Here is a 288,358-nt window from a genome sequence, read left to right on the forward strand (position 1 = left end):
TTGGCATCCCACTCATTCCTTGTTGCTTCTGAAGATGGACCTGAACATAGCACCAATACTCTGTTTTCTCTGGCATTAAAAATGTCTTGCTTCCTCCATCAGTCACCTTCATTCATAAACCTCCCCTTTAAAAATATGCTGTTATCCTGAATGCATTTTCATTCCTTATTAACTGCTGTGAGCTCCAGTCAACACCATTTTTGCAAGTGAGTAAACTTTATATTGTCTTTTACTAGTGCTAATTGCCATCTGACAGTTGCCTAATTCCCCCTACTGCAGGGAGAGTCTGTGCATTGCCCAGCATTACCTGTAGACACAGTACACCTCTAACTGAATCCACTTCTACATTCGTCATGAGTTAAAGCTTTCATTTTCATTATCGTTTTGTTAAAAAATAGCAAATCATATTCTGTGTCCTCTTCCTTATGATCTAATTTTTTTACCTTCTTATTTACACTTGCCTCTCACCTGACTCCTTCCCCTTACAAGCCATAAAAAGCCATTGTGTTCAAAACATAAAAAGTCATTGTGTTCATCCATGTATTTTACCATTTTGTCGCATTCTTCTAACCTTGTTCATCAGCCTAGTATAGCATTTTAGATTGCATTTTCCTGTATTTAATCCATGTCCAGCGTTGTCATCCTTCCAGTACTTTTTTTCTGTTCTTTAATCTATCTTGTCAAAACAGCACTCCAACTCAATGTTTTAGGCTCCATTCTTTTCCTTCCCCTCATCTTTCAATAATTTAATTTTGCAGAATTTCTGAAATTTCCCTTTACTGATATGACAAAATGTGCAGGTCTCCATCACTTTTTGCCAAACACGTATAACCCATACACAATCCAACTATATATGATGTCTACTTCTTCTGGTCCACACCACCAACATTTGTCCTGTAACATCACTACTTCTTTTTTCAGTCAACTTAAAATCTTGCACCATGTACATATTAGTGCCATTTGTATATCATATATCAGATAGATTTATACACTCTTCCCCCCAAAAAAAATATTCCTACCATTCTTTACTTTCTTTCATCTAGTTATTTCTGAGGACCAGCCAATTGCTTTTCTTCCATTAGCAGCCTCTAATTATCTGTATGCTATCTACTTCTGTTTTCCTCCTTATCCCAAACATTCCATGGTATTTACCCTGCCATCTTTCTTCTGTAACCCTTTTCACTTGTTCATATTTCAGCAATATTCTGTCTTATCTAATCCAGACTCTTTCCTGAGGTCTAAAAATTTTTAACACCTTCACTTGACTTCACAGTCACTGTATCTTCCACTACATTAACTCGCTTTACAATGACTGCCACCCCCCAATCTCATAGGATCCACTGTCTGTCCTTTTCACCCCAAGAAGTTATTATACAGCAAGGATTCTGTTTTGCCACAGCTGCCTTAATTTCTTCATTTCTTTTTGCCCTTCCCCCCTTTTATCTTTTTTTCTCCATGTCATCCACTTTGTCACTGTCTCAACATTTTTTCAGCAAATAGGCTGCAAAATAACAATTATAATTTGGTTCTGATTGTTTGCAGTCCTGTCCTCAGTATTAAATGCAGTCCTCCCAGTTTCTACAGTCAACCTTCTCCAGATGATCATGTCATGTTTTTGCACCATTTCCACTATCCCTGTAACACAACAAAAATTAGTCTAATAAATATGGGGCCACTCTCATTTTGCAGTAGGTACTCTAACTGAAAGAGTTTTTCTTCCAGTCGATTTTTTCTTGTTGAGTTCTCACTTTCTCCGTTAAGTGCCGCCATCCCCTTTGATAGTAGCAGCCAGTGTAGGGTAAAGTAAGAGACCAAAATATTTTGCACCTTTGATTGCAGTTTATAAGACTGCCTGTGCCTCCTCCACTATTACACAAGGGCACTGTCACCAGTATTCTGTTATAGTATTCCACAGCTTCCCTTTATCCAAACCACTTCAGATTTTCAAGGACTTCTGGCAATGTGGCCTGCATGTCATCTGAAAGCTTATGTAATCTTGTAATCCTTGTAAATAAAGTATTTTCCTTCCAGTTTTTTCCCTTTTAATCTCATCCTGACCCTGTGACACATTACTTGCAAAGATTACTGTGGTCATAATGAGAAAGTGCCTTTCATTCATTGCATGACTGAGCTCCTATTAACTAACACCATCAGTCTAGAGTTTCTGTGTATTACCCCTACCCCCAAAACAAATATTTGTCTAAAATTTGTTTATTTTATTATCCCACTCATAAGTGCCATTCTACTACATCAAATGATTTTTTCAGTGTGAGATTCCACTCACTACCTCTTTTACCCTGAGTATAGTCAATGTTGTTCACCACAAATTTCAAGTGATCCTCCAAAAATTGTCTTCCCTTCTTCAATTACATTTGGGTTCTAGTGTTGATTTTTATGTCATTGTTCAGAAGAAAGATAAGTTACATTAATTCCTCTTTATCACTAGCCAGTACTACAACCACCAGTGTCTGGATATACTCATTTATCTGTTGGAAGATTGGCCTAATGGTTAAAGTGTTTATCTTACAAACACAAGGTGCAGGGTTTGATTCTCACGTGTGGTAATTGGCTAGGCTTAAAATTGCCCACAAGGATGGCTAGCCTAGTAGTAATCTATGAACCTATAAACATTTCTCATACAGCCTTTAGGACTTCATTATTAACTAACTTGCACTTCTTCATTGGAGAAACTGTTTCCCTGATATTGTCAATTTTTCATCTCATTCTCACATATGGGCAACCAAAACGCTGTTTGATACCTCCCCTTAATCACAATGCATTTCTCCCCATTACCTCAGATCTCGTTTGATCCGTGGTGGTGGTGCTGCGGTAGCGTTGTCACCTCACAGTAAGACACTGTCAGGTTCTACTCTCAGTTAGAGTGTCTTCTGTGTGGAGACATGCGTGAATGGGCGTACCTTTGTTGAAGGTTGTGCGTCAGGGCTGGCAACCTGGTACGTAAAAATCAACTGCCAATCATTAGCGGACCGGAGTTCTGCTATGGCGACCCCTAACTGGGAAAAGCCGAAAGTCACAACAACAACAACCTCAGATCTCGTTTGCCACTTTACGAAGATGTGGTCTGATCTGCCAGCTTTTGGTGTCAGGTCATATATTTATAAATCTTTTCCTTTAATATCTCCATTTTCTTGGGTGTAATTTATCTTTACTATCTCTCCCTCTTAGTTTAGAACTTTTTCTTACAATAAGTGCTTTTTATTTAGGTTACTTTCATTTATCCCTTTCTTTTCCCACCAGTAACCATTTTTATAGGTTACTCCTCTTCCCCCTTTACCTTTTAGGTAACTCTTGGGCTACTATTGTTAGTAGTGTCTCCTTCTATTTAAAGAAAAACTCTCTTTGCTGTTACTTTTTCTCTGAGTGTGTGTGTTTGTGTGAGTGAATTCTCCACCTGTCTTTTCTTTCCATCATGCCGGAGAAGCAGGAGAAACTGTCTGGTTTCAAAAAATGTTTGGAGTGCAGGCATAAAATTCCAGTTAGCGACTTGCACTCTCTCTCTCTGTGTATTGCCTTGGACCCCTTCACTTGCAACAGCATTGTGCCATATGCCATTCCTTTAATCATTGAGGTTTAGTAGAATGTAAGAACAAGCTCATTTTAAGGGGTATATTGCCTTCAGCTTTTGGAGAAGCAGTTTCTGGAGATAGAGAAATCTGGTTCAGCCTGTAAGGCTAAATCCTCAACTCACAGGTCTTTGGATCAGATGGTGCACCTTGGGGCTTCAGCAAAGGCGAGCTCGGCTCTGGCTTCAATCCCGGGTCAGCTGTCTTCTGTACTGAAGTGGACCTCATCCTGAAAACATGTTTTGTTGGAGCCAGAGTCCTCATCCATTCAGGAGCAGTCAGCCTTTGGGGACTTGGAGAGGGCTATAGCTGCCACAGCAACTAAGAAGTCACCTAACCCCTTGGATACACTATCCCAACAGGATACCTTATGTGCCTCTTCTCATCACCAAACTCAAAAGGGACAGCAGGACCACAGGTGCCCGGACACCAATCCGGATACCACAACTCTACTGATACCTCCCCGGACTACCCCACTGAGGAGGTCCCTAGGAAGAGATTATGCAAGAGGAAGCATTTGGACTCCATGGAGGATTCAGCCATGGAAGACCCTGACCTTGATAAGGGTGAAGGATCCTCATGGTCACCCCCTGAAGATGTTTCCTTTGGGAAGATACTGGAGATTCTGAAACATGGGGGTGGCTGGCAGTCCAGCAATCCTTTGCCTGAGGAGTCAGTGTACCTGGCTGCCTTTGGTTCCCACCCATCTCCCTCCTGGGTGACTCCACCTACCAATGAGCTCATAGGTTTGATCTCACGGTGGGCATGGGAGACCCCAGACTCCATCGAGCCCATTCCCCAGAGACCGAATAAAATTATAACTGCCCCCCCCAGATAAGACTTTCTGGGCAAACGGTGTTGCAGTAGATGCCATGGTCATGGTGACAGCGACCAAGAAGGAACTTTTCGAGGAGAGTTCAACTATCCATTCTCCTAATAAAGATTCCAGGATAATGGATAGATGTGGGAAGCATGTCTTCTTATCAGTGACCTTTGCCTTGTGGTACACTGAATTACCTTTCACAGGGATCTGATCAAGGAGCTCTCAGATACCTTTAAAGGAGCTTTAGATGAGGTAGCTAAGGAGAAAGTAGCTTCCCAGTTAGCCACCCTACATTCAGTAGCTAACCGAGCATGCAGCCAAAGGAATGAGCAGAGAGGTGGGTTCTGGCATCTCTATGAGGAGGCATGCCTGGATGCGCCTTTGTGATTTTGTGGAACCTTTTAAGTCTTCATTTGTCAACACTCCGTTTGATGGCATGTCTCATTTTGGTCCCAAAGTCAAAGATACTCTATCCAAGTATGAGAAGGAAGGTAAGACCTTATCTGCTGTGGGTATACATTTTTTGACTCCTCAGAGAGCTTACCCCAAACTTTAGAGAGGCAGCAGAAAAATGTGGTTCAAGAAGTCTCAAAGGTCTACCAAGACACACATGGACAGATGTTCATCGTGTTTCACTGTTGCAGTCATTACTCTTGGGTTATCCTGCTGGCAGGCTACCCACAGTCGGCCTGAATTCCAAAGTCCTGGTCCGGTGTCGGTTGCTGTCACCTCTTCCCTGACGTCAGTGTGCCAGGGGTATAAAAGATGCAGCCAACTCCATTTTCTTCAGTCTTTCTTGCCGCGCGGTACCCAAAGCCAAAGCAGTTCGCAAGTGCCGGTCGGCCGACTCGTGAGATTTTCAAATCCGAATTTCAGAACCAAAGTCTTCATTAAAGCTAAGTACCACGTTGGGGAAACTTTTTTTCTTGCTCCAGACCGATGTTAGAAAAAGTTAACAATTGTATTTTTTGTGGGAAGCAAATACCTCATAAGGATTTTCACTCTTACTGTATTCCTTGCCTAGGCCCTGACCATAACGTTGCTAGCTGTCGGTTTTGTGCTAGATTTAACCAACGCACTATTAAGCGTCGGTTCGATTTTGCATTTCATTATGGCCGAAGATTTAATTATATAATGCCGTTGGAACAGCCGACGACCGGAGTTTACAAAAAACGCAAGGACAAGGAAAAGGATAGGCATCCGAGGTCCAAAACCAACGACGAGGCCTCCGTTAGGCCAGTCGCCAGTTCGCCAGTTCTCAGTGAGGCGCTTTCGCAGCCCCTGGCACCCACTACCTCAGAGCCACAGGCCGCTTCCAACTCCCATGTGGAGCCGACTGGGTCTCTGGATACTCAAGGTATTGGACACTTGGAAATCATTCCCTCAGATGGGTCCAGAGCCGCTGAGCAGGCATCGGCTTCTGAGGGTGTCTTCAGACCTACACAGTTATATGTCAAACCATCTTCAGCTTCAAAGACAATGACTAAAGCAGCTCTAAAGACAAAGAAACAAGTACAGCATTCTCCTACTCAGACTTCCATGCCTAAAAAACAGATGCTTAAAATGGCCGAAGACCTATTTACTTTGATCAGGGATTTCCATCCCCCTCCTGATAAGAGGCCTAGGCAAGAGACAGAATATGATTCTTCTGATCAGGTTTCTATTTCCTCTGTTTCCTCTTCTGAACAGGATTATGCTATTCCTCCCTATGAGGACCCTGATGTGGAAGAATCCATTCCTTCAGCCTGTCCTCCTGAGGATTATTCTTTTGGGGAAACCCTGCATACCATGAGGGAGCATTTCCACTGGGAAAGCCAGGATTATTCTGAATCTAAGAAAAGGCTCAGAGATTTTCTGTTACTTCCTCAGCACAGACCCCTTGCTATTCCACCAGTTCTATACATTGTAGATGATGTATTTTCAGAGTCCGGCCTATCCCCCGACTCTTTACCCCCTGCACCTGCTAAGCCAGACAGATACTACAGGGTCCCGGATTCTCATAAATTCCTATATAAAAACCCCGCTGCTGACCCAGAAATTATATCTCAGGGTCCCAAAGGGGTCAAAGCATCCACTGCAAAAAACCCTGTCCCCTCTGATAGGGATTCTAGGGCACTGGACAGATGGGGGAAAAAAGTTTACACTTCTGCTACCTTGGCTGTAAGGGCTTTAAATTGTCAGTTTCATATGCTTAAATATCAGCAATACTTAATGTCACTGCTTAAACAGAAAATGTTGACAAATTCTGAATGTTCAGAGAACAAGGAAATGCAGGATTTATTGCATGCAACTGAACAAGTGGGAAAGCATACTTTGCAGTGTGGTTATGATTCACTGGAGGCCTCATGCAGGGCCGCTGTTACAGGTTCTGTTATTAGAAGGCATGCTTGGTTAAAGGAACAGAATCTGCCTGATCATGTTAAAGCTAAATTATTAGATGCCCCATTACAGCATGGTATTTTGTTTGGTGCTAAAGCAGAGGAGGTGTTGAAGAAAATGGAGGATAAAGCGAAATTCATGCAGACAATTAAGGATTTCTTACAGGTACAGCCACCCAGATTTAGCAGGAACTGGCCTTCTAAAAATTGGTCCTTTCTAGTGTCAGACAAACCACAAAGAGGCAGATACAGACGTCCCAGAGGCAGATCTCAGCCCCAAGGCTCATACAGGCCTAAACAATGGGGTGCTCCTACCTCCAAAATCAGAGAAGACAAATCACAACCTTACAGGAAACAGTCCCAATGACTTTCCTCTGCCAGATCCAAGCACTTTTCTTTTGGCAGCCCCCTTAGGAGGAAAACTAGCACTTTTTTCATCAAATTGGCAAAAGATTACCCAAGATAAATGGGTCTTGAACATAGTGTCCCAAGGCTACAGGTTCCATTTTCACACCCTACCAAGGGCAAAAGGCATGCCAGACCTGCCACACAACCAATGGGCAGAGGCACAAAAGCAAATTACAGCCCTCATGGACATGAGGGCCATTCAACAAGTACCACAACAAGAACAGGGGCAAGGATTTTACTCCAGACTTTTCTTAGTGCCCAGAAAGGACAAAATCTGGAGACCAATACTGGACAGGTCTATACTAAATACGTTTCTGGAGGTTCCAAAATTCAAGATGTTGACTCTACAGCAGCTACTGCCCATGCTGGGCAAGGAGGCTTGGCTCGTAACTTTGGACCTAAAAGAGGCATACCTGCATGTCCCAATCAGACAATCCTGCAGAAGATACCTCAGATTCATAGCTGGCTCAAAGCACTACCAATTCTCTGCACTGCCCTTTGGCTTATCTACTGTGCCCAGGGTCTTCACAAAATGCCTGGCACCACTAATTGCATTTTGCAGACAAAGAGGAATTCAAATATATCCCTACTTGGATGACTGCCGTATTCAAGCAGAGAACAAAGACATTCTTCTAAAGCATCTGACGTTTGTAGAAAGATTACTAATTTGCCTAGGGTACACAGTAAATGAAAAGAAATCAAAACTAGTACCCTCTCAAGAGATAATAATATTCCTGGGTGCAAGCTTAAATGCAACTGCCCAGATGGCTTATCTCATGCCAGACAAACAAAAGCAACTGATTTCTTACTTCAAAAAGTTGGCAACAAAAACCCAGTTATCTGCAAGGAAAATCCTGCAGGCCTTGGGTTTCATGGCATCCTGCATTCTACTAATTCCATATGCCAGACTGCATATGAGGAAACTACAATGGTATCTAAAAAGTGTTTGGACTCAGTATTGCCACAGCCTGGAGACAGTAATTACCCTCATTCCCTACCTACAACAGGAGTTTCGATGGTGGGCACAGGCCTGTCACCACAACAAGGGTCTGCCATTCACTTTACCCACAGCCAGACAGACACTTACAATGGATGCATCAGATTATGCCTGGGGGCCCATATGGCAGGAAAATGTATTCAGGTTACATGGCCTGCAAGCCAGATGCATCTTCACATCAATCAAAAAGAGATGCTGGCTGTTCAGAATGCCCTGACTGCTTTCAAGGATCTACTTCATCCAGGACAGCTACTGATAAAGCCAGACAATAGTACAGTCATGTGGTACATAAACAAGCAGGGAGGTACACATTCCTACCCCCTCTGCAGACAAGCAATGACCTTATGGGACACAGCATTGACTTATCACGTTCACCTTCATGCACAATTCCTGCCAGGAAAAACAAATACTCTGGCAGATGAACTAAGCAGAAACCTCATGGATCCCCACGAGTGGAAACTGGATCCACAAGTCTTCAGCATGATAACAAGGAAATGGGGATGCCCAGACATAGATCTATTCACCTCCCCTCACAACTATCAATTACAGAAATTTTGCACAAGGATTTATCACAAACAAGCATGGAGAGTGGATGCCCTATCCTTCAGCTGGAAAAATCTAACAGTATATGTCTTTCCTCCACTGCCTCTCCTTCCCAGAGTACTCCTAAAGTCAGACAAGAGAAGCCAAAAATGATACTGATTGCACCAGACTGGCCACACCAGCACTGGTACCCAATCCTAAAGAGCTTGTCTCAAGGTCCAGCATGGATATTGCCTCAAACGTCTCACTTGCTGACCCAACAAAACAATCAGATCCTTCACAGCCAACTCAGGACCTTAAATCTGGCAGCATGGCGGATAATGTAGCCATTCAGAACACTCCTCTTTCAAAAGCTGTTATAGATGTTATCTTGGAGGCCAGGAGGCCCAGTACCAGAAAATCTTATGCAGAAAAATGGAAGAGATTCTGTGCTTGGAACCAGGAACAAGACATTGACACGTATGTACCAAATTTTCCTCAGATTTTACAATACCTAACTGAGATGCTGGACAAAGGCCTTTCCTTTTCATCAATTAAGATTCATGCCTCTGCCATTTCAGCCCATTACAATACGGAACCACCTATCTTTTCTCATCCTTTAATAAGGCAGTACCTCAGAGGGGTCAAAAACATCAGGCCTCTAAGGAGAGCACCAATTTTGGCATGGGACCTCAATTATGTCTTGGAAAAACTCACACTGCCTCCTTTTGAGCCAGCCTCAACAGCAGATATAAAATTCTTATCCTGGAAAACAGCTCTGCTCCTAGCAATAACGTCTGCAAGACGAGTCTCGGAGTTACAAGCACTCATGGCTGTGGAACCTTTTATCATTTTTCATCCAGACAGGGTTTCTCTGATGACAAACCCAACATTTATGCCTAAGGTGGTGTCCAGTGTGGCCCTCAACCAAACCATTCACTTGCCTACCTTTTATCCAAACCCACAGAACAAGGGTGAGAAAAGTCTGCATTCTTTGGACATACACAGGCAGCTACGCTTCTACTTGGACAGAACTAAAGCTTTCAGAAAGACTGAGCAACTTTTAGTGTCATATGCTGCAGGAACACAAGCAAAGGCTATCTCAAAGAAGACTATTTCTAAATGGATAGGCCATTGCATCCATTTCTGCTATTCTCAGCATGGCAAATCAGTGCCTAAGGGCATTAGGCCTCATTCTACCAGAGCAGCAGCCACTTCAGCAGCGTTTCTCAGAGGAGTACCAACTAAAGACATCTTAGAGGCTGCAACTTGGAGTTCAGTGCACACTTTTACAAAGCACTACCACTTACCTCTTTACTCTAAATCCAGAGCAGGCTTTGCCACCGCAGTCCTGTAGGGCCTCATAGTCTCTCCTAATCCTATTTAGCCCAGCCACCTATCCTCAGCTTTGGGATTCAACCCAAGAGTAATGACTGCAACAGTGAAACACGATGAACATAGTACAGTTGTGTACCTACCATAAATGTAGATGTTCGAGTGTATTCACTGTTGCAGTCCATGTTACCCTCCCACCTTCCCCCTTTCCTTTGCTGGGGTTTATCTGTACTTCTCTATTCTGTGCAACCTATGTGGTGTATTTGCTTGTAGATGAAGGAAATGTTTATTTACTGCATGTATGTTTATTGGCATAATATATTTAGCCTACCCTTTTGGGGGCACCTGACATCTGGGGCAAGAAAAACTGAATAAAATGGCGTCGGCTGCATCTTTTATACCCCTGGTGCACTGATGTCAGGGAAGAGGTGACAGCAACCAAAGCCGGACCAGGACTTTGGAATTCAGGCCTACTGTGGGTAGCCTGCCAGCAGGATAACCCAAGAGTAATGACTGCAACAGTGAATACACTCAAACATCTACATTTATGGTAGTTACACAACTGTACTTTTTCCCCCAGAGGCAGAGGAGGAAACAATAATGGAAGATGTCTCAATCAAGGCAGAGGAGGCCCACAAAAACCAAGGTTCCTGGGAATCTTTCTTCAAGAAGCCTTTTCAGCACTCCTGAAAGGTGGCCTGATTGTCCACCTTTTGGAGGCAATCGGGGGTCGACTATCCCTCCACTGGAGAGTCTGGCAGAAGCTAACTGTTGATGTGTGATTGCAGAGGATAATATCCAGGGGTTACCAAATTCCTTTTTCTTTACAACCCCCTTCCAACAAAAAAATCCCAGACATTCCACCCGTTCAAAGGGATTAAGCAGTCACTCAAAGTAAGAATCTGCTAGAAAAAAGTGCCATCCAAGAGGTCCCCCGAGAGATGAGAGACAGTTCGTAACTTACTCAAAGTTCTTTTTGGTTCCAAAGAAAACAGGGGACAGGAGGCCAATCTTGGATCTCAGCAGATTGAACAAGTCAGTTTGTTGGTGCAAGTTCTGAATGCAGACTGTACAGTCTATAGTTCCTTTTCTGGAATAGGATGATTAGATGTGCTCTGTAGATCTTCAGGATGCATACTACCATATAAAAATGGACAGGTGCTTCAGAGGATTTCTACGCTTCTGGCTGGGAGCCAGTCATTACCAGTTCAGAGCACTGCCCTTTGGTCTCACTACAACCCCCAGAGTGTTCACCAAATGCATGGCAGTGGTTGCGTCTCACCTGAGGCGATAAGGATTCCAGATGTTTCCTTACTTAAACAACTGTCTCATTTCTGCCCCTGACCAGGCATCTATTTGTTCATGCAAGAGACTCTGTTCTTCAGCATTGTTCAGAATTAGGCATAGCCATAAACTACCAAAAATCTAATCTGGAACATACTCAAACACTAGAGTTCATAGTAGCACTACTAGACACCACTCAGATGGTTGTGAAACTTCCTCCTTCCAGGGTTTTAACAATCAGAAGGCAAACATCAAGGTTAATCAGGAACTAAAAGGTAGCTGCCCATCATGTTCTACTGGCCTTAAGATCTATGGCCACAGCAATTGTGTTGGTTTCACTAGCCAGGTATCACATGTGAATTTTACAATGGCTTCTGAATGGTCAGTAATTCATCATCATTCTTATATCAGTGATATAAAAACTAAAATAATTTCTAATGTTCTTTAGAAACATACAATGACCCATGTCACTGCCAGATTTCAATTCACAATTATTGTTAAAATCCAAGGACATAAATCCAATAAATCAGGTTGGTATTCTATATTAAATAATAAAGAATCTGGTTGGATTGTCAGGCTTGGGGCTCTGTTTAAGCCTGGCCTCAATTAATTAAGTTAATTCTGGCATGTACCAATCAGCTTTGATTATGGTTTATCTTGGTATTATTTAAATGTATAATAGATTCATGTCAGTTAATGCACTGAAGAAGGCTGTAAGTTTTGTCTAAACCGGTATACTGCTTTGCGCTGTTTTGTCACATTAAATCCTATATTTATCTATCTCCCTGGTGCTGGACAATTTTTTTGGTGTTTTTGAATGTACTTGGTTTGGTCCATGTACCTTGTCTCACTTGTGTGGTGTTGAGTGAGGTAGAAGCATTGTTTTTCGCGCTGGAGACTCCTTGGTGGAGATAGAATGGATTTGTGACCTTACTATTTTTGGATTACATTTTGAATCTTTTATACATTTTCCACATTTGCCTCTTGCTTCAGTCCTGGATATAACTTTTGGATTCATCACATGCTAACGAACTTGATACAGATTGGGGGTTGCTACGTGTATGGTGCTGATTTGTGTGTTGAATCAGGTACTGGCTTTCTAATCTGTACTATAAGCTTAAATCAACATTATTTGTTTTGCTACAAGAACGGAGAAAGCTACGTGGCTTGTTTGTGGTTATGCATTTACATTAAAGGGTATGAATACTCGGGACAATATTAGAATTTGATTCTGATCCTGACAAGTCAACTATCCAGCGATTTGACATCTTAGGAACATTTTATATTTGACGAGTGCTGGCGAGGGGCTTGGTGAAAGCTTTTGTGTGAAGTTTCACTGTTTTCATTTTCGTCATCAACACGGAGGAAGCTATGGTCTAAAGTGGCTTTTTGGCGGATTATATGTCTACACTAAGGTGAATGGGACTCAGAGCCACATTATAACTGGTTTCTGGCAAGTAAACTATTCAATTATCTAGTGATTCAGACTTTATGAATATTTTACCCTTCATGTGTATGGACCAACGAACATTTTTTGTAGCAGGGACTTTCGCTTGATGTTTACAATTAGGGTGGATTCCAGGGGATTGCTGGACTTATAAGTCGTTAATCGACCTTCTGGACATAACAAATGTCGAAAACTGTTGATGTAATCCATGATTTTGTTATATGAACGTTTTCGGCTTGGTACAATATTTCTTTGATGGAAGCTATCTTGCAACAGAGGTTCAGAAAATATAACGGTTTCATCACTTGGTAGTGGGGCCTATTTGGACTTGAAAATATTACAGTGACTGAATAACTGTTCCTTTGAATTATCAGGGATTATAACACTGTTTAAAACTTTATTTGAAGTTTGCACGAATGATGCACTGATTTTTTTGTCTCTATATACAGAATTAATTTCTTATTAGAACAACAATTTGTCAATTGGATTAACATCCTATATATTAGTGTTTTTGCACTTAATATGTTATGATTGAAGGTTGCACCTATTTCTGAACATGACTATAATACGATGCTGATTATACATATCATTTAGTATATACGCATATTGGTGACACTACTTAAGGTTTTTGATGTATACAATCTAACTATATATAGGTCTTGTTTTTTTACAACAAAAATACTAAGCTTTATCCAAAATATATATTTATTGGGGATACAAACTGCAGCCATTACAGTTGTGGTTGGTGATTTTTACTTTGTGATTACTTTTCAACTTCTATTAATGTGGAGCTATATGCCTATATTTTTTGGAGTCAACATAAATTAAGGGGTATGCATACTGGGATCTGATTTTGATATATATGGTTGGTAATTATATGAGCCTATTAGTTTCATACATTATGTCTTGGTTTTCAGTCAACTCTTGCATGAAGAGTCACTTTTGTGCTGAAAGTTCTTGGTCTTCATATGGTGAAGATTATGCATTGCAACTAATCAGAAGTGATTTAGTAGAGACAAATGTCGGCTATTTTTGAATCAAACATTTGTGTTTGAATTATTAAGAACTTTAACAGTCATATTCCCAGTCATTGCATACCATTATTATTGTTTGGGACATTATCATTGCTTCAAGAGTGTAGTGGCTCTATACTGACAGATTTTGAATTTTGATTTAATATTTTCAATGGGCACATAATGAACAGAACTTTTTGTGGTTCCTAGCTGGCTACACTTTGCATTCAGTCCATTAGTGGGCTATCTAGTTATTTTTTTTTTATTCAGTGATTTACAATATTGATATGCTTATGTTTTTGTTGATGAAAAATTGAGGAATACTGTTTATGTCACCCATTTTTTAGTTGCATACCATAGCCAACTCTTGTTAAATCTGAGTTGGAGCAATAATTCTTGGTCTTAAGAATTAACATTTTGGCTATAGGAACACAGTGTCAATTGGTCTATTTCCACATATAGGATTAATCGTGGATCTTACAAAACTGTTGGAAGGTCTTTCAGTGGACCATGATAATCTGACAGTTTTTGGATTACAACCATTAGGTTCAGACAACACAATTTTGAATAAGGACAATCCTGATTGTCTTTGTGGGGTATTATTTCAAAAACTTACAGAGAGTATGAGAACACTCAGATCGAACATTTGGCATTTGAATCTTTTTAAAGCATAAAAATTAAAGGATATTACCCCCAGAGGTTTGTGGGTTCACACTCAACCCTTGGTTTGTCAGATAGATGAGAAATTATCCCAGGATTGGTTCCAGGCCCAACACAAAGCTTCTATGCTGTTTGTAGATACTCTCATCTCATATTATGAAAGAATCATAGATCTAAATATTGTTGAAGTAACTAATAACTGTGAGGAAGTCAGAATATACAAAGGTGAATCCTTCTTTAGTAAACATCTGAATGCTCTGGCCACAGACCTTTCAACATTAGAACAATTATTAAAGAGGAAAACACAAAAATTAATAGAGACATTTTAGACTATGACAGAGGCAAACCATTTGGTTCAAATAAAAGTGCCAGATTCCAAGATTCAGGGAATAAACAAATTAACAAGAAAAAAAGACCCAGATCCATACTTAGGAACAGAAGTCACACCCATGGGGGGACATCAGGGGATGACTCATCCTCAGCCATGGATCTCAAGCCTATCTCCACTGAGGAATCTCCAGTAGCGAAGAGGAAACCTAGTAGTGACCCTTTAGGGGCAAAAAACACAGGGAGGGTAGGAAACACCAGAGAGGTTCACAATATTCAACAACTTTTGAACAAGATCCTGACACATTAAACACTAATAATATTCATAATATTTCTTCCAAACCTTTGTCAGATGTTGAAATAAAACTATTTTACAAAGGATTGAATGTTATTCCTTCTTTTTTTGTGGCTGAACATACTTTAGTGAATGATATTTATGAATTTTGCAGGACTCTTAACCATAAACTATTTTTTTCAGATTCAAATCAATCTCAAAGATCTACAGGATTTAATTTTTGTAAATGCAATTTCATACCTCCCATGGACAAACACATCTCAGTCTTCAAAGAATGTGTGCTTAAAGATCTGCACTTTAACATGAATACATACACTAATTCTAAACAGAATCTTACCAAACAAGAACGGGATGCCTTACATAAACTCAGCAACAATCATGAACTGGTTATTCTACCAGCGGACAAAGGGGGGGCAGTGGTCATAATGGACTGGAATATGTATGAAACAGAAGCAATAACACAACTGTCCAATAGTAAATTTTCCATTCATATGCCCCTTGACCCAACATTTAGGTTCAAACAAGAAATTGATGCCTTTATAAAACTGGCACAGGAGGAAGGGATCATTGATCAGAGGACAGGTTATCAATTGATGGTCCAAGATCCTAGGTCACAGTATCTATACCTACTCCCCAAAATACATAAACATCCTACCAAACTACCAGGGAGACCAATTGTTTTGGGTCGAGGATCCTTGACGGAACCACTATCTTCTTTTCTTATGGAACGCCTGCAAACACTTCTTCCCCTGGTCAGATCCAGAATCAAAGATACCACCCAGTTTCTTAATATCATAAATGGCACACAGTTGGAACCAGGTTGGCTTCTATGCACATTGGACGTCACTGCCCTATACACAAACATCCCACACTGGTTAGAATTGGACGCCATTCAATTCTGGCTCAACAAAGCTGAGTTATATACTCCTGGTTTTAACACTCTTCTTGTTTGTTTAGCTGAACAGGTTCTTACTAAGAATGTTTTTACTTTCATGGGAGATGTTACTGGCAGCTAAGAGGTACGGCTATGGGACCATCCTTTGCTCCCATTTATGCAGACCTCTTTATGGGCTACATCGAAGAACAATTGATATATGATGAGAATTGTAATATATTCTTAGATAACATGGATATTTGGAGACATTATCTAGACAATTGTTGGATGGTGTGGAGGTGGATGCTGGATATGCAGAAGAATTTGTAGAATACTTAAATGAAAACAAATGGGGGATACATTTCACACTTAACTATGATTATAAAGAAATCACATTTCTGGACGTTCATATTTTGCATCAGGTTGACCACACACTTGAAACTGAGGTTCATAGAAAATTCTCCCAATTTAACACCTTGCTACATGCTTCCAATCATCACCCCCACCACATCATCCGGAACATCCCAAAATCTCAATTTCTATGCATTAAGCATATATGTTCATCATATGTAGCCTATAACACCAGTAAAAATGATCTATCTCAATGATTTCTAAGTAGGGGTTATCATGCAGATAATATCAACATGACATGCACTTTTGCCATTGAACAAGATAGGAAGAATTTGTTAACTTATGGTAAGGGATCCAAGGAAAGGGATGGACAACCTCCCCCACCCACTCATTTGGTTACATTTGGATGCAATACAGATGGCTTTAAAAACTTCTTCTTTTGGCTGCTCCCGTTAGGGGTCGCCACAGTGGATCAACTGTTTCCATTTCTTCCTGTCCTCTGCATCTTGCTGTGTCACACCAACCACCTGCATGTCCTCTCTCACCACATACGTAAACCTTATCTTAGGCCTTCCTCTTTTCCTGTTACCTGGCAGCTTCATCCTTAGCATCTTTTTCCCAATGTACTCTGCATCCCTCCTCAGCACATGTCCAAACCAACGTAATCTTGCCTCTCTGGCTTTGTCTCCAAACCTTCTAACCTGGGCTGACCCTCTATTATACTTATTCCTAATCCTGTCCATCCTCATCACACCCAGTGCAAATCTTAATGTCTTCAACTCTGCCACGTCAAGCTCTGACTCCTGCCTTTTTGTCAATGCCACTGTCTCCAACCCATATAACATAGCTGGTCTCACTACCCTCTTGTAGACCTTCCCTTTCACTCTTACTGGTACTCGTCTGTCACAAATCACTCCTGACACTCTTCTCCACCCACTCCATCCTGCCTGTACTCTCTTCTTCACCTCTCTTCCACACTCACCATTACTCTGAACTATTGATCCCAGGTATTTAAGCGCATCCACCTTCACCACCTCTACTCCTTGCATCCTCACCATTCCTCTATCCTCCCTCTCATTCACACACATATATTCTGTCTTAGTCCTGCTGACCTTCATTCCTCTTCTCTCTAGAGCATATCTTCATCTCTTCAGGGTCTCCTTCACCTGTTCCCTACTGTCACTACAGATCACAATGTCATCTGCAAACATCATAGTCCACGGGGACTCCTGTCTGATCTCATCTGTCAACCTGTCCATCACCATTGCAAATAAGAAAGGGCTCAGAGCTGATCCTTGATGTAATCCCACCTCCACCTTAAATGTGTTCCTCACTCCCACCACAGACCTCACCGCTGTCACACTACCTCATACATATCCTGTACCACTCTTACATACTTCTCTGACACTCCCAACTTTCTCATACAATACCACAGCTCCACTCTAGGCACCCTGTCATATGCTTTCTCTAAGTCCACAAAGACTCAATGCAACTCCTTCTGACCTTCTCTGTACTTCTCCATCAACACTCTCAGAACAAACATCGCATCTGTAGTGCTCTTTCCTGGCATGAAACCATACTGCTGATCACTAATCATCACCTCCCTTCTTAACTTAGCTTCCACTATTCTTTCCCACAACTTCATGCTGTGACTGATCAATTTAATCCCTCTGTAGTTACTACAGCTCTGCACATCACCCTTATTCTTAAAAATCGGTACCAAAACACTTTTTCTCCATTCCTCAGGCATCCTCTCACTTTCCAAGATTTCATTAAACAATCTAGTTAAAAATTCCACTGCCATTTCACCTAAACACCTCCATGCTTCCACAGGTATGTCATCTGGACCAAAAGCCTTTCCATTCTTCATCCTCTTCATAGCTATCCTTACTTCCTCCTTGCTAATCCACTGCACTTCATGGTTCACTATCTGCATATCATCCAACCTTCTCTCCCTCTCATTCTCTTCATTCATCACCCCATCAAAGTGCTCTTTCCATCTGCTCAACACACTCTCCTCGCTTGTGAGTACATTTCCCTCATTATCCTTTATCACCCTTACCTGCTGCACATCTTTACTAGCTCGGTCCCTCTGTCTAGCCAATCGGTACAGGTCCTTTTCTCCTTCCTTAGTGTCCAACCTTTCATACAACTCTTCATACACCTTATCCTTAGCCTTCACCACCTCTCTCTTTGCCATGCACCTCATCTCCTTATACTCTTGTCTACTTTCTTCATCTCTCTGACAATCCCACTTCTTTGGGCACAGATGGCTTTAAAAACATTATCCAAAATCATTGGGACATCCTGTTGGCCAATGAGAAATTAGCTGGGATGCTTTCCCCACAATTTCTTTTCTCATAGAAGAGGTCATACCATTAATTCCCATTTAACGCACTATAAAAATCTTACCCCTATTACTAAACAACAAATTACTTTATTTGGGGATAAGTTAGTGGGCAGTAACCCTTGTGGTTGTAGCTCTTTATACATGTATGTAAAACAAAGGAATTCACCAGCAGCAACACCCCACATATTTTTGAAATCAGATGCTTCAGCAGCTGTAGTAGTGACTGGGTCATTTGTCTGGCCACCTGTTTTTGCTCTGCTTTTTATGTAGGGCAAACATGTAGGCCATTAAAACACAGAATCAGTGAACATCTCAGTGATATAAGAACTAAAAGAATTTCTAATGCTCTTTACAAACATACAATGACCCATGTCACTGCCAGATTTCAATTCACAATTATTGATAAAATCTAAGGACATAAATCCAATAAAGCAGGTTGGCATTCTATATTAAATAATAAATAATCTGGTTGGATTGTCAGGCTTAGGGCTTTGTTTAAGCCCATCCTCAATGAATTAAGTTAATTCTGGCATGTACCAATCAAGCTTTGATTATGGTTTATCTTGGTACTATTTAAATGTATAATGGATTCATGTCAGTTAATGCACTGAAGAAGGCTGTATGTTTTGCCAAAACCGGTATGCTGCTTTGTGCTGTTTTGTCACATTAAATCCTATATTTATCTATCTCCCTGGTGCTGGACAATTTTTTTGGTGTTTTTCAATAATTCGTCAAGCAATGTCTCATCAGATTCTCATAATGAACATATGAAAAAAGGATCTCTCATGGTGGATTCATTCAGAACAGGTGACACAATGTCGACCATTTGGTCCCCCTCAACCACAGGCTATGGTGACCATGGATGCCTCCCAGATGGGGTGGGGAGGTCATTATCTGGGGAAGACTGTCCAATGTACCTGGCCCCCAGACGAGGCCAAGCTCTGCATAAACATCCTGGTAATGAGGTTAGTACTTTTAGGATTGCATGCATTTCAGACTGTTCTTCCTCTGGGGATGGTAGCAATACAGTCAGACAACATGTCTCTAGTATGGTACATAAACAAGCAAAGAGGAACCAGATCATACCCTCTATGTTGAGTTGCGCTGAGGGTGTGGCAATGGGCAATTTCATCCAACCACTTTCTGTTAGCAACGCATATTCTGGGAAGGTTCAGCATCATAGCGAACAAGTCGAGCAGAGCCATTCTGATGCCTCATGAGCAGCCCCTAAACCAGAACGTAGCAAAGAACATTTTCCACACATGAGGCCAGCCTTGCTATGATCTCTTTGCCTCTCCCCTAAACAACAAATGCAGCAGCTATTTTGCCCTAATTCCCCCACCAGGGCAGTCTCTGAAGGATAATCTAATACATGATTGGCCTCCCGGAATATTGTACACCTTTCCCCCCATTCCATTGATTCCCAAATTCATTCAGAAAACCAACAGGTTGAAGCGAACAAAAATCCTCATTGCCCTGTATTGGCCTTGAAAAATCTGTTTTCCCTTCCTCTGGCCTCATCTATAGATGGAGCCCCGGATTCTTGAACCCTTTCCAGATCTGCTGTCCCATCCAGCAGGAATGCTTCATCCCAACCTTCACAATCTCAAGATGACCGCTTGATTCCTCCAGCTTGTTTATTGCCAGACAACCTATGCTCTCCTTCCAGTCCATCATATTCTGATATCCTCCCAAAAGTCATCCACTAAGAAACTATATAGGAGCAAATGGAAGAGGTTTGTAATCTGGACACAGCAACACAATATGGATCCCATCACAGCTCCCATTCATTTAATTCTGGAATTTTTAGCTCACCTTTTCAATAACGGAGCTGCACCATCTACTGTTAAGGTACGATTAGCAGCCATTTCAGATTTTCACTTGGGGTAGACAACGTATCTGTAATTTCCCCAAAACTTTGCGAAGCCTTCTTAAAAGAGACCATGTTGGTAAAACCTCCCCACAAGGATACCTCTCCCCCCTCGAGATCTAAATATGGTTCTGCATCTGATTATTCAACCACCCTTTGAACTTGCAGCATCTTGTGATATTAAGTTCCTTTCATGGAAAATAATAACCAAAAGTTCATATCCAACGGTGTAAATCCCCCACTGTTCAGAAACCAAACAGTAAAGAGCAAGCCAAATATAAAGGCAAAGAGGTAACCAAGGCTTCTCAATAATCCATTCATAAAGTGCCTGTATCTGCAACTGGGATGTTTTCCAAGAACCAAGCTTAGATGTAAAAGCAAAAGAATTTATTTAATAAAATTGTTGGTAAGCTTTCACATTTGCTTCCTCAGACCGTTAACATTCAAAATCAGTCTGCTCCTTTATAGTAGTCATGTTCATCTTATAAAACTTTAAAGTGATACAAACCAGATTGTTGAAAGTTTCATTAAGGAAGGTTCAGTGTCATAACATTTCTATATTAGATAGAGTAAATTCATATCTATAAAGAATTTACTAGGTACACATCATTCAATACTTACTAAAACATACTAATATATAATGTTTGTTGCTAGAAAAGCATATCTAAATAATAATTACTACAGCATTTAGAAGCATTAACTGTTGCATGAAGCTCAATAAATAAAATATTTAAATAAAATTTTTCAATATGTACTATAGATGCATTAAACTGTGTTATTCTCATTATACCATTCATGTATAACTATCAAAACATTATAAGTATGCTAATCATACAAAACAATATTCACTAAACAGTAGAAGTCGCTAATCATCAAGGACACAAGTTAAAAAGTCAGCAATTGACAATACGCACATTTATAACAAATATCTTTAAAATACTTTAAAGGCATTTATAGCCTATCATTATATATTTACACTAAAACCTAACTAAACATAGATATACAGGTTGTTAATATTGTAAATAGCACTTATTTGCGTCTGCTTAACACTGGTCGAATGGAAGCTTCGTTCATTAAGGCCACTGCCTTTGCTCTACCCATGCGAATCATCAATGCTTCTACTCTCTCAGTAGTGTTAATATTCCCTTGTCTTAATATTGGCACACCTATCTATAGCCATAAAGTAAAGCTATGTTGGTATCAACTTTAAACATACATGAGCCAATGCATTGCTACTGTGTCCAATCTAATGGCATATAAGTGTTCTCTAATCCATTTTAAATGCCTAAGATTGTTCCTATTTTTATACTGGAACTTAGGAGTGATGCCCACTAATGACCCAATCTCCTGGTTGCTGGTGAAAATAGGAACAATCTTAAGATGCTACTTTGTCATCGTCATGATGGTCGAGAAAAAGTGGCCTTGTTGGGAACCCACCCTTGTAAACAATGCCAATATTGTAAGTACATATGTGAAGCGAATACTTTTGAGCACCCAGATACTGGTCAGATATTCACGTTTAAAGTTGATGCCACATGTAATACAGCCAACTTGGTATACTTAGCTAGGTGCCAAGAATGCCAAGCTTTCTATGTCGGTAAGACTAATAGGGCATTTAAAAGTAGGATTAGAGAACACTTATATGCCATTAGGATTGGACATAGTAGCAATGCATTGGCTAAGCATGTAGGCCAATATGGTAACCAACATAGCTTTACATTTATGGCTATAGATAGTGTCCTGCCAATATTAAGACAAGGGAATATTCGTAACACTACTGAGAGAGTAGAAGTTAATTGGATGATTCGCCTTAGAGCAGACAAAGGCAGTGGCCTTAATGAACGAGCTTCCATTCGACCAGTGTTAAGAACCAAACGCCTTAAATAAGCGCTATTTACAATATTAACAACCTGTATATCTATGTTTAGTTAGGTTTTAGTGTAAATATATAATGATAGGCTTTTATAAATGCCTTTAAAGTATTTTAAAGATATTTGTTATAAATGTACGTAATTTGTCAATTGCTGACTTTTTTAACTTGTGTCTTTGATGATTAGCGACTTCTACTAGTTTAGTGAATATTGTTTTGTATGATTAGCATACTTATAATGTTTTTGATAGTTTTATACATGAATGGTATACGTAGAATAACACAGTTTAATGCATCTATAGTACATATTGGAAAAAAAATATTTAAATATTTTATTTATTGAGCTTCATGCAACAGTTAATGCTTCTAAATGCTGTAGTAATTATTATTATTTAGATATGCCTTTCTAGCAACAAACATTATATATTAGTATGTTTTAGTAATTATTGAATGATGTGTACCTAGTAAATTCTTTATAGATATGAATTTACTCTATCTAATATAGAAATGTTATGACACTGAACCTTCCTTAATGAAACTTTCAACAATCTGGTTTGTATCACTTTAAAGTTTTATAAGATGAAACACATGACTACTATAAAAGGAGCAGACTGATTTTTTGAATGTTAACGGTCTGAGGAAGCAAATGTGAAAGCGCTTACCGACAACAATTTTATTAAATAAATTCTTTTGCTTTTACATCTAAGCTTGGTTCTTGGAAAACATCCCAGTTGCAGATACAGGCACTTTATGAATGGATTATTGAGAAGCCTTGGTTACCTCTCTGCCTTTATATTTGGCTTGCTCCTTTCATGGAAAACTTATCTATGTTATGTGGTCCTATCTCGCCTACATTCATTACTGATGGGTTCGGAGCCGACAATCGGCTCCGACTCGGCCAACTATTTTCAAGCACGAAGTCTCTAATTGGCTGGGCTAACTGGTATCCCAGGATGCAACTCTCCCAATCCCCAGATCCCGTTTGCTGCTTGTTGTGTCAGGACGTGGTCTCGAGCTTGGCTGTGGCTAAGTACTCTTTTTGACTAAAACATTCTTTGCAGTATAGTACTTTTCCTGTGAAACAAAAGCTGTTTTCATAGCTACATTGTGTTATGTCTGTGGTTTGGCCCTGTGGCAGTTTGTGGAAAGTGTGAGTAGTTTTTCTTGTGTTTGGCGGGCTAGGCCCGTTTAAGTTAGAGGGACCAAGCCCTCTCCTTCATTGCCTTGGCAGTGCTTTCCTCGTCTTTTTTAGGAGCGTTTAACTTAGAGTTCCTCAGTGTACCTTCCTATCCTATTGTGTTGTGTGTGATTTCTACTGGCAATGTCTAAAGAACAAAAAGAGCATAAACCCTCTGGTTTTAAGAAATGCTCAAAGTGTGCTTACAAAATGTCCATCACAGATGGGCATGCCATCTGCGTTTATTGCCTTGGCGCTAAACATTTACAGGAGTCCTGCAGTGTCTGCTATTCTTTTAGTTCTAGGGTACTGCAGGAATGAAAAAATAAACTAATCTTGAAGGGCCTGGTCAAGCCCTCTTTTGAAGAGGATTTAGAATCTACTTCCACTACTGGCAAATCCAAATCCTCTAAGTCTAAGAAACGATCTCCGGCTCCGTCTAGTTCCTCGGAGCCGCTGGAGAAGATCTTGAAAGTGGTTACTACTTCCTCGGCTCCATTATCTTCGGAGCCGCAGAAGAAGAGTTCTGTGTTGGATCCAGCTTCCTCAGCTCCATTGGCTTCGGGGCCACAGGAAGTCTTGGTAGTGCTGGAGTCAACCTCGGCTCCGATCATTTTGGCACCGATTCGGAGCCGGTCACCCAGCGTTACTCATGTATCAATAGGCAGGAGATCCTCATCTCCTTCAGTTGCCTCCAAATCCTCTCGATTGTCTGATTTGGACATAGCCCCTGTATTTGGTTTTTCATAAAGACAGAGTGTGTTTGCGTACCAACCCCTCTTTCTTGCCCAAGGTTGTTTCTCGAACAAATATTAACCAGACCATACATTTGCTTTTTTCTTCCCTAATTTTACTAATAAGGGCAAATATGTGCTACAATTGTTGGATGTTCATATACAGTTATGTTTCTATTTATGTAAAGTTAAAGAGTTTCGGAAAGCAAACCAATTGTTTATTGCATTTGCAGGCCATAGGAAAGGCCTATCAGTTTCCAAAGTTACTTTATCAAAATAGCTTTATAGTTGTATTTCCTTTATTTGCACCTCAAAAGTCTTGACATCTGACAAGCTCATTCGGGCCTATTCTACCATTGCAATGGCTACATCTGCAGTCTTTCAGAAGAATGCTGCTTGGATGATATTTGTGCAGCAGCCACTTGGGAAACCGTCATACTTTTATCACTTATTACAAGTTAGATTTGGTCTCCAGGGGAAGGGCCTCCTTTGATGGGATGGTTCTGAGGAATATTCTTCCCTGAGTTCACCCATGGTAAAGGTAGCTGATGACTCGGTCCTGTATGTGAGAATGAGATGAAAAATTGACAATATGGGATTAAGAAGTTATGTACTCACCATAACGTTCCATCTGTATTCCAAATAAAAATGACAAACGTGAGGAAAACTTGCCAAACAAAATTTAGTGAAGCGATTTTCATCTAGGTCACTGCCCAAACTTCTTCAGATACACAGTAAAAACTTTATCTTGTTTAAATAACCCTCTTCAATGTCACATGATCGGCTTCTTTCTGAAACACATGTAAAATAAAGGAAACAAATTACAAAAATATATTGTAAACAACCCCCCTACAATTATCTAAAATATCCTTCAAAATATATAAAAACTGAGAAATATTAAAATATATATAAATCTCTTATTTTCAAAACAATTTTTTACAATAAAATGAATGCTCTAAATTCTTTAACTCAAGCAAGCAAGCTATAAAGCACAAATCATTAAGACCTGGAAAACAATGTGCATTCAGACGCAATTGCCATACCAATTCCAGCTTATCCAATTTTAAACTGTATGGACTGCCTCTTGGGTTAAAAGCCAATTGATCTATTGCTCTAAATTTAAAAGAATGTGTTGGATTATTAATGGTGTGTCTTGCCAAAGCATTCTCTGATTTATTCCTAGAGATATTATACAAATATACTAATTTTAAGAATTTGTTGGAGGCTAAACCTATTACTTTTACATGTAACCCAGGTATGTTCAAATGTGAGGCTTCTCCTCACTGTAAACATATGAGTATAGGTAGAACATTTTCTGTTGACAGTATTAGATGTGATACAACTAGAAAATGTAAGTGCAATTCTAAAATGGTTGTGCACCTTGCTAGCTGTCAGCTCTGCACAGCGTTCTACATTGGAAAAACTGAAGGCAAACTGAGGGAACGGGTGTATGAGCATTTGTATAATATCTCTAGAAATAAATCTGAGAATGCTTTGGCAAGACAACACAAGCTGGATTTGATGGCTCGGATCTGGATCCATATGTGAGGAGAGATAAAAATTTGACAATACAGATGGAATGTTATGGTGAGTACATAACTTCTTATTCTCTGTGTTTCCCCACTTAATGTGACCATTCACTTCAATAATCCCAGCCTTATTTAATACCCTCTCCAACCCTTCTTTCTGAACTTGCTCATTCTTTCTCATTTCCAAAATCTATCCCACTCCTATCCTTTATTTCCACCATTTGTAATCCTAGAATGGTATAGCTCTTCATAGAATATATTCAGTTCTTTTTTGCTTCTTCTTCTTTTTTTTTTGTTGCTTTTTACCACTTGTATCTTTAATGAAAACAGTCTTCACTTTCACTGATCTTTGAATTTCGGTACTTAAACTTTTTTTTTTTATTTTGCATTCACCACAAGTTGTATTTCTTCCATCCTTCTGAATTCCACTTTTTTCAAGCACTTTTATTAAATTATCAGTTAAGACATGGGCAACCATACTTTAATAGAAAAGAAAACAAACCATATTAATATTTTATTTTATTTATTTTATTTTATTTTACATTTGTTGACCGGGCTAGGCTAGCTGGAGAAATTTCCATTTTCAGTAGCGGCCCGGGGAGAAAAGCTCCACAGAGTGAGATACATACAGAAAATCTATCAAACCAAAATAAAATAATGATAACAATAACAATCATAATATTGGAGTTAGTAATAGGGTTTGCAATAACAAAAAATAAAGACTAGTAAACCCTTCAATGTAAAGTACTACTACAGGGGTTAATTCCTATGACACACAATACTATCTACATGACATTATAGAAATTGAGAAAGAGAAGGAAGAAAAGAGAGAACTTAATAGATATAGTCAAAAAGGAAAGTATATAAGGAAAGTAGAGTGAAAGAAAGTAAGGGAAATGATAGAGATTAACTGTGGAGAAAAAGCAAAACAACAGTGGGGGAAGAAGAGTAAGACAAATAGGGAGTAGTGAATGAAGGAGTAAGGGAGATAGTTATATTTAGTTAGTAATAGTAAATTAGCTAGTCAGGTTTACTACATGAACAAAGCCAGTGATTTTGGAAATGCAGTTTAATATTTTGTTTGAAAAGAGGCAATGATGTAATCTTTGTTATGTTAGTAGGTAACAAATTCCATTTTGTCCCAACAGCATTGGTAAAAAGAGAGTCACCAGCATTATTATTTGATTTTATAGAACTTGTCAGAAGTTTACTGGAGGAGCGGAGAGAGTTGAGATTTTTATAGGGGATTATGAGATGTGAGAGTATTGGGGTATTATTAGGTTGGTATAAGATTTTGTGGGTAATGTAGAGTTGATGGATTATCAGATAGTTCTGAAACTCAGGCCAGCCTAAAAGTTTTAAGTTTAGACAATGATGTGTTTTATAGGGGTTGCCGGTAGCAAAGCGGGCAATGTTATTATAGCAGGTTGCCAGTTTGTAAAGGCTTGTTTTTTTGAGATTGGTGAAGATAGGTGAAGCATACAGTAGAGTAGAAATAAGATGGGAGTGAGCGATCCTTGTTCTAGTTGAAGGTGTGAGAAAAGGTCTAATTCGATATAGGGATCCTATCTTTCTGTTAACTAGTTTTATGGAGTTGTTAATGTGTAGGTCAAATGAGAGATTATTGTCTATTGTAATACCTAACAGTTCAGTTGATGTGTCAGGTGAGATGACAGTGGCGCTGTTGGAGGAGATAGAGAAGTGTAAGGGAGAGGTCCTGGATGTGGGGGTAAAAAGAAGAAGTTTGGTTTTCTTTGCATTTAGTAAGAGGAAACGACTAGAGAACCATGTTTCTACGGTATTGAACACTGTTTGGGTGAGAGAGATAAGTTCAGTGGTAGAAGATGCTGAGCAGATGAGCGTAGAGTCGTCAGCGTATTGAATGCAGGTTGCTTGAGGGATTATTGTTTGAAGATCATTAATGAAGAGGGAGAAGAGAAGTGGTCCAAGGATAGAGCCTTGTGGAACACCAATGGAAACAGGCAAGAGAGAAGAGGTGTGGTTATCCCAGAGAACAGCTTGTTTTCTATCTGTGAGGTAAGATTTAAACCATGTGATGGTTGGGGTATCGAATGAGAGGGATTCAAGAGTGTTAAGTAACAAGGGGTGGTTAACCGAATGCTTTGGACAGGTCAATGAAGAGGGCAGATGAGAGTAAGTTGTTGTTGCGGTTCTGATTAATGGTATCTACAAAAGAAAGCAGGGCAGTGGTGGTACTGTGATGTGGTCTAAAGCCATGTTGACAGTTTGCTATTATGTTGTGATGAGAGAGATATTGCACAAGTTGAAGGTGGATACATTTTTCCATGATCTTAGCCAAAGGTGAGAGGAGAGCAATGGGCCTATAGTTAGCATAGTCAGTTGAGTGTCCACCTTTGTGTAGTGGGATAATATGAGAGACCTTCCAAATTTCAGGGATGATTCCTTCTTTGATTGTCCTATTTATGAGAATAGATATAGGATATGCAATAACCTTGGCAGCTTTTTGAAGAAAGAGAGATGGGAGCTTATCGGCTGAGGGGGTACATGGTTTTAGTTTTAGAAGAAGTTTGTGTATGTATGATGTAGAGATTGGTTGTAGTGAAAATTTAAAGGAGGAGTTAGTTTGGTTACGAGGTGGGCAGAAATTGTTGGCATTAAGTTGTTTAGCTAGAGTTTGAATAGTTTCTGTGAAGAAAGAGTTAAAAGCTTCTGCAGTCTGCTGTGGGGTGTCAGGGTCTGCATTTAGTGGGGAAGGTGTTTGGAAGTTCCTGGGGAGAGGAGTTTATTAATTGAGGACCAGAAGAGTTTTGAATTATTAAGATGAGTTTGTTGTAGTTCGATATAGAATTTCTTTTGTCAGTTATCACTGCCTTTTTAGTTAGATTTCTAAGCTGTCGGAAGTTTAGAAGATCAGTGTTATTTCTGTGGGTTCTCCATCTAGCCCAGACTTTATTTCTAGTGAGAATGAGCTTTTTGGTTTCATTGGACAGCCAAGGGGCTATATTAGATTTCATTCTAATAATACGTTCAGGAGCATGTTTGTCAAGAATGGATAAAAACATTTTGTTAAAATGTAATACTGCTATACTATACTATACTATAATATACTAATAATATTTTTCTATGTATATATAATACATCACATATGTTTTCTTTTTTATAACTATCATCAGTCCAACATTACATAAGTTGCTCAGTTCCTGTCCTTCAACCTTACTCCTCCTCCTGAACATTATTATACATGTATTGTTCTCACAATTTCCATTTATTTCTGTGAAATTTGCTCTCCCCTTTTCTCAAAATTTCTTTCCAGTTTTTTATCTCTTTTACAAGATTCAGTACTTCAAATACAGTTGGTTTAGACTTTGTTTTCCATTTTGTCATAATCGATTTTTGTCAACCAACAGAATTAAACTTAACAAGGCCTTATTGTGTCTAATCAATTCATGTGTTCCAGTTTGAAAGAACCATTTCCTTAGTTACACCCATTTGCTCACCAAACATTTCTGACCAAGCACTCTGTAAGAAATTTTTAAAACCTAGAAACTCATTACATTATCAAAAGATATGTTCTCATGTCCCTCTTTTTTTCCCCATCATAGTTCCAACATTTGCTATCTATGTGTCGAAAAATGTCTTGGTCTGCTTGGAATATGAAAATGCCTATGCAGACACTTCCAAGCAAAAATCCTAAGCATTCTGGACTTTGTTGCATGCACATACTAGAGAGCAATAAATATGTTCTCCCATTCTTCCTTTGTAAATTGCTTTTCCAGTCTCTCTCCCCTCAATCTTTACTAACCTCCTCTGATTGAGTCTTATAATTGTTGTGCAATGTTTGATATGCCCTACCAATAATTCCTTTTCTAACAGCAGCTTCTGTTCCAGATTTAAATAAAGCCATACCAGAGCAGGTTATTCACTTAAGATTATGCTATCCATATCTCTTTGCTGTATTGTGATATCAATCCCTGGTAGAGAAGGCAGTCTGTAGCCTGCAGTCCAACTGTCTTTTTGGTCTAATCCAGCTCCGTTACCTTTCCCTCTCTAGTTATTTGCTCCCAATACTTTTGTTCATTTACCAGTTTTATCCAGTAAAGTTTTGTACCCCTAATTGTAGTCATCCTTATTGGCAAAATCTCCTTTCCCCTTTGTCATGTTGGCTTAGTTCTTAGAATATTTTCTGTGACCTTATGAATATAATAGTCTGTATTTTTTTATTTATTTAACATTAGTTTACCATGAAAATCCGACTTGGAACAAAGCCAATTTTCTGTGGAGGCTCGGGGAGAAGTGCTCCAGATGCATGCCTTTGTAATGTGGGAGGAAACCAGAGCACCTGGAGGAACCCCACATGAACGCAGGGAGGACATGCAGACTCCACACAGAAGGCACCCCAGCCGAGAATCGAACCGGAGAACCTCTTCCTGTGAGGCGACAATGCTACCACTGCACCACTGCAATGTCCATCTATTATTCTCCTTAAGGATTTACATCTAAAATCACAGTCTGTCCTTACTTCTTGAATTCCCTCCCAGACTTTATCATTATCCCTTTCCACTTTGAATTATAACCTTCTGCCCATGTTATGTTTGAGCCTTAAATGTGTATCTCTAAAATATCCATTCCAGTCAGGTAATCCTAAACAACATTGTTCTTTTGGAAGGATCAACTTATCCCACTTAACCTTTGCCCCCCCCAGATAAATTCCTTCAACTCTTTATTAATTATTATCCTCAATGTTTCTGGTTGATAAAAATATGCCTGACCTATACATAAAACTAAAGGAACTAAAAATATTTTTACTGCCTATATCTTACTATTCATTTCCATAAACAAGATCTTCTGTTTTCTCAGTTTTTGTATTATCTTTTGTTTAGTCTCTTCTCACATATCCTTAGCTGACATAAATGAACCCTGTTAACACATACACTTAAATACTTCTGTGAGGATGTGAAATAGTGCCAGCTGTGCCAGAGAGAGTAGTGCAGTGCATGTGTAACATATGCCAGCAGAAATAGCTGGAGTTTTATAAAGAATTATATGTCATTTGAATATCAAACTGATTTGTACAGATGCCTGTGTTAAAAATGTATTTGTAAAGCTGCTTGTGTTTAAAATGTATCAACAGTGAGTCCTGCTGGACAGAAAAGAAATATACATGTATGTCAGGCTGTATTGTTGTAGCTGCTGAATTGTATATTTTTTAACAGAGGATACTGGATGGAAAGGTGTTAGGTTCAGCTCAGCTGGCCTTAAGAAATATAGCCTGAAATTAAATGACTTGGTTTAGGCCATAAAGATTCTATCTCACAGGTCTGAATGCAGTCAGAGATGCAACATCTATGAAAAGCCTTTCTGCAGGAAGGGTAGCAGTGTTGGAATTGTTTTACAGCTTCCAGATGCTGTATTAAGCCTTTAGCTAAAGTTATGTGTGTGCATTGTGACAAGTGTGCCAAATCCCATCTCATTATCTAGTGAGGGGGTAGTGTGGGAACCACAGAGTCAGGTGAGCAGATGTGATGTCATCCTGTAGTAAGCACTGAAACTGTATTTAGATACTAGTGAGAGATGCGATAGTGGCACTCAGCACTTTGTTATTAGACCTGACAAGAGGCACTCATCTAACTTCATCCTGCCTTGCTTTAGTAAGTAACTAGGGGAACAGCAATTCTTCAGTCAGTTAGGAAAATACAGTGAGATTAGCTAAAAGTTGTTTTTTCTGCATCTGTTTGAACTTTTCCATCTTTTTTTTATATATTTCCTGTGATAGAAACTCTGGTGTTTATTGTAAATAGATATTCAGTATTTTCATGTATGTTCATTTTTTTATTATTTATTAAATATAGTTAAACCTTTCATTGTGGCTGGTCTTTTAGAAAATATTTTAACCTTTGAGAGTACTTGCATTTATTTGGTGGCACTGTGGCTTCATGCTCCTGAAAGCCTTGGTGCTTGGTTGAACATTACCATTTGTATAAGTATTAATTTTACTAAGAGTAATTGGGTGTCTGGTAAGAGCCTTAAAGTAGATGGCTTTGGGTGTTCTGGTTGATCTACCTTTTAGTCTGGGTGGAGGTGGAGAGTGGGTAAGCTGTGCTAGCCTTTCCTAGGTGTGTGTATGAAAATCAAATCTCAAAGAGAATGTGTGTGTCAGCTACCTTGAGTAGGGACACAGAGAACTTATTTCACAGAGATGGCGGTGGAGGACTTGGTTTGGAACACCTGGCTGAGGACTTAGTTGTTTAATGGTCAGTGTGGAGTCTTATTTGGTGCCTGGAGAGAAAGCCAGCCCCAGGACTGGAGTGTGCATTCCCTGTGCACTCTTAAGGGAAATTGTCCTTGTCGCAGAGGGTTGCATCTGAAATTACTGTGTGTGTGTGTGTCTGTTTTTCTCACAGTGAACATTCCTCACTGGTGTCAGTTGTGAGGATTGAGACTCCTTGATTACTGGCCCAGAGGATATATGTCACATATTGGTAAGTAGTGGTGTGGATATTAATTGAACTTCTGTAGCCTGTAAGCAGTTGTCACTAAGGGTGTGTGTACTCTCAGCATCCACAAGGTAAACATACAGAGTATCATTTTTCATAACAGTTTTTTTTTTTTGTAGTTTAGTTTAATTAGAGAAAGCAGGCCAAGATGTCAGCAGAGAAATATGGCAAGCTGACAGAGAACCAGTTGGCTAAGGTGTGCAAATCCAAAGGACTGGAGCAAACCAACCTAAATAAAGAGGAAATTATTTCAGCCTTAATCACAGCTGCAGCACAGACCAACAACCAGGAAGACAACCAGTCTGGTGATTTGACGTACAGCCTTCAGAAACAGGACAGTTCACTTTTTCCTCAGAGGACTTAAAAATCTGTCTGGAATTAAAGAAACTTGAACTGGAGGCAAAACACATGAAATTAGAATCGGCAGAGAGTTTGTGTCATTTGGAGGCAAAAGAAAATGACAGACTGCAGCATTTGGAGGCTGAAAAAAATGAGAAGCAGCATCAATAAGAGAGGGACATGCTGACTCTTCAACATGAACATGGAGGTAATGGGGAAGGGAATAACTAAACCACAGAGGAAGAAATGTCTGTCAATTTCTTCCACATTATAAAGAAGATGATAATTTTGATAGTTTTATTCATATATTTGAAAGAATATGTAAATAGTATAATGTTGATCAAGGGTTCTGGGTATGGTTCCTGACCCCTTTACTCAATGGTAAAGCTGTAACATCTGTTTCTAAATTGTCTGATACTGATTATTTAAATTATGACAAGGTTAAACAATGTTTATTGAAATGTGTTAAGTTAACACAAGTATCTTACAGAAAAAAGTTTTGTGAGCATAGAAGTAAGGCGGATGAAAGTGTTTGTGATTATATTGCTGAGCTACTGAGCTAAGCACTTATTTTCATTGGTGGATGGGTGGGTATCAGGTCACCACTTTTAAAAGGCTGGAAGACCTTTTGGTGAGGGAACAAGCCCTTAGCACTTTGCTTGAGGACATGAGAATCTGGTTGGCAGACCAGGAATGTAACTTTGCAGATGAGCTGGGGAGAAAAGGGGATCTCTACTTAGGAAGCAGGGCACCACTGCACAAGAAGGGGATACCCAGTGCTGTACATGGATATAAGGGAACCCATGGTGGGCAGCCTAAACCATCCCAACAGAGTCCACCACTAACAGGGGAAGACATTAATTCAGGTATATGGCCAGGATCAAGGTTTAGATGTTTTAAGTGTAACCGGCGGGGCCCTGTAGCATACAAATGTCCACTGAAACAAGGTGGGGAACAAAAGTTGGGGGAGCCAGCAGGTAGGAATAACAGTATGTGGTAAGTTGTCTGGAGACAATAGGGGTACCAAACTATCACTGGAATTTGTATCCTATCTTAGTGGATGGAAAACAGGCCACTGCTAAGAGAGACACAGCCTTTGACATAACCATTGTAAAGCCTGCAGTAGTTAAAGAGGAGCAGTACTTGCTTGGGCAGTCCACATCATTTAGAGCTTTAGGAGGGACCCCATTCCAAATACCTTTGGCCAGGGTTCACCTTGACTGGGAGGGTGGAAAAGGAAGCAGGCAAGTAGGTGTATTTGAGGATATCCCTGCAGACGTCTTGATAGGGAATGATTTTGATAATGCAGTACCTTGTGTGCATCCAGTTACACCCCATCAGTGATAGAGACAGGCATGTGGGTCTGGTAGCTTGGGGAAGGCCCAGATAAACCACACACTAAAAGCCGGGGCTGGTGATGTAGCTATTTTAGGGAGGATCTACCCTGTATAAGTGAACTTGGTGATTCACAGCTCTTATATGTACTGATGTTCCCCTGGACAGGGTGAGTGCAAAGGCAGAGGTGAGTGGTAGTACCCAGGCTGACAGTGAGGCACTGGTGTCAGAACATACCAGACTTCCTGTGGAAGGGGAGCTGGTAAAGGTCACAAAGGTAGAGTTGAGGCATGCTCAGCTCTCGGACCATACATTACGAGGTTTGTGGGAGGTAGCTAAGGAAGCACCTGATTCTCATGGAAAAGGGGAGTCCGTATACTGAAACAAAGGGTCATTGTAGAGAGAGTGGACCTCTGAGAGAGGGCTAGAGGGTAAGGTAATACAGCAGTTGGAAGTGCCCAGAGCCCACCATGTGCACTTCTAGCCATAGCCCATGACATTCCTTTTGCAGGTCATATGGGCATAAAGCGTACCGAAATATGTATTATGCAGAACTTTTATTGGCCTGGGATTGCAAGGGCTGTAACAGGGTGGGATTGCAAGGGATGTAACAGGGTACTGTAGAACCTGTGAGCAATGCCAAAAAGTAGGTGAGGCATGAGACAATGACAAAGCTCCTTTGATGCCTTTGTGTGTGATTGAGGAGCCATTTTAGTGGGTAGGTATAGATATTGTGGGGCCTCTGTGTATGCCAAGTTCCACAGGGAAGAAATAGATCCTAGTTGTAGTAGAGTATGCTACTAGATAACCCGAGGCAGTGGTTCTGTCCTCCATTGAGGCAGAGAAGATGGCAAATGCTTTATTAGATATTTTCAGCATGGAGAAATGCTGACTGACAGAAGTGCCAGTTTCATGTCAGACCTACTGGCTTGTCTGTAAGAGAGCTGTTGGTGAAACACTAAAGACTACCCCCTACCACCCCCCAGACTAATGATCTTGTGGAGAGGTTAAACTCTACACTGAAGACCATGCTAAGGGCATTTGCAAACCATTTTAAGAGAGAGTGAGACAAATATTTGCCCCATCTGCTGTTTGCATATAGACAGGTACCCCAGGAATCCACAGGTTTTTCACCCTTTGAGTTGCTGTATGGGCATAGCATAGGGTGAGTGGCCCTTTGATTTTGATTCATGATGAGTGGGAAGGTGAGTGTGAATCCCACAATGAGTCTGTTGTGGCATATGTCCTAAACCTCAGGACAAGACTTAGGGAGCTCATGGGCCTGGTCCAGGAAAACCTGGCAGGAGACAAACGGCTGAAAAAGGCCTGATATGACAGGGATGCTCAAGCCCAAGAGTATGCTGTGGGACAGCAGGTTATAGTGCTTTATTCCTGTCAGACAAAATAAGCTGCAGGGAGCTTGGAAAGGACCCTTCAAAGTATTAAGAAAGGTCAGTGATGTTACCTACATGGTAAACCTGCTATGGAGGAGGCAGGGACACAAACTGTACCATGTTAACATGATGAAGCCTTACCATGATAGGGATGCCCTTGTGCTGAGTATTTGCAGTGGATGGCAGGAGGGGTCTGAGGGGGATCTGGTGACTGATGTCCTCAGTGAGGCTCAGACTGGCATCTCAGTGGAAGGACTCAGCAATGCAAATACAGATAAGCTGCCAAGACAGGGTATGGGTTAATGTATTCCCAGACAGGCTCACTTCTGTCAAACAATGTTTCTCCAGGGTCACTTGAGAAACTAGCTTGAGTCTTCAAAGGGGAAGAGATGTGATGATGTGAGATAGTGCCAGAGAGAGTAGGGCAGTTCATGTGTAACATAAGGCAGCATAGCTAGCTGAAATTTTGTAAAGAATTATATGTCATTTGAATATCAAACTGATTTGTGCTGATGCTTGTGTTAAAATATATTTGTAAAGCTGCTTGTGTTAAAATTGTATCAACAGTGGGTCCTGCTGGACAGAAAAGAAATATACATGTGCGTCAGGCTGTATTGTTGTAACTGCTGAAATTTATATATTTTAACAGAGGATATTGGAAGGGAAGGGGTTAAGTTCAGTCCAGGTAACCTTAAGAAAAATAACCTGAAATTAAATGACTTGGTTTAGGCCATAAAGATTCTATCTCAAAGGTCTGAATGCAGCCAGAGATGCAATGTCTATGAAAAGCCTTTCTGCAGGAAGGGTAGAAGTGTTGGAATTGTTTTATAGCTTCCAGATGCTGTATTAAGCCTTTAGCTAAAGTTCTATGTGTGTATTGCGACACGTGTGCCAAATCCTGGCTCAGTATCTAATGATGTGGACATCCTACAAAAGGGCCTCACTGAGACAGATTCCTAGTATCAAAGCCATGGCCTCAAGCTCAATGCCAAAAAGTGCATTGTCATCCCTTTTGGTAAAAACTCTGTACCCATGAACTACCACATAGGCGGTAGTCTACTTAACACCGAAAGTGTGATAAGAGACCTTGGGACACAGGTGGACAGTAGTCTCTTCTTTGATAATCACATAGCCACAGTAGTCAGGAAATCCTTCTACGTGGCACACCTCATCACAAAAGGTTTCTCATCCAGGAAAAAAGAGGTCATTGTTCCCCTCTACTCATAACTCATTAGACCCATTATAGAGTACAACACCCCTTTTGGTGTGTACCTCACAAGACATCTACAACAACTGGAAAGGCCACAGAAATACTTCACAAAGAGGATTACCAGCCTCAAACAGATGCCGTACGCAGACCATCTCAAAAAACTCCAGCTTTACTCTGTCGCATATCGCCTACTTGGAGGCGATCTCTGCCTAACATGCAAAGCTATACACATCTATACCTCATACAGAAGGAATTGAGTAGGTAAATCTATTTTTGATCAACAAGGGAGCATCACCTAATGAGACCTTTACTGTCACCACCTTACTTGATATTATCTTAACAAACAACTATTTTACATTTAACAATAATTTATATTTGCAAAAATGTGGTGTTGCGATGGGCTCACCATGCGGAGCCAGTCTCGCAAATACAGTAATGGTTTATTGGGAATCTAACTTTATTTTTAAAGATAAAGAGTTGACTAAATACATCAAGTATTACACCCGATTCCTAGACGATATATTTATTTTATATCATGGGTCTCAAGAACTAGCTAAAATATTCTTACAGTACTTGAACAACACCACTAACTTCTTTAAATTTACTTCGGACTTCCAACAGTTGTCTATAAATTACTTAGATGTAAATTTATCTAAGGATGTAATTAATAAACAATATATTGCCCGAATACATAGAAAGGAAACATTCTGTAATTCCTACCTGCATTATACAAGTTTACATCCTTATACACAAAAGAAATCTATAGTAAAAGGACAATTAATTAGGGCGGCCCGTATGTCTACTTTACATAGTGACTTTTTGACTGAATGTCAATTCTTAGTTACCTTATTTTCAGAGAGAGGATACCCTATTGATTTCATTACAGATATATTTAATGAAGTTAGATTTAAAAGAGAAAATCGTTTTATAGTACCAATTTTAGCAGTGAAAAATATTATTGATGATGATACAATAAGACCTCAAACAACAGAAGAAGAGAGTCATTTTAATAACAATTTGGAGAACAGTACTAATATTATTAATTTTAATATTAATATTGATAACATCACTAATAACAGTAATAAAAATAATAACAAAAAATACCAACTTAGTTATATTACAACATATAATATGGAAAGTGACGTTATCAAAAATATATTATACAAAAAATGGTTATTAATTCAGCAAGACAGAAACATTAATCTAAAGTTTTCTGAATTTCCAATAGTTGTGTTTCGAAAAGGCCAATGTATTAAGAATATTCTTGAGTCTGGTAAAACTAACAGTTTTAGCTACCGTGTAGGTATGACCACTTGCAGTAGTTGTAACATGTGCAAACATATGCTTAGCGGCGAATATGTTACTATAAACAATAACAAATACAAGATTAAATATAAACTTAATTGTAATTCAAAACTAATAGTCTATGTAGCAACGTGTACTTTATGTACTGCGTTCTACATAGGAAAAACAGAACGCCGCCTTAAAGACAGAGTTTACGAACATACATATGCAATTGCCAATGCAAAAATGGAAAACGCATTGGCAAAACACACAACTGCAAACATAGGACATAAGTTTAAATTTACAGCAATTGACCAAGTTGTAACCGATATTAGAGGGGGACCATATAACCTTTTATTGGAAGAATGTGAATTGGCCTGGCAATGGAGAACAAATTCTTTTATAAAACCAGGGCTGAATGAACAATGTAATATCTTATGTTTGTTGAAGTTGAAAAGTTTAGTTAGATAACCATTATTTATAATACATTTATGATATATACTTTGATAAATAACATACTTGTCACTACTTTTATTAGCTACCACTTCAATTAAGTCATGGTGTTTTTTAAAAGGAATTTTTTAATAAGGAATTTTTTTAAACCTATTAGGTCATTTAATGTTATAACATATAATTTATAGGCATACTGTATGCGGTGACATTGGCTACATCAAGTTTTATATGTGTGAGTGTGCACAAGGGTGTATTTAGTTACACATATACACCAGTATGTATGCGAGTGTTGGTAAATACATATGCTTTCTTTTATATATATTTACATACTTTTACTTTTAATTACATAAGGCGTCTTTTTAGATTTGCAGCAGTATATTACATTTGTCTAAACATGAGTTTAATATATAGCTTTTACATTTTCTATCGTTATTATATTGTCAACATGTACTGATATGTGTATTACTTTAACTTAATTAATTGATTCCATTAAGGAAATGACGTTTTATTATAAATGAAGGACTCTATTTTGTATTTGTGTCTGAAGAAGTTGCTCTAATAGAGGGCGACGAAAAGCGCTTTACACTACATTCATTAAAGTATTTTTTCCTTGGTGTTTGCCGTTGGTTTCTGCCTGAGGAGTTCCTGCGTTTAAGAAGTCTGTTGGTTTTACTGAAGTTCGTAACATGCAAAGCTATGTCAAACCCAGAGCTGTTGGACATGCTCCACGTAAAGAAATCCCAATCCCTCTGAGCTACACACTCTAGGGACATAAACCTTGTCACCACAATAAACAGAACATGCTGGAGGGATAGATTCCTATCTCAGAGACTTCCCATACTCTGGAACAAACTACCTATCTATATCAAACAAAGCTCCTCTTTAGCACTCTTCAAGAAAAATCTTGATGATTGGATGGGAGATAGGAAATTCACCCTGGGGATCACTTCTGTGGCTCTGCTTGACAGGGGCACAGGAAAATAATTTTCTTGGGTGGCAAAAGCTAGGGTACCATTTGGCTAGGCTTATATGGGCCCTAGGGCCAATAGCCTAGTACCTACCCATGAACCTATGGGAACCACAGTGTCAGGTGAGCAGATGTGATGTCATCCTGTAGCTAGCACTGAAATTGTATTTAGGTGCTAGTGAGAGATGTGATAGTGGCACTCAGCATTCTTAGCATTTTGTTATTAGACCTGATAAAAGCTCATCTAACTTCATTTTGCCTTGCTTTAGTAAGTAACTAGGAGAACAATAGTTCTTCAGCCATTTAAAAAAATAGTGAGATTAGCTAAAAGTATTTTTTTCTGTATCTGTCTGAGTTTTTCCATCTGTGTTGTTTTTTATATATTTATTATGATTGAAACTCTGGTGTTTATTGTAAATAGATATTCAGTATTTTCATGTTTTTATTATTTATTATTAAATATATCTAAACCTTTCATTGTGTCTAGTCTAAATATTTCAACCTTTGAGAGTACTTGTAATTATATGGTGGCACTGTGGCTTCTTGCCCTTGAAAGTCTTGCTGCTTGGTTGAACATTACCATTTGTATAACTATTAATTTTACAAAGAGTAATTGGGCACTCTGGTAAGAGCATTAGAGTAGCTGGCGTTGGATGTTTTGGTGGAGGTGGATCTTCCTTTTAGTCTGGATGGAGGTGGCGGAGTGGATAAGTAGTGCCAGCTTTTCCCAGGTGTGTCTGAAAATCAAATCTCAGAGAGCGTGTATGTCAGCTACTTTGAACAGGGACACAGAGCACTGATTTCACAGAGAGGGTTGTGGAGGACTTGGCTTGGAACACCTGGCTGAGGACTTAGCAGTCAGTGTGGAGTCTTATTTGGGGCCTGGAGAGAAAGCCCAGCCTCAGGACTGCAGTGTGCATTCCCTGTGTGCTCTTAATGGAAATTGTACTTGGTGCAGAGGGTTGCATCTGAAATTACTGTGTGTGTCTTCTTTTCTCACAGTGAACATGCTCCACCAGTGTCAGTGGTGAGGGTTGAGGCTCCTTAATCACCGGCCCAGAGGAGGGATGTCACAACTTCAGCTTATCATATTCCCATAAATATGTGTTTTGCTGAACCAATTTGTGTGTGCTGTAGCCTTTGTTTTATACTTGTTAATGTTATATCCTAAAAAAAACTTAAAACTGTCTCAAAATGTTCCACAACACTGAGAATGTCCTTTGCTGGATTTATCAGGTACAAAATAAAATCAACCGCAAATAAAGCCAACTTTTATTGATTACCATGCCAGTTATATCCTTGAATTTCTTAGTCCCTTGTTTTCTTTGCCAATTTATCTAAATATAAAGCAAATAATAAAGGAGAAATATGACACCCCTGTGTGGTTCCTGTGTTCAAACACAAATTATCAGAGAAAAACTCTCCTACTTTAATTTTTACTTTCACTCCATTGTATATCCTCCTAATTAACCATTACTCTGCTGATAAAATTCCAGCTTACTCTGTTGAATGATTTATCTGTATCAAACTTACCAACAACAGAGGCATTTCCTTCCATTCTGCTTCCTTCTGAATCATTATTGCTCTGATAATGTGTGCCTCCCCTCCAGAAAACCAGACTGACCCATACCTATCAATTTTGGCAACAAGTTTGCCATTCTTTTTGCTAGTGTAGACTTAGATAATTTATAATCATGTTTTAAAATTGAAATGGGATTATATGAAGCTGAGCCTGCTGGGTCTTTACCATCTTTGGGTAACATCCAAACTTCCACAGGAATATCATCTATTCCTGCAGACTTTCTTGCAGATGGATTATACATCACTGTTTTTATTTCATCTCCTCCTGCTTTAACTGTTAGTTATTGAGCCTCATCTACCTCCAACCTTGGCATAATTATGTCTTCCATAAATATTTCCAATTGTACCTTTCTTGATTTCCACATTTCTGTGCTTTATACAAACGTTCATAAAGTTTCCAAAATATCTCTAACATCTCAAAAGGATCTTTTTCTTCCCTTTAGTTCTACTTTGATCCTGAATTTCAATGCACTGCACTTCATTCATGCTGTACCACTATTTTGGCTATCTACTGTGCAAGTCCTTTTCCAGTCCCCTCATATTCCTTTTCCACATTGCCTTCTGCTTTTTTCTTCAAATTCCATAATAATCTTCCCATAAACTATTTTCATTACATCCTATTTAACATCTGCCTTGACATCCCCATTGATCTTCCATCTGCTTATTTTTTCATACCATTCTGTCTCTATTTACAATTCCATTTCCAACTACTTACATTAAACTATGCCCAAATCAACTTCACAACCACATTCATATAGTCAGAAAAACATAATACCTTGGCACACACCTTCTAGATAGCCTTCCTCAATTAAAACAAATTAACTAAACTGATTGCTTTTTTTCTTTCATCCCAGAAATAAAACATTAATTCTATTTTAATCTGATTAAAGTCCCTCCATACATCCACCAACTTTCTTTGTGCTCCATCTGTCTCCTTCCCCTCTGGGTTGAACACCATTGTAAACCCTCCCCATAGGCACACAATATTTCCACCCCCATCATTGTCCCAAATGCCCTTGATGTTTCAGAGGACAAAAGACACGTTTCTGGATCATTCTTATTTGGTGATTTGGTTCATATACAGAGCATCAAATCTTCACCAGCTCATCTGATTGGGTCTATATCACTTCACTGAAGTGACACTTTATGTGAATGGCATTTCATTAGAAATGCCATTTATTGAATTCCACTTATCTGGGGGACTGTGCCCCCACAATCCCCACTAATTATATATATATATATATATATATATATATATATATATATATATATATATATATATATAAACTCCGAGACCGCACTAAACTGGGGAAAGGCAAATTTCCCGATCCTCACTGTACCATAATCTCAGTATGAACAATTCAACGAACAGCATGTTCAATGTAAGTGCGCTGAAAATGCCATTCGCTGATCTGATTTTTCACTGAACTGATAGGGACCCCATCTTATCTTCCCTCTTTTAAATTCAGCACTGGGTCCAGTCTTTACCAGTGTGAGTGCAGTTATGCACTCTTGATCTCTTTGGAAGAATCTTCTTACTATTGTAAACTCTTCCTTCCTTAACTTCCACAGCCCTTTCATATTTCATTTTCTGTAAAATGAATATATCTGCCTCAATCAAGCACCATTTCCTTCTCTTTTGATCCCTCCATCTCTCTTCTCTAGCTACCTTCTTGTCTATCATATCTTCCCCCCTGAGATGCTGCCTGTACTCAGTCCCCAGCTTTGCACCCCACATTCTGTAAACCTGAAGATGTATTTGCTTTCTGTAGCTCACATTCCCCTTTATCCTTCTTTTTCAAAAAAAAAAAAAAAAAAGAAAATGGGCACCGATCTCCCCTTCCCTCAAAAATGCCATTTTTACCTACACCTATTTTACCCTCGGCTTACCTTTATGTGTGCTCCTATCTACCCCTTTTCTCCACATTTATATGATAAACTGAGATGGCACTTTGCTGTGTTAGACCTCTATATTCTGCTATCAGTGCCCAAATTGTAACAACGATGCACGTCATTGCACTTGTGACCTTTCATAGCCTCTGGCACATCATGTCGCTGTCCCTGTCACTTAGGTCACATGCCCTCTCATAGCACAGCCACTTCCTACTGTTCACTAGCATGACTGTTGCAGATAATGCACCTGCACTTATTTACTATGCAGCCTTTTTTTTCTGGAATGCTGGCAGTGTGCTGGTTTTATTCATTACTGTTCAGTAGCATGATTGTTGCAGATAATGCACCTGCACTTATTTACTATGCAGCCCTTTTTTTCCTGGAATGCTAGCAGTGTGCTGTTTCTATTCTTTACATTTCAGAAGCGTGATTGTTGCAGGTAATACACCTGCACGTATTTACCATGCAGCCTTTTCTTCCTGGAATGGTGGCAGTGTGCTGGTTTTCTTCACAACTGCTCAGTAGCATGACTGTTGCAGGTAATGCACCTGCATGTATTTACTACACAGCCCTTTTCTCCTGGAATGCTGGCAGTGTGCTGATTCTCTTCACAGCTGTTCAGTAGCATGACTGTTGCAGGTAATGCACCTGCATGTATTTACTACGCAGCCTTTTTCTCCTGGAATGCTGGCAGTATGCTGATTCTCTTCACAACTGTTCAGCAGCATGACTGTTGCAGGTAATGCACCTGCATGTATTTACTACGCAGCCTTTTTCTCCTGGAATGCTGGCAGTATGCTGATTCTCTTCACAACTGTTCAGCAGCATGACTGTTGCAGGTAATGCACCTGCATGTATTTACTATGCAGCCTTTTTCTCCTGGAATGCTGGCAGTGTGCTGATTCTCTTCACAACTGGTTCAGTAGCATGACTGTTGCAGGTAATGCACCTGCATGTATTAACTACGCAGCCTTTTTCTCCTGGAATGCTGGCAGTATGCTGATTCTCTTCACAACTGTTCAGTAGCATGACCATTGCTAGTAATGCAAATTATTTACTGTCCAGTCCCTTTTCCTGGAATGCTGGTACTGTGCTGGTTCTAATGCACAGATAGGTAAGCAGCATCAATCTGCATTGAGATAAAATATCAGTTGTATTTAAAGCAGTGCAGCAGCACTGAAAATCTTTCTGAATACTCCAGTAATCATTTGGTGCTATATTTTAATGTAAATGGTTGCATCTCCAAATGTTTCACATGCTTTGAAATGGTTAAATTTCAGACAGTGTTTAAATCTGACTACTGCTGCATTCATGATGTTGTCAAGATAAATGGGTATTTTGCAAATTTTTGAGAAGTCTAGAAATACAGCAGAGGGTGTAGAAGCTATGAGTTCTCAACAAGTATTACCTTATAGTCCTGGTGCGATTCTCTTTTTGTCCACTTGTATATTTTATGACAGTGAAATAATCACTTGTAGTACATAGATCATTTCAGTTTAGGTTTTTCACCTTTTCAGAAGCCCAAAGTGAGGCACTTTTAATGGAAATGTTCAGTTTTACAGATTAAACCACATCCATAATTGATGCAAAGGACTAGACTTCACTTTATTCCCAGAAAAAAAAGTTAAATTTTATAAAATTTGAGTTGCTTCTGTTGTTTCATATCATATTAAGGTGTTTCACATACTCAATAATTACGTTATGCAACTAATAGAGGAAACTTAGGAAATATTTTTTGTACTAAAATCTCAGGACACTTTGTCATTTTTTTGTTTTTTCGCAGAGTACAATTGCTCAAATAGGGACTGTTGTGCATAAAGAGGGATGATGGTAAGCTTACTGCAATTACTCTCTAAAATTGGCGGTGGGTGGGGGTGGGCAAGTCATGTTAAGAACTTTCTGAAGTCAGAAAGACACTTAATAGGGTTTTTGAAGCACTTCACTGTTGTTGAACTCTAGTCTTACATTATTAGAGCAGTAACAATAGTCAGCGGTCACTACAGATGAAGAGTGTGATGTGCAGATTACTTTAAAAGCTGTTGAAACATTTTCTACAGCATTTTTATGAAGGCTGAATGATGTGTTTAACAGCTGTAAAAGATGTTTGTGCCTCCTGTCATCCTTCTGTGCTGGCTCCTGTCTCTGTATCAGCAGTGTGTAATAGCTTTCAAAGCATTATTCCAACAGGTTTTTGTTTAGCTTTTATAGTACATGGGAGCAGGTAAAGCTCCATGCACTACAAGGAATTAGGATCAGGTTTCTGTGATCATAACTCAGTTGTTATGTATTCTTGATGAATTTCTTGATATCCATGTCTTGAGCACATAAATTGGTTATGACTGGAGACCCTGTCAGAATCCTGCATAACTTGAAAGTGCAAAGTTCTCTGAAAAGGGGTACTTGTGCCTTAGGGTTTTAGGTGTTTAAAAATGAAGAAAAAAATGTAGTCTGATAGTTTTGTCAGTTAGCAATAAATCAGTAATAAACTTCCAGAAAACTCAGCATAGGGATGTCAATTTGTATTCCTGACAAAAATGAAAATGTTTTTAAAGTAGTAAAAACACTATAAACACAAAAGGAACTTTATCAAGTTTACTTTGTATTTTAAATAATTATGAGAACATGCTTTTTCATGGAAATGTTTCAGTCTTCCTATGTTTCTTTTTCAGTGGTAACAAACCAGATGAAGCATCAGAACAGGGTTAAAGTATATGGGGAGATCGGCATAATGGTTAAGGTGTCTACCTTAGAAATACACAGTACAGAGTTTGATTCTCACCTTTGAAAGGAAATTGGCTCGTCTAGTCTTACCTATGATCCTATAGTGTTACAAATTTATCTAAAGCATTCTTTGTCTTACTTGGGGTAACTGTGTTTTCACAGTTTCCCTAGATTTGTAATAAAAGATTAGGGCAACATTTAAGTTTTCTTCTGTTTCCCCAACTCTGAAACCATGGAATGCTAATGATAGAATACAACTGTTAAGTTCTTCCGGTATGAATGTTATTGTTTCAAACTCCTGTACACAGAAATATCAAATGACTTTATGACAGTGTGAAACTCATAAATGCCAGGAAAAACAGGAGACTTGCCTTACAGAGAAAGTAAATGTTATGAGAGAGGCTTTTCCCACAACCACTAACAGAACAACTGTTGTCAAAACTATGAATACTGTCTAATTTTTGTAATTTGCTTGTGTGCATAAGGAGAGTATGATAACCACAGATGCAGTATTTAATGATGCTGTGGCTGGTGCCCTGATCCATAAACATAGTGCACATGTGTATGATTGCATTCAGCACACTTTGTTTAGTACACTTTTTTTCCTCGCTGCGGTTCATAAACATGGATCTGATGTTGTCAATTTTCATTCATTCCTCAACTAATGGGTTCGGATCCGATCCTTGGATCCGACTTGGTCATTATACTAGCTTGTGGCCTCTAACAAGCTCTCAAGCTCCTTCCCTACCCATAATGCACAAACCTCTAACATCTCTCAGATCTCATTTGCCGCTTTTGCATCTAGATGTTGTCGCTTTCAGCTGATGAGTTTACAGTGGGAGATAAGCCTTTTTTGATATTTCTTATCTAAAAAATCCTTGTTTACAACTATTTCTTTAATCTTTAATTTTATTTTTAAGTTGTTACTATTGTCCTTTTTTCATACACTATTGAATGTAAGTTTTCCTATCATCGTTGGTAGGCCTAACCTTCCTTTCCTACTCCCTTTTCATTTTGGCGTTTTCCTCTTTTCTAAACATAGTTGGTATTTTTTCCTATCTACAATATCATTGTAGCTCTTCAATACCATTGTTGGTATTTATCTATTACTCCTCTTTCCATTTAAAAAAAAAGTTAAGGTTTAGTACTTCTGTTATTATGATAATTTTTTTTCTTTAAAAATGTCTGAAAAAGGTCCTACAGGATTTAAAAAGTATGATAAGTGTGGGCACAAGTTGCTTTATTCTGATGCCCACAATCATTGTGTCTATTGCTTGGGGCAGGATCATTTACAAGAGGATTGCAGTATCTGTTGTGGGTTCAACCCCTGAGCACTAGCTGACAGGAAGAATAAATTGATTTTAAAAGGCTTGCTGCCAACTTCCTTCTCCAAAGCCATTACTGGGGTTCAGTCCCCCAAACACAAATCCAGAAACCCTACAAAAGGGTCCAAACCTTCTGAAGAAAAAGAAATTGGATCTGAAATTACTTATGGTTTGACCCTCATCGGATACGATCAAGCCTGTTCCCAGATCCTACACCCTCAGATCTGAAACCTTTACCAATGACAACTTATTCTACTAGTATGGATCCAGTTCCATCCAGAGTGCCCTTTTCTTTTATAGAGGGGTGTTCCAAATCGCCATCCCTATTATCTTCTCATTCTTCCAGGAGTCTTACAGAAACAGATGTGGAGAGGATGATGAGGAAATTCTTCATGGAGAAAATTCAGATGGGAGTTCTCATGGTTCCTACCCCTTCATATCAGAAAGTCTGGTCATCTACTACTCCACCCATTACAGCTCCTTATCTAATCCAACCTGTTGTTTTAGAGTCCTTGGATCCAAGTATTCCAGGTCTGATGACATCTCATTTGGAGACATTCATGAGATCTGTAAGCAGAAGGGTGCCTGGACTTCCCAAGACCCTTCTCTGGAGGAATCAGTATTTCTGGAAGCCTTTAGAACTGGACCCATCTACCTCCTGGGTTACTCCATCCATCAATGAGCTCATTGATTTGATTTCTAGGTGGGCATGGAAGGAGCCTGATACAGTTGAGCCAATCCCCAAGAGACCGGACTGGATTCTCGCTCCACCAGTAGGCAGCGAATTTTGGGGTAAAGGGGTGCCAGTAGATGCAATGGTCCTGGCAGCAGCTACAAAAAAGGAACTCGCAGAACAGAGTTTCATTGTTCATCCTCCTAATAGATAGTCTAGGGTGATTGACAAATTTGGGAAGTGTGTTTATACTTCAGTGACTTTTGCACTCACATCACTGAACCATTTGGCACATTTTACAAGACTTCAAAGAGATTTGATCAAAGAGCTATTGAAATCTCTTTCTGGAACTGAAACTGCTGAGGCTCAATCTTCAATAGTCTCTCAGTTGGCTATCCTACAAGCTATATGTAATTCTTTCATGAGGCTTATCTCACATGCTGCAGAAGGCATCTCAAGGGCCGTGGGTTCAGGTATTCCCATCAGAAAGCATGCCTGGATGCACCTTTGTGATTTTGTGGAGTCCTTCAAGTCCTCTTTCATCAATGCTCCCATTGACGGCACTTCTTTGTTTGGCACCATAGTGAAAGAAACACTCTCCAGGTGTGAGAAAGATGGAAAGACCCTCTCTGCAGTGGGCATGCATTTTTCGAACTCTCAAAGGACCTTTTCCAGGAATCAATGGGGAGGTTGAAAAATATGGTTCAGAAAGTCCCAGGGTCCATTCCAGGACACATGTAGAGGTAGTTCCCCCAGAGGCAGAGGGGGGAGCTATAATGGAAAGAGATGCCACTGTGACAGAGGAAGCCCCCCAACTGGGGGCCTAGAGGTCCTTTTGCCAACAGACCCTTTCAGCACTCTTGAATGGAGGCCTGATTGCATACCTCTGGAGGCAGTCATGGGTCACTTATCTCTGCACCAGAGAGCATGGCTAGATATAACAAAAGGCAGTTGGGGGCTGAGAATTATTTCCAAAGGTTATATAAATCCATTTTCCCTACATCCTCCATCGTCAAGAAACTTTCCAGATTTTCCACCCAATCAGAGGAAAGCAGCAGCACTAGAAATCCAAAAGCTGCTAGAAAAAAAGAGTCATCCAAGAGGTCTCACCAGACCAAATAGAATTCAGAACATAATCAGGATGATTTTTAGTGCCAAAGAAAACAGGGGACTGGAGACCAGTTTGGATCTCAATGTATTGAACAAGTCAGTTGGACACACAAAGTTCTGGATGGTTACAGTTCAGTCCATTTTGCCCTTTCTGGGCAAGGGTGACTGGATGTGCTTGATAGAGCTTCAGGATGCATACTATCACATAACAATGAACAGATCATCCAGAAGGTACTTATGCTTCCAGCTAGGAGCCAGTCACTGTCAGTTCAGAGCACTGCCCTTTGGTCTTACCACAGCCCCCTGGGTGTTCACCAAGTGTATGGCAGTGGTAGAAGCTCAACTGAGACTGCAAGGATTCCAGGTGTTTCCATATTTAGATGACTGGTTCATTTCTGCCCTGACCAGGCATCGGCTGATAGAAGCACGAGATCAGGTGCTACAGACTTGTTCATATCTCGGAATAACAATAAATTACAAGAAGTCTCTCTTACAACCAACCCAGACATTAAAATTCATAGGAGCAGTGTTCTCTTCCACTGTCAAGAGTGCAAATGATAATGTCAGGAAAATAATTTGCATTACCAGAATTTCAGCCCGATTGATTCTGCAAGCCCTGGGATCAATGTCAGCAGCAAAAATTGTAATGCCTTTAGCAAGATTCAGCATGAGAATTATACAATGGATGCTAGCAACACAATGGTCAATACTTTCTCAACCCACATCCGTGAAGATAAGAATAACTCAGGTATTCAAACAATACCTTTGCTGGTGGAGTCGCAACAGCTGTTACAAGGTCATCCTTTTATCCTGCCTAAGCTCAAGGCCATAGTGAATGTAGACGCTTCCCAGATTGGGTGGGGGGCATTTCCTGGGGGAAACCAGTCCAAGGCACTTGATCCCCCAAAGAGGCCAATTTACATATCAATGTTCTGGAAATGAGAGCAGTGCTTTTGGTGTTGCATGCATTCCAAGACTCTCTCTGGACAGTTGCAGTCCAGACAACAACATGTCAGTAATTTGGTACATCAAAAAACAAGGGGGAACCAGATCTTATCCCATGTGTCGAGAAGCCATCAGAATGTGGCAATGGACGATATCTTCCAACCACATTCTAATAGCAATGCATATTCTGGGGAAGTCCATCGTGATAGCAGACAAACTGAGCAGGTCTATCTTACTACCTCATGACTGGTCTCTCTACAACAAAATGATGGAAATGATTTTCAGTCAGTGGGGCCAGCCTTGCTATGACCTTTTTGCATCTCCCCTAACCAACAATTGCAGCAGCTTATTTGCCCTGATCCCCCCACAATTGGCCCCCTGGCCTTCTGTATGTTTATCCTCTGACTCCCCTATTTCCAAATTCCTTCAGAAAGCAGCCTGGTTGAAGAGCAAAGTCATCCTCATTGCACCTTACTGGCCTTGACAGATTTGGTTTCCTTTCTTTTGGCCTCATCTACTATATTTACCTGGGATTTGGGATCCAGTTATAGACCTCCTGTCTCACCCGACATGCATGGTTCACCTGGATATCTCAAATCTCAAACTAAAAGCATGGTTTCTCCAATTCCTTTAATAGCCAGAGAACCAATGCTCTCCTCCCCTGTCCATTCCATACTTTTATCTTGCCATAAATCTTCTACTAGGAAACTCTGCAGGATTAAATGGAAAAGGTTTGTTTGTTGGGCAGAACAAAATCAGATAAACCCCTTCTCATTTCCAGTTCAATCTGTTCTAGAATTTTTAGCAAGTTTATTTAATGAAGGTGCTAGTTCATCGACTATTAAAGTCTAACTTGCAGCAATCTCAAACTTTCATGTGGGATTTCAAAATTCTTCAGTCTTCTTGTAAACTGTGGAAGACCTTTTTGAAAGGTACTCTTCTGCTAAGACCCCCTTATAAAGACACTGTGCCACCATGGGATTTAAACTTGGTATAGCAAGCCTTAATTCATTCTCCCTTTGAACTGGCAGCTAAATGTGATCTTAAAAATTTGACCTGGAAAACTATCTTTTTAGTGGCAATTACATCTGCTGGAAGAATTTCAGAACTTCAGGCATTCTCTTGCAAGCCTACATATTTGATTTTTCATAAGGATAGGGTTACATTACATACTAATGCTTCCTTCCTTCCTAAGGTGGTGTCAGAATCCAACATCAACACATCAATTAATTTGCCTGTATTCTTTCCAAAATTTACAAATAAAGGGGACTATATGCTGCATTTACTGGATGTTCATAGACAATTACATTTCTATCTACACAGAACAAAAGACATTAGAAAGACAGCTCAACCATTTGTTTCCTTTGCACATAATAAATTGAGCAAATCAGTTACAAAGGTAACTCTAGCTAGAGGGTTGACAGATTGCATTTCATTTATCTATAACAAATTGAATCTCCCCTTACCAAATCCCTTAAAGGCTCATTCAACCAGATCTATGGCAACTTCTGCTCTATTCTAGTCTGGAGCTTCTATGGATGATATATGTGCATCTGCAACTTGATCAAATCCTCATATTTTTATCACTCATTACAAACTAGATCTGTTCTCAAGGGGAAGAGCAGCCTTTGGCTCAACCATACTCAGGAATATCCTTCCTTAGAGTCCACCCAGGACTTTAGTTAGGAACTCTGTCACATTAGTTGAGAAATGAATGAAAATTGACAACATTAGATAAAAAAGTTATTTTTTCACCATAACATTCCATCCATGTTGTCCATTTTCATTCTTCCTCAACTCCCCACCCACCATTTAACATTTGTTAATGACTGACTTCTGGAGTAATGGGCACTACAGGAACACCCATGTCCTTTTTGTTGAACTCCAGTTATGGCATATCATTATAGTTTTCCTGTCGAGCAGCAAACAGAATCTGAGAGATGTTAGGAGTTGGTGCATTATGGGTAGGGAAGGAGCTTGAGAGTGTGTGTTGGATGCCACGAGCTAGTATAATGGCCAGGTCGGATCTGAGGATTGGATCTGAACCCATTAGTTGAGGAAGAATGAAAATGGACAACGCAGATGGAATGTTATGGTGAGTACATAACTTTTTTTGTGATAATGAACAGTGGTATACGGAAGACTGCTAGCTTCTGTAAATAGTGCACAAATTTGCATAAACATTGATGCTGTGGATGGGAGAAATGCTGTCACACCAGACAGACATTACTTGGTAGGTTATTAAGTAGCTGTTCTTTGCTACACTGTGCTCCACTGTCATGCCTAGTAGACATTCATAAACATTTAGGCATCATTAGGCATCATTCTGAAGACAGAGTTATTATCATATTACTATAATGAGGGGATTTGGTGCTGTGGATGCTCTCACTGGTGGGAGCATGACAGCATCAGTGTGTGGGAAAAGGAAAAGGTGTGGCTATGGTAACAGGGTTGTCTGCACCACAGAAAGCACCCCTACCAGTAGGATGCTACTTACCATGCAAAGAATTTTTTTTTATTTATGTTTGGTACTGATGTCCTACTTAGTTCTGTATGCTGAGTAACATACCAGCAGGGAAGGAGGGTTAACATGATCAGATGCACTACACTAACAGTAGGTACATGATTCTGGACCTGTAGTTTACATAAATGAGACTGGCTCATACGCAGTTGATGCAGAGTCTCTCAGTTGTATACGATCCTGGGTGGTAGTGGGAATTTGCATGCATGGAGTACTATGGTTATGCTGAGTAGAGAGAGAGAGAGAGAGAGAGAGAGAGACTTACCTCATCGTATACCTCACTTTCTGAATCCTTTCTAACTCTAACTTTTCTGCTCTGCTCTGCTGTACTGACCCCATGGGGCACATTTTTTATGAATCCCACCCATTATTTGGTTCACTTGTAATTTTAGGATCAAATTTAAGTTTTTCATTCAGAGTAAATGTAGAAGCCAACTGTTATGATGGAAAAGTAGGAGCACTACTCTTTATTGTGTGCTTCTAAGTTGAATCTCAAAGAACCAGTTCTATTAAATCATTTTTGCAAGCTGTTGATATCTTAGTAACTTGTCAGAGCTTGCTTTGTTACAGGTGATGTTCAAAACATAAATCACTGTTGCAGTAGCCTAAGCTGTGTGGGCTTTACTCTCCGAACTGACCAGCTTCATATGCTCCAACTGCCATGAGCTCATGGGAAGCTCCAAATAAAGACAGAGTGCAAAAAACTTCAGAGCTTTTTTTTTTTTTTTTTTTTGCTGTTAAAGTGAGTGCTTCTTCTGTGGGCTCTATGAATCATCATTTGACTTGTGATACTTAAATAGCTGAGCAGAGTCCCCATTGGAGAAAGCCTTCCTATTTTATTCTATGTTTATGAGGAAAACGTATGTTTTTTTTCTGTCAGGATATCAACTTTTGCTGTGAAACAAAGTGATTGGGACTGTCTGTGCATATTTGATGGGAGTTTTAATATGGGTGCTTATGTAAACTATGAGGAAAAGTTTACTTTTTAGTCTAAAAATTATTTAAAGTGTTAAACTTTGTGTGTCGGTCACAGGATGCTGTGCTTGTGTGAATGGTCTGTGTGGTAGTTACCTCAGAACGACTTGTTCTTTTCCATTCACTTTACTAGCTCACATAGGCTACATTAACCACCTTTCTCACCTCTTTCTAGGTTTATTGATAAATCAACCTTAAGTCTCAGTGATTGCACCTTCCACTGCATGCAAAAAGAAGAAGCTTGTTAAGGAATCTTTTGTAATCAAACCAGCTGCGAATTTACTTCAGCAGCTGATGGGTGACTCTGATGTGGCCACTTATTGTTAGAAAGACCACCCATCTTTTTCCCCCAGTGGCCTTCCATGTCCTCTGTGACTGAAGAGATATCCTTGGGGGGGGGGGGGCAAGGGAGAGACACTTTCTTTGGTATTAGGGGAAAGGGCAGGTGAAGATTTTTCACTTGGCCAGGATAGGCATGTGGAACTGAATGCAATTTGTCTTAGGGGCAGTCTTTTTTAGAGTGAATTTGCTTAGTGAGAAAAAAATTCTAGTCTTTGGTTTTTATTTCCATGGACAAGGCATATTTACTGAATTTTTTGTTAAAAAATATATTTCTGCCTTTTCACAGACTTCTGAAAATACAGGTAAGAAAATTAAGTAAAGTTCTCTCTCATTCTGACAGGATTCTTCAGTCAGAATAGCAGACATTGCAGAAGGAAGGCTGTACCTCATGAACATCTTCTCAGTCTGATCATTATGATTCTGAGGAAAATATGGTGTCAGATTTCTCTGCTGAAGAGATTTTTTTCACTGACATTTTATTTAACACGAAAGGTGTTTTTCAGTGGGAGCAGAATGAGACTCCTGTGGCACAGAAAGCATATTATGACTTGTTACAGTTACAGATGCCTATGGCCATTCCTTTTCCTCATGCATTGCCTACTTTAAAGAATGTTTTATTTCTCACTTCCTCCAGCCTACTTAACTGTCAGACTATTGCTCCCAAGAAGGCTGACAGGTTATACAAGGTACTAAAGACTCGCAAGTACCTTTTTTTTAACTCTACAGCAGATCCAACAGTGATCTCTCTTTCTAAATTTGCTGCTGCTAAAGAGGTTACTGCTAATAATCCCATTGCATCTTACTAAGATGAGAAAACAGTGGATAAGATTGGGAAGAAAAAAATATTCTTCTATTACTTTAACTTTCAGGATTTTAAATTGTCACACTGATATGTTAAAAGTTTTTGCTCATGTTTTTTGAAAATTTGCAGACGTTATTGGTTAGTCTTCCTTTTTTGAGGTAAATGAGATAACAAAGTCATTAAATGCTAATGTGACAGCTATTTCTCGGGTGACCATGCATATTTTTAAATGTACTTATGACGCTGTTGACTATTTTTCCTCAGCTGCTGCATCTGGATCAGTTTAGAGGAGACTTGCTTGACTTTGCTCTTAAATACTTCCATATTATGCTAAACCTGACATTTTAAATTTTCCCTTGAGGTACTTAAGAAGTGTGATGAAAGGGGAAAACTAATGCAAGGCATGACTCAGATGTTTATCCCTCCTTTTTCAAACCAATTAATAGTTCTTCCTTCACCTTACCTCTCTTTTCTAGCAAGCAGTTGAAACAGCAAGGAACCAGTCATCAGGTTTTTAAAAAACAAGGGAAAGAAAGCTTAAAAAAGAAAGGAAATAAGTCTAAAAGTCAAGGACAGCCCTCCCAGTCAGCATGACTGACCACCTTTTCAGGTTCCCCCTCCTATAATCCTAGGAACCTTCTTATGTCGCTGAGACTTCATCTTCCATATTGGAATTATTTCAAACAGTTGTGTTTTAAAGGCAATCCAAAGGGGTATACCTACCAATGGGAAACCCTCGCTCCTTTCCAGGGTATCCCCCCTTGTCCAGGGAACAGATGCTTTTATTTCCTCTCATTATACACAAAACACTGACTCAGAGAGTTGTAGAACCAGCATCTCTCAACCTCCTAGGCAAATTTTATAATTTAAAAAATGTTCTAGTTGCCAGGTTCTGGAACATTCTAGTCTAAACCTTTTTGTCAAGATTCTGAAGTTCAAGATGTTATCACTTTAGTATTTTGTACCTCTGATCTCTCCTCCAGCTTTCATGATAAATCTGGATTTAAAAGATGTCTATAATTACATTCCTACTGCCAAGTATTTCAAGTGTTTCTTAAAATTCTTTGTGTCTGGCTTACAGTTAACAATTATCTGTCTTACCCTTTGAACTATCCATTGTACCACGGATATTCACAAAATGCCTAGCTTCAGTCATAGCTTATTGCAAACATCAATGCATTCTCATTTTTCTATATTTGGATGATTGTATTACCTTAGCAGACCATTTTCAGCTTTCAAAAGTTTCTAGAAACATTTCAGAAACTTCTACTCAATCTGAGTTTTCAAATATTTGTAGAAGTATTCTGTCATCCCTTCACAAAGAATGACCTTCTTGGGATGTTTGCTGGACTCTGCCTTGGGAGAGCTTTTATTCCTTCAGATAAAGTAGAGATGTTTTACCAGTTCTTCCTGAGTTTTTTTTCTCCAACCAAACTCAATCATTTGCAAGAGAATTCCTCAGGAATTTAGGGTACATGGCATCAATGATACTCATGGTCCTCTTTGCAGACTATACAAGAAAAATGCAATGGTACCTCAGATCAGTTTGGACTCAACATCCACACCTTTTAACTTTTCATATTGAAGTTCTGAGGTTTGTAAAGAGGGAGACGGGATGGTGGGTAGACCAACAAGCTTGCAGTCCAGGTCTTCCATTCTCCCTTCCTACCTCTCATCTGTCTGTTACCACAGATGCTTCAAATCTGGCCTGGAGAGCAGATTTAAAAGGGATAAAAGTGCAAGATCTGTGGAATCCAGTATAGAGACAGATGCACATAAATGACAGAGAGATGTTGGCAGGAATCAATGCACTGAAGGCCTTGAATCATCCTTGGGCCAGAAGACCTCTGCAAGTAAACTCAGACAACACCACAGTGATGTGGTACATAACCATTGGGAGGGGGTACCAGATGTTACTGTATTTGCAGACTAGCCTGGAAGGCAGCAATTAAGCTTAATCTGACTCTTCAAGCTTTATCCATTTTTTCAGAGCAAATGTTATTATACACAAGCTCAGCAGGGCCACAGCAAACCCCCATGAATGGAAACTTCATTGTGGGATCTTCCAAGAATTAATCCATCTACAGGGAATATCTGAAGTAGATATGCTTCAAAACAGACAACTAAAGAAAGTCTGCTCCTGAACTCCTTGCAGACAGGCCTAGAGGACAGATGCATTCTCATTATCGTGGATAGGAATGCTCCTGTATGCTTTTCTATCCTTTTCTCTGATAACCAGAACTGTCCAGAACTGTGATCGTCACTTCCTTTTGGTGAAGGCAGCAATGATTCTTGCTTTGTTTCACTTTGGCCAAGGGCAATTGCCCCAAGCTTCTCCACAAATTGGATTTACTCAGATAAGACAGGGAGTTTGTTGCACCCCAGTCTTGAAACTCTTTAACTAACTGCCTAGATGATAGAACTTTGATACCTTTTAAGCAGGTACTAAAGGAGGCAACAAATCCTACTACCAGAAAATCATATTTGCATAAGTAGAAAAGATTTTCTAGTTGGTGCCAGTCAAAGAGCCAGGATCCTCTTCAGGCCAGGCTGCCTCTGGTTCTTGATTATTTGTGTGAGTTATTGTCCAGTGACCTGTTATACTCTTTTGTCAAGGTAAATTTGCTAGCCATTTCTGCCTGTCTACCTTTGGATCCTCCCCTTTCAAGTAATGCTGAAGTTTAACAGTTTCTGGAAAGGAATTTACATACTTAACCACCTAGAAAACAGATGGCACCTCCTTGGGACCTTAATTTTGTGCTTATCAGGCTGATTTGAGATTCTTAACATGGAAAACTATTCTACTCATTGGTCTGACATCTGCTAGGAGAGTAACAGAATTACAGTCTCTAATGGTGAGTCAACCCTAGCGCATTTTTCACTAGGATGGGGTTTCTTTGAGAACATATCCTACCTTTATGCCTAGTGTCATCTCATAGTTTTCTTTAACCCAGACTATTAATCTCTCAGTCTTTTTTCCGGAACCAAAGAACAAGTGAGAAAGGATTCTTCACTCTGTGGATGTACAAAGGCAGTTCAGATCCTACCTAGTCAGAGCTCAACATTTCAGTAAAGCTAATTAGCTTTTGGTCTTCTATGAAAATAAGAGGAAAGGAGTGACATAGTCGACTGTTTCTATGTGGTTGTCTCATGCCATCACTTTTTGTTCTGTTTACCACGATAAGCCACTTCCATGCAGAGATACAGTCCATTCAACTAGGAGATTGACTTCCTCGGTGACTTTTTGGAAAGGATGGACTGTAGAAGTATTCCAGAGGCAGCAATTTGGTCCTGTGGGCGTAGTTTTACAAAGAACTGTAAATTGGATCCTTTTCCAGGTCCAGAACAGGCTTTGCTATGACCATTCTCAAAGGGCTCATACGGTCTTAGTTGTTGGCCTTCTTCCTTTTTCTTTTCTTGACTAAACTATGATAATCTACTCGTATAGTTTAGGTTACTGCAGTGGTGATCTATATTTTGAACTTAGTACAGTTGTGTTAATAAACTTACTATGACAGTTGATTGATCTAATGAATCACCTTTGCAGTAGCTGTTCCTTCCTCCCTCCAACCTCCCTTTTCAGTATGGTGTTCTTTTTCTGGTTGCCATAGTGTGATTGTTATTTCACCCTTTTTTTGTAAATAGTTTATTGCTGGCTTTGTTTCCTAGCCTAAGCTTTCAGTATCTTTGCTCTCTCCCTAGCAAAAAAAAAAAAAATAATAAATGATCTGAAGCTTTTTGCACACTAACTGCCTTTTATATGAAGCTTGGCGTGAACTTCTGGTGGTTGGAGTGCATGGAAGGTTCCCAAAGCTCAGTGAAGCTGACCAGTGCAAGAGGTAAAACCCTTATAGCATAGGCTTTTGCAATGGTGATTTGTTAGCACATCTAATTTTATGGTAAATTTACTTGTACAGCTAGATATTCCATTGTGTTGTTTGGTTGTGCAACTTGAAGAAGAGGGAAAAGACATACTTTTTTATGACTTTTTCCCTCTTCTTTGAGTTTGTTCTTACCTTGGCTATAGTATATATATGTATATAGAGAGGGAGAGAGAGAAAGAGAGAGGGAATGAGTGTGTTGGGGCAAAAATCCCACATCAAGGCTGCAAGTTTATGGAGCAGTTTGTTATCCTTATGACTTTGATGTTGTAGGTGAGATATTTTGCATTTCTACTTAGTGAAATGTGATGTTTCTTAGAAAAACTTGAGGAGTCGTTTTGAATCTGTCCATTAATTTGTTATGCATTCGTTATTAGGGTGAGGACTTATTTTGCCGCTAAAAATATATTTGATGCACAGGTAATCGTTGATTTAATTGGAAAGTTTTATTGCCCATTTTGAATTTGAAATAAAACACTTCTAATTTTCTTTGTCAGGTTTCTTTCACTACTGCCTCTTTTTACTTCATTGTCTTTGCAAAAGTCAGAGCCACCCTTACACTGGTTTGTATTCTGCTGCACTCATGTGGCTGTCATAAGCCTATCTAACAAAGTATGCCTAACAGAAGTGAATGGAATGTCATACTTATGTCCTGGTTTTAATGCTTTAGCTCTCCTTTTAGAATGGATCCTGGCTATCAGTTAACTGATGATTTGTTGATAGGTAATCAGTGTCACAGAGTCATTAAAAATGGTAGTATGGTAGTATACTGGTTAATGTTACTACATGTCATTTCTAGGGTCAGGGAGATTGATCCTTTCCTGCCATTGATGTCTGTAAGGAATTTATCCCCATATGCATGCGGGCTTTATTTGGTTACTCTGGTTTCTTTCCACCTCCCAAAGTCCTGCTGTTAAGGCTGAGTTGCTTCACTGAATAATTATATGCATAGTTATTACTTTTGTATTGTGGTGCTTTGCTTTTTCCCATGATCACTTGTGTAAAGGAGTCTTTTGTTCCATGAAGTTTACTCTTAATAAAATAAAAAAAGAGTAATAATGAAAACAAATCTCCATGTATTGGGTCTGTTACAAGTGCTCACATGCTAGTAGCTCACAATGCACTTGCTTGCTTGCTGCCAGTTGCTCTAAATGGCAGGTGCCCTAACTCCAAGTAGTCTCATCCTAGTTAATTATCTAATTCCAAGTAGTCTGATCCTAGTTAATTACATAACTCCTACTAACTGGATCCTAGTTAATTACCTAAGTCCAAGTAGTCTGATCCTAGTTAATTACATAACTCCTACTAGCCGGATCCTAGTTAATTACCTAAGTCCAAGTAGTCTGATCCTAGTTAATTGCTTAGCTCTCCCACCAACCAGCCAACCCTGTCAAACTGCTTAGTCCAAAGGGAGACCTAACCCTAAGTCTAAAGCTCCCACTTGGTCCCTAACCCTAACCAAAGCACTCCCCTCCCTAATACCAAAGTCACCAGTCACTCCCTAACCCTAAAAGTCTACTCATGCTCCCTCAGTCTGAACTTCCCTCTTGCTCCCTAAACTTGCAGTTCCCTTCCTGCTCCCTAATCCTAAACCTAAAGTCCCTGCTTGCTCCGTAACCACAAAATCCCCTCCAGATCCCTAACCCTAAAACTCCTCACCTCCCCTAAACCTAAATATCCCTTCCAGCTACTGCCCAAAGCCATACACTACACTTCCACCTCCCCCTTCCTTCCCTGAGGCTGCCACACTAACCTATCCTGAACTCTGCTGCCGTGTTTGTGTGAAGTGTGGCAGCTCTGCTTTGTCCCCTTGGTTGATGCGTTTAACCGGGTCTATATTATATCAGCGAACGCTTAAAAAAGCGAATGCTGATTGATCGACCTTATGTAAGTGAAAGCTTACAATCTCGAACTGTCAGATCAGCGATTTTTTTCCTAGGGAAAAAAATTGCTGAACCAAAACACATCCACACAACACAAGCACACCAAACAAACAGAAATCCACACACATACACCTAAAATCTGACACCTAACCCTACACTAAACTATGCACACACCACTAACTATCCACTTACCTTAACCCAAACCCTAACCCTAAGGTCCGGCACTATCGCACACTCACCTCACCCGCTCCCTAACCCTAACTCACCTAAATCCGCCCTAACCCTCATGTCCACACAATTGCACACATACCTAACCTGAGCCCTAACCCTAACTCACCTAAATCACCCTAACACTCACATCCACAGAATCGCACACTTACCTGAATCCGACCCGCAACTTTCCACCACAGCACTGAAAATACCAAAGCAACAGAAACGGACAACCAAATTCTTTCCCTAGGAAAAAATTTGGGTTTCTGCTGCTTTGATATTTTAAACTTTCGCTTACATAAGGTCGATCAATTAGCGTTCGCTTTTTTAAGCTATCGCTGATATAATATAGACCCGTTTAACCTGTACATGTAGCTGAATTTGAGTGTAAGTGGTGAGTCATGTGAGTTACAAGCCATCCAAGTCCCTGGCTTGTGGGAAAATGGTCTTCAAGCACTTACAACTAGGGTGCTTGAAGCAGACCCCCATTAATTTCTATTAGATATGCCCCATGCTAGTATTGTGTTGTATCACAGAATATACTGGTTTAGGAGCGACTCATGTAAAACATGCTAGACAGTGAAATGATCAGAGGCAGCAGAGATTACTGTTTCAGATGCTCAAATGAAATGTTTTAAAGTTTTAGTAGAATAGCCCCTTCCAATGGGTGACAACTCCTGCAAAAAATACTGACAGACTTCCTTCCACATTTGTCATGTCAGAAGCTGTGGCCAACAGACCTCATACAATTCTATATATCCAGTTGTAAGATTTCTGCAGCTTGGAGAAAGTCAAAAAACTTTCCATTGCAGTGGTCTGCATCTAGAGAAAAAAATTCCCATACTTTTGTACAAACTGTGAAGTTCTTGTCCCCTCGTAACAGAGAAAAAATAAAATGTTATGTTATTCCATCTCACCTTCATTTTTGCTGGTTGGGTTTGGAACCAAGCATTGGTTCTGACTCTGCCTATTACTAAAGCTCTAGAGCTTCCACTGACTCAAAGCTATACCCTATCCCATCATGCTTAGGGAAGATTACCCAGATCTTGTTTGCCGCTAAACTAGATCGGCTGCTACTCACTAGGCTCAGGGTAAGTGAAAATATTTTTTTCAATATTATTCTGTTTTTCAATAATAATTTTTGGATAAATGTTGTTGTTATTTACTGTGTTTTAGGTTTCACTTCTGCTAAATTACTAGTTTGTCGCTTGTTGCGTTTGTTTGTGGTTGGCCACTGCTTTCATCAGGCCTACAGCTCCCTATCCTGTTTTCACTAAAATGTTCTCGTATCATTAACAAACCTGTTTAAGTTAGAGGGTTCACCTTTTCTTTCCTTAGTTCGTTTAAATTAGAGGGCTCCCCTTGCTACTTCCTTCCCCTTCCTAAAGAGGTTTTGTCGTTTAAATTAGAGACGTCTCCTCTGGCAAGAGGAGACTGTCATTTTAGTTGGAGACCTCTCCTCTAGCCTTTTTTCTCTTCCCTGCGTGACTGTTTAAAAAAAAAAAAAGAAGTAAAATAGAAAAAAAAAAAAAAATATATATATATATATATATATATATATATATATATATATATATATATATATATTTGCAGTTACTCTTTACTAGTGTGGTGTGTTTAATAGTGTGATAGTTTTCATAGTTTTCATAGTTAACCTTATTATTATTATTATTATTATTAATCTATTTTTCCTGGGCAGTGTTTGTTGTTATTGTTGCTTACCACTATGTCCAAGGAGGATAAAGAAGTGAAGCAGTCAGGCTTCAAAAAGTGTGATTCCTATTCACAAAAAATGTCATTGACTGACGGGCACACGCTGTGTCTACTTTTTGGGTGCAGTACACCTTCAAGACTCATGCTCCATTTGTCATGGTTTTAGTTCCAGGGTCCTGCAGGAACACAAAACAAGCTTATAGTCAGGGGATTGCTTAAAGTTCCCTTTTCTGAGGCACTAGAAGGGATCCAGACCTCCTCCAAATCTTCTCACTCCCCAAAATTGGATAAGTCAATTAAAAGAGCGTCTTCTTCAGCGCTTACTTCTGAGCCGGTAAAGAAGCTAGCAAAAGACACGACTTCAGACCCAAAGGCTTTCAGGCCCAAAAAGACAACTCCTTTGGTTCCATCAGTTTCTTTGGAACCGACCAGGAGCCCTAGATGGAACCGGTTTCCAACCTTGGAGCCAGTCTCCTCCATTCCACAGTCACCTATTTTGCAGTTGGTGGCTGGTAGCGTCAAATCCTTGACCCCGTCCTCTCAATCCTCCAGGAGTGTGTTGGATGACAACATGGAGGGGGTGCTTTTGGAGGTTGCTTCTGGCCAAGATCCTTTTGTGTCCAGCCCAGAAGGAATTGGAATTGACAACTGCCACTGCCCCTTCTTCTATTCCTCCTCCAATCAGAGTGGTTTTGGAGCCGGAGTACTTGGATGTGTTTGTGGTGGAACCGTTGGGTCCGAGACCTACCTCAGGTTTTTCAGTCCTGACTTCCACTCCGACCACTTTGGTGCCATCTTCTGTCGAAGGGTCTGGGAGCTGACGCTCCCCTGTGGGGTCCAGGGATTAGAGTCAGATCGGACCGTTGTCGGATCCAAATCTGCTTCTTGGGGTATCAGCGTAGGAGAGTGCAGTGCCTACATCAACATCAGAGCCTACTTCCTTGGTACGGGAAAGGTCACCTGGCTCCCTCGGGCCCGGGTCGTGGTGCCTTCGAGGTCATGAGGAGTGTGCTTTCATCCCTGATGGCTCCACTCCTGGATCTAAGCACTCTTCCCCCAAATGTGCCGGTGTCTGCCTCTCTATCATCCCTCCCCCCCAGGTGCAGAGAACCAATGCCCCAGGATGCCCCTTCGGGTGAGTCACTCTCTTCTGAACCTACCCGGTGGACCCCTCTGGAGAGGTGCCTCAGAAGAGAACATGTAAAAGGAAACATATAGACTCCTCTGAGGAGTCTGCCACTTCAGATACGGACTTAGATGATTCAGAAGGGTCCCCATGGTCACCCTGTGATGATGTCTCCTTCTCAGACATCCTAGAGATTCTGAAGCAGAGAGGTGGCTGGAAGACCCTTACTCCTTCTGAGGATGAGGCCGTATACCTGGAGGCATTTTGTTCTAGACTCTCCACCTCTTGGGTATCTCTGCCCTTTGACCAGCTCCTCAACGTTGTTTGTCAAAGGGGATGCGGATCTCCAGAATCCATGGAACCTGTTCCGAGGAGGCCCAACATATTTATAACAGCACCATCTGAGAAAGATTTCTTAACCAAAGGTGTCCCAGTAGATGCTGTGGTGGTGGTGACAGCCACCAAAAAGGAGTTAGCTGAGACTTCTTCATCTGTCCATCCACTAAATAAGGAATCTTGGAACGATGGACTGGTATGGGAAGCATACTTTCTCACCAGCGGCCTTTACACTCAGGTCGCTGAACTATTTGACCCATTTTACCAGACTTTAGAGGGATCTCCTGAAGGAGCTAAGTGATACCCTCCAAGGTTCCACAGCTGGAGAGGTTCCAGACAAGGTGACCATCCAGCTTGCTACCTTTAAATTCAGTAATCAACTCCTCCATGAGGCTCATTTCTTATGCAGCTGATGGTGCGAGTAGGGCAGCTGGTGCAGGAATCACTCTGAGGAGGCATTCCTGGATGCACCTTTGTGAGTTTGCTGAGCCCTTCAAGTCTTCCTTCATTAACACCCCTTTTGACGGCTCATCCTTGTTCAGGCCAAAAGTTAAAGAGACTCTGACCAGGTACGATCAAGAAAACAAAACTCTCGTGGAAGTATGTTTTTCCCTCCCTACCAGGCCTTATCCCAAAGGCCAGAAGGGTGGAAAAATGTGGTTCCGTAAATCCCAAATATCTTCACCAGATGCACATGGTGAATTTTCTCCCAGGGGCAGAGGGGGAAATAACAGTGGAAGACGCCTACCTAACGGCATAGGGGGTCTGCAAAATCAGGGTGACAGACATACATTCTCTGGCAAATCCTTCAGCACTCCTGAAAGGAGGCCTGCCTGTCCACCTCTGGAGGCAGTCATGGGCAGGCTATCACTGTACCCAAAAGCCTGGCTAAACATCACTCAAGACAATTGCGTGCAGTCAATAATATCCAGGGGATACAACATACCCTTCTCCACTCCACCCCCACAAACAAGATCAGTCCCAGACATTCCACCCTGTCAAAGGGATCAAACAACCCTAGAGATACAAAGGTTGCTAAGAAAAATAGCCATCCAAGAAGTCCCCACAGACCAAATCTGATCTGGAACTTACTCAAGGCTCATTTTAGTTCCAAAGAAAACAAACAGGGACTGGAGACCCATCTTGGATCTCAGCAGGCTGAACAAGTCCGTAAAAAAATCAAAGTTCCAGATGGTGACACTGCAGTTGATACTCCCTTTTCTGGGACAAGATAATTGGATGTGCTCAATCAATCTTCAGAATGCGTACTACCACATAAAAATGGACAGGCAATCCAGGAAATATCTAATCTTCCAGCTGGGAACCAGTCATTACCAATTTTAAGCTCTGCCCTTTGGTCTCACTACAGCCCCCAGAGTGTTTACTAAATACATGGCAATAGCCATGGCTCACCTAAGGTGTCTAGGATTCCAGGTGTTTCCATACTTAGACGATTGGCTCCTGACCGCCACCACCGAGCATCTACTAACCAAAGCAAGAGACACCATTATTCATCTATGCTCGGAACTGGGCATTACCATAAATTTCAAAAAATGTCTTGTTGCCATCACAGCATATTACATTCATAGGAGCAGACTTAAACACAGAAGACATGGTAGCAAGACTGCCTCACGACAGGGTACAGACACTGCACCAAGTGCCCATCTGTCTCTTGAAAAAGAAAGTACAGGCAAAGTTTGTTCTAAAGGTCTTGGGCACTATGGCTGCTGCTATAACATTACTACCTCTGGCACATGTACATATGAGAGTTCTACAGTGGCTACTCTTCGCTCAATGGTCCATACAGGAGTTACCCATGTCCCACAAGATCTTCATTACAGACTCCTGCAAGAAAGACCTATGCTGGTGGCTTCAATCCATGCAGGTAACTCCAGGCAGGCCATTCACTTTTCCTCAAACAGTAGCCACAGTGACCACGAATGCTTCCCAGATAGGGTGTGTGTGTGTGGGGGGGGGCATAATCTGGGAAAGACCATCCAAGGAACTTGGCAGGAACATGAGTACCACTTGCACATCAGTGTCCTAGAGATGAGAGTGGTGCTTCTGGTGTTACAGGCATTGCAGAACTCCCTTCCACCAGGTACTATTACAATACAGACAGGCAATATGTTGGTAGTGTGATATATCAACAAACAAGGTGGAACCAGATCCTACCCCCTGTGTCAAGAAGCTCAAAGAGTATGGCAATGGGCAGTCTCTTCTCAATGTTTTCTGATTGCAGCACATATTCCTGGGAAATCCAATGTGACAGCGGACAAATTGAGCAGAGCAATTCTAATGTCTCATGAGTGGTCCCTAAAACAGGAAATTGCAAACCAGATTTTTCGCAAGTGGGTCCAGCCTTGCTGCGACCTGTTTGCCATGTCCATGAACACCAAATGCAGCAGCTACCTTGCCTTAATCCCCCTCTGGGGGAGTCACCAATGGATGAACTTGTTCACGATTGGCCCCCGGGACTTCTTTATGCTTTTCCCCTGTTTCCGCTAATTCCCAAACTTCTACAGAAAGCCAAATTGTTGAGTTGCAGGTTAATACTCATCGCTTCATACTGGCCTTGTCAAATCTGTTTTCCTTTCCTATGGCCCCATCTCTGAGAAGAGCCATTGAGTCTGGACCCGATACCAGATCTTCTGAGTCATCAGTCAGGAATGCTCCATCCCTCCATCCAAACCCTCAAACTGACAGCTTGGCTGCTCCATCTCCAGTCTTAGCCAGGCTTATCACCTGCAGTGAGACACATTCTAGTTTCATCTCATAAGACAACAACTAGAAAGCTCTATGCTAGTAAATGGAAAAGGTTTTCTTGTTGGGCTTCCAAGAATCACATAGATCCCTTTACAGCCCTCTTAAGTACAATATTGGATTTCTTAGCAGAATTTTTTAATGAAGGTGCAGCATATGAGTACAATTAGCTGCTTATCTAACTGCTACATAGGAGACATGGGATCAAAAATAATGTCTCACAGATAGTAAAAATGTACCTCTCAGAAAGGCTTTATACAAAGGCCTACAATAAGGGAACCTCTACCTCCTTGGGATCTCAGTCTCATACTGACTACTCTGATTCTCCCACCATACGAACCAGCTTCCTCTTGCCAACTAAAATTTCTAACCTGGAACACAGTCTTTTTGATAGCCATTACTTCAGCTAGGAGGGTTTCAGAATTTCAAGCTCTGTCCATATATCCTCCCTATTTAGTTTTTCACAAAGACAGAGTCTCTCTTAGAATAAATCCTTCATTCCTTCCCAAAGTATGCTCTGAGACCAATTTGAATCAGTCCATTGACCTGCCTGTTTTCTTTCCAAACTATGGCAACAAGGCAGAATATAAGCTACTCCAATTGGATGTCCACAGGCAGTTATGCTTCTACTTGCATAGAACAAAGGAATTTAGAAAATCTGACCAGTTATTCGTCTCTTTCTCAGAAAACAGAAAAGGTGCACCAATATCAAAAGTTACCTTGTCAAAATGGCTTACAGACACTGTTACCTACGCATATAATTCTTATCATAAACAACTGCCAGGAAAGATTAGAGGCCACTCAACAAGAGCTATGTCAACTTTGGTTGCTTTTCAGGCCAGATTACCTATGGACTCAATCTGTGCTGCAGCCACATAGATCAAACCTCATACCTTTATCACTCATTACAAAGTAGACGTGGCCTCCTGGAACAGGGCTTCCTTTGGTTCCATTGTCCTGAAGAGTTTATTCCCCTTGAGCCACCCAAGAAAGAAGGGGCTAGGGACACTGTCCCAACCAGCAAGAATGAAGGCGAGATAGGACAATATAACATTAAGAAGTTATGTACTCATCATAACATTCCATGATTATTGTCCATAATCTTGCCTTCATTCTTGCGTCCCACCCTCCTTTCCCCAACCTTCGCTCCTGGAGGATCGAGAGGAAATTTTATTGTTTGTGAATTGTGTTCTCTGCTTCCCTTCTTGTCTCATGAGACATAGGCTAATAACTATTACCATTGGGATTTTGTATATGGTTTCAAAATATGTTAGTAGTCTGCAAACAAGATCTGGGTAATCTTCCCTAAGCATGATGGGATAGGGTATAGCCTCGAGCCAGTGGAAGCTCTCGAGCTTTAGTAATAGGCTGAGCTGGAACCAATGCTTGATTCCGAACCCAACCAGCAAGAATGAAGGCAAGATTATGGACAACAAACATGGAACGTTATGGTGAGTACATAACTTCTTATTTTATTCCTCCTTCAGTACATGCACACAATACACATGCCTAATTTAATTTAATTTATTTGCTAACCATAAACTGGTGCATTTCTGACCTTTTTCAACCATGACTTTGGCCTCAAGAGCAAGGGTAAATGCACTATAGATGGATATGCAGAGTAAAATAGTCAAGCCATATTTCTTTCTTACTTTTTCTTTCTCTTTCTCTCTTTCTCTTAAACAGGAAAACTGACAATTCTTATGATACCAGTCTGTTACAGGAATATAAGTGACTTTAAAGCAGATTGTTTTTGAGTGGGGGCTTCTAGCTGTAGCCCATCAATCACTTTCATTGCCCTTTACCTGTCTTCTTACTATGATCATAGATAGAAATTGTGGCTTGACCATGGGCTGAAGCCATCATAGAGGTAGAAATCATCCAATTTTAGGATGGAAATGGAGAGAAAATAAGGTGCATTTAGGTATGATGCCATCAAACTTGTGGGAGAGTTTTCTATGCAGCTTATCATTGCTCCTCTCCAAAATAGCACATGCAGTATGATGGTCTGTATGTGTGCATCCATCTGTGTCCATGTACAACTAGTGGAATATCAAAAGTTATTTTTTTTTCCTTTGATGGAGCCTTGCAAGCTGTTACACCACACAGCCACTACCTATAGGTAGGTATTTCTTTTTTTTTTTTGTCACTATTCTGATTCATTCATTACAGGTACCCCACTGCCCCATCCATTGCCAGGTCTATCAGTCACTGCTACTGCATCTGGACAATCTCCATTCTAGGAATGTGACCAGCACAGAACACAAGGATATTTTGCGTGGGTGCCATTGACTGCTTCCACCAGGAATTTTTTTCCTTTATGACCCCTTGGTATCCTGTCCACGCCTGTGTTTGCCTGGAATATCTGAGGGCTACTCCATTCTATGGACCATGCCTCACCACAGGGAAGGCCTAGATGAATATCTCCTGGGATGGGAACACTCTTCCCTCCCTGCCAGTGCCTCAGACATCCAAGTCATTTATCAAACCCCAGTTGCCTCGACCATAATTTGGGGTTTATTTGTCTGCTTCACTGTGCTGGCCTAGAGGTAGCCATTTCTTGACTTAGCCTGCAGTCTTTCTCTGACGGGACAGAGTAGATCACTGGTTGCTTGATTTTAGTTATCTTGGCCAGCACTCTGGCTTTGAGACACTAATCATTTCTGGATCAACAGTGGCACACATGAACACCTTGCCTTGGCATCAACAGGCCATCTAGCATACAGCAAAATGACAAGGCAACTGATGCTAGCAACAACTTACAGCTTCCTAAATGCTGTCCTTATCTGAAATAAACAGTATGTCATAGATGAATTTTAAACTCAATGCTTTAAGAAAAAGGCTTCTGTTTTTACAATGGAATAAAACTTTCTTTCCCAACACAAATGTTTATGAGTCCAATAAATATGGGTTACTATTCAGTACTGTAATAGAGGGGATTTACCAGACAATGAATATAAAAAATGACGGCAAACCTGCTAAAGACAATCGTTCAGCATTTTTAACACATTGCAAGGAAATGCATCCCAGTATGTAAAAGCATGGAACAAATGATCTTTTGTGTACTTATTATAGAAATTCCTTTGGAGTTAAACTATCTCATAGTATTAGTGGAGAAAATGTGTAACAAGGCAACAAGCAGAGCAACACAAGTACAGAGATGTTACAGGTGGTGGCACCATTGAATAGGAGAAACAAGGTTGTTTCTTTTATCTCTTAGGACCTTTCTGAGACTAAATCTGGAGTACAGTGTGCACTTTCAAAGACCTTATAGAATGCACCATTTATGGAAAATACCAAATACAGAACTGAACTCCTTGAAAGGAGAAACCAGTTAATCTGACGTTGTCGATCTTCACGTAATCCTTGACTGAGGGCTCGGTTCTGAGCTTCGGAACCAACCTGGCCATTTACTTCAGTTTGCACCTTCCAGACTCTCAAACTAGGCTCTACCCATAATGCTTTTCTCTAAATTACCCCAGACCTCATTTGCTGCTTCATGCTTCAGAACCGTCCAACTTCTCTTGAGGTTTGGCACTTATTTACAGTAATTTTTTCTCCTGATTTTTCTATCTTGCATATCTATTTTATCTCCCTAAGTGCTTTTAGCCTTTCTACCCACTCCTCTCCTTTTTCTGTGTGTGTGTGTGTGTGAGTGATCTTTTCCCTTTTCCTCTACCTTTGGGTAGATATTTATCTACCCTTACCATTGCTGGTACTATTTATTACTTGTTCAGATATTTATGATACCATAGTTGGTACCTTTCTTTCTTCTTTCTTTCCTCCTATAAAAAAAAAAAATCCTTTTCCCTTTCCAACTTGCGAGTATGTGTGTGTGTGTGTGTGTGTGTGTGTGTGTGTGTGTGTGTGTGTGTGTGTGTGTGTGTGTGTGTGTGTGTGTGTGTAATTTTTTGTCAGTGCTAGGCCTAGTTTTTTCTGGCATAGCTGATAAATCTGGCATGACTGATAAATCTTCAAAGGGCAGCTCTGGCTTTAAGAGGTGCCAGAAGTGCAAAATGAAGATGTCCAATTCAGATGGGCATGTCCAATGTGTGTATTGTTTAGGTGCTGTCCACCTGCAGGAGGACTGTGACATCTGTCATGGTTTCTCCACCAGTACTTTAACTGAGTGGAGAAACAAACTGATTTTGAAAGGGTTGTTGAAAGTGGACTTCGAAGAGGCCATATCTGGTCTGAAAACCGAAACCAGCTCATCATCTTCCTCCTCCTCCTCTTCTAAACCTAAGAAATGCTTTAATTTGTTATCGAGCAGTTCCTCGGAACCGCCTGAAAAGTTATCTAAATGGCCTATGATATCAACAGTTTCCTTGGCACCGATAGGAAAGACCGATTCAACACCAACAATTTCTTCTGACAAGTCACCTAAAGCCTTGATACCAGAAGTTTTTTCAGTACCAAAGCAGACTACATTGATATCAGTACCAAGAACAAAGTATTCTCCATCGGTTGATCGATTTGCAGACCAACCACCCAGCCCATTCATGGAACCAAGACTGTCTAGGTCTCCTTCATCGTCATCCGTTCAATCCACTAAGAGTCTCTTGTAACCGGACATCATGAGGCTTGTGGATCAGCTGTTGATGGTGAGGGGATTACTTCCATCTTTTCTACCCAGCCAACTTGGCACCAGGACCTGTCCCTCTTTGGCACCATCTCATCTTCCTCCTCCAACTTCAGTTGAGTCTTTGGAGCCCCTGGCACAGACCTGCCCAGCTTCGACTGTCTCGGTTATGGTAAGAGTCTCTTCTCTGGTACGGAGAATTGCCTTGAGCTCCTGGGGTTGAGACTTCATTGCCAGTTCTGAGGGACAGGGTTCAACTTCCTTTTCTTCAGAACCTTCCATGCCCCTCAGTGCTTCGATGTTCATTGGCTCGACCTATGCTTCTGCTTCAGAGGGCGCCTCCTCTGTGCAGGGGGTGGGACCATGGTTCTGAAGGAGTCTGTTTTGGTTTGGGGCTCCCATCTCTGTATGGGGGGCTCACCTTCTGGATCATGGAGAAGGCCTTATCCATTGTGGACTCCCAGTCCTTGCCATACCTGTCAGGCCAAACATCTGTATCCCCTCGACCAGAGCTACTGTCAGGGTCATCCGTGTGACAGGAGGCACAAAAGCCACAGGAGAAAAACACCTTGGTGGTTTCCTCATTGGATACTTCCCTGGAACATCCCCCCAAGGAAGTACCTGTGAAGACAATGTGCAAGAGGAAGCACTTAGAGTCCCTGGAGGAGTCTTTCACTGAAGATACCGATTTTGATGAGGGGGAAGGTTCCCCCAAATCACCCCCTGGTGATGTTTCTTTTGGGGACATCCTGGAAATCCTGAAACAGAGGGGTGGCTGGACTTCCTCCAGTTTTCCTCGGAGGAATTGGTATACCTGGAGGCTTTTCATGCCCAGCCCTCTACCTCTTGGATCTCTCCTCCCACTGATAAGCTCATTAACTTCATCAAGCAGCAAGCCTGAAAACTGCCTGACTCCATTGAGCTGATCCCCAAGAGGACTGACCGGATCCTTTCTGCCCCTAAGGACGAGCACCATTGGGCTAAGGGTATCCTTACAGATGCCATGATGATAGCAGCAGCCACAAAGAAGGAACTTGCAGAGGAAATTCCTATTATCTATCCTCATAATAAGGAGTCTAGGACTTTGGATAGGTTTGGGAAGTGCTTTTATACTTCATCGACCTTTGCTCTGAGGTCTTTGAACTACATGGTGCCCTTTACCAGGTTGCAGAGAGATTTGATTAAAGAGCAGTCAGATACTCTGGAGCAGTAGCCAAAGGGATACGAGATAAAGTTACCTTTCAGTTTGCTGCCCTCGAATCAATTTTTCACTCATCCATGAGGCTAATTGCCCATGCAGCTGAAGGGATTACAAGAGCAGCAGCTTCAGATGTTGCCATTAGGATACATGCCTGGATGTGCTTGTGTGACTTTGCATAGCCATTTAAATCTTCATTCATCAACGCTCGTTTTGACAGAACATCCCTTTTTGGATCCAAGGTAAAAAAGAGACCTGCCAGATGTGAGAAAGATGGGAAGACTCTTTCTGCCATTGGCTTACGCTTCTCCACTTCACTCCAATGGCCCTACCCCAGGAATCAGAGAAATGGGAGGCTGTGGTTCAAAAAGTCCCAAGGGCCTTTCCGGGACTCGTGGCAAGGACTTTCCCTGGGGCACAGGGGGATGTAACAATGGAAGAATCCATCCCTGAAGCAGAGGTGACCTGCAGAACTAGGGATCCAGAGATTCTTTCTCTGGTAACTCCTATCAGCACTCCTGAATGGAGGCCTGATTGCCTTCCTCTGGAGGCAGTCAGGGGATGATTATCCCTGCACCAATCTGCCTGGCTACAGATTACATTTGACAAATGGGTGCAGGGGATCATTTCTAGAGGTTACATCATTCCTCTTTCATCAAATCCAAAAACACAAAAATGACTCCTGGACATTTGACCCAGTCACAGGGAATCAGCAGTCATAGAAATTCAAAAACTGCTCAAAAAAAGTCAGCCAAGAAGTCCCACCAGACCAAAGAGGATCCGGGTTTTACTCAAGAATCTTTTTACTGCCCAAAAAGGCAGGGGACTGGAGACCCATTTTGTATCTCAGCCAGTTCAACAAGGCAGTTCAGCAAACTAAATTCTGGATGGTCTTGCTACAATCAGTACTGCCTTTCTTGGAAAAATATGATTGTATGTGCTCTATAGATCTTTAGGATGTGTATTACTATGTAAAAACTAGACAAACGCTCCAGAAGATTCCTGCATTTCCATCTGAGAGCCAGTCATTTTCAGTTTGGAGCACTGCCCTTTGGTCTCACCACAGCCCCCAGGGTGTTTACCAAATGCATGATATTGGTAGCAGCTCATCTCATACTGCAGGGATTTCGAGTTTTTCCTTATCTTGATGACTGACTCCTTACCGCTACCACCAGGAGTCAACTAGAATGGGCAAGAGATTACACCCTGTATCTTTGCACTTCATTAGGCATTACAGTAGATCACAAAAAGTCAAATCTGCAACCTACTCAACAATTGGAATTTATCGGAGCTCTAATAAACACTGTTACGGGAATTGCTTCACTCCCGGTAGACAGGCTCCAAAAGATCAGATCACAAGTAAACCATTTAGTTCAGAACAGAAGTGTTCCAGCCAGACTCATCCTACAGGTGCTGGGCTCGATGGCAGCCTCTTTAACTCTAGTTCCCGTGGCCAGATATCACATGGGGAGTCTAAAATGGCTACTAGCCTCTCAATAGTCATTAATAAATCAGCTGATGTCATACTACATCTTCATCACCAATCACTGCAAACAAGACCTGTCTTGATGGCTCCATTCCAATGAGATTCTTTCAGGCCATCCTTTCATCTTTCCACAGCCCTAAGCTATAGAGACCATGGATGCTTCCCAGATGGGGGGGGGGGGTCATTATCTGGGAAGGACTATCCAAGGCACTTGGTCCCAACAGGAGGTCAATTTGCACATCAATGTTCTAGAGATGAGGGTGGTGCTCTTGGTGTTGCAAGCATTTCAGGATGTCCTTCCTTTGGGAACAGTGGCAATTCAGATGGACAACATGTCAGTAGTTTGGTACGTCAACAAACAAGGGAGAACCAAATCTTATCCACTTTGTTGAGAAGCCCTCAGAATCTGGTAATCGGTGATTTCTTCCAACTGCTTCCTCATTGCAATGCATATTCCGGGGAGCTCCAGTGTGATAGCAGACAAATTGAGCAGAACTATTCTAATGCCTCATGAGTGGTCTCTCATTCCTGTGGTGGTGGAGAAGATATTCTGCCACTGGGGTCAACCTTGCTGTGATCTCTTTGCGTCCCCTCTCAACAACAAGTGCAGCAGTTACTTTGCCCTAATCCCCCCCTGGGGTAGTCACCCATAAATGCTCTTCTTCATGATTGGCCCTCCGGTCTCCTGTATGCCTTTCCCCCAACTCCTCTGATATCCCAGTTTCTAAAGAAAGCCAAGAGGTCAGATAACACAATAATCCTCATTGCTCCATTCTGGTCTCGGTTTGGTTTCCCTTTATATAGCCTCATCTACTTCTGAAACCTTGGATTCTGGACCCAGCTGTAGAGCTATTATCTCATCCAGAAGGTAAGGTTCATCTGAATCTACTACATCTCGCACTCACTGTGTGGCTTCTCCAATTCCCATGATTGCCAGGCATTCTTCCCTTACCTCACCAGTCCGACAAATCATTTTGGCACATCACAAACCTTCTACTAGGAAACTGTAACAGAGTAAATGGGAAAAATTTGCTAGATAGGCACTTAACCTTGACCCTTATACAGCTCCCTTGGGTAAAGTATTGGATTTTCTGGCTGTTCTTTATCAATCTGGCTTTTCAGCCTCTACCATTTGGGTCCATTTAGCTGTGATAGCTAATTTCCATACTGGTTTTGATGGTTCTTCACTTATGTCACATAAACTTTGTAAAGCCTTTTTGAAGGGAACCCTAATGTTAAGGCCTCCATTTAAAGAGTTCACTGCACCATGGGATTTACCATCAGTCCTACAATCACTTACTCTATCCCCTTTTGAACCTTCAGCTACTTGTGACTTAAAATTCCTAACATGGAAAACTTTGTTTTTATTAGCTATTACTTCTGCTAGAAAAGTATCAGAAATTTAAGCCTTGTCCTACAAGCCCCCTATATAATATTTCACAAGGACAGGGTCTCCCTCAGGACTAATCCTTCCTTCTTGCCTAAGGTAGTTTCAGAATCTAATATCAATCAAACCTTGCAACTACCAGTCTTTTTCTCTAACTTCTCCAGTAAGGGAGAGTACTATTTATACTTATTAGACGTTCACAGGCAGTCACGTTTTTACCTTCACAGAACAAAGGATATCAGAAAATCCGACCAACTGTTTGTTGCCTTTTCCTCTCTTTCCTTAAGTAACCCAGTTTCCAAGGTTACCTTAGCTAAATGGCCCAGTGATTGTATCACCTTTATCTATCATTCAAAGGGACTTCACCCATCACGCCCTGTGAAAGCCCATTCAGCTAGAGCTGTAGCAGCTTCTGCAGTTTTTCATGCCAGAGCTTCTTTAGATGACATTTGTGCAGCAGCCATATGGTCATCTCCTCATACGTTTATCACTCATTTCAAACTGGTCCAGGTCTCTAGGGGGCGTGCATCATTCAGCTCGATGGTACTCAGGAATAGTCTTCTGTGAGACATCCTAGTCAAGGATTACGTGAAGATTGACAACATTAGATAAAGAAGTTATGTCTTACCATAATGTTCCATCTGTGTTGTCGATCTTCACTAATCCTTGACATTCACTCACAAGACTGGCTTCATTTTAAGGACACAGATCTGGTCTCTTATTGTTATTTACTATCTGTCTGCCACTATTTTAGGCAAACTCGATCTGAGTTAATTTAGAGAGGAGCATTGTGGGTAGAGCCTAACTCGAGAGTTTGGGAGGCGTGAGCTGAATTAAATGGCTGAGTTGGTTACGAGCCCACAGTCAAGGATTAGTGAAGATCGACAACATAGAAGGAACGTTATGGTAAGACATAACTTCTTTTTATGATATATAGTACCATAAAAGGAGAAATGGCATACAGTATTACACCAAAATAAAGCAATATTGAACTCTAGGTCGTGGACTGGTGATGATAGATGAGGAGAGTGAATCCAGACAAAATATTATTTATTTATTTTTCTATAGAAAAGCTAGGGGTAAAAGTCAATAGTATATTAGATTTTTGTGGAACCAGCAGGAGCTGAAACAAAAACAGGATTAAAATACATGGGCAGTGGTGGTTGGGGGAGATGGTAATGTAACATGCAGACAGTTAATAAGTTGCCACATGTGATCTTGCAAGCTAAGGCTAGGTGTGCTCTTGGCTCTTTCTTTTTTTTTTTTTGAGAGGATTTTACAACCTTCACTAAATCACTTTTGAAGCCAGCTATCTGAATGACAGAAATAAGAGGACAGAGAGCTAAACTTTAACTCCTGAAATTATCTTTAGCTTTGCTTTGGACTGCCTTGTGTTGAGAGAAAGAAGTGATACATGAACTGACTAGTGAATAAGACCAGGCCTATCAATACCAACAAGCTGTCTTTGAGCTTCTAAGATTCTCTGATGTCAAGGACAAATCAACACCTAAGCAATAAATATAGTTGCATTCTAAATGCACTGTGGCCTTTACTGCATATTTCTGTTGTTTCTTTATTATAACCTCTCATGTTTCAATGAAGAAATTTTTGTTGGCAGGCTTGTACTGATGTTTCTCTCCCAGTGACAGTTTTAAAGTGATGTGACCTCATTCTAAAATGGTTCAGCAACAGACCTGTACAATGTAATCCACAGAGCAGCTGCTTCTATGCCCCATAATCAGTTTGTAGTGAGAAAACAGTTACCTTAAACCTAACCCTAACTGGTATAGCCAATCAAAACTAATTGTAAATAGACCATTCTCATCCTGACATTAAATGCTACTTTCCCTTTGAAGCATGTGTAGCCATATGGGGACTGATACTGTCAGTAAACACTTGTTTGTTGGAAGAGTGTTGAAAACAAGTATAACCTGTTTGGAATTATCTAAAGAAGAAACCAAGACTATTAAAATTAAATGGAGAAAGTATTAAAAGAATTGCTCCATACCTTCACTGCAAAGCATTACTTTATAAACTTAGCAAAGTCTCAGAACTGGCCTTATTATTTTATTTTTCTTTAAATAAAGAAATATTTGTCCTGCATTAGATCTGTTTTACAAAGCATCTATCAGCAGAATTCTGTGGTCTTACTTTTTAACGTAATAATGATCTGGTGTAGAAAAATAAACAGCACACCTTCATATTCCCAAAAGTATTTCTGTTCATCATCTCAAAAATGTATGTCATATAATTTTTCATTTAATAAATAATTGTGATTATCTGTCAGTGATGGCATGTTAATATGAAATTTGAACCAGAAAAGAGTGGTATGCTGACAAGAACTGGATTGACTTCCAAGACCCACTTTCCAGATGGGGAACTATTCCACTGCTCACTATAGTATTCCAGAGAATTCTAAATACAGATGAAGAAATGATTTGCATTTCACATCAGTATAAACTCCCACGCTCTTGCATGTATGACGTGCACACTGCTTGACTTACAAGTAAGTATCAATGATTCCATTCCTTTCACATTTACTGGAATATGATGTGTACTGCATTTCCATCTCCCTGAAATCACATTTACTCTGTTAAATGAAAACATGTCATAGAATTATTCAAAAATATGTACAAAATATTGCCATTTTAGACATTTTTGTTTCTAACAGTCTGAAGATACTCCTGACCGGTTTGAGGCATACTAAATAGCAGGAAATTCTAATGTTTAAAACCATTTTTAACTACTTTTCAATAACAGTACTATGAATATGAATATCTTTGTGCTGTTTAACAGTATACAGAAATCTAATGAGGTATCCAAATATATTTACAATAGGCTATTCTATTTATTTTGTTTTCAGTAAGAAAGTGAGGCACAGTCAGCCGAGATGAACTTTCTGTGGTGACCCAGAAGCACTCAGTGGCTAATTTGGTGTTTCCTGCTCAGATATGTGCCATGTTTAAATTCAGTTTGTGGCTATTAAAACCTCTATGGATAATTCAGCTTATTCACACATCACTGCCTTAAACCGGGATAAGCCGAAAGACACAACAACAACAACAACTGCCTTAATTATTAGACTGTACTGTCTGCCAGGTTAGCCCAATATGTAGCTTCTTGTGACAAAGACTGTCAGTCCATTTCATAAAACACAAGTAAAGGTAAAAAGTTATTTAGTAAACAGGGTGCCACATGTTCTAATAAAAAAAAGTTCCTGCAGATATGATGCAATTTGTTACTTGCATTATTAATGTTACTATAGATAAAGGGTTCCACAAAGGAATATAATTGATCACTGCAGTGTAGTTACTGCATTCTTTTCAAAGTTATTTATTTATTTTTTGGCTTCCTGGTCTTATTTGCCATCTATACTGTCTTCTGATTTATTAGCATTGTGAGGTCACTGTTATTTTTTAGCAGCTATCTTCAGTACGCAGGGACATAAGTAGGATTTTTTGGAATAGTATGTGAAGTTTAAAGTGTTCTCAATTACCCTTTCACTACTGATGTATTCCCTTCCATCATTCTAAACATATTTGCCCCTTTTTAATTAAAGCTTTGTAATACTGTATTTTGCCTAAGATGATGTCACCAAGACTTTAAGTGAACTTTTACCTTGGTGGTATCAGTGTAGGGATAGCTTTGGGATATGTTCATAAACTTTAATGGCTGCATCCCCTTGTCATGCCTCTGGAGACATCACAAAGGTTTAAAAAAAGAATTATGTAGGCATATTACAAATCCTTTTTTAAAGAAATTACCTGCATACAATATGAATTATGGGGGTGGGGGCTGCATTGTTACACCTTGACACATATGCCACAAGTACTAAGACTAGACATTTTAAGCAACAACAAAAAAAATATATATAACTAGATGCACATAAAAAGACATTCATCAAAACACATAGCCATAAATCACCATAAATATTCATTAAATCATTAGATTCTTGCTCATTTCTTTGCACAAAATTAGTTAAAAATATACACTGTGGTGTACATGGCATATGACTCTCAACAGCCGTGTTATTGCATATAAGAAACAAGTTGATGCATTTGCTTTAGTGTTTCACTCTATTAGCTATTTTTTAAAAGATCTGGCAGATGAGAAAATCTCAACAGAGACTGGAAATGGACATGCACACCTTATGTTTACATTTTGACATATGTATACATAGACGTCTGGCCTTTCTTTCTTTCTTTCTGGCTTTCTAGACTTTTTTGTTTTCGTACATCTCTTTATGAAACTGGGATAATTGTCTATACCTGTTTTGAATAAGCACTCTGCATACTATGTATAAAACACAAACATACATACTGCCACAAAGATATATGTAAACTTATTAACATGTCAGTGTTGTAAGCATTTGGAGAAACAGACCTTGTCATACTCGTTTCTAGCTTTGTAGCAGGTTATAGTGTGTGTGTGTGTGTATGTGTGTGTGTGTGTGTGTGTGTGTGTGTGTGTGTGTGTGTGTGTGTGTGTGTGTGTGTGTTGAGGGGAGTGGTAGATACGGTTCCCAAATAAACTAAGACAGCATGCATGTATGCATATTCATTAGCACAAATAACTTGCTCATCACACTCCTGCCTCACAGATGGAGGAAAATCTGAGCGCTTTCACTGAGAAGTACCTTCTGCATGAGTAGTGTTTACCAGAACCAGACATGTCTATGCAGTATGTTGTAGCTACAGCCAAAAAGGCAATGCACTGTACTAGAAGAGCATTTGCTTGGTGAAGTGACCACCCAAGAGGGTAATTTTAATTCTTGCTGGGAATAAGATTTGAGCTTTTTTATCAGCTTTTTTCTAGCTTTTGATAAGAGGAACACATTCTTTTCTTTTTGTTATTGTAGTGGAAGTGTAGTCATTATCAAATCTTATATTTTTTTCCATTGACTTGCATTGGATTTCCCGACCAAGCTGTTCTCAGTACTAAGTCTTTGTCCTGTGTTGATAAAAACTTTACTATAATAGATCTCACTGTAGCTGGATTTTTGGAGAGAGATGAATTGGAAAGAGACCTATGAGCCCTCTCAATCCTGAAAGAGAAGGATTCAGGAAGATTCTGCATTTTAGGCAGCCATTCATTTAAGAACAGGATCATATTACTTCATTCCATTTTTTTCTGGAACTCCATATATTCTGATATTGTTCCTTCTTGATCTGGACTCCAGGTCTTCTACTTTCTCTAATAGTTGGTTGTTTTGTTTTAGAAGGAACTCCATCTGAGTATCATTTTCCATTTGTCTCCCATAAATTTCATTTACAGATTCTTCTATGACCGCTAGTTGATCAGAATGTTTAACAATTATTTCTTTTAGGTCGTCTATTTGTTTCTTACTTTCCTTTTTCATGCTCTTCATAATTTTTTCTATGTTATCCATTTTCACAGAGAGGTCCTGTATACTGGAAATTATTGTGTGAAGGTCTTTTTTCATGGAACTGTCCTGAGGAGAGGCTCTTGTGTGACTCATGGCTATATCCAGTTGTACTAAGCTGTAGAAATTCTGACAGGACATTTTTTGAAAAATGTCTCTGAAAATTTGAGTTTCTTCTTAGTAGATAATCCACAATATCAAGAAATATAACTTGTGAGAAAAATCTTCTAAGTTTTTTTAAGTTAAAATACATAAATCCTGTCAGAAATGATCTTTATAGGCACAGCATCAGAAAAATGCTGCATCACCTTGGCATCTTAGCCACGCCCCCAAACTCTGAGTTTCAGTTAGCCTGGGAAAGCCAGAGAAGTGTCAAGAATTATATAATGTGAAGCAGTACTATGTTATCAGTTTAAGGACAGAAAGAAGAGAGCATTTTGGATTTTGTTTAAAGCTGACAACAACTCACCAGTACTCTTCTTTTGTTATATATGTAAGTTTATTTAGAACTGTGATTGCTCTTAGGAAAAGATAGGAAATAGTAAGTTTAGTCTAGCTGTTTTCTGTATTGATGTCAGAACTATTCTACTGTATTATTTTAAGCATTTTCATGTGATCTCTGAACTCTTGACTAGCACTGTGTAGTAAGAAATATTGTATTGTGTTTTTTATAATTTATTATTAAATATTTTTAAACCTTTCAACTGTGGCTGTTTTGTGTAGAGATAATTTAAGCTCTAGAGTACATTGCATGTATATAGTGATACTGGCCAAGCCACTCCAATAGCTTTAGCCCTGGGTCACACTTACTATTTGGATAATAATATTGCACAATAATAATTGGACACCCTTTGGTAAGGGCCTTTTTAGTAGCTGATATTAGTGGTTGGTGGCAGCTGGTACCACCTTATAAACTGGCAGGAAGGGGCTTAGCTAGAGAACCCATGCCAGCCTTCCCCAGGAGTGTCTGTGTGGTCGTATATAACTCTTATCTCAAAGTGTGTGTGTGTGTGTGTGTGTGTGTGTGTGTGTGTGTGTGTGTGTGTGTGTGTGTGCGCGTGTGTGTCAGCTACTTGGGCAGGGACACAAAGCAGTGGTTGGACAGAGAGAGTGCTGGAGGTTTTAGCTTGACCACTAGGCTGAGACCTGTACCCTATAGCGGTGCCAGTGGGAGTCTTATTGCGGATCTGGAGAGAAAGGGAGAAACCAGCCCCATGTGATCTCTGTGTGCTCTTAAGGGAAATTGTACTTTACTATGTGTGTATTTGTTATCCTTCCAAATGTGGACGCCCCTCACTGGTGTTAGTGGTGAGGATTGAGTGTCATTTATTGCTGGGCCAGTGCACAGGCATCACATATTAATTGTTTGGAGTGGTGGGATTTCCACACCACATATTAATTGGTTGGCAATTGGCTTGTAGTGGTGTGGATAGTGAATTCCTGTAGCATGTGTACAGTGAACACTGAAGGTGTTTTTGTACTCTAAATCAGCCACGCAGTGAATATTCAGACTTCAGATCACAATTGTTTTATTTCTTTTGTTAACTTAGTTAGTCAGGGAGAGCAGGCAAGCATGTCAGCAGAGGAGTATGGCAAACTGTCAAGGAGCCAGTTGGCTGAGATGTGCCAGGCTAAGGGACTGGTGCATGGAAACCTGACTAAGACAGACATGACTGCAGCTTTGGTCACAGCTGCATCAGAAAACAGTAATCAGGAGGGCAATCAGACTGGCCGTGGAGATGTGCAACACTCAAATGGACAGCTCAACCTTTCTGCAGAGGACTTAAAAATCCATCTGGAGCTAAAGAGACTTGAGTTGGAGGCCAGGCATTTGGAAACAGAAGCAGCAGAGAGACTGAGATGTCTACAGGCTGAGGAGAATGAGAAACTGCTATGCCTGGAAACTGAGAAGAAGGAAAGGCAGAGGTAGCATGAAAAGGAGATGCTGACTCTTCACCAGAGTAATGGAGGTAATGGGGAAGGGAGTAACTGGACCCCAGAAGCACGAAAGGTCAGTACATTTCTTCCACAGTTTACAGAGGGGGATAATTTTGATAGTTTCATTCATATGTTTGAGAGGGTATGTAAACAGTATGATGCTGACCAAAGTCTCTGGGTATGGTTCCTGACCCCCTTACTGTATGGGAAAGCTGTAACTGTGTTGTCAAAACTTTCAGATTGTGAATATTGTGATTACACTGCTGTTAAGAATTGTCTGTTAGAATTTTTTAAGCTAACACCTGAAACTTATAGGAAAACGTTTTGTGAGCATAGAGGCCGAAAGTGTGTGTGAATATGTTGCTGAACTGAGAACTTATTTTCATAGGTGGGTGAGTGGATGTCAGGTCACCACTTTTGAAGGTCTGGCAGACCTTTTGGTGAGGGTACAAGCCCTTAGCACTTTGCCTGAGGACATGAGGATCTGGTTAACTGATAGACAATGTGCTACTTCAGATGACTTGGGGAAGAAGGGGTCCTATACCTAGCAAGCAGGGCATCCCTGCACAAGAAAGGGACCCCCAGTACTGCTCATGGGTCTAAAAGAACCCATGATGGGCAGCCAAGACTGACCTAACAGAATCTGCCAGTAGCAGGGGAAGCCACTAGTTCAGGTACACGTCCAGGACCTAGGGTCAAATGTTTTGAATGCAACCAGTGGGGCCATGTGGCATACAGATGTCCATGGAGGCAAGGTGGGGAACAAAATGTGAGGGAGCCAGTAAGTGGGAATGACAAAATGCCAATAGTAAGTTGTCTTGAGACAACAGGGGTACTAAACTATATCCTGCAGATGGCTTGAGAGGGAAGGATTTTGATGAGGCAGTACTATGCGGTAATGCAGTTACACGCAGTCAGGCTTTGAGACAAGCATGTGGGTCTGGTAGCCTGGGGAGACCCAGACAGACTGCATACTTGCAGCCAGGACTGGTGAGGTGGTTACTTCAGGGAGGGAGCTACTCTGTAGCAGTGAGACTGAAGGTGAGCCCCAGCTGCTTGTGGGTACTGATGTTCCCTTGGACAGAGTGACTGCAAAGGTAGAGGTGAGTAGTAGTACCCAGGCTGACAGTGAGGCACCGTTGTCAGAGGATGCAACACTTCCTGTGGAAGGGGAGCTGGGAAGGGTTATAAAGAGAGAGTTGAGACAGGCTCAACTCTCAAACCCTACATTACAAGGCCTGAGGCAGGTAGCTAGTGAGGCACCTGATTCTCAAGGGAAGGGGGAATCTGTATACTGGGACAAAGGGTTACTGTATAGAGAGTGGACCCCTGAGGGAGGGCTAGAAGGTGAGAGGATAGTGAGTGGTAGTGCCCAGAGCCTACAATCCGGCGCTTCCAGCCATAGCCCATGATATTCCCTTTGCAGGTCATATGGGCATAAAATATACAAAGAGACATATTATGCAGAATTTCTATTGGCATGGAATTTCCAGAGATGTAACAGGGTACTGCAGGACCTGTAAGCAGTGTCAAAAGGTAGGCAAGGCAGGCGACAAAGTGAGAGCTGCTTTGATGCCTTTGCCTGTGATTGAGTTGCCATTTCAGAGGGTGGCTATAGATATTGTGAGGCCTCTGAGTACACCAAGTTCCACAGGGAAAAAGTATATCCTAGTGGTAGTAGATTATGCTACAAGATACCCTGAGGTAATGGCTTTGACCTACATTGAGGCAGAAAAGGTAGCAAATGCTTATAGGTTCATAGGTAGGTACTAGGCTATTGGTCCAAGGGCCTAAGTAAGCCTAGCCAACAAGGTTCCCTGGCTTACACCACCCAAGAAAGTTATTTTCCTGTGCCCCTGTCAAGCAGAGCCATAGAAGTGATCCCTGGGGAGTATTTCCTATTTCCCATCCACTCATCAAGATTTTTCTTGAAGAGTGCTAATGAGGAACTTTGTTTGACATAGATGGGGTAGCTTGTTTCAGAGTATGGGAAGTTTCTGGGACAGGAATCTATCCCTCCAGCATGTCCTGTTTATTGTGGTAACATGGTTTAGGTCCCTAGAGCATGTATCTCGGAGGGATTGTGTTGTACTCTATAATTGGTCTAATGAGTGTTGAGTAGAGGGGAACAATGACCTCTTTTTTCCTGGATGAGAACTATTTTGTGATGAGGTGTGCCACATTGAAGGATTTCCTGACTACTGTGGCGATGTGATTATCAAAGGAGAGACTACTGTCCACCTGGGTCTCAAAGTCTCTGATCACACATTCGGTGATAAGTAGACTGACACATATGTGGTAGTTCATGGGTACAGAGTTTTTACCAAAGGGGATGACAATGCACTTTTTGGCATTGAACCTGAGGCCATGGCTCTGACACCAGGCATCTGTCTCATCTGTCTCAGTGAGGCCCTTCTGTAGAATGTCCACATCATTTGGGGACTCAACTATGGCTCCTAGTTTGCAGTCATCTGCGAACTTCATTAGCCAAAGGCCTTCTATGTTAGCCTGTACTTCAGAGAAGTAGATACCAAACAGGAGAGGTCCCAGGAGTGAACCATGTGGTACTCCACTTGTCACTGGTTTGAAGTCAGATTTGGAGTCTGCAACTTTTACAGGGTGGGTTCTTTCAGTGAGCCAGTTGGCAACCCATCTTGTGATGTAGGGATTTATACCTAGTTTAGTGAGTTTAGCTATAATTCCAGAATGGAGGATGGTGTTGAAAGCCTTGGCAAGGTCAAGATAGGCTGTGTGAACTGCCTTACACTCATCTACAGCTTTGGTGACTGCCTCAAAGAAGTCAATCAGGTTCAGGAGGCATGATCTGCCTTTCGCAAACCTAAACTGGGTGGGGTCCAGAGTCTGGAGGTTACCAATGTCTTATGAGTTCCATGGCCTTACAGACCAGGCTCATCAGGCTAATAGGGCGATAGTTCTCAAGATCAGTGGTGGCTCCCCCTTTGTAGAGTGGGATAGCTGTTGCTGTGCGCAATTCAGTGGGCACAAAGCCTGATGTGAGGCTATGATTGAATATGGTGCTTAGGTGGGGAGCCAGTTCGTTCTGAAGTTTGTGTAAAATGTAGCCTGGGATGTTGTCCAGTCTCATGGATGCTGTGTTTTTGGCTTTAGAGAGTGCAGCTTTTACCTGCATAGTTGTGATTACAGGGACTCTGCATTCTTCCTGTATAGACATGGGCTCTTTAGTGGGTGAGAGGGGGGTAAAGTTAGCACTGAACCTATCTGCCAGGATGTTGGCAATATCAGTTGGTTTTGTAATTTTAGTGCCGTTGTGCTGTAACTCAGAGCAGATCTGGGTGTTGCCATTGAGATTATTGACATAGGTAAAGAATGCTTTGTGGTTGTCCCTAGAATCAGTTTCAGTTTTGTTTTTGTAGCTAGCTTTGGAGGATCTTATAAGGGATCTCAGCTTCTTACTGAGGCTGACCAGGGAGCTCCTCCACTCATGGGATTTTAGTCTCTTTTGCAACAGTTTCTTCCTTCTGTTGTAGTGTTTGTTTATGGCAGGGGACCACCAGATTGGCTTCCTTTTTTTGGAGGATAGTGTCCTGGTTCTGTTTGGAATAGCACAATCCATGCACTCGTGTAAATGCTTATAGAGTGCATTTGTGTAGGATTCAGCAGTCGTAACTGTACTGCCCAGCTGCATGGGTGTCATGACGTTCACCACTTCTGTCTTAAGAAGCATAAAGTTGGCTTTGGAGAAATGTTTTTACCGTGGTTTCCTTAATGGGAGGTGGGGGCAGGATGTGGATATCTAGACTGATTATTAGCTTATGGTCGGATCTGACCAACAAGGAGTTGACTTCAGGTGTGGAACACCAGTCACTCATGTTGGCAATGATTAGGTGTAGGATATTGTTGCCCCTGGTGGGGGTGTGGATAAGTTGATCCAGGGCACTGGAATTTATGAATTCCAAAAAGCGTTGAGCGAAGGAGTTGGTACATGAGTAGTTTTACTTACTACAAGCTGATACAAGATAAAGTGAAGAAAAGCAATTTTCTGATGTAAAACAAATCACCGTCAGAAAAAACAAGTAGCTTTTATTACAACAAGCAGAGCTTTCGGTCAAACAACCTTCTTCAATGCTAACCCTCGTACTACATTTTCTCATTCATTTAAAAGGAGCAAAGCAGATACAATGTGACCACAGCCATCCAGTCACAAAGTACCTTAATTAAGTACTCATAAACACATAAATTACATAAATACACTTCAAAATCTTATAAAATATTTTAAATTATACTGTTGCATCCTAACATGGACAGGCTTAATACTAATTTTATTGTTTATACCTGGTTCACTATCTGCACAGAGCCTAAGTATCCACTCATATTCTTTATTTTCTAAACAATTGTTTAAGTCCCCACCCCTCATTTATATACATTCTCTATTACTCTAAAGGTAAAGGTGTGGTCTATTCCTTTATCTAAAATGTGCTTACACAATGCATTCTTGTAATTTTCCTTCTAATGTCGGATTTGTGTTCTATTATGCGGTCTTTTAAACTCCGTGTCATTTTCCCTACATAAAATGATCTGCACTTTTTACAGGTGGCCAAATAGAGAACATTAACACTATTGCAAGTTGCTACACAGGAAAAATTAAACTTCTGACCAGAAGTGGGATGTATAAATTCTTCACTATTCAGTTTTTCTATATCTACACAACAGCTACATGCCATACAAGTATAAGTCCCATATTTCTGCCCTATTTTATTTTTAGCTAAACTTTTAAAATCCTCATAACAGAGTTTTCTCTTCAAACTTTTTATATTCTTATATGAAAAAAATAGTTTAGAATCTATTATATTATGTAGTTCAAGCAAAGCTAAAAGAATTACCCACTTTTTTCTATTTTCTGTAGTTCTTTCGTTCTTAAATTATACGTAGTAACGTATCTAATCTTATCCTTTTCTAAAACTCTTTCTACTGTCTGTTTTCCTTGTCTAAAATTGGACTCGCATCCTCACTTCTGGCCATCTTTACCCTTTCAACCACTTCCATGCTATCTTTATAGTTATACTCTTCTATCATGTTATTCAACTGATGTTCAAACATAGTCTCATCAGTATTCATCTTACTTACTCTATATATCTGTGCCTTTATTACTCCTCTAAAGACGTGGGGGGTGCATACTTTGCTGGTGCAGGTATCTATTAGCCTGTACGTCTTCTTATGCACACTAGAGTGAATGACATTTTCCTTCCTATGCAATAACATCTAAAAATACTATACTGTCAATAGAACAATTCATCTTAAAAACAAGAAATGTTGTAGTATTGTTTAGATAGGCCACATATTCTAACAGTTCCTCCATGTTTCCGTTCCATATTAAAAAAAAAATTATCTGCAAATCTTGTGTAAAATTCAATCTTCTTATTTAAAACATTTGCATCAATGCTCATATACTTTTTCTCCTACTGATGAAGCACAAGGTTAGCGTAGGTATTGGCCACGGGAGTACCCATGGCCACACCTGTTTGCTGCAAGAACAATTCCTCCTCAAAATAAAAAAAAAATTTTGTCAACACCATTTGTAGCATTGAACAAATTTTTTCCACATCTATTGCCATCATATCTGTCTCTGCAGTTAAAAATTCACATATGGCTGAAATGCTATACTCATTCGGTATGACGGTAAACAATGAAGTTATATCTAATGTTACAATCATATAGTGCAAATCTTTCACATCTTTATTGTCATGCCATGCTTTCAATTTTAACGGAAAGTCAGTAGTATCCTAATCCTTAATTACTCCAGGACATAATTGTAAAAACTGTGAGAGACTCTTTTGCAAATATACTGACAAAGGTTCTGTGATCCAGCCTCCGCCTGAGACTATAGGTCTCATCGGAGTCTGATCAATGGATTTATTCACCTTTGGTATTCCATAAATTCGGGGTATACGTGGACATGGTACAGATAAAAAAATAAACAGTTCTAAATCAATCTCACCACTTAATTGCATGTCATAAATTATCATATTTATATCAAAAATTATTTTCCTAACATCATTAGACATCACTTAAAAGTGTTTACATTATTCAAAAAAATCATACATTGAGTCCACATATTCTTCCCGTTTCATTAGAACCGCCACTCCCCCCTTATCAGCCTGCTTTATAATTATATTCTCATTCCTTTCAAGTTCCTTCATAGTCTCATATTCATCATATGTTAAATTATACCTTTAGTGTTTTAGTTTCAATTCATATAAACACCTAATTCCTCTTTCACAAATATCATGAAAAGCAGAAACCACAGGATTACTAATAGGCACAAAAACACTTCTTTTCTTACATTGCAAATTCATAGGTTCATCATTATTTTTAAATAGCAGCTTCAAGTTTAGGTTTCTAGCAAAGATTTTTAAGTCAGTCAGTGCACTAACTAAGTCATTGCTAGTGTTAGGTACAAATTTAAGCCCCTTTATCAATAATGAAATATAGGGTTCAGTTAGGACAAAGTCTGTCAAATTTAGAATACCTTCATGTATTTTTGCTGTCATCAGGCTGGTTTCTTTACCTGCCGAACTGGATTGTCCCCCTTACGCTTCTGTCTGTTTGGGAATTGTTTCTCCAACATATAACCTTTCATCAAGCCTTTATCCAAAATGTTAACCTTTTCAGGCAAGTTCAAATGGAATCGCATTTGCGATCCAGCTTAAACTAAACGTGAAGTACTTTGTTCATTTATGGATTTATTGCTCAACAATGAAGCACTTATGCATTCCACGGTCTCTATAGCCACCGTCTGGTTTGAACGTACTTGCGTAGAGGCAGTAGGAGTGGAACTTGCCTCTTCATCAACTGACAAATGAACCATTTGAGTCGCTACCTTCTGGCTTGTGGGCATGGCTACGCTTCCTTCCTGTCTTTAATGAATGACTATTTTGTGGATATTGAAAATACTCTAAAAAATGAAATAATGCAGCTTGAAGATGAGTTGGTGCAATTACCTAGTTTTGCGGATATGGCAGAGACATACCAGAAAATGTTAGCTAGGCTGAAAATGCTTGGTGATCACCTGCAGGCTGGGAAGAAACATAAACTTTTGCGTGATATAAATGACTTTAAACAAGGCCATATCTTTTCATGACCGAGAAATGAAAGGCAAAATAAAGTTATTTTAGAACGGAAAGGCCGGCTAGACCAGCTTGACAGCTTCCAGGAAGGAAGCGTAGCCACGCCCTCAAGCCAGAAGGTAGCGACTCAATTGGTTCATTTGTCAGTTGATGAGGTAAGTTCCACTCCTACTGCCTCTACGCAAGTACGTTCAAACCAGATGGTGGCTATAGAGACCCCGGAACGCATAAGTGCTTCATTGTTGAGCAATAAATCCATAAATTAACAAAGTACTTTATGTTTAGTTCAGTCTGGATTGCAAATGCAATTCCATTTGAACTTGCCTGAAAAGGTTAATGTTTTGGATAAAGACTTGATGAAAGGTCATATGTTGGAGAAACAATCCCCAAAGGAATAGAAGCGGAAGGGGTACAGTCCAGTTCAGCAGGTAAAGAAACCAGCCTGATGACAGCAAAAATACATGAAGGTATTCTAAATTTGACAGACTTTGTACTAACTGAACCCTATATTTCATTACTGAAAAAGGGGCTTAAATTTATACCTAGCACTAGTGACGACTTAGTTAGTGCACTGACTGACTTAAACATCTTTGCTAGAAACCTTAACTTGAAGCTGCTATTTAAAAATAATGATGAGCCCATGAATTTGCGATGTAAGAAAAGAAGTGTTTTTGTACCTATTAGTAATCCTGTGGTTTCTGCTTTTCATGATATTTGTGAAAGAGAAATTAGGTGTTTATGTGAATTGAAACTAAAACAAAAAAAGGTATAATTTAACATATGATGAATATGAGGCTATGAAGGAACTTGAAAGGAATGAGAATATAATTATAAAGCAGGTTGATAAGGAGGGAGCGGTGGATCTAATGAAATGGGAAGAATATGTGGACTCAATGTATGCTTTTTTGAATGATGTAAACACTTTTAAAAAAGTGATGCCTAATGATGTTAGGAAAATAATTTTTTATATAAATATGATAATTTATGACATGCAATTAAGTGGTGAGATTGATTTAGAACTGTTTAATTTTTTATCTGTACCATGTCCACATATACCCCAAATTTATAGGATACCAAAGCTGCATAAATCCATTGATAAGCCTCCGATGAGACCTATAGTCTCAGGCGGAGACTGAATCACAGAACCTTTGTCAGTATATTTGCAAAAGAGTCTCCCACAGTTTTTACAATTATGTCCTGGAGTAATTAAGGATACTACTGACTTTTTTGTTAAAATTGAAAGCATGGCATGATAATAGAGAAGTGAAAGATTTGCACTATATGTTTGTAACATTAGATATAACTTCATTGTTTACCGTCATACCGAATGAGTATGGCATTTCAGCCATATGTGAATTTTTAACTGCAGAGACAGGTATGATGGCAATAGATGTGGAAAAAATTTGTTCAATGCTACAAATAATGTTGACAAAAAATGTTTTTTTTTTTTTTATTTTGAGGAGGAACTGTTCTTGCAGCAAACAGGTGTGTCCATGGGTACTCCCGTGGCCAATACCTATGCTAACCTTGTGCTTCATCAGTGGGAGAAAAAGTATATGAGTATTGATGCAAATGTTTTAAATAAGATTGAATTTTACTCGAGATTTGCAGATGATTGTTTTTTTTTTTAATATGGAATGGAAACATGGATGAACTGTTAGAATATGTGGCCTATCTAAACAATACTATAAAATTTCTTGTTTTTAAGATGAATTGTTCTAATGACAGTATAGTATTTTTAGATGTTATTGCATAGGAAGGAAAATGTCATTCACTCTAGTGTGCATAAGAAAGAAGTACAGGTTAATAGATACCTGCACCAGCAAAGTATGCACCCCCCCCCACGTCTTTAGAGGAGTAATAAAGGCACAGATATATAGAGTAAGTAAGATGAATACTGATGAGACTATGTTTGAACATCAGTTGAATAACATGATAGAAGAGTTTGTCAGTGGTGGATATAACTATAAAGATATCATGGAAGTGGTTGAAAGGGTAAAGATGGCCAGAAGTGAGGATGCGAGTCCAATTTTAGACAAGGAAAACAGACAGTAGAAAGAGTTTTAGAAAACGATAAGATTAGATACGTTACTACGTATAATTTAAGAACGAAAGAACTACAGAAAATAGAAAAAAGTGGGTAATTCTCTTAGCTTTGCCTGAACTACATAATATAATAGATTCTAAACCATTTTTTCATATAAGAATCTAAAAAGTTTGAAGACAAAACTCTTTTATACGGATTTTAAAAGTTTAGCTAAAAATAAAATAGGGCAGAAATACGGGACTTATACTTGTATGGCATGTAGCTGTTGTGTAGGTATAGAAAAACTGAATAGTGAAGAATTTATACATCCCACTTCTGGTCAGAAGTTTAATTTTTCCTGTGTAGCAACTTGCAATAGTGTTAATGTTGTCTATTTGGCCACCTGTATGTAGGGAAAACGACAAGGAGGTTAATAAAACACAAATCTGACATTAGAAGGAAAAATGACAAGAATGCATTGTGTATGCACATTTTAAATAAAGGAGTAGACCACACCTTTACCTTTAGAGTAATAGAGAATGTATATAAAGATGTGAGGGGTGGGGACTTAAGCAATTGTTTAGAAAATAAAGAATATGAATGTATCCTTAGGCTTTGGGCAGATAGTGAACCAGGTATAAAAAATAAAATTAGTATTAAGCCTGTCCTTGTTAGGATGCAACAGTATAATTTATAATATTTTATAAGATTTTGAAGTGTATTTATGTAATTTATGTGTTTATGAGTACTTAATTAAGGTACTTTGTGACTGGATGGCTGTGGTCACATTGTATCTGCTTTGTTCCTTTTAAATGAATGAGAAAATGTAGTATGATGGTTAGCATTGAAGAAGGTTGTTTGACCGAAAGCTCTGCTTGTTGTAATAAAAGCTACTTGTTTTTTTCTGACAGTGATTTGTTTTACATGAGTAGTTTTCCCAGTTAATGGTGGAATAGTTGAAATCGCCCATTATTATTGCTAGAGATTTTCAGCAAGGTAGGTTTCCCAAAATAAATACTGACTGACAGAGGTGCCAATTTCATGTTAGGCCTGCTGGCTTGTCTGTGGAAGTACTGTGAGGTGAAGCACCTGAAGACCACCCCCTACCATCCCCAGACTAATGGTTTTGTTGAGAGGTTAAACTCTACAGTCAAGTTCATGCTACGGGCATAGACCAGTTTAAGAGGGAGTGGGACAAACATTTGCCCCATCTGTTGTTTGCTTACAGAGAGGTTTCCCAGGAATCCACAGGTTTTTCACCCTTTGAGTTGCTGTATGAGCATAGGGTGAGGGCACCTCTAGATTTAATTCATGATGAGTGGGAAGATGAGTGTGAATCTCACAAGGAGTTTGTTGTGGCATATGTCCTAAACCTCAGGACAAGGCTCAGGGAACTCATAGGCTTGGCCCAGGAGAACCTAGCAGAAGCCCAACAACAGAAAAAGGTATGGTATGACAGGAATGCTCAAGGTAGAGAGTATGCTGTAGGGCAACAGGTAATGGTTCTCATTCCTGTCAGACACAACAAGCTGCAAGCAGCTTGGGAGAGACCCTACAAGGTGGTAAGAAAGGTAAGTGATGTTAACTACATGGTGGAACTGCTAGGCAGGAGGCAGGGGCACAAATTGTACTATAACATGATGAAACCTTAACATAATAGGGAGGCCCTTGTGCTGATTATTTGCAGTGGATTCTAGGAGACGTCTGAGGAGATCTGCTGGCAGATCACCTCAGTGAGGCTTGACTGACACCTCAGTGGAAGGGATAGCAATGTCCCAGCAGCTATCTCCTACCCAGGTTCGAGAAATCTGAGCAGTGTTACAGGAGTTTGGGGACATGTTCTTTGCAAAACTAGGGTGCACCCACCTGGTACAGCACCAGGAGGATACAGGACCCCAAATACTATTAGGCAGGCCCCTTATAGGGTACCTGAGAGAGTCAAACAGACTCTGAGGAAGGAGATACAGGAGATGTTGGAAATAGGGGTAATTCAAGAGTCCAGAAGTCCCTGGGCCTCCCTAGTGGTGCTGGTGCCAAAGAAGGATGGCAGCACCAGATTCTCTGTGGACTACAGGAAATTAAATTGTCACACAGAGTCAGATGCTTACCCTATGCCTAGGAAAGATGAGGCCCTAGAGCAGCTGGGTGGGGCTAAGTATCTTGCAACCATTGATCTTACCAAGGGTTACTGGCAGGTTACCTTGACTTCCAGTACTACAGAGAAGTCAGCCTTTATGACTCCTTTGGCTTGTATGAGTTCACAAAGATGCCCTTTGGGATGAAAAATGCCCCAGCAACTTTCCAGAGGCTGGTAGATCATATCCTAGCAGGAGCAGGAGGGTTTGCTCTTGCTTATCTAGATGATATTGCCATCTACAGCCATTCCTGACAAGAGCACCTTCAACATGTCAAGGAGGTGCTACGCAGACTACAGGGGGCAGAGTTGACCATTAAGCCCAGCAAATGTCAAGATGGGTATGGCAGAGGTCTCCTACCTGGGACATAGAGTGGGGAGTGGTAAGATCGGGCCAGAACCTGCCAAAGTGCAAGCCTTTCAGACATGGCCTGTACCTGTTACCAAAAAGCAGGTGAGGGCATTCTTAGGGACAGCAGGGTACTACAGAAAGTTTGTCCCCAGTTATAGTACCATAGCTGCTCCCCTCACAGACCTGACAAGGAGGAACAGGCCAGATAAGGTAGTGTGGACCACAGCATGTGAGCAGGCATTCCAGAATCTTAACTAAGCTTTGGGGGGACCCATTGTGTTAGCCAGTCCAGATTACAGCAAATAATTTGTTGTGCAGGTGGATGCTTTGAACCATGGAGTGGGGACTGTACTTAGCCAGATTTCTTCAGAGGGAGAAGAACACCCAGTGGTTTATCTCAGTCATAGGTTCCAACCCAGGGAGGAATGCTATGCAGCTGTAGAAAAGGAATGTCTAGCCATAGTGTGGGCACTGCAGAAACTTCAGCCTTATCTGTATGGAAGAAAAGTCACTGTAGTTACAGATCACAATCCCCTAATATGGTTACACCAAGCCAGCCAGAAAAATGCCAAGTTGCTAAGATGGAGCCTAAGGTTGCAATCATATGATATGTCAGTGCAGCACAGCAGTGGGATTAGCAATGCCAATGCAAATGGGCTCTCAAGACATGGAATGGGGTAAGGTATACTCAGATAATCCTAACCCTCTCAAGCAACGTTTCTCAAGGGTCACTTGAAAAACTAGCTTGAGTTCTCCGGGGGGGAGGTGGGGAGATATGTGAAGACATGTGAAGGCTGCCAGCCCAGCTAGACAGAATTTTGTAGATAATTCTGTCATTTGTAAATATTGATATAAGCCACAGGCTTGTTCTCTTAAATGGAAGAAAATGGTGTTAAATGTTGAACGTCAAAAATGTAACAACAGTGCACTCTGCTGGAAGAAAGCTGATAAGTCAAGCCTTGTATGACTGATCTGAAACTCGGAGCCATGGTGTCTGAACAAGCAGATTCTTTCTACTGTTTTGAGACCAGAGTTAATTGCTAGATTTTACATATATAATGTCTTTGATTACTGTGGTTTCCTGACCAGGTACAAGATCAACTCTATGTTAAACTCTGAGTTTCTGTTAGGCTGGGAAAACCAGAGAAGGGTAAGAATAATGTAATGTGAAGCAGTACTGTGCTATCAATTTAAGGACAGAAAGAAGAGGGAATTTTGGATTTTGTCTAAAGCTGACAACAACTTACCAGTACTCTGCTTTTGCTCTATGTGTAAGTTTATTTAGAACTGTAATTGCTCTTAGGAAAAGATATGAAATAGTAAGTTTAGTCTATCTGTTTTCTGTATTGATGTCAGAACTATTCTACTGTATTATTTTAAGCATTTTCCTGTGATTTCTGAACTCTCGACTAGCACTGTGTAGTAACAAGTATTGTCTTGTGTTTTTTATTATCTATTATTAAATATTTTTAAACCTTTCAACTGTGGCTGTTTTGTGTAGAGATAATTTAAGCTCTAGAGTACATTGCATGTATATAGTGATACTGCCCAAGCCACTTCAATAGTTTTAGCCCTGGGTCACACTTACTATTTGGATAATACTATTGCAAAGTAATAATTGGGACACCCTTTGTTAAGGGCCTTTTTTAGTAGCTGATAGTGGTTGGTGGCAGCTGGTACTACCTTATAGAATGGCAGGAAGGGACATAGCTGGAGAACCTGTCCCAGCCTTCCCCAGGAGTTTCTGTGTGGTTGTATATAACTCTTATCTCAAAGTGTGTGTGTGTTTGTGTGTGTCAGCTACTTGGGCAGGGACACGAAACACTGGTTGGACAGAGAGGGTGCTGGAGGTTTTAGCTTGACCACTAGGCTGAGATCTGTACCCTATAGCTGTGCCAGTGGGGAATCTTATTAAGGATCTGGAGAGAAAGGGAGAAACCAGCCCCAGAATGACTGTGATCTCTGTGTGCTCTTAAGGGAAATTGTACTTTACTGTGTCTGCATTTGTTATCCTTCCCAATGTGGATGCCCCTCACTGGTGTTAGTGGTGAGGACTGAGGCTCCTTGATTGCTGGGCCAGTGCCCGGGCATCACAGAATTATTTGGGGAACCCTGTCCCAGGCACTTGCCCCCCCATACAGGCCAATTAGTATATCAATGTCTTAGAGATGAGAGCACTACTTTTAGGTTTACAGGCCTTCCAGGATGCTCTCCCTTCAGGGACAATTGCGATTCAAAATTACAACATGTCAGTAGTTTGGTACATGAACAAGCAAGGAGGAACCAGGTCCTATTCCTTGTGTCGAGAAGCTCTCAAAGTGTGGCAGAGGGTGATATCATCCAACCACTTTCTCATAGCAATGAACATTCTGGGGAAGTCCATTGTGATAGCAGACAAATCGAGCAGATGCATGCACCTGCCTCACAAGTGGTCCCTCAATCCAGAAGTGTTGGAGAGAATATTCCGTCAATGGGGCCAGCCTTGATGCAATCTTTTCACCTCTCCCCTAAACAACAAGTGCAGCAACTAATTTGCTCTAATCCCCTCTCAAGTGCAATCACAGAGGGATGCTCTTCTCCACAATTGGCCTTCCAGACTTCTTTATGCCTTTCCTCTGATTTCTGTAATTCCAAAGTTTTTACAGACGACAATCAGGCTGAACAGTAAAGTAATCCTCATTGAATCTTATTGGCCTCAACAGATTTGGTTCCCCTTCCTTTGGCCTCATCTAATTCACCAGCCTTGGAGTCTGGGCTTGTTTCCAGATCTCCTGTCCCATCCTACAGGCATGAACCACCTGGATATCTTGAATCTCAAGCTGACAGCTTGGTTTTTCCAATTCCATTAACAGCCAGACAATCTATGCCCTCTTACCCTGTCTGACACATACTTCTGGCCTTTCACAAACCATTAATGTGTAAACGTTAATGTGTAAATGGAAAAGTTTGTGTTTTGGGCGTATCAAAATAATTTTGACCCTTTTTCAGCACTTATTCATAAAATTCTTGAATTTCTAGCCTCACTATTCAATGAAGGGGCTTTGTCTTCTATTATTAAAGTTCAGTTAGCAGCTATATCCAATTTTCATATTGGATTTAAAGACTCATCACTTGCTTCTCATAAACTTTGTGAAACGTTTTTGAGAGGTACTTGTGAAAAACAGCGATACTGCCAGCACAGCTAGCTGGAATTTTGTAAATAATTATATGTCATTTGTGAATATTAAACTGATTTATGCATTATTTATTTATTTAACATTTGTTTCCATGAAAGTCTGACTTGGATTGAAGCAAATTTTCAGCTGAGGCCCAGGGAGAAATGCTCCAGATGCATGTCTTTGAAATGTGGGAGGAAACCGGAGCACCTGGAGGAAACCCACATGAATGCAGGGAGGACATACAGACTCCACACAGAAGGCACTCCAGCCAAGAATCAAACTGGAGAACCTCTTGCTGTGAGGCAACAATGCTACCACTGCACCAATGTGCCATCCAAGATGCTTGTGTTACAAATGTATTAGAACTGTATGTCATACAAGATGCTGGTGTTACAAATGTATTAGAACTGTTTGGCATGTGTATATCAAACTGATTTGTACAGACATTTGTGTTGAAAAGGTATTTGTAAAGTGCTTGTGTTTGAAATGTATCCACAGTGTGCTCTGCTGTAGATAATAGTAATGCACATGCACTATTGTAACTGTTTAAATGTATATGTTTTAACAGAGGAAACTGGGAGACAGGGGGTTAACTTCGGTGCAGCAAACTTTAAAAAATATATCTGAAATTAAATCACTTTATAGCCTAGGCCATAAAGATGCTGTCTCACATGTTTTAATGCAGCCAGAGACACAATGTCTATACTAGGAAGCTTGTTGTATTGTCTTTGGGGTGAACTAATTACTATTGTAGAAGTGTGGAGGTATGCAGTTGTTTTATGACTTCCAGCACCTGCCAAAGATCTGAGCAAAAGCCCTTCTGTGTGTATTTTTATAGGTAGGTGCTAAGTCCTGCCAGCTATTGCGATGGGGGTTTACTTATTAGATATTATTTTGAGAAGTCTTTAAGTGAGACAGAACATTCTGTATTCTGTTGTGGGCCTGACAACAAAAACATTCGCCGCATCACCTGCCTTGCTTTATTAAGTAAGTTATTAGGGAATAGTGATTCTCTTAGATTCAGTCAGGAATATAGTGAAGCTTAGGTTAGATATTGTTTTTCTTTATTTGTCTGAGCCTGTTCTTCAATGATATTTTAAATATTTCCTGCGATTTGAACTCTGATGTCACCGTGAATATATACTTAGTATTTTCTTGTTCTTTTATTATTTATTATTAAATATATGTAAACATTTCATTGTGCCTGATCTTTGTAGAGATATAGAAGTTTTGAGAGTACTTCCATATTTATTTGGTGACACTGTGTGGACTACTCCTAATAGCATTGCTCGTGGTCAAACTACCATTTGTATTAATATTAATTTCACTCAGTATATTGGGTACCCTTATAAGGGCCTTAAAGTAGCTGGTGAGGGGGGTCTGGTGGCAGTGATTAACTATCTTATAGTCTGGGCATAAGGGGGCATAGCTACTAAACCTGTGCCAGCCTTTCCCTGGTGTGTGTATGTGTGTGTATGTGCAAATCAAATCTCAAAGAGTGTGTGTGTCAGCTACTTGGGAAGGGACACAAAGCACTGGCTGGACAGAGAGAGTGTTGGAGGACTTGTCTTGGAACCCTGGCTAAGGACTCAGCTCTAAAGCTATGCCAGTGGGGAGTCTTACTGGAGATCTGGAGAAAGAGAGAGGAACCAGCCCCCGACTGACTGTAGTCTTTATGTACACTTAAGTGAAACTGCACTTGATGCAGAGAGTTGTATTTGGAAATACTGTGTGTGTACCTTTTATCCTCCCAGTGAACGTCCCCACACTGGTGCCATTCCTGGCCTAGAGGTGGAGGGCCATCACATATTGGGTGGCAGTGGTGGGATATCCATATCACATATTGGTTGGCAGTGGTGGGACATCCACATCACAGTACTCCTCTTTTAAATCCTCCTTACAAAGCTCCAACCCTTCCTTGCAACCTAAATTTGATGTTGCAAGGAATTATACAACCTCCTTTTTAACCGGCAGCAAATTGTGATCTTAAGCTTCTATCCTGGGAAACTATTTTCTTAGTAGCTACAGCTTCCACATGAAGGATTTCAGAAATTCAAGCTTTGACTTGTAAACCACCATATTTGAATTTTCACAAGGATAGGGTTTCGCTAAGAACCAACTCCTCTTTTCTACCATAGGTGGTTTCAGACGTCAGTATCAATCAAACTATTAACCCACCAGTATTTTTCCTGAAATTTGCTAATAAGGGTGAATATTGCTTACACTTAGATGTTCAGGCAATTACAGTTTTATCCTCACAGAACAAAGGATATCAGAAAATTTGACCGTTTGTTTATCTCTTACAAAACTAAGAAGACCTCTGAACAAAGTGACAATAGCTACATGGCTCACAGATTGTATTTCTTTCATCAGTAACAAATTGGGGATTGCTTTGTTGAAACCTGAAAGCACATTAAACTAGAGCTGTAGCAACATCAACTGTCTTCCAATCTAGAGCCTCCATGGATGATATTTGTGCAGCAGTAACTTGGGCTACTCCCCATACTTTTATTGCTCATTACAAATTGTATCTGGTTTCCAGGGGAAGACCATCATTCAGTTCACTGGTGCACAGGAACATCCTTCCAGGAGTCCACCCAGGATCTAAGGTAGCTGGGTACTCTGTCCCACAGGTTGAGGAAGGAATGAAAATTGACATCAGAGAAAGACGTTATGTAATCACCATAATGTTCCAGCTGTGTTGTCCATTTTCATTCTTCCTCATCTCCCCCTCCCTCCAACCCCCATACCCTTGGATTTCTATCTTTGGTATATAATTGTTGTTCCTGATATAGTCTCAATGAATGTCTTACAACTAATCTTTCCTTTTGCCTATCAGCAAACTTGATCTGAGGTAACTGGGATAGGTGCTTTGTGGGGAAGGGATAACTCAAGAGTTTTTTGGTTACCACGAAATATGGCAGCGGCCAAGTTGGCTCCAAGGATCGGAACCAAACTCACAGTTTGAGGAAGAATGAAAATGGACAACACACATGGAATATTATGGTGAGTACATAACATCTTTTTTTAATTATGGAAAGGGTAATGCCCTCGTCTAGAGGTGCAGATTGGAAATTGCCGCTAGAAATGAGAGAGTTAACTTGGCAATTGCAGTATAATGCCACTGTGGGACCTGCTATAAATGAATCAGTTTCTATTAGTCCAGTTTTAAAACACGAAGCAGCAGTTATATAAAATATTATGGTTTTGGTATGTGCATATGGATGTTCATTTAAAAAAAATAAATATAGAGTTTTTAGCTGTGCAGTAAAATGTTGTAGCATGGTGATTGGTTGTTTGTGTATTGCATAACCTAAACTGATGGAATTTAATGAGTGGTAATGAAACTTTAAGTATTTCTGATGAAGTCTATGTAAATGTAGATAGATGAAAATACTAAATAAATCTGATTCATTGTTTTTCTGTACTGTTATTCTTTTGACGTTAGTGGTTACTGTTATGCAGAATTATTGTGGTACATTAATAAACCACATAAAGTTCCATATTGTGCCATGCTTTTATGTAAACTACTTTATCAAATTAGACCTTTTTATTTAAGGTAGAGACTTTATAACCTGAAATAGTTATGTGGAACTGTTTAAATGAAGTGATTTAAGTGAGATTTACCCTGCTTAATAAAGAAAGGAAGAAGGAGGGCACTGTTTTAATTCTGAAGAGATTCAGAGTAGTGCCTTTTTTAGGCAGTGTCTCAAGGACAAAATTCCCAACGTAGGAGCGCCATCTAAAAACAACCGTGAGGTTATGCTGCTAAACAGTAGGAGTCTTAATATGAAGTAGCACTCACTAGAAACAGTCCTCATCTTGGAAGACATAGATATTTGTGCAGTCGTGAAGACCTGGTTCAAGGCTGTGGAGAGCACCCCAGCCATATCAGGCCACACCTCCTTCAACACATTTAGACCACAAGCTGAAGGCATGAAAACTAAAGGAGGTGGTATGTCAATATTCATTAAAGATAAGCACATCTCCATAGCATGATTCCCTGGGTATACTTCAGGTGCAATTAACTGTTGGTAGGACACCTATTCAAGTCATTGCCAGCCACAGGACCCCCTCCATGAATCAGGACACCCACTCTGCCTATTTGGATCTACTTGAGTCTATCAAGATACATCTGAACACAATGATTTTGGGTGACTTTAACTACCCATCCATTGACTGGGCGTGCAAACTCACTTGCCCAAAGGTTCCTCAGCTTTGTTAACTCCAATGCCCTGGACCAGCTGGTTGACACCCCACAAGGGGTGCTAACATCCTGGATCTAGTGTTTACCAATATGGGGGAACCACTGTAGCACCCCCAATGTGATGTCTTCCCTGGTGAGGTCTGACCACAAATCAGTCTCATTCGAAGTAACTATCACATCTGACCCCCCCCCCCCAGCAGCAACTAAACTAAAAAACATCTCCAAAGCAAATTATAAACTCTTTCAGGCTATTATTAATAGCTTCACTGCACCTCCCCACTCAGAAGGAACTGGCAACTATGCTGAGTCCTACACCAATGCTTTATACAAACACCTCTATAATTGCATTGACTCAGCCGTACCTGATAGGACCAAAACAAGTTCCTCAAGGAAGAGCAAATTTGCCTGGTGGGCAACTGCCATTAACAGGCTTTACAATAAGAGGAAGAAATTGCTATCTAAGGGTAAGAGTGAGTGAGCCCTAAACTGGAAACACTCCCTCCTCAACTTAAACAAGCAAATAAGACTTCTTGTGAAGTCCTCCAAAGCAAAATATGAATCCAAATTAGCTTCCTCAACTAAGAACAACCATAAGGCGTTCTTTAGTTACATCTGTAACCTAAATGGAAAGGCCCAGATTTGTGCCAAACTGGTAGTTAATGATGCAACATATACTAAGCTTGTGGACATAGCTAACCTGTTAGTTGGCAGTTTCTGTGAAAACATCACTCCCCTGTCCCCTCCACACATACCTCATGATATCCCTACCACCTATCCTCTACCTTGTATCTCTAAAAATCAGGTTGTAAACACCCTATCTAAGGTCGAAAACACAGCACCTATGGGACCTCATAACATCCCAGGCTGCGTCCTACATGGTCTCAAACAAGAATTAGCAACAGCATTGGATAATCTTTTCAATCTTAGTGTAAGCACTGGTTTCATCCCAGCTGAATGGAAAAAGGCCACTGTTATCCTTTTGCACAAAGGTGGTACTTCCACTGACCCCAGGAACTATAGACCTATTAGCCTGACTAGCCTTGTCTGCAATCCCATGGAGTGAATCATCATGGACCTGTCGCTCATCCTTCTCTAACACATAAGACAAAGAGGTGGCAGGTTAGTTTAGATGCTTTAATACATAGAAACACATCAGGATGGATAGCAGCATCATAAAGTACAAACGAACTAGTTAACAGACAGACCTTACATACATACATGTTTACATCTCAACAACTTACTACAAAATGGCAGTATAGCTTGCACGTGCTCAGTATTTATACACATGTGCAAGCCCTTGGATAACTTTCTAAAGGGACATACACACACACATTGAGGTACATCTTCCTTCTTAAAAAGATTGCCATTTGAAAAAACAGTATTAGAGTTAGACATACGTTACTATAGACATTGGAAACAAAGCACGATATTCCTGTCCAAGTTGCTTTGTACCTGTCACAGGGTTTAGAGATGTGATCATATCACATAACGTAAGTGTGGACCAACTTTAGCAACAGGGACGTCTGCAGTGCACAACTCATATCAGAAACTGGAACTTTCTCACAATTTAGAACACCGGACAACTCACTCTGAGATAAAGAGTCTTTCTCACAGGCTTTGTGCTGTGGTATAGGCTCAAACACCAGTCTGAAATGCTTCCAATTCCTCATAAAAACTGCTCCTTGTGATTCCACAATGTACGATCTTGGCTCTGGACCAATATTCTTCACAACACCAATCCGATCATAACCTTTGGACATCTGCATCCTTACCACTTTTCCTTCTCGTAATGGATTGAGCAGTTTGCTGGTCTTATCATAGTAGGACTTCTGGGTTAAACTCTTCTTCAACAGATTGGTTTTCACTAACCTGTTGTTCTTGCCACATGGTACCAACAATTGATCACTGATTGGTAATGTGGTTCTGGTTTGTCTTGACAGATATTTCTGAGCAGGTGAACCAAGATGTTTATCATGAATAACATTTCTGAGATTCAAGAGATTCAGAAAAAACTACACTATTATCTTGTTTTGACTTCTCAAGTAACTGTTTTGCACTTTGAACTGCAAGTCCTTCTAAACCATTTGATTATGGGTACTCTGGGCTACTTGTGACATGAGTAAAGTCCCATTCTTCAACAAATATTTTGAACTGTTGGCTTATAAACTGCTTGCCATTGTCAGAAATAACTTTGTGTGGGCTGCCATGCACTGCAAAATGATGCTTCATCTTAGTAATGACTGTACTGGATGCTAGGTTAGGAAGGAAGTCAATGTTGAATCAATTGGAGCAAGAGTCTACTAACACCAAATAATGCTGACCATTCCACTCAAAGATGTCTGTGGGTACTGTTAACCAAGGTAGTTCCTGTATCTGGTTAAGATGAAGTGGTTCCTTCTGCTGATGTGGCTTAGTACTATTACACACTGAATAAGATGAAAATGCTCTGTCAATGTCTTGCGACATAGAAGGCCAAAATACTAGTCCTCTCACCTTTCTTTTAGTAGAATTGACTCCTGGGTGACCACAATGCAAGATAGTAATGTACTCTTGTTGAAGGACTTTGGAACAATTACTTTTGGACATTTCATTATGATACATCTGTCAGACAAAATCTCATCTCTGTAAGAAAGGTTGCACTTCTTGAAGTAAACAAGATTGCTTTGATGGCTATCCTTGATTAATAAAGTGGTTGAGCCTTTGTAAAACTGGATCAGTGGCTGCGTGATCTCTCAGCTCATCAAGACATGTGGAGGAAACATTTCTCACTTCCATGACTTAAGATAAGAAACACTTCAAGAAATACCCTTTTCAAGATGTATCTGGGAGTCTATTAATCCCTGTAGTACACTACCATACCAAAGTTTACTAATCAGTTTAATGGGCATCTGTACATTGCAGTATGGTAAATGAATGTTGGTTTCTACCAAATTAAGTGCTAAAAAGTATCCATTGACTCTCCATTGACTCTTTTATGAGAATGTTATTTAGTACTGTATCAATAATATCAATGTCACTAACAGATTAGGGATATAATTAAAAAAAACACCTTATGCTGACCTACCTAACCCTTTTTGTAACATATGTATCCTTGTATAAAAAGGGCAGACTAGTTTAACAGAACCACCCTGCAAATATTTTCATTGTAATGAGACTTTTTTAGGGGTGTTGTAAGTACAGTAATTATGGATAGACTTTTGCTGAAATTATTAATTCTTAGATCCCTTGTTCTAGTCTTGTTAAGAGTTCTGGGGTGGTGGGGTTTGCTCGGGAAGGGTTATATAGTGTGGACTACATCTACCTCACCGAACTGGTGGTATAATGAGGCTTAAGTTTTTAAAGGCAGCCTTAAATTGATGTAAACTCAGGAAGCAATTTCATAATTGCAAGTATAATGTATATTTAGGTTCAAGCTACTAGGCATAATAGATGAGTAATATATGGGAAACAGTTTATTAAGAACTATCATGTTTGATGTATTGTGAGCTTATACAGGATGTATGTTTTCATATGCAGTGGAAAACTGGAGCTACAATAAACTCTCGGTTAACCGGCAGCCAAGGGGATTGGCAGATGCTGGATAACTGTAGTTTCTGGTTGTTTGAAAGTTACTATTAAAAAAGCCCTGACTAATACTATACCCTATACTATTTGTTTGGTTTGACTTGTTCTCAGGTTGGGAAGAGAGGGAATTTACTCCTAGCTTCCTTTATAAAACTCTAAAACTCTAAAAACGTAAGGTATGCTTCTGCAGGAAGAATACAGAAAGTGCAACACATGAAAATTGTACTGTATTTCTTTGATATTTTTTCGCCAGTTGCTTGAAAGTGCTAGTTGCTTCAGTTCCAGTTAACTGAAAGTTTACTATATTGTTTTTGGATGCTGTAGTCAATATTGTTTCATCTTTAGTACCTTGAAATTACATACTATTGCAATGCAATATATATCTATCTGTATCTGTATATATGTACAAACACACACAAACACACACACACACACACACACACACACACACACAGTCTTGCAGATTACCTTGAACTACATTTTCTATTGAAGAACTGTTCTGCTTCAGATTGCTGATGTTAGCAAGAATTATTTGATAAACTGGGTTAGTGCAGATGTAGGTTACTGGTTAGCTGTGGACCTATATTTACTTATAAGCTAAAAACTAATACAGAGCAGGTTAAGAAGATTACCAAATATTTATTGTAGCTAAACAAGTCAATTGTTTTGCACCTAACATCCATGGCTCAAGGAACAAACACAGCAGTCATCTTCAGTGTGACCAGGTTCATTTAAAGCACTTTACTTCATTTCTCATTCAGCTTGTAAATTCATGCCTTAAATCCATAGTGGCAAGCTTGCTAAAGTCCAAGGCAATGTGTACCAGCTAATGCTAATTTCACAGGCCAGCTCCCAGCAGTTGGGAGAGTGTCCTAATGGTTAAGTTGTTTGCCTTGCAAACACAAGGTGCAGGGTTTGATTCTCACAAGGGACAACTGGCTAGGCTTAAAATGGCTCGCAAGGGCAGTTAGCTTAGTACTAACCTATGAACCTATATTCAATCAAAACATTGCTTTACATGTACGTATGCAAAAATAAAAACCTTGTTGAAGATGGATGGATTACGTTTTTCTTCCTTAATAATCTATCTTCTTGTTATGTAATGAAGGAGCTTCACATGCCTTTTTCTTCTGGGTTCAGTTATGTCTGAAACCTTCTTATCCCTGCATCTCACCTACTTTTGATTTTTTTTCAGAAGTTACTGGAATGCTTTCAGCATTCCAAATATGCAGGTAAAATTAGGTAAATGGCAGAAAGTATCAGAGGCAGGAGGATGTAAGAACTATGAACTCTGTGTCACGGCACAGGAAAGGTATTAGTTGATGTACTAATGCCCAGGCTGACCATGTCATGCTTAAAGATGCTGGCTTCTACAGTCATTTAAATGCATTTAATACATATTTTGATCTGAATTTAGTGTAATTCATGGGATGAAAATCCTGCAATTGCAAGCTTTATTCTATGCAGTGATCAGGAATTTTTATTAGCTCATGGTTATTTCTGCAACCTATACCCAGCTATTTAATTGCATTCCGTTTTTATCTACAGGTGTAAAAGCAAATGCAAAAAAAAACAAAAAACAAAAACAAAAAACAACAGATTATCACTTTTGTTTTGCAAGTTACAGCTCTGTGTTGCGTTATTCTTTATTTAAGGTGAATATACTGTACTCTCAGTTAGGTATTCTACTAATTAAAAAAAACTGTTTTACACTTTCCTGCTTGCTATAATGAATAAATATTTTAAGGTGTTATATTTTCTGGCTCTATAAAACTTACTTTGTTTAAGTGTTTCTTTTTGACATTTACAACATGTTATGGTAATACATATGAAAACTATACATACCAAATAGCAGAAGTGGAAATGTATATATTGTACTTTTTAATTTCTTCACACTTTGTTTCTTATATTATAATGCTCACCACACAATAACTGATAATGCTGATTACTTTAGTATTGTTGATACAGATAAACTAGATGCATTGTGAAAGCACCAAAAAAGTAATTGCTTCATTCGGTGAACAAGTGAAAAAAAAAAGAAGTAAAACAGCTAGAAAACAAGAAAATGTAACTAGTGACTATTTTCCATTTTAAGTATCTTACTATATCAAGGCTTAAAACTTTAATTATTAGAGAATGGGTGAAATAAATGTACATTGTTACCCTATCAGAGAATGAATTATAGCCCAGTAAAAGAAACAAAAAAGACTGCCTCTTCCCTGCAGCACATTAAGCTGCTGTGAAGCTCAGACAGAAAAAAATGGCTGCCATTTGTTTTACACTTGCTAAATGTAGCAGTCCTGTTTAGCAAGCGTAAAATAAATTTCAAAATGTAGATAAAAGTAAAAAAAAAAAAAAAAAGTAACAGGCATGTTCAAGTGTGTGTGTGTGTGTGTGTGTGTGTGTGTGTGTGTGTGTGTGTGTGTGTGTGTGTGTGTGTGTGTGCGTGCATGTGTGTGTGTGTGTGTGTGTGTGTGTGTGTGTGTGTGTGTGTGTGTGTGTGTGTGTGTGTGTGTGTGTGTATGTGTGTGTGTGTGGTGTGAGATATGGAGTGAAAGACATAGAGTGAGCAAGAGACAGTGACAGCACATATCTCTTAACTTCTTTCAGCGGCAGTAGGCAGTCCATTAGCATGTGTTGTTGAAACAATAAGAAGTATGAAAGTCTAACATCTGGCATTATTGACTGTCTGTGATCTTCAGTTCTTCATTCTACTAAGGACACAGCAAAACTATGTGGTGAAATCAGGAAACTTATTCCAATTCACGGACAATTAAGAGGCGTGGGAATTTGCATTGACTTCCATTGTATGATTTTTTTTTCATTCATTTAATCACAGTGAGACATCTGAGATGTATTCAGTTAAAGTGTTTGTAACTGCTAGGTATTTGTGTGTTTGGGTGTGTGTTTGTGTAGGTGTGTATGGAAATTAAATACTTACATAACTTGTCAAATGTAAAATACATCTTGCCACAAGAATTCTGAACCACTAAAAGATAAAATAACAGGTACCTTTATATCCCAACAAATAAATATATACATAAGTTGGGTGATGGAGGGAGGGTGTGGCTACTGCAGCAGTGAGGAATTTGAATATCTACGGTTATGGGTAAGTGTAGCTTTTACAGGTGTATTATGTTAATCATTCCCAATGCTGCACGCAGTAGCCTTTAAGCTATATGGGATGATTACCAGAGCCTATCCAGCTTTGGAGGAGGAAGGATATGGATCCAGGATTCCCATGGGAATGGTCCTAGCAAAGTCTGTTCAGGATCTAGGAAACAGAATCCAGTTTGTGATGCCTTGTAAAGAAAGGTATATATATATATATATATATATATATATATATATATATATATATATATATATATACAAAAGACCATGTAGTTGCCTGTAGAATACTTCTAAAGTCCATCCCTTTCCAATTTGTCATAGAAGAAGCTGTTACACTTTCTGGAAATGGTTTACCATGGCGGGAACAACAGAAGGAAATAGCTGAGGACAACCATCTGAAAATAGTCTGCTTTGACATGAGTTATCCTCTCTTTGTCCCAACATAAGAAACAAATAGCTGATCTGATTTTCTAAAGTACTTGGTTCCATCAGGATAGCACCTGAGCTGCCTGTGCCAGCCCAGAGTATGTAGAATCCCTTCTGCTTGATTCTAAGAATCTGGTTAGAACACTGGTAGACACATGGCTTGATTCAAAGTAAACTCTGAAACAACTTTGGGCATGGACAAAGGATTTGTTCTTAATTAGATCCTTTGTCAGTGGAAAACCATATAGGGTTCAACCACCACAAAAGCTTGCAACTTAGATACTCTTTTTATAGATGTCAGAGAAAGGAGAAAAACAGTTTTCCATGTAACAGACCTTAAGTGTGCTTGATGAACAGGTTAAAATGGAGACCTGGTTAACTTTTCCAGAGCAAAGTTAAGATGCCAAAAATTAGCAACCTACTTACATGGAGCTCTCAGGTGTAAAACTCCTTTAAGAAATTGTTTTACCACAAACATAGAGGAAAGTAGAAGATCCATGGGCAGACATGTTGTGATAGCTGCAAGGTGTACCTTGGGAGAGGAATAAGAGAGGCCAGAGGATAGTAACTCACACAAATATTTAAGCACCAGTGGCACGTAATCTAAGATGGAACCCTGTTTATTGGCTAGGTACCAACTAGAAAATCATTTCCTCATTCAAGTATAAGATTTCCTTGTAACAGGCCTCCTTTAGTACTGCCTGCTAGACCTCAGGAAACAGGTGCCTAAAAGGAATCATGGTCAAACTGACATACATTGCTGAGATACAAAATATGGTATGGCAGTAAACACGACAAAGTAAGAAATAATCACTTATCAGAATCCAGTGTAACACTGGAAAAACCTACACATTTGTGTAGAATAGAAGAGATAAACAGTATTTAAATTAAGGAGTTTGCAGAAAATTTAGATGCATGCAAAATTAAAATGAAACTAATGTCTATTGATACCAGGCTGTAAGGTACTGTAAAAGCAAGGCACAATGCAAGAAGTACTTCAGATAGTATGGTAGAAAAGAAAGCTTCAGCACTGCAAGAATTTGATTACACAGTTAAACTGAGACATGCTTAGCTAAGCAGATTCTCTTTAAGGTACAGTTATCATCATTATAAAATCTATGGGCAGTCCAAACATTTTTCTCAGGAATGCAAGTCAATGTAAATTGGCCAAGAAATGTTTTGCAAGTGAATAATGAAACTATGATTCTGCAGGTCCTAATATGAATGAGTCCCATATTGATTCACACAAAGTAGAAAACTTCCTGTTTGTGAATGCAATTGGTGATGTGTGTTGAGATTGTGTATATATAATTTTCACTGAGCTCAGACTAGAAGCAGTGATGTGACTGTAAAAGTCATTGGACTGAAAAGCTGTGTATTAATAGTTTATTCATAATCTTTAAGGTAGATTCTGGGACTGAACTGAATTAAAGATCATTACTGGAAGTACTTAAGAAAATTGGGCTTATGAAATGTAGTATCAGTTGAAAGTCTGTAGTGACGAACTCTGGTCACAGACAAAAGCTGTACTGTCAGTATAAAGAAAAAAAAAAAGACTACACTTTATTTTTTTCAAGTTATGTCATTTAAGCAGCCTACTATATTGAGAAGGTCCATTTGTGAACAGTTGGGTATGAGAAAAAAACTTGTGGATTAAGATCAGTGTACTAGAGGAGACATTGTTAAGCCCTGGGAATAAAGTGTATTGTGTAGTGATGTGGGGTCACAAAGCACAAACACAAAACTGAATTCAAGTACTAAATCTGATATTTATAAGCAGCTTGCTGATCCATTTACTGAACTTGACAAGATTAATTAATGACTTTCTTTGACACACTAAAAAATACTTCACGCTACTGTTACTGAAAAATATGATACTGAAGGGAAGGCTAGATGACAAAAAAAGTTCCATTACCAATCAAAGCTACTACGCATGCTGTAAAGAATTCCACAATAGGAACTGACGTTCATCTCAAACAGAGTGACTGTGCCAAAGCAGCTGTGTAGGGTCATGTTGTAAAGAACCCAAAAAGCATTTTTTTTTTTTACAAGAAACATTTTTATTAAATTATCATGTGTGACACAGACAATCTTACATTTATATAAATGAAAATACATCATAGCGGCACAGTCGTAGTTGCAAAACATTATACTTTACAAACCGTGCCAACACAACAGTACCTACAAACATTGTACATCATTATTAATATATCCAGTCATTGTCAGTTAACCATTGCATAGCTCATTCAAATCCTGCCTTCTTTTAAACAACGTTTCTCCTCTACATGTAGTGGTCCCACATTTCCCATTTTATCCTATGTAATTTACTCCTACCTTTTTCTAAAGATCCAAGTTCCAGTTGTTGTATGTCTGTTACTAGCATTGTTAATTCTAGTAAAGTTGGTTTAGACTTTGATTTCCATTTTCCAGATGTTGCATTTTTGGCAGCCATCATAATTAGACTCAGCAAGGCCTTACTATGTGTAGGCAGTTCCAATTCTTTATCATAGCTCAAAAAATAATTTCCCTAGTCACTCCAATTTGCTCCCAAAAAGCATATGTTAAGTGTAAAGAAGGTGTACATGGCATGATGTTTTGGCAATGAGGGTCCAGAGAAATTGAAATGATTTTAGAAAACTGCCAAATATGTAACCAAAGATAAAGTTATACCTCATGAAATTCCATACAGACTATGGAGTGAAGTTGCTACTGACTTTTACTTAAATGTATCAACTACTAATTATTTTGGCTGTTATCCACACAATGAAAACCCTTAGACTGGTCAGCAAATGTGCCTTTCACTCATTAACAGCTGATCTCTTGCCAGCTTAAACCCCTCCCCTCTGCTTCATAGTAAGAGGCTCCCTTCTCTTTCTCCATATTTCGTTGCTGTCGTTTTTGCTACAAAACATTGCCATTCCAGATCGAGTTTCAAGGGCTTTTCCTATTTCTTCATAGGGCAGATAAGATCGTTTCATTTTAAAATTTATTGTTAGCTGTCTTTTCCAGCCAGGAATACGTTTTCATCTGTCTGTTTCTACCTTTGAGACATTTTTTTAACATTGACTTTTCCCCTCTTAAAACCTTCCCTGCCCCCCCCCCCCATCAAAAGCAAAAAACAAAATCAAACAAGCAAACAAAAAGACATATAAAAAAGATAATGTTTTTCTACTTTCCCATACAGATTATTTCTTAACTTTTCCTTGCATATTACTTAGATATTAGACAGGTATTTTAAAAATACACTGCTTAGTATTGTTGGCTATGTTTGTTGTGTACAATGGAGAACAAGGCCTCTGGTTTTAAGAATAGCATTGAATATGAGCACAAGACGCTGCCCTACAATCTGCATGAGCTATGCATTGTGTGCCTTGGGGTCAGGCATCTTGATGCCAATTGTACCATCAGTAAGAATTACAGTTCTAGGACTCTGCTGGACAGGACAAACAAACTTGTATCTGGGTTACTTACCATACCTACATTACTGCAGTATTTACCTATAGTAATATTTGTATTATTTTTTTACATCTTTGTAAAAAAAATTGTTACTTCTTGTGTGCCCATGTTGAACCTAGAAATCATCCAAGTGGATACGTTTTATATCTCAGTTAACAAATTAATTAATAAAAGAAAGAAATAAAACATTTGTAATGAAATGACCACACAGCAATGTCCTACAATGTCAAGACAAAAATTGCGGACTAAGAGATGTAACTGAAACCACTTGTACAGAAGTGAAACATTCTCATCATGATATAGAGAAGTTCAGACCGAGAAGTGTTATTGTTACCACATCCCAAGGCTATTCCAGAGAGTGATTCACATGTTTTCTGACTGTGGCGGTGTACTGACCAACCCATTATTTGCCTGATCTGATGACGACAATCCACCTGAAGATTTCCAGCTACCAATATACCTTCTGTGACTACTTTGTCATCTACTAGTGACTGTACAATGTCTAGATATGGTTGATTTTTGTAGAAACCTGTCTAAATAGATTGATCTTGCTAATTCTGTAATAGCAAGGATAGAGTTTTAAGCTCTTATAAAATCGTAGCCAGTTTCAAGTGCAAATTTCAAATGCATTTATATTGCTGTATATATTGGTGCATGCATTTACCTTAACACTATATCTCTGCATTACTTGATATCCTCGGTATGTAGTATAGTATATTCTAGATATACTTCTTGTTTGTATAATGCAAATGTTAAACTTAAGGGGGTGTAATACAGTGCACTGTGTCGTTTAGAATCTCATAAACCTATGGCACATGCAAGATGTCATGTCAGTCTGCACTGCTTAGGCAGTTGCTGCTATTATAGTAAACAGGATAATTGCATGCATTCTAGCTTGTGTGTATCTGTGCCCATTGTGCTGATGTAAGTTGCCTTCAAAGAAGTTACTGAATTTACACCAACCAGATGGTACAATGGACAGGAATGAAATGAGGCCAAAAACTGACTAGAAACAATGACTAGGTAAGTTTGCTCCACATTTTTACCAAACAGGATCTGAGTAAAGTGTCAGGCTAGAAGGTGTAGACTGGCTGAGGTGAGGAAAATGTTAACAGAAGGGACCATTTTGGTAGATGAGTTAAATTAATTAAAACGCTGATGAAGTGACTTGAGGAAGCAAAACACCAAACCCACCAAGGATTCACCAACAAGCTCTGAATGATTTAGAGGAGAGTTACAGGTACCCTTCTTACAGTTGTTACACATTTACCTGGTAGTGAGGCAAAGACCTAGGGTATGGGGTAAGGGTAGTGTAGTTACACTGCATGGACAGAACCCATGAGGGGGCAAATGACTACAGGTCATAAGCCTGATGAATGTGCTGTGCATACTGCCAAAGAGTTACATTGATTACAGGTGACAAATAAGCTGCAGAAAACAACCTAAGGTGGGTCCATAGAGGGAAGATCCTGCCCAATGATCTTAAGCAGTAGTAGTAAAGGCTCAAAACAAAATAGGATTGGAGACATTTTGTGGATGTACTTCATCAAGAGATTCAGTTCTGAACCTCACAGCATGCTTGCTGGTATATGAAACAGGAAAAGACTGATAGACTTGAAAATGAATTGAAATGGATGCACGGAAAAAGGGTATTGGTTTTGTGATGCAGTCATCCTTGAAAAAGGTGAGTAGGCTACTGTTGTAGATTGGAATTTATTTATTTATTTTCATATTTGTTTAGTGAGTAAGTGCACTAGTCCATGAACCTTTTTCAGGCCATCTTGGCAAGGACATTCAAGAAGTTTTGAAGTATAACATGAATTGTTATGAACACTGCAGTGCAGTGCAGTGGTATGAACATACAAGAAATGTCAAATTAATGTTTATATATATATATTTATATATATATATATATATATATATATATATATATATATGTGTGTGTGTGTGTGTGTGTATATATATATATATATATATATATATATATATATATATATGTATATGTGTGTATATATATATATATATATATATATATATATATATATATATATATATATATATATATATATATATATATGTATATGTGTATATATATATGTATATGTGTGTGTATATATATATATATATATATATGTATATGTGTATATATATATATATATATATATATATATATATATATATATATATATATATATATATATATATATATATTGAGAGGTATGCATGGGTTTGGTCATACGGCCAATTGTCGAACGCACCATGTCAAACTGCAGAACGCCAGTACAGCATAATTGTGAACACAATTATATCGAAACTCCAAACATCTCCCCTTTTTGACCCATGGTAACACTTGTTTAGGTGGTAGAGCAACCTAGGAATGGGTTTTAACATGGGTCGAGATAGGTGTTCAGTGTTATTCTGAACTACAAATATCTCCCCTATCTCGACCCATGTTAAAACCCATTCCTAGGTTTTTTTTTGTCATTGATATTACCGTTTTTGAACTTCCGTGTTCGACAATAGTACAGACGACGGAGTTCATTTTGAAATTTTAATAGTAAACCATATATATATATATATATATATATATATATATATATATATGTGTGTATATAGGTTCATAGGTAGGTACTAGGCTATCTGTTCAAAGACATTTATAAGCCTAGCCAGAATGTGTTGACTTTCGCCGCCCCCTTAAATTAGTTCCCTGTGCCTCTGTCCAGCAGAGCCACTGAAGTGATCCCCGGGGTAAACTTTTTGTTTCCCATCCACTCATCAAGGTTTCTTTTGAAGAGTGTTAGCGAGGAGCTCTGCCTAATGTAGATTGGAATCTTGTTCCAAAGCATGGGAAGTCTCTGGGACAGGAATATATCCCTTCAGCATGTCCTATTTACTGTTGTGGGGAGGTTTATATCCCTAGAGCATGTGGCTCGAGGGGATAAGGTTTTCTTTAGGTGGAGCATGTCCATCAATTCTGGGTTGGACATGGCCTTGTATGTCAGGCAGAGATCACCTCTGAGTAGGCGTTATGCAACCGAGTACAGCTGGAGTTTCTTCAGTCGAGCTGCATAGGGCATCTGTTTGAGGCCAGTGATCCTCTTGGTGAGGTACTTCTGTGGTTTTTCCAGCTGTTGCAGGTGTCTTGTAAGGTACATCCCAAATGGGTCGTTGTACTCTATGATGGGTCTGATGAGTGATGAGTAGAGGGGCACAATGACCTCTTTTGATCTCGATGCGAACCCTTTTGCGATTAGGTGGGCCATGTAGAAGGATTTTCTAACCACTTTGGCAATGTGATTATGAAAGGTGAGATTACTATCTACTTGGGTCCCCAGATCCCTTATTACGTCTTCCGTATTTAGGGGACTACCACCTATGTGGTAGTTTGTGGGTACTTTGTATTTTCCAAAGGGGATGACTATGCACTTTTTGGCATTTAGCTTGAGGCCATGATTTTGACACCAGGTATCTGTCTCAGTGAGACCCTTTTGGAGGATGTCTGTGTCAGCCGGAGAGTCAGTTATAGCCCCTAGTTTGCAGTTGTCTGTGAACTTGGTCAGCCATAGTCCTCCTGTGCTTGCCTGTACCTCTGAGAAGTATATGCTGAACAGGAGGGTCCTAGGACTGAGCCCTGGGAATGGCACTTGTAACTGGTTTAGAATCAGACCTAGCTCACACAACTCTCACCATGTGGGTTCTTTCTGTGAGCCAGTTGGTAACCCATCTGGTGATGTAGGGGGTTATGTTTAGGCTGGTGAGTTTGTCTATAATACCAGAATGGGGAATGGTGTCGAAGGCCTTTGCAAGGTCTAGGTAGGCTGTGTGTACCACCTTTCCCTCGTCTATAGCCTTGGTAACTGTCTCAAAGAAGTCCATCAGGTTTAGGAGGCATGATCTGCTCTTAACAAAGCTGAACTGGTTAGGGTCCAGTGTTTGGAGGTTCCCAATGTCTCTGTTAATGAGTTCCATGATGCTTTGTGGAGCGGAATAACCATTGCTGTGCGCCACTCTATGGGTACATAGCCTGTGGAGAGGCTGAGTTTGAACAGTGTGTTTAGGTGAGGGGTTAGTTAGTCTTTGAGCTGGTGTAGGACACAGCCTGGGACACTGTCTGGTCCCATTGATGCTGTGTTTTTGGCTTTGGATAGGGCTGTTTTAACCTGAGTATCTGTGATTTCAGGGACTCTACATTCTTCTGGTATGGTTATGGGCCCTTTTAGAGGGTGAAGTTTGCGCTGATCCTGTCTGCCAGGATGTTGGCGATATCGGTCGGTGCAGTGTATTTTGTGCCATTCTGCACTACCTCCGAGCAGATCTGAGCATTGCCGCTTAGATTCCTGACATAGCTAAAGAATGCCTTTGGAGTCCATGGCAATTTTTCTTTCGAAGCTCACCTTGGATGATTTTATGAGGGATTGTAGTTTCTTGCTGAAACTGATCAGGGATGTCTTCCCTTCTTGGGATTTTACTCTTTTATGTACTAGTTTCCTCCTTCTATTGTATAGCTTGTTTATGGCAGGAGTCCACCAGACTGGTTTCCTTTTCTTGGAGGAGTGAGTCTTGGTTTTGCTTGGGATGGCACAGTCCATGAATTCTTGTAGGTGCCTGTAGAATGCATTAGTAAAGGATTTTGCAGTTTGGACAGCGTTATCCTTCAGCATGCGGTCTTTGAAACTTTCCACTTCGGTCTTAAGTAATGTGAATTTTGCTTTTGAAAAGTTTTTCATGGTGGTTTACTTGTCCAGGGGTCGGGGCGGAATGTGGATATCCAAAGTGATTTGTTTATGGCCAGATCTAACCAGCGAGGGGTTGACCTCCAGTGTGGAACACCGGTCGCCCATGTTGGTGATGACCAGGTCCAATATGTTGTCACCTCTGGTGGCAGTGTTGACCATTTGAACCAGGGCATTTGAGTTTATAAATTCTAGGAAATGTTGGGCAAGGGAGTTAGTACTTGAGTAGTTCTCCCAGTTAATGTTTGGGTAATTGAAATCACACAATACTAAGGTGCTTGGTAGGACCTTTATGTTTCCCAATGTTTCCAGAAACAAGGAATGGGGGTCCTGGGACATGGTGGGTGATCTGTTGCAAGCTACAATTTGAATTGCAGTTTTGCCTGTTGTTAGTTGCATGTGAATGATCTCTGAAGCATCGTGCTGTGCCACTAACCTAGAGGTGTGGGTATCCTTGATGAATAGGGATACGCCCCCACCTTTTGTGTTACGGTTCAGGTTCTGTGGCCAAAATGTATGGTATGAGTTGTAGCCTGGTAGTGCTAGGGTGCTCTCTGAAGCCTTAAACCTGGTTTCTGTTACTGCACATATATCGATTTTCTCCATATTGAGGAATGCCTTGAGTGTGTGCATTTTGAGGTTTAGACTTCTGGCATTGAGTAGCATTACCCTCAGTTTTTTGTTACTTGTGCTATTTACAGCGGTGGGTTTGTCTTTTGACAAACATACATATATATATATATATATATATATATATATATATATATATATATATATATATATATATATGTGTATATGTGTGTGTGTGTATATATATATATATATATATATATATATATATATATAAAATGTAAAGTGAATATATAACAAATATCTATATGTATATATATATATATATATATATATATATATATATATATATATATATATATATTATGTAAGGTAAAAGATATAACAGATAATATTACAACAATAAAGAAATAGAATATTTTTACATGATAAAATCTAGAAGAGTTAGGATTTTTGCCTGAAAATGTTTGCACAGGTATTTCTATTCCCCAAGTAGACTCCCAGATAATTTTTCCTCAGGTAGACAGCAAATGCTGGTGGTGTGACAGGAAAGAAAGAAGTAATTGGGAGCAGATTTTCTAGGAGTGCGGTGAATCGGTAGACTTTAAAGGATTCCCTGCAGGATGCACTGTTGGAGATGCTGGGTGAGTAGATTGGCAGGACGAGGGAAATGATTTTTGTGAGCTATGATATGGAATCTGAATTGCCTAGGCATGGTAAGGCCTTGCTGTGTCTAACAATGGTGGCTGTCAAAAAAAGCAATTACTAGAAAATGGAAATCAAATTCCAAACTGACAGTATTAGAAGTAGTGAATATAGTAACGGAGATAAAACAACTGGAACTGGGATCTTTAGAAAAGAGTAGGAGGAAACTACACAGGAAAAATGGGAATTGTGGGAACAATACATACAGGGGAGAATGAGGTTTAAAAGGCGGCAGGATGTAAATGAGCTATGTGATGTTTGACGGAAAAAGATTGGGTAGATTTTAAGTCACAGTTTCATCTGACCCTTAAGTCAAACTACTCTTATTTCTTTCTTTATTCCTTTGTTTGCTTTTGGTTACCAGGAAAATCTGAATAGGCAAAGCTTACAGCTGAGGTGCAGGAGAAAAGGAAACAATATGCAATATAACACTGAGTTATATAAAGTGTAATACTTGATTACCTTGTTATGTAAACTTCACAGTATTTGCAGTATGCTAAAGCCACTCATGTAAAGAACATTCAGCATCATTTTACAGTTTATGCCTAAAGTCACACAGAAATTTTAGTACACTCACCAAATGAGGCATATTCATATTTTATCCAAAGAGTTATCCCCTTGAGGCATGTAAACTGGTGACCAAGTGTGAGGATTTTATAATTCTTACCTTATTTGGCGGCATAAGGAGAGGGTTAATGGTGCTGATACAGGTGCAGGAATGTTTTACTGATAGGTATAATTTCAGTGGGATTTTAAAATAGATATAGATGGCAAATCATTCAACTAAGAAGAGAGATTACAAGTGCCCAATTATTTTGTTGAAAGGTACCTTTCCAAGTAGGTTTTAAATAGTAGATGAGATATTTCTGAGGTTTGTTGGGAGAGAGTTCCACAGTTTAACAATGTATACAGAGGTTAGGCAGCCTCCGTTATGATTTTTAAATTTTTGAGTAAGCACTAAGTGTTGGTTCAGTGAACATAGTTCTTGCCTGGATGAATATCAGTTTAATAACTGGCTAGTATCTATCTGGGTATAAAGGAAGTTGTGGGGGTTTTAATTTGAGTGTAAGCTAATAGGTTAGGTAGCTCCACTTAGTTAAGGGACTGAATGAAGTACAAGACATTAATGTATTTGGTTACTGTGGTTACTTCCAAACTTTGCAATCTTATTATACAGCTTCTCCTGTTTGGCTTGTAAACCCTAAATGAAGTTCAGTATCAAATACTGTGAATACCCATTCAGGATTCTAGATGAGAGAAATAAATCAGCAGTAAATTGAGAAGTATAGGACCACAGGATGTACCAGGGTGAAAGATGAGAAAGAATCCTTACTGCTCAGCGCTCCACTGAAATGAACATCACAATGTTTGTCCCAAAAAGTCATTGACAGCAAATGCCTGGAACAATTATCCCATGCCAACAGGTACATACAGTGGAACAGCAGCAAACAGGACAGCTCCACTTAAAGTGAGGAAATTGCCTTACAATTCTCCCCTCATAAATACTCATAAAGGGTGTGATGTTTGCAGCTGTAATAAACCAGCATCAAAGCACTTTCCACTAATAATGAGGGAGAAGGTGTGGGAGGAATATAGCTGGAGAACTGAGCCATGGGAATGTGCTCATCATGGGAGCAGAGCTGTCGAGCAGCGAGAAGACGGTTGTGTGTTAAGAACACAAGTCACCAGAGCAAAGAGGAGTGTTGTCAAGGAACACACAGGCTGTCAGAAATGTAGTGTGTAGCCAGGCTAAGCCAGCCTGATTCAGAGAAATAACCATGTGCTTAAAGCTGGACTAATAACCAAAAGGCTGTAAGTCACTGCAAAGGTGTCTATTTGACAAGGTACCATTAAAGTGGAGTTAAGGCCAATCTCTTATCTATGTACAGGAGGTCAAGCGGGGAATACTGAGTGCTGCAATAGTGGCCAAATGATCTTTATGGTTATGCACCCCACCAAACCTCAACAAGTGTTTCGGAATAAAAGATCTTCAAAGAAAGTAACATTCCACAGGGCCTGTGTCAAAGCTTAGAGCGCATCTCTACTTTCCTTAGCCAAACATATAACCATCACAGTCAGGCAGGACTGACAAAAGATTTCCATCTGAAATTAAGCCCTCAGTGGATGCATAAGCACTTTCATCCCAGTTAAATGAGACCTCATCAAAGACAACAGCTTAACTTAAATTCACCTAATAATAAAAATAAATAAATAAATAAATAGATAGATGTTTGAAAACTTTAAAAGAAATCACGTTCCAAAACCGATACCAGTTATTGTGGAAGGACAGGGTCTTACAAGGATAAAACAAAACTGATTGGACAAAATTGGAATGGAACTGGTCCTCCAGGAAATGACAGAAAACTGCTGGCTGAAGTCCAGCAGAGTAAGGTTGGAGTACCAGGAAAAAAAAAACTCAAGCCAGGACCCCAGAGTTACAGGTTATAGCAAAACACTAAACAAAGACAATTCATTGTGTAAGACCAGACCACCTACGCAGGCTAATTGTCCCCTCCAAGCAAACCTACAGTGAAGAACAAGAAACCAGCCAAAGTACAAGTGCCTGCCCCTCCCCCAGAATGAGGAAAGGCACCTTGTGTGATCCTGGTAACCTTGAAAATAATGTTCAGCTTCACAGCCTAAGCTGAAATAGAAAGGTGACAGAAACTAGTACACTAATCATACAGCCAGACATGTTTTTATATTTACGCTGTTTGTATATACTAATCATTATCCTTCTTTGTTCAGTTTTAGATTTTATTCACTTTAGTTTTATTTTCTTCTTCTGTTTCTTGTAGTGAAAAGGTATACTATCCAGAAGCCTGAAGTACTTTGTGTTTGAGTGGGTTACACATACCTGTTGGGGGTAATATTCTGGAGGGGACATGCATTTTTTCCAAATATCACGTTATTCATAGCAAAACCTGAAAAGCATAGACTACAGAATGTTTGCATAAAGACAGACTACCCCCACCCCATAACAACTTGGTTCATCTGCAAGCGTCCAAGTGATATTGGCATATTATGTAAATCCAAGAACAATGTTTCTCATTGCATCTTGTACTTCGCACTTCTTTAATCAATTCCAGGATAACAAACTTATTGTTAGAATATTGCTCAACTATAAACTTATTTCTTTACTTAAATCTACTTGCTCACCTGTGACCCACATCTGTTGGATTTGCTAAATTGTTTGCATACTAAATAAGCTTTCTGACTGAATCCTTTGAGATATTTGAAGTAACTTTAAAGAAATCTTTTTAAATAGCCAACAGGTCCATTCAAGGTATTTTTCTCTGTGACACATCATGCTTAGTTTATCTTCATGCTGTGGACTGGATTAAGAGTAGTGGCATTGTGCCAAAGGATTGGAAGAGGGTCCTGGTGCAGGTACGGGGACAGGGAGCATGAGGTATCTGAGGTAGAGCAGCACAGCAAATGATTAACAGCATGAGACTCTGAAATGGTCACCCTCCTCTATGCAATAGAGGTGCAGTTCTGACTGTGAATCATTAGGCACATCATTGATATCATTCTGGTATGAACTGGGTAGCCGATATAGCACATATGGGCCTAGGAGGTGCCATATTATAGAGGTTAGAATTGGGGACTGAGACTGAGTCACTCACTGATGTAGTACAGCAGAGTAGAAATATGAAACAGATACCTACATTACCCACAGCTAAAATAGCACCTGGCACCTTGCTGTTTTATCTTGCTGTTGCAGGAGTGTCCTCTGAAGTTTCATGTAACAAATTAATCTGCATGCTTTACCTAACCCTGCATAGACAAACAGTGGGGACATCTCTGAATTCCTTGTGCCCATGCAGCACCTATATGTAAGGTACCTTGCACAACCTTGGTGTAACAGTAGGGGAGGTATCCAAAAAGAGTGTCTCTGAATCAGAGATACTCATGTTATCTATTTGATCTAGTAGATGGATGGAGCAAAGTGGTTGCACCAAACATAAAAGATTCATGAATCCCATCCTAAATGTTTAAATCAGATGGAGAATTTTTGGGATCAGGTGCTCCCAAAGGCCTCTTCTGAACCTGACAGTCTGACCTGGGGTATCTTTGATCCATTTTCAGGACTGGTGATGAGATCAAGGCATCCTGGGACAACATTACACTGTTGTCAAGCAGTGTTTTCTGCTAAGTTCATATCTTCTTTGTGCACAAATTGTGTCCCCAGGAAAGCCATGCAATGGGTATTTCTGGTATATCATCCCACATTAATGGTGATGCAGCCACCGTCCTGCCTCGCTATGGACAACACCACCCCGAGACATCCCCAGCCTCCACCAGGGATCAGCAGTGAGGTATGCCTAAGTCCATGCACCAACCCCCCACATGCATGGGCACTCCTATCCTCCCTGTCTGTGGCATCTAGCGTCCAAGCTACTAATTGAACTTGGGTCACCTGGGCTGTTGTCAGGACTCTATCTATTTGTGCCACCAGTGCAGGCAAACCAGATAGGGAAGATTGACTACTGTAAGTTTTCTAGTGAAACTAAGGTGTAGATGCGGGTTCTGAGGACAAAACAAACAAAGAAAAAATTAAAATGTTTAGTTAGAAGAATAAAAATTATGTCACTGAAAAATCATGTAAAAAAGAAAACAAATGTGGATGTTCATCATGTTTCATTGTTGCAGTCATTACATTTGGGTTATCCTGCTGGCAGGCAACCCGCAGTCGGCCTGAATTCCAAAGTCCTGGTCCGGCGTTGGTTACTGTCACCTTTTCCCTGACATCAGTGCGCCAGGGGTATAAAAGATGCAGCCGATGCCATTTTCTTCAGTCTTTCTTGCCGCGCGGTGCCCGAAGCAAAAGCAGTTCGCAAGTGCCATTCAGCCGACTCCTGAGATTTTTGAAATCGAATTTCAGATCCAAAGTCTTCAATAAAGCTAAGTACCCCGTTGGGGAAACTTTTTTCTTGCTCCAGACTGATGTCAGAAAAAGTTAACAATTGTATTTCTTGTGGGAAGCAAATACCTCATAAGGATTTCCACTCTTACTGTATTCCTTGCCTGGGCCCTAACCACGATGTTGCTAGTTGTCGGTTTTGTGCTAGATTTAACCAACACACTATTAAGCGTTGGTACGATTTTGCTTTTCATTATTTTTGCAGAAGGTTTAACTACATAATGCCGTCGGAACAACCGACGACTGGAATTCATAAAAAATGCAAGGATAATGACAAGGACAAGCATCAGAGGTCCAAAACCGACGACGAAGCCTCTTCTAGGCCAGTCGCCGGTTCGCCAGTGCTCAGTGAGGCACTTTCGCAGCCCCTGACTCCCGCTACCTCAGAGCCACAGGCCGCCTCCGACACCCACGTGGAGACAGCTAGGTCTCTGGCTACTCAAGGTATTGGCCGTTTGGAAATTAATCCCTCAGATGGATCTGGAGCCGCTGAGCAGGCATCGGCTTCTGAGGGTGTCTTCAGACCTACACAACTTTATATAAAGCCTACTTCAGCATCCAAGACAAAGTCTAAAACAGTTTTAAAGACAAGGAAACCAGTACAGCATTCTCCAGGGCAGGCTTCTATGTCTAAGAAACAGATGCTCAAAATGGCCGAAGACCTAATTACTTTGATCAGGGGTTTCCATCCCCCTCCTGATTAGAGGCCTAGGCATGACACTGAATATGATTCCTCTGATCAAATTTCCATTTCCTCTGATTCCTCTTCTGATCAGGGATATTCTGTTCCTCCCTATGAGGATTCTGATGCTGAAGATTCTATTCCTTCAGCTTCTCCTCCAGAGGACTATTCTTTTGGGGAAACCCTGCATACCACAAGGGAGCATTTCCATTGGGAGAGCCAGACCTGTCTATTCTAAATACTTTTCTAAGAAAAGACTTAGAGACTTTCTTTTACTTCCTCAGCACAGACCTCTTGCAATTCGTTCTAGACATAGTAGATGATGTTTTCTCAGAGTCCGACCTGTCTCTAGACTCTTTACCTCCTGCCCCTGTCAAGCCAGACAGATACTACAGGGTCCCAGACACCCATAAATGTCTTTACAAAAATCCTGCTGCTGACCCAGAAACTATCTCACAGGGTCCCAAAGGGGTCAAGGCTGATTCTGCCAAAAACCCCCAGACAGAGATTCTAGGGCTTTGGACAGATGGGAGAAAAAAGTTTACACTTCTGCTACCTTGGCTGTAAGGGCTTTAAATTGTCAGTATCATATGCTCAAATATCAACAATACTTAATGTCTTTGTTAAAACAAAAAATGTTGACAAATTCTGAATGTACTGAGAACAAAGATTTGCAGGATTTATTGCATGCAGCTGAACAAGTGGGAAAACATACTTTGCAATGTGGCTATGATTCACTGGAGGCCTCGTGCAGGGCCGCTGTTACAGGTTCTGTTATTAGAAGGCATGCTTGATTAAAGGAACAGAATCTGCCTGATCATGTTAAAGCACATGCGTGAACGGGCGTTCCTTCGTTGAAGGTTGTGCGTTAGGCCCAGCAAGCCAGCATGTAAAACTCTACTGCCAATCATTAGCGGACAGGAGTTTCTGCTGTGGCGACCCCTAACCGGGAAAAGCCGAAAGACACAAACAAATTGGATGCTCCATTATAGCATGATACTTTGTTTGGTGTTAAGGCAGAGGATGTGTTAAAGAAAATGGAGGATAAGGCAAAATCTATGCAGACAGTAAAGGATTTCTTACAGGTACAGCCACCCAGATTTAGCAGGAACTGGCCCTCTAAGAATTGGTCCTTTCCAGTGTCAGACAGACCACAAAGAGGCAGATTCAGATGCCCTAGAGGCAGGCAACAGCCCCAGGGCTCATGCAGGCCCAAACAATGGGGTGCTTCTATCTACAAAAGCGGAGAAGACAAATCACAGCCTTATAGAAAACAGTCCCAATGACTTCCCTCTGCCAATGCCAAGCACTTATTTTTTGGCAGCACCCTTAGGGGGAAAGCTAGCACTTTTTTCACAAAACTGGCACAAGATCACCCAGGACAAATGGGTCTTAAATATAGTCTCTCAGGGCTACAGGTTCCACTTTCACACCCTTCCAAAGTCAAAAGGTATGCCAGACCTGCCACACAGTCAATGGCAAGAGGCACAAAAACAAGTTTCATCTCTCATGGACATGGGAGCTATTCAGCCAGTGCCACAACAAGAGCAGGGACAAGGATTTTACTCAAGACTTTTCTTAGTACCAAGAAAGGACAAAGCCTGGAGACCTATTCGGGACCTGTCTATTCTAAATACTTTTTTGGACGTCCCAAAATTCAAAAGGTTGACTCTACAGCAGCTTCTGCGCATGCTGGACAAGAAGGCTTGGCTTGTAACTTTGGACCTCAAAGAGGCATACCTGCATGTCCCAATCAGACAATCTTGCAGAAGATACCTCAGATTCATAGCTGGCTCAATGCACTACCAATTCTTTGCACTGGCTTTGGCTTATCTACTGCATCCAGGGTCTTCACAAAATGTCTGGCACCAGTAATTGCATTTTGCAGACAAAGAGGAATTAAAATATACCCCTACTTGGACGACTGCTTTATTCAAGCAAAGGACAAAGATATTCTACTACAGCATCTGGTGTTTGTAAACGAAAATAAATCAAAACTAGTGCCCTCTCAAGAGATAATATTCCTGGGTGCAAGCTTAAATACAACTGCCCAGATGGCTTATCTCATGCCAGACAAACAAAGGCATCTGACTTCTTACTTCAAAGACATGGCAACAAAGACCCAGTTATTTGCAAGAAAAATTCTGCAGGCACTGAGCTACATGGCATCCTGCATTCTACTAATTCCATATGCAAGACTGCATATGAGGAAACTACAATGGTATCTAAAAAGTGTTTGGACTCAACATTGCCACAGCCTGGGAACAGTAATTACTCTCATTCCGTGCCTGCAACAGGAATTTCAATGGTGGGCACAGGACTGTCACCACAACAAGGGACAGCCATTTACCTTACCCACTGCCAAGCAGACACTAACAACAGATGCATCAGATTATGCCTGGGGGGCGCACATGGCAGGAAAATGTATTCAGGGCACATGGCCCACAAACCAAATGCATCTTCATATCAATCAAAAAGAAATGCTAGCTGTACAAAATGCCCTGACAGCCTTCAAGGACCTACTTCATCCAGGACAACTACTGATAAAGACGGACAATACTACAGTCATGTGGTACATAAACAAGCAAGGGGGCACACATTCCTACCCCCTCTGCAGGCAAGCCATGATTTTGTGGAACACAGCATTGACTTATCAAGTACATCTGCAAGCACAATTCCTGCCAGGAAAGACAAATACTTTGGCAGACGAACTAAGCAGAAACCTCATGGATTCTCACGAGTGGAAACTGGATCCACAAATCTTCAACATGATAACAGGGAAATGGGGATGCCCAGACATAGATCTATTTGCCTCCCCTCACAACTGCTAGCTACAGAGATTCTGCACTTGGACTTATCACAAGCAAGCTAGGACAGTGGACGTTCTTTCATTCATCTGGAAAGCCCTTACAGTATATGCCTTCCCTCCTCTGCCTCTCCTCTCCAAGGTACTCCTAAAGGTCAGACAAGAGAATCCAAAAATGATACTGATAGCCCCAGACTGGCCACGCCAGCACTGGTACCCAATCCTAAAGAGCTTGTCTCAAGGCCCAGCCTGGATATTGCCTCTAATACCTCATTTGCTGACCCAACAGAACAATCAGATCCTGCACAGCCAACTCAGAACCCTAAATCTGGCTGCATGGTGGATAACGTAATCATTCAGAACACACCTCTCTCTAAAGCAGTTATGGATGTTATTTTGGAGGCCAGCAGGCCCAGCACCAGAAAATCTTATGCAGAAAAATGGAAGAGATTCAGTGCTTGGAACCAAGTGCAGGGAACTGACTCGCTTGAACCAAATATTCCTCAGATTTTGCAATACCTAACTGAGATGCTGGACAAAGGCCTATCCTTCTCATCAATTAAGATCCATGCCTCTGCCATTTCAGCTCATTACAATACGGACCCACCTATTTTTTCTCATCCACTGCTAAGACAATTTCTCAGAGGGGCCAAAAACATAAGACCTCCAAGGAGAGCTCCAATACCTACATGGGACCTCAATTTTGTCTTGGAAAAACTCACACTGCCTCCTTTTGAGCCAGCCAATATGGCAGAGATAAAATACTTGTCATGGAAAACCGCTCTTCTCCTAGCAATAACTTCAGCAAGAAGAGTCTCAGAGTTACAGGCACTAATGGCTGTGGAACCTTTTATTATTTTCCATCAGGACAGGGTTTCTCTAAGGACAAACGTGACATTTATGCCTAAGGTAGTGTCCAGCGTGGCTCTTAATCAAACCATACATTTGCCTACCTTTTATCCAAACCCACAGAATAAGGGGGAGAGACTTCTGCATACTTTGGACATACACAGACAGCTACGCTTTTACTTGGACAAGACTAAAGCCTTCAGAAAGACTGAGCAACTCTTAGTGGCATATGCTGCAGGTTCCCAAGGAAAAGCCATTTCAAAGCAGACTATTTCAAAATGAATAGGCCACTGCATTTGTTTCTGCTATTCACAGCATGGCAAATCAGTGCCCAAGGGCATTAGGCCACATTCTACCAGAGCAGCAGCCACTTCAGCAGCCTTCCTCAGAGGAGTACCAACCAAGGATATTTTGGAGGCTGCAACATGGACTTCAGTGCACACTTTTACAAAGCGCTACCATTTACCTCTCTACTCTAAATCCAGAGCAGGCTTTGCCACGGCAGTTCTGCAGGGCCTCATAGCCACTCCAAACTCTATTTAGGCCAAGCCGCCCAACCTCAGCTTTGGAATTCAACCCAAGTGTAATGACTGCAACAGTGAAACACGATGAACATAGTACAGTTGTGTACCTACCATAAATGTAGATGTTCGAGTGTATTCACTGTTGCAGTCCAGGTTACCCTCCCACCATCCCCCTTTTTCTTTGCTGGGACCTATCTGTACCTATCTATTCTATACAACCTATGTGGTGTATTTGGTTGTAGATGAAGGTTATGTGCATGCTTTTTTATGATCATAATTTTTACAGCCTACCCTTTTGGGGGCACCTGACATCTGGGGCAAGAAAAACTGAAGAAATGGCATTGGCTGCATCTTTTATACCCCTGGCGCACTGATGTCAGGGAAGAGGCGACTGCAACCGACGCAGGACCAAGACTTTGGAATTCAGGCCGAGTGCGGGTTGCCTGCCAGCAGGATAACCCAAATGTAATGACTGCAACAGTGAATACACTCGAACATCTACATTTATTGTAGGTACACAACTGTACTTTCTTCTGTTCCATACTGGCTTCTGAAACTTCATAATTAGTACATTGATCTTCCAGAAACTGCCACCTGTTACTTCACAGGCTACCGTCCCAAGGATAAGAGGGGGCCAAGAAGTAGCAGTTTGTAGTCTTCAGTGCTGCATTGGGATACAAGACTGATGAGAATTATTTTCTGAGGATTAATACCACTCTTCTGAGTTCTGGCATTTTCATGCCAGAACTATTATAAATCCCATTTCACTGGAAGCAATTAATTGGGAGTGCATCATTATACCAGTGAGCCAGTAACGAGCTTAATCTTCTCGTCCTGGGTTTGATTCTCGTAATTTACATTTGCTTGCTGTGTGACTCTGAGCATGACCCTTAACCTGACACATGGTTGCCAGTACAAAAAGGTAGTAGTGCCGCGTGGATTTACCTGGTTAATAAATAAAATAAAATAACTTAGTAGAATTGTGATAACCTGTTTGAGGATTTGTTATGAGTATATAGCTGAATGTATTAATTAGGATGGATGGGTGGGAATACTGTTTTAACTGTGAAGGTCTTACTGGATTTCTGTTTTAGAAAACTGTATTCAGTGTAATGGGATATGGAGTAGTTGTTTTAATCATGTCAGAATTTAGAATGTAAAAATTGGCAGAATAATTTAGCCAAGTGTTTTTGTGCAGTAGATTAGAATGTGTAATGGTTATATTTATAAAAAGAAGCAGATCTGTTTGGGATGAACCCCTTTGAGAAGATCTGAGGATAGATAGGGGACACTGGGTCTTGACTTTATCAACTGCATCTCTAGCAAGGAGTAGAATTACCCATCATTCCTTTGTAGGGGCCCTTTCTGAGAACAAGTAGCCCACTAAGTATAGTCCTGGGTCATACAAACAGGGTAACTAGTTAAAGTAAACAGTTCAGTACAAATTATGAGACATGCTGTTACCAAAGGAGCAACGTTAAACCATACAGCTGCAAGGTCCTTGTCATCTTAAAGGCAGAATGATAACTAAGGGCTGAGAGTGCAGGCAAGGGTATCAAGAATCCCTCGGGCAGCATGTAGTTTGATTGAAAAAAACAATGACTGAAAAGCTGAAGAAACGTATATGGTATGCCTCAGATTAGTCACACTAACAGAATAGGCAACACACAGAGCATAAGATGAAACATAAACAGATGAAATGGGAAGGTGCTGTACGTATCATGCAAAAGAGAAGAAATTTAATGTTAGGGAAGTATTGTGAATTGTAGCAAATTAGTATCATAAACTCATGTGGCACATACATACTTGCATACATACATACATGCATACATAAATAAAAAAAGAAATAAAGAAAAGGAAAAACAATTGCAAGGAACTGACATTATAGTGAAATAAGGAACAGCAGATCTCCCATATAGACGCAGTAATCAGAGAAATGCACAATAAGGGGTATATGCAATGAAATCACTTTTCAAAAGAAAGTTTTGAAGGGCCTGTTATCCTAAAACTGTAACTCCTGCAGCCAGATAAACCCAAATAAGGACAATAAAATACGTTAGAAAATGCCAGCTGTTTCAGCAATGTTTTCTTGAAAATGCCAATGGTATTAGTCATAGTTATTAGATAACCAGCAGTTACCAAACTGACACAGAGGATAGCTGTACAGATAAATAATAATTTCAATCCACTTAGTGTCACTGCTGCTTAGTAATGAAATAGAACTACTGTCAAACAAATGTGGCACATTATGATTTCCTTTATAGTCTCTATTTGAACCGCTAGACACTTTAACATATAAAGTCACCTTACCTGCAGCTTTAAATTATTCATCAGATCTGGCCCCATTCTTCTGCTAGAATACTTGAGTCCTGAGGTGCCTCAGACCTGTAGCTTTTGAGAGGGTTCATCTGATCTAGAACCTCTCTTCAATCAGAATACTCTGGTGGGGGTTATTTCTAAGGTACCTCTGCCTTGCAGCTTTTGAAAGGGCTCATCAGATACAGTCCCGCTGTTCAGTTAGAATATTCTGGCTACCTATGGATACCTAAGGTGTTTCTACCTTTCCCTTTCCTGAGCAGCATTTCCTATGATATTTTAGCACTAATCACATTCAGTGGTAAGGGAGCAGTGGCCTGTATCTGATCTGAATTTATCCTTTATCTGTGGCTGCAGTGATGCTTAGCAGGAAACCACATGTCCTCATGGAATGTGGAGTTTTTAAATGTGTCACCGACTGAGCTGTCATCTGATCATATTCAGTTAGTAACCCACTCAAAAGCTTACAGTTTTATTTTGCAGAATACATTTATACATGATGGAAACATTTATTTTACAAAATGAGTTAAAAAAATCAAACCTGATGGAGGCATTTATTGTGCAAAATGAGTTAAATTGTATTAGTGCCACAATAATAGTACATGTGACTGCTTAATACATGTGCTGTATAATGCTGTTAGACATGTAATATTTGTAGATGGAATCCAATACTGGAATATCCCTTTCTCCAAAGTACAGTGCTAATCTGACAAGCCATCCAGCCAGTAATCTTAAAGTTGGTTATAAAATATAAGGTGGTGATGATAGATTGAAGACTCCTGTATGGGGATGAGGAGTATTCTGATCACTACACGAAATGTATCTTTCTATTTGTATATTTCTTTGTTATAAAATATAGGGTGGTGATGATAGATTGAAGACTCCTGTATGGGGATGAGGAGTATTCTGATCACTGCAAGAAATGTATCTTTCTATTTGTATATTTGTTTGTTTTAGCTGTTATGTTGTTTTCTGGTGAAGTTGTCTGTTTGAAGTTATGTTAACCTATGTAGCATTCAAATAATTGACAAGAATAAATATTGGTGTTTGACCCCTTAAATTTCATATGAGGTTTGACAGGCAGAGCCTTCAGCTTCTGTCAAAGCTTGGTACCACAATGCTTGAAGTTCAGACTGTTCCATCTGTCAACAGGTTTACCCCTTCTTGCTGACCTCCAGCATATAGGGTGGTACTCTGACTTGCATATCATGCATGTGTTTCTTTGCACCAGGCCTTCAGTACATAACTGTGCTTACCTTCATGAGTGGGGACTGAATAAAATTGAGTGACTCTTGTTATGTTTACTAAGTGACCAACAAAACAGAACACACAAAGTCTGTACATGTTACCTAGCTAGACTTACGCAAGGCATGTGACAGTATGCAGCAGAAATTGCTGATTAAGAATGAAGTATTGATATATAGTCCTTTGACCAGTTCCTACTGGTTGAACACAAGACAGAAAGTTTGCAAGAGGCAGTGCTTTTAGAATGGTAGTCCATGCACTAAGGAACTCAGTGCTTGGTGGTATCTGTAACTGTCTCGCTACTGAAATAATTGAAATATATACAAACCATATCTGCATTTTAAGGGTTAATGAAGTTGATGTTATATTGTCAGACTGTCTATATGTTGGCAAACGACCATAGTGTTATAAAATGTTTTCACAGGTTACCCACAAGTGTAAAAATATATCTGTTAAAAGATTTTAAGTTTTTGTTTTGTTTATGGTTAAAATGCATTGAGGGGCACTTTGGCAGCCTTAACTCATGACTGGAGCTGGTCCAGTGGCGTAGAGGGATAAAGACCTGACTACAACCCAGACGATTCAGGTTTGATTAGTGTCTTGGGTGACTGACAGAGCAGCAGGGGAGGGATAGGAGTTACTATCCTAGCAGAGGGCCGTGTCGCAGGCCCTGTCAGTTGTTTTCTTTATAATGAAACATTAAATTTGCTTGACTAAAAGAAAGCATGAAAGCATGGCAAGCTCTGAATGAGGAAACAAAATGAAGGTAGTGAAGTGTAAGAGTTAGGCATAAGCTAAATTACGTGGCTTATGCTCATTTGTCAGTCAGCTGTTATGATGTCCATAATGGGACATTTTTTATGGAAATGTGACTTTTACTGGAGTCCATATCTGCAGCCAGTAAGTACAAAGAACTGGGCTTCACATTGTTGCCAAAATAAATGTTCTGTCTTCTAGAATTTGAGCTGTTTCTTTTGTTTCATATCATATTTAAGGTACTTAAGATACAAAATAATAATTTCTGCTGTCTGATGTATATCATCAGTAAACTATTACTAAATAACTTTTAAGGAAAGGAACAGAAAATGTGTAGTTGCATTTTTCCTCTTAGTAGATATAAGATGAGATGGATGACTTGTACTGAATGTGCCTGTAACTTGCTACCTGCCACAGTTTATTTGCTACACTGTGGATTGAAACTACCTTAGATGGCACTGTTAGTAACATTTTAGTCTTGGCTGTACTATAGAGACTTTGGGCTAATAAGACTATACTGTAGACTTTGTGCTAATTTTCTTCTGTTAGTCCATTAGATATACTTATTTTCTTGTATCTCTTTCATATCTGCATGTTGCTGTCTTCCTGAGATAGCTTACACATTGGGGACTTGCATCAATGACCGTCTCTGATAAAAAAAAAAAAAAAAAAAAAATCCTTGGACCAGTTAGACATAGTTACCATTACACTGCATCTGCCTGTTGACAGAAGTCAGTTAGGCTGTCTAGTTTGCCTTTTAAGTACACTTAACATTCCACAACCCTCATCTCTCCTTCCATCTTACCCTTTCTCCACCACACCTGTACTGTTATGAATGCTTCTGTGGGGTTCGTCTGCAGTACTCATTTAGTAGTCCCTTCCATGGATCCACAACATTGTCTTTAAAGAAGTACTTTCACTGATCCAGGGAGTAAATGTTCCATAGAATCTGTTGCCTTTCACTCTTCCTGCTTCCTTTTCTTCCCCTTGAGGGTGATTCCCCTACATATCCAAAACATGATGTTGTACCCTAACATCATGTCTGCCATCTACTCTAGACTTTAGTTTGAAAAACACTAGCTTCTCTAGTCCCTGGTTTCACTCTTTCCCTTCCATCCCACTCAACTGTCCATACTCCTTTCAACAGTCTAATGTCCCTTTCCTTGGGTGGCCTCTACAACTGCACAGATTGCTCAAGGTGTGGCCTGACCATGGCCCAGTAGAGTAGAAGAATTTCCGCTTTGTTTCTGTAGTCTATCCCCTGAAGATACACACTATTTTTTCATTGCTTTTGCCATTAGCCTCCATTTTCTCATAAGCTCAGGGTGGCTCAGTACAGTTATCAATGTTGCACCTAGATTCTTTTCTTGCACTTTGGCTATAAGGTCTACCCCCACCAACTTATACCAAAACGGTCGATCCTGTTCTTTGTTGCCAAAGATGTTTCTCACAAAGGCTTTGAAGAATGTTGATTCAGAACTAATTCATGCACTACATTTGTCATTTTCATGAATCTTTTCATGTCATCAGTCTTACCAAAATATTTTGTGTTTGAGCATTCAGCCATGCAACAGTCCAGTTCCTACCTAGCCCAGACACTGCAATTTTCCTAGCAACTGGCTTTGTGGGAGCAAGGTAAGGGCCTTAGTGAATTCCAGGTAGACCATATGCAGCATGAATCCTTCCCAAGTTCTCCTGTAATATATTAAAAAAACTGGATCAAGTTCAACTGTTAGACCCTTCAAGTCATGAACCCATGTTGCTTTTTATCCTCTCAGAAAGCAATCAGTCTCTCTCTCAGGGTTGACTTTTTGACTTTTTCCTGCTATTAAGCTAAAAGGTCTGTTGTTCCATGGGCAACCCCTTGCCTTGTACATGAGCACCACTCTTTCTGTCTTCCATTTCTTAGGTACCTTTGTTCAGTCCAATGATCTGTTAAAAGGCTGGATCAAGGGGTCTACTAACACTCTGGCCAGATTCCTAATGATCTTGAGTGGTAAACTATCTGGCCCAGTTCCTTAACCTTCCTTAAGGCAACAGTTCATAGGTTCATAGATTCATGGGTAGGTACTAGGATATCTGCCCGAAGGCATTTATAAGCCTAGCCAGAATGTGTTGGCTTTCACCGCCCCCTTAGATTAGTTCCCTGTGCCTCTGTCCAGCAGAGCCACTGAAGTGATCCCCAGGGTAAACTTTCTGTTTCCCATCCACTCATTAAAGTTTCTCTTGAAGAGTGTTAGCGAGTAGCTCTGCCTAATTTAAATTGGAATCTTGTTCCAAAGCATGGAAAGTCTCTGGGACAGGAATCTATCCCTCCAGCACGTCCTATTTATTGTTGTGGTGAGGTTTAGATCCCTAGAGTGTGTGGCTCGAGGGGATAAGGTTTTCTTTAGGTGGAGCATGTCCATCAATTCTGGGTTGGACATGGCCTTGTATGTCAGGCAAAGATCACCTCTGAGTAGGCGGTATGCAACCGAGTACAGCTGGAGTTTCTTCAGTCGAGCTGCATAGGGCATCTGTTTGAGGTCAGTGATCCTCTTGGTGAGGTACTTCTATGGTCTTTCCAGCTGTTGCAGGTGTCTTGTAAGGTACATCCCAAATGGGGTGCTGTACTCTATGATGGGTCTGATGAGTGATGAGTAGAGGGGCACAATGACCTCTTTTGATCTGGATGCAAACCTTTTTGTGATTAGGTGGGCCACACAGAAGGATTTTCTAACCACTTTGGCAATGTGATTATCAAAGGAGAGATTACTATCTACTTGTGTTCCCAGAGCCCTTATTACGTTTTCGTATTTGGGGGACTACCACCTATGTGGTAGTTTGAGGGTACTTTATTTTTTCCAAAGGGTATGACTATGCACTTTTTGGCATTTAGCTTGAGGCCATGATTTTGACACCGGGTATCCATCTCAGTGAGACCCTTTTGGAGGATGTCTGTGTCAGCTGGAGATTCAATTATCACCCCTAGTTTGCAGTTGTCTGCGAACTTGATCAGCCATAGTCCTTCTGTACTTGCCTGTACCTCTGAGAAGTATATACCGAACAGGAGGGGTCCTAGGACTGACCCCTGGGCATCGCCACTTGTAACCAGTTTAGAGTCAGACCTAGCTCCTGCAACTCTCACCATGTGGGTTCTGTCTGTGAGCCAGTTGGCAACCCATCTTGTGACATAGGGGTTAAGGTTCAGGCTGGTGAGCTTGTCTATAATACCAGAATGGGGAATGGTGTTGAAGGCCTTTGTGAGGTCTAGGTAGGCTGTGTGTGTACCACCTTTCCCTCGTCTATAGCCTTAGTAACTGTCTCAAAGAAGTCCACCAGATTTAGGAGGCATGATCTGCTCTTAACAAAGTCGAACTGGGTAGGGTCCATTGTTTCGAGGTTCCCAATGTCTCTGTTAATGAGTTCCATGATGATGCACTTCATAGCCTTGCAGACCAAGCTAGTCAGGCTTATAGGGCGATAGTTCCTGGGGTCTGTTGTGGCTTCACCTTTGTGGAGCAGAAAAACCGTTGCTGTGCGCCACTCTATGGGTATGTAGCCTGTGGAGAGGCTGAGTTTGAGCAGTTTGTATAGGTGAGGGGTTAGTTCATCTTTGAGCTCGTGTAGGACGCAGCCTGGGACACAGCCTGGTCCCATTGATGCTGTGTTTTTGGTTTTGGAGAAGGCTGTTTTAACCTGAGTGTCTGTGATTTCAGGGGCTCTACATTCTTCTGTTATGGTTATGGGCCCTTTTGGGGGTGGGGAGTGAAGTTTGCACTGAACCTGTCTGTGAGGATGTTGGCAATATCGGTCGTTTCAGTGTATTTTGTGCCATTCTGCACTAACTCCAAGCAGATCTGAACATTGCCACTTAGATTCTTGACATAGCTAACGAATGCCTTGTGGTTATCTTTGGAGTCCTTGGCAGTTTTTCTTTTGAAGCTCACCTTGGATGATTTTATGAGGGATCGTAGTTTCTTGCTGATACTGATCAGGGATGTCTTCCCTTCTTGGGATTTTACTCTTTTCTGTACTAGTTTCCTCCTTCTATTGTATAGCTTGTTTATGGCAGGGGTCCACCAGACTGGTTTCCTTTTCTTGGATGAGTGAGTCTTGGTTTTGCTTGGGATAGCATGATCCATGCATTCTTGTAGGTGCTCGAAGAATGCATTAGTAAAGGATTTTGCATCTTGGACAGCATTATCCTTTAGCATGGGGGCTTTGAAACTTTCCACCTCGGTGTTAAGTAACATGGAGTTTGCTTTTGAAAAGTTTTTCATGGTGGTTTCCTTGTCTGGGGGTGGGGGCGGAATGTGGATATCCAAAGTGATTTGTTTATGGTCAGATCTAACCAGCGAGGGGTTGACCTCTGGTGTGGAACACCGGTCGCCCATGTTGGTGATGACCAGGTCCAATATGTTGTCACCTCTGGTGGGAGTGTTGACCAGTTGATCCAGGGTATTTGAGTTCATAAATTCTAGGAAATGTTGGGCAAGGGAATTAGTACTTGAGCAGTTCTCCCAGTTAATGTTTTGGTAATTGAAATCACCCAGTATTGGGGTGTTTGGTAGGACCTTTATGTTTCCCAGTGTTTCCAGACACGTGGAATGGGGGTCCTGGGACATGGAGAGTGATCTGTAGCAAGCTACAATTTGAATTGCAGTTCTGCCTATTGTTAGTTGCACGTGGATGATCTCTGAAGCATCGTGCTATGCCACTAACCTGGAGGTGTGGGTATCCTTGATGAATATGGATATGCCCCAGCCTTTTGTATTTCGGTCCGGGTTCTGTGGCCGAAATTTATGGTATGAGTTGTAGCCTGGTACTGCTGGAGTGCTCTCTGGAGCCTTAAACTAGGTTTCTGTTACTGCATATATATCGATTTTCTCCATACTGAGTAATGCCTTGAGCGTGTGCATTTTGCGGTTTAGACTTCTGGCATTGAGTAGCACTACCCTCAGTTTTTTGTTACTTGTGCAATTGGCCTGCTCTCTCTCTATTCTGGTGTCTGTCTGTTGTTGTCCTTGTCTGTCCTACCTTTTTTCCAACATGGCACTCTCTGTTTCAGAACTTCCACCTTTTTTTTGTCTTTCTTGAACTTCCTGCTATTCACAGTTGCTTTATAGTCCGATATCAGTTCTTCTTAATCCTTTGTGCTACATACCTAAAAGCCTTTCTTTCTCTTCTTAGTCGCACCTGCCAGCTCCCTTTTAACATACACATTTGTTTCCCTTGCTTCCTTTGTTAACTCCTACACCTTTCCACTCTCTTTCTTCCATCTTTCATACATTGTACTTTTAATACTAATTACTAACCCTTAAATTCCTATGTATTCAGATTCTGCAATTCCTCTTTTTTGTTCCATTTTCTGTTATCCACATATGTTTTCCCTAGCCCTGATTAGTCCATTCCTCTCCCATTTTCAAAAGTTGTTTACTCACACAGTCTGTCCAGAACCTAACCTCCTCTTTGCACTTCTGATAAAAATCACACTCCATTATTTCTGTCTTTGTCTTCTGATATCCTTGCTAAGAGATACCGGCACATGTGGTTTTACGGTTTACACTTATCACTCCTTTCCTAATGCCAAAATTGTAAGAGGCACATAACATAATGACTCTTTTCTGATACTCTCATTGTGACAATCCAATCATAGACACTTAAAAATCCTTTATCTGACTGCACATTCTGATGTTAGCCCTGTTACAGCACTAGCCTAATTCTGCCTCATTTGAGATGTGGAGTTTTGCTGCTATCATAGAGTCCAGTGATACACATATTTATTTACTGTATTAGCCAAGAAATTATTTTCCTAATAGTGCTGTTGTGTTGTGAAAAAATAAGATTTTGCCACTAAAAGTAAAAAAAAAAAAGGGAAGTGAAGAGAGGATGTCAGTTGAATAAAAGCAAGAATGTCAGTCTTTATTATATGCTGAATCATAGCTCTCAACTTCTTGGTGCAAGAATTAAAACAATGTTGGTATAAAAGCCCAAAACTGGGACAAATTTTAAATATTGCACTTATAAACTTAGGAAGTTGACAGAATAAAAAGTTTTGCACAGCATGCATTTTCTAAAGGATATAAAGTCTGAAACTTAAATGTCTGCCATTATTTAGAGACTTCAATCCTCAATGATTTTTCAGAGAACTGTAAATTTTCTGAGGAGCAGACCAAAAAATAAAGCAAAATTCTGGACAGTTGAGAGGTATGTGCTTAACTGAGGATGTGATCATGAAGCTATATTTAGGAGCCTGCAGCTAACAAAAATCAAGTAACGTAATTTATATAGACTGATATGAGTTGTCTGAACGACTACTCAAAAGTGCTGGATTCTAGACACTGCAGTTCTTAAATCAACGGGGAATTAGGTCACTGCAGGAAAAGAAACTCAGAATGTCAGCATAATGTATGTGGTGCATTATGTGGAAAAAAAACCCTCATAATCTGCTGGAATATCTCATAGTGTAATGATTATTCTGTGCTATGATTCAACAGACAAGGCTAAAACTAGCTGTTAATTTAGCATTTGTGCTAATACTGTTAAAACCCTCCTGTAATATGATTCAGTTTGTTTTGGTTGTTGTTGTTGTGTCTTTCGGCTTTTCCCGGTTAGGGGTCGCCACAGCGGAACTCCGGTCGGTCCGCTAATGATTGGCAGTAGATTTTTACTTGCTGGCTTGCCGGGCCTAATGCACAACCTTCAATGAAGGAACGCCCATTCACGCATGTTGCCACACAGAAGACGCTCTCACTGAGAATCGAACGGGCAACGTCTAACTGTGAGGCGACAAAGCTACCGCAGCACCACCACCTGCTGCAAATAATGTAAGGAAATTTCTATGTAATTTGTTAGCTGTACCTTGCCTTTTAATGTCACTTGCTTACTTGTTTCACTTGCTTACTTGGTAAACCTACATTGTACTTAAGCACTTGCTTTGCTTATAATTAATGTTTTGAACTTGAGTCATGGCCGAATAAGGTGTGCTGGATCAATCCATTCAGATGTTCTTCCTTTGATCATTGTTGCAGTATTATTAACAAATGCGATATCCTGCCAGGGATAGCCGTTCATCTGGCCAGGATGCCAAAGTCTAGGCATCTTCCTCTTGCACCTTAAGTCCAATGTATGACCAAGGTGTGTCAAGGCTGCGTGGTACATAAGGGACATACAGGCATGAAGCACCTCATAGTTTTCTCACAGCCAGCTCAGACACTGAACCTGCATTTGGTCTGTTAGATGTATGATAGTTACCAGTTCCATTTGCCTACACCAGATAAGTCTTGCCATTGAGGAAACTTCCTCTTTTTCTTAATTTGGACTAAAATCAAACCTTTTTCATGTCAGATAAGAAGAGAAATGTAATTGTGGGAGGCAGATACCTTATAGTATCTTTTTTGCGAAACCTTCAGTACTTTTTTTTATCTTCCTTTAAGATTTATCTTGAAACTCAGAGACTCAGGGAGCTCACAAACATTAAAATGGATACTGACATTTCCTACCTGGATGACCCTCATCAGCCCAGAAAGAAGATTAAAAAGACCAAATTTGGTGCTTTGGCTGTCTGGATGGACCAGGACATCTCTGCTGTGTCTCTCTTGATGAATCCTCAGACTGTCTGGATGCATCAGCTACTTCATCTGTGGCGGCTCCATTGCAGGCTGAAAAGGTACTGCCCCTTAGCATGTCCACTATGACTGATCAGACGGCTGCTTTTGCCATGAAAGAGGAACCAAGGCTGACTGTTTCAGAGTGACCTGATGGCATTCCTCAGATTCTTGTCAAAGAAGAAGTACTGGGTGAACCAACTGATGCACAAAATGAAAAGTTGCCTTGTAGCAAAAAAGAAACAACCACCAGTACATCCAACAAATTTAATAAAACTCTGACGTCTCGGCCAAAGCCTTCAAGGAGTATAACTCAAAGTAAAAAACTTGCCCCATATATATATCGGCCAAAGCCTTCAAGGAGTATAACTCAAAGTAAAAACTTGCCCTATATATATATATATATATATATATATATATATATATATATATATATATATATATATATATATATATATATATATATATATATGTATACACACATACACATAGGAATGCATCAATTAAACAATCATGCAATTAAAGAACTACTCTCCAATTACATTCTTTATTTACTCCCCTTGGAGACAGGGTGTCAAATTTTAAAATGTAAGTAGATTCTTTTAAAAGCAACTGTTTCTTGATAAAAGAAACATCAAATCTAGATATTTGTATTTTTTCCAAAATGGTGCCTTGTAGCTCTTTACTTTCTCCATCATGAAACAAACTAAAATGTTCAGCTATAGAGCTCTCTGCTTTTTTATTAGCAATATCCCTCGCATGCTCTAAAAGTCTAGTTTTAAAACACCTTTTTGTTTCTCCAATATAAATTTTTTTGCAAGGACATCTCAAGGCATATATAACACCTTCAGTATTGCAAGTAAAATGGCCATAAGTTCTAAAAGAAACATTATTTATTCTAGGAAAAGTTTTTATTACATACTTGCAAGCCTTGCACTTGCCACAAGCAAATGTACCACACATTGTCAAACTATATGGCATATTGGGAGATGGAATACTAAATTTACCTCTTGTACTGGGTGCCCTTATTGAGGTACACCAGGTGTCAGAGCCTCCTTGGTTTGTTATAGCTCCTCTTCCCTCCAAGAAAAAGCAGAAGACTAAGCATACCCCCACCCCTCTGCCAGGGATCCTCAGAAGGAGTGGTACAAATTTTCCCAATGCCTGTTTAAGGCTTTAGTCTCTCTCACCCCCCCCCCCCCATTTGTTACTTATAACCCACATCCTTCCACTTATTTTTCTCAAGGAGAAATAGAGATACTTCTTGAAAGGAGGAAAATTCAGATCTTGAGGGGGATTCCTTGGCTTACTTTTCCAGATTTGCAATTCTGTGATGTATGAGTCTGAAGAAGAAGAAACTATGTTTCCAGTCTCCCCTTTGGAGGAATTTTTCTTTGGAGATGCAGTACTAAAGATGATGCAACATTTTCAGTGGGAAAGCAGCAGGTGTCAGACATACAAAAAATATTTGTCCCTTCTCAACATGTTTCTGAGAGTGCTAAAACTCAAAATGCTTACCCTGCTGTCTCTTCTTTCCATGATTCTACCTCAACTTTCTTGGTAACATTGGACATACATGATATGTATCTTTATATTCCAACCTATACAGATCACAGCAAATGTTTGTTTCTCTGTTTTGCAATATTATTCTTAGTTTTGTGCTTTGCCCTTTGGAATCTCTGCTTCACCAAGAATTTTCACAATGTGCCCAGCTCTGGTTGCTGCTTTCTGCATACTCCAGGGATTACACATTTTCCCTTACGTAGAGTACTTACTCCTTCAGGCTCTTTTGAGTGAAAAGCTCCAGCTGGACTTCAACTTTACAAAAAAAAAAATAAAAATAAATGCTTCACTACCTGGGATTTATGCAGAACTGGATTCAGCACTAGGGAACTTAGGCTATTGCTTAGGGTCCATTGCTGGATAGGGGGCCTCCTCCTGGTCTCGATTTAGAATGTAAAAAGACTCCCTTTTTAAATTTGTACATGTATGAAAAAGAAATGCTTGAAAACTTTCAGTGATCCACTGAGAACACAAATTGAATGTCAGCATTTGGGAGATTTGAAAGAATGACAGCAATGCTTACTACAGCAGGAATGTGAATTAATTAATTGAGTGTTTTCATGCAGGCATGAGTGTGAAATGCCCCAGGTAGGGGGCATTGTCTAGTTAAGTAATTTGGTTAGAGTCAAACCCTGAACCTTTACACTGGGAGACAGAGGCTTAATACTCCAAACCAACTGACAGGTCTAGTTTGAACATTTTGTTTTTTTATGAATAAATGAGGATTCCAGTCTGTCAATGTCAGTAATAGAAGTACACAGTTTTGAAGTTTGGACTACGACAGTTTGTCTGGCACTTAGTGCAAATAACTAAGGCTATGAGCTGTTAAACAGCTACTTCCTGCACTACATGGTTTTATTCCCTCAACCTTCATTTGTCTTTTATGAGAATCTGCCAAGTTACTGTACCAGAAGGCACACGGCTGTTGCTGAAAAGGGATGCTTGTGTCCTATGGGCTTTTGGAGGCTGCTAGAAGTGACTTACATGTTTGTGTTTAGAATTCCTACACCCTTAACATAGATGCTAATTAATGCTTCACTATATGCTGAGTTTGAATCCCAGCATTCACATTAATGATAGAGAAGACAAAGGGAGGTAAAAAATGAAATGTAGATGTCCTGCAAGCATGTACGCCCTCCTCCCAAAAATAGTATATTGCATGCAGTATTGTTTCTGATCTTTGCATGACTTGTGTAATGAACAAAAGGTGCTGCAGTATTTATGTTGTATTTAATTGTTTTTGCTTTATTCATTGCACTGAAGAAAGAGTTAATTCATTAACAGGCCGGGATTGTGTAACACAGTCTAAACATGTTGCACTTTAGTAATATTTTTTCAGTATCTTCTTTACAGTGTCCAGCAAATGCAAAGAGGTGGCATTTGTCAAATCATGCAGTTTACAATATCTGCAATGATGATGATCAGAACAATCTAATCTTCAGAATTCATTATGTTATACATTATTAAAGTTTCTACAAGATCAGATTGTAAATTTTCAGTATTTAGTTAAAAACTGGTACTATGGCAGTTAGTGCAGGGGACTAAAGCTCCAACTTGTTAATAAGCTGCTTTCTGTGGCCAGGATGCAGAGTTTGAATCTTTCCACTTGCTGTCTGACATTAAACAATTTGCTTAGCCAGACTGTGCTTTGGATCAATTGAGAATTTGGGTTAGGCTCTTTAATGGTGTACAGGAGTGTATGCTTAGTAACTATGATCCTGTTGTCATTATTTGCCAGCTATTCAGGAAATGTTATGACAATATCACCAGCACTCCAATCTTAATGTAATCCAGGCAATTTATTCTTCAAGAGCAGCAGGCACTGCATTTATAAACAAAGCACTGAGATGCAAAGTTGTTTGCCAGCAGCAACCTTTGCATTAGTAATAGTTCTCTTAATGTGAAATTATTCTGATAACTTTAACTTCTGCAGAGATTGTGCATCTTTGACAGCATATGTTATTAAGAGATCAATTTTTCTTATGTTCTCATAAATACTCTTGTATTAAAACTGTGCTATGCATGGTTGGATGTTATGGTCAGATAGTAGTGATCTTTATACAGTTTCACGTAGTTCATCCAAAGCTACCAATAAAGTACATGTAATGTATTTTTTCAACTAAGAGGTGTACACAATCAACAAAGTGGTTATAACTGGTAGTGGTTGTGGGGTGGAGGGGCTCTCTGTGGATGAAAATAGCTTATGCTCTTGTCATCTGGTCATGTTAAACAGTCTTTAATCTGGCTTTGCAGGACTACTGTGTGCGTGCGTGCATGTGTGTGTGTGTGTGTGTGTGTGTGTGTGTGTGTGTGTGTGTGTGTGTGTGTGTGTGTGTGTGCGTGCAAGTGCAAATTAATTTGGAATACTTTGGCTAATGTATGGGAATTAGTTTTGAATACTTTGGCTACTGTGTGGTTGTGGGAAACAAATTTGAAATATGTGACTTTGGTCATTATTATTTTTAGAAATTTTTTGACATGCATCTGAGAAGGATGCAGTCAACAATGTAGTTATAATTGCGGGGATTGGTGGATATCTGTGGACAAAAATGACTGACCCTGCTGAGGTGATAAAATTAAAAAGTCATTAGTCTGTCTACGAGGAATTAGTGTGCATTTCTGTAAAGCAATTTGTTAAAAAGTCATTAGACTGTCTATGAGGGATTAATGTACATTTCTATAAAGCAATTTGGAGTACTTTACTGTGGTCATTTTTATCACAATCAAAAGTAGTGTGTACACCGCCGATAAAGTGACCCTAATTGTTGAATACGGATATTGATGGATTATGACAGTAGTCTGAATGGCCTTTTATGGCTGAAATATTCTGAAATGTGTAATTTTGTCAATATTCTTATTAATAGTGTTAGTGGTGCAACAGGTAGCACATTTGTAGAAGGCTGTGAGTTCTATTCCCCTACCAAATTGATAAATTGCTACCACTACAGTGCAACATAAGGGAGTGCTGCATTTCTGAGTGTGTCATCCTTCAGATGAGACATTAAACAGGGGTCCATCTGCTTGAGATAGTGGTAGTTTAGGTGGGTGTAAAAGATCCCTGAAGCCTTGGCCAAATTTCCTCTAGTAGTGTAAATATCACCTCTATTCTCTCATGAAAAGAGGCTACTAACTTAATAAAAAAAAATCTATATATTAGTTCAAACATTTTGTTTTACTGCTTACTGGCTGAGCAGCCAAGTGCTCCAGATTATGTGGAATGTTCCACATTTAAAGGCTTTCTTAGGTACTTTTCCGCTGTTCTCCATTGAACAGTGGTGGCTCCACTTTGCGTTTTTTGATTGGCTTATATACCACAAATAGAACCGATTGGCATTGAGGTATATGAGCCAATCAAGAGTTAACTTTCTAGGGAAAGCAATCCAATGAGGTGAAAAAGAAATTGGCCAATCACTACAGGACTTTCCCCTAGCAACACAGCCAATAGTATTATCACAGTGGTTTTCACACCATTGCAGTACTTTGAAAAACGGGTATCACAGATCACTTATTTTTTCATTTATTTTTTTAGAACGCACTTCTTTTCCTGGAGAAGTTTTGGAGTTTTCTTTCTGCGGCTGCTACAAGTCCTTTTTAGTGAAGAAGTGAGGAAGACTGGAAGAATGCACCGGAGAAGGAGATTTGGCTTAGGAGAAAAGATGCTGGCAAGCTGCAGCCTGTAGGCATGTACACTGCAGACTGCTACAAGTCCAAAAGTTTGCTCAACTCCCAGAAAGATTGTAATTCCATTTTAACCTTAAGGTGTGAGATTTATTGCATATAGTTAGGACATCAGGATGGTGGCACTTCTGCTGGACTGATTCGGAGGTTTTGTGGAGTTTGCCTACCTTCTTTTTGTTTTGTGCCACAGTTACTGACGTTCAGAGCTGCCTACCTTGTTGCTTTTTTTTTCTTCTGGAGCTGCTTGATGTACCTGTAACAGACGTAAGTTCCTGACTTCATTTGGCTCAGTTGGTCAAAGTTAGGATCAGAAAGAGGTTTATTTTATTTATGTATTTATTTTGTTGTTTTATTTTTTGGGGAGGCTTCTACTCAGAAAAGTAATCTTTTCCATGGAGAATTGGTAAGGACTGCATTGGGTCAGTGATACTATGTAAAGTCATTAATGCCAGATTGGAGGTTTATGGTAGGATAAGTAGGATAGTGTTTAGCAAACATTTAGAGCAATGTAATATTGTAGGAAATGGTATTAATGGGCAGTTTTGTCTTGAATCTGTATAGTAGTTTTAATTTTAGTATGATACTCTATAGTAGTGCTGTTTTGTATTTGGTTATGTATGGTTTTGTAGGGTATAAAATAGTTTGGTTTAAATTACAAGTTGTGTTTTTTATAGAATTTTAGAAATGTAGTTATTTTTTGGCTGTGTTTTTGAATTTTATGCTTTTGTCTGAAGGTCCACTTCAGCTAGGCACCATGAAAATGGTACATGTTTACGCTGTGCGAAAATAGGGTGTCCCACATTTTGGAGTTTGTCCCTCGTTGTTAGGCTCTGTGTTCCACATTAGCCTCTTAAGAGGTTGAGAGCTATGCTTACTGGAAACAATGTTCAGGACTGCAAATTCAAAACTCACTTTAACAAATGTCACTGTATTAAAAAAGAAATATAATTTAAAGCAGCCAGGAAGATGAATCAAAGAACAGATTATTTTATGCAGAGTCCTAAACGTGTGCTGGGGGAGAAGGGTGGGAATGCTTTTAAAACAGCCCAGGACTCAAGGTACACTTAATCTGCCACTAACCAGATGCATTTTCAATGAATATGAGTTTCCAGGGGAGAGACATTTACTGCTGTTCATGCTATATTTGTTTTCAGTGTGAGACTGTTTTGTTTTATTTAACAAAATGTCTTTTGTGTTTGTGCTATGAAATTTGAAATAAAAGTTTTAAATTAAATCCAAATCTCTGTAATCCTTGTAAACTAAAGAAGAAACTAGTATGCACAGACAGGTTTGAACATTGTTTGTGGTAAATGAGGAGAGAGGGCCAAGTAATTGGACACTGGAATGGCTGTGTGTGTATATGTGTGTGTGTGTGTGTGTGTGTGTGTGTATGTGTGTGTGTGTGTGTGTGTGTGTGTGTGTGTGTGTATGTGTGTGTGTGTGTGTGTGTGTGTGTGTGTGTGTGTGGGGGGGGGGGTGCTGTTCCATTACCTTGCCTAGGGTCCCATTTGACCATGATCCAGCTCTGGGTTCACCTTAAACCTCAAAAAATGTAATCTGATTCCCTCCCAGGATCTGATGTTTCTAAGTTGCAGGCTCAATTCTATGTCAGTACCTGACTTTCTTCCCCAGGACAAAGTGATGCTCCTAAAGGGATGCTTTCAGTCTTTTTTTCCTCTAGATGTGACCTCAGCAAGAAAGATCTTGAAAGCTCTGGGGTTTATGACTGCCACTATTCTAATGATTCCTTGTGCCAAACACCATATGAGGAAAATTTAGTAGTATTTCAAATCTGTATGGACACAACATTGTTATCTTCTGAGCTTTCCAGTTTCTCTCTTGCCCTTCATCAAGATGGAGTTTCATTGGTGGATCATACAGCTACACCCACTCCTTGAGTGCCCTTTCTGTTTCCTCCCCCTTGCCAAAACCTTTAAACAGATGCTTCAGACCTATCTTGGGGATCTTGCTCTATGAATGTGAAAGTCCAAGGTGTATGGTCCAAGGACAGGAAGGATAGCATACATGTAAAGGAAATGAAATCAGTGATTCTACCCTTACAGTCCCTGCATCACCCCTGGTTTCCAGGCCATCTCTGAATATTTACAGACAATATCACAGTTATGTGCTACATAAGCAAAATGGGACAAGATCCTTCCACCTCTATAGACTAGCAATGACTGCATGGGACATAGCCATAGAGCACAACCTGTCCTTTCTAGCAGTTTACATTCCTTTGGAGAACAATTCAGTGACAGATTACTTGAGCAGATTCCTAGCAGACCTTCATGAATAAATGTTAAGCAGAGAGGTCTTCTTGTAGATTGTCTATTAGTGTACTCCTCAAATAAATCTCATTGCCTCTAGTCAGAATAGATAGATCAGGCTGTTTTGTTCCAGGATTCCATGCCCAGAAGCTTGGATAATAGACATCGTATCTTATTATTGGAAGGAGAAATTCCTCTATGCATTCCCTCCCATACCTCTAATTTCCAAAGTTCTTCTGAAAATTACAAAGTACAAGCCAACATGCTTGTTCAGACAGCACTGGTTGGTTTCTCCTTCTGTTCATCTGGCCCAGGGCAATCATCACAAGTTACCTCACATGATGGACTTGTTTATGCAGCAAAAGGGCTCTCTAATTCATCCAAACATTCAGACTCCGACTCTAACCCACTGGATTATCGGATTTTAATTTCCTTTAGACACCAGTTCTCAGAGGATGTGCTAGAGGCATTACAGGAAACTTGGAAACCTGCTATAAGAAAATCTTATGTTTCTAAATAGAAGGGATTTTCTATCTGGTGTCACAAAAATAACCAGGACGCTTATAAAGTGGGTATTCCTGTATTCCTATCATTCTATCTTACTTGTGTGAGTTCATAGCTGGCATATTCTTCCATAAAAGCACATCTGTCAGCTATTTCTGCCTACCTTTTGTCCACCTTTGACTTCACATATAAAGGTCAATCAGTTTTTAAAAGGCATTTTTCATCTTGGGCCACATAAAATAAATATTCTGCTTTTTGGGATCTAAATTATATTTTAGAAAAGTTTGCTCTTCCCCCATTTGAGCCTGCTTCCTTTGATTCTTTGATGTTTTCTATTTGGAGGATTGCCCTGCTAGTGACTGTTGCTTCATCTAAAAGGGTTTCTGAACTTCAAGCTCTCATGACTTTTACTGTCCTTTTGATGTTTGTTAAAGATAGGATTATACTCAGGACTAACCCATCCTTCATGTCTAAGGTGGTCAGTGAGCTGTCTTTGAACCAGACTATCAATTTCCCTACCTGTTTCTCCTCCCCTCAAAGCAGGGGAGAGAGAATTGTATATTCTTTATTGTTCACACACAACTGAAGTTTTATCTTGACAAGACCAAGTCTGCCAGAAAGTCAGACCAGATTTTCCTTTCAGGTCAAGAAGTTGGGTCTTCCTGTTTCCAAACAGACAATTTTCAATGGATCTTTTCTGCCATGTCCTTCTGGTATTCCATGTATTCCATGGTAAGGAGCTTTCAGGTTTGGTTAAGGTGCACTCTATGAGAGCTGTAGCTTATTCTGGTGACTTTTCAAAGATCAAGACTCCAGATATATTTTAGAAGCTGCTTCTTGGTCTTCTGTACATGCTTTTACCACATATTGCATGTTTGACGCCTTTTGTAGAGCTAGAGCTTGATTTGCTAGGTCCATCTTGTGAGGGAATCTTAGATTTAAGCTCAAATCATCATTTCTCCCCCTAGACACTTAGAAAGCTTTGGGACTCTTCCCAATTGTTAGTAGCACTGCAGCAGTGATTATAGGAAGGGCATAGTACAGATGTGTAAGAACTTACCATAACTGTCGACGTCTGGCTGATTATTGTTTCAGTATTATGTCCACCCTCCACCTCACCATTTTTTTGTCCTTTTTTTATCAAAGTGCTATCTTTTCATTATACCTTCTTCTGGTTGATGTGCTTTTTTGTGGCTTCTTTTCTTTTTTGTTTTGCTGGCTTTCAGGTCTGGGGCAAGAAATCCTGTGGTACTTTGCGCCTATGCCACTTATGTACCACAAAGTCTTGGCAAACTTTGGTCATATGCCAGACGTACAGCATGCCTAGGCTTTGGTATCCTGGCCTGATATATATCTAGCTCTTTTGGGATATCCCACTTGTTAGTTATCCTGCAAAAAAAAAAAAGCAAACTGGTAAACACCTAGTGTAGCGTTCCAAACAAAGCAGTTCAAGAACAAAAAGCAAAAAGAACTCACAAAGTGATGTAAAAATAAGTTTAGTAGCAAAGCTTTTAAGGTAAAGCTCTTCTTCAGTGCCTAAAATAATACTAAAACACATTTTCATATATACACCACATGATCAAATTCAAACCAATAGAAGCGCTGCAACAATAAAATAATTAAAATAGTTAAAATAGCATTTAATTGTTTATTTTAATTATTTTATTGTTTCTGCGCTTCTGTTGGCTTGATCAAGTGGTGTATATATCAAAATGTGTTTTAGTATGATTTTAAGCAGAGTTTTATCTTGAAAGCTTTGCTATTAAATTTATTTTTACATCACTTTGTGAGTTTCTTTCACTATTTATTCTTAGTTATCCTGCAACGATGATCGGTCAGGCATCTATTGTTATGCTAAGTTCCTATGTAACTATGCTTTATCAAACAATAAATAAGAATACAAACCTTTGCTGGAACACAGAGTTATGTTACACTATTTTCCCATATCATAACGTTTTAACTTGAAATACTTTATAAAACTATACAAACCAATTTTATTGATGTTGGGTATTATTAATGTAAAGAACATTATGATATTTTTTTAAATGGGTCTGCAGTGAAACTCTTTTGTGGTTGACTCCCTTAATGCTGAACAAAAAAAGTCAGAATTGCATGATTGTGATCCCTGGTTGAGTTCAAAAAGTCACAGAAATCAGCATTTTTGCAAAGCACAATCCCCCCCTTTGCACTGTTTAGCAATGGGGGCTGCTCTGATTGTACCTTCTTAGAGAAAGCAGGAATCTCCATGATATTACAGCTTCAATTTTTCACTAAAAAAAAGCCAGACTCACTCATCAGTGATCACTCATTAGTGTTGATCATGAGTGTTTTGATCACAAGCCTAGCACCCTTTCCAAACTTATGTTTGCTTCACCTTTTACTTCTGCTTTCACATTAAAATGAGATAAACAGTTTATGAATTCCTAAAGGACAATTCTAAACTCCAAGAAAACACTGCCCAATCCTCTCAGACAATGGATTAAGAAACCTCAACTGATTACACAGCAATAACCTCACTTTCACTGTCCACTTCAACAGCCACTGCAGATACCTCGTAGGAGTCACAATGATACTGACTCCAAAACATTAAGGTTCGTTAGGTAGATATCAAAACATGACAGCGCTTTGGTAATAGGGGACCTGATGAAAAGATACACCAAAACCACCCTCTCCAGGCTAGATAAGAACATGGTAATGGTTTGCTGTCTTTTTGGAGCCATGATCCAGGAAATCACAAGGGTTCCTAGATCCCATTATCCTAACAAATATAATTACGGCATTGTATTCTATTGGTTTACATGGGGGGGGGGGGTTGCAATAAATTTGATTCAATATTTTCATTCCTGTGTATTGTATAACCTAATTATGGCGGTGGGTGTGGAGTACAGCATTATACCAACCATTATTATTTTAAGATGTTGAAGCCTTACATTGAAAAAGAATGTTATTGATTATAAGAGGGGATGGTCATAGGTGCTGTTCCCAGAGTGACATTCAGAAAGATATGACAGAACTTAATTTCTCTATGTATAAAGCCAGAATTATCCTGTATTTAATGGTATACTGCCATCACACAGAACGATGCAAAGATTCAAAGGCAAGATAACTGGCTTTAGTAATTGACTATGCAATTGCTGCCATTCAAGGAGGATCCAGTATGAGATAGCGTGGTATGAGATGGAAGCCAAGCCTTCTTCTTTTGATACAGATGATCTGTATTTCATGTAGCAGACCTTTTGCTGTCTTTACTGCTCCCATTATGCATTTTTAGACGTAGCCTGTGCACTGGGCATACCAAACTCACCATTTCTAATTTACAATACATTAAGGTAGCTGTACTCAAAGCCAGGAGTCTTAACAAAAATTGAGACCCCCATACAACTCAAATGCATTCATATATGTGTAATTATGGAGATCTTGTTTAAGTGTAGTGAAAGTGTGCCATCTTTTCCAGGGTTTGGCACATATCGTTGTCTTCAGATCTACTGGCAACTGCTGGGAAGTATCAATATTTGCCCAAAACCCTATTATCTCAAGACAGAGTGTTCCTAACCCCAAAAACTGAAGCCTTATAAATCCAGGTTATTCTAAACAATGTTAACTACTACTTCATAGCTATCTGTAGATCAGCCTTAACATCTTTTACTGACATAATAGCTGTCTTAATGCTTTAACCAAAATCATTATAAATCCAAACAAGTTTTTGCTAAATGACTTCAATTATCCTTCTGTAAAGTGGCTGACATACAACCAATGGTAAGGATACCCAATGTTTTCTTGAACAAATACATATCTTTCTTAACAGTGGTCTCAATAACCATGATCTTGTTCTCACTAGCATGGTCCCTTCTTGTACACATCCTTGTGTATTATCATACCTTGTTAAATCAGAGCATAAATATGTTTCTTTTTCTTTTTTTTTGAAAAACAAGTGGTAAATCTTCTGCAAATACCTCTGTGTTTTGTGACTTCTTAAAAAAAGCTAACCTTCTACAGCTACTAGTGATCTAAGTAAACTCAGTTATAACCCTTCACAAACTGAACCCTTTGCAAGAGCTGCTACCTATGCCTTTAATTTCTACTCACACTTAAATAGTTATATTGTTAAGGTAGTTCCTATCTTAACTAAATATATTGGAAAACTTAACCCCGACCTCTATGATGGAATACTGCTTAAATAAAGTGTATCACAATAATAAGAAATTAAACAATGCTTAAAATAATTCACATTGCATCCATCTTAAGAAATCAGTCAGTCAAGATAGCAAAGATCTTGAGTGTGCCATTCGGAAGCTTAAACTAAAAAATATTATCTGAAACCAAGAGTATCTAAAAATCCTTCTTTAAATATGTTGGGAAGTTAAAAAGTAAAACTCAGCAATGTTTTGAGCTTATTCACAACAATATTCTAGCCGACGAATTGAGTACCAATTTCAACCTACTTGCAGATTCCTCATTCCCCACTATTCTCAACAATCAGTAAATTCCATCTGCCCTCTCAAAAGCTAAGAATACCACATCCATGAGATACAGTATAATACTGGATTGTTTGATTGTTAGCACCAATCCCTATATAACCTCTTTAACTTAGACAGTATCAAGTGTTTTGTTTGTCTTTCGGCTTTTCCCGGTAAGGGATTGCCACAGCGAAACTCTGATCCGCTAATGATTGGCAGTAGATTTTTATGAAACGCCAAGGTGCCAGCTCGATGCTCAACCTTTAATGAAGGCACGCCCATTTATGCACGCATGTCTTTCGAACACTACCCAACCCCGGGGAGGACATGCAGACTCCACACAGAAGGCACTCCCAGTAATGCCTTTATATAAAGGTGTCCCAGCCACTGATTAAAGAAACTGTAGACCATATGTTGTGTGGTAGATAGATAATGCTTTGACTGAGAAAACCCGTACAGTTAGAGATGCAGGTGCCTCTTCTGAAATTAAAAAAAAAATGTTAACTACAATGTTCCTTCTATTTGGGATGTACTTTTCAGGCATTCAATCCAATACCCCTGGTCTATGATTATCAATGTTTGCTTATGACTGCAAACTGGTTATTGTTACTCATTCATCCAGTGATATACAGTTACTCCAGCAAGTATTAAAATATACTACTAACTGGTACAAGGAGGCCATTGACCATCACATCTCCACAGTAGTTAGGATATCATTTACCTGACCCAGCTAATATGTAGGGGGTATTTCTTCTGGATACGGAGAAATCTTACTTCCCCTCTACTTATCCCTAATCAGATGTATTACTGATCATAATGCCCCCTTTAGTATGCACCTGTTGAAATACATCAGTCAACTTCACTGACCTCAAAGACTCTTAACCAAAACAGATCACTGGGCTCAAGACCCTTGGTTATCCTGGTGGACTGGCAGCCCTTTCCTTGTACTTGTCTCTTATATAGTCCTCTGTGGCAATCTGCATCTAGTCTTTCATGCCATGACAAACACTATGATCCATCATATAATGTACCTTTGCAGCACTAATGGTCCAATAATTGCTAGCATAAAAAAATCTAAATATTCAGCAGAAAATTAATAAAAACATAGTGGTGTGACAGATTCATATTTCAACACATTCCCAAGCTCTGTAACACACATGCATTACATGTTCTCAACTCTCCCTGACTTTGCAGAGGATCCCTAATTTTTCCTCCTAATTTTTTTTTTATTTTTCTGTTAAATCACTGAGGATTACAGTCAGTCAATGATGCCAGGCATTAGAGCAGGAGTGTCCAACCCGTGGCCCGCGGGCCGCATGCGGCCCCCAGAGCTCTTCCATGCGGCCCGCGACCCTTAAATTCAAATGTAACTTTTTTTCCGCGTGTTTTCACGTCCGCGTCTTTCAGCTATTCTGCGCATGCGCAAAATTACCTTTTTCACGTTTTTTTTCTTGCCAGCGTCTTTCAGCTGGTATGCGCATGTGCCAAAACACCGTTCGGTCGTTTTTTTCATTTGCGGTTAAGGAAGGAGTGAGATCGCGGTGAAGAAAGTGGATGTATTATTTATTTTACACACTGACTACAACATCAATTCTACAGCAGTAAAAGGTAAGCTAAGCTATATAGACAGTATTAAAGTGATCTTAAATGGGTCAGAAATATTTCTGCAGCAAAACGTTGTTTGACTATAAGTGGCAATGGTCTTACTATCAGTGAAGCAGCCATTCTCTGGAAAGCTGAATGGAGTTTGCAAAATGTTGTCCTTGTTCTTTATCTTGAATATTATTCTTGTAAGAGTTTCAAAGTGCACTTTGCTACTATTTTTTTTCTTTAAATTGAAATGGAAGGGTAATAGCAGCCAAACGATATAAGTTGGGCTGAATGGGGTTTATTTACTGCTGAATGGAGTTCTCTACATAAGGTAGTTGGTTTACTATTATTTGCTGTGTTGACAGCAGAAATTTTCTGTATTTTTTTACAAATCCGGCTAATTACATGATGGCTCCTGAATCATTAACTATTAATTCTAGTGCCCATGGCCTTCCAAATTAATTGTTTTATTTTTTCCAAGAGAGCAGACTTGGTGGTGTTAGTTGTTTTTCCCTAAGATAGGTTACTTTGGTTGAAATAGTTGCTATTCTGACTGTCTTTTTGTTCTGTATATATTTGGTTGATTGTCATGAGATTTCTTCCTCTCTCCAGTGCTTAGTTTCTCTACCCAATGAATGATATTATCTCATTTAATAGTCAAGGAAGGGTATCATTTGCCTTCTGAGCCTCCTCGTGGTAATTGGGAATAGTGCCCTGTATCTGGAATAATTGTTCTGTACAACAAGTAAGAATGTTGTTAGGGGATGACTAAATGTAAAAGAGTGTCCAGTTTGTGTTTTCACTTTAAGTAGGTTGCCCTCTTCACTTTCAGATACTGATCAACCATTAATGGGTGTGGGGGGAGGTGGTGGTTGTTCTGTTTTTAAAAACATAGTTTTTTTTCCCATAGCTAGGCACCTGTGTTTTATGTTACTTATCTCCAGGTCTAGAATGGTGGTGTTTCAGGTTTATACTGGTTGACAGCATATAAGGTTCATAGGTTGATACTAAGCTTTTGCAGGGTCTCAAACAGCATTAATATTTAGAAGAGTATGAGGTCAGACTTCAAATTTAGCAAGTATTTTTACTGCTCACAGGTAGTATCAGTAAATGATAAAAGAAAGTGATTGTCATTAAGCATGCAGCATTTGTTACATGGCATCAGAGGCTGCATACGTTTAAGTCAGTCTAACCTGGAATCTGATATTGCAATCATGTAATAGTGGGAGGTAATACAGTGATTTGAACTAGTCTCTCAAGGTGCACAGTAATAACTCAAACAGACATACTTGAGATAGTCATGATGCAGATAGGCAGGTGGGAATGGAGCAAGTGTAAACCTGTGTATTCAGTGCTGCACTTTAAGTCATCCTGAAACTTAGTGGTGATTTTGAGGTTGTTCACATATGATAAAATGATGCTTAAGCCATTTGCATCTGCATATTAGATAAGATGACTTTTCTGTAGTATTTTTGCATGTTAGTTAGATGTTGCCTGTTCGATTCTCAGTTAGAGCGTCTTCCGTGTGGCGACATGCGTGAATGGGCATTCCTTCGTTGAAGGTTGTGCGTTAGGTCAGGCAAGCCAGCATGTAAAAATCTACTGCCAATCATTAGTGGAGCGGAGTTACCTTTTTTTTTTTTGGTCCTCACTTGCCGTTTGCCCCCAGACCATTTCTGTTGACTCAATGCGGCCCTTGCAACTGAAAAGGTTGGACACCCCTGCATTAGAGTTTCATAGTTAGTCTTCTAGAAATGCAAAATGTGTTGTCCTGTTAACCTTCTGAGTAAATTAGACTGATATTTGAAAATTTCCCCTGATTTTGTACCTTTGCTTCAAATTATGTTTGGCTTTCCCTGATTCTTGAACAAAGAAGTTAAAGAGAAATGCATCAAAAAATTGTACTCTTGCAATGTTTGAGGTACATTTTGACAGTTGACTAGGTAGTCCCAAAGTTCCCATTGATCTAGCGTGTCACTTTTCTTGAGGCGGGGGAAACTTCTAAATAGGGTTTGGTGGCTATGGCCATCATGATCTTAAGAATGATGGCCTAATATCAGCCTACGAACCTCTAATGTAGGTAACCACATTACATTTATTTTTCTTCCTATAGTATCATCTACATGTGATTTTAGTGATGAGAACCCCTTCTGTACCTTTTAGTTTCTGTATTTCCATCCTTTCCCGTCATGGATCATGAAGGTTTCACCATTTATTCCCTTCTAGTATCTGACACTATTTCAGAAAGGAATTTGTCTCAGACTGCATAGCATGACATAGGGAAGACCATAGTCATTCAGCATTCGGTGTTAGCATCTACATTTATACATTCTGAGTTTGTGTCATGCTGTTGTCAGTAAGGTGCTATAAAGTGTACATAGAAACTAAAGTGAAATTCTTCCTGGCTTTGACTATGACTCAGATGACCAGAGTATGATTAGCAGCTTGGATGTTGGAGGAACCAGGTAGGGGAGGATGTGAATGAGCAGCCAAAGCTGTCTCATTCACATTGGTAAGATGGTGGCAGTCTAGCTTGCTGCACTGCAATAACCTTTCAGAGGAAAGATGTCTTGTAGATATCAATATCTGGGATATACATTTGGTCCCTTCCAAGCCACATACATGGTAGCCTTCGTAGCGCGCGCGTGTGTGTGTGTGTGTGTGTGTGTGTGTGTGTGTGTGTGTGTGTGTGTGTGGAGGGGATGTAAACTCACAGAGGAAGGCACTGCATACCCTCACATCTGCCAAGATGCATTTAGCTGCCCAGGGGTAGATGGCAGGTCCATATAACTCAAAAAAATGATGGCTGTCTAGATGATCATTTCTGGTGACCAGTGATATCCCCACTGGTTGCAAGAGGGTTGGCGGCTGTCAGGCAATAAGGATGAAAAGACAAATAATAATAATAACTTGAAACTCTTTCAAAGGGTTAGTGGTGAAATCTTTCCATGAAACATAAGGATCACTTATACTTCAGCAACACAAAGACAAACTAATATATCCCCCTTTTTTGGCTAGTTCTTAAATTATCTGAATTACAAAGCTACATAAGTATATTTTTCGCACTTTATTTAATCAGCGTTTCTTATCAGCACTGCACTGGTTATATTTATTTGCTTATCAGTACTGCATTATTTTTTATTTATTTGTGTAACAGTTCTGCACTAGTTTACTGCACTTTTATTTATTTGTTTGACTGAATTATTTACTTTTCTGTGTCTCCATTTATGTAACTGCTGATCTGTGGTTGAATTTTTGTATAGTTTGTGGCTTTTGCAGTTGCCCGCCCCTAATGTAAATTTGAAAAGGGACACTCCTCCCAGTCCCATCTCATTAGCTCATTCTACCTTATACAGAGATCATTTGGGAAGGTCAAACCCCTTAGCTCCTTAAGCTTGAATTTTCTTCTGTTCCTCCTCTGTCCGTTTCCACTTTACTAACAAAAAAAAAAGAAAAGAAAAAAAAAAAAACACTTTATTCAGCTTCTTTTACTCCATTACTTCATCTTGCTTTTTCTGCTACTTGTTGCGGCTTGTTCTCTAAAGTGTTCAGTTGCATCTTTTCTGTTGCATTTGAAACTGCTGCTTCTTTACAGCCTGTTTAAATTCTAAGTGTTATTCTAAGCCTCTTAGTTTTGGTTTAAGCACTTGGGCTTTAGGCTAACCTCTTGGCTCTCCCTGGCACTCTCTCTCAGATTCTGAAAAATATGGATGGACACTTTCCTAAAGTTTCTCCTGCCAGTTTGGTTGATATGGGGATCCTGAGACAGTGTAGCAACTGCTTTATGTACACAACCACCTAATACTGTCACCTAGGAACACAATTTGCGAAAGATGGAATTACATTAGGAACCTAGAGCCCAAGCTCTCTCCCTCACAAGCCAGTATATCTGACACTGACAAAGTTGTCAACACAATCACTACACCTCAAACACCACCCACACCTACACAACACACACCCACATATGTGGAGGTCCTCAACAAAAACATACCCAAACAAAGGAGACCTCCGAGGCAAAAACCTCAGAAGCAAAAACACACACGATCTCTACAGCCGTCCACACCACATACCACACATAGTTCACACACCTGTGACTCACAACCACTAAGGCTTGACCATAAACCCAACATATTAGTCATAGGTGACTCCATTGTGAGACACACAGATGTGCCTCTCACCAGGCTGGATAAGGAGAAAGTCACGGTTAGTTGTCTGTTAGGGGCCAGAATCCAACATATCACACACACACTCAAGTCTCTCAACAATAGGTACTGTTATGACTCTGTCATAGTCCATGTTGGTGTGAATGATTTGAGACATACCTCCCTGGACTATATAAAGAGAGACATGATTGAACTCGCTGAATATGTGTCCCAGGCAGGTATGTCCCTAGCCTTAAGCAGCATTCTACCGTCACCCAGAATGATGCCTGAATACAAACAGAAAATGATTGACTTTAATAATTGGCTTAGATTCTGGTGTCATTCCAGGGGGATCCAGTACCTGACAGCCTGGGAAGATATGATCGACAGACCACGATGCTTTGCCAGAGATGGCCTTCATCTGTCCCATCTGGGCTTCAGGATTCTGTCAAAGGATCTTGCCTCCCCTATAGTGCCTTTTTTAGGAACAGTGATGAGGTTAAAACTACCAACAGAAAAATTTCATCAAAACATAAATTCAAGGTCATGCTGCTGAATGCTAGGAGTCTAAACATGAAATTGCACTCATTGCAAGTATTCCTAACCCTGGAAAAATGCTGGCATTTGTGCAGTCACAGAGACCTGGTTCAAAGCTGCGGAGAGCATACCAGCCTTACCTGGTAACTCATCCTATCATACATTCAGACCCAAACTGTTGGTAGTAAAGGCAAAGGAGGTGGAGTTTCAATATATATTAAAGACATACACACCTCCAGGCTGGTCAAACAGTATGATGCACAGGAGACACTCCAGGTGAAGTCAACTATTGACAAGATCCCTATACAAATCATAGCTAGCTACTGGCCCCCAGATCTGACCCAAGATGCCCAAACTGCCTATCTAGACCTCTTTGAATCTATCAAGATTCAAACTTTTACCCCGATCCTGGGTGACTTTAACTACCCAAACATAGACTGGAAGAACTACTCTTTCCAGAACACAAATGTCCAGAGATTCCTCAATTTTGTCAATGCAAATGCTTTGAAACAGCTAGTCAATACCCCCACAAGAGGTGATAATATCTTGGACTTGGTATTAACCAACATGAGAAAAGTACAGTTGTGTACACTTACCATAAATGTAGATGTTCGAGTGTATTCACTGTTGCAGTCATCACACTTGGGTTATCTGCCTGCAGGTAGCCCTCAGTCAGCCCAAATACCAGAATCTTTGGATTTCTGCATCGGATGCTGTTGCCTCTTCCATGATGTCAGGTCATCAGGGGTATAAAACATGCAGATGACACCATTACATCAGTTTTTCTTGCCCCAGATGTCAGGAGCCCCCAAAATAGGAAGCAATCACATGGTGTGGAACACCTCCAGTAAAAAGTAAATACCATTACCATAAGATATGGCCAAAAAAGAGGATAGGTAGAAAGTATAGAAAAGTCAGGGGGCTGAAGGGAGGGTAACCAGGACTGCAACAGTGAATACACTGAAACATCTACATTTATGCACAATCAGGAATCAACAACATTTTTGCTTAATTAGTTCCATAATACACTGCTGGTACTTCAACATGTGAAACTGGTAATTTAAAGCCCTGATGGCAAGAGTTGCAGAGGTATATACCTTCTTACCCCCATCTGTCTAAAACCCTAGAACCCCTGTCCAAAGGGGTAAAGTTTTTGGCTGTAGTAGCCTTAATACCTTTAGGTCTCTGAGAAATGGTCTCTGGATCTGCAGTGGGATTTTTAAAGAGAAATTTGTGAGAGTCAGGTACTCTGTAGTACCAGTCAGGCTTTCTAGGAGCTGGTGGTAAAGTATTAGGGGTAAGACTGGATTCCATGAAGACATCATCTACAATATCAAGGACAGGGTGTATAGCTAGAGGCCTATGCTGAGGCAAGCCTAAAAATTCCCTGAGTCTCTTTTTGGACTCTGGGTAGTCCTGGCATTCCCAGTGGAAATGCTCTCTTAGGGTATGCAAGGTTTCCCCGAAAGAAAAGTCCTCGGGGGGGGGGGGGCAGAGGGAATGGAATCCTCTGCATCTGAATCCTCATAGGTAGCTAAAGGTATGTCCTGGTACTCAGAGGGGTCAGAGACATCGGACTCATGGTTTGTAGAATCAGAAGGAAAATCAATTCTTTGTCTTTTAGAGGGGGAAGGCTGGCTTCCCCTAATTAAAGTAATAAGGTCTTCAGCCATTCTAAGCATTTGTTTCTGTGGCATGGGAGCTTGAGAATGCATTTTGATTGTCGGTTTCCTAGGTGTAGTGCAAACTCTGGGCCTGAGAAATTCAGTAGTTTTAGTAAGAAACAAGTAGTCGGTTTAATACAAACATTGGAAGGTCTGAATACACCCTCAGAAGCCTGCACAGCTGCTCCGGACCCATCCAAGGTAGAGACATCCGCAGGTTTCATATTCAAAGAAGCATCTCATGGCATACCGGACTCCGAATGGGTCTCAGAAGAGGCCTGCGAATCTGTAGAAGTGGGTAACAGGGGCTGCGAAAGCACCTCACTGAGTACCATCAGACTAGGGACTAGCTTAACGGAAGCGTTGTTGGTGGTTTTGGACCTATGCAGTCTGTCTCTGTCTTTATTCTTACATTTTTTCGGAAGATCGGTAGTCGGATGGCTTATTGAAGCCATTTCGGAATACGGCGTGCGAGAGTGAAAGAATTTATCGACAAAGATAACCTGACGATGAATAGTTCTGGCGTTGAACAAGACACAAAACCGACAGCGAGGGATGTCATGGTCTGGACCTAAACAGGTGATGCAGTAAGAATGAAAATCTCTGTGAGGTATTTGCTTTCCACAGGCAAGACAATTGTTAACTTTTTCTGACATCGGTTAGAGCAAGAAAAAAGGATCTCCAACAGGGTACTTAGCTTTAGAAGACTTCAGGTTTGAAACTCGAAAAATGAAAATTTCAGGTAGTGGCCGACTGTCACTTGCGAACTGCTTCTTCTTTGGGCTCCCGTGCGGCAAGAAAAGCTGATGTCATGGCGTCGGCTGCATGTTTTATACCCCTGATGACCTAATGTCATGGAAGAGGCGACAGTATCCGATGCAGAAATCCCAAGACTCTGTTATTCGGGCTGACTGAGGGCTACTTGCAGGCAGATAACCCAAGTGTGATGCCTGCAACAGTGAAACATGAAGAAAATCCATTGCAACATCCCTGCAGTTTCATCCTCCCTTGTAAGATCTGACCATAAAGCAGTCAAGTTTGAAGTCACCATCTCCCCCAACCCCCCCTCTAGCTAGGGTCAATAAAAAAAAACTTCTCCAAAGCTGATTACAGCCTCCTGAGGGATGGTATAAACAGCTTCACAGCCCCCTCCCCCTCTCTAGGAACTGGCAGCAGTATCCAAAACTATACCAAATTACTATATGAACATTTATATAGATGAAACTCTCTCAACTAGGCATCAATCCATATGTTACCAGATGGGTAGCCAACTGGCTCACTGATAGAACCCACCTAGTCAAAATAGGGGAAGCCACATCAAGCAGTAGACCCATATTGAGTGGCATACACCAGGGTTCGGTCTTGGGGCCTCTGTTATTTGGGATATGCTTTTCTGAGGTACAGGCCAAAACCAGTGGGCTATGGCTGACCAAGTTTGCAGATGACTGCAAGTTGGGAGCTGCTATCAATTCCACTAGTGACATGGACATCCTCCAAGAGGGTCTCAACCAAACAAATGACTGGTGCCAGAAACATGGCCTCAAGCTGAATACAACAAAATGCATCATCATCCCCTTTGGGGAGAGAGATGTCCCCACAAATTATCACATTAATAAAAATGTTGTAAGCATGCAGTCAGTTGTGAGGGATTTGGGCACCCAGATTGATAGCAGCCTGACTTTTGACCACCATGTTGCTTCCATTGTATGGAAAGTTTTCTACATGGCCCACCTCATAAGTCAGGATATCTCATCTAGGGGCAAGAAGGTCATAACATCCCTTTTTTCTTCCCTTATAAGGCCCATTATTGAGTACAACGCCCCATTCGGCATGTACCTTGAAAAGTGCATGCAGCAGCTGGAGAGATCACAGAGGTTCCTCAAAAGGAGAATCCAGGGCCTCAAAAATCTACCATACACAGATAGGCTAAAAGCCCTATCCCACTATTCTGTTTCATACAGACTCCTCAGAGCTGACCTCTCTCTGGCATACAAGGTGATCTCGGACCCCGCCTTGATGGGACTGCTGCATATCAGCAAGTCAAGCTCCACTTGAATAACCTGCACAGGCAGCCTCAACCTGCTCTGTGACATCAATAGGATTTGCTGGTGGGACAGATTTGTGTCCCAGAGACTCCCCCATCTATGGAATGGACTCCCTCTCCACATCAAACAGAGTACCTCTTTACCCCTTTTTAAGCACAATTTGGATAACCGGATGGGAAATAGAAAATACATCCCTGTGATTCCACCCGTGCCCCTGCTGGGCAGGGGCATTGGGTGCTGATTTGTCTATGCATGGGCTAAACTCTTGGCTAGGCTTATAAGGGCCTGAGGGCCAATAGCCCAGTAACTTCCTATGATCATATGACAATATGGAATACAAAAACTTGACTGAAGATGCTTTGCTGCATCTATGACACTCTATGTGTCAGCCGCATATAACTGGACAGAGCAGCTATTCTTGACACTTGATTAAGACAATGTAGCGGATGATATATGTGCAAATGTGCTGTAACTACAAGCCTGAATACATAATAAAACCCTTCAGATTAGTTGCATTGTATGAAATAAGGCTGAATGCACCATAAAATGTTTTCAGCAGTTTGCAGTTAGCACAAATCAAAGTAATTCAGTGAAAAAGTTGTGGCTAAAATAGATAATAACAAAAATAAATGAATGAATGAACGAATAAATAAATAAATAAAAAGAAACTCTGACGGTGTTTTTAGACAAAGTGTAAGAAACCGACAGCTAACAACATATTAGTGTAACTAAATGCAGAAAAAAATCCTCACATTTATCACTTCTAAAAATGCAATATTATAGAAACACAATGCATTGTGGGAGTTAGGAAAATTGACTGAGAAATAAAATCATGTGAGCCTGCAGGTCTTATATTGTTCATTTTGGTGTATAACAAACTAAAACTATTAATGTTATGTTGTCCTGTCTTGCCTTCATTCTTACAATTAGGGATTGGAGCCGATCCTCAGCTCCGACTCGGCCGAATACTTAGCTGAAAATCTCAAACCTGGCTCGTGGCAAGAAGGTATCCTACAATGCAGTGGTGTAAGTCCCCTGATCTCATTTGCTGCTTTACGAATTTGGATGTGCTCATCTTGGCAGTGGCTAAGTTGTGTACATTTTTTTTCTATTACCTTGTCTAAAATTTGTTATGTTTACATATATATATATATATATATATATATATATATATATATATATATATATATATATATATATAGCGTTTATCCTTTAGTTTAACTCGTTGTGCCTCTTTGATGCTCGTTGTTAGGTTGTTATAGTTTTTTTCCCCTTTAGCACAGCTTTTGCTGTTGCTTTGTAGGCCCCTTTTTTTATCTCGTGTAGTGGTTATTGTTCGTCTGCTGGTCTCTTTATAGCTCATTTAAGTTAGAGGGCTATTTGCCATTTAAGTTAAAGGGCTGTTAGTGTTTTATTGTCTTGTCCAAAGAATAAATAGAGCCGTTTAAGTTAGAGGTTCTATTTTTTTTCTCCCCTGTTGTCTCTCCTTGTGTTGTTCTATAGAAAATTTTGGTGTAGCTTTAGCTATATTAGCCTTAAAAAAATAAATAAATAAACATTTTCTTGTTGTTGTTGCTGTCGCCTTTAGGGTCTTAATTTGAAAATGTCTAAAGACCAGAAAGAGAGAGAACACAAGCCTTCGGGCTTTAAGTAATGTCAGAAGTGCTCGCAAAAAATGTCCATCACTGATGGACATGTTATATGTGTTTATTGCCTTGGTGCCATTCATCTCTAAGAACACTGCACGTTTTGTCATTCTTTTACTGCTAGAGTACTTCAGGAAAGGAGAAATAAGTTGATTCTGAAAGGGCTTTTAAAGAATTCTTTTGAGGAAGCCATCCATAGTTCTTCTTCTTCTTCGTCTCCTTCCTCTAAAAAGGATAAGTCTCAGAAAAGACATTCACCCGCAACATCAGCTCAGTCGGAGCTGCCAGTCAAACTCCCTAAAATTTCAAAGGCCACTACTTCCTAGGCGCCACAGTCCTCAGAGCCATCAGAAGTCCTTTTGGTTGATAGGCCTGGTACTTCGGCTCCAAAGCCTTCAGAGCTGCAAGATACCTCCACTCGGAGCCATTGATATTTTGCCATTTCTCTGAAGTTGATATCGCAAATTCTTCATAGGTCTCGATCACCTTCCCTATCTTCCAGGTCTACAAGGAGCTTATCAGATGATGACATGGAATGGGTGGTGTGCAGACTCCTCACGTCACTGGCACTGACTAAATTATTCTCTGCTCCTACCCATTTTGTCTCAGAGCCTATTGTACCCACTGTTGTTCCTCCTCCGAGCCAAGCTAGTCCTTCAGAGCCGGAGTGCTTGGTAACACTTACTGTGGACCTGTCGGTTCTGGGACCCCCTTCAGTGTTCACAGAGCTGACATCTGCTCCGACTCTCTTGGTGCTGTCTGGTGAGTCTGGGAGCCGAGGTTCCCTGGTCGGTCCCGGGGGGGGGGGGGATTCTCAGCCTCGATCTTCTTTGGTGAAGAGTCTCCCTCTCGGAGCATTGGCCCAGGTTAGCTTGGCTCCTACATCAGCCTCGGATCCAATCTCATTGGTTCCATTGCCTTCTTCTTCTGTCTCCTTGGAGCTGGGGGAGTCTTCGGAGCCGGGGGGATCTGCCTTTGAGCTGATGAGGAGCATGTTGTCTACCCATTCAGCACCACAGAAGGATATCAGTACTCGTCCCTCCAAGGCACCGGCTACCATCTCAGCACCACACATTCCACAAGACAGCAGAGATTCAGAGCCTCAGGATCCCCCACTGGGTGAACCCCTGTCCTCCGAAGCCTCCCCAGAATATTCTTCTGAGGAGCCACCTCAGAAGAGAACCTGCAAGTGGAAGCATGTTGATTTCCCAGATGAGTCCATCACTTCAGACACTGACCTCGATGAGTGGGAAGAGTCCCCACGGTTGTCCTCTGACGATATCTCATTTGCAGATATTCTAGAGATCCTCAAGCAAAGAGGTGGCTGGCAGGCCACCACCCCTTCTGATGAGGAGTCAGTGTAACTGAAGGCTTTTGGGTCTTAACCTTCAGCCTTCTGGCTGTCTCTGCCCTTCGATGAACTAATGGACCTGGTTAGTCAAAAGGCGTGGGAGTCACCCAACACTACAGAACCAGTTCCTCGGAGGCCAAACAAATTTTTGTCAGCTCCTTCGGGCAAGGAATTTCTAACAAAGGGGGTACCCATAGATGCTATGGTGGTGGCAGCAGTCACCAAGCAGGAACTTGCAGATACTTCCTCAAATGTTCATCCTCTGCATAAAGACTCTTGAATGATGGACAGATAGGGGGAAGCGTATCTTTTCTTCAGCGACTTTCTCACTGTGATCTCTGAACTACTTATCCCATTTTACGAGGCTACAAAGAGATCTCCTGAAAGAGCTAGGAGATACTCTACAAGGTTCATTAGCTGTGGGGTTGAATGAGAAGGTCTCTTCCCAGCTGTCCACCTTAAATTCCATTGTCAACTCCTCCATGAGGCTCATATCATATGCAGCAGATGGAGCAAGCAGGGCAGTGGGTTCTGGAGTTTCCCTTAGGAGACACTCCTGGATGCGCTTGTGCAATTTTGCAGAGCCCTTTAAGTCTACCTTTACTAATGCCCCTTTTGATGGTTCCTCACTCTTTGGATCCAAAGTAAAAGACACTCAACCCAGTGCGAGCAGGAAGGGAAAACTCTCTCTGCCATTGGAATATGTTTTTCTGTACCTTCAAGACCTTATCCTAAAGGTCAGAAGAGTGGAAAGATGTGGCTCAAAAGATCCCAGAGATTATTCCAAGACGCATGAGGTGATACCTTCCCCAGGGGCAGAGGGGGAGGTAATAATGGTAGACACCACCCCAGAGGCAGAGGGGGCCTGCAAAACCAGGGTGACTGTGATTCCTTTTGCGGACGCCCTTATCAGCGCTCCTGAAAGGAGGCCTGACTGCTCTTCTCTGGAGGCAGTCGGGGGACATTTATCAATGTACCCAGAAGCCTGGCAAAACATCACAAATGACAGATGGGTACTAAATATAATATCCAGAAGATACTTCATCCCTTTTTCCAAACCTTTTCCACAGACCAAAACAATTCCAGATGTTCCACCCAATCTAAGGGAACAAGCAACTTTAGAGATTCAAAAGTTGCTCCACAAAAGAGTCATCCAAGAAGTCCCCACAGACCAAATAGGATTCGGAACTTAGTCAAGATTTGTTTCAGTGCCAAATAGAACAGGGGACTGGAGGCCCATATTAGACCTAAGCAAGTTAAACGAATCTGTCAAGAAGTCAAAGTTCCGAATTGTGACACTGCAGTCTATACTTCCCTTTTTAGGAAAAGACAATTGGATGTGCTCGATAGACCTTCAAGATGCTTACTACCACATAAAAATGGACAGGACATCAAGAAATTACTTGCGCTTCCAGCTAGGAGCCAGCCATTACCAGTTCAGAGCTCTGCCCTTTGGTCTCACAACAGCCCCCAGAGTGTTCACCATATGTATGGCAGTAGTCATGGCTCACTTGTGATGTCTAGGATTCCATGTGTTTCCCTATCTAGACAACTGGCTCCTATCTGTCACCACCAAGCATCTACTTCTACAAGCCAGGGACCTAACTTTGGACATATGCAATCAGCTGGGCATTACAGTAAATTTTCAAAAATCTACCTTGTTGCCTTGTCAGCATATTACATTCAAAGGCGCAGATCTAGACACTTCATCTATGGTAGCACGTCTTCCAACAGAAAGAGTTATAGCACTCAGACAGCAGATACTTCACCTCCTTCTCAAGAACACAGTGAAAACAAAGATAATTCTAAGATTATTAGGAACAATGGCCTCCACGATTACACTGGTCCTTCTTGCCAGAATGCATATGAGGATCCTTCAATGGCTATTATTCTCTCAATGGTCACTTCAAGAGCTTCCGATGTCTCATCTGATCAGAATAAAGGAATCTTGGAAGAACGACTTAAGATGGTGGCTACAGTGACCAAGGACACTTCCTAGATAGGGTGGGGGGGGGGCATTATCTGTGAAGAACAGTCCAAGGTACATGGAACATGAAGCTCACTTGCATATAAATGTTCTAGAGATGAGAGCAATGCGTCTTGCACTGCAAGCACTTCAAGACTCTCTCCCTCTAGGGACTACTGCGATTCAGTCAGACAATATGTCTGTGGTTTGGTACATAAATAAGCAGGGGGGAATCAGATCTTACCCATTTTGTCGAGAAGCCCTAAGAGTATGGTAATGGGCAGTTTCTTCCCAGTGCTTTCTAATCGCAACTCACATTCCGGGACGCCCAACGTGATAGCGTACAAGCTGAGCAGAGCAATCCTAATGCCTCATGAGTGGTCTCTCAATCACAATGTAGCGGAAATGACTTTCCAAACATGGGGACAGCCTTGCTGCGATCTCTTTGCCACTCCCATGAATGCCAAGTGCAGCAACTACTTTACCCTAATCCCCCTCTGGGGGAGACACCAAAAGAGACTTTGGCTCACGATTGGCCCTCGGGACTTCTATATGCCTTTCCACCATTTCCTCTCTTACCCAGAGTAATTCAGAAAGCACAATGCTCGGGAAGCAGGATAATTCTCATTGCTCCTTACTGGCCTCGCCAAGTTTGGTTCCCCTTCCTTTGGCCTCATCTTCAGGAGAAGCCTTGGATTCTGGACCCAGTGCCAGATCTGCTGACTCATATGTCAGGGGAGCTTCATCCTTCTCTCCACACCCTAAAACTGACAGCTTGGCTGCTGCACTTCAAAATTTAGTCAGGCTTCACAATTTCACTCCTACAGTTAGACATATCTTAATGTCCTCACACAAAGCTTCCACTAGAAAGCTGTATTCTAGTAAATGGAAGAGGTTTTCCCTTTGGGCTCAAGACAGAAACATCGATCCTTTCTCTGCACCTATTCATTCTATTTTGGAATTTCATCAAGGCTCAGCTGCAGCAACCATCAAGGTTCAACTTGCTGCAATTTCAAATTTTCATATTGGTGATTCTACTTCCAACTTAATGTCACATAAGTTGTGTAGAGCCTTCTAAAAAGGTGCTTCCTTATTAAGACCTCCCTTTAAGGAACCCCTTTCTCCTTGGGATTTAAATTTTGTTCTGTCTCATCTCATGTTACCACCTTTTGAGCCCTCATCATCTTCAGACCTCAAGTTCCTTTCCTGGAAGACCTTGTTTCTAGTGGCTATAACTTCTGCTAGAAGGGTGTCAGAATTGCAAACTCTTTCTGTTGAACCACCATATTTGATTTTTCATAAGGATAGGGTATCCTTACATACAAATTCATCCTTTCTACCTAAAGTCGCTTCTCCAAACAACATAAACCAATCCATAGAACTTCCAGTGTTCTTTCCTAATCATAGCCAACACAGGCATCCTACAAAAGGGCCTCCTAGAAACAGACAACTGGTGCCAGAGCCATGGCCTCAAGCTAAACGCCAAAAGGTGTATAGTCATCCCCTTTGGCAAAAACAAAGTGCCCACAAATTACCACATAGGTGGTAATCCATTAAGTATGGAAGAAGTAATTAGGGACCTGGGGACCCAAGTTGATAGCAATCTCTCATTTGAAAACCACGTGGCCAAAGTGGTTAGAAAAACATTTTATATAGCCCACCTAATCATGAAGGCATTCACATCTAGATCAGGGGAGGTCATCGTGCCTCTTTACTCATCCCTCATCAGGCCCATAATTGAGTACAATGCCCCTTTTGGGATGTACCTTACCAGACACCTGCAGCAACTAGAAAGACTCCAAAAGGACCTCACCAAGAGGCTCAAAGGGCTCAAACAGATGCCATATGCTGCCTGGTTAAAGAAACTCCAGCTGTACTCAGTGGCATACCACCTGCTCAGAGGCGATCTGTGCCTGACGTATAAAGCCATGTCCAACCCGGAATTAATGGACATGCTGCACCTCAGAAAATCCAAATCCCATCGAGCTACGCGCTCGAGAGACTTGAACCTCAGCACTGAAATAAATAGGACATGCTGGAGGGACAGATTCATAACCCAGAGGCTCCCTTCATTTTGGAATAAAATCCCAGTCCAGGTTGGGCAGAGTCCCTCATTGATTCTCTTCAAGAGGAGTCTTGATGAGTGGATGGAAGATCGTAGGTTTACCCCGGGTATCACTTCTGTGTCACTGTTAGACAGAGGCACAGTATACTAACCTCGAAAAAGGGCATAGCAAAATTCATTTAAAATGGGTGGCGAAAGCCAAACACACTCTGGCTAGGCTTATAAATGCCCTAGGGCAGATAGTCTAGTATGAACCTATGAACAAGGCAGAGTACAAATTACATCAACTGGACGTGCATAGACAACTCAGATTCTATTTGCATAGAACCAAAGATTTCAGAAAATTTGACCAATTATTTGTATCCTTCTCTGATGCAAAAAAAGGATCCTCAATCTCAAAAACTACTCTTTCCAATTAGCTTTCAAACTGTATTACATTCATCTATAACTCAAATCACAAAGATTTACCTTTCAAAGTGAAGGCTCATTCCACTAGAGCAATGGCTACGTCATCTGCTTTTCAAGCCAGAATTCCCATAGATAATATTTGTGCAGTAGCCACTTGGTCTACTCCACATACTTTTATCACTCATTACAAAATGGATTTGGCTTCCAGGGACAGGGCATCCTTTTGTTCCATGGTGCTTAAAGGTGTACTCCCGTGAGCCACCTAGGGAAAAGGTGCTAGGGACGCTGTCCCATCATTGTAAGAATGGAGGTGAGATAGGACAACATAACATAAAGAAGTTATGTACTCACCATACCGTTCCATGTTTGTTGTCCATCTCGCCATTCATTCTTACAAACCCTCCCTCCTTCCCTCTGCCAAACATTGTGGGATACCTTCTTGCCATGAGCCAGATTTGAGATTTTCAGCTAAGTATTTGTCTGAGTTAGAGCTGAGGATGGGCTCCAAACCCATCATTGTAAGAATGAACAGCGAGATGGACAACAAACATGGAACGTTATGGTGAGTACATAACTTCTTTTAAGTTGTTAGCGTAGTGATGATGCTTTAGTACTACAAAAACTATCAAAGTAAAAATATTTTTACAGTTTCTTTCAGTTTTTTTTTTCTTTAAATCAGAACATCTTAAACTAAGTAGATTTTTTTTTTATTTGCTTACATTCATACAGTTTAGAGGTGGCAACATAATATGGGGCTGTAATCTACAGAGTAATAAACACTTTACAGAGGATAAATTAAGACCCAAGTCTTGATGCTACATGCAGCAACAGACGTCGAGAATAAACTGGATTAGGGTACAATAAATGAAAAACAATGCCACAAAACATACACAAGTATGCCCAAAAACAATATACAAACTCTGGCCAAAAACATGAACTTGCTGAAGAACAAGCATTGCAGAAAAGAATATACAAGTTTGAATATAGGATTTGAGGCTCCATACCTCACAGATGTGTGGGAATCTGTCCCTCCACCCCATGAACTAAATATGATTACTTCCATATTCATAGATTCATAGGTTAATAGTCTCATCATAGACTCATACTAGTCAATCAGTCCAGAAGACCATTAAAAGCCTAGCCACTGGAAATCCCACTGCTTGCATTATCTATCACTGAGGACTTGGAAACATAGATTGGAGGTGAATTTATGGATCTCTAATTAATCATCAAGTTTGGCTTTAAAAAGAGCTAGGGAGCTATTTTGCTTGATGTGGAATACAAACTTATTCCATAGGTAGGGAATCCTTTTGTAGGGATAGCTGTTCCACCAATAGGTTCTATTAATTCTGTGATGTATGTTTAGGTACTTAGAGTGAGTATTTCAGGCACTTTTGTTTTTTAAAAGTTCATAGGCAGTTACTAGACATGTAGCCCATAAGACCGCTGAGAAACCTAACCTAATTTCTAAAGGGTTGGGATGGTGGCCTAATGGTTAAGGTGTTTGCCTTACAAACACAAGGTGCAGAGTTTGAGTCTCACAAGGGATAATTGGCTAGGCTTAAAATGGCTCACAAGGGCATTTAGCTTAGTACTAACTTATGAACCTATGAACCTAATGGTTCAACAACACCAGCTAAGGAACTTGTTCTGAGTCAAGCAGTAGGCAAGTGGTGGGTGAGAGAATCAAACCCTATACTACAGGAATCAGCTCATAGCCTTAATTTTCTGCTCTAGCTGCTACACAAGGTGCAAGAGTTCAAGCAGGGCTAGGTCTTTCATGGCCCTGTAGGTCAAGCAGAAGTCATCACACAAAAGCCTATAAGAGATGGAGTAAAGTAACAGGGCTTTCAGTCATTCTGTGTAGCTTAAGGAACTCATACCTCTGATTTTCTGGGTCAAGAATCACTGTGTTTTTTTAAGATGAACAGTATGTTTGGATATGTAGAAATGGGGCATTGTATTCTATTATGGGCCTAATTAGGGAGAAGTAGAAAGGGCAATAATAACTTCTTTAGATATGTAGGATATGCCTTTAGTAATTAGTAGGCCATGGCAGAAGGAATTCCTAACAACAGCTGACACCTGGTGATCAAATAATGGTCCCTTGTCTATGAATGTGCTAAAATCCATAATAATGGGTGTATCATTTATGCAGTTGGTGCAGGGGTATTCCTGTTTCCCAGTGAGTAACATGCTATATTTTGAGATAGAGCACATGTTTAGGAATCCGGGTATTATAGGTTCATAGGTTCATAGGCTGATACTAGGCTATCTGCCCTAGGGCATTTATAAGCCTAGCCAGAGTGTGTTTGGCTTTCACCACCCTTTTAGATTTGTAGACTGTGCCTTTGAATAGTAGGTCACAGAAGATAGCCCTTTTATGGTTAGTTTATTGTGCCTCTGTCTAGCAGGGACTCAGGAGAGATCCCAGGGGTAAACTTACGATCTCCCATCCACTCGTCAACATTTCTCTTGAAGAGGGTCAGTGAGGGGCTCTGCCTAACTTGGACTGGGATTCTGTTCCAGAGTGAAGAGAGTCTCTGGGATATGAATCTGTCCCTCCAGCATGTCCTATTTATTTCTGTGCTGAGGTTTAAGTCTCTGGAGCATGTAGCTCTAAGGGATTTAGATTTCCTGAGGTGGAGCATGTCCATTAGTTCTGGGTTGGACATGGCTTTATACGTCAGGTACAGATCGCCTCTGAGTAGGCGGTAAGCAACTGAGTAGAGCTGGAGTTTCTTTAGCCTAACTGCATAGGGCATCTGTTTGAATCCCTTGATCCTTTTGGTGAGGTACTTTTGGTGTCTTTCCAGTTGCTGCAGGTGTCGGGTAAGGTACATCCCAAATGGGGCATTGTACTCAATTATGGGCCTGATGTGTGAGGAATAGAGGGACACAATGACCTCTCTTGATCTAGATGTGAAACCTTTCATGATAAGGTGGGCCATATAGAAGGTCTTTCTAACCACTTTGGCAATGTGATTGTCAAAGGAGAGATTACTATTTACTTGGGTCCCCAAATCCCTAATTACTTCCTCCGTACTTAATGTGTTACCTCCTATGTGGTAGTCTGTGGGCACTTTGTTTTTCCCAAAGGGGATGACTATGCATTTTTTAGCATTTAGCTTCAGGCCATGACTTTGGCACCAGTTATCTGTCTCTGTGAGACCCTTTTGGAGGATGCTTGTGTCAGCCGGAGAGTCTATTATGGCACCCAGTTTGCAGTCATCTACGAATTTGGTCAGCCAAAGTCCTCCCGTGTTTGCCTATACCTCAGAGAAATAAATACCGAACAAGAGAGGTCCCAGGACTGAACCTTGTGGGATGCCATTTGTGACTGGTTTAGAGTCTGACAAGGCACCTGCAATTCTGACCATGTGGGTTCTATCCCTGAACCAGTTTGCAACCCATCTTGTAACATAGGGGTTGATATTTAAGCTGGTGAGCTTATTTATGATGCCTGAGTGGGGCATTGTGTTGAAGGCTTTTGCGAGGTCCAGGTAGGCTGTGTGGACTATCTTCCCTTCGTCTATGGCCCTGGTAACTGTTTCAAAGAAGTTGACCAGGTTTAAGAGGCAAGATCTGCCCTTAACAAAGCCAAATTGGGTAGGATCCAGTGTCTGCAGGTTCCCGATGTCATTGTTTATGAGTTCCATGATGATACGCTCCATAGCTTTGCAGACCAGGCTAGTCAGGCTTATAGGGCGATAGTTTCCGGGGTCTGTTGTGGCACCTCCCTTGTGGAGCAGGACCACTGTTGCAGTACGCCATTCCTTGGGTACAAATCCTGTAGTAAGGCTGAGTTTGAACAGTGACTTTATGTGAGGGTTAAGTTCTTCTTGTAGCTCGTGTAAGATGCAGCCTGGTACACCGTCCGGTCCCATTGATGCTGTGTTTTTTGCTTTGGAGAGGACAGCTCTCACCTGTTCATCTGTGATGTCTGGGAGGCTACACTCTGTTGGGATGGAGATTTGCTCTTTTGGGGGGGGGGGGGAGAAATTTGCACTGAACCTGTCTGCCAGGATGTTGGCAATGTCTGTGGGTTCAATGTATTTTTTATCATTTTGCACTAACTCAGAGCATATCTGGGAGTTGCCCCCCAGGTTCCTGACATAACTAAAGAAGGCCTTGTGATTGTCTTTAGTGTCTTGTGCAATTTTTCTTTAGAAGCTGGCCTTAGATGATTTTATGAGGGATCATAGCTTCTTGCTAGTACTGATCAGAGATGCCTTCCCTTTTTGGGATTTTGCTCTATCATGTAGTAGCTTTCTCCTTTTGTTGTATAGCTTATTTATGGCCGGGGTCCACCAGACAGGTCTCCTGCCTTTGGAGGAGTGAGTCTTGGTTTTATTTGGGATGGCACGATCCATACATTCCTGTAGGTGTCCATAGAATGCGTTTGTAAAGGATTCAGCAGTTTGAGCCGTATTTTCCACTGGCCTGGGGGCTTTGAAGGATACCACCTCAGTTTTGAGAAGTGTGAAGTTTGCTTTTGAGAAGTTCTTCACTGTGGTTACCATGGCTGGGGGTGGGGATGGGATATGGATGTCTAGTGAGATTAATTTATGGTCTGACCTTACCAGTAAAGGGTATACCTCTGGTGTGGAACATAGAGTCCCTGTGTTGGTGATGACCAGGTCCAGTATGTTTACCCCTCTTGTGGGGGTAGTGACCAGTTGTTCCATAGCATTTGAGTTTATAAATTCTAGGATCCATTGGACGAGGGTATGTGTGCTTGAGTAGTTTACCCAGTCAATGTTTGAGTAGTTGAAGTCACCCAATATAATGGTGTTTGGAGAGACCTTCATATTCTCCAGTGTTCTCAGGAAAGCCGAGTGGGTGTCCTGAGTTTGGGAGGGTAGTCTGTAGCAGGCTACAAACTGAAAGGCAGTTTTACCCACTGTTAGTTGCACATGGATGGTTTCCGTTGCTTCGTGCCGTGCTACTAACCTGGAGGTGTGGGTATTTTTGATGTATATGGATACTCCCCCTTCTTTTGTGGTTCGGTCCAAGTTTTGTGGCTGAAAAGCATGGTATGAAGTATAACCTGGTAGTGCTGGGGTGCTTTTGGGAGCCTTGAACCAGGTTTCTGTTACTGCACAGACATCGATGTTCTCCATATTGAGGAGAGCCTCAAGTGCGTGAATTTTGAGGTTTAGACTTCTGGCGTTGAGCAGCATTGCCCTTAGTTTCTTTTTCTTTGTATTGTCTATGGAGGTGGGTTTGTCTTTTGAGCCTTGCCTAAAAAAGGCACTATAGGGGTGGCAAGAGCCTTAGCCAGTAATCGAAAGCCCAGAGGTGACAGGTGCAAGCCATCCCTAGCAAAGCAACGTGGCTTGTCGAGCATGTCATCCCAGGCTGACAGACACTGGATCCCCTTTGAATGACACCAATACTTTAGCCAATTGTTAAAACTTATCATTTTGTCTTTATACTGTGGCATCATTCTTGGTGAGGGTAAGATGCTACTCAAGGTCAGGGTCATACCAGCCTGGGCTACATGATCAGAGAGCTCCTCTATGTCTCTTTTCATGTAGTCCAGGGAGGTATGTCTCAGGTCATTCACACCAGCATGGACAATGACGGAGTCATGTTTGTACTTGCTTTGGAGTGACCTGAGTGCATGTGTTATGTGGCAGATCCTGGCACCCGACAGACAGCTTACAGTGACCTTCTCCTTGCTCAGCCTGGTGAGTGGGATGTCAGTGTGTCTGACAATAGAGTCACCCATTAAAAGTGTATTAGGTGTGTTGTTTAGCCTTAAGGGCTGTGACTGTGTGGCACACTGACTTTGTGGACTATGTGATACGTGGGTATTGTTGAGGGGTAGCAGTTGTTTGGGTGTCTGCTTTGGAGGTCTCTGCTGTTTAGGCAGATTTTTATTTAGAGCCTCCGAGTATGTTTTTGTGTGTTTATGTGTTTGGTTTGTTGTTGCTATAGGTCTATGTGAGACTGGATTTGTGGTGTGTGTGGTTTCCTTCTCCTCCTGATTGACTGTGCCAGTCATGGGTTGAGAGAGCTCAGCCTCCAGTTTGGCTATATAGTTGCATCTCTCACATATATTTGAGTTTGTTGGGAGGAGGAGAGGGTTGTCTGTGTACATAAGGCAGTTGTAACATTGCCTTAAGATTCCCATATTCACTAGCTGGACTGGAGAGTACACACAAAACTGACCTTTGGACATGTCAGGATATTATGATTAATACTTTTGACTGATCAAGGAGGATCAGTAGGGTGATTTAGCCCATCTTATAGTATAATGGTATCAGTAAGGAGATAAAAGATACTAGTGAGTCTACAGGGATCAGCGTACTTTGTTAGCCATAAACCCCAACATCAGCTTTGACATCAGAGATATATATGCCATAGAGAAGGGGACTTAGTACATAGTCCTGTACACTGCTATTGAAAATTGAAGGACATTTTCCCCCAACACAGATTCTGTCTGTAGGCTAGCTATCAAGAGCATTGCACAGAGTTTATATTTAAGCAGATGAGCTTTTGTTAACACCAGAATGTGGAACAATATTAAAAATAAAAACCTTAGCTTGATCCAAGTAGACAGTGTGTACCAATCTGTCCTTACCCAGTGCTTCAGTCACCCTGTCAAAGAAGACCACTAGATTTAGTAGATAGTACCTATCCTATACAAATCGAAACTGATGAGTCAAGGTATTTAGCCTGCCAATATTATGGCTATTATTGGTTTCATTATAATATACACCATGAATTGACAATTCAAGGGACTGCGGGATGCTAATATTTATTAATATAAGTTCCATTTTAATGTGCACCATGACTTTACAAACAATACTGGTGGGACTAATTTGTCTACAATGTCCAGGGTCAGTGGTAGGGCCTTCCTGTAGGGGTACCATTACAGAGGGGCAATATTTTGCATTTTACACCTCAGAGTTCCTAGCAGTAAACACAGAGGGTTAAGACTGTGAGCTGTAAATGGTCTTAACAGGTTAAAATTGAATACTTGCACACCATTCTGACATAGGCAGTAATGCCCGTCTAGCCTACATACAAAATTGTCATTTCCATAAGTGTCCAAGTTGTTCTTAAAACATTTAAACTATTGCTAACTTTAATATGATTTGGTAGTATATTGCATGCATCAGCTACTCTCACAGAGAACCAATTGGTATACCTCTTATTCCTATATATCTCCTACTTAGGTTGTCTGATAATTCCTTTCTACTCTTTGATAACCACAAACATTCCCAGAGGCAGTTGTTTCTAAATGCCTTATATACCTGAATAAGGTCTCCTCAAATGCCTGTATATGAGACACTGTACAAGTTCAGATAACATACTTTCACATCCATGGTTTCCCTTGACATATTTCCACTGTACTCTTTCCAGTTATGGTTTGTATATAATTATTCCATACTCTAGTTTGAGTCTACTGTAACCTATACCAATAATTTCATCATTTCTGATTTCCTAGACTTTATATATCTTTTATACAACCACATTTTATATCTGTCATTAGCTAATTGGTCGATATAATCAGAAAAATTAAAAGCAGGATCTACCCATATACTCAGGTCTTTAAATGAATCCACAGTTTCAGTCACTGTGTGCTGTATTATATACTCACTCATCAGTCTGTCTCCCTAATTCACGTGTAGTTTTTGATGTTTATCTGCATATTATTCTCCTGTGCCAAATCATCAGTTTAGTCAAGTTCTTTTGCAGACATGCCCTATCTGTAACAGATGCAATCAGTTTACCTATTTTCAAGTCATCTCAGACTACAGAACATCTCAGATGAAAATGCTACACATGAAAGATGCAATCTAAATATGTATGGGCCCAGCAGAAAGAACTATGGGACGCCCTGACAATCACACTGAATTTCACCTGTCCCATTTGCTGTATGATGCTTGCCATGTTCTATTTGTGAGCTATGCAGCTATCCATCTTATCAAGAGTACATCAGTACCTAGTTGTTCTAATTTATTGATCAGTATATTATGCATGATCCTATCAAAGGCAGAAAAGTGAAGTTTATATAAATTGTATCACAACACAATTTTTCATTTATAGCCATTATTATCTTATTATAGAACAACATGTTACAGGTATTTATAGATCTGTTTTCATCATATGCATGCTGATGTATGGTTACAAGTTACAGCCATTCCAGTTCTGACAATAATGTATCAAAAATAACCTTCTCCATTATTTTTTCACAACAAAAAAGTGAACTTATAGGTCTGTATGTCTTTGGGTTTGTCCTATACTCCTTTCCTGTAAAGATGGGTTTAAAAAGTGCATGTCTCCAATTTTGAGGAATCTCCTCTACTTAATCAACCTGATGAATAACAGATATAATAGATCTGTAAGTTCATGCTGAAGTGACGCAACAGGTAGCACATTCATCTTTGGTGACAGAAGACCGGAAGGCTGTGGGTTCTATTTCTACTCCATATGACTTGATTGCTGACACCTAAGTGTAGCATTGGGGGGGTGCTGCACTCCTGAATGTGTCATCCTTCAGATGAGATAGTAAACCAAAATCCCATCTGATTGAGATAGTGGTAGCTCAGGCGGATGTAAAAGATCCCATGTCATGTATGGAAAAGAGTATGGGAAGTAATTATATCTAATGCCCTGTCCAAATTTCCCCTAGTAGTAGAAATACCACATTGGAACTCCCCTGAAAAGAGGCCACTAGCATAATGGAACTATCCCAGTCAACAAAGGATAGATAAAAATAAAACTGTTTTCTTGTCATTATTACTAATTCCATCTCCTCCTTATGCTTTGTTTGGGTCCAGTTTCCATAGTTCATTTTCAATATAATCTAATTTAATTTCAGTATCTGAAACTGGCTAGATATTGGTAGCACAATTTATCACCCCCTTTGTGGAGCCAAACTATTTTGCATAAGGTTTTGTATACATATCTATAATCTGTTGTATATGGGGATATATTTTAGAATCTGTACACAGTTTATTGATTTATATGTCTTTACTCCTACCATATCTTATATATTTATAACTTGGTTTCCTAATGTGCTCAGAATCTTTATATAAATGTCCTTACATTTTTTCCTATATAATATAAATATAAAAAGCATACTTGGTTGGAGCAAAGATTTTGCACCATGCAAAAAAAATGCATGAATCTCAAGTCAGACTTTTAAACCAGATGAGAAAGTTTGACTCAAGTCATTTTACAAGTGGACACAATAGGTAGCCATTTGTTCTGAGAGGCAGAGTAAACACAGAAAAATGAAATGTGTCGAGATACAGAATAAACACAGGGGAAAAGAAAATGTGCATTTAGAAAAAAAAAAGGAAACGAATGCTGTTCCTCTCTTCAGTCTTTGGTACTGACATTGTCTGTCTTAATTAGTCCATTGATCTTCTTGAAACTGGCACCTGCTACTGCACAGGCTGCTGTGACAATGACAAGTGGGGGCCAAGAAGTACCAGTTCATATTCTTCAGTGCTGCTTAGAGATACAAAATGGATGAAGTTCAGTTGTCTTGTGTGAATACTACTCTTACATATCATGGCATTTTCATACTATACATATTATAAATACAGTTTCTCTGAACACACTTCAGTGAGAGTACAGTGCATATGTGGTACTTCAGCAAAGAGGATTACAGCAATGGGCTGAAAATGAGCTTCATCATACAGTCCTGGGTTTGATTATCTCATCATACACTTGCCAGTGCTACAATAATTTGTACATATGGCTCCTTAATAAATGTGCTATGTCACCTTGTTATACATGTAATATTTAGAAGTGGAAGGTTGCTGCTGAAATGCTAGAATATCCCCTTTCTCCAAGGGGCACTGATCATCCATTGATCCATCCATCCATCCATCCATCCATCCATCCATCCATCCATCCATCCATCCATCCATCCATCCATCCATCCACCCAAGCAGTAACATTAGAATTAGTTATAAAATATATTGGTGGTGTGCCTCACACATCCCTCCATGGGGTTGAACTGGGCTCTGCTCTACAAGAAATATTTTCTGATAACTGTGTTTTCTAAAAAGTTTTTTTTTTTTTTTTTACGTTTGTCTGACCTAAGCTATGTTACCATTAATCCAAATGACATTCAAATAATTGACAACAAGTATTTTACAGGCAAAGCCATCAGCTTCAGCCCATGTTTGGTGCCATAGTGCTCGATGTTCAGGATAGTTCTGCCTGTAAGTGAGCATGTGCCTTCCTGTCGACCTGCAGTATACAGGCTGCTACTCAGCCTTGGTTATCATGCCCATGTACCTTTCCGTCAGCCGTTGAATACAGCACTGTGCATCACTGCATGTGTGGGGAATGAATACACTATGTAACCCTCATTATAATGCTTGATTACTTTATCAAGGAGATACACCACAGGAAGGCAATACATGTTACTTATCTGAATTTCCACAAGACGTGACAGCATGGAGCAGAGATAAGCACTGGCAAATGCTCCTCTGACATCTCCTACTGGCAGAATATGACTAGGATGTTAGCAACAGCCTATGTTTTAGACTAGTTGTCTATGCACTAATGAACTCACTCCTTAGCGGCATCTGCAACTGTTGAACAACTGTCTGAAATTACTTAAAACACATACAAATTGTATCTGCATGTTTTATATGGTAAATACATTGCTATTAGGTTCATAGGTAGTTACTAGGCTATTGGCCCAAGGGCCTACATGAGCCTAGCCAACAAGGTTGCCTGCCTTACACCACAGAAATTATCCCTGAGGTGTATTTCCTATTTCCCATCCACTCATCAAGATTCTTCTTGAAGAGTGCTAATGAGGAACTTTGCTTGACAAAGATGGGTATAGGTTCATAGGTAGGTATAAATAGGTAGGTATATATACTCTCTATACATGAGATAATCGCCATAGTCTTATAAAATGCTGTCCCACAGGTTTCACACCTGATAAAATATGTTTGATAAAATATCTGGAGAAACTGTATTGGTTAAGGTTAAAGAAATGAATTGTAAGGCCCTCTGATAGTCTTGTCTGCAACTGAAAAAGAAACAACAAGCAGGAACCAAACAATAAAACTTTAATCTCTCTCAAGCACCTTGGCAAAGACTTCAAGGAGTACAAAACTATCAAACACCATCCCTATTTAAATATACAAAACAATCAATCAATTATCCTATCAAAAAACACAAACAAACTAAATTAACAACCTCCAGTTACATTCCAAATTAAGATGTGAAGGAGACAAAGTACCATACTTTAAAATAAAGACAATTTCATAGGTTCATAGGTAGGTCCTGCTGTAGGATGTCCACATCATTTGGGGACTCGACTATGGCTTCTAGTTTGCAGTCATCTGTGAACTTCATTAGCTAGAAGCCTTCTGTGTTAGCCTGTACTTCAGAGAAGTAGATACCAAACAGCAGAGGTCCCAGGTCTGAACCCTGTGGTACTCCACATGTCACTGGTTTGAAGTCAGATTTGGAGTCTGCAACCTTTACAGTCAGTGAGCCAGTTGGCAACTCATCTTGTGACGTAGGGATTTATACCTAGTTTCGTGAGTTTAGCTATAATTTCAGAATGGGGGATGGTGTTGAAAGCCTTGGTGAGGTCAAGATAGGTTGTGTGAACCACCTTACCCTCATCTACGGCTTTGTTGACTGCCTCAAAGAAGTCGATCAGGTTCAGAAGGCATGATCTGCCTTTCACAAACTCGAACTGGGTGGGATCCAGAGTTTGGAGGTTACCAATGTCTTTGTTTATGAGTTCCATGATGATACGTTCCATGGCCTTGCAGACCAGGCTCATCAGGCTAATAGGGCAATAGTTCTCAGGATCAGTGGTGGCTCCCCCTTTGTGGATTGGGATAGCTGTTTCAGTGTGCCATTCAGTGGGCACAAAGCCTGACGTGAGACTATGATTGAACATGGTGCTTAGGTGGGGAGCCAGTTCATTCTGATGTTCATGTAAAACACAGCCTGGGATGTTGTTCAGTCCCATGGATGCTGTGTTTTTGGTTTTAGAGAGTGCAGCTTTTACCTGCATAGATGTGATTGCAGGGACTCTGCATTCGTCCTGTATAGATATGGGCCCTTTAGGGGGTGAGGGGGGGGGGTAAAGTTAGCACTGAACCTATCTGCCAGGATGTTGGCAATATCAGTTGGTTCTGTAATTTTCATGCTGTTGTGCTGTAACTCAGAGCAGATCTGGGTGTTGCCATTGAGATTCTTGACATAGCTATAGAATGCTTTGTGGTTGCCCTTAGAATCAGTGGCGATTTTGTTTTCATAGCTAGCTTTGGAGAATCTTATTAGGGATCTCAGCGTCTTACTGAGGCTGACCAGGAAGCTCCTCCACTCATGGGATTTTACTCTCTTTTGCAACAGTGTCTTCCTTCTGTTGTAGAGTTTGTTTATAGCAGGGGACCACCAGATTGGCTTCCTTTTTTTGGAGGATAGCATCTTGATTCTGTTTGGGATAGCACGATCCATGCACTTGTGTAAGTGCTTTTAGAGTGCATTTGTGTAGGATTCAGCAGTCGTAACTGTATTGTCCATCTGCATGGGTGTCATGAAGTTCACCACTTGGTCAGGTACCTTAAACCAGGAAACCAAAAACAGTCACAAAAAGGTACCAGTTGGAGGTGCCTAAATAACCATGAGGCAAACGTGTAGCAGCCACAAACGGTTTTAATACATGAACGCCAAACTCCACAGCGTTTTCATCCACTGACTTCATCAGATGTAACAACAAACCCACAAACTGAGGCAGCTTTGATACCCTCCCCTTGACATTTAATTGAATAATTTATTAACATATCTAATTAATTCCATTCAACATCCACCATAAAATATCATAAATATTGGCTGAATAACATACCAAAATACTTATACACAAATAGACAAATATATAAACAGTACATTTTTAAAATGTACATTTTAAAAAAAAAATGAGAAACTTCATGTTAAATGAATCAAAATCCATGTTAATAAGTGACCCTTTGAAAAATTACTTATGATAATCTAAAAAGTAGATGCTTACTAAAAATTTTTTTTAAAAAGTGTATTTAAAAATATGCATTTTAAAAAAGTGTGAAAGCAACTGTAATTTATATACAAAAACAATAATAACGTGCAAGAACCATATTATAAATGTATTACATCACAGAATAAAAACTAGTAATCCACTTGGATATGTTTACAATTTAGCAACCCTCATTCTCAAAATAGGGGCAATAGAAATGTGTACATTAAGCCCAGGGAATTTATTGGCTTCTAAAAATAATTGCCAATATAACTCTCTTACTTCTACCCTATTCTCCCATGGGCCTCCCCTGGAATCCTGATGTACCATTTCAATTACAAAAAAGCCCCACTTAGCATTGGGACATGATAAGCTGTGTTTGTATAATGCGTTGTTGCCATCCTTTGTTCTAATGGCATTTAAATGTTCATATATTCTCCTTTTTAGTTTTCATGTAGTTTTGCCAATATAAAATGCACTACATGTCTTACAAAGACCTAAGTAGACAAATCCTTTATTGTTGCAATTAGAAAAACTACTACTTTTGACCAAATGGTGTCTATCCTTAATGTATACCGAATCCTGCCTGAGAATAGATGGGCATTGAGCACAAAACCCACACCTATAGGTCCCTAGTTTTCCCTGGGCTTAATGTACACATTTCTATTGCCCCTATTTTGAGAATGAGGGCTGCTAAATTGTAAACATGTCCAAGTGGATTACTAGTTTTTATTTTGTGATGTAATACATTTATAATATTGTTCTTGCACAATATTATTGTTTTTGTATATAAATTGCAGTTGCTTTCACATTTTTTTTAAATGCATATTTTTAAATACACTTTTTAAATTTTTTTTTTTAGTAAGCATCTACTTTTTAGATTATCATAAGTAATTTTTCAAAGGGTCACTTATTAACATGGATTTTTGATTCATTTAACATGAAGCTCTCATTTGTTTTTTTAAAAATGTACTGTTTATATATTTGCCTATTTGTCTATAGGTATTTTGATATGTTATTCAGCCAATATTTATGATATTTTATGGTGGATGTTGAATGGAATTAATTAGATATGTTAATAAATTATTCAATTAAATGTCAAGGGGAGGGTATAAAAGCTGCCTCAGTTTGTGGGTTTGTTGTTACATCTGATGAAGTCAGTGGATGAAAATGCTGTGGAGTTTGTTGGCATTTATGTATTAAAACCATTTGTGGCTGCTACACGTTTGCTTCATGGTTATTTTGGCACCTCCAACTGGTACCTTTTTGTGACTGTTTTTGAAGTTCACCACTTCTGTCTTAAGAGGCATGAAGTTGGCTTTGGAGAAACTTTATACCATGGTTCCCTTAATGGTGTGTGTTGGCAGAATGCAGATATTTAGGGTGATTAGCTTATGATCAGCTGTGACCAATGAGGAGTGGACTTCAGGTGTGGAACACTAGTCACTCATGTTGGTAGTGACTAGGTCTAGGATATTGTTGCCCCTGGTGGGGGTGTGGATGTGGATAAGTTGATCCAGGGCATTGGAATTTATGAATTCCAGAAAGCGTTGAGCAAAGGAGTTGGTACATGAGTAGTTTTCCCAGTTAATGGTGGGGTAGTTGAAATCACCTATTATTAGGGTGTTTGGTTGAACCCTAATATTTTCTGGTATATCAAGAAAAGAGGAGTGTGAATCCTGGGGCATGGTGGGGGATCTGTAGCAAGCTACAATTTAGTTTGCAGTTTTGCCCAGAGTTAGTTGCAGTTGGATAACCTTGGATGCATTATGCTGCGAAACTAGCCTGGACGTGTGGATAGCCTTAATGAATATGGACACATCTCCGCCTTTGGTGTTCTGGTCCAGGTTAGATGGCCGAAAAGTGTTGTAGGAGTTATAGCCTGGTAATGCAGGGGTGCTCTCTAGAGCCTTGAACCAGGTCTCAGTCACTGCACAGATATAGATGTTCTTCATTTTAAGGAGTGTCTCAAGTGAGTGCATTTTGAGATTTAGACTTCTAGCTTTGAGTAGCATTACCCTCAGTTTTTGCTTGCCTATTCCTGTTATGGTGGTGAATTTGTCATTTGAACCTTGCCTAAAAAAGGCACTATAGGGACGGCAAGACCCTTAGCCAGTATCTGGAATCCTAGGTGCAACAGGTGCAGGCTATCTCTGGCAAAGCATTGTGGTCTGTCAACCATGTCGTCCCAGGCAGACAAATACTGTATCCCCTTAAAATGACACTAGAAACTTAGCCAATTGTTGAAGTCAATCATTTTGCCCTTGTACTGCGGTATCATTCTGGGTGATGGCAGAATGCTACTCAGAGCTAGGGTCATACCTGCCTGGGCTACAAGATCGGAGAGCTCTTCCATGTCTCTTTCCATGTAGTCCAGGGAGGTACATCTCAGGTCATTCACACAAACATGGATAATGACAGAGTCATATTTGTACTTGTTGTGGATTGACCTGAGTGCGTGGGTTATGTGGAGGATCCTGGCACTCGACAGGTAGTTGACAGTAACCTTCTCCTTGTTTAGCCTGGTGAGTGGGGCATCAGTGTGCCTGACTATAGAGTCACCTATAACTAGTGTGTTGGGAACGTTGTTTTGCCTTATGGGCTGTGGTTTATTGGTACACTGAGTCTGTGGGCAAAGTGTCATTTGGGTTGTGTTGGGAGGTGGAGGTTGCTTGCGTTTCTGCTTTGGAGGTCTCTGCTGCTTGAGCAGATTATTATTGTGAGGCTCTGTGAATCTTTTTGTGTTTCTGTGTGTGGATTTTGGTGATGTAGGTTTAGTGGGACTATGTGACAAGTGTTGTGTGGTGCAAGTGTTCACCTTCTCCTCTTGACTGTCAAGTTCAGTCTTGGTTGGAGAGAGCTTTACCTCCAGTTTGGCTAGATAAGTGCATCTCTCACAGGTTGTGGTGTTGGGTCGTAGGAAGAGAGGGTTGTCTGTGTACATGAGGCAATTGCTACATTACCCCAAGATGCCCAGATTCATCAGATAGACAGGAGAGAACACTGGGAGCTGACCCTTGGACATGCCTGAATAAAAAACTATTTTCCTCTAGATAAGTGAGGAAAGTGAGTATAAGAGCTGTTTTTCTCTAAGCAAGGGAGGAAAGTAAGTACCAAAACTGTTTTTCTCTAGGTAAAGAGGAAGGTTGAGTGCTGTAGTAATTTGTAGCTTATTTAGTGCTAACAACAAGTTCTGAACAAGTGCTTATAGCCGGCTTTAGGCACCAGCAAACTCTGCAGTTGTTGGGGGCCCCCTCATCCTAGGGGCCCCCCAACAACTGTAGATTATCTTATCTTGATATTTTGTAACTTGTCTGTGAAACCAACAAAAGCTAGTACAGCAATATTGTATACTTAATAAACCAGGTGAGTAACAATAACTCTTATTATCTCCTTCAAAATTCAAAGATCTTTAGTTATAATAAAAATATTTTGTCAACTAACAAACTTTATAATTCCATGAAATATTTTACCACTGACATAATGTCCCTGGCCTAGTTAAACTCTTCTGGTGGACATCCTCTTCACTAAAACTAATAACATAGACAGCGTTAGGTACCTGCAATATCAGTAGCAGGGGGTCCTTTAATCATTCCTGACATAGTGAGGCCCCATAAAAGCTGCAGTTGTTTAGGGAAAAATGAGGATAAAATGTATTCATTTTTGATTACATTCTTTAACCTGAACAGGACTGTGATATGACCCTGTTAGGATATAGCTGTTAATGAACATAAGCAAAGTAAGCACTAGAGAGAGGTCAGCAGCCCAGAGTGACCGATCTCAATGGACATCTTGGAGTTTAAGAAGAGCTGATGCTTCTAATCTTCAGGGATGGGCTTCTCTTTCAGGGAGTTTTATACACACTGGCAGAACAACAGGTACTGTAACTCTCAATGTCTTTGCTGAAGAATTCTGCTCATTGCCAACAATAATAGCATAATGAAGTCTCAAAATAAGGAAGACATTTTAAATATTACTTTAATTCACTTAAAAGTTACTAGACTAACACATTTTACATCAACATGCATTTTTAGACAATAAGTATAAAACTCTGATGACTGGATTTATTGGCACAGAGCAAAATTATGAGGCAAAATCAGGGAATATCTGTGAAATCAGGGATAGTGATAGGTATTAATTTACTCCTCAGTGAGGTAAATAAAAATGACTTATCCCTGCTGCTGTTTGATGACTGCTAAACAGCACTCACTGATCTTGTGTAGCAGTACTAGTGTTGTACAAAGTATTGGTATTTGCTGAAATAAGTACAAAACTAGCATTGTTGTGGTGTGTGTGTGTGTGTGTGTGTGTGTGTGTGTGTGTGTGTGTGTGTGTGTGTGTGTGTGTGTGTGTGTGGGTGTGTGGGTGCGTGTGTGTAAGTAAAAAATATCACTGATTTTTTATCAGTGCACAGATCCAATAATGCCGGGACACACACCTTACTCTTCTGGGTATCAATAAAAATGTAGCTAACAAGTGATTGTATTTCAAAAGTAAGGCATAAAATATGTCATAGAACATTTAGACATCTTCTAGGAATCTGGTGGCCCCCCCACTCCCCAGACTGTATAAACGGATACAGGGTAAATGGATACGGGGGGGGGGGCTCCCTTAATCATCCTTGACTGTGTGAGGGGCCCAGAAGAGCTGTTTTTGCCTGAGGAAAAATGAGGAGAAAACTGCTTTCATTCTCTGATTGCACTCTTTAACCTGCATGGGGCTGTGATATGACCCTGTTAGGATAAAACTGATAATGGCCTCTGCCCTCAACCATACAGGCACAGTAAACCATCCCTGCTCAGATGTTTGTGTACAGAAATTTACTGTAGGTTATGTAGGGTGCTGGGGATTGTGTAGTCATTGTTTCCTTTACTTCTCTAGCAGACCTCAGAGGTGTACAAAGAAAGTTACTTTAGCTGCTGCAGGGGCAGTCTACTGCTGGGAGCAGCAAAGTAGATACATTATTGCAATCATTATTATTATTATTATTATTTTTTTTTTTTTTTGCTTTTTCCTCAATCAAACTTCAGACACATATATATAGCTGGTTGCCATTAGGGATTAGGATTGAGGAATGAGCAGGCGTGCTATTTCATTCCACTCTAACACCAGAGGGATGCATAGGCAGTGACTGTCTTTTTGGGGGGATTAAGGAGGCAGTCAGTATTCCCAGACAGAATCTGTATATCCTCACAACAATTGGCTTGTTAATTTATTCTGAGCTACTATTTTGTCAGCTTTGAAATGTAAGCCTTGGGTACAACTTATGTCTTCACTGAAAGAAAAAAAAAATATTTTTCTTACTCACGTTTTTTGTTTGGGCCACTTTTGGATTAAAAGGTTGGGAAATTACATAAAATGCATCCCAGAGCATGTACAACCCTTATGGTGTATGGTGACACAGGCTTAATTGAGTTATTTTCTAAATGGTTATTACTGTGCTGTCTTGGTCAAGAATGTATATTGAAAAAATGTGAGAAAAACTAAAGCTGAACAGCAACACTGACTTTCTTTCCTTAATCATAATTTCTGTTCAAGCCATCATTGGGTGAAAAGGTTTTGTAAAAAGAAAAAGCACTTTAGAGCATATATAAAGTTATGGCTTCTTGAAAAAGCTAAAGAAAAAAGGTAAAATGTGAGAAATGGGGAAAAAGTAATGTGCATGGTGTGGGAAGCCCAACATGGGGAGAAACAGAGGGGAGCTCTGGAGGATGTGTATATATTTTGTGTGCATGGTGTGGAAAGCCCAACATGGGGAGAAACAGAGGGGAGCTCTGCAGGATGTGTATATATTTTGTGTGCATGGTGTGGGAAGCCCAACATGGGGAGAAACAGAGGGGAGCTCTGGAGGATGTGTATATATTTTGTGTGCATGGTGTGGGAAGCCCAACATGGGGAGAAACAGAGGGGAGCTATGGAGGATGTGTATATATTTTGTGTGCATGGTGTGGGAAGCCCAACATGGGGAGAAACAGAGGGGAGCTCTGCAGGATGTGTATATATTTTGTGTGCATGGTGTGGGAAGCCCAACATGGGGAGAAACAGAGGGGAGCTCTGCAGGATGTGTATATATTTTGTGTGCATGGTATGGAAAGCCCAACATGGGGAGAAACAGAGGGGAGCCCTGGAGGATGTGTATATATTTTGTGTGCATGGTGTGGGAAGCCCAACATGGGGAGAAACAGAGGGGAGCTCTGGAGGATGTGTATATATTTTGTGTGCATGGTGTGGGAAGCCCAACATGGGGAGAAACAGAGGGGAGCTCTGCAGGATGTGTATATATTTTGTGTGCATGGTGTGGGAAGCCCAACATGGGGAGAAACAGAGGGGAGCTCTGCAGGATGTGTATATATTTTGTGTGCATGGTGTGGGAAGCCCAACATGGGGAGAAACAGAGGGGAGCTCTGCAGGATGTGTATATATTTTGTGTGCATGGTGTGGGAAGCCCAACATGGGGAGAAACAGAGGGGAGCTCTGGAGGATTTGTATATATTTTGGGGGGGATGAAACAGCAAGCAGTGCCTGGGGCTCCATTCACCTTAGTCCAGCTCTGTACATAGAGGAGTTGTAATGTCTCATTGTTGCACCTAAATGCCAGTAATTGTGACTGTCCCTTTGTGAGATGGGTCAACATAGTGTGGTATGTAGGCCTGTTGTAATGTAAGATCATTGCAGCTACAGGTCAGTCTGTGTGTACTAATCCTAAAAGCAGTGGCGGCTGGTGACTTCAAATCACAGGGGGGCTGCAGGAGACAGCTGAATGGGTGGGGTCAAGGGGAAGGGGTGTGGTCAACCATAAAGGGGAGGAGCTATGCACAAAACCACAAAAAACTAAATACGCTGCCCTGGGTGGCAAACCATCATTATGAAAGTCCAATCAAGACAAAAATAAGTGTAGAAGAATAAAAATATTTCAATGCATTGGCTGCATAACAGCTTACTTAATATCTAGATGGAAATAAAAGGTTGTGAGGCATGAAAAAATAAATTACTTTTTAAATACATTACTGGAATGCCAGTCAAAATCAAGTATAAGAAAAAACAGAAGCACTCAACTCAAACCACTTCTCCTTGCACTGCAGTTCTAATTATAATATATTCAGCTTTATTAAAGTACCAAGTAACATGCTGAAAGTAGAAATCTATGTGATGCCCCCACTTGTAAAAATGTTTCTTATCCAGAAAAGGCCTGCTGCCTGACAACTTGTTTCATGGGGAAAACATGATAAAAGTAAAAAATGAAAAGCAAACAAGAAACAAGCTCAAGATACATTGCTTAAAGGATTACTGTACAGGTTATGGACCACACATGATTGGCATTCTGTTTAGTTTACGGGTAAAGTCTGTAGAGATGACTGGAAGTCTCCAACAAGTGTAATGAGCTTTTTAAAATAATGGAATCCTGTCCTTTAATACCCAAGGCTTATACATTATCTAGTCAAGTATTCTCTGCATGGCAACAACAGAAAGGCTTTCAATGTTGGCAATTCTTTAACAGTATGCTTATTAAAGCTTACTTGCATCTTACAATGTCAGACAAGCTTACCTTATGGTCATTAAAGCATTGCTACTTAAACACAGAGCAACAGGCACTTTGAGTAATAAGCATAAATCTAAGTAATAAGCATAAATCAACAGTACAAAAATATGACAGAAACCAGACCATTCTGCAAAATCAAGGACAGATGAAAAGCCACTGTAGTACTTATGCAGTGTGTCCTCCCCATCCAAGGTAGATACAACTACTCCTTGCCTTGCTTGGACACATCCAGAGTCACTACATGGGGGAGTGGGGTGCAACAAGCATGTCACAATTTGAAATCTCTCTGGCTGACTGTGATGGCCCTGACACATTTGTCATACCTCTCAACCTCAAGAGCAAGAAATCTGGACAAAGCCATACACAGAAATGGGACAAAGGCCCAAAAATAAGGACAATTTTTAAATATTGCTCTAATAAAATTAGAAAGATAATAGAATAGGTCTTGCATTAGTATGAATTTTCTGAAGGGTATAAAATCTGAAACTCAAATGTCTGCCATTTTCTAACTTCAGTCTTTAGTGATTTGTCACTAATTTGCCAAAAAACACAATTTTATGAAAAATGGACCAAAAATGTGATGCAAAAATATAAAATAGACACACAATACAGCTGCTACCTGTCAAAGAAGGGACACTTTAATATTAGTACTGCTACCTTGAGCAGCTGACAAAATAAAAGAATCTACATGCATTTCAAGTAATCTATAACTTTGATTATTACAGTTATTTCTTAATTGTAAACCCTCCATGTTTTCTTCCAAAATTGCTATTTTGCAGAGGGATTATTAGGGGGAAGAGCAACATTTTGAGCCAAAAATTGGGGACAGTTGAGAGGTTGGCTATGCCTAATTCTATAAAGCAATTTATTTGCATGTACCTCTCAACCTGTTAATGCAGTAAATCTGAACAAGGCCAAATATATTGGGGGCACATATAAACAGTACTAAAAATTGCTCCTGTATAAATTCAGACAGTTGATAGAACAGCTCTTACTTTAACATGCATTTTTCTGAAGGTTATGAAGTCTGAAACTTATTATTTAGTGACTTCTGGCAAATCATTTAGGAATTAAAACTACAAATTTTATGAAGAACAAACCAAAAATAAGAAGCAAAAATCTATTCATTCTTTGAAAATCTGGACAATTGGGAGGTATAGTTCAGCTGGGCTTGTCTGAGTTTGCTGCCCTTCCCCCTGACAAAATAATGGTTGAATGGTGCCTCTGCAGCCATTCCAATGAACCATTACTTGGTTATTTCACTCCATTTACCATAAACACTAATGTGCATACTGCTTTACTTCTATGATGAGTTGGACTTTATTTGAAAGTTTTATTTTGTATTTTACAGCACAAACACTAAGTCATCTGTTAAACAAAGCAATGCAGTCTCACAATGAAAACTTAGCATTAAAACTTCTCTGCCCTTGAAACTCACATTCATTGAAACAGCATTGAAACCCACATTCAAAGAAAATACATTTTGCCAGTGGCAGATAAAGATTAATTTTGGGCTGTTTTCAAATCATAGGCCCCTTGCATATGAAGCATACATGTTCTCTTTGATACACCTTCCTCATTGTACTAAAATTATATTCCTTGTACAATGCAGTACACTTGTTAGAGGGTGTTTTAAATTTGTTTTGAACATTTTTCCAGTAAGCAATGAAACAAACCATATGCACCCATAATGGCAAAACTGCCCAGTTGAGAACATTTATCATAAAAAAGTCTACTCAGACTTCCACAGTCCACCATTATTAGTAAATATACACAATTCTACAGTCCACCATTATTAGTAAATATGCACAATTCCACAGTCCACCATTATTAGTAAATATGCACAATTCTACAGTCCACCATTATCAGTAAATATGCACAATTCTACAGTCCACCTTTATCAGTAAATATGCACAATTCTACAGTCCATTATCAGTAAATATGCACAATCTCTGAAGTAAGTCATCTAAATAATTCCACATTAAAGAAATCTGTAACTAATGAAGCGGTTGCTGCTAGCAATCACCTTTATATTTCATGGTTTCATCTAAAAATAAAGTGTCTGTTGCCCCTCAGGAATAAATTGCCTATATTACATTAAAAAATGATAAGCTAGTAATAATATTGCAAGAGGAAATGGATGGCAAACTGATAACGAACTCATAGTTAGTATCTTCACCAAGGAGAACATTCTCAGTACGGCAGCATCCACCCCTTGTGGGAGTAGAACCCACAGCCTTCTGCATCAAAAGCAAGTGCACAACCTGTTGTACTATAGTATTAACTAGGCAAAGCACTAAACTTCTATTCCCCTGCAGCTCTCAGCTCCTTGTAAAATCTACTCAATACTCAACTACATCTCAACTTCGCAGCTCAAGAAAACTGGAAAAAGCCAAAATGTATTGCGGGGGGAGCTCAAAAGCCCAAAAACCAGGGACACATTAAACATTGCTTGTATAATCTTGGAAAGTTGCTAGAATAAAATGTTGTGTTGCCACCATATATTTTACTGCCAAGGTCCCTGAGCAAAAAACAGTCAGAGTAACATACCACTACGCCACATCAGCTGCTTTGTAAAAGAGAAGAAGACTGAAACTTAAATGGCTATCATTTAGTGAATTCAGTTCTCACCATAGCTGTCAACCTCTTAGTACAAAACACCTGGACAAACCCAGTAATGAGGGAATACAGCCCTCAAACATATTCAGTGAATTCAGTTCTTGCCATAGCTGTCAACCTTAGCACAAAAACCTGGACGAAGCCAATAATGGGGGAAAACAGTCCCAAAAATAGGGACAAATTTAAAATATTCATCTTATAAACTTAGAAAATTGCTAGAAAAAAAGGTTGTGCTACTATGTATTCTGAAGAACATGAAGTTTGAAATTCAAATGCCGGTCAATTTTACTGCGGACAGAAAAAAAACAATTTTCAGCAGAGACGCAGGGATTAATACTGCAGACACGTCTTTGTAAAATGGCAGGGCACCAGAGCAAATCCACACAAACACAGGGAGGAGATGCAGACTCCACACAGAAGCCACCCCAACCAAGAATCAAACCAGAAAACCTATAGCTGTGAGGCAACAATACTACCACTGCACCATCAATTACGCAAGGAATTAAACATTCAGAAACCTGAAGTCTGAATTTCAAATGCCTGTCAATTTTACTGCGGACAGAACAAAAACAATTTTCAGCAGAGACGCAGGGATTAATACTGCAGACACGTCTTTGTAAAATGGCAGGGCACCAGAGCAAATCCACACAAACACAGGGAGGAGATGCAGACTCCACACAGAAGCCACCCCAACCAAGAATCAAACCAGAAAACCTATAGTTGTGAGGCAACAATACTACCATTGCACCATCAATTATGCAAGGAATCATTCAGAAACCTGAAGTCTGAAATTCAAATGCCTGTCAATTTTACTGCGGACAGAACAAAACCAATTTTCAGCAGAGACGCAGGGATTAAAACTGCAGACATGTCTTTGTAAAATGGCAGGGCACCAGAGCAAATCCACACAAACACAGGGAGGAGATGCAGACTCCACACAGAAGCCACCCCAACCAAGAATCAAACCGGAAAACCTATAGCTGTGAGGCAACAATACTACCACTGGACCATCAAATATGCAAGGAATTAAACATTCAGAAACCTGAAGTCTGAAATTCAAATGCCTGTCAATTTTACTGCGGACAGAACAAAACCAATTTTCAGCAGAGACGCAGGGATTAAAACTGCAGACACGTCTTTGTAAAATGGCAGGGCACCAGAGCAAATCCACACAAACACAGGGAGGAGATGCAGACTCCACACAGAAGCCACCCCAACCAAGAATCAAACCAGAAAACCTATAGCTGTGAGGCAACAATACTACCACTGCACCATCAAATATGCAAGGAATTAAACATTCAGAAACCTGAAGTCTGAAATTCAAATGCCTGTCAATTTTATTTAACATTTGTTAATCAGGACAGTCTGACTTGGAACAAAAAAACAATTTTCAGCAGAGGCCCAGGAAGAAATAATGCAGACATGTCTTTGTAACATGGGAGGACACAAAAGCAAACCCACACAAACACAGGGAGAAGATACAAACCCCACAAAGAAGGAACCCCAGCCAAGAATCAAACCTGAGAACCTGCAGCTGTGAGGCAATAATGCTACTACTACACCATCAAATATCAAGCATTAAAACATTTACAAACCACAGATATTATGAGGAACAGATCAGATCAAATATGAGGCAAAAATCTGCAATTTTTTTACAAATGGTGGTGGGTAGGGAACTCAAGTCTTTAACACCTGCATACAGGGTAAAGGGTTCAAGCCTGAGGTATTCCATACCACACCACCATGAGCACCTGGGGCATTTACACACACACACACACACACACACACCATAAATTCACTCAAGTATGAAAGCAGCAAGCACCACACACTTCAGATAGTAAATACAAGCACACACCATAAATTCAATTAAGTACCATACACTTACCTGTCTGTTCTCCATACTATTCAGCTAATGTCCTGCCTGCGCAATGCTCCAAAGACTCGCGAGATCCCTGCATTCAAAACTCCTTCCCGAGACTGTTCTGTAAATCCTGACTGCTGCTGTTGCAGTCCGGCCCCGACACATTCTCCCAGCGAGTCTGTGCACTTTAAAAGTGCACAGACGTCTCCTTGTGTCCCCCTATGGGGACTGCCTGGAGCATGCGCAGTAGTCTGTGAAATTTAAAAACATTTTTTTTCTATTTTTTATTTCTTTTTGATTTGAGGGGGCTGCAGTCCGGCAGTCCAATAGCACGGGCCACCCCTGCCTAAAAGCCTGCAGCAGGAACTAAAAGGATGGATAGAAGGGGTGGCAGTGACAGGGTGATACTTGGAGTGGAAGTACCGAGGGTGACCCCAACTTGACATTTGCTGGGGGCCCCCAAATTGCTAACTCCGGCCCTGCAAGTGCAAATTCAAGTGCCAAAACTAAGAATCTGTAGCTGGATCTTGTGGTAGATAGGCTACCTAGTGCTTACCACTCCCACTGATAAGCTAGAATGCTTCCCTCCAACTCAGAAAGGCTTGGGGTGCTCAGAAGCTTACAAACAGTCCTGGATACAGCAAATCTGTATCTGGACTAGACTAGTTACAGGAAAGGTGGGAAACAAGCACAAATGTGGGCTTTTAAACCAGAAAATTGAAAGAGATGGAAAAACTGCCCAAACGGCCAATAAACTACAATTTCTGGGCCAGAAACCACTCTTGTGGCAGATAGGCTACCTAGTGCTTACCACTCCCACTGATAGTCTTTTTTGTATACTCTTTCAGAATAAACACCAACAGGAATTTTTTTTGACTGTAACTGAAGACTGTATTTTTTTCTATTTGAAGATGTGATGGCCAAGTAATAGCTCTGAGAGTTATCTTCCTAACAATGAAGCACTGAACAGCCATTACTCACTGACAGCATGAATGCATGATTGGTTAGCTGTGAACCAGGATGCAAGATGCAGGAAGTAAAGTTTAAAAATTATGTATAAGCCGAATTGTGTAACTTATATGTGCATTAGTTACTTAGCAGTTATATGTTCTCTGGATGAATGTTGCGTTAGACTGAAGCAAATGATTCTGATGTAGTCATCAAGCTAATGTTTTTTATAAGAGTTCTGTGCTGGCTGTATTCCAATTGCTCATCTAGTAAAATGTATTGCTGTCATCTTATCCTGATCTGTCTGGAGGCTTTTATTATACCCTCAAAAATTTAAGCACATCTTTATGATACCCCTACAGTGACTGTACCAATTTTCTTGCATTATAAATACTGTCGGTCTGTGAGTATTTTGCTCAGTCATCTGAAATATTGTGCACTGTACTGATTGGTCATATATTCAAACACCCATTCATGACACCCCTCATCAACTATCCTTTGTGCTTGATGTGTTTTCTGATGCTGACAATTGTTTTCATTACATTCCCCTGATCAATTCTTTAGCCCAACTGTTTTACTTTTTTGACTTATCCATTCTGCCCTTCAGCTCCCACCATACACATGGATACAGGTTGTGTGTGCTTCTTACATGTACAGCATTAAGTTCTCCTCCTGTCTTTTCTTCTCTAGTGTTTCATAGTATATACATCACCAAACTCCCTTTGTACCACTGAACTCACATATTTCCTAACATCTGTTTCCAGTGAAGATGATCCCTCAGTATATTCTGAATAAAAGAGATTTATTAACCCACCCCACTGCCTGTTTTTTTCTTGCACTCATCTAATGTATATCAAAGTGCTAATAAATAAGTTTTAGTGAAGGATGGAAAAGGAAAATAAAATATGTAGTTACGTTTTCCCCACTAAATGAATGCAAGATAAATGCCTTCTAATGACATTCTCCCTGTAATCTGATGTGTTAACCATTACGCTGAAGTTTGCTATACTGTGGATAAAAAATCACCTTGGGTGACATTGTATGTAATATTATTGTCCTGCCTGAACTAGTGAGAATTTGAGCTAATGACTTTTTTCCTGTGTTAATCCATTGGCCATAGTAAGCGTCTTGTATTTCTCTCACATCTGCACATTGCCAACTTTCTGCGACAGCTTTTATACTGAAGCTTTGCATTAAGGATCCTCCTCTGATAAATGTTACTTGGGCCAGTGAGTTAAAGCCAGTTAACCCCCCCATGAATACATGCATGCATACATAAATAAATACAAACACCACTCAGTGTAGGGACCACTGAAATGGAAACTAGTTACCAGATAGGTGACATTGTGAAGTGGCTTACGTTTAGTTCCGGGAATGGAAAGTATCTGGCACACTAAGCCATCAGAGAAAATCACTTTTATTTTCCTTTTGTATATAGGTTAATAGGTCCACAGTTATACACTAGGCTAACAACCACAGGGGCCTTTATGAGCTTAGCTTTGCAGTTTAACCCAATTGTGTCCTTATGTATCACAGGTGTTTATTAGGAGGGGTATGTTAGATATAAAGTTTCTAAAGTATGTTGGGGGTATATTTGGGCATTACTGTCTGCCTCTGTGTATCAAAGACATGGGGGCCAGACCTGGGATGAATTTCTGATTTCCCATCCATTGGTCAAGGTTAAGCTTAAATAGGGCTAGGGATGCACTCTGTTTCACATGGATGGAGAGCTTGCGCCAGAGCATGGGGATTCTCCGAGACAAATATTTGTCTCGCCAATGTGTCTTATTTATGTTACAAGCAAAATAGAACACTGCAGAAGTGTGGGCTTAGCTCATATTTTTGTACAGGATGTCATGACATGGGATGAGGTATGTGATTAATAAAATGCACCATAATGATCCTACTCAAAAGATTAGCGAATACCTTCACAGCTTTATTCATTGTTTAAAATGCAGAATCATGCTTCCAGCATATATAAGCTCCATAACTCAGTATAGCTATATAAGAAAAGTGGGGTTATGTGGATTATTTCATTATGATAGTTACTAAGCAGGAAAGGGACCTCAGATTATGATGTCTGATTTTCCTGAAGTAGCAGGGTAGCACCAGGTAGGGGTAAAGAGATGGTGTGCTGTATACAGAGTAGTACTCCAGATACAAGGTGGGACGAGGTATTGCTACTGTATCAGCTACTACAGTGACCCTGGCTGGTATAATATAATTCTGGGGAGCACAGACCAAAATAAAGATGTGAAGCTGAAACAAGTCAGGAAGATAGCTGGTTGGCTGTATATCATAAAGATTAATGTAAAGAAAATCAATCTGCTATCTTTTGTGGCCCAGGGTTTGATTCCCATAACCTCACCTTGCATATGGTGTCACCAACCAAATCAAATAAGATGCATAAGACTAGGAGGCCTTCTTTTCAAATGAATACATTACAGAGCATATGTAAAGAAATTGAAGATGGCTAAAGTTTAGCCACTTAGCCAAGAAATAGAAATATACAAACATAAGGCAAAAAACACAGCATCCATGGGACCGGATGGTGTCCCCGGCTGTGTGCTTCATGAACTCAATGAGGAATTAAACCCACAGTTAGGACAGCTGTTTAATCTTAGCCTCACCTCAGGATACGTACCCAAGGAGTGGCGCACGGCGACTGTGGTCCCACTTCATAAGGGCGGTGCCTCCACAGACCCTGGAAATTACCGCCCCATTAGCTTGACAAGCCTTATCTGCAAAGCCATGGAGAGGATCATAATGGAACTCATAAATAAAGACATAGGGAACTTGCAGACTTTGGATCCAACTCAGTTTGACTTTGTCAAAGGCAGATCCTGCCTCTTAAACTTGGTTGACTTTTTCGAGACAGTCACCAAGGCCATTGATGAGGGAAAGGCAGTCCATACAGCCTACCTCGACCTGGCAAAGGCCTTGACACAATACCCCACTCAGGTATCATCGAAAAACTCATCAGCTTGAATGTAAACCCATACATCACAAGATGGGTTGCAAACTGGCTAAGTGACAGAACCCACAGGGTCAGAGTTGCTGGAGCCATGTCAGACTCAAAGCCTGTCACAAGTGGTGTCCCACAGGGCTCAGTCCTGGGTCCACTCTTGTTCGGCATCTACTTTTCTGAAGTACAAGCAAACACAGGAGGGTTATGGCTGACAAAGTTTGCAGATGACTGCAAACTGGGCCATAGTCGAAAACACATCTGACACAGATATCCTCCAGAAGGGCCTCACAGAAATGGATAACTGGTGCCAGAGCCATGGCCTGAAGTTAAACGCCAAAAATGCATAGTCATCCCCTTTGGGAAAAACAAGGCTACCCCTAGCTACCATATAGGTGGCAATCCACTGAGCACAGAAAAAGTCATCAGAGATCTGGGGACCCAGGTTGACAGTAGCCTTCGCTTTGACACTCATGTTGCTAAAGTAGTTAGGAAAACCTTCTATATCACCCACCTGATCATGAAGGGATTCACATCTAGATCAAGGGAGGTCATCGTCCCCTGTACTCATCACTTATTAGACCTATGATTGAGTACAATGCCCGTTCGAATGTATCTGACCAGACACCTGCTGCAGCTTGAAAGGCCCCAAAGTTCCTCACCAAAAGGATAAAGGGTCTCAAAATATGTCTTATGCTGCCCGACTGAAAGAACTCCAGCTCTATTCAGTCTCATACCGCTTGCTCAGAGGTGACCTGTGCCTGACATATAAGGCCATGTCAAACCCAGATTTGATGAATATGCTTCACCTCAAAAATCTAGATCCCTCAGAACCACAAGGGCGGAGACTTAAACCTTGACACGGTTATAAATAGAACGTGCTGGAGGGACAGATTCATCACCCAGAGACTCCCTATGCTGTGGAACAAAATCCCGGTACATGTGAGGCAGAGCACCTCTCTGGTCTTGTTCAAGAGGAATCTTGACCAATGGATGGGAGATTGCAGATATACCCCAGGGATTACTTCAGCGTCACTGCTTGACAGAGGCACAGCAAAATGATAGGCATAGTTTTTATTCAAACTAAAGGGGTGGCGAAAGCCACATAACTATGGGCTAGGCTTATAAATGCCCTTGGGCAGATAGCCTAGTATGAACCTATGAACCTATGAACCTATGAACCTATGAAGAAGTTGAGGACAGCTGTATGGGAATTGATACTGAAAAGGCAGAATGCTTCTACAAGATTACTTAGAAGCTGATCAGACAGACAGCAGTATACCAGACAATCCTTTTCTGACATCAGCTTCTATTTCTGCTCAGAAACTCATACAAGTATTAGGATTACAGGGCTAATGACTAACAAACAGTGATATCATTTGTTCAAGCAAGTGTAAAGCATCACAAGGTATATATACAGAGGTGATTCATGCAGCAGGAAGACAACGATGATGATAAGAACAGTGATATGTTCAGGTTATGCAAACAGAATAAATAAGTACTTACATGAACAGGAAACACAAAATAGGTTCCTTGCGTGTTTTGCAATAAAAAATGTTGTGCCTATTAAAGGATAATATTGGCAATTACACCCAAAGCCCTTATACATTTCTTTATTAGAACAAACGGTGAAGTAAATACACCTTTGACAAATACATTTATTTATTCATGCTTCTTGAAAGGCACAAACTGGACTCACAAATTATGGTTGGAGGAATATGAGTATAAGTGTGTGTGTGTGTGTGTGTGTGTGTGTGTGTGTGTGTGTGTGTGTGCGCGCGCGCGCGCGCATGTGTCTGTTTGCATATATAAATATATATATATATGTCTTTACATTTTTTCAGTGTTATTGTTTGTGCATATGTGTATGTCTTTACATTTTTATTTTACTTTGATAGTGTGTGCATATGTACATGTCTTTATATTTTAATTATAATTGTAATGTTATCTATGAATATATAATATATTGGTGTAAAATATAGAACATTGCTGTAATTTGCTTTTGTCTATGGCCTGCCTCCTCAGATGGGCAACATCAGCACATATTACTGTTATAAAAGAACTATCAGCACAAAGTAATCAGACCTCCGCTTCAGGTTGTAATAGGTGTCAAGATGTACTCCTTTGGTAGAAAGTCTTGGATAACTTCTAGAGTCTGACTCTATTGTCCTTCAAATAGGAATAATCTCCTGCAGTGGGCAGGGGGCAGAACATTAAAAGAAGTATGAAGACAGAAACCCCTACTGGAGATTTTCAGATACCTAATTAGAAGTGTCCTTTCATGTTTGCCATTGCACAGCCCATGTAAAATTAGTGGAATCATTGGATCTCAAAACTGACCATAAACTCTTGACATGTACGTAACACACAGCCACCAGAAGGGGGTGAGTGATACAAGAGCAAGGAAATGGGCAGACACTAGAGGAGATGGAGTTCTTCTTGCCACAGGGCAGAAGGCATGGGACATATGATAGGCGTACTGAAGACCATATCACAGAATCATAAAGAGGTCATTGTAATTAAAAAAGTCAGAAAGGGAAAGGGGCACAAACAGTGGATTGTGAAGATCAACAGCTTCTTAGAGCTGTGAAGGTACTGTTTTGGGGAGAGACAAGACTGTGGACTTATGGAATGGACTGCTGGCATGAGTGATGAGGATGGAGTCCACAAAATAATTCAAAATGGCATGTGGGAGGTGGAGAAAGGGATAGAGGGGTGAAGTGGAAGAAGAATGTAATATAGGGCAGACTGGATAAAAGGCAGACTAGACAGGGTTACTTTAGCCTTCTGTTGTCAAGAAAATGTAATGTAATATTCTTCAAGCAACTGAGTTACTCTCTGTAAGTTCCATGATGATACGTTCCATGGCCTTGCAGACCAGGCTCGTCAGGCTAATGGGGCGGTAGTTCCTGGGGTCCATGGTGGCTCCCCCCTTGTGGAGTGGAATAACCGTCGCTGTGCACCATTCAGCAGGTACAAAGCCTGAGGTGAGGCTATGATTGAACATGGTACTTAGGTGGGGTGCCAGTTCGTTCTGTAGTTCATGTAGAACGCAGCTTGGGATGTTGTCTGGTCCCATGGATGCTGTGTTCTTGGCTTTGGAGAGTGTGTTTTTTACCTGTGCAGCAGTAATTACAGGAACTTTGCATTCTTCTGGTATAGAGATGGGCTCTTTAGGGGGTGAGGGGGGGGGGGGAAGTTAGCACTGAACCTATCTGCCAGGATGTTGGCAATATCAGCTGGGTCTGTATGTTTAGTGCCATTCTGCTGTAACTCAGAGCAGATCTCAGTATTGCCATTGAGATTCTTGACATAGCTATAGAATGCTTTGTGGTTGTCTTTAGAATCAGTGGCGATTTTGTTTTTGTAACTAGCCTTGGAGGATTTTATCAGGGATCGCATCTTCTTACTGAGGCTGACCAGGGAGCTCCTCCACTCATGGGATTTTACTCTCTTTTTCAACAGTTTCTTCCTTCTGTTGAACAGTTTGTTGATGGCAGGGGACCACCAGATTGGGTTGCTTTTTTTGGAGGATAGCATTTTGGTTCTGTTTGGGATAGCATGATCCAGGCATTCATGTAAGTGTTTATAAAGTGCAACTGTGTAGGATTCAGTAGTCGTAACTGTATTGTCCATCTGCATGGGTGTCATGAAGTTCACCACTTCTGTCTTAAGAACCATGAAGTTGGCTTTGGAGAATTTTTTTACCATGGTTTCCTTAATGGGGGTGGGGGCAGGATGTGTATATCTAAGGTAATTAGCTTATGGTTGGATCGGACCAATGAGGTGTTGACTTCAGGTATGGAACACCGGTTACTCATGTTGGTAATGACTAGATCTAGGATATTGTTGCCCCTGGTGGGGGTGTGGATAAGTTGATTCAGGGCATTGGAGTTTATGAATTCCAGAAAGCATTGAGTGAAGGAGTTGGTACATGAGTAGTTTTCCCAGTTAATGGTGGGATAGTTGAAATCATCCATTATAAGGGTGTTTGGTTGAGCCCTAATATTTTCCAATACATCACAAAAAGAGGAGTGGGAATCCTGGGGCATGGTGGGTGATCTGTAGCAAGCTACAATTTGGATTGCAGTTTTGCCCAGAGTTAGTTGCACTTGGATAATCTTGGCTGTATTATGCTGAGCAACTAGCCTGGTGGTGTGGATATCCTTAATGAATATGGACACAGCTCTGCCTTTGGTGTTCCGGTCCAGGATACATGGCCGAAAAGTGTGGTATGAGTTATATCCTGGTAGTGCAGGGGTACTCTCTGGAGCCTTGAACCAGGTCTCAGTTACTGCACAGATATCGATGTTCTACATTTTAAGGAGTTCCTTGAGTGAGTGCATTTTGAGATTTAGACTTCTAGCATTGAGTAGCATCACCCTCAGTTTTTGTTTGCCTGTTCCTGTTACGGTGGTGAATTTGTCATTTCAACCTTGCCTAAAAAGGCACTATATTGGTGGCAAGAACCTTAGCCAGAATCCGGAATCCCAGGGGTGACAGGTGCAGGCCATCTGTGGCAAAGCATCGTGGTCTGTCGACCATGGCATCCCAGGCAGACAGATACTGGGTCCCTTTAGAATGGCACCAGAAGCTTAGCCAATTGTTGAAGTCAATAATTTTATCCTTGTACTGTGGCATCATTCTGGGTGATGGCAGAATGCTACTGAGGGCGAGGGTCATACCTGCCTGGGTTACAAGATTGGAGAGCTCTTCCATGTCTCTTTTCATGTAGTCCAGGGAGGTACGTCTCAGGTCATTCACACCAACATGGACAATGACAGAGTCATATTACTTGTTGTGGAGTGACCTGAGTGCGTGGGTTATGTGGCGGATCCTGGTACCCAACAGGCAGCTGACAGTAACCTTCTCCTTGTTTAGCCTGGTGAGTGGGACATCAGTGTGCCTGACTATAGAGTCACCTATGACTAGTGTGTTGGGTACGTTGTTTTGATTATTGGCTGTGGTTGAGCGGCACACTGAGTCTGCGGGCTATGTGTCATTTGGGTTGTGTTGGGGGGGGTGGAGGTTGCTTGCATTTCTGCTTTGGAGGTCTCTGTTGCTTGAGCAGATTATTATTGAGAGCCTCCGCAAATGTTTTTGTGTTTCTATGTGTGGATTTTGGTGGTGTAGATTTAGTGAGACTATGTGATGAGTGTGGTGTGGTGCAAGTGTTTACCCTCTCCTCTTGACTGTCAAGTTCAGTCTTGATTGGTGAGAGCTTTACCTCCAGTTTGGCTAGATAAGTGCATCTCTCACAGGTTGTAGTGTTGGGTGGTAGGAGGAGAGGGTTGTCTGTGTACATGAGGCAATTTCTGCATTGCCCCAAGATGCTCAAATTCATCAGATAGACAGGAGAGAACACTGGCAGCTGACCCTTGGACATGCCTAAATAAAAAAACTATTTTCCCCTAGATAAGTGAGGAAAGTGAGTACAAGAGCTGTTTTTCTCTAAGCAAGTGAGAAAAGTAAGTACCAAAACTGTTTACTCTAGGTAATGAGGAAGGTTGAGTGCTGTAGCAATTAGTAGGTTATTTAGTGCTGACAAGTTCTGAAAAAGTGCTGATCACGAATAAGCAAATTCAAGTGCTAAAACTAAGAATCTGTATCTGGACTAAACTAGTTACAGGAAAGGGGGGAAACAAGTGCAAATGTGGGCTTTTAAATCAGAAAGTTGAGAGATATGGAAAAACTGCCCAAACGGCCAATAACTACAATTTCTGGGCCAGAACCATTCCTTATGTGGTAGATAGGTTACCTAGTGCTTACCACTCCCACTGATGAGCTAGAAGGCTTCCCTCCAACACAGAAACTTTGGGGGGGGGGGGGGGGTTAGAAGCTTACATACAGTCCTGGATACAGCAAATCTGAATCTTGACTACACTAGTTACAGGAAAGTTTTTTTTAAATATATATACAGAAAGGTAGCTAAAACAGCAGTATAAACAATTCAAATGCAGTACAAGCTAGCACACGTGAGTATGTAGCAATGTTAGACCAAACAGTTTAAAAAATGCAATTAAATTAAAAATGACTAAAAACAAGTGCAGAAGGAGTCTATTAGGTAGAATGAGGTAAAGAGATGGGACTGGGGGGAGTGTCCCAGATCAAATCTACAGTGGGGGAGGGCAACTGCAAAAGCCTCCAAATTTAACAAGACAGGAATACGGAGGGTGGGTTTGGGAAAACCAACACCTTCAGCAGAGATCTGAAAAACTATACAGTGAAGCAAAAATAACAGTGCAGAACTCTGAAGTCAGCCAGCAATGATATAAAATTAGTCAAACAACAATTAGCAGTACACAACTCTGAAGTGCCAGAAAAATATACTCAGCTCTGTATATCTCCAGATAGTTTGAAGAGCACTCTGTCATTAATGACAAGACTTAAGTGCATTCCCCTTCTAGCAGACAGTTGACTACAGCAATGACTCTAGCTCCTTTGGGGGATCATTGATGACTATATAAAACTTAAGGGTATTACCCCTCTAGCAGACCGTTGACTACTTTGCTCTTCTTACACCACAAGCTAAACATTACAGCTGATTTTATCATTTTCAGCAGAGCTATTGGATTGGCTTTTAGAGATTTATGTCTTATTTAGCATAATTGTTATACTCTCAGACACTCCCTGAGTTGCAGACAAGAGATGAGAGAGGGTAGGTTTTTCAGTTAATTAAACAGGGCTAATTGTGTTTTTTGCAAAGGTGCCATCTGAAGGGGACTACATACCAGGCACCATTTATTACTAATTCAGAATGTTGTGTACACTAGCATTTAGTGAACTAGTTTCTGTGGTTACTTTCTCTTTACATAAGTGTTCATTGACTGAATGCTTACTCAACAACCTCTTCTGTAAGTTTTCAGCATGTAGTCTTACCAGTTAAGACCTCTGTCCCACAACTCTGGGGGTCACTCTTTAACTCAGTTCACTTTCTGTGTGGAGTTTTGTATACTGTCCATGTGTCTGCATGTTTTTTCTGTGGTTATTTCAGTTTCACCTCACATGCCAAAAACATGCTTGTTGAAAGGCTATAATAAACTTTCCATATGTCTGTTGTAGTTGCCATGCTCTTGTGATCCAGGTTGAAGTTGAAAGGGGTCAGAGTAAGACCAGTTCTTTTATTCAGTTAACAGACAAACAAACAAATAAATAAAAATTTAAATAAGCATAGTTTAAATAATTTTCACAAGCTAGTTTACTGTGCATAGCCACATTTTATTGTGTGTGGACACATCTTTATCCTGTTTCCTCTGTTGTATAAAATAATGCATAGTCTGTTTGTAGTGTAATTTTATAGCACTAATGTTACTGTACATCGGTTATCTGGCTTAGAACTCCATCCTATCCTATCCAGTGTAGTCTGTTCCCAGTTTCAGCCATATCACAATCAACAGTGACTGTCTGCAACTTTCCGCCTTCATTTTCTTATTGGTTGAACAAAATCCATTCAGAATCTGCTTCATTCTTTTGTGTTATTATTTTACACATTTTTCTAACCCTCACAATTTTTTCCTCATTTTATAATCTACCCTTCTGTACCATTCTCATTCTGACTATTCTGTATTACCTTTATCCATCTGTCCTTCACTATAGACTTTTAGCCCTTTTGTCTCCTTCACTACCCCTTTTTCTACTCTCCTCCATACTTACTAACTCTTTCTGCAACCTAGTTATTCATGAAAGATGCAGACGCTTGAGTCAAAGCTATTAATGCTTCACTATATCTGACAGAGCAATTGATGTCATAGCTTCACACAGTACCATGACAGAAGACTATCAAAGAAGCTGAAAAATCAGGTGTGCAAAACAGTGGTGTGACCAGTACTACTGTATAGTACAGAAACATGGGCAGTAAAGCCAGAGCAGATGAGGAAGTTAGAGATGATGGAGATGAAGTGCCTGAGATGGGTGGTAGGTTGTACAATGGGGGACAGATGAAGAAATGAGGTCATAAGAGCAGAAGCCAAAGTAGCTCCGATTGCAGAAAATGTCAAAGAGAGCAGATTACGGTGCTTCGGGCACATGTGCAGAAATGCAGAAGATAACTTGGTGGAGACGATTTGGGTCAGACAGGCATGAGGAAACAAGCATACAGCAAAGAGGTGGGTGGGTTGTGTGAGAGAAAACCTGTGACATCAGACATGTGTGTCCATGAAGGCAGGAGAGTGGCACTGTGTAAAGACAGAGATGATGACAGTTGACTTAACACTTCAACTCCATGAAAAAAATGGAGAAAGGGGCTTGATGATGATGATTTCAAACAACAACACTAGCTAATGAATTCATTGTCATTGCAAGGCATCTTAGACTTTGATCCCTCAAGCTGATGTCTTTCTATTTTTTCCTGGATTTAAGTGATTCACGTTTGGTTACTTGTTGCCACTTTATGAATATTTGTACCAACTGCCAAGCTACATCTTAAATCCATGACTTAAAGCTGAACTAGACTCTTTGGACTACTTACTTCCTTGTCTAAAAATGCTCATAATAAATTCATAAATTTTTAACCTAACTGTCATTGTGTTAGCCGTGCTTGGAGATCTATTCCCCAAGATATGCTCCATCCATGGGTCTATTTCCACTATTTCTGTGCCTATCCAATAAATATTTCCTTTGGTGTTAGGACTAAAAGTTGCACATGAGAATATGAGGTACTTTGTTAGTATGGTAGCTCTGCTTCATTTTTGGCTCACAACTGAATCAACAGAGCTCTGTCCATTACAGAATCCTCGCTGAAACCGGGTTTCTCATTTTGGAGTGGCGACCCCTAACCAGGAAAAGCTGAAAGACACAACAACAAGTGATCTCTAATTACAATGTCTTCATATGTGACAGACATGGTTTGACTTTTGAGGGTGGGTTCAGAAATTGCTGCAGTTTGGTCATACATTATAAAGCTTTAGCTTCCACCTAAATCATTGTGATTCTAACTGGCTAACTGGCCAGACTGCATTGATTCATCACACAAAATGTTTTATTGGTGTTGCATACATCTCTTACACTCAAAACTGAACTTAAACCTTTGGAAGTGGACCACATCCATTCTTCTGGGAGACTTTAACATTATTTGGATTGGTGATATTCTGGAAATCGAACTGTCTTGCCAGGCATGAACTGCATTTTTAAGGCCCAGTCTGTTAGAGGAACACATCCAACTCTTGACAGATCCTGTTAACAAAACCCCAAACAAAAAGCAGTGCTATGTTAAACCTTGCTGGTATCCTCCGTGACCATTACCCTATAGTTTTCTGTTTGTCTTTTAAAGGCCCAGACCACACCAGTTCTAATTACCAGGAGATCTGCCTCCCCTAGTTACTGAAGAAGAACTTAATTTTCAGCTTGTTCTTATCAAATATCTCATTCTATATTTTCTGCAGAATATAACCACTTGCCCTTAATATATTAACACAAGACAGTGGGAAGCTTGCTGGACAAACTCCTCTCAGCGACTACCCATAGAGTATGAGGTTCCAGTTACCCATGGTCTACAAAAACATGAAAGGCAATGCAAAGACCAAAGATCATGTCTGTATGCAAAGGAAATTTTGTTGACATCTGCATTTGCATCAGGATGTGAGCCCCACTGATCTGCAATACACAGTAGAACATTAAGACAAGCAACTTTTGGCTTTTTGCCTTAGCCAGTTTATTTTTTTCTGGCAGGAAAAAAAAAAGAAAATCTGGAACAAATGTATTGTTTTTCTTATTGTAGTTTACAGTTATCAGGTAAGCTAGATCTTTGAAGATAGTCACTGTAATAGTAAATCATGATATTAGGGTTTTTCTTTTCCCTAAACTCAAGTCTCTTTTGTCTGCATTTACAACTAGTAGTGGCTAATTGCCTTCCCTATATGTGCTAATAAAAGCTTGTACTGGTATCCACTAACACCAGTATGTTCATAACTTATTCTTATTTGCTGGGCTGGACCAGGCTGTTCCAAGGGCTCCTCACCATTCAACAGTTGAACACCTCTCACTTGCCCAAAGTGCTTTTTTCTGCAGTACAATATTTCTTTTAGTAGGTGAACAATGCTTTATCCTACCTCAGACTTTGCAAAATATCATTGTGTTAAAGTATCTCTGTTTGTTTTATTTAAGTCCTGAGCATGATACAAAGTCTGTCAGTATTATTATTAAAAACAAACAAACAAACAAAAAAAAAAACAAGGCACAAAAATGAGGAGACAAAAGGACCTTACTTCATTTTGCCATGAAAAATGACTAAAATCAAAGAATGAAAGAGGGGAGCTAAATATATAAGTACACCCAGAAAGGTCTGAAAAAGCAACAACAACAATAGCAACAACAAATTATATAAGCAAGGGTCATAGATCATTAAAAGGAAGAGTTAATCATTCTTAGATTTCATATAAGTCAGTGTTTGAAGTGCCTGCAAAGCCTCTACTAACCAAGGTAACAAGAATTAGCTATAACAGAAACTTTCATTGGTACTGACCAAGGAGCAGAGGTTAGTCATCCCAGGGTTCATAATGAAGTTTGATTCTGAACTGCAGGTTCGAAACTTAAAGGGAGAACCTATAAATCTGAAGTCAAAGGCTTTGCCAGTGGAAAAGCCACCTCGATTTTTTTTACTCACTTATCATTTTTTCACTTACCCAGTGAGATGGGGGGGGGGGCAAGCCCCACTGGGGCTCTCACTTCTTGCTCCAAGCGCCTGGGTATCCAGGCATGACATGCTCTGGGGACAGTGTCAGGTGGGGTGTTTGACTTGGGTGGTACACCTGTCAAAGAGTAATGCAGGTGTCTTAAGGTGAGCTCTGGAAGGACAGAAACTTCCCATGGAGCAGAAGTGCAAAAGCTCACCTGATCTTGATTTTAAGTATAAATACAGACTGTGAAAGTAGGGCCTCACAATCCTTGTGGCTTTTTGGGTTTTAAGCAGGAGGTGTCAGAAAAGTTACCACAGGGATAACTGGCTTGTGGCGACCAAGCGTTAATAGAGATGTTGCTTTTTGATTCTTTGATGTCGGCTCTTCCTATCTTTGTGAAGCAGAATTCACCAAGCGTTAGATTGTTCACCCACTAATAGGGAACGTGAGCTGGGTTTAGACTGTTGTGAGACAGGTTAGTTTTACCCTACTGATGATGTGTTGTTGCAATAGAAAAAATCATTGCCACATCATTTTAAAGACCCCCCAGGTAGATATAAAGGTACCTTATCTTGGCTGACATACATTTATTTACTTATTTTGTTAACTGGGTAGGTGGGCTGGTCTAGTGTTCTGAGAGAGACTGCTTTCCAATCTATCAGCAAATATACAGAGCTGAGTATATTATTTTGGTTTTAGAGTTTGTTAATTGTTGCTTAGATCTCTGTTGAAACTGTTGTCTCCCTGTTCTGAGAGAGACTGCTTTCCAATCTATCAGCAAATATACAGAGCTGAGTATATATTTTTTTAGTTTTAGAGTTTGTTAATTGTTGCTTAGATCTCTGTTGAAACTGTCCCCCCCTGTTTTTTACAGCTTGTGGGTTATCTAACTCAAGGATCACTTGCATAAAATTAGACCTGTTAGAAACAGCCTGCATTTAATTGCTGGAACCTGTGTTCTGAAAGACTGCTTTCCAATCTATCTGCAAATATACAGAGCTGAGTATATATATTTTTTGGTTTTAGAGTTTGTTAATTGTTGCTTAGATCTCTGTTGAAACTGTTGTCTCCCTATTCTGAGAGACTGCTTTCCAATCTATCTGCAAATATACAGAGCTGAATATATTTTTTGGTTTTAGAGTTTGTACTGTTAGTTGTTGCTTAGATCTCTGCTGAAACTGTCCCCCCTATTTTCTGCCGTGTCTTCAGTTGGTATAACTGGTTTTTACCTCTTGTGTGTTATCTAACTCAAGGATCACTTGCATAAAATTCGACCTGTTAGTAACAGCCTGCATTTAATTGCTGGAACCTGTGTTCTGAGAGACTGCTTTCCAATCTATCTGCAAATATACAGAGCTGAGTATATATTTTTTGGTTTTAGAGTTTGTTAATTGTTGCTTAGATCTCTGTTGAAACTGTTTTCCCCACCCACCCCCTATTTTTTGCCGTGTATTCAATTGGTATAACTGTTTTTTTACAGCTTGTGTTTTATCTAATTCAAGGATCACTTGCATAAAATTAGACCTGTTAGTAACAGCCTGCATTTAATTGCTGGAACCTGTGCTCTGAGAGACTGCTTTCCAATATATCTGCAAATATACACAGCTGAGTATATATTTTTTTGGTTTTAGAGTTTAATTGTTACTTAGATCTCTGTTGAAACTGTTGTCTCCCTGTTCGGAGAGACTGCTTTCCAATCTATCTGCAAATATACAGAGCTGAGTATATTTTTTTGGTTTTCGAGTTTGTACTGTTAGTTGTTGCTTAGATCTCTGTTGAAACTGTTTTGTCCTACCACCCTCCCTATTTTTGGCTTGTAGTTTAAATTTGGTGGGTTTTGCAGTTGCCCGCCCCACTTTAGACTTGATCTGGGACACTCTCCCAGTCCCATCTCTTTACCACATTCTACCTAATAAACTCTTTCTGCACTTGCTTTTAGTCCTTTTTAATTTAATTGCATTTTTTAAACTGTGTTTGGTCTAATATTGCTACATACCCAAGTGTGCTAGCTTGAACTGCATGTGAATTGTTTTTACTACTGTTTTTGCTACTTTTCTGAAAAAAAAAACTGTAAGCATATTTCCTACCTTTCCTGTAACTAGTGTTCCAGATACAGATTTGCTGTATCCAGGACTGTATGTAAGCTTCTGAGCCCTCCAAGCCTTTCTGTGTTTGAGGGAAGCCTTCTAGCTTATCAGTGGGAGTGGTAAGCACTAGGTAGCCTGTCTACCACATAAGGAGTGGTTCTGGCCCTGAAATTGTAGTTACTGGCTGTCTGGGCAATCTCTTCCATCTCTCTCAACTTTCTAATTTGAAAGCCTGCATTTGCACTTGTTTCTGTCCTGTAACTCGTCTAGTGCAGATACAGGTTCTTAGTTTTAGCACTTAAATTTGCTTATTTGTGCTCAGCAATTGTTCAGAACTTGTAAACACTAAATAAGCTACTAATTACTATAGCACTCAACCTTCCTCATTACCTAGAGGAAAACAGTTTTTGTACTTACTTTTCTCACTTGCTTAGAGAAAAACATCTCTTGTACTCACTTTCCTCACTTATCTAGAGGAAAATAGTTTTTTATTCAGTCATGTCCAAGGGTCGGCTCCCAGTGTTCCCTCCTGTCTATCTGATGAATCTGGGCATCTTGGGGCAATGTAGAAATTGGCTCATGTACACAGACAACCCTCTCCTCCTACCACCCAACACTACAACCTGTGAGAGATGCACTTATCTAGCCAAACTGGAGGTAAAGCACTCTCCAACCAAGACTGAACTTGACAGTCATGAGGAAAAGGTAAACATTTGCACCACACCATACTCATCACATAGTCTCACTAAGTCTACACCACCAAAATCCCACATAGTAACACAAAAAGATTCGCAGAGGCTCTCAATAATAATCTGTCTAAGCAACAGAGACCTCCAAAGCAGAAACGCAAACAACCTCCATCACCCAACACAACCCAAATGACACATAGCCCACAGATTCAGTGTGCCACTCAACCACAGCCAATAAGGCAAAACAACGTACCCAACACACTAGTCATAGGTGACTCTATAGTCAGGCACACTGATGTCCCACTCACCCGGCTAAACAAGGAGAAGGTTACTGTCAGCTGCCTGTCGGGTGCCAGGATCCGCCACATAACCCATGCACTCAGGTCTCTCCACAACAAGTACAGATATGATTCTGTCATTGTCCATGTTGGTGTGAATGACCTGAGACGTACCTCCCTGGACTACATGAAAAGAGACATGGAAGAGCTCTCCAATCTTGTAGCCCAGGCAGGTATGACCCTAGCCCTGAGTAGCATTCTGCCATCACCCAGAATGATACCGCAGTACAAGGACAAAATGATTGACTTCCAACAATTGGCTAAGCTTCTGGTGCCATTCTAAGGGGATCCAGTATCTGTCTGCTTGGGATGACATGGTCGACAGACCACAATGCTTTGCCACAGATGGCCTGCACCTGTCGCCCCTGGGATTCCAGATACTTGGCTAAGGCTCTTGCTGCCCCTATAGTGCCTTTTTTAGGCAAGGTTCAAATAACAAATTCACCAAAGTAAAAGGAACAGGCAAGCAAAAACTGAGGGTAATGCTACTCAATGCTAGAAGTCTAAATCTCAAAATGCACTCACTCGAGGCACTCCTTAAAATAGAGAACATCGATATCTGCGCAGTGACTGAGACCTGGTTCAAGGCTCCAGAGAGCACCCCTGTACTACTAGGCTATAACTCATACCACACTTTTCGGCCATGTAACCTGGACCGAAACACCAAAGGCAGAGGTGTGTCCATATTCATTAAGGATATCCACACCTCCAGGCTAGTTGCTCAGCATAATGCATCCAAGATTATCCAAGTGCAACTAACTCTGGGCAAAACTGCAATCCAAATTGTAGCTTGCTACAGAACCCCCACCATGGCCCAGGATTCCCACTCCTCATTTCTTGATGTACTGGAAAATATTAGGGTTCAACCAAACACCCTAATAATGGGCAACTTCAACTACCCCACCATTAACTGGGAAAACTACTCGTGTACCAACTCCTTAGCTCAACGCTTTCTGGAATTCATAAACTCCAATACCCTGGATCAACTTATCCACACCCCCACCAGGGGCAACAATATTCTAGACCTAGTAATTACCAACATGAGTGACCGGTGTGCCACACCTGAAGTCAAATTCTTGTTGGTCTGATCCGACCATAAGCTAATCACCCTTAATATCCACATCCCGCCCCAACCCCCCATTAAGGAAATCACGGTAAAAAATTTCTCCAAAGCCAACTTCATGCTTCTTAAGACAGAAGGGGTGAACTTCATGACACCCATGCAGATGGACAATACAGTTACAACGCTGAATCCTACACAAATGCACTCTATAAGCACATACACGAGTGCAGGGATCGTGCTATCCCAAATAGAACCAAGATGCTATCCTCCAAAAAAAGGAAGCCAATCTGGTGGTCTCCTGCCATAAACAAACTGTACAACAGAAGGAAGAAACTGTTGCAAAAGAGAGTAAAATACAATGAGTGGAGGAGTTACCTAGTCAGCCTCAGTAAGAAGCTGAGATCCCTTATAAGATCCTCTAAAGCTAGCTACAAAAACAAAATTGCCACTAATTCCAAGGACAACCACAAAGCATTCTATAGCTATGTCAAGAATCTCGATGGCAACATCCAGATCTGCTCTGAGTTACAGCACAATGACATGAAAATTACAGAACCAACTGATATTGCCAACATCCTAGCAGATAGGTTCAGTGCTAACTTTACCCCCCCTCACCCCAAAGGGTCCATATCTATACAGGAAGAATGCAGAGTCCCTGTAATCACAACTGTGCAGGTAAAAGCTGCACTCTCTAAAGCCAAAAACACAGCATCCATGGGACTGGAAAACATCCCAGGCTGCGTTTTACATGAACTTCAGAACGAACTGGCTCCCCACTTAAGCACCATGTTCTGTAATAGCCTCGCATCAGGCTTTGTGCCCACTGAATGGCACACAGCAACAGTTATCCCAGTCCACCAAGGGGGAGCCACCAATGATCCCGGGAACTATCGACCTATTAGCCTGACGAGTCTGATCAGCAAGGCCATGGAACGTATCATCATGGAACTCATAAACAAAGACATTGGTAACCTCCAAATTCTGGATCCTTCCCAGTTCGGGTTTGTGAAAGGCAGATCATGCCTCCTGAACCTGATCGACTTCTTTGAGGCAGTCACCAAAGCCGTAGATAAGGGTAAGGTGGTTCACACAGCCTATCTTGACCTCGCCAAGGCATTCAACACTATCCCCCATTCTGGAATTATAGCTGAACTCACTAAACTAGGTATAAATCCCTACGTCACAAGATGGGTTGCCAACTGGCTCACTGACAGAACCCACACTTTAAAAGTTGCAGACTCCAAATCTGACCTCAAAGCAGTGACAAGTGGAGTACTACAGGGTTCCGTCCTGGGACCTCTCCTGTTTGGTATCTACTTCTCTGAAGTACAGGCTAACACAGAAGGCCTCTGGCTAATGAAGTTCACAGATGACTGAAAACTAAGAGCCATAGTCAAGTCCCCAAATGATGTGGACATCCTAAAGAAGGGCCTCGCTGAAACAGATGCCTGGTGTCAGAGCCATGGCCTCAAGCTCAATGCCAAAAAGTGCAGTGTCATCCCCTTTGGTAAAAACTCTGTACCCATGAACTACCACATAGGCAGCAATCTACTTAACACCGAATGTGTTATAAGAGACCTTGGGACCCAGGTGGACATTAGTCTCTCCTTTCATAGTCACATTGCCACAGTAGTCAGGAAGTCCTTCTACATGGCACACCTCATCATAAATGGGTTCTCATCCAGGAAAAAAGAGGTCATTGTTCCCCTCTACTCGACACTTATTAGACCCATTATAGAAGTACAACACCCCTTTTGGAATGTACCTCACAAGACATCTGCAGCAGCTGGAAAGGCCACAGAAGTACCTCACAAAGAGGATTACTGGCCTCAAACAAATGCCCTACACTGACCGCCTCAAAAACTCCAGCTTTACTCTGTAGCATATCACCTACTCCAAGGTGATCTCTGCCTAACATATAAAGCTTTGTCAAACCCTGAGCTGTTGGACATGTTACACCTAAAGAAATCCCAATCCCTCTGAGTTACATGCTCTAGGGACCTAAACCTTGTCACCACAATAAACAGGACATGCTGGAGGGATAGATTCCTGTCCCACAGACTTCCCATACTCTGGAACAGGCTACCCATCTATGTCAAGCAAAGTTCTTCATTAGCACTCTTCAAGAAAAATCTTGATGAGTGGATGGGAAATAGGAAATACACCCCGGAGATCACTTCTGTGTCTCTGCTCGCCAGTGGCACAGGAAAATAACTTTCTTGGGTGGCGTAAGCCAGGGAACCTTGTTGGCTAGGCTTATGTAGGCCCTTGGGCTGATAGCCTAGTACCTACCAATGAACCTATAAGGGCAAAAGTTCACCTGATCTTGATTTTAAGTATCAATACAGACCATGAAAGCGGGGCCTCACAATCCTTGTGGCTTTTTGGGTTTTAAACAGGAGGTGTCAGAAATGTTACGACAGGGATAACTGGCTTGTGGTGGCCAAGCGTTCATAGTGATGTTGCTTTTTGATTCTTTGATGTTGGCTCTTCCTATCTTTGTGAAGCAGAATTCACCAAGTGTTAGATTGTTCACCCACTAATCGGGAATGTGAGCTGGGTTTAGACTGTCGTGAGACAGGTTAGTTTTACCCTACTGATGATGTGTTGTTGCGATAGAAAAAATCATTGCCACATCATTTTAAAGACCCCAAGGTACATATAAAGGTACCTTATCTTGGCTGACATACATTTATTTACTTATTTTGTTAACTGGGTAGGTGGGCTGGGCTAAAGACCTTTTCAATAAACATAATAGCCAGATGGGCATGCAAAAATAATTAAATAAATGAAACAGAAAATAATTACAGAAATTACAAAACAGTAGGTTAAGCCATTTAAAAAGAAGTTATGTACTCACTATGACGTTCCATCTATGTTGTCTAGCTTCATTTATCCTTGACAGATGTGTTTGGTTCTGATATCAGAACCAACTTCGCTGTTACTACAGCTCGCACCAGCCAAAAAATCCTGAGCTTCACTTTACCCAGAATCATTTTCTTTCAATTACCTCAGATTGAGTTTGCAGAAAGTATAGAAACATGTAAAATTAAAATATATATACATACATATATATAGATATATATATATATATATATATATATATATATATATGGTTACCTATCATTTCATCGAAAGTTCATTTCATCTAAAGTTCATTTCATCGAAAGTTCATTGCATCGAAAAGCATTTGCCCCCTTCCTCAATGTTGTGCGACCCTGGAGTTGATATATATAGTTGAGGGGGGCACAGCCCCCCACATTGGGGGGTGTGGGGGGCGAAGCCCCCCATCTAAAATGCTTTTCGATGTAATGCACTTTCGATGGAATGAACTTTAGATTAAATGAACTTTCGATGAAATGATAGGTAACTATATATATATATATATATATATATATATAACAAGCCAGGTGGAAGCCTTATCTACTGTGCTTGAATAATCATAATAATTCAAGGATATATGATCCACTGCACCAAAAAATCTTAAAGTTTCGGGGGTGGAAGGGAGGGAAATCAAGGATAAATGAAGATAGACAACACAGATGGAACATTATGGTGAGTACATACGTTCTTTATCTGATGTTGTCAATCTTCATTTTATCCTTGAAAGATGGGACAGAGTCCCCAGCTACCTAAAAGTTTGGGTATACTCATGGAAGAACATTCTTGAGCACCATTCAGCCAAAAGATGATCTTCCCCTAGAGATCAAGTCCAGTTTGTTATGAGAAATAAAGGCATGGGAAGAAGCCCAAGTAGCTGCTGCACATATATCATCCATTGAAGCTCTAGATTGGAAGACAGCTGATGTGGCTATAGACCTTGTAAAATGTGCTTTGACGGGCTTAGGCTATGTTAATTTATCCTTATCATAGATGAATTAAATGCAATCCCTCAACCACTTAGAGAGAGTAGTCTTGCTACCTGCTTTACCCAACTTTGTACTGGAAAAAGAAACAAGTAGTTGACTTGATTGTCTTATGTCTTTTGTTCTGTGAAGGTAGAAACATAATTGTCTATGGACATCTAGTAAATGCAGGGCATATTCTTCTTTATTAGAATGATTTGGGAAGAAAACCGGTAAAGTAATCATCTGATTAGTATTAGCCTTTGATACTACCTTGGGTAGAAAGGAGGTGTTTGTTCGAAAAGAGACCCTATCCTTATGGAAAATCAGATAAGGAGGCTCTGACAATAAGGCCTGGATCTCTGAAATCCTCCTGGCAGAAGTAATGGCTACCAAAAACAGTGGCATCTAAGATAAAAACTTTAGATCACATTCCGCAGATGGTTCAAAGGGGGAAAGTATTACGGCTTGTAGAACTAATTTCAGGTCCCAAGGAGGAGTGGGATCTTTCAATGGGGGTTTTAATAAAATTGTGCCTCTTAGGAATGATTTACAAAGCCTATGAAAGGCTAAAGAACATTCTTCTAAACCGTTGTGAATATTAGAAATTGCAGCCAATTGTAGTGTGATGGTGGAAGGAGAAGCTCCAGCATTGAACAGAGAGGCTAAAAACACTAAAACATGCTATATGGAAGCAGAAAACAGATCAATTTGCTTTTCACGGGCCCAAATGGTAAAGCTCTTCCACTTACTTAAATATAGCTTTCGAGTGGAAAGTTTATGAGCTGACAAAAGGATGTGTCATAGTGGAGAGGAACTATGAGGACACCTGGCAACTAATGGAATTGGAGGAACCACGCAGTCAGCTTGAGGTTCAAAATGTCAGGGTAAACAAGACTGTCTGGATGGGACAGAAGATCTGGTACTGGATGGGACAGAAGATCTGGTACTGGGTCCAGAATCCAAGGTTGTTGGATCAGATAAAGCCAAAGAAAGGGTAACCGAATGTGTCGAAGCCAAAAGGGAGCAATGAGGATTACTGTGCTTTTCAACATAAGTGCTTTCTGTAAAAAGTTTGGAATTAGAGGTATTGGGGGAAAGGCATACAGGAGACCGGGGTCCAGTTGTGGAGGAGAGTGTCTCTGGGTGACTTCTCTGGAGGGAGAATCAGGGTGAAGTAATTGCTGCACTTGTTGTTTAGGGGGGACACAAACAGGTCGCAGCAAGGTTGACCCCAATGACAGAATATCAATTTTGCACTTCTAGTTTGAAAGACCACTCATGAGGCTGAAGGATGCATCTGCTCAGCTTGTCTACATTCACAGTAGAACTCCTTGGAATGTGCATTGCTATTAGAAAGTGGTCTGAAGAGATTGCCCACTGCCACACTCTGTGGGCTTCATGACAAAGGGGATAAAACTGGGTTCCTCCCTGCCCATTGATGTATAAAACCACTGATATATTGTCTGTTTGAATTGCAATAGTCCCCTGAGGAAGAGCTGTCTGAAAAGCCTACAGTGCAAGAAGCACCACTCTTATCTCCAGGACATTGATATGCAAATTGTCCTCTAATGGGGACCAAGTGCCTTGGACCATCTTGCCCAGATAATGCCCACCCACCCCATCTGGGAGGTGTCCGTGGTCACTATGGCCATGGGCTTTGGAAGGACAAAGGGATGACCGTGGAGAATTTGTTCAGAATGTACCCACCAAAGAAGATCCATTTTGCAACAGTTGGTGATTAGTACTTGATCTGACAGCAGTTGATGAAGGATAAACCACTAAGAAGCTAGTTGCCATTGCAGAATTCTGATATGTAATTTGGCTAATGGTACTAGAGTTATAGAAGCTGCCTAGAGCTTGCAAGACTAGTCGAGCTGGAACCCTCTTTCTGTCGATTATCTTTTGAACTAGTACCATTGTTCTCTGATGTCTTTCTGGAGGAAGGGATGCTATTGTTGCTTGAGTATTCAGAACTGCCCCTATAAATTCTAAATGTTGTGTTGGGGTTAAATGTGACTTTTCTAGAGTTACTGTAATCCCCAGGTGGGTGCATATGTTGAGGGTGCAATCTATGGCTACCATTAATTGATGCTTGGTTGAAGTGGTTATGAGCTAGTCATCTAAGTACAGAAACACTTGGAATCCTTGCAGTCTCAAGTGAGCTGCTACTACTGCCATGCATGTGGTGGTGTAGGCTGTGGTGAGACCAAAAGGCAGTACTCTGAATTGGTAATGACTGGCACCCAGCCAGAAGTGGAGGAACTTTCTGGAGCATTTGTCCATCTTTATACAGTAATACGCATCTTGAAGGTCTATTAAGCACATCCAGTTATCTTCTTCAGAAAGAAGAGAATAGACTGTGCAGTGACCATCCAGAACTTTGTTTGCTGAACAAATTTGTTCAGCACACTTTGATCCAAAATTGGTCTCCAGTCCCCTGTCTTTTTTGGCACTAAAAAGAATCTTGAGTAGGTTCCGGATTCTTTCTGGTCTGGCGGGACTTCTTGGATGACTCTTTTGTCCAGCAGGTTTTGAATGTTTTGCAGTGCCAAATCCCTTTAATTCGGTGGAACATTGGGGATGTTTTTGAGTACAAAGGAGGGTGAGAAAAGGGAATGATATAGCCTTTGGATATGATCCGTTGCACCCAGGAATCTATTGTTATTTTTAGCCAGGTGTTTAGATGCAAGGGCAAGCATCCCCTGACTACCTCCAGAGGAAAACAATTGGGCCTCCCTTCAGGAACTCTGAAAGGGCTTCCTTGAAAAGGAATCCCTGAAGCCTTGGTTTTGCAGACCACCTCTGCTCTGAGGGTGACGTCTTCTGTTTTGGTTTCCTCTTCTGCCATTGGGGGAACTCCCTCCACCTGTGTCTTGGAAAGGTCCTTGGGATTTCTTGAACCACATTTTTCTACCACTTCTCTGGTTCCTAGAAAATGATCTTTGGGGGTGGAGAAATATATGCCCACAGCAGAAAGGGTCTTAACCATCCTTCTCACACCTAGATAAAGTCTCTTTTACTTTTGGGCCAAACAAGGATGTTCTTCAAAAGGAGAATTGATAAAAGAAGACTTGAATGGTTCTGCAAAATCACATAGACACACCAAGTTGTGTCTCTTTATGGCTATGCCTGTACTTGCTGCCCTAGACATCCCTTCAGCTGTATTGGTGATCAACCTCATGGATAAAATGGACATAGACTCCAGGGTGGATAACTTGGAAGCCACTTTCTCTTGGACTTCCTCAGCTACAGCTCCTGCCAGGGTGTCTGGCAACTCCTTAATCAGATCCCGTTGGAGTCTGGTGGAATGTGTAAAAAATTCAAGGACCTCATGGTGAAGGTCAATGTAGTGTGGACCCACTTCCCAAATCTGTCCATATCCCAAGACTCCCTGTTGTGTGGATGGACAGAGGAACTCTCCTCAGCAAGTTCCTTTTTAATATTGGCCGCTATGGCCATAGCATCTACAGCTAACCCCTTGGCCCAGAGCTGTTTATCTTTAGGGGTGGAAAGTAACTTATCAGGTTTTTTGGGAATGGGCTCAATGGTATCTGGAGCCTTCCACTCCCACTGTGATATCAACTGAATGAGTTCTTCAGCTGGTGGTGTCACCAAAGAGGTAGATGGGTGGGTGCCAAAAGCCTGCAGGTAAATGGATTCCTCAGAGGAAGGGTTTTGGGAGTTCCAGTCACCCCTCTGTTTTTAAATTTCCAGGATGTCCCTAACTGCGACATCTTCAGGAGGTGACCATAGGGACCCCTCCCCTCATCGAAATCTGTATCCTTGGTGGGGGGAATCCAAGTGCTTCCTCTTGCACTTCTTTTTCTGAGGGATCTCCACAGGGGGGATAATCTGAGGTGGTGTCAGAAGATGACAGTACTTGAGCCTGTGACACCTGAGGCTTCAGCACCCACTGTCCCAGTGGAGAGGCAGAAGGAATAACTAAACTAGAGGGGGGGTACATGTTCCGAGGAGGAAGGCAAAGACTGAGTCTCTACAAGAGAAAGGGCCCTCTGCAAGCCTCGAAGGTAGGCTCCCCCTGAAGAGGGAAGGGAGCTCAGAACTGAGATAGACTCCCTCAGAACTGGGGTCACTGCCCACTCTGAAGAACCTACTCTTGAGACCAAAGCCGCAGCCACATTAACTCCAGCCAAAGCTCCAAGGAGCAGGGACAGCTCTGAAAAACTTGGAGTCAAGATTTGCCCCCCAGAAGCGACAAGGTAGCTATGGCTCTGGGAGATCTCCAGTTCAGAAATAACCAAAGAGCTCAGGGTAACTATCGGCTCCAAACAAGTGAACAATTCAGGAGCCGGTACAGTCGGTGCCGGAGATCTGGAACAGAGGACTCTTAAGACCTCCGAGGAGGTTAGAGGAGGAGTAGTTAGCAGTATAAAGGAAGCTTTGGTACCAAAATCTGAGAGGTCAGAACTGAAAGGGGGCCTGAAAGTCCTCTAGCCCATAAAATTTTATTCACTAGCCTCTCCACATTGAGTTCAGAAAGACTTTTGGTGAAATGGACCGATGAAGCAGAAGGGGACTTAGGCCTCTGCAAAAAAATTCAGGGATCTCTACAAAAAAGGATCAATCAGTGGTGAGTAAGTAGTTCTAAACATTGTGGTCATAGTATGTGAGACAGTGATGATTTCCTGTACCGAGGCCTTTGACATCGAAGGGCTTGAAATGACATTCGGTGATGGAATGGACGTTGGCAGTGGAGTGTCAGCAGCAGAGGCCTGTGGTTCTTTTGAAACTTTTGGAACTGAGGACTTCAACTTCTTAGCTTTCAGAATCGATGAGGAGGTCGGAATTGAAAGGCTTCTTTTCTTGCCTTTATCCGGAGAAGATGAGGATGAAGGAGATGAGCTGTCTGTCTTTGCTTTATCTACTGAAGATGAGGCTTTGCCAAAAGCTGAGGGAAGTAGACCTTTTAAAATAAGCTTGTTTCACCTTTCCACAAGATCTTGGTGGCTAAAGGCATGACAAATGCTACAGTCTTCTTGTAAATGGTGCGGCCCTAGACAATAAACACATAGAGAGTGGAAATCTGATGAGGGAATTTTTTGGCCACACTTCTGCCATTTTTTGAACCTAGAGAGGGCCTTATCCTTCAGCCATGTCAACAAGATAGAAGAAAAATAACTGACAGTGGAAATTTTTATATATATATATATATATATATATATATATATATATATATATATATATATATAGAGAGAGAGAGAGAGAGAGAGTTCAAACACAAACATTAGAATCCAGCACCCATAAATATATCAAACCTCATGGTCAAATCCAGGAAGAAAAGGGCCCAAAACACTTAAATAAGTGTGTAGAAAAACTTTTATTCCAGTAGAACAAACATTCAAGCAGCTTCTGTAGCAGCCATTTGGCTCCAACAACACAGACCGGTGACCAGTTTTGCCCCCTGGCATCGTCAGTGTGAAATTACAATACAGCGACCACCAGTATTTATATGTCATGGTCCCCATTCAGTTAAAGGCATACACATTTAGAAGTACATATTCCCTAATATGGAATCCACATCCAGATGGCATATTTTTCATAGGTTCATAGGTGTGTACTAGGTTAATGGCCCTAGAGCCTTTACAAGCCTAGCCCATAGGATTACCCTGGCATCATGCCACCTGACATTAGTTCCCAGTGCCTCTGTCGAGTAGAGCCATTGGAGTGATCCCTGGGATGAATTTTCTATTTCCCATCCACTCATCAAGATTTCTCTTGAAGAGGGCCAGTGAGGTGCTCTGTTTGACATGCATGGGAAGACTATTCCATAGCATGGGTAGTCTCTGGGTTATGAATCTGTCCCTCCAGCATGTTCTATTGATTATGGTAATGAGGTTGAGGTCTCTGGAACGTGTGGTGTAGAGGGAATGAGATTTCTTTAGATGTAGCATTTCTAACAGAGCTGGGTCAGACATGGCTTTAATCAAGCAGAGATTATCTCTAAGTAGGTGATATGCAATAGAGAATAGTTAGTGTTTTTTGAGTCTGTCCATGTAGGACAACTGTTTAAGGCCTAGGATCATCTTTGTGAGGTACTTTTGCAGCATCTCCAGTTGTTGCAGGTGTTTAGTGAGGTACATGCCAAATGGGGAATTGTACTCGATGATTGGCCTAATGAGGGAAGAGTAGAAGGAGACAATGATCTCTTTCTTCCTGGATCAACATATCTATTAGCGTTAACATTATTATTAACATCGATCAACAGATCTATTCAAGAGTCTGATGTCCCTGCCCCATAGAAAAATAATTCTTTATTATTCCTTACCATAAAGGTTGCAACTCTTCTGAAATCTCTAACTTTAGGTAAACTGCCATCTTTTCTCCCCTTTCTAAGATCATGGAAAAGTGTATTTATAAGCATGTCCTTCAGTAACTTACAAAATGATCTCCTAACTCCAACACAGCATAGTTTTTGAACAGGCCACTACAGCACTCCTCAACTTTTCTGACACCATTAATAAGGGTAGAGACCAAGGGAAGCTTATCTCTTATGGTTTTCTAGATCGCCCAGAAACGTTTGACTCAAATGTCCTATCTAGGTCTTTTCAAATCAACTCTTCTATTGTTCTCCAGCTACCTATCTGAAATATAGCAATCTGTCAAATGTCTCTCTTCTGTCTCCCTCCTCTTCTCCTAGTTAAAACAGGCATTCCACAAGGCTCTATTGCTGGTCCACTGCTCTTTAAGATTTCCATCAATAATCCATATATCTCCTCTCTGCAAGCTTGCCTTCTTCAGTATGCAGATGAATCAATTCTCATCTGTTCATCTGACAGTCCACTACATCTATAATCCATGCCACAGGATGCCTTCAACTCAGTTGAACTGTGGCTACAATAAAAACAACGTTTACTTATTCCCAAAAAGAGTAACCTGTTACTATTTTTTCATGCCAGTGCTAAAAGTAACTTCCATATTACCTCTGTAAACAATAGAGCCATTGAAGTAGTTACCCGTATCAAATTGCATGGAGTCACCATAGATGACAACTTAAATTGTGATCTTCACACACAGGGCTATTTAAAAATCCCCAAATGCTAGGTCTACTTTATAGACCAAAAAAATGTATATTCCTCTAGTAGAATCACTCTAACTTATCTTTTACCCTCTGTTCTCTACAGCTCACCTATTTTGACTAACATCCGGATCTCTCTTATATCACAAATGGAGCAATGCTATAATAAGACAGCTCACAAGCACAATTCTAATTACTTACAATGGTGTGGTAGATGCAGTCCTTGACATTGTTAAAAGCAACTGGGAAATTCTGCAGTTTGATGCAAACATTGCACAAAAAGTGGGAAAAGTTCCTAGATTTGTATTTAGAAAAGACAAGTCTTTGAAGAACATTTTAGAAAGAAGAACTGTGTGACACATGCAACAGGAGAGTCGGAAATTACAAATGTAATGCATGTGTATATTTTTCATACATTCTTGGAACGGGGACATTTTAATGTAAATAGAAAAGTGATTCACATCAAAGGACATTTTAACTGCAACAGTAGCAATGTGATTTATTTGGCAAAGTGTCAGGATTGCCCTATATTCCATATAGGTAAAACTTGTAGGAAATTCAAGGTTAGAATCGGAGGGCGTTTGGGGGATATGAAAAATAAAAGGAGCACTCATGCCCTTTATAGTCATTTATTTGCAGGAGTATCATTGGCATCAGTTTAAATGTTTGATGATTCAACAACTATTAAAAGATGAACAGGTAGAATATTGGACATATATTTAGATATAATAGAACTGAGGTGCCAATTGTTTTTAAATGCATCTCAGTATCCAGGTATAAACGAGATGATTAGCATCTCTAGTATTTTAAGATTGTATAACATTTTAGGATAACAAGTGGAACTTGTTCCTTTTTTCTTTCTCAAGATTAAGGAACTGTTTTTATGAAAGCATTTGACCTATGATCATGTTTTTACTGCTTTAAAAGTTGGTATGATATAAGTTTTAGATAACATTTATTTATCTTATTTTTGTTTTGAAGTAGGAATTTATTGTGAAAAAGTGTTTTAATTAGAGTGTAATTGTTTAATTGGGGTGGGTTTATAAGTGGCTGGGTGTGTCTTTTAATGTATTGTTCTGAAGTAATCCCTCGAGTAGGGAAGAAAGTGCTCAATTTGGAATAAATTATTTTAAGTGCCATTCTGTGATGTTTTTCCTGTCCACACTGTGGTGATTGGATTACTATAATAAGACAGCTAGATTTGCAGCTGACCTGACACATAAAACTCATCATCGCTCTGCATTACGTTCTCTTTGGTTATAACTCCCATATCAACTAGCTCATACACTACTTCTTCTAACCCATAAAATACTATATATATAACACTTCTACCTGCCCTTCTATCTGCACAGTACTTAATCATTATTTCCAAAATCGCCCTCTTCTATCTTAAGAAAAAAAACTGCTTGAAATCTATAAACCGAAAAAAGTGTGGGACAAAATCTATACTCACACTACATAGCCAAACTATGGAGCTCTATCCCAAATTCAATCAGTACTGTATCAAGCCTGCATGAATTTAAATCCCTTCTGAAAGAATTGCTCACTAACTCGTGGCTATGCCCATGCACCTCTCCTGTATGATCTACATCAAAAAGTACTTTGCATTCTTACTAACCTTTCATCCTTCTATCTATTCTTACCCTTTCAACACTTGCCCGCTCCCCATTCATCAGGGGACACTTGTGCCATCCTTTTTTGATTATTTGCTAGCATAGTAGACTATTCTTCTAATACTTTTGTACATACTGATTGTCATATTTAATTGTATTTTTTCTTTTATTATTACATCACTGGTGTCTCCTTATACTTAACTGTATCCTGTGTATTCCACTGTCAAATTGTATGTACATATGTTTTTTAATTACATCTATACTACTGTTTTATTTGATCTCATGTTATTCTCTGGAGCTTTTCTTATCAGGCCACTGCTGAAATTGGGGATTTATTACCCAGTTGGACTTTCCTATAAAACAAATGTCAGTAAAATAAACAGTAAAAATGTTCAACAATATTACAATTCATTAATTACCCTTTTTATGGGGTTTTAGCCTTTAATAGTTTTCACTTGTAACACGGATGCAAAAGTATTCACTAAACTTCAACAGTCAAATCTGGCAATGTTTTCCTAGTCGTTCTGTCTTCATAGCACATCCACCCTTGATCAGCTTACCAGAAGCAGTGCAATAGTACTCATCCTTACTGTCAGGATATAATATCATTATTATAACAATTAAATCGGTGCCATCATCTAAATTAGCTATGCAGGCACTGCCGATCAACCTTCTTTCTACTGCTTCAGTCCCCTCATTCTGAATGTAGGATTACGTTTGGTTTTGGAATGTTGCCGAACATGGAACTAAATGGTAACTCATAAGTTTAGCCTTTTGAGCAACAGTTCCCCTTATTTATATTAAATTATGTTTGTTCTAGAAAATAGACTAAAAAAGCAACATACATTGCTACTTCCAAATAACCATGGCAGTAAAGAAAAGGTTTGCTGATGCTTAAAATGCCACAACAGCAAGAAGGGTCACCACCTTTTCAAATGCACAAAGTGAGACTTTACAAGACAAACCAAGCTCACAACTAGTGCAAAGGACTTCATGGCACTTTTTGCCAAGATAAAAGTTCAGCCTTATAGAATTCTCATGCAAAATAAAGTATATGCAGTTATTAGTGGAAAAACTAGATTTTTTTCTCTTTGTTAAGCTTCTCCTAGCTGGACATAACTGCTCAAATAGATACTGTCATGTTCAAAGAGGGGCAGGCGGCAACCTCGAACAAGCATGTTGCAATTTTATTTATTTATTTTATTATTTTACATTTGTTGACCGGGATAGTCTGACTGGATATATGTCCATTTTCAGCGGAGGCCCTGGGAGATAAGCTCCAGATAACACAGATATATCAGTCAAACATATTTACAAAGCCCTCTAGTAGGTACTCACAATATACACAGTGTATAATAGTATATAAAAACAACAGGTTGCAGTAAGCTATTATGAGCAAGAGATGCATACAATATTAATTTAAATAAGGCATGGAATAAGTAGTGATTAATCAGGGTTAGTACATTAGTACATATGATTAGTAGGGTTAGTTAGTGCAATGCCAATAATATGGCCCTAATAAGAAAAATAACCTAGAACCTAGTGTTGTACATGTTTTAAGGACATAAGCTCCCAGCCCAAAAAACAACGCTCAGTATGACAGGTGTCTGATAAAAACAGGACAAAAATGAGCCTTTGAACAAACCCACTAGGAAGCTTGCAGTGCATCTCTTGCATGAATGATTTAAGGTGCAGCAAGAAATGACTTTTAAAATATTTCTGCGAATATTTCTCAAGTGTATCCGTGGTGGTGGTGCTACGGTAGCGTTGTCGCCTCACAGTAAGATGCTGTCCGGTTCGATTCTCAGCTAGAGCATCTTTGCGTGGAGACATGCATGAATGGGCATACCTTCATTGAAGGTTGTGCATCAGGGCTGGTAACTTGGCATGTAAAAATCAACTACCAATCATTAGCAGACCAGAGTTCTGCTGTGGTGACCCCTAACCGGGAAAAGCCGAAAGACACAACAACAGCCTCATTATGAGGATAGTACCTCATTTGGGGTCTTAAAAAGTTCATGTTTGTCGAAGTTCCACATTGAAAGGGTGTGTCACACATTCAGTGTTAGGAATTTTTTAACTGATATCCACTGTAAATAGAACACAATCATATTAATTCATTGAAAGATCTTTTTATAAGTAAAACCAGCGTATTTTAACCAGACTATGCCCTTCCTAGTTGAAGTTGTTAGTAAGCTTGTTGGTATGTGATCCACATTTTGCCTATCTGTTCACATTATGAGGGCTGGTGTTCCTCATTTTGAAGATTGAGACCTATGTTTTTGCATGTATTTAATTACTACGAGTTTACATACTCATTATGAGTAGGGGACAAATTAGCTGGGGGTGTTAACTGCTGACATTGGTGGTACTTTGGGCAGATTAAAGTGGGGCTTGGTACTGTGCAGCTGGCGGGAGGCTAAATTTGAACCAAGTGAAGGCCACTTGTGTAAGTATAACATTACATAAGTTGTTAGAAAGCACAAACACTGTCTGTTCAGTTTTTGTTAGCTCAGCAAGTTAAAATATGCAGTTTATTTCAACAAGTCTGTACAACCAGACTGCCTTTACAATACTTATTTTGGTTTTACCAGAAATCACCTTGTCTGATTTAGTGTGTCAGCCCTTACATGCCAACAGCTCTCCACCATCTGTCTACAAAACATTTGGAGCACTAACACCTGGTAATGTGGAACAAAAAGCATAATCAGCTTAATACATGTACAATTAAGTACATATAAGCATCCACAATATATAATGATAATCTGTTATTGGGGCTAAGACTAGTGTGTATTAAAAACATTATACACTTATTATATAAACACATAATGTTAATCAAAATGTTGAGAAAGAAGACAGTGAAATATAAGTCAAACATCACCAATGATCATTAAGTCCAGGCTTGTATGAGGCCTCCAACTTGATCATCCACATCCTTTCTTTTCTATCTAAAAGCTCATGTTTGGTAGTGTCTGACATTCTGTCCCCTTTCACTACATCAATACCTACAAAAAGGAATTGTGCTGAGGTATATTCTAATTTATGTTTATAGAGAGCACTGGGGCATTTTATGTCAGGCAGACCTCCAGGAATCTGAAGAGTAGAATTGCAGTGCACCTTAGTGATATCAGTTGTAAACGTCAGAGAAGTGCACTCTGTAAACATGACCATAAATGTGTATGCCTTTAACTGAATGGAGTCCATGACATATAAATACAAAACGGTCGCTGTATTGTAATTTCACACTGACGTTGCCAGGGGTCGAAGCCGGTCACCGGTCTGTGTTGGAGCTGAATGACTGCTACAGAAGCTGCTTGAATGTTTGTTCTACTGGAATAAAAGTTTTTTGACACACTTATTTAAGTGTTTTGGGCCCTTTTCTTCCTGGATTTGACCATGAGGTTTGATATATTTATGGGTGCTGGATTTTAATGTTTGTGTTTGAACTGTGTATATTCCGAGCAAAGAGCTTATTTAAGCATGCACCAGATTGTTTTTGGACTCATATATATATATATATATATATATATATATATATATATATATATATATATATAGTTAAGGAAAGCAAAAGGGAAAAAGACTATCAGCAATGATAGCCAGAGACATACACAAGTGTGTACAGGGAAGGGAAGAAACTATGAGATGAGGAATCAGTAATGATAGTGGGAAATACACGAAGGTGTAAGAGAAAAAAGTACCAATGATGATAGTTTACAGAATACACTAAGTGTAAGAAGAGAAGTTAAAGAAGAAAAAGGGAGAAACTGTGAGGAAAAGGTCAAAACATTTTACCTAAATGACTAAAGCTCGAGAGAAGTAGCTAGATGCGACCATTTTGGATAGCGGCAAATGAGATCTGAAGTAATTGAGAGAGAGATTCTGAGTAGAGGTGAAGCTCATGAGTTTTTGGCTGGTGCAAGCTGTAGTAACGGCCGAGTCGGTTCCACTATCGGAACTGAACCCATCTGTCAAGGATAAAATGAAGAATGACAACATCAAATCAGCAGATTTAAAATTATGGAAATCACAATAATTGCAGAACAATAAAGTACTAATGACTCAAAACAGAAGAGTCCAATGCAGTATACAACATCTAAACTGATAGTGAAATATGTAACTGCTTATTCTTTACCTAACTCATTATAAGGCATCTACATTTTAAGTGAAAAATACTTTAGCTAAAACAGTGCAGGCTATAGTAATTGTGCTTAACAAACATAAAATAAAGATTTTGAATAAGTAAAATGACTAAATAGGACACAAATAAATAGAAATCATTAATAGGCAGAAAAGAATTCAACTTAACATCTGTTTACCTACTAATATGTCAGAATAATTAGGTTTGGGGTATATTATTTCCTTGTATCAAGTCAAAAAATTTTCCCCAAGTAAAATCAGGTGAAAATAAGCTTGGATCTGATGTTGTTAATCTTCTTTCCATTCATCACTGATGGGTTAGGTTCTGAGCCCTCGGAACCGAGTCGGCCTTTTTACCAAGCTCACGCCAGCCAAAAAAACTCTCACGCTAAGTCTCTACCCAGAATGCCCTTCTCCCTGTTACCTCAGATCTCATTTGCCACGTAGCCGTAAAGCCGCATTTCAGCCGAGCTCTCAGCTAAGTGGAACTTTATTTGATATTTGTGTGAAAAACTTTTGATATTTTCATATTTTATTAAGTGATTAGTCTGCATGTCCTCCCCGCTGGTCGAGTGGCATTCCAAAAGACATGCCTAAATGGCCGTACCTTCATTGAAGGTTGGGCATCGAGCTGGCAACTCGGCACTGTGAAAATCTACTGCCAATCATTAGTGGACTGGAGTTCCGCTGTGGCGACCCCTAACCTGGAAAAGTCGAAAGACAACAACATTAAGTGATTAGTAATTCCAGTGTCTTTTCTTCTGTCTAACCTTGTCTTTTCCTCTACCTGTTGTTACTGCTAGTAAACTTTCAAGTATCATTGTTGGTACGGCCTTCCCTTCTTTACCCTTGTAGTATTTCTTCAATACCATAACTGGTATTGTCTTTCCTGTCTAACCTATTAGCTTTGACTCTTAGTAAGGTGTTCCCTTTTTTCTTGACATATCAGTGTGTTGCTATATTTGTGACTTCTCTGAACAGTGCTTGACTTTGTTTTAGTTGGATTATACAGTTAGTCTGTGGTGTCTTTCTGTCAAGATGTCAGATAAGAAGGGTACTTCAGGTTATTAAGCATTGTGCTTCATGTAACGGCAAGTTACCTAATAATGATTCTCATGATGACTGTGTATACTGTTGTGACATTTGTCAGAGTTTCAGTCAATGCACTCTTAATGAGCACAAAAACAAATTGATCCTGAAAGGGTTACTCAAGTCTCCCTTCTCAGAGGCCATTTCAGCAATGGAAGTCTCAACCCCTCCTAATAAGGACAAAAAGAGATCCCACTCTGTTCCTTCTTCACCATTGGGTGATCAGAGCAAGCCTGGGAAATCAAAAGTCCCAAAGTTATCTTTGGAGCATAAATCTGCCTCTATGGCCCCATCTTCCTTGGCTTCGAGCATCTCGAAACCTTCGATACCAGTGACAGTTTCGGCAGCAGTCCTGCCTCCGGCACCGATTATAGACCTTACTTCACTTATTTCTACTTTGGCACCCGTGACCACTTCGGCTCAGGGCACACCTCTGACTACTTCATTAGTTACTATTTTGGAACCGACCGTTTTAGCTCCGAGTGCCCCTTTGTCACCAAGTGTTGTACCGACTTCACTGGATTTGACCCCTTTACTTCCGGTCTCGAAACTAGAGACTTTGGTGCTGGCAGACCTTGCACCACAGACCCAATACTCCCCTTCCATAGATCCATTTCTGGGCCAAGCCTACAGCCCTTTCATTGAACGCCCTGACTCCTCTTCAGGAGCATCCACTAGATCCACCAGGAGCCTGTCGGAACACAATGTGGTGCATCTTGTGGACCAGCTGTTGTTGGCCAGAGGGATACTCACACCTTCTAAGACCCATCCACCTGCAGGATGTGGGCTGACTTATCCACGGACTCCATCTTACATCCCGAGGTCGTCTTTCTCGGTTCTGGGCTCCCATCCCTCTTTGGGCAGACCTGCCTTCTGCACGATGGAGAGGGCTTTTGCTTCTGGCAGCACTCCTTTGATGTTGGAACCCCAGTTTTCACCCCCTATTTTCACCCCCTGAGCTACAGCAGTCACAGACGACCCCCCTCAGGACACTAGGCAAAGAAGCTGCAGGACACCCCTGTTCAGGGTACTCGCTCTTCCAAGTCCTCAGAGACTCCCACTGAGGAGCCCCCCTCGAAAGAAGATGTGCGAGAGGAAGCATATGGACTCACCTGAGGAGTCCTTAACAGAAGACACAGACTACGATGATGGTGAGGGGTCCCCACGGTTACCTCCTGATGATGTCTCTTTTGGAGATATCCTGGAAATGTTAAAGTAGAGAGGTGACTGGAAGCCCTCCAACCCTTTGTCTGAGGAGTCCGTGTTCCTGAAGGCTATTTGCATTCAGCCTTCTACCTCTTGGGTGACCCCGTCTGCCAATGAGCTCATTCAGCTCGTCATGCAGTGTGCTTGGGAAAAACCCTGATTCCATTGAAGTGATCCCTCGGAGACCAGACAAATTCTTTCCCCTCCCGAGGACAACCCTCATTGGTCCAAAGGGTTACCAGTTGATGCTATGGTGGTGGTGGCAGCCATGAAGAAGGACTTGGCTGAGGAAAGTCCCGCTGTCCACCTGCCCAACAGGGAGTCCCGGGCAGTGGACAGACTTAGGAAGTGTGTTTTTGTATCAGGGACCTTTGCTATATGGTTCCTGAATTATTTGGCACATTTTACGAGGCTCCAAAGGGACTTGCTCTCCGAACTCTCTGGGATGCTTGCAGGACAGTTGTCTGACGAGGTCAGAGATAAAATGTCCTCACGGCTTGCAACCCTGGAATCAATATCTAACTCGTCCATGAGGTTGCTGTCACATGCAACCGAAGGGGTGGCTAGAGCAGCAGGTTCAGGTATTGTTATGAGGCGTCATGCCTGGATGTGCATTTGTGACCTCGCAGACCCCTTCAAGTCTTCCTTCTGAATGCTCCCATTGAAGCTTCATCCCTTTTTGGCTCCAAAGTGAAGGACACTCTAGCCAGGTGCGAGCAAGACAGAAAGACTCTGTCTGCCATATGCCTACGGTTTTCCAACCCTCAATGTACCTTCTCCAGGAATCAGAGGAGTGGGAAAATGTGGCATAAAACATCTTTGGGGCCTTTCCATGCTGCACATGGTGATGATACCCCCAAGGACAGGGGTGTAACAATTCTGGAAGACCCCCTATAGAGGCAGGGGGGGTCTTCATAACAAAGGCTCCAGGGAGTCCTTCTCTGGACAGCCTTATCAGCACTCCTGAAGAGCAGCCCAATTGCTTACCTCTGCAAGCAGTCAGGGGTTGTTTCTCTCTGCACCAAGCTGCCTGGCAATCTATCACCACCGATCGTTGGGTGCAGAGTATCATCACCAGAGGTTACATCATTCCCCTTTCTTATCACCCAAATCTTCCAAGAAAACTTCCCGATGTTCCATTCAGTCAAAGGGAAGAAGCAGCTTCAGAGATTATAAAGCTGTCTCAAAAAAGAGTCATCCAACCAGTCCCACCAGACCAGTGTGGATCTGGATTTTACTTGAGATTCTTATTGGTGCCAAAAAAGACAGCGGACTGGAGACCTGTTTTGCATCTCAGCAGATTAAACAAGTCTGTCACCCAAACCAATTTCTGGATGGTCATGGTTTAGTCCATTCTTCCCTTTTTAAGAGAAGGTGATTGGATGTACTCTAGAGATCTCCAGGATGCGTATTACCACATCAAGATGGACAAATGCTTCTGGAGACTGCTTCACTTCTGGCTAGGGCCAGTCATTATCAGTTCTGTGCCCTGACATTCGGTGTCTCTACAGCCCCCAGAGTGTGCACAAAATGCATAGCAGTGGTAGCAGCTCACTTGAGACTAAAAAGATTCCAGGTGTTTCCATAGCTGGATGACTGGCTCCTCACTGCCCTCACTGAGCATCTTCTGGTAACAGCACTGCATTATACTCTCTCTCTGGAAAAATTGTTGGGAATAATGATACATTGGGAGAAATCAAAACTTACTCCTACACAACAAATAGAGTTCATTGGAGTCGTGTTCAATACCCAGTCCTGTCTGGTATCACTCACAATTCACAGACTCCATCAACTGAGGCTTCAACTCTGGGTGATACTCTCTCAAACAAAAGTTTCAGTAAGGGAAGTTCTTCAGGTCCTAGGCTCTATGACAGCTTTAGTCCCAATAGTGCCTCTAGAAAAGCTACATATGCAGATCCTGCAATGGCTCCTTCTTTGCCAATAGTTCCTAAACTATCATCCCCTCAGTTACCAGATTTGAAAAACCAACTTCTGCAAACAGGACCTCCTTTAGTGGATGAGGCCAGAAGTAGAACTTTGGAGTCGCCCATTTCAGTTCCCTTAGCCCACAGCCATTGTGACCACGGATGCTTCCCTGATTGGGAGGGGGCCATTTCCAGAGAAAGACTGCCCAAGGCACATGGTCCATCTCAGAGGCCCACCTGCATATCAGTGTTCTGGAACTGAGAGCTGTGCTGTTAGCATTGCAGGCCTTCCATTCGGCTCTCCCTTCCGGGGCAATTGGAATTCAGTCAGACAATATGTCAGTGGTCTGGTATATCAAGAAGCAAGGAGGAACCAAGTCTTACCCCCTATGTTGAGAAACCATGAGAATTTGGCAGTGGGCGATAGCTTCCAACCATTTTCTGATAGCAACGCATATCACGGGGAGCTCCAAAGTGATTGTCGACAAACTAATCAGATGCATCCTTATGCCTCACAAGTGGTCTCTCAACCCTGAGATGGTGTCAGAAATCTTCAGCCACTGGGGCCAGCCTTGCTGTGATCTTTTCACCTCCCTGTCAAACAAGTGCAGCAGCTATTTTGACCTACTTGTCGCCAAGGGACGCTCTGATCCACGATTGGCCCATGGGACTTCTTTACGCTTATCCTCCCATCCCTCTGATTTCATAATTTCTAAAGAAAGCTATTCAGTTGAGATGCAAGGTGATCCTCATAGCCCTATTCTGGCCTCGACAAGTTTGGTTCCCCTTCCTATGGCCTCACCTAGTATACCTGCCGTGGATTCTGGACCCTCTGCCAGATCTGATTACTCACCCCCAAGGGTTGAGTCATGCAAATCTGTCCAGTCTCAAGCTGACAGCTTGGTTTCTCCACTTCCACTAGCAAGCTAATCTCTCCTCGCCTGTTCAAGACATCATTCTGGCCTCTCATAAACCATCCACCAGAAGACTATATCAAGATAAATGGAAAAGGTTCTCCATCTAGTCCAAGGATAACATGCTAGACCTGTATTCGGCTCCAGTTACTGCAGTGTTTCAGTACTTGGCTAAGTTTTTTGATAATGGAGCCTCTGCCTCTACCTTACGAGTACATCTAGTGGCAATTTCCAATTTTCACAATGGTATAGATGGCACCCCTCTTATCTCTCTATGCATTTGCAAGGCTTTCCTTAAGGGCACTTCTCATAACAGGCCTCCTGTCAGACAGCCCATGGAACCATGGAACCTCACTCTAGTCCTTCAGTTTTTGACCCAGAAACCTTTTGAACCTGCTGCAAAGTGTGACCTAAAGCTTTTGTCTTGGAAATCCTTGTTCTTGGTAGCCATTACGTCTGCCAGAAGAGTCTCGCAGCTGCGGGCATTGTGTATCAAAGGGCCCTATCTGGTCATTCATAAAGACAGAGTATCACTTCGGATGAATCCATCCTTCATCCTCAAAGTTATTTCTGAATTCTCCATAAACCAGACCATTGACCTACCAGTGTTCTTTCTGAATTTTTCCAATAGAGGAGAGTACTGCCTTCACTCCTTAGATGTACATAGGCAACTGAGATTTTACCTAAACAGGACCAAATCTATCCATAAATCTGAACAGCTTTTCATCTCTTTTTCTGGGCCCAGAATGGAAGAGGCTGTTTCCAAGGTTACATTATCAAAATGGCTAAAGGACTGCATATGCTTCATCTACTCCATCAGTAATGAACCTATGCCAAAAGTTAAAGCTCACTCCACTAGATCTATGGCAACATCGGTAGCTTTCCATTCCAGGGCTTCCATGGATGACATCTGTGCAGCAGCTACTTGGGCTAAGCCTCATACTTTTATCAATCATTACAAATTGGACTTGGTCTCCAGAGGGAGAGCTGCCTTCGGCTCAGTGGTACTCAGGAATGTTCTTTCATAAGGGCCGCCCATGGACCTCAAGGTAGCTTGGCATTCTGTCCCATCAGTGATGAATGGAAAGAAGATTAACAACATCAGATAAAGAAGTTATGTTTTACCATAACGTTCCATCTGTGTTGTTGATCTTCTTTCATTCATCACTTCCCACCCTCCTTCTCCCTCCAAAGGTTCCTGGGGGATGCCTTGGGTATTTTCACAGAAGTGGCCTCGGCTTTACTTCTTTTCTCTAGCAAACTCGATCTGAGGTAACAGGGAGAAGGGCATTCTGGGTAGAGACTTAGCTTGAGAGTTTTTTTGGCTGGCATGAGCTTGGTAAAAAGGCCGACATGGTACTGAAACCATCAGTGATGAATGAAAGAAGATGAACAACACAGATGGAACGTTATGGTAAGACATAACTTCTTTTTAACGCTTATTTACTCCCTTTCAGAACCTATTGTTCTAGGTCCTAATCAAGATAAAATTAAAATGGCTAGCATGCACCATGTTTAACTTTTTATGAAAACAGACTTTATCATCACATTAAAATAAAGTTAATAATTTAATCATTAAGTAGGCATTAATCACTAAAATGAAATTGTTGTACATCAGTTTCATGCATAAGGTCAGAATACTGGTCAGTTCAAACAAAAGTTGTTTGCTGTCTGTAGGTCCTTTGTTAATCATATTCTCCTTCAAGTTTTTTTTTTTGTCTTTGATGAACACTAGAAAATAGTTCTGCATTCTGTATCCACTTTCTCTCTCACACTCTATGGCTCTCTCCCTCACTGGGAAATCCAAAAAATGGAAGATAATTTCTTGCTCATTCATGCTTGCTCTTGCTGTTACAAGTAAACTTTTTTTTTTACTTGCATGCTTTAATTAAAGAAACAAAAGAAACAGGAAATAAAAAGGGGGAAAGACATCAATGATAATATATCAAGAAAAAACAAACAGTAACACAGCAATAAGAACTATAAAACTAAAAACATGAAAAATTATAAATATTATATATAATACTTCAACTCAGCATATAAAGAGAATAAAGTCATACCTGGCTAGAGTAACAACCAAGGGATTGGCAATGCCCAGGGAATTGACTGAAGCAGTTTCATTACTTTGACTAGTAAATGGACTCTTTCATTTAGAAGGGATATTTGCCTTCTGGCTACCATCCTTGAAAGAGCAAAGAATATAACCCCAATGCTTCCAAAGAGTCTCTTTAACCTTCTCGCATACCAAAGTCCTCCTGGTTTTTCACTCCTTAACACAGAATAGCTTAATCACACTGGCCAACACCCAACCTAACTTTAAGACCTTTTTCAAGCTATTGTCCACTTTAAGCATTGGGCCAAAAATCCAAAATTTACAATCTAGATTTAGTATTACCCCAAAAGTTTGTTCTAACCATTGAGTGAGAATGTTCCCCATTCTCATTGCTGTGGGGCACCCCAAAACATGTGATGATTGATCGCCTTTTCTACCACACACCTCCAACATTTAGTATTTGGTAATGTGCCTGTCTTGTTCAGTCAGACCGGAGTATGGTACCATTGAAACAAGACCTTCAGTTGCTGAACTGTGTATTGAGGCCATTTACTTAATTTGCATGTGCTTCCCAAACCTGTGTCCATTCCTGCACATCTAGCCGAACCCGCTCATGAAGGGACCACCTGATCTCAATCCACCACCTCAATGCGTATGCCCTTAATTCCCACAAATCTTTATAGATGAGGCCTGCACTACATTTTCTTATTTTACTCTATTTTTCCTGGGAATAAACCTATGGGTTTTCATTGCTGGACAGATCATTACAGACCAGGCATAACCTGGAAGTAGGTGAACCACTCAGATTCAATGAGTTGGACCTCAGTACAAACTGAGTGAAAAGACTTTAAAGATGAGTTCATAGAATTAGGCAAGATCTGATCCCAGTGTACTACCCATTTGTCTGACTAGTGCTGCACTGATGTTCCTTTGACAGATCCTTTCAAACTAGGATGGTACCAGCTAACATCTGAAGGGCTCGTTACCCAAGAAAGGTTATCTAATGAACTGCATTCATTATAAATGTCCCTAATCCATACTTGCAGTAAAGGCTCATCCTACAAATTCAGCAACAGACTATCCCTATTAATGTTATCCTAATTTTCATAAACTTCCTTAAAAAATGGCAGAGTTTAAATGTCAAAGCATACCTGGTAAGGTGGAGAAGCCCCCCCCATGTTCTTGAGTATATATATATATATATATATATATATATATATATATATATATATATATATATATATATATGGTCAGAGCTGAAAGTTTTCTGCCTGCTTCACCTAAAACACAGTCACTGATACGCTCCTGCAATAGGCTAATTTTTGAGTAGTTAGCCGGCTTGGATACATTCCTGAAAAGGTAAAAAAGGTAGGGTAAGACCATCAAATGTATAGCTTTAATATTACCTGAAATGGACAGCAAGGTACAAACTTTAGGCAGTAAGCCTTTCACTACCTTATCCACAAACCATATAAATTGCACTCTGTCTTGTTCAAACAGGATGTGCCCACTGAGAAAACAAAATATTTGGGGTACTCAACTTCTGGGTTCATGTTGCATTTAAAACATGCTTATCCTTGGGGGGGCGTGGCCAAGGATGAACACAGGATAGCAGCAGATTTCTTCAGCTCCACCAATTTCACAACACTGACAGGATATAATTACTTTTAAAATTAATTTATGAAGTAATTTTCTTTCTAAATATGTTTGGAATATCTATTACTTGAATAATATCAAAAAAAGAAAGAAAATTTTAATAATATTCCTGTCAGAAAACACTTTGGAAATTTTTTCTGTCAGCTTTTCTGTTTGAAATGAGTTCCAGTAAGACAAATTCTCAAGATTCCAGCATCAAGAAAGAACTTCAGTCTCTGATATCTACAATCCAGCAACTTACTGCCAAAATGGATAAACTGGATACTAAAATTGATACCTACAAAACAAATAGACTTGTTACATATAGACTTGCAACAACAGAAGACCCAGATTACAGGCATAGAAGAGACTGTAAATGACATGGAGAATAGAATCCAAGAAGAAGAAACCAACATTGAGTTTTTGCTGAAACAGAATACACATCTACAAACTAAACTTGATGACCTGGAAAATAGATCTAGGCGCAATAACATTAGGATTTTTGGACTGCCAGAAAATATTGAAGGTAACAATATTACTTCTTTTTTAAATACATGGCTCCCTAAAACTTTAGACTTACCAGAAGCTTTTTCTTTTGGTATCGAAAGAGCCCATAGATCTATATCTAATTCTAACTCTAACAAAAAGTATCCAAGGTCAGTTATAGTTAGATTTCTATCATCTTTTGATAAAGAGATGGTACTTAAAACTGCTTGGGCTAAAGCACCTGTTAAAATTAATGAGACAACTGTGCGTTTTGACAATGACTATTCTTCCTTGGTAATAACTAAAAGAAAAGTTTTCCTGCCATTAATAAGAGAGCTTAAGAAAGCACAGTTTAAAACCTACCTTCTGTTTCCTGCCAAGCTAAAAATCTTTCTTCCTGATGGCCCTAGAATCTTTGAAGACTTAGACTCTGCATTGCTGTTTATCAAAAAAAAATAAGATTTTGGATAAAATAGAGGGAATGGAATGGGCTAGTCCTTCATTAAAGAGGTTGGCAACAGAAGCTTCATGGAAGACTTCAGAGAAGAAAAAAAGACTAAAAAACAAATGACTTGTTTTATGTTTTTCTTTTTCTCTCTCTTTTCTTCACTATTAATCTTTTTAAATACAGTTACTGCATTTTCAGAAAGCCACACATATTCTGAAAAAGATTTACTCAAAGTTACTTTCTGTGTACAAAGAATTGTTTTTGTTTTATAAATAGTCAAAATATCTGAGGAACTAATAACAAGCTATCAATCAATCTGTTTCTCTTTGTGACAAAGAGACTTAAGGTTAGTAATTAGATACATTTCTTTTTTTCTTTTATTTTAAATAATGACATTCTTTTTAGATTATGCATTTAGTAAGGGGTGGGGGAGGGCAGGTAGAGAAGTGTAATGAAAATATGATAAGTGGAATAATAACTTATTAATTCCTTGTAAAAAAGTATATATGTTGTTTAAATACTGTTGCTAATTATTTTTCCATGATTCTATTGCTCATACTTGTTTACAAATAACCTGTCATGCTTTAATTATTAATAATTAGAACTAAATGGTAGTAAATAATATGTTTCATATCTATCTTTATTAATATATACAGCAAGTTATATTCCACTGTAGATACTTTTTATAGCTTCCTTTTTTTATTTTTTTTTATTATCTCTTCTCTTACTTTCTTTTATTTCTACTCTGTTTTTTTTTCTCTCTCTCTCTCTTTTTCTTTCATATAGGTACATTTACATGTTTTTGATAATTCTGATACAGTAAATAATAAGATGTGTATAAAAATTGAATAGGGACTTAAAAAATTAGTAGTATTATATACTAATAACTGTGGGCTTAGTTTCACTGTCATAGAGGCTGTAATAACTTATAAATTGCTTCGCAAAGGTTTTGCTCTGTTTAGTTTCATTTATATTGCTAAATGAATGTCAGTCACTTGTATTTATTAAAATTCCCGCCAGAATGTTAAGGGAGACAATTTGGGATGTGGGTTACCTCGTGAATAGTGTCCTCGAGTTGTTTTAAAAGCTTCAACACTCAGAATGCACGCAGAAAAGCTGAATGCAGTCATTTTGAACTTTGACCTCTGAATTCACACTGGCACATCGCAGATTCAAGGAGAACACTCTACCAGGAAGTAGAACTGCTGCAAATGCGACTCTGCGATGGAAAATGAACTCTATTACATTTAAATGTGAGTTATTTTTATAACTATTTACTTATTTATGTTATAATTTATAAAAAATGAAAGTTATAATGATTTTAAATGATTCAGTATCCCATAGTAAACAAATGTGATATTTTAGAAGGCACAGAAAGTAAAACATATATACATATGTTTTTGAAAGTTTACTTGACTGCAACATATTATTGTATGTTTGTACTTATGATTTAAACATATACAATGTTACAATTCATTTGACTTATCTAACTGACAAGCATAAATATTATTATGATTTTATTTTAGAAGAAGTTGTTATGTGAAATTTTAAAGCAGCAGTTCAGATATATAAAATACAGATGGCTTTCTTCACAACAATGCAAGTATATTTGGGAATTTATATAGTTATGCAGTATAATTTGTAATCAATTTTATAAACATAAATATTTTATTTTACTGGCAATAATAAGCATGAGAAAAAAAGCTTTGATGCAAGTAGTTTAAAGTTTATTAGAAGCTGTTAACTGCATTTCTATGACAAAAAATAGGTACATTATTATTATTTTTTTCTTTCTCTCTCTCTCTGTGTCTCACTTCTTTTATTTCTCTCTCTTTTCTTGGTTCCTAATATCAAGTCTATTTGAATGCTATTTGATTATAAATGTATTATATTAAATAGATGTACATAGAAGTATGAATTGTTTTTAAAAGTTTCTATTTGTTTATATGATGCTGATTTATCAAATGTTTAGTTTTGTCTTACTAGATAATCTAATTGAAAGATGTTAATTTTACTTAATAATAACTAGTATTAAATTGATAAGGTGGCAGCTGAGGTACTGCTGCTTAGGGTAGGGGGTTAACTTGAGTAGTATGTGCTACTCAAAGTTGGAGTTTTTAACTCCAGGCTGGATGCAAGGTTTAATCCTTATATTATTTTTTTTTGTTTACTGTTGTTTGTATATAGTTCTGACATCCACAATACATTTTGTAAGCTCATTGTCACTACAAACAAAATTGAAGCTTATACAAAATCCCATAAGAGTCTCAATAAATACAGCTATATTTAAAGGTACACATAAAGGAGGAGGTATAACATTACTTATTTTGTTAATTGTTATTTTGATTATAAGTTTTATATGTTTTAAAAATGCCAAATGACTTCTCTAAAAGGAATTTCTTTAAACATTAATGGACTGAATAATCCATGTAAAAGGGCAAGCTTAATGAGATACATTAATTTACACAAGGCCAACTTAGTATTCCTTCAAGAAACACATCTCTTGAAAAAGGATATTGATAAATTAGCCACTAATAAATATACAGTATTAGTTAGTTCAGAGCACACTCAGAAAAAAAAAGAGGAGTGGCTATTTTATGGAATAAAAGTATGCCCATACCTAAAACTATTAAGTCTTATCAAGATGATAAAGGAATGTTCTGTATGGTTACAATACAAATTAATGGAAAGACATATACATTAATCAATGTATATTGGATACCAGGAATTGGTATTAATACAGTGAAATACCATCTTAATAAGATCATATCATTCTCTATAGGTGATATTATTTTAGCAGGTGACTTTAATTGTATCCTACATGAAAAAGATACTACTACTATAGGAAAAAGGAAAATAACATCTAATGCAAAACATTTAAAGGACTTTGTTAATTCTTATCATTTAAATGATATTAATAATCAGATAGACTCAAAATCATTACCATACACCTTTTTTCTAACAGATATAAAACTTATTCAAAAATAGATAGAGTCTTTATTTCTAACCAGATGGTAACAGAATTAATAAATTCTAAAATCATTTTGTGTCCTATATCAGATCATAAATTCAATTGTCTTTGAGTTCATGATAAAAAGTACTTACAATGTTCAGATCAAAAGGATACCAGCATATTTAACTCAACTAAAAGACTATAAAGATTATATACTTTCAGAAGTGCAACATTTTTTAGAAATAAACAATACACCTGAAGTCTCCATTGTTTATGTTTGGGATGCTTTAAAATCATATCTATATGGACAAAGTATCAGATGGTATAATAATAAAAGGAAATCTTGGGATAAGGAATTACTAGATATTCAAAGTAAATTCGACTCTTATAAGCATAATAATAAAGAAAATATTATGGACAAAAAAGTCATTGAAGAAATAAACAAACTAAATGAGAAATACAAATAAATTTTAACTCATAAAGTTAAAATAACTTTAGAGAAATACAAGTTTTTGTCTTACTCAATAAGCCCCAAATACTTACATAGACTTAAAAATAAAACAAAAAGGTTGAATAAGCAAAATCATATTAAAGAAATTTTCTCTAAGGAAAAAGAAGAATGTTTCTAGTCTACCAGAAATATTAGATGAATTTAGAAATCACTTTCACAAAATTAATCATAATAACATTAACATGGAACCTATAGATAAAATAACGGAATTTATAACTACAAACATGAATAAAAAACTTAATAAACAACAAACTAAACTATTGGATAAAAGTATTTCATATACAGAGGTTGTTACACAAATAAACAAGCTTAAATCAAACAAAGCACCAGGTAATGATGGTATTATACCAGAGATATATAAAATTATTTCTAAAAGTACATACTCCTTAATACATAAGGTTTTTATTTTGGCCCAAAATGAGCTAATAACTCCCCCATCTTGGCAATACACATTTATTTCACCAATTGTAAAACCCAATAAAGATCCAACTAGATGCACTTCATATCGACCCATTTCATTACTTAATGTTGATTATAAAATGTTTATGAGTATTTTTGCTGATAGATTGAAGACAATCATCCCAGGCATTATAGATATAGATCAGACAGGCTTCATTGTAAATAGAAACACTTTTGACAATATTAGGAGGACTCTAACATTAATTGATTTTGCAAATAGGAGAAAGAAAGATTTAACACTTATTAGTCTAGATATAAGTTCAGCATTTGATTCAGTAAGTTGGGACTACTTGTTTACCTTACTGAAGTGCACAAACTTCTCAGATGCATTTGTAAACCTAATTGAACATCTATATAAAGGTGCATTGGCTTATATTAAGATAGGAACATATGTCTCACAAAAAATACCCATAATAAAAGGTACAAAACAAGGGTGTCCACTTTCTCCACTATTATTTACTTTAATAATGGAGCCTTGGGCTAATCTGATCAGAAACAGTACTGATATAGAGGGATTTGAATTAGATGCAAATACAACATCTAAAATTCAACTTTTTGCAGATGATGTTCTAATTACATCAGCAGGATCTAATTCCTCTATGCAGTCCCTATTTGATAAAATGATGAGTTTTAAAAATATTTCTGGTTTAATATTCAATGAAGAAAAAACTAAAATACTACCTATATATACACGAAAAAATGTTCTCATTAGTGATTTTAGTAAATATATACCCAATTCAGGTCAGATAACTTATCTAGGTATAATATTAACTAAAGATATCAAATCTATTATACATAATAATTATAATACATGTCATCTTAATATACAAAATCTTTTCAATACCTGGAATAATATGTTTTTTACTATGGAAGAGAGACTTACAATTATTAAAATGATAATATTCCCCAAGATATTATATTTAATACAATCAATAATACTCCCACCTACAAAAATAATTATCAAGAAATTGAATACATTAATGTTAAACTTCCTATGGGCACCTAATAGACCTAGGATTGCATTAAAGAAACATACCAATAGCTGGTCTCAAGGGGCATTTCTTTTCCAGACTTTAACTTATATACTATCTCTTCTACTATAAAAGTTATTACTTTGTTAATAGATCAGTCATATGTTGCAAAATGGAAAGATTACTGGGAACTAATTAGTGTTCACTTCATGAAAATCTCTTTAACACATAAAAATATGATTGTAAATAACTCCATGCTATGGTTACTAAAAGAATTTTGCACTTCACCTATTACACCAAAATATATAGTTAGTTATCCATTAAACATTATTATTAGTTATCGTAATTTTATATTCATGCATCCTAAGTATAAGGAATGGAATTTTATTATATTCCCTATAAAGTATACGTGTGGTATGCTTTTGTCATCTACTTCTGAAGGAACTCATTCAGTCACAGACAATGATCTAAAGTACTGGTATCAGTTGCTATCTGATAATAAAGTTAAAACTTTAGATCTTTTAAAACAAGAATTTGATCTGAGAGAAACTTGTTGGTTAGAAGTTCAGACCTTTAGACAACATCTCATTAATAAAATTGATTTAATGTCTATAACAGTTAAAGAATCTATTCCAACACTGATTGATTACTTGGTATTAAATTTACAACATAAAGTTTCTGACAAAGGTAAACTTTCATACATACATAAAATTATTAGAGAAAAAACTTATTACAATGTAGATACCTACTGGAATTATTTCACTTCTATTAATGGTGAATTACCAAATCAACAAGATAAACAATATATATTGGAATCTGCCTATAAAACTACTTCTTCCATTATCTGGAGACTTTTTACTTGGAAATTTTTACATAGATCCTTTTATACACCTTTGATGATGAATAAAATAAATAATAAAGACAATCTATGTAAAAGGTGTAATGTAGAAATTAATGCTGATTGGACACATATGTTTTATGACTGTATAAAATTGAAAGAATATTGGAAGTCAATCAATGATTTTTTGCAGGCTCTTTTTACAGATAATTTTATTATTTCTAAATCTCTTATATTATTCAACACTCCTGTACCTCAAGGTGTTAAAAAAGTTAAGCTTCCCTTGTTATGGTCTATTCTAGCAGTGGCTAGAAAAATAATAACCAGAAATTGGATTTCAGATGCACCTCCTTCTTTTAATGAATTTATGACTATAGTGTGCCATATGGAATTGATGACAATAAAATCAAGAACTACTAGAAAAACATCTTATTATGTTATATGGGATACCTTACAAAATTTGTTAAAACAATCTTAACTTCAATAGCATGGTATTTTAGTTTAATTAATTGATTTGATTGTAGTGGATGTCTTTGTAAATACTTTGGTTATTTTATTGAATGTTATAACCATTTCTATTTTAATTACTTGTATAAAATTGTTATGATATTTACTTGTATGTTAAAAATAATAAACTTGTTTTTAAAAAAAAAAAAAAAAACATGCTTATCCTTACCACATTCAATCAAAGCTGATTTTTTAAAATTATAAACCAAGCCAGAAGCCTCCCAAAAATGCTGAAAAATGCCTAGTACTTCTTTCAGGACAGCAGGTAAATTGTGACTGAGAACCAGGCATTCATCTGTGGAAAAAAGGAAGGAGTTCAGGACCTCCTCTGTTTCCCCTTTTACTCTCCAAAAAAGCTTCCTCTTTATAGCACTATTCTTCTGTTTCTAGATGGAAGATTCCAGGTGACAAGGGGCAACCCTACATAATACCTTTCTGGATATTGCTGGTTTCTGAGACCCTCCCCAACCACCACCTTAAAGGATGGAGAGGTATATAAATCCTTCATCCATTCAATGAAGTTGTCCCTTAGTTCCTAAGTATCAAAACCTGAAATAGAAAGCCCCACCTAACTGTGTCAAATACTTTTGTGATGTTGAAAAGTACTAATCAACTTTCAATGATTTAGCAACATATGCCTCCTGGAAAATGGGCAAATTCCATCAGTTGTTGGTGATGGTTCTCTTTATAAACCCATTCTGGCCTCTCTGAATTACAGAAAGCAGCAATCTGTCCAGTCTGCTAGCAAGAACATTGGCAAGTATTTATAAGTTTACATTGATGAGAGAAATTTAGTAGGTCACCTTGTTCCAGACTACCTTCATTTTTTTTTGGAATAAGACTTTTTAGGGCTTGATTGCTGCCTACCTCAGTAATAGCATGGACATTTGGGGAGTTATAGACCAGAGTAAGAGGATGTCAAAGGGCAATCCTGCACCATTTAAAGAATTCCAGAGAAAATCCATCAACATCTGGACCTCAGTCTGGAAATGCACAACTTCCTTATACTGAATAGTATGGTCGAGGAGGTGGCAATGCTCTGATTTGATTTGATGCACCAAAGAAGCAACCAAAAATTCGTCATAGCAGCCGGTCCCCAATGACTGGTTATAAATGGAATGATAACAATGATGAAGGCTTCTGTTAAGGCAGTGTCTACTGATATTGGGACCCCCTTGAGTTTAAAGACTTGAGAGGTAAATAGTTTGGGGGACCATTGGTAATGTTCCTCAGTGACATCATCGTAGGGATAGCATGAGGTACATTCATAGACTTTAATGGTTGTGTCTCTGTACATGTACAGCAGTGTGTCCATTAAAGTCTAAGGACACACCTCGCAGTTTTTTTCTGTGCTCGTGAAATTGAAATTAATGTTCATTGTTTATACTCAGTGACATGAGTACAAAGAAAATGCAGTTTTATTTTTTTTAAAGAAAACAGTGGAAAAACATTTGGCAGTGGCTTGCAAATTCTGTTCAGCACCATATGTGGCACATATGGTGATGCAATGGTAAGAAATTCGACTTTAGTAAATCACTTTAAGACTTCAGATTTTCCTTTACTCCATGCAGAATTTACAGAAGATTATTGCATGATGCCTTGTTTTGGTTATATGTTTATGTCTGTGATATATATATATAGACCTAAGTAAGTGTACTGACACTTGTCTAAGCCTTAGTTTGTATGTGTGTGCTTGATATTTACCATATTCTTCATTTAGCTAGGTTTTAAGTTACACAAGCCTCATTCATTGATTACTCGTAGGTCTTTAATGTAGTTTTTTTCAGGTGTATACCCAAGTACCTTACATTGTGCTAATATGCACCTCAGCAAGCCACTGGTTAATCTACTTTTGTTTTATATATGAAACTGTATTATATGAAACTTTTAAGTAGCTTCATTTCTATTTAACTCATTCTAAGCATACTGCCGAATTTAACTAAAGTCAGTTTCCACCTCTCTAAGGAATTAAGAACTCCTTGGGATGCTACCCTGATGTTGAAATTTACTGTTACAGTGACTGTTTTTGAAGACAATAATACAATTGTTATTAAGCATAATCTCCATAACAGTAGATCATTGAGATATAAATAGTCACCATAAAAGTAGAGCTACACAGCGATCATCCCCTTCTTATGGAAAGATTATTATTCTTCTAATGAGTTTGTTTACAAAAAGATTGTATTTCAGCATATGGTGGTTTGTTTGCTACTTTCTCCTATAATAAATCTACAGGTCTGCCAATTTATTTTTATATACTGTGATTCCCTTTAACTGCCCTGTCCATTCTTTTTATCGATGTTATTTACTTTTCATGACTGTGCAACTATGTTATTACTATGCAGCTACTAGGAATTGATAAATATCTGACATGAATGTTTAATAAAATATTTCTCTAAAAACTTTCATACTGACCAAGCTTCAAAACATGCACCTTACATGCTTTATTGGTGAGTCAGTTATTTTTAAATATGCAATGTTAGCATGACTATCATCTCTACAATGCAAATAATTTAAAGCCTTTGTACTGCTTGTTTTTATATATATAGATATAGATATATATGCAGACCTTCATTTACCTGTTGATTGTGAAATCTGCTAGTGTTTTCATTAATATTATGATGCTTTTTTCATGAATTTATTTTATAGTCAGTTTGCATTTATAAACTACTGTGCTAACAGCTGTATACAGATTCCTTGTATTCTCTGAACCTTCACATTAATTCCCTGACACTATATACATTGTTGTTGTTCCTATATATATATATATATATATATATATATATATATATATATATATATATATATATATATATATATATATATATATATATATATATATCTATATACACACACACACACACACACACACACACACACACACACACACACACACACACACACACACACATATTCTTTGCAGTACCTGTCTCAACAGTAACAGAAGGCAGTGGTGGGATTCGTTGATAGGGAGTTCATTGCATGGGACAGCTCACATCTGAGACGACATACATTATGCACTGTCTTTGAATCCCTGCACTTTTATAGTACTACTGATTAGTGCAGTACTATATGATATTTTTCTATGAGCCCCATCCATTGTTTTTGTCTGTTACTTACTTGAACTACCAGTTTTCAAAGAGTTTTACTTATAAGTATTCTTTAATTAAATCATTTATTTAATTTAACTTATTTCCATACGTATGTAAAGGTTGTTTATTTATTCCATAAATATTTTAATTGCATATCTACAAGTATTGATTTTATTTCCATTTCCCTAATACTACACATTTGTTTGGCGGATATCTTCACAGCATTATGAATTTCTGTCTTTTCTTAATTGCAGCATTTATTGTGTTTTTATGACTATACTGCGGTGGTAGTGCTGTGGTAGCGTTGTCGCCTCATAGCAAGACGTTGTCCAGTTTGATTCTCAGCTGGAGCGTCTTCTGTGTGGAGGCATACGTGAATGGGGCGTGCCTTCGTTGAAGGTTGTATGTCAGGGCTGGTAACCCGGTATGTAAAAATCCACTACCAATCATTAGCGGACCTGAGTTCCGCTGTAGCGACCCCTAACTGGGAAAAGCCGAAAGACACAAACAAACATTGTGTTTTTATGACTATACTAATAAAAGATTATTTGTGCACTGCATTCATCCTCCCTTGGCTGGGAATTATTGTTCAGAACTAAATAGAGTGTGCTCCAACTTGATACATAACAGAGTAAGCCTTGTCGTACTTCTCAGCTGTACAGATTTTTGCAGAATGTCCAGATTTTTGTCTCATATTTTAGTCTGTTCCTCATAAAATGTGTGATTTTCTGGATTTTTTTGTGGCAAATCAGTGAGAAATGACTTCAGTAAATAATGACAATCATTTGAGTTTCAGACTTCATATCCTTCAGAAAATGCATGGTAGCACAAGACCTTTTATTCTAGCAACTTTCTAAGTTTAAATAGCAATATTTAAAATGTGTCCCTATTTCTGAGGCTTTGTCCAGATTTTTTTGTGCTAAGAGGTTGAGAGCTATGAGCCTTGTGCATACTGACATCTTTAGATACGGTCATGAACAGCTGCTGGTACAAGAAAGGTAAACAACTACTTTTTTTTCTCATTGGCCATGCTTGCCTACTACCTAGCTGCAACCAGTGAACCATTTGTTCTTCATTACTGTGGGTTGAGATAATTGTGGTGCTGCTCTCATTTTTTTTTTCATTTTAAGATATAACCCCCTCTGCCAGTGTCTGGCTTGAAGACTTGACATACTTTTCACTGTGAGCATGAATGTTCTCACCAATACTCTGAAGGCTGCCATGGGAACATGGCTTGGCATATCCAAGCACATTTCCGCCCCCGATGCTGCATGCTGTACACTGCTCTCTCTCTATTAACTTTCATCACTGGAAAGTGGCCTGGACCACCTTCTCCCCCACAAGACAGGTAAGCTGATTATTGCCTGCTCACTTCCATGATCCTCTGCCAACTGGCTTCTTCAGTACATAAACCAGTAATCAAGATTGACTCCTCTGTGTCATTGTCAAGCTTCATCTCTCTGAATCACAGAGCAGGATATACAAGCCAGTGCTATTTAAATGCAAGCTGGGAAAATAATGTAAGGGGGAAGATAACACTACTGTTATAATTTACAGTTACAGTGACTACTAATATTTTAAAATTTACCATTCTGCTAAGTATACTTACCTGCAAGCATAGATCTGATAAGAAGAGGTCCATCTTTGATAACATTTAGAGATGATACAACTGATGTTAGGACCCAACAGCAGATAAAAGTTTTCCAGGCTATCTTGAACCCTTCCCAATCACCTTTTGTTCTTCACGTCTTCTTCTTTGCTGTGCTTTGATGATGGTTAGATGACAATGGCCATAAGTTATATCTGAAGACATCTTTTTGATATGTGTTTGTGAGTGAGAAATTTATCTTTTACCTCTGTTTCTGTTATTCTTTATTATCATGAAGACCTTTCTTTTGTTTCTTCTGTCAGAATTGTTACTTTTGGCTCTTTCTGTGCCACTGGGCCAAGGCCTGCCCTCCTTGTGACATCCTCACTGCTGTTTGAAAGAGTGCCTGTAATCAGGTACTCCACACCTTTATTGTCTTAGTGAATCTCGTAACATTTCATGATGCTCCATTTGTCATCATTTCAGTGAAACTATCCGGCATAGGTGTTGGAAGGCTCTTTGCATCTTCTTGTTTTCCAAAGCGTTATCTTACATTCAAGCAGAATTCATGGCTAAACTAGCATTTGTGCTCCACTTCCAGTTTGGCTGCACAGTGTTCTCAGTCATCTTCCTCTCCTAAAAAGAAGTCAAAAAGAACTTTGTCAAAAAATAAACTTTTCCCCTTGAGCATCATTATGGCAACTACATCCAACTCTGCTGGGCAAGAACAAGCTTGTCAAAAACTCACTGTCAAAGAATGTTCACTTTTATTTAGTGACACAGTGAACCTTCCAACTGTAATAATTATTCAGTCTATTTATTTTGCTATTTTGGTAGTGTCTGTTCCTCTGTGTTCAGGTAGTTTTTGAAACACATTTTTTAAGTTAGTTTGTTCCCATTTTCCAATTATCAATTATGATACATTGACAGAAGCTCCACACAGACTTAAGGGCAGGTGGTTTAAGATGTCATCTCCCATCCCCTCTTGTCTGAGATACTAGATAATTTTGATTTTCTGCCAAGAGCCTTATTTTCTCTGGGACCAGTGTCTGTAGTGCCAATAGCCCTGTCTATAGCTTCAGTTTTTGCTCCTCCCACTTTAATTATGTCAGTACCTAAGTAGTTCCACTAACATCATTTCCCCGTGTTACTACATCTCATGCAGTATTTTCTGGCATTGGCCATACCAGCACCCATATATTTTTGACAGTGGCATTCTAAGCATTGGTGGTCCTGGAGTCTGGCCCTCTGGCACTGAGATTGACCTCAAGATTTCCATGCCCTAGATCTTCCAGTACACTACTTCTCCAATGCAGGTAGTTTTGGAACCAGATACTCTGATGTCTGCAACCCTCCAACAACATGTCCTAGAAAGACTTTAGCTGAAAGAAAGCATATTGATCTTAATGAAGAAAAAGGTAACAGCTTCTCCCCTTCTTCTTCTCCAGCAGACTCAATGTGTGGAGAATATTTATAGGTATTCCGGCAGAGGGCAGCTGACCCCAGACCCCATTCTAGCTCCTCAAATTAAACTTCATTGTGTCTGATGTTTCTTTAACCAGTTTGATCCCCCCAGTGGACATTTTAGAAGACATATTAAAATTGTCTGTGGGAACCTGGAGACAGTATCACCTGCACCAAGGAAATCTGGCTGGGTTTTCTAGCCTCCAACAAAATTTACCACCACATTCCCTCCATTGTACAGAAGGCTTTCTACCTGGCCCACCTCATAAGTAAGGGTATTTCATCCAGGAACAAGGAGGTCATAACATCCCTGTACTCTTCCCTTATCAGACCCATTATTGAGTACATTGCCCCCTTTGGCATGTACCTTGCCAAGCACCTGCAGCAGCTGGAGAGACCACAGAGGTTCCTGACCAGGAAAATCCAGGGACTCAAACACCTGTCCTATACAGATAGGCTAAAAGCCCTGTCCCTCTACTCAGTCTCATACAGACTGCTCAGAGGTGACCTGTGTCTGGCACTCAAGGCCATCTCAGACCCAGCCTTGATGGAGTTGCTGAATATCCATAAGTCAAAATCCACTCAGGAAACCTGCATGTAAGGCCTAAACCTGGTCTGTGACATTAATAGAACTTGTTGACAGGATAGATTTGTGTCCTAGAGACTCCCTCTTTTGTGGAATAGACTCCCTCTCCATGTTAAGCACAGTACCTCTCTAGCCCGGTTTAAGAGGAACCTGGACTACTGGATGGGAAACAGAAAATACACCCCTGGGATCCTACCTGTGCCCATGCTGGACAGGGGTAACAGGTGCTGACTTTGTGAGAACATGAGCAAAATTCTTGGCTAGGCCTATAAGGTCCTCCAGGGCAATAGCCTAGTATCATCCTATGAACTTATGAACCTATTAGTCTGGGTAGAGCCTCCCAAATCCTACCATTGTGGCAGCAGTCCTATGCAATGCTGTTCTTTCACAGAGTCCTGCCGTCTGCTTCACCAGATAAGGAGTTCATAATGATGGCTAGATTTGGAAAGTGTTCACACCTGCTACTGTATCCTTGTGGATACTGAATTACTTGACCCACATCTTTATATTCTTCAAGTGACTCGACAAATCATGTAGCATGTGACAGAGGAGTTGCCTGATGCTCTCCAAAAAGAAAAAATCTGGACCCAAGCTACTACTGCCTCTAATTTAAGTAACCATAAGGTCCAAATTATTAATAATATGGAAAAAGATGCTGCTAGTGCAACAGGGTCTGGATTTGCTATACACACACACTTGTGTCTGCACTTGACTGAATACAATGAGAACACAAGAATGACCTTTTTCAGATTCCCCTTTCAGTGGGTATCTCTTGTTTGGGCCTGAAGTCTCCTATCAATTTAAAATTATGAAAGGACAGGGACAGACCTTGTTTGTTGTGGGTATAACATTTCACCCCTCTACAACTTACTTTTAACAGAATACAGAAGAGCTAGTGTTGGATATTGTTTCAGAATGGTCCACAGAGGCAGGAGGGTGCTACAGAGAGACAATCACCTCTGTCCATTTTCTGTTGAGGTCATGCTACTAGAGTTTGGATGGTGCTGCAGACAGACAGTCTCCTCTGACTAGTTTCTGTTGAGGTCATGCTACTAGAGTTTGGATGGTGCTGCAGACAGACAGTCTCCTCTGACTAGTTTCTGTTGAGGTCATGCTACTAGAGTTTGGATGGTGCTGCAGACAGACAGTCTCCTCTGACTAGTTTCTGTTGCGGTCATGCTACTAGAGTTTGGATGGTGCTGCAGACAGACAGTCTCCTCTGACTAGTTTCTGTTGTGGTCATGCTACTAGAGTTTGGATGGTGCTGCAGACAGACAGTCTCCTCTGACTAGTTTCTGTTGTGGTCATGCTACTAGAGTTTGGATGGTGCTGCAGACAGACAGTCTCCTCTGACTAGTTTCTGTTGAGATCATGCTACTAGAGTTTGGATGGTGCTGCAGACAGACAGTCTCCTCTGACTAGTTTCTGTTGTGGTCATGCTACTAGAGTTTGGATGGTGCTGCAGACAGACAGTCTCCTCTGACTAGTTTCTGTTGTGGTCTTGCTACTAGAGTTTGGATGGTGCTGCAGACAGACAGTCTCCTCTGACTAGTTTCTGTTGTGGTCATGCTACTAGAGTTTGGATGGTGCTGCAGACAGACAGTCTCCTCTGACTAGTTTCTGTTGAGATCATGCTACTAGAGTTTGGATGGTGCTGCAGACAGTCTCCTCTAACTAGTTTCTGTTGAGGTCATGCTACTAGAGTTTGGATGGTGCTGCAGACAGACAGTCTCCTCTGACTAGTTTCTGTTGAGATCATGCTACTAGAGTTTGGATGGTGCTGCAGACAGTCTCCTCTAACTAGTTTCTGTTGAGGTCATGCTACTAGAGTTTGGATGGTGCTGCAGACAGACAGTCTCCTCTGACTAGTTTCTGTTGTGGTCATGCTACTAGAGTTTGGATGGTGCTGCAGACAGACAGTCTCCTCTGACTAGTTTCTGTTGAGATCATGCTACTAGAGTTTGGATGGTGCTGCAGACAGTCTCCTCTAACTAGTTTCTGTTGAGGTCATGCTACTAGAGTTTGGATGGTGCTGCAGACAGACAGTCTCCTCTGACTAGTTTCTGTTGAGATCATGCTACTAGAGTTTGGATGGTGCTGCAGACAGTCTCCTCTAACTAGTTTCTGTTGTGGTCATGCTACTAGAGTTTGGATGGTGCTGCAGACAGACAGTCTCCTCTGACTAGTTTCTGTTGAGATCATGCTACTAGAGTTTGGATGGTGCTGCAGACAGTCTCCTCTAACTAGTTTCTGTTGAGGTCATGCTACTAGAGTTTGGATGGTGCTGCAGACAGACAGTCTCCTCTGACTAGTTTCTGTTGTGGTCATGCTACTAGAGTTTGGATGGTGCTGCAGACAGACAGTCTCCTCTGACTAGTTTCTGTTGAGATCATGCTACTAGAGTTTGGATGGTGCTGCAGACAGTCTCCTCTGACTAGTTTCTGTTGAGGTCATGGTCCCAGAATTTGTTGTTCTCTGTGCTTACCAGGGAACTCATGTCTACCCTAGTGTGTGTTACAGCAGTCATCAGGACTTTTTCAGCTATCCTACTCTGGAGACTGTTGAGGGTTGCTTTCATTTCTTGAAAAAGTATTCCCAAGAACAAATGGATAAGAAAGATGATATCCAGAGGCAACACAGTATTTCTCACTCTTTCCCAGATTTATTACTTCCATTACCAGATACCCACCCTGTCATAACAAACAGCAAACTAAGGTCCCAAAGCTCATAAACATGTCCATGCAGAAGATCAAACCAAACCAGAATAGCTTAGGATATTATGCTAGATTCTTCTTGGTGTCAAGGCAAACAAAGAACTCTAGGCCCATTGTAGATTTCAATGGAAGAAATCTCTTCATCCTCAAAACAATTGGAATGGTCACAGTTCAGTCCTTCAACTATACTTACCTGCCAGACTCAGACTGGATGTGCTCGTTGGCTTTCCAAGATTCCTACCTCCACATCAAAATAGCCAAGGAGCATTATGTGCTTTTGAGTCACAGGTAGTCATTACTGACAAAAGGCATTCCCCCCTAGGATGTTCATTAAGTACATGCCAGTAGCTGCAAATCATCAAAGACTGCAGGGATCAAAGTTATTATCTTACTTGTATGACTGTCTCCTAACTGCATAAATTTGGGTAGATATGGTTTATAAAAGGAAGTCTCTGCTCAAGTTGTTCTCTGCTCTTGGAGTTGCAGATGTCCTTGTTGATCCCAATTCAGTGTCTCAGTTTTGTAGGTAAACATTATACACATTAATGTATATCAAGTCTTTCCACCTCAATACAGGCTGTTATCTTTTCAGCAAGTTATTGCCTCCATTTACTTGGTGCAATCTGTTTCAGCAGAGACTTATCTCAGGGCTTTAGGCCTCATGACAACTTTTGTTTTCATATTCTCTCACACTGAGTTTTAAATGAAGGCCCTTCAAGGGACACTTCAGATTCAGTCATCTCAACATATTGATGCCCACACCATCCAGTCTGAATTATAAGGTCTGTTGATCTTACCGGCTGTGGGTGTTAGGCCCCTCCAATCTACAGCTGGGGAATCAATTCTAGTTTTAGCTTTAGACTACAGTGATCATGATTGCCTCTGCTCTATGATAAGAGGTTATTTCAACAGGTAGACTTCCAAGGGTAGCTGGAAACCTCAGGAGCCTCACTTACATATCCATGTTTTGGAAGGGAGGGTAGTTCTGCTGTCCTTGTTGGCATTTCGAGAATTCCTACAGCAGGGAATCATTTCTGTTTAGTTAGACAGTGTGGCTGTTATCTGATACATTGCAATCAGGAAGGAAAATATTCATATTCATTATGTTGGGCGGCAATGAAAGCGTGGCAGTGATCATCAAAACAGTGCTTACTAGCAGTGATTCACATTCCTGGGGATGTCATTTCTGCAGTGGACAAACTCAGCCATTATTTCCTGATGCCCTACAAATGACCTCTGAGTCAATCATTGGTGAAAATAATCTTTTACCCCTGGGCATTCCAGGGTGCATTTTATTTGTCTCTCCAACCAACAACAAATGTCACAAATTATTTTCCCTGAGCCCTTCTCCTGAGAGTCACGCAAGAGATGATCTAGCTCACAAGTGGCCAAATGGATTGCTTTATATTTTACTCTACTTTTTCTAATGATGTTTCATCTAGAACATCATACTTCTCAGAACCAATATTCCATTTATAGCCCAGGCAACACGGTGGCCTCCACTGAGATAGGTTCATAGGTAGGTACTAGGATATCTGCTCGAAGACATTTATAAGCCTAGCCAGAATGTGTCGGCTTTCGCTACCCCCTTAGATTAGTTCCCTGTGCCTCTGTCCAGCAGAGCCATTGAAGTGATCCCTGGGGTAAACTTTCTGTTTCCCATCCACTCGTCAAGGTTTCTCTTGAAGAGGTTAGCGAGGAACTCTGCCTAATGTAGATTGGAATCTTGTTCCAGAGCATGGGAAGTCTCTGGGACAGGAATCTATCCCTCCAGCATGTCCTATTTATTGTTGTGGTGAGGTTTAGATCCCTGGAGCGTGTGGCTCGAGGGGATATGGTTTTCTTTAGGTGGAGCATTTCCATCAATTCTAGGTTGGACATGGCCTTGTATGTCAGACAGAGATCACCTCTGAGTAGGCGGTATGCAACAGAGTAAAGCTGGAGTTTCTTCAGTCGAGCTGCATAGGGCATCTGCTTGAGGCCAGTGATCCTCTTGGTGAGGTACATCTGTGGTCTTTCCAGTTGTTGCAGGTGTCTTGTAAGGTACATCCCAAATGAGGCATTATACTCTATGATGGGTCTGATGAGTGATGCTTAGAGGGGCCCAATGACCTCTTTCAATCTGGATGCAAACCCTTTTGTGATTAGGTGGGCCACATAGAAGGATTTTCTAACCACTTTGGCAATGTGATTATCAAAGGAGAGGTTACTATCTACTTGGGTCCCCAGATCCCTTATTACATCTTCGGTATTTAGGGGGCTACCACCTATGTGGTAGTCTGTGGGTACTTTGTTTTTTCCAAAGGGGATGACTATGCACTTTTTGGCATTTAGCTTGAGGCCATGGTTTTGACACCAGGTATTTGTCTCAGTGAGGCCCTTTTGGAGTCTTCTACAGGAGTCTGTCTGTTTAACATACTGTTCCGACTTTCAGGCAGACCTAATGTAGACCTTCATACTATCAAGCTGACATAATGCCTTGTCTAACTCTATTCATTGCTAAAGGTCCCACCTTCTCCATTCTTTCTTCCTTTCTGAGGTGTTCTGCTCAAAAAAAAAAAAAAAAATTTTACAAGGACAAATTGTCATGTTTTTCTTTCTGGGCATTTATTAAAAGCATAGACCTCTTTACAGCAACTATGTCACACCATTTTATTTCTCTGAAATGTAGTTACCTCTCTATCATAGTTCATTTGGCAGTTATTTCTAACATTCTTTCTAGTCTAGAATATTCTTATCTTGCTTCAATTAAAGTCTGTGACACCTTATATGGAAACGTCTACCACTAGCCCTCAATTAGGGACCTTGTTCCTCTATGGAACATTTACGTTATGCTTGAGAAGCTTAATCTTCCACCATCAGAAAGTGGTGACTCAGTGCATAATATGCTAATGCCTTGAAAAGCCCACTTTGCCATATCTATCACTTTAGCCAACAGAATGCTCAGGTCACATGTTTTTTTCTCTCAACTCCCTTTACCTGATTTTCCACAAAGAAAGACTGGTGGTTAAAACTTACCCATCACTCATGTAAAAAAGTAGGCATGTGAGTGAGTAAGTAAATAAATAAATAGGTTAATAGGCATGTGGTCCAGGAGACCATTAAGAAGCCTAGCCCAAACTCCCGATTGCCCAAAAGCACTGACTGGTTAAGTGACTTGGTCCAGGTCACACAGTAGGCAAATGAACGTGAGAAGATTCAAACCCTGTACCCTTGGAATAACAAATAAATAAATAAGTTACTACAGAGTCACATTTAAAAATGTAAACCAGTTCATAAAATTGCCTCACATTTTTTTTACCTGAATATCCTAACTATGGTGAAGACTTCGTTCATTGTTTGGATGTCAGCAAACAGATTAGATTTTATGTGGACAGAATCAATTTTTTTTTATGGTGATCATTTTTTTTGTATCCTTTGCTAAGTCATGACAGGGTAAAAAGTGTTTAAATAAAGAAGTTATGTACTTACCATAATGTTCCATGTGAGTTGTTCATCTCAACTTCATTCTTACAGATGGGTTCGGAGTCGATCCCTCGGCACCGAGTCGGCCTACTACATAGCTCGAGGTCTTCAAATAGCTCGAGGCCAAGTCCCTATCCCATGATGCACCTAGAGTTACCTCAGATCTTGTTTGCTGTGTATAATAATACCATATGTCATTCTATCACTCCATAAGAGAAAGTATAGAAGGGTTGAGCAACCAGGAAGGATTCAGCATCTCGGTTTTCTAAAAGCCCAGGAGAGGGTAGGAGGGAGGGATGTAAGAATGAAGGCGAGATGAACAACTCACATGGAATGCTATAGTAAGTACATAACTTCTTTATGTGAAGTTGTTCTATCTCGCCATTTATTCTTACAGATGGGTAGCGTCCCAACCACCATCCATCTCGGGTGGCTCACGGGAGTTTGTTCTTTAGGACAGTAGACCCAAAAGAGGCCCTGTCAACTTTGTAATAAGCGATAAAGGTATGAGTTTTTGACCAAGTGGCTGCTGCATAAATGTTATCAATAGGAAGTCTGGCAGAAGAGGCAGAGGATGTAGAAATTGCTCTGGTTGAGTGAGCTTTAATTTTGTGTTGTAAGGGCATATTGGCAGCTGAATAAGCAAATGTGATACAATCAGATAACTATTTAGACAGAGTTGTTTTAGCTACTGGCATACATTTCCTGGAGTCTGAAAAGGAAACAAAAAGCTGTTCTGATTTCCTAAAATCTTTTGTTCTATCCAAGTAAAATGTGAGCTGTCTGTGAACATCAAGTTTGTGCAGCATGTATTCTAGACTGTTGGAGTGATTGGGGAAGAAAACTGGCAAATCAATAATTTGGTTAAGATTAGTTTCAGTGGAAACCTTAGGTAAAAAGGAGGGGTTTGTTTGAAGTGAGACTGTCAGCATGGAAAATCAAGTAAGGAGGTTTAATGGACAAAGCCTGAAGCTCTGACACTCTGCGGGCAGAAGTAATAGCTACTAAAAAGACAGTCTTCCATGACAAAAATTTGAGGTCACATGAGGAAGCTGGTTCAAGTGGAGAAAGAATAATGTGGGAAAGCATCAAATTTAGATTCCATGGGGAATAGGGAGATTTCACAGGTGGTCTGAGATGAAAGGTCCCTTTGAGAAAGGATTTGGATAACTTGTGTGTCATAATATTCAGTCCTTCGTATCCAAGATGAAATTAGAAATGGCAGCAAGCTGAACATGAACTGTTGCTGCTGCAGCTCCTTTGTTGAAAATCATGGTCAATAACTCTAAAATGGAGGCCATAGGGGCCTGGTAAGGATCAATATTATTTTTAGAGGCCCATATAGAACATGTTTTTCCATTTGCTAAGGTATAGCTTCCTAGTAGAAGATTTATGAGAGGATAAGAGAATTTGCTTCATCTCATTGGAAAGGTTATGGAACCTGGCTATGATGGGAATTGGAGCAGCTAAGCTGTCAGCTTCAGGGACTGCAGAGAGGGATGAAGCTCCCCTGACAAGTGTGTCAGAAGGTCTGGAAATGGATCCAGAATCCAAGGGTCCTCCAAAAGATGAAGTCGAAGGAAGGGGAACCAAATCTGACGAGGCTAATGAGGGGCTATTAGAATGATGGTCCTTCCCAGAGTTTTTGCTTTCTGTAGAACCTTGGGTATCAACAGGATTGGTGGAAATGCATAGAGGAGACCTGGAGACCAATTGTGAATGAGTGCATCCCTTGGGGTTTCTCCCGAAGGGGGAATTAGGGCAAAGTAGCTTCTGCATTTCATGTTCATGTGACTGGTAAAAAGGTCACAGCAAGGCTGGCCCCACCTGTGGAATATCCTATCCGCTATTTCTTTCTTGAGGGACCACTCATGGGGCAACAGAATTGCTCTGCTCAGCTTGTCTGCTATCACATTGAATTTCCCCGGGATGTGCGTTGCTAACAGAAAGCGCTGGGTAGATATAGCCCACTGCCATACTCTTAGGGCCTCGTGACAAAGGGGATATAACCTGGTTCCTCCTTGTTTGTTCAAGTACCAGACCACTGACATGTTGTCTGTCTGAATCGCAATCGTACCCAGAGGAAGAGAGTCCTGGAAGTACTGCAATGCCATAAGTACTGCTCTCATCTCTAAGACATTGATATGCATATGTGTCTCTTGATCGCTCCATGTGCCTTGGGCTGTCCTTCCCTGAAAATGCCCCACCACCCTATCAGGGAAGCTTCAGTGGTCACTGTGGCCGCTGGTGGGGGTAAAACAAAGGGACATCCTATTGTGACATGAAATGAGGTCAACCACCACTGAAGATCCTTTTTGCAAGAGTTTGTGATCATTATCAGGTGAGACATGGGAAGCTCTTGGTAAGACCATTGAGTGAACAACAGCCATTGCAGTATCCACACGTGCATACGACTTGCAGCTGCCATCATACCTAACAACTTTAGAACTTCAGATGCTGGAGCCTTGTTTTTGGATATCAGAATGCGGACTTGCTGACGGAGTAGTAAGACTCTTTCTACTGGAAGTCTTAGCGTGGTGGTGGTGGTGTCCCAGTTCTGCTCCGATAAAAATGGTATATTGCAATGGCGACAAGGCAGATTTTTCTGAGTTTATTGTAATGCCCAGCTGGCTGCAGAGTGACAGAGTGAAGTCCTTGGCTTGAATGAGTTGATGCCTGATGGTAGCGGTGAGGAGCCAATCGTCTAGGTACAGAAACACCTGGAATCCTAAATGTCTCAGGTGAGCTGTGCCCACTGCCATACATTTGGTGAGCACTCTGGGGGCTGTAGTGAGACCAAAGGGCAGGGTTCAAAACTGGTAATGATTGGCTCCCAGCCGGAAGCACAGATGATCCCTGGATGGTCTGGCCATGTTTATGTGGTAGTATGCATCCTGGAGATCTGTCGAGCACATCCAAAAAGGGAAGTATCGACTGAAGCATGACCATCTGAAACTTCTCTTTTTTTACAGATTTGTTTAGCCTGCTGAGGTCCAATATAGGTTTCCAGTCTCCTGTCTTTTTTGGAACTAAAAAGAATCTTGAGTAAGTTCTGGATACTGTCTGGTCTGCTGGGACTGGTTGGATGACTCTTTTTCTTAGCAACGTTTGGACCTCTACTGTTGCCTGGGTGGAACGTCCAGGATTTTCCTTGTCGGTGGAAGGGGTGTGGCAAAAGGAATGAAGTATCCTCTGGAAATGATACTTTGTACCCAGTTGTTGTTTGTTATTTTGAGCCAAGCATCTGGATACAAAGATAAGTGACCCCCAACTGCCTCCAGAGTAAGACAGTCAGGCCTTTTTTCAGGAGCGCTGGTAGGGCTTCCCAAAGAAGTGATCTCTGTCACCTTGGTTTTGTGAACCCCCTCTGCTGCAAGGGCAGCATCTTCCATTATTGCCCACCTCCTCTGCCCCTGGAGGGTGGTTCACCACATGTGTCCTGAAACCTGAAAGGCTCCTTGGGCTTTTTGGAATCACATTTTCCCTTCCCTTTGACCCTTGGGGGTAGGGTCTGGTAGGGGTGGAAAAATAGACTCTGACGGCAGACAGAGTCTTTCCTTCCTGCTCACACCTGGTCAAAGTTTCCTTAACTTTGGGCCCGAAAAGGGGCGAGCCATCAAAAGGGTATTCACAAAGGATGACTTGAAGGGCTCCACGAAGGAACACAAGCGCATCCAGGAGTGTCTCTTAAGAGCAACTCCTGTACCACTGCCCTGCTTGTTCCATCAGCTGCATATGAAATGAGGCACATGGACAAGTTAAGAATGGAGTTGAGGGTAGCAAGCTGGGAGGAAACTTTGTCTGTAGCTCCTGCAGCTACTGTACCTTAAAGAGTATCTCCCAGCTCTTTAAGGAGATCTCTTTGCAGTCTCGTGAAATGGGTTAGGTAGTTGAGCGAATGGATGCAAAAGTCGCTGAACTATAAGTATGCTTCCCATATCTATCCATAATCCTGGAATCTCTGTTAGAAGGATGGATAGAAGAGGATGTTTCTGAAATTTCCTTTTTGGTGGCTGCCGCCACCACCATGGCATCAACTGGCACACCCTTGGTCAGGAAGGATTTGTCTTGGGGAGCAGAGATGAATTTATTAGGCCTCCTAGGGACAGGCTCCATGGTGTCCAGAGACTCCCACGTCCTTCGTGAGACCAGCTGCATAAGCTCATCGAAGGGCAGAGACACCCAAGAGGTGGGAGGGCTGAGACCCAAAAGCCTTCAGGAGCACTGACTTGTCTTCAGTAGGGTTTGTGGACTGCCAGTCACCCCTCTGCCTAAGGATTTCTAGTATCTCAGCAAATGAGATATCCTCAAAGGGGGACAGTGGGGACCCTTCTGAATCATCCAAGTCAGTATCAGATGTCAGGGACTCCTGTGGGGAGTCTAGATGTTTCCTCTTACAAACTCTCTTCCTGGGAACCTCATCAGTGGGAGCTTCTGGGGAGGTCTCAGAAGAGCATCAGTGGGGCTTCCTGAGGCTCTGGGTCTCTACGCTTGGCCAGGATCTGTGAAGCAGAAGCAGACACAGGTGCTTTAGGGGAGGAAGAAGCTGGACCTGAGGTTGAGGATGTCTTAGGAGACATAACTCTCCTCATGGCTTTGAAGGCACCTCTACTCCAATGCGAAGGGACTGACTGATCTGAGGAAACCATCGATACCCCCGGCACTGGGACAGTGGGCTCTGAGCCAGAGGTAGGAGCTGAGCTCATCCGAGCCGAAGCTCCGAGAATCAGAGTTGGAACTGACAAGTCAGTTTGACTATCCTCCCCGGACCTGACCAGAGAGTTTCGGCTCCTAGAGTCCTTGATCGGCACCGAGGATGTCAGAGTAAATGGAGCTGAAGACACTGGAGCAGGTGTCACCACTGAAGGCTCCACGATCAACAAGTCCGACTCCTCCAGCTCCAAAGGACCGGTATGGCTCAGAGGAGGAAGAGTTAAAGCTGTCATAAGGGTCTTCAGCTCCGAAGCCGCTTGGGTCAGAGCCGATAAAAATTTTGCAAAGGCCGGTGCCTGTAAAAGCTTTTGCACCACACAATCCACATCCAAATCAGAGAGGCTAATGGAAGACCGAGATGAATGGATCGAAGGTGGTACCAACTGTAATAATGGAGATTTTTTGAATTTCGGATACCGGTTCCAGAACTGGGGACTGGATCTAAAAATATAAGACAGTCAGCTCTGAGACCTGTGGAGCTGATGTCACAGACTTTTTAGATTTTTTTGATTCAGTGGAAGTCTTGGAAGACTTTGATGACTTACTGGATCCATCCTGGTCAAACAAAGCCTCCTGGAAAGAAGGTTTCAGTAAACTCCTATCAATAAGCTTCCTTTTTCTCTCTTGTAGAACTCGAGAAGAAAAGGAATGGCATATGGAGCAGGTTTCTTGCAAATGTAATGCTTCTAAACAATAAACACATTTGATATGACTGTCAGTGACATACATTTTCTGCCCACATTTAGGGCATTTTTTAAACCCTGACTTAGGGTGTTTGTCCTTATCATCAGCCATTGACAAACATTTAGACACACCCAACAACAATCTATCAATAAGCCTTCTAAGAAAAACAGGCTAAATATAAAGACACAAGCCCTTCAAACTATGGCTAACAAGTCACACACATACTATTTATCTAACCAGATAATATCAAGTAGTGACAAAAGTCACTATTTAAATACAAACAAGCAAGCTATACACTAATAAAGTTAACTTAGTAACTATAAAGCTGTGACAAAGGCACTATCTAAGCACACAATACTAAATACTATTTCTAAGAAAAATATGATAGAAAGTCACTGTTTAAACAGTTTTTTCACTCAGAATTTAAATAGGCCTAAGAAAAAATGAGGCCAAATATTAAGCTATGAAAAGGCACACAAGGGAAAGGGAAACTACAGAGAAAGCTGTAAGAGCTTAACTAACTAATTAACTAACTAACTATAACCACTTTTTAGAAGAAATAACAATATTTGAAATACAATGAAAAATAAGGTTTTTACTGGCCCGAGCTAGCGAGAACCTCCGATCTGTTGCAGCGGCAAACTAGATCTCGGGTAACTCAAAGTGCATCATGGGATAGGGACTTGGCCTCAAGCTATTTGAAGACCTCGAGCTTTGTAGTAGGCCAACTCGGAGCCGAGGGATTGGCTCTGAACCCATCTGTAAGAATGAATGGCAAGATAGAACAACTTCACATTTATTCTTTCACAATGGCTACCTAACTGTATTGAATTCTGAGCAGTACATATGGGAAGCATCTTCCTCTAAATCCCCCCTGGGGTTCATTCCACTACAGCAATTGCTACTTATGCCTGTTTTTTAAATAATGCTACTGTAGACATTCATACAGTCAATTCATAGGTGATTACTAGGCTAATGACCTCAGGGGGTCTTTTAAGCCTAGCCACGCTTCCTAAATGTGTCTGACAAGTTTTGATACCTTAGGATTATTTTAAGGCGTATATGTAGGCTTGGGCATGGGTGGTCAAGCATTTATAGGCTGTCTCTGTCTAACAGAGACATAGGTACCAGATCAGGGAGAAAACAACCACAGGTACATAGTTAGTTACTAGGCATGCAGTCCAGGACATAATTAAGTAGCCTACTCCAAATTCCCAATTGCCACACAGCACAGTCTGGTTAAGTGACTTGCTCAAAGTCACACAGTAGAGGAATGAAGATAAACAATTCAAATCCTGGACCATTGGGACAGAAAGCAGCTCATTAACAAAGCAGAGTTTTAGTCCTCTGTGCTAACTGCTAGACTTGGTCTTTCCTAAGGTGTCATCTGTGGTATGGACCCATTATGGTGGCTATCCAGGAAGGTTACGTAGGGACCCTGCTCTAAAAGCTATAGATGTTTGACCTCTTCTTTTTAAATACAAACGTTATGTAAATACCATAAAAAAGATTTTTAAGAAGGCAGTCTGTCTTCAGTAGCACCCTCCCTCAATCCCCACCTTTGGTGTTATCGTTTTTTGGAGCTCTGCCTTCTCCTCTCATTGATTTTCTTCTTCTCTTTGGTCATCTCTATTTACTAAAGAACTAGACAGTTAGAGGTGGGAAGTGGATGACTGAGGTGGGGGGATCCAGGCAGTCTGGGAAACTTTTGTTTGCAAACTGGTCCTAATATCTGCAGCACTGGTCCTAAAGATTACTGAAGATAGACCTTTTTTCTTGCATGTCTATCATTCTGGTAAATACATAGCTTTCATTTTTCGTCTATGACTGAGATGGCTGACACTCTTTGCTCTGTTTTCCTACTGTCACTGAGATAGATGCTACAGTCTGTCCTCTCTTCATAGGTTTCCCTGTTCCCATCCGTAAGTTTGAACACCTTACCTCTTAACCATGATGTAGTTTTCAACATAACTCCCTCTTACTTCTGCACGTCTCTTTAGACATATTATTCCTGCAGATTTAAACTACTTTCTTTACTTTTTGCTATATAAGGGCCATGGACTTAACAGTGCTTCTCACCTTGCGTTTTTTTTGTCAACATTATAAGATCCTCTGAAACATAGGGTCACTCTGTCCTGAGTTCCCATCTTAAGAAGATGTGTATGGATCTCTTATCTGATTCAGTGAAAACTGACAGTATACTCAAAGTGATTATCAATGGTGCCTGTTTTGGTCTTCTGTTTTACTAAGGGGTGCCTCAGGGCACTATCTCAGAGGGGTACTTTTACTTTGTTCATGAATGAGTTCTGTATATGTCATATCTCTAAGCAGATAACCTGGTGCACATGCTCATACTGATCCTTCCCAAACTAATCTCTAGTTTCTCCTTTACGTCTCATTTTTGGCACATTGACCTCCCGACCTCTTATGGAAATACCTTGCATCAGTTTGTGGTCAATTCTTGCTAGCATAACTGTCCCACATTTAATTTAATTGACTGCTTACACTATGTCTGCATAAATTCTTGAAAATTCACAGCTACTGTGTTTATTCAGTATTTGTAAATCTTGTATGTTTATTGTACTTTTCCTTCTGGCTCAGATCATGGCTTAAGATGGACCTCTGACCATTTTACTTACTTGATCACAAATACAATCATATATATATATATATATATATATATATATATATATATATATATATATATATATATATATATATATATATATATAAATTCTTCTTGGAGGGTTACTGTTACAGTAAACCATAATATTTTTTAATCTTCTGTATCCATGGTGTCTTGGACTTTTTTTTGTTTGTTTGTCTCTTTTCCGTGCATGGATGAGCATTTGTCTTATGACTGTGTTGGTAATTACACAGATTATTGTGGTTCCCATACAAGACTGCCATTTGTTCTTGCTGTCTCCATGTCTTCTCAGTGACTGACATCAGTCAGTTGTGGAGAAATTCGCACTGAATTGGCCAGTGAACGATGACTGTCTGAGTTTTTCATTCATACTTTCATACTTCAGTCAAAATCATCTAATGTTTTTCCCAGATACACAACTCTTTTGTGACTGCCTAACTTCTGAATCACCATACACATATTTATCTCCCCTGTGTCTGCTAGAGAAAGTTAAATAAAGCTATGAAAGAGTAGTGAGATTTTTTTTATAAAGCTGATCATTTGGTAACTTCATAAACTAGCAACATCAACCAGAAAACACAATTTAGGTTAATTGATAAAATAAATGGCATCAAGGAAAGTACTGACAGCACTAAGGAAGAAAGAATGGCAGAATATGAAGAGTTCAGTTGTGAATACTGGTACAATGTTTGACCTTGTCACCTCGACAAGCTCCAAGATAAAAGGTAACTCTTCTATAATGGCTGACAAAAACAGGAATAACAAATCGGCCATTGAGGTAACTTCAGAGCAATCACTGACAGCTGTGTTGCAGTCTTATGTCAGTAGATCAAACTATATGAGATGTCCATAAACATGGATCATAAGCCTATCATGAAGGTACCGTGCAACAATCAGTGACCACAGTGCTCCATTCTCACAATGAAAATTAATATCTCCTCCAGTAAATTTGTCGGACCACCAAAGAATCTCACTGCAGAATGCAGATTAAGTAGCTCAAGCTCATTTGTTTATAGCAGAAAACCAACAGTTGTCAAACAAAATAGGTTTCTTATCTTCTGTGATTACTTCTGTGAAGTCTTCCAAGAAATGGAGTCACAAGCCAGCCATTAAGTTTAATTGGAATTATCAGCTGTCATTGTGCTTCATTCTCATAAGAGTAGCATGCTCTTCAGCAATTACACAGGAATCAGCAAGAGTATCACTGTGAGTGTCTAACATTCAGATTCTAGATGCATGGAGAGAAAAACTGTCAAACAAAACAGTTTCTGTTCATCTAAGGTAGACTGCTTTTCTGTCAAATTGTCCCACCATAAGTTAATGGTAGATAATTTGTGTAGAAGAATTTCAACTCTGCTTAGAACTCAGCAGTTCAGCACTAAGGGCATGCAGTAGCCCCCTGTCAGGTTTATGTAGGTCTGTTTTCCTGTAGAAGCATGTTAAACTTCTCTGATAACCGTCATAAAAATTACAAAGGCAACCAGAATTCATGACCATTATGCCATGCCAGAACTTACCCTTAGAGTGAACATCCTCTCTCTTGAGGATGACCAGGTCACTCAGGCCAGGGGTGAATTGTGAATACTCATCCAATCATCCTATCACACTGCTTAATTTGCAGTGGGAGTCAACTCCAAAGATGTGGAAAGTGCTGTATGATGAACCTGTCTCTCCACTTTGCATTATTTATCTGTTGGTGAGGATCCCCGGTTCTGGTATTTTTAGGACTATTAAATTTGTGGAAATGCAAAGGATCCAGGAACACCAGGTCACTAATGGTTCAGAAGGCAAGACATATATCTCCCTTCAGGAGTTTATGAGATACTTAATACAGGGTCAGTGCTTTCAATCGTTTCTAGTAGCTTAGGGTTGTTAAGCCAATGATGTTCTTAGTTAGGAACTTCCGAAATATTTCTAGTTGTTTGATATGACTAGTGAGTTACATCTCAAGTGGGACATTGTATTTGATAACTGGCCTAATCAATGCTGACTATAATGGGACAATGACCTCTTTGGATGTGGAAGATATTCCCTTAGCAATCAGCTGCACTAGTAAAAGTACTTCCTGACTATTGCCATCACATGATGATCAAATGAAAGGGAACTATCAACCCAAACACCAAGGTCTCTAATCACATTCTCATTTCAGAGTGAAGTGTTGTCTATGCCATATGCTGGGGAGGGATAAGTATTACAGTTCTTCTATCTTTATTCATTTTTTAAATACCTTTATCGCTTGTGACATAGGCAGAGTTACATTTATATAAAACTAATCAAACCATATTAACAAGTTCACATTTTCAAGCATTATACATCACATATAATGTTCTGTACCATATATTCAAAGTAATATGACATAAATTGTATTCCTGCCTCATTCCTCCTCCAAAACATTTTTGCATGTATTGTTCCCAAACTTTCCAATTTTTGTATGTAATTTACTTCTACCATTTTCTAAAGATCCCACTTCCTGTTCTTTAATCGCTGTTTTTACTATTCACTACTTCAAGTATAGTTGGTTTAGACTTTGATTTCCATTTTCTAGTAATTCCTTTTTTTGCAGCCACCAGACTTAAACTTAACAAGGCCTTACTATGTCTAGACAATTCAGATCCTGTATCCCAGCTCAAAGAATCATTTTCATAGTTACACTCATTTGCTTGCCCGGTATTCCTCACAGAATACTCTGTAGGGAATTTTTAAAGTCTACCTGCTCATTACACTTTGAGAACATATGCTCTCAGGTACCTCTTTCTTCCCCATTACATCTCCAGCTTGTCATCTACCCGACGAAAAATTCTTTGGAGTCTGCGTAGGGTATAAAAGTATCTATGCAAGCACTTCTGGGAAAAAAATCCTAAATTTTTAACATTTTTATTTATTTATTTTCTTGAGATTCAACAACTTTATTCTACAGCAGCCAAACAAAAGATACACATTGGCACAAAACTTCAAAAACATCAAAAACATACAAATATTCATTAATAAAACACATTCAACAGATAAAAAAAAAAAATTCAAGAAAAGAACAACAATCAAAGCTTATGCATCCAACTTTTTTTAGCTACATGCATCCACTCTGCCAATAAACCAATTTCCCCACTTTCATATTCAAATTTGTCTTTTTCCATGTTTTGAACAAGATTCCCAAAATTATCTCTGCAACTGTCCTAATAAAACAGTTAATTTCCCTATTATGTCTCGTATAAATTGAATTTATATCCAACAGCCAAAAAAGATGGCTTGCCTATATATGGTATTGCAGCCATGACAGTACAGATGATAGGCCTTGTTCCAAACTGATGTGGCAAATGCACATGATAATACTATATAAAAATAACCAGTTCCCAATTCTCCACACCTCCAACACTTACCTGTGGTCTTTTGTCTTCTGTTTGCCAACATAGCTGGTGAATGCTACAGTAGGGAAACTACACAGAGCTACCGAGCAATGTCCAGACTACAGTCAGAATGACATAACACTACCCAGGTCCAGCTCTGGGGCTGTACACATGCGGTAGCAAATATAACAGGCAGGCTGACCATCTCAAAGAACTCCAGCTTTACTCCATAGCATGTCGCCTACTCCGAGGTGATCTCTGCCTGACATACAGGCCTATGTCAAACTCAGAGCTGTTGGACATGCTACACCTGAAGAAATCCCAATCCCACTGAGCTACATGCTCCAGGGACCTAGACCTTCTCACCACAATGGGCAGAATGTGCTGGAAGGATGGATTCCTGTCCCAGAGACTCCCCATACTCTGGAACACGCTACCTATCTATGTCAAGCAGAGTTCCTCACTAGCACTCTTCAAGAAAAATCTTGATGAGTGCATGGGAAATAGGAAATTCACCCCAGGGATCAGTTCTGTGGCTCTGCTTGACAGCAGCACAGGAAAATAACCTTCTTGGGTGGCGAGAGCCAGGGAACCTTGTCAGCTAGGCTTACACAGGCCCTTGGGCCGATAGCCTAGTACCTACCAATGAATCTATGAACCTATGTTCTTACAACTTTAAAGAGCATGAAAGCCATACCCACTGAAAAGACTGGGTGAGGCCAGCTCACTAGGTCATCACCCAGTCCTCCTCTGTAAGGTCTTTAGCAAGCCAAAGTTCCCATTTTCCCTTCAGGGTGGAGAGGAATAGATGTGATTTACCCCAGTAATACATATACAATGATGACATTTTTGGTTGAAGAGGCTTATAAGTACTAAGTACTGTTACCATAAAATTGGGAGTACCAATATTCCAATTGAAATTTTGAGTTTCACATTGCAGTTTAATCAAGCATTATTTCAAGTGCAAATATTGCCATCATTTCATACTCTGCCCACCCCTCAGTTCTGCAAACTCTTTAATCCATAAATCTATTCCATAAATAATATCTTATTTTAACCAAGAATCTCAAAAAAACTGATCTACTGTCTAAACAAACTTTATCATTGTACCAGATATGATGTAACATACCCAACGTGTTTTTGCTGTGAGATGTGCATTTTCCTTTATGTGCCAAACAAAACTCTATACCCCCAGAATCACAACTTCTGTTTTCATCCTGTGGAACTAATACTTCCTAATGTAGAATGAGGACTTACATTTCTGGGCAAAGCCACAGGGGCCTAGGCCGGCTCCTCACCCTAACTACTTACACTTCAATTGAAGCCTTAGATATAAGTGCAGATCAGGAAAACCTACTATCCCTTTATTAATCGATGTGAAGAACTTTTTCTGTCCATTTACCCAAAGGAACTGCATAATTAACTTTTGCAGTTTATCAATCTTACTGCTCTCAACACTAGATGTAGAAGATGCCTAAAGAAAAATAATATTTTAGGCAATAAAATCATCTTGATAATGTTGATTCTCTAAAAGAAAGACAGGTTTTGTCTAAGCCATGCTCTCCTTTTATGTGTGACAAAATCATTTAGTCCCTGCCACTTAATGTCCAATAAGTGATACATAGACTATCTTATGTTCACCCCCAACTAATTCACTTCTAGAGCAAGCTGAAAAAAGTAACCCAAAGGGTGTCTCCCAGTCTTTGTGGGCAGCCACATTAAAAGGAAAAATCACTGTATTTTGCTTGTTTAAAATTAACCATGAGGCCTGTGAGAACATATTAATGGTCTTCATAATACAACGAAGAGCTTTCACTGGATTTTTCATCCACAGTACACCATCATCTGCTAACCAGTACAATAAAACATGTATATTAAAGGGAGTCTTGAGAGCAAAACACCAATGCTTCTCAAACAGCACCACTGCCAGGATATCAATGGCTAAGGTAAACAACACAGGTGACAGAGGGCACCCCTGTCTAGTGCCCTGTGACACAATAAATTCTGGAGGTATTCACTTTATAACCTCGAAATGCTGAAATATCGAATTTCAGTATCTCAAGACTATAAAACCGAATCCACAAAACACCGACAAAGAAAAACCGCGAAACCACATAACTGAAAACACCACACACACTACACTAAACATGCAACAAAACACCCACATCACAACATAAACAAAAAAACAACACACATACACAACTCACACACACATAAGAAGGGGGAAAGCACCCCTGGACCCCCCATGTGGGGGGCTGCGCCCCCCACACCCCCCTACTTATATATACTAACTCCGAGATCGCACAAACACAACACAAAAGCTCACTCACACACACACGCACATTCTCCAATCCCTCACACACACTCTAACTCCCACTCAAAACCCTTACAAAACACTCACTTACCTGACATAACACCTACATCCAAACATGGCACCGCGCACCAACAAAACACAAACCCGGACATTACATAACGCAACTTCATAACCACGAATTCGACATATTTTCGACATACGTCAAATTCGCGATTATGAATGTTCGCTATTTTGAACATTTGACTTTATAGCTTCGAGATACTGAAATTCGACATTTCAGTATTTCGATGTTATAAAGTGAACCCATTCTGGAGACATACATCCCCCGCTTGAAATATTAGCCACTGGACTTTGATAAAGAACTTCCACCATCTGAACAAATATCAAACATTCTCATAAGAACAGCAATTCTATCAAGTCAAAGGCATTTTTAAAATCCAACAGCAATGCTATGAGTGCTTCCTTAGAAGCAATAACCAAAGAAAATGAGAGCAATCCTCAGTGAAAACAAGACACAAAACATAAAAATACACAGAGGAATTGTTCCAGGCAAATCACTACAGAGCTGGAAAAAATACACGAGCTTTAAAGCAACTCCAAATGTAAAAATAATCAACCAAATTTATTAACAGCTTCAAGTTTTAGGTTTTGCTTCCTTAAAAGACTAGAAGGACTCTTGTAAATTAAACCAAAGTCTAACCAAGTTTGGGCCTTCCATTTTGCCTTTGATAACACACTGCTGCCATTTCCCTATATGGCAATACCTTTTCTAACCTGAAAAACAATAACCCAGTAGCTGGCAGAAAATGATGAATATAATGACCAAACTTCCAAAGTGAATGATAAAAAGTTTAATACAAATGTAAGCGCTTTCATGGCACAAACAAGCCGCTTCATCAGACAATTTTAAAAATACAATGGCTCTACTAATATATGATACACCAAACACTTACGTTTGCATTAAACTTTTATCATTCACTTTGGAAGTTTGGTCATTATATTCATCGTTTTCTGCCAGCTACTGGGTTGTTGTTTTTCATTTTGTGCTTTTGTGCCATGTTTGGGTTGGTTGGATTTACCTTTTCTACCTATAAACTAAAATTTTAGCATAGATTTTACTATCATCTGAGCGCAAAAATATAAGGTATTTACCTGGTTTGGGAAGCAATATTATATTAGCCTCCTTGGCTGAAGGGGTCAATTCTGATTTATTAATAACTTCACAGAAAAAAATTTTAGTATAGGACTTAGTAATACTTTGAAGTGCTTACAGAACTCAATCGGTATGCCATCCAGACCAAGGGCTTTACCTGATTTCAACCCTTCTATGGCAGTAAAAATTTCATGCATAGATAGGGGAGCACTCAACTTGTGTTTGTCTTTATCCGTAACTTGCCTTATAAAGAGATTATATAAGTCTCCCATGAAATCTCTCCAATTCTCCCAATGATCTGATGTATATAATGAAGTAAATCTATTGAACAGACAGATATTAATATGCCAAGGTTTATGGAGTAATGCCCATCTTTTAATCTAAAAGATGTTATGGTTATTTCCTGTTTCCCTTCTGCTAATATATATGGTAACAACTTTTGTAATTTGAGCCCTTTAGCCCAGACATACTGTTGCCACCTTTCCCACTTACTATATATGCAGGCGTATTATAATGCCTTATGTTCTTTTCTAAATATTGTTCCATAAACTCTTGTTGCATTTTAACCTTTTATACTGCTTTTCATACCGACTAATTTTTACCTCTAAATCCTGCATTTTTACCCTATTCTGCTCTTTTGCAGCTCGTCTGCCAACATAAATACATTTTAATTGAATTCTTAAAGAGTTCCCATTTCTCCATGCAAAATCTCTCCCCTTCACTCTAGTCTGTCCAAAATTGCTCCAACGAATACTTTAGAGTTCTAAACTTGTCCTTAACAGCTTAACTTAAACTTAAAGAGCAACAGATCCATGTTCCATGAACCTCTACATTATATCACCCAAGTCTCATCAAGTCTCGAGATGCTATACTGTGATCTGAGAGCATACTATTAGTATGTTCGGTTGAAGCAATCATACCTAAACTACTGTGGTTAATTAGCCATAAACCTATTCTGCTAGCTAGATGTCCATCAGGTCCTATATATGTCAAATCTTCTTGCTTGGGATATAAAGCCCTGCAAATATCCACCATTCCTAGGTGAACCAAGTAAAATTGTAAACAACTTGCAAACTTTACGAATCTATTTCTCCCTTTATGTATTTTTTCCTTCACTGGATCTGGAGACACATCAAAATCACCTCCCAATAAAAGCATAATGTCAGGACATATACTATCAATGGTAGTAAAGAAATCCTTCAAGTTCCCAGCCGAGTTCATGTTATGTCCATAAACATTTGCAGCAAAGAATTTCCTGGCCAATAATAAATAATTGTGTTAATAATAAAATCAACCATTTTATATTTCTTCTCTGACATAAGAGATGCTCTCAGTTGGTTATGAATCAAAGTAATTACCTCTCTCTTACTTGATTTGGCTAAGCTAGCTTCCTCCACCCTTTCCATGACCGCAGTAAGTGTCCTATTATGTCTTTTTTTTAATTTAGTTTCATGTACTAGAATACTTTTGGCTTGCAGTCTGGTAATTTTATCCATATCCCCTTTCCTTTTAAAGCATGTCCTTAGCCCTCACACATTCCATGCAAGCAATGTAGTGAAAATATTGGTAGCTCCACTAACCTTGTTAGGCTGTTCGTTAACCTTTTCCAAACAATGAATAGTCAGCTGGGTATCAGATTGTTGGGAAACTTGCATCTTACCAGCTAAAGGCAGGAGTAATGCAAGAAGAAAAATGGGAGACAGAAAGAAGAGTAAAATCCTAAGCTATAAATACTCACAAAAAAGTACAAGCTTGAACAAGTACTGTGTCACGTCTAAAAGGCATCAGTCCTGTAATAGCACATTGAAACTCCTACTTATCTAGCTAGTATCACTTCTGGGACAGGGACAAGTGAAGATTACGAATCAATAGAGCCCCCTTCTTATCCATGTACATTACCCATTAAGATAAAAAAGAAAAGAAAATGTTGTGAACTCTTATTACCCTTAAATCATACCAATCAAAAAGCCCAGACATAAGAAGGTAGTACAGTTTTTACAAAATTTGTTACATCAGCAAGCTCTATAAAAAATTTGTAATCACCATTCTTCTGCCAGGTAATCCAAATTGAGAGTGCACCCATCATTTATGAATTACAACCTCGATACCTAGAACAATTTAACTATATACTTATCTAGTCAAAACAACATCAAGAAGGGTGTCCTATATTGTCCCAGTCCTGCTTCCGATTTTCACTTTGAGAGTCTATCTCAACATGATCGTGTTGTATTTGGGAGATTTCCAGTGGGAAAGTATTCGGGATATCAAAGTCCACTACTGCAGATGTCTGCTGAGTGTGTAACCATGACAGAGCTTAATGATTCCATCTCTGTTGGTTTCAAGCAAGCCTTTTCTATATTGCTGCCAGATTAAGGTCTGTAGCTGCCATGGGTCAGCAGAGTTGAAAATTTTGCATGGTCTTTTACAATATGGCAGTAAGAGTATCCACACTAGTGTTTCCTGGCAAAAAGGTTTGGTCTAACTCCATATCTGCAGTGATGAGGCCTGAATCAATAACTTTTGCACACACTATACAGCTGATGTGACAAAATTAAGCTTTTCGACAACATTCTTTTGCAAACTGCTACCTCACTGCAGTTGTGGATGTGTAGACTACTAAAAAACAGGTATGATAGCTAATATATTCCTGCTGCAATGCTGAAAAACCTTATTTTAAGAGGGAGGGGGTGAGACCCTCAATGTCTAGCTCCTCACAGTAACATGTCTCCATGCATGCCCCAAATATTACACTTTTTAGCATTTAATTAAGCCCGGGCAGCCACAGTGGTGCAGTGGTTAGCATTGTTGCCTCACAGCAAGATGTTCTCCGGTTTGATCCTCGGCTGGGGTGCCTTCTGTGCGGAGTCTGCATGTCCTCCCTGTGGTCATGTGGATTTCCTCCGGGTGCTCCGGTTTCCTCCCAAAGACATGCAGTAGGTGGACTGGACACTCTAAATTGGCCCTAGGTGTGAGTGCGTGTGTGTGCCTTCTGTGGAAGGTTGGGCACTGGGCTGGCAACTCGACACTCTAAAACTCCACTGCCAATCATGAGTGGACAGGTGATCCGCTGTGGCGACCCCTAACCGGGAAAAGCCGAAAGAAGAAGAAGAAGAAACATTTAATTAAGCCCATTGTTAGCACATTGGGTGTTTACAGGTATAAGTTCTTGCTGCAGGGTTTGGGTGTCAGACAGTGACTTAACAACGACTCCAAGTTTACAGTTGTCTGCGAAGCTGGTTAGCCAGAGGTCTTGGTTTGTGTTCTGGAGGTTGGAAAAGTAAATACCAAACAAACGAGTGTCCTAGCACAGAGCTCTGCAAGACATCATTGGTTGCCTTCATACTCTTTGATGAGGCACTTGCTACCCGCACCATATGGTTCTCTCCTTTATCTGATTTGCTAACCATATTACTACATAGAGATCTACTTGCAATGCACTGAGCTTGCTAACTATGTTAAAAGTACAAAAGCACCATAAGGCCAAAGAATCCCAAGTAAAATGTATAACAAAAGCACAAAATTCCAGGTATTCACCGCAACGTTTTAATGGTCAAGTAAAACACACAAAGCTTTTGAGTAGAACTTTGTCTCAACGCATCTAACTATGTTAGCATGAGGTATTGTGTCAAAGGCCTTGGCCGCATCATGGAATACCATGTGTACTGCACGACTACTATCAATAACTTGTGTTAGTCTTTCAAAGAAGTTAACCAGATTCATTAGATAGGGTATACTCTTTAAAAAGCCAAACTGCTCTGGGTCTAGCCTGAAGAGATTTTTAATGTCATATTTAATCAGGTCAGTTGTAATGTGTTCCATTGTTTTGCATTTGAGACTGCTGATGGACATGCCATTCCTGGGGTCAGTGGTGGAGTCACCCTTGTGGAGTGGCATCACCACTGCTGTGCACCGGATGTCAGGGATGAAGCTAGTGGTTAAAATCAGATTAAATAGTTTAGGGAGTAGCTCTGCTATGTCTTATTCAGTACTGTTTATTAAACAGCTAGGTATATTATCAGGCCCCATGGAAAACGTATTTTTAGTCTTTGAAAGTAGCTTTAGTGCATGATCTCTGGTGATGAAGGGGGGGGTCTAAGAGCTTGAGAAGTAAATAGGCTTTGAATAATCTTTTATGGGGTTAAGTTGGTACTGACTTTGTTTGCTTGTATGATGACAGTGTCTACCAGGTCAGAGTGCCATCTTAAAAAAGTTCAGTGCATTGTTGGATGCTATTTCTTAGTTTCCTAAAAATCTAATTAAGGAAGGATACGCAGTTGTTCTTAGCTTCAGATGTTAGCCTAAGTTCATGGGCTGCCTTAGTAGTACTGATAGTTTTCTTTTAAGCTTTTAGTCAATTTTCTATTGTTATTCTTGATTTGCGGATCCTTAGATTAGCTGTGTATTTAGGTTCATAAGTTCATAGGTTCATAGGTGTGTACTAGGAAAATGGCCCTGGAGTCTTTACAAACCTAGCCCATAGGATTACCCTGACATCGTGCCACCCAACCTTAGTTCCCAGTGCCTCTGTTGAGGAGAGCCACTGGAGTGATCCCTGGGGTGAATTTTCTATTTCCCATCCACTCATCAAGGTTTCTCTTGAAGAGGACCAATGAGGTGCTCTGTTTGACATGTATGGGAAGTCTATTCCATAGCAAGGGCAGTCTCTGGGTTATGAACCTGTCCCTCCAGCACGTTCTGTTGATTATGGTAATGAGGTTGAGGTCACTGGAGCGTGTGGTGTGGAGGGATTGGGATTTCTTTAGATGTAGCATTTCTAACAGAGCTGAATCAGACATGGCTTTGGATGTCATGCAGAGATTGCCTCTAAGTAGGCGATATGAGACAGAGAATAGTTTTTTTATAGTCTGTCCATATAAGGCAAGTGTTTAAGGCCTAGGATTCTCTTTGTGCGGTACTTTTGCAGCCTCTCCAGTTGTTGCAGGTGTCTAGTGAGGTACATGCAAAATGGGACATTGTACTCGATGACTGGCCTAATGAGGGAAGAGTAGAGGGAGACAATGACCTCTTTCTTCCCGGATGCAAAACCCTTAGTGATGAGATGTGCCACATAGAAGGACTTTCTGACCACAGTGGCAATATGGTGATCAAAAGAGAGGCGGCTGTCAACCTGTGTTCCCAGATCTCTTATAACAACTTCTGTACTCAGTGGTCTACCATCAATGTGGTAATTCTTGAGAAGTGGGTTTTTCCCAAAGGGGATGACGACACATTTTTTGGTATTGAGCTTAAGGTCATGGTTCTGACACCAGTCATTGACCTCAGTGAGGCATTTCTGTAGGATGTCAACATCACTTGGGGAGTTAATAATAGCTTCCAGCTTGCAATCGTCTGAGAACTTTGTCAGCCAGAGACCCTTTGCGTTGGCCTGGACTTCAGAGAAGTAGATACCAAACAGGAGAGGACCCAGGACCGAACATTGTGGGACTCCACTCATTACTGGTCGGCAGTCTGATTTGGAGTCCACTGCTTTCACACTGTGGGTTCTATCTGTGAGCCAGTTTGCAACCTAACTAGTGATATAGGGGTTGATGCCTAGCTTAGTGAGTTTTTCTATGATTCCTGAAAGGGGAATGGTATCAAACACCTTGGCCAGATCAAGGTAGGCTGTATGAGCCACCTTGCCTTCACCAGAGCTGTGGATGAAGGCAAGGTAGGCTGTATGAACCACCTTGCCTTCATCCACAGCTCTAGTGACTGACTCAAAGAAGTCGACCAAGTTGAGCAGGCATGATCTACCCTTCACAAAACCAAACTGTGTGAGATCCAGAGTTTGGAGATCCTATATCCTTGTTTATTAGGTCCATGGTGATGCATTCCATAGCTTTGCATATCAGACTCATCAGGCTAATGGGGCGATAGTTCCCAGGCTCTGTAGTCCCTCCTCCTTTGTGGAGAGGGATGACTGTAGCAATGCGCCATTCAGTAGGGACAAAGCCTGAGGTGAGGCTGTGATTGAACAGGGCACACAGGTGAGGTGCCAGTTCACTCTGTAGTTCATGTAGAGCACAGCCAGGGATATTGTCAGGTCCCATGGAAGCTGTATTCTTGGCCTTGAACAGTGCTGTTTTAACCTGTGCAGCAGTAATACTGGGTGCCTGGCAGTCTACTGGTATTGTGATTGGTCCTTTGGGGGGGCAAAGTTGGCACTGAATCTGTCGGCCAGTATATTGGCAATATCTGTTGGCTCAGTATAGGAGGTACCATTGTGCAGTAGCTCAGAGAAAATCTTGGTATTGCCATGGAGATTCTTTACATAACTATAGAAGGCTTTGTGGTTGCCTTTACTATCTACTGCAATTCTCTTTACATAGCTAGATTTAGAGGATTTGATGAGGGATCTCAACTTTTTGCTGAGGTTGATAAAGGAGTTTTTCCAGTCTTGGGACTTCACCTTATTCTGCATCAGTTTCCTTTTTCTGTTGTAGAGTTGTTTATGGCAAAGGAACCGCCAGATTGGCTTCCCTTTTTTTGGAGGAGAGTGTCTTGGTTCTGTCGGGTATGACGAGATCCATGCAATTGTGTACGTGTTTGTACAGTACATTGGTGTACGATTCGGCGGTCATGCAACTATTCTCCATTTGCATGGGTGCCATGAAGTTATCCACCTCTGTTTTTAGGAGCCCAAAGTTAGCTTTAGAGAAGCTTTTCATGGTGATTACCTTTGCGGAGGGTGAGAGATGTGGGGTATGGGAGGGATGTGGATTTCCAGGGTGATTAGTTTGAGGTCGGATCTAACCAGGGAGGAGTTAACTATTGGTGTAGAACAACGGTCGCCCATGTTTGTAATGACCAGGTCAAGGATGTTGCTACCTCTAGTGGGGGTAAGGACAAGCTGGTCCAGGGCATTTGAATTAATGAATTCCAGGAAAAGTTGGGCAAGTGTACTGGTACATGAGTAGTTTTCCCAGTTAATGGAGGAGTAGTTGAAGTCGCCCAGTATGAGAGTGTTAGGTTTGACCCTAATATTCTCCAATGTGCTTAGGAATGTGGAGTGTAAGTCTTGGGACATTGTTGGGGACCTATAGCAGGCTACGACCTGAATCACTGTCTTATCCAATGTTAGCTGCACCTGAAGTAAGATTATTTTTTATTGTAGAGTTTATTCTTGTTGGTCAGCCATCAGGGTGGTTTGCTTTTAAACTTTCCATTATGTTTAAGTAGTGCATGGAGTACCATGATTACCATCTGATATCAAAGAAAATATAAAGCAGTTAAGGTTTTCTATAGCACAAGATCCAATCTTAATAATTGTTAAGCACCTCTAGTTCAGTTGTTAAAATCACGTATCATGCTAGGCAGTAAAACCTGCCTGTTCTGACCAGAAAATGAGAGCAGCAGAATTAAAAACAGATTTCTTTCTGCCTGCTGTCTCTGCCAGAAATCTGTCCCTGACTCTACTTAACATAAGACAATGTGTTACGCTGTCTTTCTAACAGTGCTTGCTAAGTGCTTTATGACTTTGAAGACCAGCAAAACACATAGCACTTTTTCCTTTTTTTTTCTGTAACCAATAGTACATGAAACATGTAAAGCTCCATGTACTGCAAAGAATTATGATCAGGTCACCAATCATAACCATTTTATTTATCTATCCCTTGTTGACCAGCTTAGCCCCACTAGGCTAGCAGCTTATTTACAGGGGAGACCTTGAGGTGGTATTTGTACAACTAGGGGAATTTGGCCAGGGCATCTGGGAGCTTCCCCTACTGCTGCAGCACTTGCAGTTGATATGATTGATGAGTGAGAGTGTCTGTTCTGGTCTTGGCACAATGGCGGCCAGGAAAATGACATGCAAGCATGCAATGGAGGAGTGAGGAGTAGAGGCGACTGCCAACCCCCTGGGTTTGCTATCTGGGAAGGAAGTGGAGATATCTGGCACAGAAAATTATGAGGGTGACCAGATAGAGGATACTGAAGATATTTTCAGCACAATTTATTTATGGAGTTGAAGAGAGAGGAGCGACAACAGGAAGAAGTGATTATTGCAGTCCTCCAGTCTGGAGGGTTGCAGGATGATTTCTTGGTGGAGCTAGTTGATCAGAGTGAGCCAGAGACAGGAAAGGATTTATCTTGGGGTGAAATCATGGAAAGACTACATAAAGAGGACGGACAAGAATTTAAGAGAAAACAATTTCACAGAAGTGGTCAGAGAACAGAAGGAAGAAATGGGAGAGAGAGAGAGAGGAAGAAGACAGAAAAAATGGAGAAGAAGAAGTATGTAGTTAGAATTCAAAATAAAGAAGAACAAGAAATGCACAGGTATGAAATATGGGAAAAGATAGTTGTGCCTTTGGGAATCAAGGCACATGAGGTAAGAGCTAGTATTCTGATTAAAAAAGAGACTTATTGTGACATTTTTCTTTTGAGACTCATACAGTATTAGAAATGTTTTTGGGAGAGTATGAAAAAAGAAAAGATGTATCTGTAGACTAAATATAGTGTAAGGACTTCCTTTTGTAAAACACAAAAAGAAAGTAAGTATATAGTTTTGAACAGAAACTGAAAGAGAAACTGTTAAGAAATATTTATTAAAGAACCTCTGCAAAAAAGTGAAGGACTTTTTGAAAATGGAAACATTGTACATATTCATAGCATGATTAATGATGAAGGTCACCGAGCTGTGAAGTATTGGGGACAACTGAAACATTTTTTTTGTGGTAGGGAGGGACATTTTGTAAGTAATTATGACAAGAAGAAATGTTATTTATGTGTGCAAACTGGTTATGATGCAAAAAATGGATGGATTTTGAGAAAGAGAAAAATATGGAACTTAATGTAAAATGATAGATTAGACAGATCAGAGAAAAACAAATAGCAAAGAACAACTGCATCAAGAACAGCAATAATAAAGACATGCATACACAAGAAGAAGATAAGATTGTTAAACAAAAGGGGGAAGGGAGATAGAAAGTGGATCAAAGGTTAGTGATGGAGAAGATATAGAATGGGAAATAGTTAAAAAGAAAAATTCCATTGGAGAGAGTTAAAGATAGGGAAAGGAAATTCCAAAGTGTAAGCTTGAAAGTAAAATAGAAAGGAAATGGATACATAATTTATTGCAAATTAAGAAGAAGAGAGGCAATCTTAGAATGTTATCTATCAATTTCAACAGTATAACAATGTAGTAAGAAAGACTGGGGTGTTAGAATGGTATAATAAGTGTGAGATAGATTTAATATGATGTTAGACATTTAATTAAATAAGAAAAAGAACAAACAGAAAATATATGGCTGGGAGGTATAATATGGAATTTGGGTAGAAAAACATGTTCAGGGATAGCTATATTGTATAGTATGGCAATAAAATACTGGATCATCCTCCACATATATGCAGAAACATTCCGAAATCACAATTCTTATGCATGAAATTAATATGTTCAAATGATGCCACCCATGAGGCCTATGAGGAAGATCTAACCACCGGATTCAGGAACAGAGGCTACAAAATGGGGAATATCTATAAGGTCAGACACTGGGTGGCCAAACGCGACAGACAGGACCTTTTCAGATATAGGGAAAAGTTCCTGGACAAGGACTCCACCATTCGACTGGTCACTACCTATGGAAGGATCACTGATGTTCTACTTAATAGTGTTAGCAAACACTGGAACATCCTTCTAGCAGATGCTACACTTTCTGATTTTTTCGATGACAGATATCATTTTTCATTTAGGAGAGGTAAGAACTTGGGGTCACATTTAAGTCATTATAAACATGGATGGAAATGTAAGGGTGATTCCATACAAACAACTCTCATGGGGGATCAGCTTAAAGGATGTTTTCCCTGTGGTCATTGTACCCACTGCAGAAAAGTAATGAAAACATGCCAGTTTACTAGTAAAAATACTGGACAAGTATTTGACATTTTCTTTTTTGCAAATTGCCAGATGGTCTGGGTGATCTATTTGGCTACCTGTACCTGTTCTGTTTTTTATGTGGGATAAATGTCCAGACCACTCAAATTCAAAATTTCTGAACATTATAGTAACATTAGGCACAAGAAGCTTACCAATGCTTTATATAAGCACACTGAGGCACACAAGAATGCATCCTTTAATTTTACTGTGATAGACAGAATTATTGGAAATAGGACAAACAAAGCAGGATGGCACCAGATTTTGAATAGCAAGGAAAATAAATGGATCATTAAACTGGGGGGGCTTATTTTCACCAGGACTAAATGAGTACCTTTAATTAGGACTGCTAATTAATTCACTAAATTAGAGCCTCAGCTGTTGGTTATATAAAAAGAGAACAAGTGTCTTTACTGCACTGATGAAGGCTATGTAAATTTTACAGCCGAAACCGGTCTGTTTGATCTCTTTTTTATTTTATTTATATACTATGCTTTTGAGCTAGTTTGAATAAGCAATGAATGCTACAGTCTGCTGGCTCCCTTCTGTTTTGTACTGCTATAAAAACATAATGACACATAATTATGACATAAATCCATGGAGAAATTTAACAGAGGAAACACAGCTATAAATGAAATGAATAAATGGGGTATGAAATGAATTGAATGTCAAGATTTCCTATGAAGGTTGTAAATAAATAAATTGCCAGTAAAAGGAAATTTAAGAGATTAAGTCAAATGATATTATTTTTGTAATGCATTAGAGATGGTAGAACATGTTTTTTATAGTGCAGAAGAATTGAAAAATTATGGGAAAAATAATAGAGGAAACAATTATTAAAGAATACAGGATTACAAGAAGATAAATATTGATATGATGACATTTGTTTTTATGAAAATTATAGTAAGGAATATGTCAAAAACAGGGATAAGAAGTTGAGTTATATTGTATGGGCAATTTGGAATGAATGAATGACTGAAATTTTGTTCAGCGGAAACTGGGTAATACCAATTATTATAAGGAAAATCAAATGGTTGGTTGTGGTAGAAGGAGTGGGGGTCTGTAGAAACAAGAAAACGATAATGTAACAAAAAGAGGTTTGTAATCAATATTTTGTAAATATGTCATTTTGTATATATAATAAAGCACCCCTATCCTTTTTTGGTAGGTGCTGTGGGATCTTTTACATCCACCTGAGCTACCACCAGCTCAAGCAGAAGGAACTTAACTTCTCATTTGAAGGATGATGCACTCAGAAGAGCAGCACCCCCTTATGCTACACTTTAGTGTCAGCAATCCATCTACTTGGTACAGGAATAGAACCCACAGCCTTCTGTACCAAAATTAAGTGTGCTACCTGTTGCACCACTAACAGTGATTCACTCTTGAGGAAAATATTTTAGCATCATGTCTCAAACACATAATACGCCATTTATGATCAGTGACCCAGTCATAATCTTCTGTATCTGGTAGGTACTGTCAATTTTATACATTTATCTAAGTGGGCATAAAGAGTGCTCTCAAAAAACATCTACATAGTACATAGCTCTGTCATTGTACCCACCCTCCATAACAGACTCCTATTTCCCCTCAGTTCTCTCCTCTCATCTTACCGACTCTTCTTCCCCTCATTTCCACCAATCTCCCTGAATTTTCTACCCATTACTCCTACTACACTAACCAAAATGTCATCCTCCACTCTTTGACCTTTACTCAACTAGCCAGTTATTCTTCCCCTCCCAGCTCTGTCTGACACTTTCTCTTTCTGGAACTCTATCTATAACTACTAATACTGTTAGGTGCAAATATTTTGATACTTTACCACTCAAATCACCATGATATATACTTGTATAAAAATACTGATGTACAAATGACTACACCCTGATTGCCTTCTTATTGTCAGATTCTTGTGTCTGCTACTACACCACTCAAATTGCCATGGTATACGACTGTAAATAACTTCTGATGCACAAATGTTTTCCATTTAGGACTTGTTTATACTACTTATGTCCTGTAAATAACTTCTGATGCACAAGTATTTTCCATGTTAGGATTTTGTTTATTTTATTTATGTCCTCACTTTTATTACTGTACTGCTTAAATGATTAGTGTATACATTTTTTGATTGTACTAAATATGGATCTTTTCTCCTAGGCCTGTGCTGTAAAGGGCTGTTGCTCAGTCAGACTAACCCAGTCACAAGTGTCAAAATAAAATAAAACTCTTTTGTGTAGCTATCTGCTGTGACAAAGTCTGGGGTTATACTGGAATAAATGAATTGTGAAACTGCATCACAGAATTTGATTAGATTTGTATGTTTGAAATCCCTGAATTCTGAGATATTGGTATCTTCAAGTTAAGAGGTTCTAATGGCAAAGGCCACTTGATTATGATCCAACTTAACCAGGAAAGAAAATACTAGGGGAATACTACATGAAGAAGCTCTACATAACAACCAAGTCAAGAATATTCTGTCTTCTAGTGAGTTTGTTAACAATTTTGTCCAGGGGAACGTTTGTTTATGAGATCTAAGAACCCTTGTACATATCCTACATTTGAGGTGCAGATGCTCTAGTGGGAGTTCACCGATTACATGATTATCAGGGGACTCAGAATGTGTCTTGTAAAAGGGTATACACTGATAGTTGGTTCTATTTCGAGTAATTTGGAGATCAGTGATCTCTGTTTGTGGATCCCTGGATATCTTTGTAGAGGTTAAATGGTTTCTAACAATATGGAGGTAGCACCACAGTTGCCATTGGGTCTGAAAGCATGGTAGCTACAAAACTAAGGTAGGGAGGGAGTACTTTCTGAAGAAACGTATTTCAATGAAAAAAAAAAATGGAAGCCAAGCCTTTCCTGCATTTCTAAGGAAGTGAAGGACTTTTGCATGGTTTCATTACTTCTTTTTGCATTAAAAAGAAACGTATAGATTATAAAGGGCAGCCAAATAAAGATCAAAGTGTATCTTCTTATGACATGTTTTCTGAGACATATTTATACTAATGGTCATTATCCTAATAACCAGCTTTTAGCTTAGTAAAGGGCTGATATATTACATAAAGTAACACCAGAGAGTGTGATATAGTAAGAGATTTCTAAAAAAGGGTCTATGTTAAATCAGCGAATGCTGATTTATCAACTCCACGTAAGTGAAAGCTTACAATCTCGAACACTTGGAACAGGGACACTTTTTCCCCAGGGGAAAAAAATCCCTGTTCCACAAAAATAAAAATAAAAACTTCAAAACATTACATAACGTGAGGGGCTTTGGCCCCCCACTGCCCCTACTTAAATATCCAAGGAAAACGGAAGGTGCAAAAAGTCACTAATAAACAGAAAAAGCACCAAATCCAGATACTGTGTCACAAACAGTTTAATGACAAATCATGAAACAATGCACAATAACGCTAAAATATTCCCCAACATGTTTTCGTCCTTAACTTCATCAGATAAAATCACATAAGTGAACCCATCTTATATATAACAAATAACCAATAAAAAAACAGATCCAATCAAACAATTAAGAAAGTTTTAAAACAATACCAACTCCAAGATCGCAATACAGTGAGGAAAATGGCAAAGTAATGGGGGCGGCCAAGCTTATATGCAGTTTCGCTATTTTGCTTTGTTCATGCTTTCAAGTTCGATCAAGATGCATTCGAAGGATTGCGTCTTCGATTATATAATAGGAACCCCTAAAAACAGTCATGCACAGTCCTTAAAGCAATTCCTATTTCTTACATGTTCTGTCAGAAATATATCTATATCTATATCTAAATCTATATCTATATCTATATGTAGTACATATACCAAATTAATTATTTGGGCAACTTTACCCTTTAAAAGGGAATGTAGCTTCTTGGGCAGATGTAGAATAGCTGAAGAATAGGAAATCAGTTTGACAAGGAACTATCTTATGAGAAGGGGTGTTTTGGACTTCCTGAATCAAATATATAAGACTTACTTATTAATGGATTAGTTTTGCAGCAAAGGAAGTACCACAGTGAGGGCCACCTAATAAAGGAGGATGGTAACATCTGGATTCTTCCCAGAATATTCCATATACAACAAAGTCATTGTGTATGTACTTCAGCTTCCAATCAGAATGCCTGATAGAAAGAATACACATATAAGGTTGCATGCCATATTTGCTACAAAAATAAGCCTTTATTCCACATAAGTATGTTACAAAACAATGCAACTTTTTATGATTAATGGTATTCTTATCAGATCTGAATACATTTGTATAGTAAAACATGGTAAGCATATTCATTTTAAAAACAGTACAATCTTTTTGTGTAAGGATACTTTTGCAGAAAAGATCTGGGCATGGAGGGTGTAGAATGACATGCTTTTTTCAGTTTATAACCCTGCTGTTTGGTGTATCTATTGCTTCAAAGCATTTACCAAACTTAAACATATAGGACTTTTCTAGGTGCCCTAGGTTTAATATTCTCTAGCATTCAAATAGTTCTAAGGTCAGATGGTAGTGGATTTTGCGAAAAGGATGGACATGGCTGTGGTGAATACGTATTTTAACGAGAGGGAGGAGCATAGGTTGACATACAAGAGTAGACGAAGATGCACACAGGTGGATTATATCTTATGTAGGAAGGCCAGTTTGAAGGAGATTGGAGACTGTAAAGTGGTGACTGGAGAAAATGTAGTTAGGCAGCATAGGATGGTGGTTTGTAGGATGACATTGGTTATCAAGAAGAGGAGGAGGAGTGTGAGGGCAGCCCCAAGGATCAAATGGTGGAAACTGAAAAAGGATAAATGTGAGGTGGAGTTCAGGGATGAGTTAAGGCAGGCACTGGGTGGCAGTGAAGAGTTACCGAATAGCTGGGTAACTACAGCAGAGCTAGTAAGGGAGACTGCTAGAAAGGTGTTTGGTATGATATCTGGACAGAGAAAGGATGACAAGGAGACATGGTGGTGGAATGAGGAAGTACAGGAGAGTATACAAAGAAAGAAGTTGGCAAAGAAAAAGTGGGATTGTCAGAGAGATAAAGAAAGTAGACAGGACTATAAGGAGATGAGGTGCATGTCAAAGAGAGAGGTGGCCAAGACTAAGGATAGGGCATATGAAGAGTTGTATGAAAGGTTGGACACTAAGGAGGGAGAAAAGGACCTCTACCGATTGGCTAGACAGAGGGACCGAGCTAGGAAAGCTGTGC

The sequence above is a fragment of the Protopterus annectens genome, chromosome 12.part0, assembly GCF_019279795.1.
Source record: "Protopterus annectens isolate FY-2018-M chromosome 12.part0, PAN1.0, whole genome shotgun sequence".
Taxonomy (NCBI): Eukaryota; Metazoa; Chordata; order Ceratodontiformes; family Protopteridae; genus Protopterus; species Protopterus annectens.